The sequence below is a fragment of the Equus asinus genome, chromosome 10 (assembly GCF_041296235.1).
Source record: "Equus asinus isolate D_3611 breed Donkey chromosome 10, EquAss-T2T_v2, whole genome shotgun sequence".
NCBI lineage: Eukaryota > Metazoa > Chordata > Mammalia > Perissodactyla > Equidae > Equus > Equus asinus.
This window is the reverse complement of record NC_091799.1, coordinates 71,833,295-72,121,652: the sequence shown is the minus strand read 5'-3', so window position 1 is coordinate 72,121,652 and position 288,358 is coordinate 71,833,295. Positions and strand designations below refer to the sequence as shown.

General features: G+C 37.1%; 1 protein-coding gene and 1 long non-coding RNA gene across 3 annotated transcripts; both read left to right on the top strand.

The window, feature by feature from the left end:
* The first annotated feature begins 53,277 nt into the window (after positions 1-53,277).
* On the top strand, positions 53,278-59,278 carry LOC139046478 (uncharacterized). Its single transcript, XR_011506586.1, has 3 exons — positions 53,278-53,415; positions 58,511-58,546; positions 59,149-59,278. It is a non-coding gene; the product is annotated as an uncharacterized lncRNA (long non-coding RNA).
* Positions 59,279-94,385: 35,107 nt separating this feature from the next.
* Positions 94,386-262,757, top strand: PARP8 (poly(ADP-ribose) polymerase family member 8). 2 transcript variants are annotated; one of them, XM_044779350.2, is made up of 27 exons: positions 94,386-94,760; positions 94,848-94,949; positions 95,897-95,951; positions 178,443-178,480; positions 185,986-186,075; positions 186,651-186,721; positions 188,395-188,472; positions 189,750-189,844; positions 198,949-199,009; positions 199,444-199,534; positions 208,942-209,008; positions 214,874-214,999; positions 215,520-216,084; positions 217,669-217,719; positions 217,824-217,919; positions 226,586-226,678; positions 233,693-233,818; positions 235,052-235,117; positions 237,866-237,933; positions 239,696-239,744; positions 241,175-241,287; positions 241,523-241,595; positions 242,828-242,897; positions 245,580-245,653; positions 246,781-246,850; positions 247,710-247,794; positions 258,218-262,757. In XM_044779350.2, exons 1-27 carry the CDS (start codon positions 94,658-94,660, stop codon positions 258,318-258,320), a joined length of 2,679 nt encoding a protein of 892 aa, XP_044635285.1. In that variant the 5' UTR covers positions 94,386-94,657; the 3' UTR covers positions 258,321-262,757. The 2 variants fall into 2 exon arrangements, with proteins under 2 accessions (XP_044635285.1, XP_070375765.1); XM_070519664.1 differs by lacking the exons at positions 233,693-233,818; positions 235,052-235,117; positions 237,866-237,933; positions 239,696-239,744 and having other exon boundaries at positions 94,444-94,760; positions 258,218-261,090.
* Positions 262,758-288,358: the final 25,601 nt, after the last annotated feature.

Here is a 288,358-nt window from a genome sequence, read left to right as displayed (position 1 = left end):
GGCTTTTAACTGTTAGATTTCTTTTTCATTCTTTTTTGTTTGTTTGGTTTTGGTTTGCTGGGGTTTTTTGTTTGTTTTTTACGTGGAGATTTAAGAAGAGATTGTGTTTGAAAAAGACACTGACAAGAAGCATCCTTAGGGGCCACGCTATAGCAAGAGTGACTGTATTAGTCAGCATGCTCCAGAGAAGCAGGACCAATAGGAGATACATACATATATACACACACGTATATTACATATATATGTATATATATATATATATATATACATATATATATGGATTTATTACGAGGAATTGGCTCATTCAGTTATGGAGACTGGAAAGTCCCAAAATCTGCAAGTTGAGTAAGGAAGTTAGAGCCAGGAGAGCCGATGGCATAGTTCCGGTCCATAGGCCAGGACGCTTGCGATCCAGGAAGAGTCAATGTTCCAGTTTGAGTCTGAAGGCAGGAAAAAGCTGATATCTCAGTTCAAGGCAGTCAGGCAGGAGGAATTCCCTCTTACTCAGCCTTTTTGTTTTATTTAGACATTCGACTGATTAGATGAGGCCCTCCACGTTAGGGAGGGCCATCTGCTTTACTCAGTCTACTAATTCAAACGTTAATCTCATCCAAAACACCCTCACAGAAACATCCAAAAGATGTTTCACCAAATATCTGGGCACCCTTTAATCCAGTGAAGTTGACACATAAAATTAACCATCGCAAGTGATTTTGATTAGTTTCCTTTGGCTTCTCAAGCTAACAAATAATGCCATGGCTTTTAGAGGAAAGAGAAAGAGTTGACCAAAACCCAATCCAATGACAAATATTTACTGCATACCTACTATGTGTTCCGGGGTCTGAAAATGTGGCTGTAAGTCTGATCCATGCAAGATGACATGAAGATACATGCAGTAGGAGGTCAGAGCAGAAGGTCAGGGAGGGACAAAAAGTTTTCCTGAGCAGGAAGGTAGGATTCAAAGGAGGAGAAGGAAGCAGAGAGCATGCACAAGCAGGAATACAGATAAGGACAGACGTGACATGCTAGGACAGGGAGCTCCGTTTTCTTGGAGTAGAGTATGCTTATAAAAGAGTGATGGGAAGTAAGGTTGCACAGGTATGTAGTAGCCCATTTATGAGAAGGTTTGCAGCTTAGGTAGAGTATAATTCTATTTGTGTAGTGCTTTACAGTTTTAAAATTACTTTGAGATATTTCTCTGTTTTGATTCTTTTAACAACTTTGTGAGGCAGATATTATCATTATTCATTTTTATAGTGGAGAACAATTACTATTGCACAGATGTTGGAGTGTCATCTGATTCCTACTTCAGTGGAATCCTATTGAAGTGACATAGGGGACCATTATGGTTCTTCAGCAAGGGGCGGTACTATAAAAATCATGTTTCAGAAGGTTTGAAGACAGTTTACGAGACGCACTGACGAGTGAAACCTGGGAAATCTGGAGGCAGCAGTAACGCTCTGGGCTAATCCAGGCATTAAGCATTATCACGGGATAAAGGAAAGGAGGAAAATTGACATGGGTGGAGTCATGTTTAAAGGAAGAAATGACTAACTTTTAAATGTGTGCTCTCTTAAAATGTATGTAGTAAGATATACAGTACAGGCGTGGAGATCAGAGGAGGCAGATGTGCACTTCAAAAATTTAGAAAGTTATTTTTTATTTATTTTTATATTTAAATTCAGCTTAGTTTTAAAGCTATCCAAAATGTTCAATTTTGTTTTAGTCTTAACATCGTCTTGTGCTATCCCCAACATTTCAAGGGAAAAACACTCTCCCAAGAAGTTTGTTCTTATGGATTTATATCATCTCACGGAACAGGCAACAGATTTAAACATTTTCAAAAAAAAGAAAGTTATCTACTACTATTTTCAAAGTGTGTTTTCTTTCATGTCTCTCTTTTCTCATGAAAATGACCTTCCTTATAATACTGCTAAAGGAATCTCACAAACACGTTGGACAGTGTTTAGATATAAAGCGGTTTTTTTTCTTTTACTAGATGCAGAGGAAATTGGAAAATAGGACCTTCGCTAGAAAGGACTGAAAGAGAAGGCTATTCTGAGAATTTAAAATCCAAAACAAAATAAATCATTAAACTTCAGCCTATTTTTAAGGTACACGTTGAAAACAAACTTGGAATTAAACTCTTTTGACCTCCTCTCTTTCCTTTCCGGCTTGATACACAACAAATACATATTCTTTTAGGAAAAGAAATTGCCTAAGTAAATAAAGTAAACTTAATTCTTGCAGCCTCAGAGCAAATCCAGTCATGGAAAAGACTCTGTCATCATCTTCGGGGTAAGAGTCAAAGAAAGATTGGCCTTTACAGGTAGCGCTTATACTGACCAAGTTTCTGTTTTGTTTGGTTTTTGGACACTTATTCTGTCCATTAGAATTCTAGAGAAGAAATTAAAAAGTCATTCTTTTTTCTTTTTTCTGGGAAAGATTCACCCTGAATTAACGTCTGTTGCCAATCTTTCCTTTTTTTCTCCCCAAAGCCCCAGTGTATAGTCGTATATTCTAGTTGTAAGTCCTTCTAGTTCTGTGTGAGCTTCCGCCATGACATGGCAACTGACAGACAAGTGGTGTGGTTCCATGACCAGGACCGCCCAAGCAGTGAAAGCGCCAAACTTTAACCATTAGGCCATCAGGGCTGCCTCTCATTCTTTATCTTACGTAAAGATTCAGGGAATGGAAAAGAAATCACAAAATAAGTATGACATAGTTTTTACTCTTTAAGAAATTAAAATATATTTATAAGGCAAGTGTAAAATAAATTTAGTTATGGTTGTTTTAGCCAAACACATTATGTATGAGGAACAAGTAAGTACAAATTAACTAAATTATCTTAAATAATACTTAAAGTAAGCACAAATTTTCATAGATAATAATTTATCTAAATTAATGGCACAGGTCTGGGGTGACATAGAATAGTCATAACAAATATCAAGTGGGGTTAAGGAGGGTAAGTACTTAATCAAGCTTAACATAGAGCTGTCCTGAAGGTGGGAACACTTCTGAAATGGCAACAGGGAAGGCAAAACAAGCTGAGTGTGAGAAACAGCTAGGATACCAGGAAGTGAGGGGCCAAGCACCCTGTATGATTAATAAAGATTCTCAAACTCGGGGGAGGCAAACAAAAGCATTGTGGAAATAAATCATAAGACTTCTATGAAATCAAGATACTTCAAAATGAAACTGGCCAGAATGCTAAACTTACATATTTTCCACCAGAATAGAGAAATGGAGATTCTTTCTGAAAGTTTGATGTTTAGATTTCTTTTAGCAAGAGAAAGGAGGGAAGGAAGAAAGACAAGAAGACAGGAAGGAAAGGAGGAAAGAATGTTTTGTCAGGTTAAGTCGAGTATTTTATTATAAAAAAGCAGTTCAGCCTCAGAGTATCATTCCTGTTTCCTAGTCACAGAAAAAATAAGCATTGCAATCACAAACAAACCTTAACACAGCTATTGTTTCCTTCCTCATTGCTTTATGCACAGGTTAGTCACCTACCGTCTATTCCACCTACAGATCTGCAGAAAAATTTTTTTATCTTTTTCAATATATTACAGAAATAATATCCTATTTGGACTTCATATTTGATTGGCTGTATTTAAGTTTGTTTTCTTTTAAAAAATTACATATCAAAATGTGAAAAATATCCCCTCCTCCATTGCAAGCTAAATTTAAAATCACCCAGGCAGTGACATCAGCAGTATTTTACCTATTTTTTTATGCATATATGTTAATCATCATTTTGGGTTTCTTACGAGACTAGTGATTTTTCCTAAAATACTGATTTTCCTCTGAGATGCTTCAGTTGCGGATATACCTTATTTTTGTTTTCTTTCACCCATCTGCTAATTGTAAAGACCAAACTATAACTCCTATCTAAATAATTAGAAGCAATGTCTATGCAGTCGCAGCTCAGTAACTGAAGAGCGGAGGAATGAGTGATTGAATGACTGATGAGTGAATGAATGCTAAATGCAGCAGTGGTGGGAGCAGGGAAGTACTGCCTATATTTGTGGTTGATCTGAAAAAAGCTCAAAAGATAAATTCAATATCTTTGATAAGATAAAATTTTCTTTTTTGAGGAAGATTAGCCCTGAGCTAACTGCTGCCAATCCTCCTCTTTTTGCTGAGGAAGACTGGCCCTGAGCTAACATCTGTGCCCATCTTCCTCTACTTTATATGTAGGACGCCTACCACAGTATAGCTTGTCATGCGGCAGCATGTCTGCACCCAGGATTTGAACCAGTGAACCCCCGGCTGCCAAAGCGGAACGTGCGCACTTAACCTCTGCTGCACCACCAGGCCGGCCCCAGTAAGATAAAGTTTATATCTCAACCAGCACTAACCTAAGACTACAAGGAGAGAGTAGCAATGATTTTAAATTTGTGTCACATGTAAGTAATAAATTTATTTTCCAAGTAAAAGTTTTTAAATATTGTAGATAAGATTAATGTCCTTTTGAACACGACCCCATCAACAATATATATAATATTTATTTGTACATACATATGGGTGTTTTTCCCAAGTGAACTCTGAACAGATGTTTTGTAAGAGAAACGAAAGACAAAACCAGGGCAGACTATCCACATAGCAATAACAGAAATAGCTAGTATGTACTGAATTCCGGTCACTTTTCTAAATACTTGTGCACACAATGCTTAAGCCTTGCAAAGGACCTGAGGTAGTCATTAGCATTATTCCCATTGTGCACATGAGTAAACTGAGGCGTTTAGAGCTTAAGTAATTTCTCCAAACTCATGGTACTCACAAGTGGTGGAGCTGGGATATGAGCCCAAATAGTGTGACTCCTGCTCCTGTGCAAAACCACCACATCATATACAAAATGTGTAGAGAAAAAGCCTGCGAGTGAGTACTGATCCTACAGCCACCGATGTTACGCAGCATGCATCTGCACTGGTATGAAACAGGCCCCCGTCAAGGTTTACTGATGTTTCTCACTTGACTGTGGCTATTCCAGCAAACTCTAGGATTTATATTCTACTTTCTAATTTGCTATTCTTCTCATGTACGAGAAATCTGTTTCAGTTCTCAAATGTGTTTCTTCTTGATGAATAACAGAATCAAACTAATGAGTGGGGACTCAGATATTCCAAGGTCCTCTGGCTCCAACTCTGTGGATCAATATTAATATACTCTTCTTCAGTATAGATGATCCCAAGGAAGGATCATTTCCATTAAGCTGAGTCTCAACGTGTTAAGCACCTTGACTGTGTCTGAAATGCCCTCCCTTGTTAGTTTACATGTCAAATCCTATTTATCTTTCAAACTCTTCCAAGGGTGCAACCTCCTCAGTGGTCTTCCATCCATGGATTACTTCTGTCTTTTGTACAAGCTGGTAGTTCTGCCCGGTCGCTCTGGGTTTTAGTTTTTTTACATGCTGTTCTCAAGCTAAACAATAAGATACTGGAGAATAATGCTGGTGTTTGGGTAACCCAGGTCCGAGCACAGTCCCTGTCACGTGTTAGATGCATTGCAAATGCTTGTGAAACTAACTTGAAATGTGACTATTCTATCAGTATTGTTGCAGTCAGGCAATACTTTATACAACTACCTTTACAGCTCAGATTTTAGCCAGGGTATGAATTAACTCTCACATGTTGAGAAAAATGCATTTCATACTTTCCTCAAGTAGTCCACAAAGCTCTATTATTCCAGTGTGTCTTCTTTGCCTATTTTCTTGAGATGACATTCCTAATAATATTTTACATTTGGAAGAAGCTTTTTATTTATTTCTTTATTGAATTTAAGAAGAATTATACCAATTAAAAGCCCCATGGGTATTTGTAGTAGCAAATTTTATGTAATGCCCGTTTTTGAAAATATTGTACTTTAACAGCGTGGAAAACAGCATCTAATTCTGCCAAAATGATGTTACTAGCAATTGTTATTCCCATTAAAAGAATAAATTCTCCTTTCAAATAATTTTCCCTCACTATAACATCATGTAAAATGTAACTCCTTTTTCTAGCTGGCAAGCTGATTGAGATAACTAGAAATCCTACCTCTGCAAATACTTAGATATGGTGGGTGGAATGTAACAAAACTTATTTTGAATGCATAGCTAAGTTTTCAACAAGAAAGGAAAATTTGTAGGTACCAGAAATAAAATGGAAACTGAAAACCAGAGGTTAGGCATGTGAGTGGAAGCTGAGACTGTCCTGTGATGCACTTTTTCTCCCAGAACTTTAGGGACTCAAGTTGTGTCTCCCATGTGAGGCAGGGGACGTGCCTCGGGCCTACGCATGGCAGAGAATCAGAACCGAGAGATCTGAACAGAGATAGGACCCTCAAATGTCAACATATTCGGTGGATGATATAATTTTAAATTGCCCGATGTGCCAAGGAGATAGCAAGGAAGCTGGTCTGTCTCTGCCTTGGTTCTCCGTGAAAAAAAAAAATGCCCAAATAAAGTGAAATTCTAGGCCTATGGATAATTTTACTAACATGCATCATATCGTTCCTGAGACAGTGATTGCCGTTAGGCCACCTGGCAAAGCTCATGCAAAGATGTTCTTAAGGCCGTGCCACAAAGATGATCTCACATGAAAGTGGGGACACAAGCCTCACTAAACTGACAATTAAAAACTAGGACCACATGTGGAACTCACAGAAATAAACTACGACAAATGCAATCAAGCAGACATGGTAGGGAGATTAGAGAGACTCAAGAACTTGAGATGTAGAAAGGTAATCTAAAAAAGAGTATAAGAATAATAGATATCAGCGCAAAATTTTTTTAAATACACAGATGTGTAAACATGGCTGCATTGACAGGAAATATAAATAACACATAGACCCTGAGTCTAAAAGATCTATGGGGAGGGAAATATCACTGAGTCCAGGCAAGGATAAAGGAGGATCAAAAAGAATTAGGCAAAAAAGGGCATAATCCACATAAGACAACAGTTTGAGGGATAAGAATTCAGTAAAAGAGCCTAATTTTGGTGCATATTATAGAATCCTGAGGAGTAAGGTTGACTAGGTAAAATGAGTCCAGTTCAGTGGGATGAGCCAAGCTGAAGCGAGCAGTGCGGTTAGTTCCCAACATCCATCCCGTCACTTCCCTGAGAAACAGCTGCGCGATTTGGGGATGGAGCTCAGTTTTGGGGTGGGTCTGATTTGTCCACTACTCTCTTCCCCAAACGTGTCTGACCTACAGTGCAATACTTTAATTACAGGGATTACACCTGTCCACAGCCCATCAGCACCTATGCCTCTGTAAATTCCCTCGCTCTACTTCTCCCTGCTTTGTGTTCTGGAATTTACGGTGTCGAATTGGACTGAAAAAAAAAGAGCAAGCACGTATGAAGGATTTTAAAATATCGCTGCTGCCTTAAAAGCAGTAGCTATGCGGAAGAGTAACAGCCATTTAGAATTCTGCTTGGTGGAATGAACGGGAAGGGAGGAAAGATAGGATGAGTGAAGGGCTGAGAAATTTTTAGCAACCGGTGGAGGGGGTGGCGGCACTGATTTGTAGCCTTTGATGATTTCTGGGATGTAAATTCTCCCACCAAGCTGCAGTGTAACAACCAGCTTGCAAAACTCCTGATGGTTTTAGCCCTTGACTGTCTCGAACCACTGCGAGCTGGCTCCAGCACACTACTGCTCCCGGCCTGCCTTCAGAAGGCAGTGTTGCACCATTTCTGATGCTTGCTCCCGGGTAGGACGTCCGTTGCGTTTTCCTAACTGGCCCTATCAGCCTACGGATAACAAATATTCTTCCCAGATTCTAGCAATAGGGTTGCTGCCATCCTAAGTGTTGATGGTGGTGTGGGCTTTGTCTTTGTCTTTATACACATTTTAATGGGAAGTTGAGAAACAATAACCCAGAAGCTATTTTAAAAGGGACTCCCAAACTATAAAGTATTAATAATATTTGTAAAGTTATTATTTGTTTATTCAACAAAATGTATTAAGCACTTCCTAGACACAGTTTGAGGTGGCAAGGATAGAACAGTGGGGAAAAGTAAAGTAGTTAAAACCAAACAGATAATTCCTTCTCCCCCACTCCCCAAAAATTCTTCCCTAATTTGGTTTTATAATATTCCATTTCCTTCCTTTATCTAAATTAAGTACAAGGGAGTATCTATACATAATAATCTTATTTTGAATATAAAAATCTGTAAATAAATCAATCTGCTTAAACACAAAATATATGACAAACCATGGTAAAACATTTGTAAGTAGATATGTTTTTAAAAGAAATCCACCTAAATATTGGCAAGTCACACGAGCAATAATCCATCTATGATAGTAAATAAAATAACTGATTGCAGCACTTTCTGTAATGAAAAAAATCTGGAATGTCCATTAATTGGAAAATAAATAAATTGTGATAGATTCATACAATGAGATGTTATATAGCAGAGAAGATGAATAACTCTAAGCTATACATAGCATATGGGTGAATCGTACATATTTAACCTTGAAAAAAAACAATTGCAAAAAGCATATATAGTATATATAGTATGATGCTTTTTAAATATATGTGTGTGTATATATATAAAATCTGACATGCATGGTAATAATAAACACCAATTTCATAAAAGCAGTAAGTTCAGAAATTCAAGGAAGTATGACGTTATTCAAGAGATTAATACTCAATTTTAACTATATTCAGAATGTTTTATTTCTAAGCTGGGTGATTAGTATATAGATTTTTAGTTCTTTTGCAATGTATAAGAAATTCCGTAAAACATTTTAATAATTAAAAATTAAAAATCTATTGACAGGGGCCGACCTCGTGGCCGAGTGGTTGTGTTCACGCGCTCTGCTTCAGCGGCCCAGGGTTTGTGGTTCGGATCGTGGGTGCCAACCGCTTGTCAGGCCATGTTGAGGCAGTGTCCCACATGCCACAACTAGAAGGACCCACAACTAAAAATATAGAAGTATGTACTGGGGGGATTTGGGGAGAAAAAAGCAAAAAAAAAAAAATCTATTGAAAAAACAGTGGTAGCTTCACAAATATTTGTGTGATTTGAGCGTTAGTTAACAAAGTATTATCTTGTGCATAAAAATCCTCTTTAGTCTTCCCTCTTTTCAAGTTTGAGAATTGCTCTCCCCAATATTTAAGTATCAATATGTCACTAATGTTATTAAGGATTTTCTATCCAATCTCAAACCATATCTTGCAGAGTAATACATGTACAAAAAATCAGAATTAATAATTGGGACCGGGAGGCAGATGTCACCTCCCCTGGAATAAATATAATGATGACACAAATTCAGTCTCTCTTTGTTATTCGTTATCCACGTTTTGTCCCAGGAAGAGCTACCAGGTTTTTCATCTGTGATGTCATGTGAGTGTGTATGCTGGTGCATGTGTGTGCATGGGTATGTGCATCCAGTGAAGCGTCTGTAATATAATCTTTAATTATGGAAATTGATCCAAAGCACAGAACACAAATTGTAATCAAGCAGGAATATTTCAATTCTCTGAGACTAACTTAAATATTGATTAAAGAGACTCGAAGGGGTTGAGTCTCTGACCTAGAAATCCCTGCTTTGCCAACCTCAGAAATGAAACTGTGTATTGGATATAGATACTGTTGAGAGAACTCTGAATGAGCCTAACGAGAATATTTCTTCTCCTTCCATTGAACTTTAAGTAAGATCCAGGAACAATTGCCTTGCAATAGAATGGGGAGAGCAAAAATGTAGTTAGACAAAGATTTTCAAAATTCTAGCCCTCCTTTGGTCACTGACCAATTTTGTGACTTTACTTCTTGGATCTTACTTTCCTGTGTCTCATTTCTTTTCTCACTTGCATAAAATATCCAGCATTCTATCTCCACTTATGTAATACATACCAATTATATTTATTTGCTACAAATAGGCCCACAACATTTAGCAGAATTTGTTTTCCCAAGGCAGCCCATGACTTACATGTGCCCCAGAATTTCCACCCAAGACAACCAAAGTTTCCTAGCACGACAAAAAATGAAACAATCTATTTGCTCTGGTTTATTGTTGGTGGAAAGAAAACCCAAGTTTAGATAACATGAGACTCAAAAGAATAAAGACAGTACATGAAGGCGTACTCTCCCCAAAATGAAAACAAATTTCGAGGAGAAATGGGATGAAGGAAAGGCAACATTCAGGTTTTTACCAATGCCTGAACTTTTCTGCTGAGTTAGGGCCATGCAGTTTTTCTTAGGACTATATAACTAAATTGGCTTTATCAAATTCCAGCACAACTAAATTTTTGGAAGTGAAATATTTCTAAGACTCTACATGGAAAAATTTTGATAGGACTAAAATTATAAATTAAATAGGAATTGTTTACTTTCAAGGGGATTTAACCTAACATTTAAAACATAATTTACTTTGTAAAAATTAAACCTCTGTTTAGACTTTAAGGTGAACATTTATTGCTTAAGGCGATGTTCAGCTTTATTTGAATTAAAATCTACATTAGTTCACATCTTGCATACATATCAATGATATTATGGTCGTTCTTTTTGTTGTGTATTCTTCAGTTTTAATTAAGGTTTGAGTTGCAAATGTGACTGAACCAGAACCTCAATATTGACCCTTATAGGTGAATATTCTGAAATCTACAACTTTGTCACTTAATAAAGCGGTACGGATGGACTCATGGTGGGAGCAAAATATAGTAATATTTTGTCAAAAGAAATTTAATCTGTGCCTTCATGAGAAATGCTTTGTGAATTTTGCGGGAATAAATGCACAAAAAGTTATCAAATATCATTATCAGTTTAAAGCAGAAAACTCCCTTCCCAAAATAGTCGAGGAGGGAAAATTTTCTTTTCTTTCCTCCCCTACACCACCGAATTTCCCCACATCTTGAAAGGACAAGTTATCCTATAATTACAAATGCTCAATTGGCTTCCAGAGTCTTCTAATCTGAAATATAGAACCCACTTCATGTGCCTGCCCAGATTCCTGCGTTCAGAGTTGCCCTTCTAGGCTTCAGCGGGTTGCTCGTTGGAATGCTGCCACCATCACCACCGCTGCTTCACCTGCTAACACTGCTGGCTGTCTCAGGCCTCCCAGGTGTCAGTGGTCCAGCACAGCCTTCATGCACTATCCGCAAGGAGAACCCCAGCAGCCAATGCTCCCAGGCTCAACTGCATAGGACCCACGGTGGCTCCGGTTCTTCCCATGATGTCAAGACTCAGATAAAGTATTGCGCCTTGGGATCTGGGACAGAGCTTCCCCAGCACCTAATAACACAACTCAGAAGTGTGGGGGCTTCGATGCCCCATGGACTAACTCAGACTAATTACAGTCAGGAAAATAGAAAGAACCAATAGATAAATTCCGCTCATTTCCTTCTCTCTCAGACTGTTCTGAGCAGCTAGGGTTCCTTAAGACCTTCTTCGAAGACTTCCTTACTGATTTCAAGAAATACATTCTGCTTTCTTCTGAAGCTGTGGCCTGATGGACGATGGGCCACCTCTCTCTCTCACTCTTGCTGCTCTGGGACTGACCTGAATAAAGTCTTAGGACCTAAGTCAAAACTCAGCCTCTGTTTTTCAGGGAGCTTTAAGACATCCACTTTGGGGCACATCTAACCTTAAACCTGTAAGAAATCTAAAATATTATGATAATAATTAAAATCTCTCTGTAAAATTTCCTTCAACTATTCATAGTTGTCACTCTTTAAAAACAACTCAAATTTTTAAAAAACAAACATACAGCAAAGGCATCCTTAATGCTGGTAAATTAACCCAGTTCAAGAGAAGATCCTATTTTTCTCATAATTCTGTGCCATGTAATGTAAAATACTAATAATTTTTTAATAAAACTTCAGTCAGGACTGGTAAAGGATAATAAAATAATAAATAGTATTTTTAAAGAAATGCAAGAAACATGATTTTTTTTACTAAGGAAAAGACATCTTATGAACAAGAATGATGAACATTAACAAAAACAAATCTATTCACTATTTTTTCTTTCCAATGAACTTTATTCAGATATAATTTACATGCAAGAAAATGCACCCATTTTAAGTGTACAGTTCAATGAGTTCTGACAAATATCTATACCCACATTACCATCATCACAATAGAGATTTAGAATATTTGCATTACCCCAAATAGTTCCCTCATGACCCTTTGCAGTAATATTTTCCCACCTTAGGCAACCATTGGTCTCATCGGCTTTTGTTTTCTGTCACTATAGAGTAATTTTGTCTGTTCTAGAATTTCATATAAATAGAGTCAACACACACACATACATGTGTTTGTGTGTATGTGTATCTTCTTTCTCTCAGCATAACGTCTTTGAGATTCATCCATACAGTTGAGTGTATACGTAGTTTGTTCCTTTTTCTTGCTGAGGAATATGCATTCTATCCATATAACACGTGTTAATGGACCTTTGCATTGTTTCTAATTTGGGGCAATTATCAATACAGCGGTTACGGACGTTTGTTGCAAGCTTTTCTGTAGATATATATTTTCATTTCTTTTGGGTAAATATATAGTAGTGGAATTGCTGTACCATATGGTAAGTGTACGTTTAACTTTATATGAAACTGCCAAAATCATTTTCTGAAGTAGTTGTACCGACCAGCATTGTGCAAGAGTTCCAGTTGGTTCATATCCTTGCCAACACTGACACTATCAGTCTTTATAACTGTAGCCATTTTAGGGGTTAATATTATCTCCTGGTTGTTTTAATTTGCATTTCCCTACTGAGTAATGATGTTGAGCATCTTTTCATGTGCTCATTAACCATGTTTTCTTGTTAAGCATCTGTTTAAAACTTTTGTTCATTTTTGTTTGTCTTCTTATTCACTTTCAAACAGTGAAAAGCCTTCAGAATCCACTGGGGGGTATTGTGGTATGCAAATATACCAGAACATTTTAATTAAATTCATGAAATAAGAACAATCAATTACTTCACTTTGTACTTTTATCAGCTCCAGCTATTCTAGCCTATTATCAGTTCTCAGAACAGGCCCAGTTTTTATCCCCACTTCCCATGGTGCTGTTGCAGCTGGCTCTGCTTGAAATTCCACTTCCCTGTCCCCTCATGCAACTGGATCCTTCTCATCTTTCAGGTCTCAGATCAAATGTCATATCCTCAGAGATACCTTCCCTGATCAACTGATCTAAAATAAAGCTTTTTATACCGTTTCCTTTCACAGCACCCTGTTCCACCACTTCTCATAATCTGCAGTTGTATATTTTTATTTGCTTACTTGTTTCTTGTTTTCTTCACTATTGACATGTGCTCCATTAGAGCAGAGACCATACCCAACCTATTTTCCAGGGACCCTCCAGCACATTGCACAGTACAAGTTCACATTAGGAGTTGAAGAAGTATTTGCTGCTGAGTGAATTAATGCTTCAGCTCTCCATGAGTTGTTAAGTTGTAGGGTCAACATATTTGGAGACATCATTCCCTATATTTCCTTTTGAAGATTCACACAACTAACAGTAACCCACAAATGGGGGATATCATGGGGGTCTCTTCCTACTTGCCTATTCATCAGGAGATTCCTAAGATAGAAGAGACTTTATCAGGTTCCCTAGACAACTGTGTGCAAACAGGAATTCCAAGGAGCCACAAAGTCTTTGGCTTCTGGGGGTCTCCATATCAGTGTTGAAATTTTACAGAAGTTTATACCCCTAGGAACTACCCTAGAGGGATTCTCAAAATAAGCAGGATTTTCCAAGTTTTATTGGGCTATTTCTGGGCTCATTGAGAAAGTAAGCAAATGTCACAATGAGTAAAGCCTGCCCGTAGAAGACAACAGGGAGAGATGGGTAGCTTGGTGAGCGCCAAGTGTTGCCCTGCTAAACTGCAGGGTCAGTTTTTCCCAATCTCCCAATTTATGAAGGAATAAGTGAATGAGACCTGGGTTCACATGTGGGCTCTGTCACTTAGTAATTATGTAAATACTGACAAGTTACTCAATCTCTATGTATCTTAGTTTCCTTATCTTTAAAGGGAGGATAATAATATCTAATTTGTAATTGTTTTCTGGATTAAGTGGAATGCTAGTAGAGTGCCTGGCATATATCAGAAGTTTTATTTTTGTGGTTGTTTATTTGTTTTCCACTTTTAATCACTTCAGTTTACATGTATTAGCATTTTCCGAATACATACTGTATTCAATTCTCTATTCAAAGTGCTACTTAATAAATATTCACAGTAATGAGACTTTAATGTGCCTAGGAACAAAGAGGTAGCAATTATATAACTTAGAGGCTGCAGCAGCAAACAGAAGAAAAATTTAATTATTAAAAAAGAAAAACCTTAAATGTGTATTACTAAGTGTAAGAAGCCAATCTGAAAAGGCTACATACTGTATGAATCCAATTATTTGACATTCTGGAAAAGGCAAAAGTATGGAGACAATAAAAAGATCAGTGGTTAAAAAAAGAAAAAAAGGCCAGTGGTTGCCAGGATTAGGATGAGGGGAGGAGAGGTGAGTAGGCAGAGCACAGAGGATCCTTAGGGCAGTGAAAATACTCTGTATGATACTATAATGAAGGATATATGTCGTTACACATTTGTCCAAACACACAGAACGCACAGCACTAAGAGTGAACCCCAGGTAAATTATGGATTTTGGGGGGCTATGATGTGTCAACGTGGGTTCATCCTTGGTAAAAAATGTGCCATTCTGGTCAGTGATCTTGATAATGGGGGAGGTTACGAATGTGTAGGGGCGGGGAGCATACGGGAAATCTCTGTTCTTCTCCCTCAATTTTATTGTAAACCTAAAACTGCTCTAAAAAAAAGACTTTTAAAAAAAGAAAGAGAGGGAGAAAGAGAAAGAACGAAAGAAGAAAGAAATGAGATATACAATAATTCAAAAGACAAAATACTTTCCATAATAAATTTAATAGAGCAGAGATTCAGACAAACTTGAAAAATAATAATTTCAAGACATTCTTATTAAACATTCCCAAAGAATAATTTGTGCTGGGCTAAAAAAAGATTGTATGTCATTTATTTAGCAATATCCTGGAATTAGATATTATATCTACATATATTTTCCAGACATTTTAATCTTACCCTGTGAAATTTCCTTTAAAATTAACTTTGTCTAACTGTAAAATTATAAATGTGGTGCAGATATTATTATGTGCAAGCGGATATCAGAGATTAATCAAACTGTCCGGAGTTAAACCAGGAAGTTCCTATGCAATCCTAGGTCTTTCAGGATAGAGAGGAAGAGAGATTTGACTAAATAAAATAACTTCGAAAAGCATATCTGAAATCAATGGATATTTGACTAAAGTCAGCACCTCTATGCAGTTGAACCTCAAATCTCTGACCACATGCTCCATCTTCGTGGGGACCACTGGCCTGTATATCCTGTCGTCACCCCAATCTCAGCAAGCCTAGAGGCAACGTCTTCACTTCTACAACAACAATTTCATTTTCTCAAACAAAATTCGTCTTGTTTTCTCAATCATTAAAGCTTAAAGGTATCCATTTGTCTTTCAGTTCTTAACTGATTTCCACCCTCATGTCTACCCAGTTACCAAGTTCTAAAACTTTTTCTGGTGAGATAAGAAAAAAGATTGACATTTATTTCTCACTTCCTTTCTTAAGCCTGAAACCAGAAAGAGGGAAGGAAATTCTAAATATAACAACCACAGTTCAACCATTTGCTTATCATGGGAAGAAGGAGCCTCTGAATTTAAAAATAGCCCTTGCCTAGAGTCCAGTGATCAAAATCTATTCTTGTCTCAGCCTCTGTGACGTCAGATAAGACACTTCACCTATCTGCTTCGGTCACCTGATCTTGAAAATGGTGGGAAAGTGGGTGCTATTCTAAAATACCTTTCCATTCTTTTCATATTTGTCCCTTTCTTTCCACCCCGACTGTGGCCAATCCAAATACAGGCATTAATCACTTTGTTTGTAAATGTTTACTTACTTCAAAAGTCACTGCAACTCTTTACCCTAAAATCCACCTTTGACCTTACTAACAGATTTAACTTCCCAGAACACCATTTTTTGGTTATTTCGTTACCTAAAATGGCTAGTAATGTTGATCAGGTAAATTTATAGTCCAGATCTTTCCAAATTACCTGCCACTGAAATTTTTTGCCATACAAGCCACCTACATAATCAATCTTTCTATTCAGTCAAGCTGGATCACTCAGTAGTATAAAAACAAGCACTGAGTTTTCTCATTTCTACTCTTTGCCCACTTTATGTATACCAGTCTTCTATACTTGGAAATGTCCTCTTCATTTCTTGCTACCCACTGAAATTTTGCCCTGCTCATATTTCACATCCCCAAACCAAAATGATTTGTCTTGCACCTGAACTCACATGGAATGAGAAGACTTGAGTGTTAATAGGTTGGGTGGGAGAGGGGGCTCTCAGCCCCTCAGAGGTCGAGGGGCTTTCCAAGTTGGTTGCCTTGTGGAGGGGGATCCCCCTCACTGTTCTCCCTCAGCCATCCTGCTGATTTTTTCTTTTTAAACAAAGAACAATCAATAGGTACTCCAGCATAGGCTGTTGGTGCCCTGCCTGTAACTCTTCTGTACTGTGCATGCCAACAATTGCTTACTGGAGCACCTGGAATTCTCTGGCTGAGGACTCTTTCTGGCTTCTGTGCAGAACTGGCCACATGTTCTAGGGATCTAACGGCCCCAGGAGAAATCTTCAACAAAAGAAAGATGAGAGTTTGTGGATAAACCCCCTAGCTTCCTTGCTCCTCAGGTAGGATAATTCTAGGCGTGTTCCACACAGCCTTCCAGAGGTCTCCAGTGGGGTTGAGCCTCAGCTGTCCCCGTTGCTAACCTACGCAAGAATGCTCCCTGTATGGCCTTCACTTTCCTCCCAGTCTTGCTTCTCCACTTCCCTGTCAGTGCTTTGGGGCCTCAACTCCTATATAAACTGCTTGTACCCAAAAACTTGTCTTGGGGTCTGCTTCTGGGGAAACTTTATAGGTTTTCTACATATTTTGTTTGTTATTTTATCTTTTCTCTTCTGCCTTGGTTTGATTTACATAATTTAATCTTTTGAGAAAATTAGAATTTCATTTATGCTTTCGGATTTTTGATATATATTTATGCATTCTGTTCTCTTATAATTAAAAAATTTCTAATATAGGTTCAGCTTAAGTTTTTATTTTCATTCCTGTTTTTGTCTTTCTTCCCTAGTGTATTTACCATGCTTAGAAGAACATCTATTTTATGTGTGTTTTCAATGAATTTTATCTCTTAGATCTGTCGACTGTCATTTCTGATTTTTGGTTATTGTTGCTTCTGTTACTCTTGTCATTTTCTATTTTATTAATTTCTATTTTTACTTTTGATATTTCTTCCTCTATGTTCTCTCAGTTTACTGTGTTTCTAACTTTTTGAGACAAGTGCTAAATTTATTTATTCTTTATAAATAAAAATAATATAATAAATAATAATATAAAAAATAATATAAAATATATTATATAAAATATAAAAAATATAATAAATAAAACTTATTTATTCTTAATTTCTTCATCTCTCAATTAATATATATGAAATTATACATTTCCATCCAAATATTGATTTAAGACCATCAGTTGGGACGTAGAGTGCCTTTCTGTTTATTAATTTGAAATATTTTTAAATCTCTATGGCTATTCATTTAGCAATGTCATATTTTATTTTCAAAGTTATTGTGCTTTATTAGATATCTTTGGTTGCTAAGTTCTAACTTTATTTTGACTAGAGAATTGTGGACTGTTTGATGTTATTCTTTTGAATTTCTTAAAACTTTTGTCTAAATTAATGATTCATTTTTATGCAGGTCCAAAATACATACTTAAAAACATACATCTCTATTGAGTGAATAGTTTTCTAAAATATTTATTGGCTAAAAATATTAATAAAATTTGGGTACTTTGAGATCTACTGTTTGTATGCTTAATCTATCAATTTCTTAATTGGTTAATTAAATATCCCACAAGAATTGTAGATTTGAGATTTTTCCTCTGTAATTCTGTCAGTCTTGCTTTACATACTGCAAAGTTCTGGTTCAGTGGACACAAGTTTTAAGCATCATATTTTGGTTGATTGCTCATTTTATCATTATGAAATATTTCTCTTTGTCACTTTTAATGCATTCTATCTTCTGGCCTCACAGATGGCTCCCAGTTCTGATTCCCCACTATATCTGGGACTTGGAGTCTTGGCTTCGCTCTCTATGCAGGTGCTGAGGACTCAGTATCATGGATTTTCTAAGTGACAGTCACTGCATGGGCCTTATGACTTCAAATCTGGTTCAGTTGCTATATGTTCCTTCTCTATTTCTGGCAGCTAGACATCTAGACAATCTACTTCCTTCTCCTGACATTGGAGATTCTATATCTATATCTATATTGTTAACTATCTATCCATCTTCCTGTTGTATATATATACACATAGACACATATACATATATATAATATACATACACATGTGCATATGCATGTACACATAGCAGAAAGAGATACGTATTTGTATGTGTAATATATACAGAAATAGAAAGAAAGAATGTACATAAGAAGGGGTGTTTTCACATGTATTCCTTCTGCCATCTTGACCTGAAAGTTTACCTAATCTTTCCTTAGATAGAAAATGTGATTAATTGATTAATTAATTCAATTTCTTGAATTGCAACTGTATTTCTTTCACTCGGAATTAATTTTCCTGAGCAATGTAGGGAAGATCCTTATTGCTTTCTTGTGAAAGTTACCAGAAAGATTTCTATCAAAGTTGCTAATGACCACTTATTCCTTTCACTGGAAATGCACAGCTCCCCTCCAGCAATAGCTGATGTATTTCCATAGAATGCTTTGTTAAATGCTTACTGCTTTTAGAAACGATACCTGGGCTGATGCCCAAGCTTACATTAAGAAGGGAGTGATATTAATATGCCCTAAAAAAAAATCTTTTATAGCCTAGCAGAAAGAAAAATCGCTTTAGTCTCATAATTTGCCTTATGTATTGCTGTTATCATTGCTAATTACAGTATCGCAATAAAGCATTTATTTATTAAGTCTTTTCAATTTAGTGTTTCCTCTCTTGGTAAAATATATTTTCCTCTCTCAGTAAAATTTTTTTCTTTCTATTAAAATTTTATGTAATTTTATTGGATAAAGGATATGGATGTATGGTCAAAGTAACTAATGGCAGAGAGACTGGTTAAGTTAGTGCTTTATTTGTTTTCTTTTATCATCCTATTTAGACTTAAAAATTCAAGGTCTTTTTCCTTTCTAAAATTAAGAAAGTCTTAATTAAGAAGTTCTAAATCTCTTTTAGCCAGACACATCCACGTATATCTTTAAAAATTTTGAATGTGTTTTGACAGATTTTCTTTCTTTCTTTGCCATGTAGACTATAATGTATGGTTTTGTTTCGTAGAAGTTAAATATTATAGTTATTTTCAGGAAGAGAAAAAAGTTACCATTATCTAGTTACCTTTGTACTGTCATACATGAATCATTTAGAAAATTTTTAGGAATCTATCCAACTGCATTTCTCATAAAACATTCCTATGTCTATGTAGTGTGTGGTACCAAGACTTATATCTGTGTAGTTTAGAAAACGGAGCTAACTAAGCAAAACAAAAGTAATGAAATAAAGCACATTTTGCAATGCCATTGTGACCATAGAACTTAAACAAAGCCTTCTAAAGCATATTTGTTCAAATGCATTTCCTTACATAACATTATCCCTTTTACATAATATAATCTGAATTAAAGATAAAGTAGATCTTTCATGTATAGGCCAAAAAATGCTATATTCTATTAATTGGTTGTTAATGACTGCAAATTATAAAGAAGATATGTTGCCTTTTCTCATCAAGATTAGAATTGTTATCCCAAATATGACTGAAGTTAAGATTTTTAAAGAGGTAAAATGAGGGGCTGGCCCCGTGGCCAAGTGGTTAAGTTTGCGCACTCTGCTTCAGCAGCCCAGGGTTTCACCGGTTCCGATCCTGGGCACAGACATGGCACCACTCATCAAGCCATGCTGAGGCGGCATCCCACATGCCACAACTAGAAGGACCCACAACTAAAAATACACAACTATGTATCAGAGGGCTTTGGGGAGAAAAAGGAAAAATTAAAAAAAAAGAGGTAAAATGAAATAATTTTTTGAAGTTTACATTAAAGAGTTATTGAAAAGGCGTAGCTTCCTTTTATTGTATTTTCAAATCAGATTTACACACAGTTAAAGGTTTTGTAATTCAATATATTAGATAATTTGGGTTATAGATTACAAAAATCTTAGCATGTGTCCCTTATGACACTTGACCTTGAAGTCTATCTAATCTTTTCTTCGGCAAAGCAGTGTGGTTAAATAGCATCACCATTAAACTATCTGATGAAGTGGTTATTAGTCTATATAGGTTTTCTAATTTTTTTATCTGCTTTTTATTTTTTTGACTTTTCTTGATTATTTTAATTTATTGTCTTGAGAAAATTGTTAGTTCTTGTATGCTTTCAAATTTCCTGGCATGTATTTATTCATTATGCTCTCATAATTTTTAAAATTTCTAATATAGCTTTAGTTTATGTCCCTGTTTTCACTTTCAGTGAAAATAGTTATCATCTGCAATGTGCAATAAAAATAATTGCTTTGGTTATATATTGGAATGTATTAGTCTCCTCCAATTGTATCATGGAATCTCTCTGGTCTTAAAATTTTAACAATTTCCATCTTTATTTTTTCACTATAAAATGTACTTACTGAAATTACTTTCCTATTTATTAAATACCTTAAAAGCTTCAGATGAAAAGATTTGATGGTAAAGCAGTTTCACTTTTGGTTCATCAAAAATGTGGATTTCCTCCCAGATTAGTAAAATTTCCGAATGCATTACTTGTTTTTATCAGTAATCATTTTTCTTTATAACAATGTATTCATAACTCCTTGAAAATATCATGGTGTTATTTACTGGATTTCTCAACTTCCAAATGGTTTTCTCTTGACATTTCTGAGAGCAATATCTCATGTAGCACCCTCCATAACAGGATGTAATTGTCCAGTGAGTACGAAGAGTCAAAGGGAGACAGTGGGTCAAGGTTGAAGAGAAGAAAGTAAGCAAATAGTTACCTTTTTATTTTTTTAAGACTTTATTTTTTTCCTTTTTCTCCCCGAAGCCCCCCAGTACATAGTTGTATATTCTTCATCGTGAGTCCTTCTAGGTGTGGCATGTGGGATGTTGCCTCAGCGTGGCTTGATGAGCAGTCCCATGTCCGCGCCCGGGATTCAAACCAATGAAACACTGGGCCGCCTGCAGTGGAGCGCCTGAGCTTAACCACTCAGCCACGGGGCCAGCCCCCACATAGTTATCTTTAAACATAGAATTCCATAGAACAGCTCAGAAAGTCTAGCTACATCTGCATTTTTGGGCCCAGTGGGAAAATTACACAAGGAAAATGCCTAAAGAATGAAGAGGGAGGAAGAGAAGAATAAAAAGAAGGAGGAGAAAGAGGAAGAAGGGGAAAATAGAAAGGTAATTGGTGATTCCATGCGAACTTTTTAAATTGTATTACAGAACTTCTTTCTGTTGCTCAGGCTCTGTCTCAGAATGAATGTAATTGTTAACTTTGATGAAACAATAGCTTTGTAATTCACAAGTAAAGGGAAAGACATCATATGTCACCTATTCCAAATTGTTTTCCACATTAAGAACAGGTAGCACAGAGACTGTGGCAAATGTGGAAACCATTGTGCATTCAATACGGCTTTGCCATTGAGCTTTTACTTTGCTCTAATTTTTGTTAATAGAGAAGTTGCTGGCTAGCACTCTAAATATATATGCATATATACATATATATATGTGCTTCAGGATATATATATTTATGCTTGAATGCAAATGAGGATGCCTTTGAATTTGAAGCAAAGAATAGTCCTGACATCGTGACAGACTACCCATTTTATGTTTTTATAACTACTCTCAAGTAAGCTTTGAAACACTTTGCAATCTCAACAAATTATTAAACAGTCAGGTTGATGCAACATATTTTTAAGTCCAACGATTTGGACTTGAGCTTTAGGCTTTAGCACAAATTACTTGGACATTGAAGTAATCTATGCTTGTCTTACAATACAGTGTCTAGAGTGATTGTTTAAAAATACAAATTTTATTTCACTTCTCAATTTAAATCCTCTAATGTTTTCCCAAGACCAAATTCCTTAGCAAAACCTTAATAGAGCTTGAAAGAAAGGTCCAGACAAATGTTTCTCCCTTGCTCCCCATGTGCCAGCCACAGTGACTATCTTCCAGTTCTTCTAAAGTTCCATAATCCGCAGGTCCTCAGCATCTTTGTAGTGTCTGCTTTTTGCTGAAATGTACCCACTACCCTTCTAGCTAAATTCCACTTTATGTGTGAACTCAAACTTTACTCCCTGGACCCCCAGATTAGATCACTTCTCTTTGTCACGTGCACATGTAGGTCCCCATAGTTCCTTTCATATCACTTATCACAGCTTGACATTGAGTGAGGATAAATTAATAACCACTGTTATATATTACACTATAAGATCCATGAGTACAGTCACCATATCAATTTTACTCACCATTTTATCCTCACAACCCAGCGCTGTACTTAGAATCTAGCTGGTCCTCAAGAAATATTTTGACAGAATAAAGGAATACATGGTATGGTAGTTATAGCTTTTTCTTGTTTATATTGATGAAAAATGTTTTAAAATCACAAATAAATAGAACTTTCGTTGCTTTGTAATTTACGTAGGTGAATTCAAATATTTCCAAAAGTCCTATCATATGCACTGTAGACATAAGATTAATTTTTCTAAAGATAGTGGCTGCATGTGCCTTTCTGTGGTCTTTTCAAGCCACCATATTTAAAATTTTTAAGTTATATTAGAAAATGTATATATGAGAAAACATACTAGTATTTTAACTTGAGTTCCCCACAAGTAAACTCTGAAAAAAGGATTCAAGTATAAACAGTTTAGATGGGAGATGACTCCAGGAAACACTGGCAGCAGAAGGAGGAAGAAAAATAGGGAATGGAGGCACATTTAATGACACAATAGCATAATAACTTTCCACTGTAACAGGGGTGTGCCATTAAGCAAGCCACCACTTTGGGCTTTGGGAGCCAATCTAGAACATGCACCTCAGTCTTATTCCAACAGAGGGGCAAGGGAGCTGGGGTGTTTAAACGTTGTCTCCCGTCAGTTGTCATTGAAGGCTGCTCCTGAGGGGTGTAAATTTCCTAGGACTTCCAGCCTACTACTATGCATGAGCAGAGCAGCCTTGGACTGCGGGAGAAAACTCTCAAAGAGATGTACTCGCTAGCCTTGGAGGTCTACTGGCTTGCACTACAACGCTAAGAACCTACGGATATGGCAGGGCGCAAAGTCAGCTTACAAGAGGCTTCATAAATATTTCTCAGTACACTATCCTATATTTTGATGACCCCAAACTGAGATGGTGTATAATCTTGTTTTAATAGTGATAATCCCAAACAAAATATTAATATTGTTGGCATGCATTTTAAATATAATAATAAAAAAATAATAGAAGCGGATTGCTATAGATTTATGGATGGGTAGCATTGATAAACCTGGACAGAAGCAATTAAAAATATTTTGGGAAAGGAATTAGCACAGTATTTTAAGGGTTAATCTGAAACATGGTTTATAAAAATGTTTCCAGACATATGAATACAATTTGAAAAATAATTTGGTAAACTTTAGACCATTTCTTTTTCTTTTCTTTTCTTTTGTCCCTCACATGTTGAAATTGACCAAACCTGCTCTCTCAGTGGAACAAATACAGAAAAGCAAACAAGCATATAGGTCCTAAGGAGATAAAACGAGCCCAAGTGGAAGAACATCAAAATAAAGATATTGGTCATCTTGTGGTGTTTTCACATAACTGTGATGGATGTCTTATAGAACTTGAAATTGTTGTATTGGAATTACTCTTAGACACTGTACATGATACCATTAAGTTTCTGCCCTGAAAATAAACTGCCTTAAGAGATTGACTTAATGCCTATGAATGAATATTATAATCACTAAAATAAAATATTGAACTTCTGTTGAGATTTTCAACAAAATAAAATATTTTATACAAATTTATTATTTTTGTAATATCTTTAGATGATGAATACTGTTATGTATCTCATAAAGGATTTGGAAACAATGCCACAAAGCAAAAAACAAACCTCTCTGATTGTTAAAAAGAATGTAAGAGTATCCAAATTTATGGGGTATTTCTGAAATGAAAAGAATTACCACTGTAAACAAGCCTTTTAATTATCACAGTGCTTTCACATTCATTGATTCAACTAATCCTCAAAACATTCTCTCTTAAAGGTAAGAAACTAAATCCAACACTAAATATCTAGTTATGATCTTGTCTGCCACCTTTACACACTCAAAAAAGCCATTGGCTGGGATCAACCTCAATTTTTCCCCAATAAATGTGTCAATCTGGTCTACTTCTCCATTCATCTTCTTTCTCTTCAAAATAGAACAAAGGAACTGACCCTTTTCCCATTGAAGGCCAGCCCCTTCACTGGTGCTCTAATTCGATCTTTCGTTTTCCTTCTCAGAAAACTGACGCTACCAATTATCCTTCTTCGTTCTCTCACTCACATTAGCTTTTAAATATCTTCATGTCTTTTCCATATTTAAAACCAATCAAAACCAACACAGACAAAACAGAAAACCCTCCCCCTAAATCCTTCTCCACCTATCCTTTCACAGCCAAGCTCCTTGAATAAGTGGTCCGCATTCACCATCTTCATTTCCTTCCCACCCACTCACTCCTCTATCCCCATTCTCTCCCTCATTAAATTATTAACCCAATATATTTTTTCAACCCCATTATATTTAATCCACTTGTAACTTTTGTCCCTATTGACCACGTCTTCCTTCCCTTGGCTTCTTTGGTACTATTTACTCTCAGTTTTCTTCTCATATTCTGGCTGCAACTATTCAATTTCTTTGTCAAGTTTATCCTCCTTTACCCACACATTAAATACCTCAAGGCTAGGACTTTCTTTCTCCTCTATATCCTTTCTCTTAGTAATTTCACTCATGCCAGAGCCTTCAGTTCCTGTCTTTATGTATTGACTCCCAAATTTACACCTTCAGTGTCGACATCACTTTTTGCTTTAGACAAGCATATCCTTTTTTCATCTAGACATCTTCACTTACCTGCCTCAAAGTCATCCTTTACTCAAAAAAAAAAAAAAAAAAAGAAGAAGAGGAAAAAAACTAAGACTAAACTCGAGATCTTGTGATATTTCAGGATTCGCTAGCTCTGTAAAGGGCACTATCATTCACCCAATTTTAAAGGCCAGAAATCTAAGAGTCTGCTTTCATTCATTCCCCTCTCTCTCTTTCAGCCCTCATATGCAATCCATTCTCAAATGCTATTAACTATATTTCCTAACTGGATTTCAACCTTCTCCTTTACTCCATTTCCAATGCCATCAACCTAGTTAAAGCTACTCCGTTTTCCACCCTGACAACTGTAATTGCTTCCTAACTGGTCACCTCTGGTTTTCCTTTTCCCTTCTATTCTGCACACAAAAACCAAAATGCATCTTGTGACAACTAGCCTGCCTCTCTCTTGTTTAAAAGCCTTTAATGTTTCCCCACTTGTCTTAGGAGAAAATCCAAAACCCTTGATAAGGGCTAACAAGACCCTCAAGTTCTTCTCCTTGTCTAATTCATTAGCCTCATCTGGTTTCACTTTCTCTTTCCCTTGAAGCCCAAGCCACTCTAGGTTTTCAGTTTCTTGAGTACTCTATATTCTGCTGCCCCAGGTCCTTTGCACTGGCATTTACCTTTTCTGTGAACACCTCTCCTTGTCTAGGTCCTCATACTCATTCTTTAGATCTCGATTCAAGTGACTAGTTCCCAGAAAACCCTTACCTGACCATCCAAATCTACTCCTTCATTCTTAGAACAATATTCAGCTTTCTTTTATGGCTCTTAGCAAGATAGTTAGATGCTTATTTCTATAATTATTCTATTAATGTTTGTTTTCTCCCATTAAACTATAGTAAAAACAGGAAAACATGACTAATTCCATTCGCTATTCCCTGGAATATAGTCAATATAGACTGTATAGACAATATAGTCAATATAGACTATATTCCTCGGAATATAGTCAAATTCCAATAGTCACTATTTGTTAAATATATGAATGGTCATACCTCAGCGTTGACTTTAGTGTGAAATACTCTACCACATATAGGAACTTTGCCACTGTAGACAAACCCATCATGTTTAAAAGATCCACCTGCATTCCTGTAAACATACTGTGAATTAGCAATCACATATAACCATAAAAATAGGCCTCCACCCTCTTTGAAAATATAATTTTAAAACCTGAACTCTTTATGAAGATCTGCCATACCAAGAAAAAAATCTAGGTACTTTATTACATACATCTTATTATTGACCACTTTCTTTCACTTTCAAAGTAAATATACCCTGGGAAATATCTATTTTATCAAAGCAAAGTAGAAGATTGTGTCCGGGGAACTTGGAACTAAGGATAGACGTTTAAGTAATTCAGACAATAGTGATTCTTCAGTTACAAAGACACTAAATATGTGACATTGTAAGGACGTCCAATGTGTCTGAGTTTTGTAGAAGAAAACCGTAGTGTAAACCATCCTAAATCTATCAACGGCTACATTTAGAAAACAATCGCAGATTTAAGAAAGCTCTAGTTGTGAGAAGAAATATGATCTTTCTCTCTCTCTTCTTGGGAGTGGCCATATTAGATGCAGTCTGACATCCTACATTTCACCGAATGACTGCTTTTACCTGTTAACTGCTGCTGCAATGACAAAATGCAGCTGCACCGCTCACCGTGCATAAAAGAATCATCTTGAGCCTCACTTTATTTGATTGCTGACTACCCTGGAGACTTCCCTCAACAGCTCAAATCTCACTTGTTCTTTATCCTGTGCCCTTGAACTGCAAAATGTAAATCAAACTCATGCATATTACCTGTCTCACCAGCTGCTACAAGCACAGCATAGACTCCTGGTACAGTACAGTTTACAGGTGCAAATACAACTGAAATCAGTATCGATTATTTTTCTGAGGATCCTCAGAGCGCTGAACAGGTGAATTGCTGCTGGGAGTATTTTTCTATGCTAAAATGTATGTAAATACTACTGTTGTCTTTCCTATCGTTTTATTCCATACCAAATAAGCTTGAAATGCAGGTTATTATTCTTTTCTTTATATTTTTGTACAAAGAAGTGCAGGTTTTATGACATTAAAGCAATGGTTTCTAGGAACTTTAATCTGACTTGTATTTTCTACATGTTCCTTAAAAATGTTTTGGATTTTTGGAATTTTCTACCTAGAAATAGTCCATAATTGAGATACAAATTTATTCTAAGTTGTAGGATGCTGGTTCATTCTTACTAATGTTTAATTATAATATTAGATATTTATAGAACTTGAGGAATGGTAATATATTAAGTAATTTCTTCACAAGTATTGGCTGGTGCTAAACTTGAAAACAAACTGATAATAAAATGCAGGATTTAAAGAGTTTGTAAAACTTTAACAACATTATTATTTATACAAAGAATAATGCCCAGAGATATAAACTTTCTGCTGTTTGCTTTACTTAGCAATATAATGAACTAGGAAAATATTTAACAAATATTGATATCTATACTTTGGCCAGAAATGAAAAATTTTAGTATGCCAAATTTTCACAAAGGCTTTTATAATTCTTATGGCGACAGAATGATGATAAACTTTCACAAATGTAATCATTTAAGCTAGACATTCTTAATCTGTTCCTCTAGCTTAGTTTTGCTGACAGTAATATTTCTTATTATTTGATTGTTTTGTTTGCACATTATCAGTAAAGTGTAGAATCAGCTAAAAATAATGACTACGATTTTTTTCAAAATTGTAAAGCTTAGATTTATGAGTCTCATTAATCTCAATGTCAGCAATCCATAACATTCCAGGTTTCTAGTCTAAATTTTCTAATTAAACGTTTACATATATATCTTAAACATTTGCTATTCGGCTACACGATCTTAACAGCTAGAAATTTAGGGGCCAGGCCCCTGGCCAAGTGGTTAAGTTGTGGCCGAGTGGTTAAGTTCACACATTCAGCTGTGGCCCAGGGTTTCGCCAGTTCAGATCCAGGGCGCAGACCCAACACAGCTCGTCAGGCCATGCTGACACAGTGTCCCACATAGCACAACTAGAAGGACCTACAACTGGAATACACAACTATGTACTGGGGGACTTTGGGGAGAAGAAGAAGAAAGAAAAAAAAAGATTGGCAACAGATGTTAGCTCAGGATCAATCTTTAAAACAATAACTAGAAATTTAACTTCCCTGAATAATGTTATTCTGAATAATAATATTAGAAATATCATTAAATATTCTAATGAAATTCTAATAAATATTCTAATAAAATTAGAAATTTAACTGCCCTGTATAATATTACTCAGCACTGAGGAAACTTAATTTGACTATGCCATTGCCCAACTGCTAGTTATATTATTTTCTCCCATTTCTTTCTTTGTTTTTCTGTATTAGAAAACACTAAAATGAATATTTTCCAGAAAATTACTGTTTAAAAGATTTATTTGAACGTAACACATTTTTCTTTTTAAAAATCAACTTTACTGAGTAATTTATATATAATAAAATCCACAGATTTTAATTATAAAGAACAATGAGTTTTGACAAATACACACTTCCATATTACCACCAATACAGATATAGGAAATTTCTATCACCTCAGAGAGTGCCCTTGAGCCCCTTTGCAGTTAATCCCATTGTCCCCCCAACTCCCCATCCCAAGGCCACTTATCCACTTCCTATCATTGTATATTAGTTTGGCTTGTTCTAGAATGAGATACAAATTAATTATACTACTGTATAATTCATTCTTGTGTCCAGCTTTTTTGGTTCAGCATAATATTTTCAAGATTTATCTGTGTTGTCATCTGTATCCGTAGTTTGTTCCTCTTTTGCTGAGTAGCAGTCCATTGTGTGAATTTGTTCATCCATTCATTGTTGAAGGACATTCGGATTGTTTCCAGTTTGGGGAAATTAGGAATAAAACTGTTATCAACATTCTCATACAAGTCTTTTTGTAGACATAGGTTTTCATTTCTCTTGGATAAATACTTAAGAGTGAAATTTTGGGGTCAAAGGGTAGATGTATGTTTAATTTTACAAGAAACTGCTTGACCATTTTCCAAAGTAATTTTACCATTTTACTTCCCAACCAGCAAAGTATGAGTATTCCAGTGGCTTCACATTCTTGCCCACACTTATGACTCTTTCTAGTCATTGTAGGCCTATAGGACAGGGACACCACACGACTTCACGTGTTGGAGACCACGGGATTTCTGAGATCAGGAGACAATGAAAATAAGAGACTTTTAAACTGTGAGACTGCAAGGTAATGCAGTCTCCTTAGATTTCCTGACGACTCGATTACTCACTAAAATACTCAAGTAAGAGAATTAACTGGGGAAGAGCATTTTCTTTGCATTTGAGGCTTCCTCAGACTCGAAGCCCTCACATCAGCTCAAAGGTTCAAAAACGTTTGGCAGTCTTCTCTTACTCCAAGCAAAGACTGTCCTTGTTCTGGCAGCTTGCTCCTCCACACGTCTTGTCCCCAACCTCAGAACTGCACCAGGTAAAAGTGTCCTCCATCTCTTGCTCACCTATGAAGCGTTTGTCTCCCTGGATAGTTTAGTTCTAGATTTATCTGTACCAGTGAACCAGGATTTTCAAAAAGTGACAGTTTTAAACAAAAGTATCAATTTTTGGTTTATTGGGTAACTTGTGTCAGTGGGAGTGAAGGTCTTTCATGTTGTTTTCCATCCTAACCACTAGCAGAGCTCTTACAAAATTTTTGTTTTTGCTAATTTGAATGATTTCCTAAGGGCGTATTCCCAGAAGAACATTATTAAGTCAAAATAATAAATGTTTTTGCAATAATTGCTGAAAAGAATGATAGTATGATGAGTATTATTTATCAAAAGAGGAATACTATTCTCCCTTTTCTACAGAGATTATTACTTTACAGATGTGAAACAGGACTCATTGAATTTTATTGCATTCGTTTTCTTAAAATATTTGCATATTGTTCTCAAATTTATTTGTGTGATATACTCTCCCCTCATCCACTGCTCATTTATTTGACATTCATTTATTCCAAGAAGACTCTTAGTAAAAGAATGACCTTTCCTTTATTTTACAGAGAAAATGAAGCAAATGAGAGTAACTGCTAATGGGTATGGAGTTTCTTTTTGGAGTGATTAAAATTTTCTATAAAATTGATTGTGATGATGGTTATACAACTCTGAATATAATAAAAATCATTGAATTGTACACTTTAAATGAATGAATTATATGATATGTGAATGTTATCACAATAAAGCTGTTATTTAAATAATGAAATAAGGGAAGGAAATATGAATGTCAATGAAGCTTCTATGATATGTGTCCAACAACTGAATTCTCACTCAACTGCAAACCAAAATCAGTTTTATGGGGCAACATCCAAGCACACTGAAAAAGAAAGAAACTTATCTGATCTACTAGAACATTATTATAATAGATATAACAAGAGTGTTCTGAATTTTTGTTTGATGTCAGGCAGTGATCTAAACATTTTAAATGAATTATCTCATTTAATCTTTATAATAACTCTAGAGAGTTACTATTATTTATTACATTTGTTTGTAGATGAGAAAACTGATATTTAGATCAAAGCAAGGAACTGAAAGAGCCAGGGCTCAAATCCCAGGTTTGTCTGATGCAGTTGTTTTGAATCCATTGCTTCCCAACATTAGAGCGTCACATCCAAGAAGATGTCATTGCTGTTGACCGTGGCAAAACGTCTACGCATGCAGATACACACTCAGAGTCACACAAAGCATAACAAACTTTTTCAGGCCAAAAAAATAGTATGCACACATCACATCAGGCTGATCTGGTGAAAACCTAGATTCAGAAATCTTAAAAGTTTAAAACCAGAAATCCTAAATTCTTTGGAGTTAACCGGAGGCAGGGGATGCCGACGACATCCTCCAGCTCAAGCCGGCTGTAAGTTCATAATTGTGCTCATATTCAACATCAGTTCAAAACCTCCTTGCTCCTTTGTCCAACCACAAGAGTAAGATGTCATGTTCTATGATACATTATAGTCAATGAAGAGACTTTGTAATAGTTAAGACAAACTATGGCTAACCTTCTGAGGATTATTGACTATTAGTTTTGCAAAAGATCTTTGAAAGTTTATTTTATGGGTAAGGACATATTTCCCAGAGAAGCTAAGGCAATTTTCCAAGGGAAAGCAACTCTTTAGAAAGAAAGTTAAGGAACTATCTCAGGTGTGTTGAGTGAGGGTCTGGGAGTCCTTTTATCACATTATATTGATTGTTACTGATTAATAAACGTTAGTTCCCTTCCTTTTCTCCAGTCCCTGGTAAATGCCCAACAGTGGGCCGATAATCAGTCACGATGCTGCCTCCATGGTTTCTATTACAGTCTGCTCTCTGACTGCAAACTCTGGGAATAAACTTGGCATTATCCCAGACTCTGCCCCTGCCAAGTTCAATTTTATCAGGGAGTAACAAAGAACAACAATACCCATTTTTACTTTAATGTTCAAAGAACACTTCTGGATCATTGAATTTTGGACAGCATTTCATCCATGGGATGCAAATTATTCTAATTACAGCAAATTTACCTTATAAAAAAGAACACCTGCTTTTTCAGGCAACATCCCTTAAACAATACTGAATTGAATAAAATTAAATTTTGCTTGCATTTAATAGTAGTTAGGAAGGGATGAAAAAGAAACAAGGACTTGTATTTGCCACAAGAGAAAGCACTGGATAGTTAGAGAACTTTATGGAAAGAACACTTTAGAATTTTCTTCCGTGTGCTTTTGTACTGTGTGCACTCAATAAAGAAAATACAAAGAGATAATAGCATACAAACCATTGACAAAATGTTTCAGTGTTGATATTCCAAAAATAAACTGCTCCTTTAGAAATACAATTAAAGAGACAGGAACTGAGATTTTCATTGTGCGTAAGTAAATTTTCTAGATAACTAAGGCTTACAGCTCCAAGAGGCATCACTGTGTTTATTTCATTATTCATTCCATGAGTATAAATTCTACAGAAGCCTACTGTGTTTGGCAGGCACTGGGCTAACCCTGTGATACCACAGAGAATATGGTCCCTGCCCTTATGGAGTTTTTGTAATGTTAGATGGGATCGTTACTAAAGACATCTCATTTTTGCCTCTTTAAACCAAAGGTGATCTATGTGCACTCAAATAGCCTTGACGTCTTTTGACAAACATCCACTATTGAAGTAACGTACTTGGACTATGTTTTAAACTTTATGTCTCTTCCTCCTAAATAGAAGTCTGCCAACTTCTACAGCACTGAGGTGCCCAAATTTACCAAAATTCTAGTATTTTTCATAGTTTTAGTTTTTAGTCTTCTGTAAGACGTGAAACTAGATAAGTAAATGTTAAAAATTGTATGCTCAATAAGCGCGACTCTGAAATATGTTCCTCTCAAGTACCTGGCCACTCGCGGGAACTCTGGGAAATTTCTTCAACAATCTGAAGAGCAGTTTGGGTTCACATATTTGCTAAAAGTTAGAGCTCCCCATAAGTGACATTACCCACAGTTAACTCCATTCTCTTTATGATGTTAGCAGAAGGGAAAATGGGTAACGGGTCTACTTAGACTGCCATAACAAAAGACCGTAGACTGAGGGGCTTAAACAAGAGAAATTTGCTTTTTCACAGTTTTGGATGCTGGAAGTCCCAGATCAAGGTTTGGCAGGGTCAGTTTCTGGTGAAAACTCTCCTCTTGGTTTGCAGACGGCCACTTTCTCACTGTGTCCTCACACGGCAGAGAGAGAGAGAACAAGCTCTCTGGTGTCTCTTCTTAGAAGGACACTAATCCTATTGTATAAGGGCCCCGATTTTATGACCTCATCACCTTAATTACTTCCTTAGAGGTCTCATCTCCAATACCGCCACACTGGGGGTTAGGGCATTTGAATGGGGGGGTGGGATGGCATGACACAAATATTTAAGCCATAATAGATGGTTAATCTAAATAATAATAATAATTTTTATAGTTAATTTAAGAACAGTAGTTCATTATTATGTTAGATAATAATGTGCAGAGAAATTCTTCTGAGATATTTATTTTAGTGGTATTTGGTTGAGTGCCTATTTGTAGTCAAACTCGGAAAAGGCATCTATTCTTTGGATATCTTAAAACAGGATATCAAAACACTATAGCCTGCAGTTAATTTTTGGAATCAAAGATTTTGGCTTTTATTATATATTTTTTAAATGCTATAGACATAAGTAAGTGAAGAAAGAACCTTTATTATTATCAAACACATATGGCTCTCAAGGTCAAATTTAAAGCTATACTAAGCATTTTTGGTGTGAGATTGAAATTAGTGCTTAATGAGGTGAATGAAAGAGCAAAATTCACTAATCAAATGTGTTTTTCAGTACAGTCTCCAAATAAGACTGGGGCTTGATTGCTAGGAAGCTTTCCCCTTGGGTTTTCTTTAAAAGGTTATAATGGTAGATTTCAATGACTGTCCTTAATACAGCAGTTGTGAAACTAATCCAGTGTAGCGATCCTTTGCCTGGAAATTTCCTCACACTTCATCTAATGGATCTTCAAGTAGTTTGTCCAGACCACAGGTCAGTGAAGTAAGCTAGTGGTTTTGTTGTTGTTGTTGTTACTGTTTAATGGGATGATACAATAAATAGAATACACTGTGGTTTTTCGTCACAGAAAGTAAATATACATTATGAATATTTTTCATTTACATACTACAGGGGACCACTGGCCCCTTCCTTCCAGCATGAATACTACTTGTCTTCAATCAACAGACAGCTGAGCGTACAGTGTTTGCTAAACTAGCTAAGCACTGAAACTTGCAATACTTCTTAAACTGTGATATGTGAATGAAGCTCCCCGGGATATTGTTAAACTGCCCCTTCTGACTTTCAAACCCAGCCGGGCTGGGGTGGAGCCTGAAATTCTGCAGTTCTAGGAATGGTACTGATGTTGCGGCCCCAGTCCACACTTTGAGAAACACGGCTCCAAAAGGCCCAAGGCTCACTCACGTCTTTTAAAAACTTACAAACATAAACTGATAAAATAACAGTACTAGCCTACTCCCTGTGGGTGCTTTGAGGATTGATGAGATTACATATGCAAAGCAGCTGGCACAAGATAGTTCTAAAGTGATGAAACCTATTAATTGAATAAACAAGAGACATTGTCTATTATGGTCAATTTCATGTAGCTACATTGACCTAAGGCAGAGAAGTTAAGAAGGTGTGATGGTAGAATGGCCATGTTGGTATGAGTTTGTTGAAAATATTAAACTTGAGAGATGTGGGCCTTTACATTAAATTAAAATTTTGGAAACCAGTGTGGACGTTTTTGCAGCAATGTAGATTTGACTTGATGAGGGCACGAGGGTAACGATGGAAGTCATGAAAAGGTGGAAAGCAAGGAGCCAACGTTTATTGAGTGTCTACTCTCAGCCAGCCAACGTGTTTTACATGACACTGATTGCATGTCCAAACCATCTGGAGGGCTTTCAAAATGTATGCACACACACCCAGGCCTCACTGGCAATTCCCACCAGAGCCTCTGCGGAGGGTCCAAGCAAATCTTCTTAAAAGCTCTTCCAAGCCCCTCTCTTTCATGGCAGGTGAACCACTGTCTGTCCGTAAGACTTCCTCTCCCCAGAACTCCCACAGGGAGATCTCCACTCTTTCCCTTCCCTACTTGTCCTCCTCAAGCCTGGCCACCTTCATGTGACATCCCCTGGGGTAGAGAGAAACAGTTATGGCAGGTATCTTGTGCTATGCTCCTCTGACAGCCTTCTCTTTTTATTCTCAAAAGTCTAGATTGAAAGTAAAAAATATTTTTAAGTTAGATGCTTTTTCTCTTTACCTCTCTGCTCTCTTACTCTTCTAAGGCCATGTAGATGCTTCTACTTACCAAGGGTATGCTCAGGAGGTGGACGCAAGAAAGAGATGTACGCAGTTCAATATTTCAAGATCTTTCTCATTACAATAAATGGCCTGAGTCAGGGCATAATTTCAAGTCTGAGTCCCAGTGTTATTCATACTAAACCCTGCTGCCAAGTATTGAAAGCTGTCTAGGAAAAAGCAATTAAATTAATAATGACTTCTGCTTTTCCTTTTCTAAGACAGGAAAGAGGTAAGAGTCACTATTTCATCTTGTGAAAACTGTACCCTGAAATATTAAGAAATATGGTGCAGTAATTATAACAATACCTTTATCTTGAGCTACGAGGCTCTCACCACAGGTCCCATTTCCATCACACATCTCCAACCCCTTAGTTCATATTTTTGGTCTAATGCAGATTTTCAAAACCTGAACTTTACCTTTTCTCGTAGATTTTTCTCTCCCACTTCTGCCCCTTCGAAGGTTCCTTTATGCCTCTTACCTATCTTGACTGGGTCAAAGCTTCTCCCTTCTATCAGAGCACAATTTATAAAGGTTGTCTCTTTCTGGCTTCCCTGAAGAAAAGAGTTGAGTCCACCCAGTTAAAAACCCCTGTGCATTAATAGTCGCATCAGAACTCTGAATCCTTTTTCAAAATTGGCATTTCCTCAATGTGTATGTTTTCTTAATCTGTGTTCTTTTAAAGTTTTAAACGCATATGATATTGTATTACCCTCCAATCTTTTCTTTGGAGTTTTGCTAAAATACGTCTATTATATTTTCCTGGGGACAGTGATTCTCAGCCCTAGCTACACATTAGAACCTCTTGAGGGCTTTAAAAAATGTTATTGCTTAGGCTCAATTAAATCAGGATCTCTGGGATGGGACCATGCTATGAGTTTATTTTTAAATGTCAAGATTGGGAATTGCTACTTTAGATCACATATGGCTTTGAAAATGTCCCTTCTCTTTTCCTTGGAAAAACAGCAGCAGCAAAACAACCCTGGGGCATCAGTTTAGCCAGAGGAAGCCCTAGCAAGGTTTGGAGGCCTGGAAGCCAGAGGACTCCCAAGAGACAAATTTGGAATTCACAGAATTGGAAGACATAATTCAACCAAGGGTATTTCCTCGGATACCAGACACTGCATTTATAGTCCCCATTTCAGCTAAATCCCCTAAGCCTGTAGGAAGTACCTCTTGCTCAAAATCAATTTTTTCATTGATTGAAGATGGATGACTTGTGTTTCTCTGGTTTGCCCAGAAGGCTGTGGAGAGAAGAGCAAAGTCGGCACATGTTAATTGTGCATCTTCTCACTCTGTCACTTGTATGGCTCCTGAATTTTGCAGGGTAAAGATAGTCTTTTCAGATTTATTAATAAAGGGTCCAGAATTTCTAGCTGAATCCCTTCCACACGGGTCCCAGGCACAGAAGGCACATCATGGGACCTCCTGTGGTTCCAAACTCAAGACTAGGCACCAGGAGACTTACCCATTATAACAGTGCTCTTTATTTTGAACACATTGTTCACCAACCTGTGCCTCAGTTTCCTCACAGGTGAAAAGGATATAAGATTAAGTGCAATACATGCCTCTAAGGATTTCGTGAAGTGAGACAAGCATACAGCCTAAGTGTGGGAAAAACTACAAAGTACAATTCAAGCAAAAAATGATTTTTATCACTGTGATTATTTATGAATGATAAACTGGCCCATGTTCTTCTATTTTTTGCCAACTTATGCGAAAGAATGGAGTTTGGAAACTAAAAATGAGGAAAAATATTCTCATTGCGGCACATTTAATGATATGAACACAATGAAAACAAGAAAGAAAATTTTTTTAAAAAGAAATGAAAAGAAAGACATTTGTGACGACAATGAAAATTTGGGGGGCAGAGAAGGAGAAAGCATTTTTCATTTTGTTTCATTTACAATGTTTTCGCCCTGCTGAAACCTACTTATTCTCCCCTTCGCAGCTCAAGCATTGTTCAGGGCAGAAATGGCTGACTTTTCATTTAAGTTGAGTTCTCAAAACTCCAGGAGGAACTTTGGCTGCTCCTTGAACCAACATAAAAAGTCAGTCTTTATCCTTATTACATCCTCCAGGGAAATTTCAGCTCCTCAGTACAGCCCCTGGGACAGGCTGCTGAAAGGCTGTTCGGCTGCTCTAGAGAAAAAGATCTCAAACTTCCCCCGAGATGCCACTATAACTGCTCATTTCAGATATTTATATACAGAATGTCTTTATTCTCAAAATAATTTTACAGAGACATGTTTTCCAAAGAGATTATTAATATTAAAATTTCATATAGGAAACTACTTACTAACAAAGAGGTTAATCTTATAACAAACCAGGAAGGTTGTAAAACATCTTATGAATACCTAAGGCTTCTGTCGCAAATAAGAAAATGGTAATACACAAGGGAAAATCTGTGCCAAAGCCATCCAGAAGAATTGTGTTCCATTTAATTCCTGCCCTGCTTAGTCCTTTGTTCTGTTTTCCTTCAACATTTATGAAACTAGTAGATGCTATATTATTTTACTCATGATTAACTTTGGATGAGTGACTATAAAAATCAATGAAAACTTTTCCTCCTTAAAGGCAAAATTGCACATTATTCTGTATGCAGTTAGCACTCAATACTTATAAATTACGTATAATTTGAATCACATGAAATTACCATTTTCATGAGTCAAATGTAATTCAATATTAGCAATCTCAAATGCCTAATTTTATACAGACTAACTCTTGTCAATCACTTTTTCAAATATCAGGTTGTTTGCATTTAATTTTCAAATCTCTAAAGAAAAAAAGGTTTTTCCCATTTATGTCAGAAAAGTTTAGTTAAATTTTTCCCTTCTGTTTAGTGTAGACATTTGTACTTTATGACAATTAAATAATATTTCTTCATACTCTATTTCAAGTACTTAAAAAATATTTTCTTTTTCATGTCTTAACACTCTTCTCTATAATTCCTTGATTTTAATTACATTCCTTTGATGTTAAAGAAAAATATCTTGTAGATGGGTAAATTGAACCAGAATGTTTCAGCTTTATTTTTTCTTGGATTCAGTATGTTATCTATAGGCATATAAGTCACAAATTAGTTAACATCCTTCTTATTTCTTTAGCATCGTTGTCAAATTGTGTTTATCCAAACTTGAAAAGGCAAGGTCCCTGGATCCCCACTGCAAAAGATGCTTGGTCAAGGTTTTTTACCACTTCAGTCAGTCAATCCTACTCTTTTCCTGCCCCTCCCCACAACAGGAAAACAAAACTTGTAAATGTTTATTTCACAGTAAGAAATAAGGATTTCCCTTTTAAAATCACAAATATTAATAACGTCTAACAAAGACACACAACATGATTGCACATCTTTCATCACTGATTTAATTCAACTTTCATGATTTTCTTCTCATCACCCAACCAACAGAACCTCCATAAATATTATATAACAAAAAGTTTTGAAGACTGTATACTCAAATTGTCATTGTTCTCCCTTCACTGCCTTTTCCATTCTATTTTCTAGCGTGTAGTTCACATTTCAGCATCATTTGCCTACCAAACCTTGTACACAGCTGATATCCCAGAAAGCCCATATTTCCCAAAGGGCAATTCTAGTTCTTTCCCTTTACATTTAGTAAGATTCTTTGTCAATATAGCGAGTCCACTCTTTTCCATCCCAATTTTCTTTCCCTTAATTTTAGTTTAGGCTCATTTAGAGATTGTTTTCCTTTTCTCTATGCCCCCCTCTTGGGCAAATACTTTTCCCCTTACCTAGGAGTTTTATGTTGACTTCCTCTAATAGTATTGTAAATACTTTCACATGCCGATTCTGCATTGTCCTAGTTCCAATTTCAGCAGCCCCTTAAAGATTCTCACCCACAAATCCAACCATTACTGTCTTATATGGTAGAATCATCCTTGAAATTTCTTTTTTTTTAAAAAAAAAGAAAGATTGGCGCCAGAGCTAACAACTGTTGCCAATCTTTTTTTTTTTGCTGCTTTTTTCTTCCCAAAGCCCCCTAGTACATAGTTGTATATTTTAGTTGTGGGTCCTTCTAGTTAAGGCATGTGGGATGCCGCCTCAACATGGCCTAATGAGCGGTGCCATGTCCGCGCCCAGGATCCGAACCCTGGGCCGCCCAAGCAGAGCGCCTGAACTTAACCACTCAGCCACGGGGCCGGCCCCTTGGAATTTCTTAGTGTGCATTTATTTTCCAATCAGTCTTTCCCTCATGTGGGGTGAGGGGATGGAGGAATAAGCAGGAATGAAGCTTGGAGCAGATAAGAGGGAGGTATGGAGGGTTGGGAGGGGCGCCAGGTTGAAAAGATGGGAGAGGACGCAGAATGAAACTGGAGAATTAATCACTTCCTCTGAGTCTACTACTCACTTGGAGTGCCCCCTTTCCAAAAGTTCTTAAGGCTAAAGAAAGGAAAGACATTAGAGGAAGCATTTGGAAAAGGGTGACAAATCTTAGTGTTGGTCCAACAAAGAGCTGTTCAAAGAAGGAAATGAAGGAAGGACATGATATTAGTTGCTCAATTCTTCACCCTTGTTGAGGGTTCCTCCTCTCCCACTCCCACCCATGGCCCAGCTCTGACTCAGGCAAATACCCTGGCTGCATATCTGATCAACTGTTAGAATTTGTCCCCAACGTTTTCATTTTCTCTCTCCTTTATGTTGAAGTTCAAAACCAAACTCTAAAGCAGCCTGACACTGAATTTTCTTAGTCGTTAATCCATGTCTTCATAATTTTGAATAACAACCAAGCAAATTCACACTATTTTTCCGTTGAACTGTTAAAATGCAGTTGGTTATCAACAAATACAGCTATTTTCAGAAGCTATAACAAACAAGAGAATTAAACTGGAGTTGGTTCTGTAGATGTGAAAGAGTCAAACCATCTGGGACTGAAAATCAGCTTGGACTGAAAAAGAAAAGAGCAGCCCTGCTGTTAATCAGGCTGGGAGGACAGGCACAGATAAGGCCACCTGCGAAGTTAACAGGAAACATTGTTTCTTCCAAGGCCATGCAGCAGCATCTCCCCTCTTTGTGCGACCACAGCATCGTTACCAATAAGGCCCCCAGAGTCACTTTGCTATCTCCACCCATTTATTACTGGGGATACCCAATTACTAAACCACTCTTGGCTCACGGCAGCACCCAATCCCTAGTTAATCCCTGCCTCTCCTAATCCTGCTGCAGAAACAGCATCCAACCGGTTCTGGTCCCCCTTCCATTAGAGCTTCCTCAGAATCCTTCAGCAGGAACCCAACATCACCAAACCTGGGGACCTCTCCCCATATGGATCACACCACCCACAGTTCCCCTGGAGTGTGCTTCCTTGCTTGCAAGTCGATAAATATTGATTTTTGTCAGACTACAGGCTTGAGCTTGGTCGACTTTGGCTGGTTGAGTTTTAACAGATGTCAAATAGAAGTTGGAGAGTTTGAATGATTCCTTGGATATTTGGAGTTTTTAAATAAGATTTCTCAAGTGCCAGAAGTTTTTTTATGGTAGTATATAAATTACAAGAGAAAATGTCTTTTAAAAAATCAAAATCCTTTGAGACATAATGAAGTCAGGATCTGAGGCTTCATGACTTCATCCAAAGCTGACAACTTTAGATAATAAAAATTTCTTTCAATAATGGAGACATAACTTTTTTGAAAGGCATGACAGGTTGGCTAAGAAGAAATAAATTTCCATCCTGTGTTTAATTTTTTAGCAAGTTGAATGAACTCTGGGGCTTCTCTTCTTTATCAAACCTTGGATCTCTTTGGCAAGTACTCAATACAAATATTTATTTGCCTTCACTTTTCAAATAGGTCTCAAATTCTATATATACCAATATCATTTGATTCAGATGGGTGTTTCAGGTATGGCCTATTTCTGACATAGCTACTATGCTGTTCCATAGTTTGCTTGTATATACTTCTACTTCAGATTTATGCATTGCAGCTTCAAAATAGGTTGTATATCTGCTAGAAAAATCACTCCCATCATCCTCTTCTTTTTCCAAAATGGTCTAAATTGTTTAGACTATTTATCATACCAAATACATTTTGTTAAAACTTGGTTCAGTTACAAAAGAAAATTACATTACAAATGTTTCCTATCATAACTATAAAAAATGACATTAAAGTTCTAAATTAATTTTGAGATGACTGAATTTTTAGTCTCAGGACTTAGTAGCTTGTTTTCTTTTTCAAATATTATTTTGTTCCTCAGTAAAGTTCCTTTCTAAAAGATATGTACCTAATATTTTTATTATTTTAAATACAAAGTTCATTATTTTTCTTTAATAAAGATAATACTCATGATAGAAAAATTTGGAAAGTGTAAAACTTTTATATACTACAATCATATTCATCATACTCCTATTAGGCCAAAGTATCAATATTTCCTGTTTTTTTAATTCACATATATTTTCACATTTGTATTGTTAGTTTTTGACCACTTTATTCAATTATTATTAATTTTATTAGCGTTTACAAATTTCCCTAAGTTTTCTAGGTGATCATATTATTATCTAAAAATATTAACGATGATATACACCAGCTTCTTAAAAAGTTGTATTTTCTATTCCTGTCCTATGTTGTGGTATGCAGAATAATGGCCTCCCAAAGATGTCCACACCTAGTCTCTGGGACCTGTGAATATGTTACGTACATGGCAAAAGGAGATTAAGGTTGCAAATGGAATTAAGGTTGCTAATGAGCTGACCTTAAAATAATAAAATTATCCTGATGCCCTAGTCTGATCAAATGAGTCCTTAAAAGCAGAGAACCTTTCTCTGCTTCAGTCTGAGAAGGATGTGATAATAGAAGAAGGTCAGAGAGATGAATCATTAGAAGGACTTGACTAGCTTTGAAGATGGAGGGAGGGAGCCATGAGCCAAGGAATGGATGTGGCCTCTACAAGCTGGAAAAGGCTTCTCCTTTCCAGCCCACAGAAAAGGAATGCAGCCCTGCTAACGCCTTGATTTTATAGTCCAGGAAGATCCTTATCAGACTTCTGATCTACAGAACTGTAAGATAATAAATTTACATGTTTCATGCCCCTGAGTTTGTGATCATTTGTTCCAGAAGCAATAGAAAACTAATACACATGTCTTCTTACAATGACCTGAACAACGTTAAATAATAATGTCAGATCTGGGGTGGAGAAAGACATTTAGGTTAAAAACAAATGAGGCTGCCCTCTCTCAGCAACAAATGACATAAGAATTCTCCTCTACTTCATTAAATTTAACTAACTTTCTACTCTAGTTTTATTGATCTGCTTTCTGATGATACATTTTAATGCTTCATATTTCATTTTTCTGGTTTCTGGTTATTAATTTCTTGAAGTACCATTTTCAAAGGATAATGCAAGATTTCGCTTCATCCATTTTTTAAGCAACTTTTTGTTGGCATCTTCTCTTATGGATTTTTATTTAAAATACATAATCCCCTTAAAATATTGAGCCCTTCTGGTACTTTTATTATTCATGTGTCTTTATAGTTGCTATGACAAGACTCAGGTTTTATGTACATATTCTTATTTTCATCATTTACCTTTTCTCACAGTTAAGCTGTAGGTGTAAAGACAGAATCCATAAACAGTGTATATAGTTCATGCCCTTGCCTCATTCTGCTCAGCTTCTCTCTCTATGGCTGCTCTAGTCACAGGAAGGGTGATATCAGTTGTTGCAGTCCCGGGTGCCCTTCCTCTCCCTTTTAGTAATGGCACACCACTCTTAGACTGTAAATCAGGGTGGCCCACCCCTTCCTAACTAACGGATAGTAAATAAACCAAGATTCTATCTCTCTTGGGAATCTGAATCTTGATAGAATGCTATGGTGCTCTTGAAGCTGAGTTATTGGCACTCAAAAGAAACTGGCCTCTGAATTCTGACTGAGATAACATAAGTTGTCGTAGTTCTATTTTTTTCTGGGCTTGGTTGTCCTGTGTTTCCTCTTATTGTGTGAGTGAAGCAATGCCTTCCTTTTAAATATCTACATTTACTTAATTTAACCAGAGGCAGTATCTAATGTCTTCAACCAAAAGCCTCTGTCTGATACAAAGGGGAGAGTGGTCAAGATCATACCTAATATTCTCACCTGATTCTGTAGCCTCATGCAAAAGTGTTTCTTTGTATGCTATTTTAGTAAAGAATCTTTTGTTTTTAGTGTAAGACTGGAGATAGCAAAAAGAAAGAAAATATGTCAAATAAGGATAAAAAGGCATTAGAATAAAGGCAAATTCTAGTAGGACATTCCCGGTGACTCCAGCGTTGCCAAATGTTCTTTCCAATTAACTACTGTTTTTTCCCCAAGTAAGAGGCTGCACAATGGAGACTGGAGTGAGATTAATGGAGTGGTAGGGCTTTTGCTTCCTATCTTGCAGTAAGGATGTCAGCAAACTGCTTTCCCAAGTCAGTGTTATGCAGCTCTCAATTTAAGTAAAAGGCTCTAGCAGCCATGTGTCTGTGTCAACTCACTCTAGCCCTCAACTACTGAATGGTGACACATCAATAAGGATGACCTCCACATAATGTGGCTTAATGGTCTACATGGCAAGCAACGGCAAGACATCCAATGGCAAGGAAATGAGTGACAATGAGGACAGCCCTTGGGGGAGAAGCCAGAATGACATGTTGGCATCAGACATGCTACATGATAGCCATAAGGAAATAAGTACAATTTAACAGTGGATCTGTTCGCTTGAATTCTTTTGGACAGAAGAACCCTTCTCCCAACCATTAGTGCACCCACTATCCCACAAAAATGGACACACAAATCTGAGCTGCCCCTGTCCCTTTTAGCAAGTTCAATCCATAGGAGGAAAATTTCAGAGCCAAAAAACAAATGCACACATAACTCCATTTATCTTTAAGGGAAAACAGAAGTTTTTGAAAAGTTACTCAGGCATCCCTGAGAAGCTAAAGAAAATTCGGAATACCTAGCCACAAGAATGTCTGAAAACAGGACAGCTCAGAGAAACTGAGCAGCAGGATCTCATGTACCTTCCTTCTGCAGTTCTGCTATGAATTTAACTTAATTCACAAAACGGGAGTGACATATGTCAGGAATGGATGTGAAAAGGCTTTAGAACAACAATCAACAGTGTGCTAGGCAGCCAGAGCAACAAATCCTGCCACAGGACCATCACAGCTACAGCATTTTCTTGTTTCCAGGTAGTGCTTCTGTCCTTCCTTGTATTTCCTTTTTTCTCCAGTAAGCTCCTTTACTCTTTGATTTTCACTCTTTCTGTCTTTTGTTTTTCTCTATTAGATCATTCAATTGCGTTCTGTAATTTTGCAAATTTAAGTTATTTCATTGTTCTTCAAAATTTTTCAAGTTAATTGATTTGTTTGAGGAAGATTAGCCCTGAGCTAACATCCGCCGCCAAGCCTCCTCTTTTCGTTGAGGAAGACTGGCCCTGAGCTAACATCCTTGCCCATCTTCCTCTACTTTATATGTGGGATGCCTGCCACAGCATGGCTTGCCAAGCAGTGCCATGTCTGCACCCGGGATCTGAACCAGCAAACTCCAGGCTGCCAAAACAGAACATGTGCCACGAGGCCGGCCCCTCTTCAGAATTTTTAAAGTTAAAAAGGATCTATGGTTTCCTCTCTGGAGCTACATGAGGTATAAAAGCAAGTTACAAAAACTAGGGTGAATATATCTTACTTATATAAAAATAATGTATATACAGCACATTTATACACCAAAGTCTGTATCTAACTACCAGTTTTCCAAAAATGTAAAGGAATGAGGAACAGAATAAGTCAAAGGACACCACAAGGAAGCCATTAACCAAACCCAGAATGTGAGACATTCTTCAGAATCATGGACCTAATTTCTTCAACAATAAATGTCGTAAAAATAGATGGAGGGAGAGGTGATTATAGACTTCAAAATTTGGTTTGTCACAAAATCCTTGTTGATATCTTCATTCGGAAAAAAAACCTGTTAAAAACACATTTTTGAGAAAATCAAGGAAATTATATTAAGGAATACTTGTTAACGTTATCATGTGTGATAATGGCATTGTGGCTATGTTTTTAAAGCCTATCTCTTAGAGATGAACTCTGAAGCATTTTCTGGCAAAATGTTATGATGGGTAAAATTTGATTTAAAATACTCCAGTACCACTTTGCCAAAACTGTGTGTGCTGGGATGGGATGGGACAATAGGTGACAAGGTTTGCAGAAAGTTGATAATTGTTGAACATGGGTGAAAGTACATGGGGATCCATCATACGCTCTCTTTACTTTTGTAAGTGTTTGAAAATTTCCATAGTAAAGGTAGTGAGTTTATAGGTGATTTGTATTTCTTTTTCAGTATTTTCTAATTTTTACTATAATAAATATTAGTTGTACAATAAGAGCATTTTAAAATATTTTTAAAAGTACGTCCTATATTTTAAATATATTCCCATTACCAATGGAATTTGTTCATCCTTTATATGCTACTGCCAGTTTTTCAAGTTTTGAGAAACGAATTTTGACATTATCAGGCAAGGTGCCATTCTCCATCATAAGGCGGTTTTGAAGCTCAGTTTTGATCACATTTCTGAAAATACAGGATGGCCATCACAGTATTATCCAAATGCACTGTTATTTGTTATTGACTTGCTTCTTGCTTTTCTGTATTTTTTTCTTTTCTTTTTTGTTATTACAATCCAGATTGTTCGCATAAATATACAAAAATGTGGACTTTCATCTTGGATTCTTTCATATTGATTACTACTGTTTGGCCTCCAAAGTTGCTTTACTCAGTTCTAGTTCTCGTCTCTTTTCCCTGAGATACAATAAAAGTCTCCTTCGCATAACTGCTCTGTGCAGGGAAATTATCCTCAGATAACTTTGTATTTCTTTTAAGAGTATGTCCATCAGAAATTCTCATGTTTTTCTCTCAAATGAAAGTGCTACATTCTAAAGGAGTAAATGTAAAATATCTTGGTGCATGTAAAATATGGAGGTAAGAACAATAATAATAATAGTAATCTTTTTCCCCTCCACTCCCTTCAACTTCCCTCTTTCTGCTTCTTCCACTTGGCTCAGGTCCTATCATTGCCGCCCTGCGCCTGTGCTCATAGTTCTTCCAAGCCTTATGGTCCATTCCTCTGGGCCTCGTGACCTCATTTCTTTGGTCCTTTTTCTCTATTGATTTATCCATATACTCTTTTCCTCTTTCTACCTTTCCACTGCTGGACTTAGACGAAACTTCTTTCCTAAAAAAGACCTATCATTTAGTCGTTCTTTTCCTTGTGTACATTGTTCCATTTGCAGCCATGCTAGCCTGTCTTCTTTCATACCACCTCTATCACCAGAAATCCATTTTCTTTGTTTTCTGTCTCATTTCTGGAGCCTCTACTCACTGCACCACACAGTGTCATGTGGCTTTTTTTCTCAAAAGTCATTTGAGCAGAAGTAGTCAATTCATTTCTTTAGTTTCCCATTTTATTGATTGGTTTGAAACTGGCCCAATTGTGTCCCTCTCAATTTTGTTCTGACCAGTTACTAACAACCCATGGACCCCACAAGGGGCCCTTGGGGATTGTAAATCCTGCTCCTTCATTTTAATGATGAGAAAATGGAGGCCCATGTTTCCTGATTTCTGGTTCAGTACTGGAACCCTTTTCATGACAACTCAACTCATCATGCATTTTAATAGTTATATTTTATATTTGCACTATACTCTTGTCTTTGCAAAGGGCTTTCACTTCTATCTTCTCATTTGCTTATAGTTTAAAAGCCATTCCTCACCACTAACTCCTAATCACATCAGCCACAACCTTGGGATGCTCCCGCCCTGTAATAGCACTTGCCTGTATGGGGTCCTTGGGGAACAGCGCAGAATCCTTCACTGTGTTTTCTCTAATGCTTTCTCCCTCTCTGGAGAACAATTTTGTTAGACGCTCCATTATCATGATAATATTTGCCTTTGGTCCTGTATAGAAGCATTAAAAATGTGAATAATATATATCTTTCTAAAATATTATCTTAATAAACATCACTCAGGGTAGAGGGGAGGTAGATAAATAAAAGCAATGTATACTTCCTCCTAAACAAACCCACAAAAAACAGTCCTGAAAAGAACAATGACAATAACCCAGCTGAAGCAAGTTCAACTCCACAACAAAAGCAAAATGACCCAGATTCTCTTAGGTGTAATCTCACGTTACCTTTCTGCAGTACTTCGGCGTTTTCTAAACCTTTTCACACACTCTTACCTCTTTTTTCCTTCTCTGGGCTGCCCCATTCTAGTCTACACAGAATTCTTTTCTCTAGAAGCTCAGTAAGTCGTTTTTTTTTCAAACATGCCGTCCTTTTTGGTTTTGTTTTTTCCCTGATAGCATATATCAAAAGGGACTGGAGGAAAATAAACCTCTTCAGGTCTGCTTTTCAAGCCTGCAAAGTGTTTTTCACTTGGATATCCTGAGCACCTTGCACTGCCCGAGCCGCGTGCAGGTGCTCAGGGCGTGTAGATCAAGGAAGAAATGGGAGATCTTGATAGGCTTTCCGTGGCATACCCTCTTGCCAAACTTTCTCACGCAGCCCAGCTTCCTCTCGAATTTGTTGTTGTGCCTGTTTAAGTAATTCACCAGTTACTGTTAAACATGTTTACCTTTTAACCCATGTTGCCTTCATCTCGCCATGCATTGATCCTCAATACATCCCCTCAGAGAAAGCAGGGAACTTTACAAAAGAAGAGGTTTAAAAAGAGAGAAATTAAGCCATTTGTTCAAAATCACGTAACAAGTTGGTGACAAATCCTGAACTAGATAGAACTCAAGTCTCTGGCTGAAAGTTTAGTGCTCTTTTCATTTAAACCACATGAAAGTAGATGAGCAGGAACAATAAAAATTTCCATAGTGCAGTGTGACTGATAGGACAGTAAGGAAACACACTCATCGCACAGAAAGCATCTGACCATATGTCGTCCTGTGTGTTTTATTTATAAACTTACTTTACTTGGGCAGCAGGCAGGTAGCACAACAACTGTCAGAGTGAATTGAGGCCACAGTTTTATGTTACCGAATGTGTTGAGTCATTTCCTGAGTTCACACTTTTGCTTCACACTATCTTCTAAGTTATTATCATGGCTTTAATCTCTCCTTTATTTTGACAGTTGAGTTTTTTTAGCCATTATCCAAATGAAATATTGATTCTCACTTATGAGCCCCTAATCCTTCCCCAGCAGAATTGGCTATTTATTTGATACAATAGCTAAACCAGTAGGATTAAAACTGCTTTTGCAAAGACATGAAAAAGTTGTTTACCAAAACGACAGTTAATTTACAGAAAATAGAAACTGAAACTTGAAATGATTGCCATCAGCTTTCTCTAATGTGTACTCAGCTCTTATCCCCTTGGGATGTAAATTGAAAGGCTTTTTACAAAAGACCATTACCGTTCGGTTGAGAAAAAAACAGCCAAATCACCAAATTAGTTGGTGGACTTATGATTCCTAGTCTCCAACTATTTTTATATTCTTTTGTAACATGGTTGCTATTTCTTCAGGCCTCTATAATATTGTATTTAACTGATTCCCAGGTGAAGAAGTTCTATCTAATCTCTCTATTATTTATTATTCCCTGATTTTAATCTTTTATTTGATAAAAGCAATTTTATATGTAAGTATTATTAGTAGTCTAAAAATGCCATTTCTCAATGAATGGGCTGAGTCAGCTTGGAGAATAGAGAATCAGGTAATCACCATGAGGGGAATTAACAAATAGAAGAGGCTTGCCCAGCAGAGGGAAGTTGGGCAGGGCAGCATGAAAATATTGCAGAAGCTTGTTGGAAGGGCAAGACCTAGTATAGATTATCTTTACACTTGTAAAATGTTTTGCTTCTTGCCTCTGCTTGAACGCCCTCTGTCATTTATTATGACTGGGTTTATTTTTCCAGTAAGGTTGTAGGTAGAGTTTTGCCCACAGTCACAACAAACAAATCACTAGATCTAGCTGAAGCCATAGATAAATGACATAGTAGGGATTCGCGCACTGATTTGCTCTATTGCCCTCTCTAATTTCTTTTACCATCAATCCATCTAGCTGGAGCTCTCTGAAGGTCATCAGAGGTCAACATAATTTCAATAGGTTTTAAGTGAATGATAGCCTTAAGGTACAGTGATCTTCAGTCATGTGTATAACCAAAAAGCAGCTCCCCTGTTGAGTGAACGCCTTGTACGCGAGTCATCCAGCTTTGTGTCACATTTCCCAACAGCCCTCACGCTCTGATACACTAACCATCGATTCCTGTAAGCCCAGCTCCTCCCAACACTGATGATCCAAATAATCTGAATTATTTGCCTGGCTTTATCAAAGCTGTCTCATTTTCTGTCTTTATGCTTCTGCTCACACTGTTTCTGCCTGGAAAGTCTATATGTATCTACTTCATTTTCCACTTCATCATCCATATGCACTATAGACTATCTGTCATCAGAACTGATCTTAGCTGACTCTCCATCAAAAAGCTTTCCCTGAACTCACACTGAAATAACATTTTTCTCTGCTAAGTTTCCATTTGTCATATATTAGTGCAAGGCTTTTCTAACTGTCATGAAATGGGATAGATGGGGAGAAGATGGAACTTGAAAAGAAATCTGCTCTTTTAAGGCAGGCCCTGGGGAAATAGGCCTGGCTGGAGGTGATATATGGTCTAGATGGCGTTTTCAGAATCTGAAGATGGTAACAACCAAAAACCAGTGTGAGCCACAGCAAGCTGTCAGTGTAGGACCTAAAACTAGGTATTCCAACAAGTGGATAAATCAACTTAGGGAATGGTGTTAGTAAACAGAGGGAGGATAGGCAGGGGAGCAGTGCAAAACTATTGAGGAAAAACGGCTAAGAAATAGCAAGACATGGCTTAAGTTGTTAAGAAATTAAGCCTGTTACTGAGTCACTGAATCAGTTACAGACAACACAAAACATAGATTAGGTCAAGATTAGGAGAAGGGTGAAATAATATTGACTCGAAATACTGAGCTAGAAATATTTAAATCCTTCTTGCCAACGGTGAATATAGAGGACACTTATTGACTCAGGGTGAATTTCAGGTCTTTGATTAAGAAGACTAGAACAAAAATATTCTCTTCCACTGAAAGTGAACACTGAAGCATAAAACCCCAAATATAGCTGCAGGTTCCATCACCTGCTGATTCGTGTGTTTGGAGCATGAAAGGAAAGCTCAGAAACAAAAGCATATAAGAAAAGGAAGTGGCATTTACTTGCAAGGAAATGTGAGGAGGTCAGACTTCAGAAGAACTGGCCCAACAAATTAAAAGATAGGATAAGTTTTTTAAAATCATGAGGACTATCAAGTTTACATTAGTCTGTTCATGGTGTAAAACAGCAATTTTGTCATGATTATTCTATGCACAAAGTTCATGACATATCTTTAGACAATAGTATTGCAAAACTTGAGGAAAAAGTCATTTTCATTTAGGAGTTAGCAACTTATAGGAAATATTCAAGGTTTTATTTACTTGGAGGACTAAAACAAGACAGAGAGACCCTTTTATTTTTTTTTATATCAGAAAGGAAGGTAATGTAATGAAATGCATGGGTTTTTTTTCTTTCTTCAGCAGTGGGATCTGAGGTACGAGCTTACAATGGCGGCAGTAACAGGTGTCAATTCTTGTGGTCGTGTTTCCTCCTCTATAGGGCACATTTGTCTACTTACATTTGCTTAACAATTTTCTCAAAGAGTATTATTGATTTTACATTTTACTTTGACTCATTTTATTTGCATAGATGTAACAAGAAATGTTGATTAATATATAATTACCTCCTTGTTTGTTCTGTTTAAATAGCACAATATGATACTAAGATTCAAGAGTTTGCTGTCTATAGGTTTGTAAAGTCCTTATGGTTTTAATTTATTTTTATGTGTTTATTAGCTCAGTTGAAAGCAGATAGAACCATCCAATTCACTTCCACCTGACTTCGTCTGCAGTATGTACTCATAATTTTAAGGGTATCCTTCTAAAAGATACCCAAATTTCTCAGTGTCCCTGCCCTGCCAAGAAGTGACATTCTTTCCTACCTCCAGGAAGGAGATTTCCTGTCCATAGAGCAGGTACCAGATCAGGTTCCTGAAGGATGTTGTAGGAGTCACTTCTGCCTGCAAAACATAGAACTTGTTTGTATCACTGGATTTGTCTTATCTAATTAAATGAAATTGGTAGCATGGTAATGTTAAAATTTTGATTTTTCCAATTATCTTCTGGTAGAAAAAAGGGCAGATTCTTAGTGAACCAATACAATAACTACATTGTCATGAAAAGTAAAGGCCTTTATTAAAAGTAACTTTGTATAATGCTTAACCATTATAATTAATTTTATGAGTGTTTTAATAGATAAAACCAAATATTGCATGTCATAATTTTTTATAGAATCATTAATATTTATGTCTGGACAACGTATTAACTTTCACTCTATATTAAGAATTTTTATAGGGTATTTTTTTCTCAACACTGAGGATTCAGAATCAGAGTGCTCCAATTAGTTTTTACACATTTAATCTCTTAAACTGAGGGTTAGAGAGTGATTCAGAAAAAAGAAAAGGGGCTTCTCTCATGTTCATTAAATTAGAAAATTAAATTAACCTCAATTAAATCCCTCTATTAAGTGCCCTTAGTCCTAAGCATTCTCATTCTGCTGGTCTCGAGCTGTGCAGTCTACCTTCGTGAATTCATTTGTTTCTGCATTGCTAGAGTCTTGGAAATCCTGACTCATTCACTTGGTGTAGTTAGAATATCGTTTGTGGAGACAAGCTCAGCTCATTCGGGTGGCCTACATCCATGAGTCAATTTCCTGTGGTATCAAGAGTATCAACAGTGTCTGGCGCAGTTCTTACTGACTCTCTTTTGACATTTCTTCCAGATGATTCAATTTCTGATTGGTACCTTGTAGAGAGGCCTTTAGGCAGGTGTAAAGGGAAAGGAGATGTTGTTGATAACAAGACTGAAAAGTCTAGTTTATTTTTTGTCACAGCAAACAATATCACAATGGAGGAGAATGGAATTCTCTTTTGAGGTATAATACATACTCATTTAATAAAACTTTCATCAATGAATACCATGAGAGAAAGAACATATTAAGGACAATGATAGCATTCTGACGCATCTCTAGGGCCTTTCATTTACCCCATAAAGTATACATTATTATTGTCACCAATTGATAGGTTAATTTTAAAAAATTAATTGGTTGACAGTTATTAGAACAGTCTTTGTACACGAACATAAAGATGCTTTAATCTGGGGCCAGCCCCGTGGCTGAGTGGTTGTCTTCAAACTCGCTTCGGCGGCCCAGGGTTTCACCAGTTTGGATCCTGGGTGCAGACACGGCACTGCTTGTAGGGCCATGCTGAGGTGGTGTCCCACATAGCACAACCAGAGGCACTCACAACTAGAATATACAGCTATGTATTGTTGGTTTTGGGGAGAAGAAGGAAAAATTAAAATTAAAATAAATAAAAACAAAAATATGCCTTAATTCAACCTGAAAAGTTCATAATTGTTACAACACAGACAGAGTAATCATAGGTAATGATTGCATTTACTTAATCCAGGACTATTTTAACTTGTTAGCTTTTCTTATATGGTGGGCTTGAAAAGAAGAACAGTTCGCACTATAGTGTTGAGCTAATTAAGAATCTGGAGAATGCAAAGCATCATCTTTATTTCTTATTTCTTTTTGTATATGGCTGGAAAGAAGATCTTTGGAGTTGCCCAATGGTCACCTGGGAAACGCAGAGATATTGTATTCATAAAAGGCATCTTAATAATTTCATTATTTTGAGTTTGAGGGTTAAATTTAGAAAAAATAGTATGAAAAAGGAGTGTCAACAATAGCAGGCTTATGTTCCAGGGCCTCACCATCAGGCATCCCCAGTGGGTTCCCAGCTCTGCACATTAGGTTCAAGGTGTCAGCCACGGTGGCACCCCTCTGGGAAAGCTCATCTTCCAAAAGGACACGAATCTCCACCCCACACACAATTCCACCCCTCACCCATGCCACAGTTCCTGCCTGTTACTATACCCCTCTGTCCACTTTCCCCTTGAATGTCTGTCCTGGGGTCTGTACTAGGGCTTAAGTTGGGAGCTCCCTTGTGAAGGCTGGATAGAATTAAGTAAATATCTCTTCTTCCAACGCTTATTAAATTTGTTTGTGGCCCAGTTGCGCTACCAGTGAGTTTCCAGTAGGGGAAGTAGAAACCTTGGCCAATAGCAGCTGGCCACTCCCCCAGGGTTTGTAGGCCTGAGCTTTCCTGCTATCAGTTAATTGGAAATTCCACCTAAATGTGTCCTTGCCTTATCCTGTTCTGATGTACGGGTCTTCTGATCAAGGGACACCAGGAGACAGACAGCAGGTGATGGCATGCCAAAGAGAAAAAGAAGTCTTCACACAACCAGTGGTGAGTAGATGAGGATGAAAGCCAATTGTTCCAACTGATCAGGAAGTCTAGAGCTTTTCCCTTTGGCCTTGTAAGGTTAGCAGGCTTTATGACTATAGCGTCCTCTGGCCTTTACAAGTTACAAGCTAAAGTATAGAAGAGGTCAGAAAATATCCATTCATTACATTCACCTGAGAATTGTCCAAGAATTAGTTGTGGGAGCTGTGATTCTAGGTGTTCTCTATTCTATGTGTAAGAATCACGTTAGACCTCGATTCCTCAATGTGACCAAATTATGTAGCTTCTTGCTGAGAGCAGGAAGACAAGAAGACTTCTGAAAACTGTTTCTTATGACTAATGAATTTTCAATACATAGCAAGTCATACTGCAGAAGTATCAGACAGAATTCGCATAGCCTTGGTATGTTAAATCTTAAAGTTTTTAACAAGCTCCTTTCTGAGGATGGGTAAATTGAGTTAAGGTGGTTGAAAGGTACAAACTTCCAGTTATAAGATAAATAAGTACTAGGGATGTAATGTACAACATGATGACTATAGTTAACACCGCTGTATGGTATATTTCAAAGTTCCTAAAAGAGTAGATCCTAAAAGTTCTCATCACAAGGAAAACACAAATTTTTGTAGCTATATGAGGTGATGCATGTTAACTAAATTTATTGTGGTAATCATTTTACAATATATGCATGTCAAGTCATTATGCTGTACATCTTAAATTTATACAGGGCTGTGTGTCAATAATATTTCAAGAAAACTGAAAAAAATTAACTGATGAAACTTTTTTAAAAGAAGTTAATTTCCAAATCAACAATAACAAATAATCAACTCAAAGATACCTGTTGTTGGTGTCTTTCAGGAACGAGAATATAATTTTCAGACTTTTAAATTTTTTATTTTCTAGTTAGTGGCAAAAAATAATCTATAACAGGCCAAAATTAGTAGTTAATTATAGTGGAAGAAGAAAAATTTCCTGTATCTATGTTGAATACAACACTCCATTCATCTGCTTAATTCTCTTCAAATAGGACATAATTAAGGTTTTCTAAACTCCTTTTTAGAATGACCAAAATGACATCAGAGGAAAATGGTCATGTTCACAATTAAAGTTGGTTCACCACTCTGCACCTCACTCTTACATAGAACTGGACTCTTTTACCACCAAAACATATGTTTAATATTAAAATATCTGTATTCATTTTTTTCTTCCTGAAAGGATTTGTAGGAGTACAAAGGTAAATTGCTACAAACCCCAATTCCCCAGGTAACAATATTGTTGTGGGTGTGAACAAATTGATTCGGACAAGGCTATTCCCAATCTGGTAGGACACTGTAAAAAACACAAGAAATCGTAAACTCATTAACATTGAGTCAACTTAGTCAAACAACTGTAAACATTTTATTGCTCATTTAAGTTTATTATTTGCAAGAATTATGAAATGTAGTGAATAAAGTTTAATTCCCTCAGATATTCTACAATAATTATACACCCTCAAATTTGTACTTTAAAGTCTAATTTTATGTTCTGGCACAACCATAACAATTTTACTTTTAGAAAATGTTACTCCCTTTTTGCCTTGATAAACAAAGACACATTAGTTATCTTACATGCACTCTCCCTACATTCACACTGATTTAAATTCTTAAAGTAGCAAAAATGAACATGCGCACTAATAGATGCTAAAGGTGTTTGCACATACACTTCATTCTCTTTTCTGATAGCCGCCTTATCATGTATAAAAATAAGAGACAGAATATGTTAAAAGTTTGCTTGAATATCTAGAGATTATTTATTAATTATTTCAATGTAGTATTAGTCCAAGTTCTTAAAGTTTACTCGTACATCAACATTCAATTTAAGTTGACACATTACAGACAAAGATTTATGTTAAAATTTTGTTCAATATGAAATCTGAAAAGTTTTTCCCAGAGTAAGTATAATTTTACCTACACAGTGTAATGATTTGTAGCCCTATCTCAAGTTCCGGGAACAAAACTTTTTAAAAGACAGTAGTTACTATAATTCAGTTTAGCTGAACCATAAAACCAGCGTGGGACATTTAGAGAGCTCTGATTAATCAGGATATTTTATAAATTAGAAAAGATATGCCAACATTAATTCTAACATTGTGATAAAATTAGGAAGAAAACATGTAATTTATTTAAATCAAGACTACCAAGACATATGCATTTATCTAAGAATTTCCCATGATTACAAATGTTAGTGGGGCCGGCTCCGTGGCTGAGTGGTTAAGTTTGCGTGCTCCGATGCGGCGGCCCAAGGTTTGGATCCTGGGCGCGGACACGGTACCACTCATCAGGCCACTTTGAGGTGGCGTCCCACATCCCACAACTAGAAGGACCTGCAACTAAGATATACAACTGTTTACAGGGGGGTTTGGGGAGATAAAGCAGAAAAAAAAAATAAAATATATATATATATATATATAAAAAGAAAGAAAGAAATATTAGTGAGGGGCCTGCCCTGGGGCTGAGTGGTTAAGTTCAAGTACTACGCTTTGGCAGCCCAGGGATTTGCCGGTTCAGATCCTGCGCACTGACATGGCACCTGTTGTCAGGCCATGTTGAGGCGGCATCCCAAATGCCACAACTAGAAGGACCCACAACTTAAATATACAACCACGTACTGGGGGGATTTGGGGAGAAAAAGCGAAAAAAAGAAAATATTAGTGAACTTCATTTTAATTAAATAGAAAACCCTTCAAACTTTGATTTAAAGTAGCAAAGTCCTTAGCATTATGTGGCACTTCTTACCCATCTGCTTTCCTTTGCTTCTTACCTTCTCACTTAGCAACCAAGTCCATTAATTCAACTCAGAACTAAAAGTCTATATTTTTCCCTCTGAGGTACAGATCAGCAAGTCACCTGGGTTTATATAGATAAGCAAACAAAAACACCTCCCTTAAATTTAAGAGTTGTCTAACCTAATAGATTAATTTTCTCCAGAGATGATAAAATATATACAAATTTGTTCAAAAGATATTTACATCATACAGCAGGAGGTCATTATCAAATTCTGGGCAAGTGAATACTTTCCTCTCTATTTTATTATGCACTTTTTTTTTTTGGCTGAGAAAGATTTGCCCTGAGCTAACATCTGTTGTCAATCTCTTTTTGTATGTGAGCCACTGCCACAGCGTGGCCACTGACAGACAGTGGTTTAGACCTGTGCCCAGAGTGGAACCATGGCCAATGAAGTGGAGCGTGCCAAACTTAACCACTAGGCCCCTGGGGCTGGCCCTTTATTATGGACTTTTCTGTGCTGTTTATTTGCAGTCCTCATCCAGTTGGATTGTGGGTCCAGTTGAGGTCTAGTAATACCTTATCATTGTCATACAGAATATTCCTCGCATCTTATTTTGACTCATTTTGTAAGATTTTCCTGTTTTCTTTTGAGAGAAAGGAGAGAGAAATTTATATACTTGAAACTCTTTAGCATTTTCAGAAGCGCATGCAACTCCAGACAACTCAAAAGCAATTTCCACTACAAAACATGTTCAGACTCAGTAATGCCTGGTTTAGGCGAGCCAAGTGAAACCCTCTCAAAAGTTAGAACTTTCCGTTTTCCAAACCATGCGAAGCCGTCTTCACTAGTTATTGCTACAGCAGTGATTGAACTTGCGTGTGCATAAGGATCACTTTTAAGGCTTATTAAAATACGGATTCCTTGGCCCTCACTTGGCAGTATGTGATTCAGTAGGGAAGGTGCAAGAATTTGCAATTCTAACACATCCGCACTGGACTGGGACGACTTTGAGAACCGTTGTTCTAGAATGTTCATAAAATGACCGATTTTTGTGCCCAATTAACCTGCCAAAGTTTCCTGAGAAAAAGAAAAAAGTGAAAGAGTAGTAACACTTGAAAACAGACCACTGTAAAGGCTAATTAACCTTTTTTTCATAAGAATGGGGAAAAATTTTTATTTCATTTCACACCCACAAAAAGCTTTACAATTCCATTCATATGTCAGAAGGACGCATAGAACATGAAACTCACTGACTCAGATCTCAAAGAGCGGCTCTCCATCGCAATGAGCATAAAAATTTTGAGCTCATATTGTGCAAAAACAGAAAACAACACAGAGGATGCTAGAGGGTATTAAAATCTTCAATACAAATAGACCAAAAAAAAAGTTTAAAAGACTATCTGCTAGATTCCCCAACACTTTCACTCAAGAGAATGGGTCCCTGACGTTACATAACAAAATCAAAGAGCTGTGGCCTGACAACAAATTTCCAACAAGAGTCTTGGAGAGAGGCCCCAAAGCAGAACATCTGGCTTATTCAGGCTTAAGGAACACCACACGTGGTTCTCTACAGCTCAGTCCACAAGCCCCAGACCATGCCAGTTTCAGGGGTATTTTACTTTTTCTCAGTCTTTGCTATTCAAGAATTCTAAAACTTTGGGCTTTCTTCCATTCTTCCCAGGAAGACATAAATTCATTGGTACAGCAAAATTTTTCCTCCTATTTCCTTGAAATTTTATTAAGAATTCCAGAGTAAAAGAATCCATCCCTTTCCAATTTTTTTCCCTAGTGAAGCAAAAAGAAGGATGAATGGTCATGAGTTCTTCATTGCCTCAACTCAGGCTAACCCCTTTTAGTGATATAAAGGAAGATAAATTGGAGCCAACGTCCCCAGGGCCATCAAAAGTAAGCTGTGTAAAATCGTTTCCCATGCTTTGTTAAGAATTTTTAAGGGATTGGTATTTAAATTTTGGCCCTTTATAAAATGTGTAATAAATTTATAAATATAATTTGACTTTGCCACTTCAACTCATATAAACAAAATTGATTTTCTTACTTATCATACAATGTGAACATACCCTCAGGTTAATTAACAAAAATCAAAACTGTTACCTTAAATAACTGCATAATTTTCACACATACATATAAATAATGTGTATGTGTGTGTGTATATATGTGTACATAGAACTAAATTCTGCAAGTTATTTGATCATTCTCCTATTGATGGAGATTCACCATGGTCCCATTTATTTTGCTACAATAAACAAAGCAGCAATAGATATTCTAAGTTTCTGGACTTAAGTATTCTCTCACACTGGTGCTTTAATTTTTACAGGCTCAAATCCCCAAAGTGGAACTGCAAGGTCAAAAGGTATTTTGTCTTTTTTTAAAAAAAATTATTGCCAAATTACTTTACAAAAACTTTCAAACTCATGTTTCCACCAACAATATATAATGTTGGTATCCCTGAATCCTCACCAACACTGAATTTTTTAAATATAATCTGATGAATGAAAAAAAAGTTTCTTCTTCAGTTTGAAATTCCCTGATCACTAATGAGATTAAGCATCAACATTATTCCTTTAAAACACAAATCCTGAAAATATGTATAACTGTAATACACGTCAAGAGTCTATAAGCCAAGAGTCCTGGTAAACTAAATATCAGAATTCCTAAGGGAATAGAGCTCTGACTGTGGAGCTGGAAAGTCCTCTATAAATCCTAGCTCTTCCACCTACTAGTTTTGTAAATGTGGAAAAGTTGCTTAACTTTTCTAAATTTCAGTTCCTATAATATCTCTAAATTGGACTAAATCATCATACTTACTTCTTGGGCTGTTGTGATAACGTTGAGGAGCAACATCTGTTAAAGCGGTGAACACAACTTCTGGCACATAGAAAGCAGCAACAAACGTTGGCTAGTATTACAAAGATGCTTACCACCTTTCATACGCTTCTCCTTCTTTCTCTCTAGGATCTTTAGTGAAATATGTGGATGCAGAACAAGAGCAGAATGATGTCAACTTGATCTCGATGTATTCACATTTGAAATATCTTAAAATATTTTGCTGGCAAAACAAAAGACGCCTACTGTCTTAATTGGGCACTGACACTTTCTTTAAGCAATATAGGCAAATAGTATAAAGTGAGAACATCAGCACCAAAAAAACCCAAAACCAAAATGAAGCAAAACACACAAAAATAAACGTAAACCCTAATTGTGAGTTCGTGAAATTCTTACTGGTGAGATGGTAATGTTTTGTGGTCTGAATTTCTTCATGAATGAATAGATATCCCCTGTGAAACCATATCATCAGCTCACCCATTCACTCTCTGTTCCTCTTTCCAGTGTTTTCACATCTTTGCTATTTGTCTCTGTAAATTCACTCATTCTTCCCAATCTTCTATTCTTATGCTTTGAATCTTTTATCAGTTGATAATAACCTTTATCAAATAGTAGTTTGCATTTGTTTATCCTTGGCTGATTCAAAGCACTTGGTATAATTTCCTTCAAATCATCTTTCTCCCATCTCACAATACTGCATTATTTTCAATTAATTCCCAATAAACTCTTAATTGTCCGTGCTCTTTTGGAGCTAACAGAGTTAATCCCTGTTTGAGTTAATCCCTGTTTAAGCTAATGGGTTCAACTTATTCAACAAACAAATCTTTCATGAAAGCTGCTGACAACCCAGAGAATTAACTGAATCTAGTTTCATTACTTCTCACTTTCCTTGATCTTTCTCTCTCTTATTCTTTGGGAAATAGTACTGATGCTAATAAATAATATAATGAAAAGTAGAGAAGGAGGCCAGAATATTCTCCTTGAAGTAGATGCAATTCTTCTTGTACACCAAGAGTCAGACTAAAAACCCATAATTTAGGCTGTAGTACTCTCTAAGCTTGTCTTCAGTCATAAGGCAGAAACCAAACACATCTGCCAATACGTGGTTTCACTAGTACCTTACACAGGCGCCAAGAATAATAAAGCACTATTGTATCAGAAACAATGATATAACATATTTCAATTGGAATTAATTTTTCAAAACGGAAATAACTTGATTGTTATTTTTTACTATAAAAGTAACATGTGCATGGGGCCGGCCTGGTGGGGCAACAGTTAAGTTTGCACGCTTCGCTACTGCAGCCCAAGGTTCACTGGTTTGGATCCTGGGTGCAGACCTACACATCGCTTATCAAGGCATGCTGTGGCAGGCATCCCACATATAAAGTAGAGGAAGATGGGCACGGATGTTAGCTCAGGGCTTATCTTCCTCACAAAAATAAGTAACATGTACATATCATTAAAAAGTATTGAAATGTATGAAAGAAAAAGGGAAAAAATTACCAGCAGTCCTACATCCCAGAGATAGCCACTGTTAACATTTCGATGTAAAATATCCAAACAATTTTCCTATGGATAAAATTACTTTTTTACAAAAAAAAATACTAGACATGTTATTTTGAATAACTTATGTTTTTCTAATTATATGTACCATAAAATAAATGTCTTCACATGACAGTATAAACTAATCCATTGTTTTAAACAGCAAGGGATATTTCATTGTATAACATGCACAACGTAATATACTATAAAATATTTACTGAGGTCTCTGGATGGGAATTTAGGTGCTCATAATTTTCCTATTACAAATAATGTATTACAAATATTATAATAATATTATAATAATCTATGTAAAGACATTTTTCTCCTGTATTATTTGTATAGGAAAATTATTAGAAAGAGAATTGCTAGATCAAAGATTTATAATAATTTAAATTTCAAGGTATTGGGCCTAACTATCCTCCAAAATATTGTACCATGTAGGATTTGAGTTTCTTTTTCTCCATTTCCATTACAGTCAATCATTTTAATCCTTGCCAATCTCTGAAGTAAAGAAAACAAAAAATCCAATACAATAATACACAAAGGAGATAAATAGGTCGAAAAAGAAACACAAATGGCCAAGAGTATCAGGGATGTTTAATGTTAATACAATCAGATTAGTGAAACTTTAAAAAATGCAGCAATATTCAACGTTAGCAAGGCTGTGAGTGTTAGGCATTGTTGTACGATGTTGTTAGGAATATAAACTGGGGCCATGTTTTGGGTATATATTTGGTCACAGCAACGAAAAATGTTAGATTTGCATATTCTGCAACAATTTCACTGATAGGAATTTATCACACAGATTATATTGCAAAAGTCTGTAAGACAAGATGTTATTAATGTTATCGGTAGCAGATTGTTTAAAGTATGACCTACTCATAGCATGCAGTTGTTAAAAGTAAGAATATCTTGAAGATAAATTATTAAACAAAAACACAAGCCTAGGTATCAACACCTTCAGCTTACATGATGTTATTTGTCCATTATATCTCAATAAAGCTGGGGAAAATGCTCAAAGCCTAGGTTCTGAACATCCTTCTGTGTAATGCTAAAAGATAGAGCTATGTTTTCTAGAACTTGTTTCAGATACATATTCTATACAGGGGGATATGTATTAAAATCATTTTTAGAAAGACACTCAAGAAACTGTCAGCAGTGATTACCTTCAGGGGAAATTCTGGATGTCTGGTGGTGGAAAGCTAGAGGAAAATTCTATATTTTATTTTTATCTTTATTTAATTCTTGGATTTTTTAAATCACACACATGAATTATATGTTTGTCAGCATGAGTTATTAGATAATTGAAATTATGAGCCATTTCTGTCTTCTCTCATTTACTTTTGTGTATAAATAAAAAAATAAGGCTCATCTTTCTTAAATTTGATACTTTTTACTTATTTATTTATTTATTTTTAAATGTACAGCAGTTAATAGTTGGTTGTTTTCGGGGGGAGTATTTTTTTGCAGGGGAAGATTTGCCCTGAGCTAATATCTATTGCCAATCTTCCTCTTTTTTTTTGTTCCCCTCCCCAAAGCCCCAGTGCATGGTTGGATATCCTAGCTGTAAGTCCTTCTAGTTCTTCGGCGTGGGCCACCACAACAGCATGGCAACCAACAGATGGATGGTGTGGTTCAGCAAGCAGAAAACAAACCCAGGCTGCCGAAGCAGTGGGAGCACTGAACTCTAAACACTAGGCCATCAGGGCTGGCACTAAATTTGATAATTCTAAGTCTAGGATTTTTAGGAAAGTCTTCTGATATCTTTCTATTTCTTTTCACAAAGACCGTTTATGTAATACAGTGATTATTTGCTCAAGACAAATGTCTTATAAGGTAGATACAAAAAGTGGCATATATCTTTTGGGTCAAACCCATTTCATGTTATGAACAAAATTGTGTAATGTCATTTTTAAGACCTTTCTCTGATCTATCAACCTACCAAGTTAAACAGCTGAAATGGCTTCCAAAACAAATCCTTTTGAAGTCAGCAAAACGAAGCAATTATATGAATAAGTTTTTCCACTTGGCCTATTTTTCTGCCCATGGTTATTAATCAGTCTCGCTGACTACATTTTCCATTTTACATCCACTTTCAGGCACTACTCCAGGTGGCCAAACATTTCACATTACATAAATAAAATAAAACAAAACCTTTGCCCATTGAACAAATGGATGTACTTCATATCTAACTCTTCCAGCCTCTCTCAGATTACTCACAAAAAACAATGTGGTTTCTATAAAAAGATGCTCAATATTTTCATTCTTTTCGGCTAACTGGAATTTATTTAAGTGAAATTTTACCCCAGTCAATCTCAACCAAATAAATGAACTAATTTATCTGTTATCTGCCAGCTCTTGGAGACCTTTGGCTTGATTGTTTTGTTGCTTTTCCTTATTTTTTCTTCTGAATTCTAGGTCTGGAGAGTTCCCCTTCTGAAACAGCTGTTTCACATAATAATTCTTTTGGATGCTGGTTCTTAACTCTGGCTGTGCATCAGCATCACTATTTCTTTATATTAATACTCTGGGCACAATCAGGTAGAGATTCAGATTTAAGTGGGACAAAGAGGGGCCAAGGGCATTTTTTTTTTAAAGCTCCAAGCATATTCTATTTTGCCCATATATCCTGGCACTCCAGCAGGATCAAACATTACTCTATGTTAATGATATCTCTCCTAAATTTAATCTAAGTCCTTACAACGGATAGATTTCTGTAGACTGGTCTGCCCTGAGTGATAACATGGCTGTAACAAATCTACTCATAACATCAATGTTCTTTATAAGAATTACAGTGTTATAAGATTAATGGTTCTTAGGTCTGAGAGCTTTAAAAAATAACAACGTTCATCTCATTCTCAAAGTCTAAAGTGTGACCTGGGCATTGGGACATTTTAAAATTTTCCCAAGCGATACTAATGTGCAGCCAAGGTTGAGAATCACCTTATAGGACCAAGATACTTAAGAAAATCCAAGTCCCGCCTTGTCAAATACAGTGCCCATCTTATCCAAAGAAGTCTCAGGGTACATCTGACCACAAGATAACGACAAAGGAAAATAAAGCACAACAACTACGTGTACACATATTCTTTTGTTTCTTGAACTTTGATTTGAAAATATCTGAGTTAAAAGTTCATTTCTAGAACTTTATCTCTAGAAAACATATTTTCATTCTGCAATACAGGGCCAGTCCTAGGAAAAATAACGAGATTAGAAAATTCTTCCAGGTCTTACTCTCAACTTCTTTTTATCAATTTTCCCTTTTTTTTCTCCACCCAGGAACCTGTCTTATGTCACAATCTCCAAGGGCTTTGCTCTCAGGTAATTAGTTAAGACATTAGCTTTCAAAAGTATAAGATATTTCCTCACAAAGATGGAGTGTATCTATATTTAATAGGGCAGGTTATGGAAAGATCTTAATTCCCTTTCCAACAAAACTGCATCTTTTCACCCTTCTCATCAGAACAGTCAGGTCTCTAGTCTAAGACAGAAATTCACAGTTAGAAAGTAAGTTCCAATATGACTTTTCGACGGTCTTGGTGTCCAGTAATGTCTTGATTTTAGCAATGAAAGTTCCGTAACCAGATAATCTCAAATTCCTGGGCAAATTGAGAAACTGATCCCCCTCTTTCTGCCTTTGTCTCTCCCTCTCGTAAGTGGCTCATAACCATGGCTGCTTGGTCTGAATGTTTATATGCCTCAAATTTCATATGTTCAAATCCTAACTCCCAAGGGAATGGTATAAGGAGGTGGAACTTTGGGAGGTAATTAGGTCATGAGGGCAGTGCCCTCAGGAATGGGAGCAGGGTCCTTATGAAGGAGACCCCAGAGAGATCTCCTGCCATGTAAGAACACAGTGAGAAAACAACAGTCTAAGAACCAGGAAGTAGGCTCTCACCAGACGCTGAATCTACCACGGTCTTGATCTTGGACTTCCCAGCTTCCAGAACTGTGAGAAACAAATTTCTGTCGCGTATAAGCCACTCAGTCTATGGTAATCTGTTATTGCAGCCCAAACAGACCGAGACAATGGTAAAGGTCACGGTTTTGGGTTTTAAAAAAAATTTATTTCAGTGCATTACTCATGGCTGTTTTTGTATTTTTTAAATGTAATATATACTTATTAAGAAACGTTAGAAATATATAGAACATAGTAAAGAATAAAACAAAAATCATTGACAAAAATAGTACTAAAATCTTAACATACTTCCTCTCAATATTTTTTGTCTGATCTATACTGATGCTTATTAATGTCAAAAGAAAGAATCAGACATTCACTCCTGTGAACCAGCTGTCCTTTGCCTCTGGACAATATTGGACAAACGTATAGGCCAATCTTATCTAAGCTTTCCTTTTACAGACTCCATGCAGATTAATCCTCTTTGTCTTTGTAATTTGCTTCTTCCTTTCTAAATTCAATTCTTATAACTATAATTAGGGAGTACTTTTTTGTCTCAAATTCATATTCTCTGTCTCCCAAAGTTCATGTATATTTATGTATGTTCCATACTTACGAATTTGAATACTGTATATAAAAGGAGGTAAAACACTTTGTATACATACAAACTTGTATACTGTTGTTTTGAAAAGTAATTAAATACTAAATACATATGAAATGTTTATAAAATGTGGAGAAGATACACATTAATAATAAAACAATAATACACCCACCTCCAAGTTTTAAAAGCAGAACACTGAAATACCTTTGAAGCCCCCCTGCTTTGGCTAGCCCACACCTCCCCTGCTGTACTCCATCATTTACGTTGATCCAAAATTAGTTTGTTCTTAGATCCCTTCCTATCTGCTCCCTTACTCTGTTGTGTATTTGAGGAAAATACATTTCCAGGCATCTTTGGCCTCCAATTTCTCACTGGGATAGCCAGTGGGAGGCACTGGGCGGAGCCAGCTCACTTTCTCTTACGGTATCTCCAGCAAAGCCTGTCTCTTTCCAGAGGGTCCACCTCCTGATAGACGCCCCTCCTTCCAGGAAGCCAGCTCCACTAGACAATGCTGATCTAGCACCTGCCTGAGATTCTGGTCTCTTGATTCTGGTAACAACCCCTCCTACCACTATCCTTCTAGCCCTAGGGGCATTACTGGTTTCCTGCTGTTAAGTAGCTGACTCACCATGCCTGGTTTGGCTTCCATCATCTGTGTAATCAATTACCTGTATTAAATCATCTCTACTTGAAAAACCAAGAATAATTTCTGATTTATAAGTGGACACTAAAAGCTATTCTATTTCTAGTTTGCTAAAAAGATTTATCAAGCTTAATTATTTAATTTTATTGAATTCACTTTCTGCGTCTCCTGAGTTGATGATTTGCTTTTCCCCCTTTAATTTGTTAATGTGACGAATTACATTTATAGATTTTTTTTCTATTGTTAGAAATCTTTGCATTCATGGAATAAACCCAGTTTTCATAATATATCTTTTTTTTATAAATTGCTAGACGTCATTTGCTAATTTCTAATTTAGAATTTTTGCCATTAGATTCATGAGGTAGGTTAGTTATAATTTTCCTTTATTGTACATTTCTTATGTAATGTCAGTATCAAGATTTTAGTGGCCTCATAAAATGAACTAACAAGTGCTCTTTCTTTTTCCATTCTGGAATAGTTTTTGTACAATGAAAATAATACATTCCTTGACAATATTTGGTAGAATTCACCAGTAAGATGTCTAGGCCTGCTGGTTCTCTTTTTGTGGAAGAATTTTTAACTTCTAGTTAAATATATTTAATAGGTTAGGAAAATTTTCAAGTGTTTTATTTCATCTTGAACATTAATAAATTTAAATTACGAAAAGTCCTCAGATATTATTTCCTTAAATATAACCTTTTCCTAATTCTATTTTCCTAATTTTATTTTATCTAATTCTTTTTAGGTTTTATTAGATATTGACTCTAAATCTTTGACATATCCATTTTCCTTTTCTCCCTGTGCTGTATTCAGTATAATTTCTTCATATCTAACTTACAATTCACTTATTATGTCTTTGGCTCTATCTAATTTAGTATTTAACCTGTCCGTTGAGTTTTTGCTTCCTATTGTATTTTTATTTCTAAAAGTTCTCTTAAATTGAGTTCCAAATCTGCTTGATAGATGGTATTTTATACTGTTTTGAATTTATATTCCTAGCAAACTTCGTTGATTTCTTTAAACATAATTTTAATGGTGACATAATAATCCTAATATCTGAAATCTTTATGAATATGTTTCTATTCTCTTTCTGCCCATAATGCCTATTTCTTTATGAGTTTTGTGACAGTCTTATTTTTAATCTCTTGTTTTTTGAGGAAGATTATTTCTCAGCTAACATCTGCTGCCAATCCTCCTCTTTTTGCTGAGGAAGACTGGCCCTGAGCTAACATCCCTGCCCATCATCCTCTACTTTATATGTAGGACACCTACCAGAGCATGACTTGCCAAGCAGTGCCATGTCTGCACCCAGGATCTGAACCAGCGAACCCCAGGCCACCAAAGTGGAAGGTGCGCACGCAACCACTGTGCCACCAGGCCTGCCTCTTAATCTCATATTTAATGGGATTTTGTTTGTGGTAATTCTCTGAGACCTGGGATACATACGGATTTCGCCAAAGATGCTTTGCTTTTGTTTTGGCTAGGTTTGTGAAGAGGACACCAGCCAGGAACAACTATAAAATAAATTTTTAGTTGAGTTTTTAAAAAATTATATGGACAGTAAGAACTTAAACTACAAATTCATGTGAAGATGGACTTGTAATTTTTTTCCCCCAGCACCAAGCTTGGGGCAGAAAATTTTCCTGATTGTCCCCCTCTAGGGGCAGGGTTTTTTCCTCATTTATCTTTTCACTGGCATTTTAGACCTTTGGAATTCTGGTTTTAAACAGGTTTCTCTACAAGACGGCTACACTGAGCAGGCTCTAGGCTTTGTCTCCCACTGTTCAGAGCCCAGAGAATCAGAAAAATAGAAGTTCAGGGATTCAGGGCCCTCCTGTCTTATGGAAGTCTCTGGTTATGGTGCTTCCATACCTCTCTGGATTCATGTATTCTCCTCACGTTTAGCCTATGGGGTTCACCTTAATTCCTTTGCAGATCAGTAATACTCTCTAAAAAATGACATGTACATGTTATCTGGCACTTGTAGATGTTATATAGCGAGACGGGGATTCAGCAAATCTAGTCTACCAGATGGCTGGTAGAAAAAAAATTCTTTGCTTTTCAAAAACATTATATGAAATCATTTTTATTGCCATTAATATTTTCATAAATGTGCTCTTGATAACTGCACAACATTTTGTTATATTTCTTTGTTACCATATATCTAACTAATCTGCTCCCTCGCTTTGTTTTGTGGAAGTGAGGGTTGTACTCAAGTCTGTTTTAAATAACATGCAATAAACCTCAATCTATACATGCATTAATGATTATTTCCTAGGGAATAATTAGCAAATCACGGTACATGCACATTTTTGAAGCTCGAGATGCACATTTTCAAACTGCATTCCAGAAATGACAGTATCAGTTTATACTCTGAGCAGCTGTATATGGAAGGACCCATTTGTCTACACTCTTACCCAGACAAACTATCACTGTCTTTATATCTACAAATATGGCAAAGATTTAGAAGGCATCTTATTATTTCAATTTGTGTTCACTTGATCACCAGAGTACTAAGTTACTCAGCGCTTTATTATCTATTCTCAAAAACAACATAAACCATTTTTTGTATTGTTCTTATATTAATACAAACTCTAAATCTCTACTTTCTTCATCCAAAATTGTTTGTTAAGCAAAAGTATATGTTGCTCTATTCGTACATTTTATATGAAATTATTCTCCCTTCTATTTATATACTGTAAAATCTGTCAGCATTATATATTAATTATGAACCATTGATCATACATAATGTCTTTATTAGGATATTTTTTCTGTAAATCTAAATTTCATAAATCTTCCTTTAAATAGCCCTATAGAATTTCCTTTGGTTTTCATAATTGCAGGTAAACCTCTCTTTTCCATTTCCTATTGCTTCTGGTTTGTTGCTCTCTCTTTTTTCTTCCAAAAGATAAATAAAACTGTTAGTACCAGACTCTATGATATATTGTTTCTGACTCCCAGACTCCCACAACATTTTAAGGATTCAAATTGACCTTTTCTCCCATTCTTCTTATTCAAGTCACCGTATGTCAATACCTGGGAAATCTCATCAAGGGTTTAACAGCCCATACCCAACTGACTCATTCTTTATTTCAATTTGATCTTCCCTATTCTCATTCAATTCTATTTTTTTTTAGTAAAATAACTTCTTCAAGCTTTTTATTCTCTAATGCATTTCTGCAAATAGCAACCGTAACCCTTCCTTGCCCTCTTTCAGCAAAAAAATAGAATACACCAAACTTCTTGGAAGCATATCATTATACCAATTTGAGAACAAGAAAATTGATGTGCTGATGAACAAATGAGGACCTTAAGGTCAAGTTCCTTACAAGTAGAGCAGAGTTGGGGATTCTTGAGACTCTCCTGGGTTTTATTCTGAACAGGCTAAACATCAATTTTTTAAAAATTAAGTTTTTCTACAGTTCTCTAATATTTGCTCACATTTTTCCATGTCTTTATTTGTCCTATTTTTAATTCTCTAGACCATACTGCTCATGGAGGGGTCCAGGGACCAGTAGCATCAGTTTCATTTGAGGGCTTGTTAAGAAGGCAGAATTTCAGGCCCCTCGCAGAGCCATTGAATCAGAATCTGCAATTTATCAGGATCCCCAGGTAATTCATGTGTGCAGTTCAGTTTGGAAGCACTGCTCTAGCAGACTGGAAGACTCTTCTACCTGCCTTATAAACTGAAGGCGACATAATTAGTTTCCTTCTTTCTTTCTTCTTCTTCTTTTTTTTTTTTTTTTTTGGTGAGGATGATTGGCCCTGAGCTAACATCTGTGCCAATCTTCCTTTAGTTTTTGTAAATGGGATGCCACCAGAACATGGCTTGATGAGCAGTGTGTAGGTCCACACCGGGGATCCAAACCTGAGAACCCTAGGCCGCTGAAGCGGGGCGCACAAACTTAACTACTACACCACTGGGCCAGCCCCAAAAGATCACATTTCTTAATGAAAAGGAGCAGACACTGGCTATATTTTGAGTGGCAAAATGGGTTATTCAGTCCCAATTAAAAATAGAGAAAACAGAGATGACGACCAAGGTTTTTAATTAAGCTATGCCTGTGATGCAGTTATATCTGCTGAATGAAACTGCTTGAACAACTGGATGCAGGTTTCTTGTTTCTCTTCTGTGAGACAGGGAGGAAACAATAGGCTTACAGAACTCAAAGAATTAGAAGTCAGCTAGCAAAAACACGCATCCAATTTCCTCCATTTCACCATATTGCTTTCTTGAAAACATTGCACAGAGCCAGTTAGCATTCAGAGAGTCAACTCTCCTAATTCTAGAAAAATAAAGAGACACACTGTAATTTCATTTCGGAAGTTTTGTAGAATACCACTTACAATTTTTTTCTTCTTGCTTCATTAAAATCTGATTAGCAATATGCAAAAACTTCCACTTTATTGTCAATCAGTAGCCTCTCTTCTTCTGATCAGCTTTATTTTTTTCTATTAACTTTAGAAAATGAGATTCTGGAAAGTATACTTCAACTTTGTGATCCTGACATTTTACGTCTTCAAATGGGAGTTACAGCCTCTTGCATCACAAAAAAGATGCTTAAGATGGTTTAGATTACATTTAAATGTTCTTGGATGAAATGTACTCGGTGACTGAAGCCAATTATTATACAAACCATGTGTTTTTCCACACCAAATTAAATGAAATGGAAAAAGATGATAGTTCTATCTAGTATTCCTGCTTCAGTATTGCACAAATTAAAAACATACATATTTTATTACATATACAAGTTCTGGGGCTTCTCTTTTACTTAGAAATAAAATAATTCACAAGTAAATAAATTGTGTGTGTGTGTGTGTGTATAATAACAAAAGAATGGATAGATCTAGAAACCCAAGTTGCCTGAATAGCTAGCTGAGTACTGTAAGCAATATTCTTTTTTATTTCAACAATTTGGTATTAAATTTCAGTGATAAAATAAGCAGAGTGCACCGAACATGATGAATACTTTTCTTGATGAGTCAGGGTTATCACTACACAATGACAATATGATATGATTTAGATTTAAAAAGTCACTGCTCTTGGGACCTGTGAGGTATTATGGGAGATGTAAATTGCAGACAAAGAGAAGAACACACCAGTAGAATTTAGTCTGCCACTTGCATGAACACCATCTTGCTATTTCTGAATGATAAGGATTCTCTTAACTTTGAACCACTTCCACTTGTGCTTGGACTTACTCCATAATCACGGGGTTTGACAGGCTCTATCTTTCCAGTCCACTTTGTTGAAGGAGTACCTATCCTCTCGTTTTACCTAATCTTATCCATTTTGATTTCTTCACCTCTGAATCTTATTTCTATTTTACAGTAAACATACATAACACATAAGCCAATGAGTAGTGTGGAAGATGGAAAAATTGCCCAAGAACTGTGTTTAAATTTTGTTCTTTTCACAAACTAGACTCCATAACACAGTAAAAAATTTAAGAATGTGTTCAATAGGCTTCAATGCAATGACACTGGTTATTCCAAAGTTTTCAGGAATCAATAGTTTTTGAACATTCACCAGGTCTGCCATGACTAATTTTATGTCAACTTCGCTGGACCACAGGGTACCCAAATATCTGGTCAAACATTGCTCTGGTGACTCTCTGAGGGTGTTTTTGGATGCGATTGAGTTTAAATCGGTAGGCTAAGTGAAACAGGTTGCCCTCCCTAATGTGAGTGGGCCTCATTCAATAAGTTGGAGGCCCAAATGGAACAAAAGAGCAGACCCTCCCCTGAGGAAGAGTATTCTTCCTGCTTGACTGCTTCTGAACTCGGCCATCAGCATTTTTCTGCTTGCGAACTTGAACGGAAACATCAGCTCTTCCTGGTTCTCAAGCCTGCCAGCCTTGGAACTGAAACTACACCCTTGGCTCTCCCGGGTCTCCAGCTTGTGGGCTCAACCTGCAGTACTTGGGACTTCCCAGCCTCCACAATCATGGGACCAATTCCCTACAATATATATTATAGGATATACCCTATTAGTTCTCTTTCTTTGGAGAACCTTGACTAATACACGATCCTTCACACAATTTCAGAATTTCAACTAGGAAATAATAGTGAAAATGTAATTCTTACACTGTTCTTTAATCTCCTACTGTTTCCTCTACGTGTGGTGTTCTGGTTTGTGTGTGTGGTTATTATTATAGGATCAGAGGTGATCAGAGGTATTTGTCACGACCTTTTAACTTTTTCCTGTATATTCAATTTCCTGACCAGTTCATGCTTTCCTTTTGCCCATCTCTGCAAGATTGGGAGACAAGTAATAGATCAGCTCATTATCTTCAATCAGTCCAATTTTTATAAAAGACACTAGTGAAATTATTTCAGATTATAACTTCAAAATCATCAAATGGTTTATAGAGCTAGAGAACAGAGTTGACCCTCTCTATTCTCAGATGGTTATGTGGAAAATTGTATCCACAAAAAATATAATTGAAGCAGAAACTCTTGCTGCATATCCAACAGCTATTTTCTATTCCTCCTTGATAACAGATCCTTGTTATTGCTTCAGATTCTGGTCTCAATTGGTGAATCACAAAGGAGTCTGAGTCAATAATGCCATATTTTTCCTGTGCTTGTGATTGTTTCAGACGCAGGTCTGTCATCTATTTCTGACCTCTCAGATATAAGAAGAAATATGTTGAGGACTTCTGGGAAGGATTTCACCTCTAATAAAAAAAGACAAGGACTTTTTTGCCCTTTTCTCTACCTTCCTACTTTGGAAACTTTCAAATAAGTATGGGCTATCTAGAGCTGCAGCAGCTATTTACAACTATGAGGAGACAAGCCAGGTGATGAAATTCAATACCCTTAAGGAAGGCAGAGTTAAAGGATGGAAAGAAACGTCTTTTAAGATACTGCTGAGCCACCACACCAACCACGGGATCAACTATCTTAAGACTTCTTGTTAAGTAAAAGTCAAATGTTGCTACATTAACGAGGTTTTCTACTGCTTTCAACCAAGCACAACCTAATTGGATAATCTAATGATTAATTATGTATTATAATGTATGGATATGTCTTTATTTTTCAGTATTCTTCCTTGTTATGTTAGCTTCATACTGAGTAACCTGTCTTTTCTTGCATTATAATTGCACTATGTTAATTTCTATTATGATATTTTCTGTTGACATTCTCATTGATTTAATATCCTCTGGTTGCCTTTGCTTGCATAACGCAATCTTCTAACATATATTATTAGAAATCAATATTTTCTTTATATTAGTGGTCTAGAATGCCCCCTCGGAAGTTCAGAGCTTAGAGCAGAATGCTTCTTTTTTTGGCAAAAATAATATTTTCTTCTTTAAAAAAAAACTCTTGATTTGATCCTGGGCCATAGAGACTGAAGTCCTATCAATGGAACAAATATGGCAACATGAACGGCTTATGATGAAACGAGTGCTACCCAATTAACTAGTCTACTCTATCAGCAGGTGGGAATAATATATACAGACTTGAGCCAAAACAGATCCTGAAGCCACTGTAAGCTTCCTGAGCTTACACTGAGCTCTGCACTGCTGCCCCTCCTTAATCCTCACCTATGTCTTCATGGGAAGTTGATCAATATGGGGAAATCTGAGCCTGATTTACAGAAGTCACTGCACAATGTATCAGCACCAGCCAAAAGAGGATAGCTCAGCCAATCTTCTCCATTTCTCCCTCTTTTTCATATAGGGTATATTGGGACTGGTTAACTTAATTTTGAAACCATACACGACAAAATATCAAGAGAGAATAGTGAGGGACTTAGAAGAGGAATGGACATCACTCAGAATTCTTGGACTTGAAGTAGATGCTGGGACTGATGATATTTTTGAATTGTTCCCCTGTTGAAGAGAGCGTAGGTAAGTGTTCACCTATTGGAGAAATAGCTGCATTCTGTTAGGAGGAAGCATGGGTCTTTTTTGTTTAATTGGAAAAAAAAGTTTATGTTGATGTTGAGCAAATCAAAGCATTTCAAGTTTGTTTCTATATTTGAGGAATTCCCCAGCCTATCAGTCTTGATGGGAGCAAGAAACCACCTCCTACTAAAATGCCAAATGCTTGCTTTCTCAGCCTCCTGTGCAGCTAGGGCACAAGCATATGATTTATGTTCTGCCAATCTGTTTGCCTGTGCTGAATTTTAACTTAGGGATTCATAAAAAAGAAACAGATCCAGTTAAGCTTTCTCTGTTTCTAGTGGAGGCAGTGCAGCAGCTGCTAACGTGTCTGTTGTCGAGTGCGCCAGTGGGAGTGGTGATGGTGGTTTACCAGTTGGCCTCTGATTGAGCAACAGGTACAATTGCTGCTGCCTGCAAGCTGTAGCGCTAGTTCTTAGCGGTGGTGGCAGTGGTTTCCTCTCTGGAAAGTTCTGCAGCACGGTTTGGGGCATGTTTCCTGGCTGCTTAGCTTTGAGTCTAGTTTTCCAACTTTTTCTACAGTTCCACAAGCTTCCATATTTCTGTGATAAACTTACTTATTGTCAAAGTCAGACATATTAGCCTTGTGTGGTTTATATTTTTAAAAATCCAAGGTACACAAATGAAACAGATGCTCAGCAAATATTTGTCTTTTTAAGACATAATCTATGTCATGTCAGGTAGAATGAAAAACATTCAACAAATTGAGTTGAGGTAAAGACCAAAGAAATCTTAAGTCTATCTGGTCTTAAAAATGTAACTGGATAAACCATTAGGTTTTTGACTAAGTAGAAAATATTTTAGGTAAAAGCAAATAGTAAACTAAGATTCTAAAAGGTCTGGAGTGGGGTCAGCCCGGTGGCCTAGTCGTTAAGTTTGGCATGCTCAGCTTGGGCAGCCTGGGTTCAGTTCCCAGGTGCAACCCTATGCTACTCTTGCGGCCATGCTGTGCTGGCAGCCCACATACTAAAAAATAAGATTGGCGTGGATGTTAGCTCAGAGCAAATCTTCCTCAGCAAAAATAAAATTAAATAAATAAATAAAGGGTCTGGGGTGTTTGGGTTGAAATGTTCTGGCTAAAAGTGTTGATTCTAACCTTGTGGGAAAAGTGGAACATGAAAATATACTGAAAACATGGAACAGTATTTTTCAATTCTAGGAAACGACTCTTTTACAGGTTTTCAATAGGTATTACACGAAACGAAAGAAATATATGGTTAATAAATATGAAAAGTGTGAGTATAATCATAATTAGATATTTTTTTTTTACTTGTTGAAATATTTAATGTAGTCTTTGCTTTGTGAATCTCTGACAGTGTAAATATAAATCTTGGTATTTTCCAAATGTATTTGAACATGGACTGTTTTACTTACTAAGAAGTTAGCAAGCATTTCCCTAAACACTGGCAAACACTAGTATTTAGATCAATTATGATCTAACATTTTAGCACTAATCTATTCAGATAATTTTGGTTGCAAGTAGCAAAAAGCGTAGCTCAAACTGGCTCACATAATAAAGAGATTTTGGATAAAGACTCGAGGACAGCTTAATGCAGAGGTTTGGCGATGAGACAAAATAAATGCTTCTTGTCCTCTCTGTATTTCCACTCTACCATAAGGTCTCAATTTTAGTCTATGGCTTGAAATTTTGTGTCATCACAAGATAACTCCCTCATGCTTCCTCTGCCATGTTCGCAGAGAGGCTATTTTCCCCTCAATCATTGAATGAAAATCTATGCTCCCTTTTGATTCGATTAGCTGAAAGCATGTGTTCCTTCTCACAACAATTACCATGACCAAGAATTGAGCATGGGGGTCGCCCCACTCAAATGTTGTCGTGGCTGAAAAATGCATTGTCTGGTTAGGAGTGTATGGGGGCAACGAACATTGAATGCTTGGGAGGCCACTACATGTCATGTGCCACATAACGACGTTTCCATCAATGATGGACAGCATATACCATAGTGGTCATATAAGGTTAGTGCCATACAGCCTAGGTGTGTAGTAGGCTATACCACCTAGGTTTGTGTAAGTACGCTCTATGATGTTTACACACTGACAAAATCAATGACACCTAATGACGCATTTCTCAGAATATATCCCCATTGTTAAGTGACGCATGACTGTACGTGTATTTCCAACAAAGTATATTACGTGTATTTCCATTTTAGTGAACTTTGCCTTTAAGATACTGTTAAGACAGAAATCAGAGGAGAAGAGCCTGGAGTTCCCAACTTTTGTTGATCTGACAAAATGAGGTTGCTTTCAACTGGATAGTTTTGTTTTTTCTATTTTCGAGGAAGATTAGCCCTGAGCTAACATCTGCCACCAATCCTCCTCTTTTGCTGAGCAAGACTGGCCCTAAGCTAACATACACACTCATCTTCCTCTAGTGTATGTGGGACATCTGCCACAATAGGGCTTGATAAGTGGGGCGTAGGTCTGTACCTGGGATCCGAACCAGTGAGCCCGGGGCTGCCAAAGTGGAACATGCGAACTTAACCACTGCACGACTGGGCCAGCCCTCTCAACTGGATAGTTTTGAATCTCACATGTGCCTATGCGTCCCAGGCCAAATTTATTTTAAGCAATTTTCAGATCCATATGTTAGGATATTCTATTTCTTTATTTACACATGTGTATATTGTGTGTTGTATATAAGATATACATTAATATGTATATTTTTAACATACACACACACATATACACCACTACATATAGTTTGGAGGCTTTCCCACTAAACTGTTTCCTTTCAAGAGTGAAGAGAAAAGGTGGATGCAGGAGTTGAAAAGAAAAACTTTTACTTTATTTACATTTGTAGTATGTGCATCGAAATATTTTATATTATGGAGGTATTAATATTTTCATGATCTTAAACAAGGAGACAATTTCTCTTAGACAAATTTGGTTCTCAACCAAAAGATGCGAAAGCACGTTCTAGGTGTAATTTGTTTGGCAGGCTCCTACATAGAAATTGAGAAGGCCCCTACCATTTCAGAATGGGCCTAACATTTGTAATTGCCCACAGGCCCAATGGTCTACAGTTGTCAACCCAATACTGACAGAGACAGCTACAGGGTGCTACAGAGAGATGGCAGCTCTTGTGTTTGCATTAGCTTCTGCTGGTTGTTTCCTCTGTGTCTGACACGATTCACGTTACTGTTATTTAGCTACTGAGCTAATGTGCTTATATCTAAAGGGGTCTCATGTGAACCTGTAAATAATTAAAGATGCGTCAGCCCCCTGGAGGGCCAACATGATTCCTTGAACAAGCCAAGATACCTAGGGACCTAATCATGCAATTTCCCTAAAAAGCCTTGCTTTGAGAAAGAAGTCACATCACTCAGCGATGAGTATTATAATCACTCAAGCAGTTTGCCTGGTGCTATATAACATTCAATTTACAGAATTAAAGGTAATACAATTCAAAAGAAAAATAGCTGGTTTTAAGGAATGAATGGCCACATCAACTATTGGAAGTGTCTTTGGGTTAGAGCGTCTATATTAGGGTTTTGCAAGGTTTATATTTTTAATTAACATCCTATCCAGCTTGCTATAACTTCCATTGAGCTTCTCTGGGACAAAACAAATCAAATTTGATTATAAGCCGAAAGGCAAACAGCCAAAGAACTGAGACAAATTTTGAAGAAAGAGGTCTATCAGGAATAATCATTCTAAAAAGATAAACACTAATCAGATAAAAAAGAACCAGATATAATACAAAAACCCTATGCAATGCACCAAGAAAAAATAATTTACTTCTTTAAGAAGAAAGGTTTAACTTTCCAGACAAAAGAGTAGCAGTTTGGGCAGGAAAAGAACCCAATAAAATACCAAAGAATTATTTAAAGTCTAGAAGATGAAGCTTTAAATATTCTCGAAAAGAATTGGGATGCTAAAGGATATAGTTTAGTTAAAAGTGGTGGCATATGAGGTTCCTATAATCTAATCTCAACTTAATGATTTCTAACTTTTTAGAGTTGTATTATAATAATGTTTAATTTATATCCAAAGTACTTAAAAACGTACTTTAGGGGCCAGCCCAATGGTGTAGTTGTTGGTTTTACACACTCTACTTCAATGGCCTGGGGTTCATGAGTTCAGATCCTGGGCATGGATCTACATACCGCTCATCAAGCCATGCTGTGGCAGCATCTCACATACAAAATACAGGAGGATTGGCACAGATTAACATCATTGAAAATTAAGCTCAGCGAAAATCTTCCACAAGCAAAAAGAGGAAGATTGGCTACAGATGTTAGCACAGGGCCAATCTTCCTCACCAAAAAAAAAAAAAAAAAAAAGCATATCATTGCTCATTTAATTATAATAATTAATAAATTCAATGGTATTAGATTCAAATAACTCATTGGGTTTAAAACAAAAAAATAAATGTTTTCCTCTCTCCTACCTACAGTTTTATTCCCCAGAGACAGTTGCTGTTAATAATTTCTTGTTCATCCTTGTAGTGCTACATTTCCTTTTTTAAAAAGTAGTGTACTATACTAGTATACATACTATTTACTCATGAACCTTGATTTTATCATTTAATAATACATCTTAGAGCTCTTTTTATAACAGCATATATCTCTATACCATGCTTTTAGTTACTGCACAATTGTACAGGTGTACCATTGCTTATTTACTGAGTCTCTTGTTAATGGCTATCTAGATTGTCTCCAATTTGTCCTTGCAAATAACACTGCAATGAACATCCTTACACAAATATATCATAAGGTTCGCTCCGTCAAAGAGAATATGCGTTGCTAATTTTGATAGATGTCATGAAATTACACACCAAAAAGATATAATCAATATACACTCTCTATGAGTGTGTGATCATAGCCGTTGTTCTCAAGCTATCAACAACACTAGATTTTATCAAACATAAGTTTTGCCAGTGTATCAGTTAAAAAATGGTAGTCCAAAGCTATCTGGATTCGAACGCATTGAACTATTAATGAAATTGAGCATCTTTTCACATGTTCATTGGTACTTTGTTTCTCTTCATCTGTTGTTTCTCTTTTTCTGTGTAATACTTGTCATGTCATCTACCCTTTTGTATATTGGGTTCCTCATTGTTTTCTTAATAATTTGTAAGTTTAAAAAATGACCTCTAGGGGTTGGCCCCGTGGCTGAGTGGTTGAGTTCGTGCGCTCTGCTGCAGGTGGTCCAGTGTTTCATTGGTTTGAATCCTGGGTGCGGACATGGCACTGCTCATCAAACCATGCTGAGGCAGCATCCCACATGCCACAACTAGAAGGACCCACAACGAAGAACATACAACTATGTACCGGGGGGCTTTGGAGAGAAAAATGAAAAAAATAAAATCTTTTAAAAGAAAAATGACGTCTATTCTGCTGCATATGATTCTAATACATTTTGCCTCAATTTGCTTATCTTTTAACAATGATTGTGAAATTTCTTACTATTTAGAAAGATTTTTTAAAAATATATTATGTAAGCAAACTTTTATTCTTTACTATTAATACTTCCAGGTTTGGAATCTTCCGGACCTTCCTGCAGACTGCCTATGGGAAATTTTCTTCAAAGATAAATCGCTTTTTCCCCATATGATTGTTGAGCAAGGACTAACATCATTGGCAAGGCAAGGCACTGGGGAAATTTAATCAGTGTATGATTGCTTTTAACACTCATACCAATCCTATGAGATAAGTATTAATTATTATCCCTGTCCTAAGGATGAGGAAACTGTAGTTTAAAGAGCTTAAGGAATTTGCTCAAAGTCATAAAAGAAGTAAGTCGAGAATTCAGCTCTGGGCATCTTGAATCTGAGCCTGAGCATGTAGCTTGTCTCTATAATAACTATTTCCTGTTGAGATTTATTTTACAATGTCTGCAGCATTTTACAACACTTATTTTTTCATGTCTCTCTCCAGGAAATCTGCTGTAGGGTAGAAAATGTATTAAACTCTGCATTCCCCAGAGCATAGCATAGCACAGGGCCTGGAAATTAGAAAAAGATGGAAAATATTTACTAAGAGAATTATTTTTCTATGATAGTGGTAAACATTCAACTAGTTCTGAGTGCTTACCAATTACTATAAGGGAGTCAAAAGAAATGGAAATTATAGACCTTTCCTCTGGGAACTTATAGTTTACTTGGAGAGGTAAGCTATATATACGTATGAGAGACCAAGAGACATTGAAAAGAATATCTACTTAGCCCCCAAGAGGCTGTATTAACAAAGAAGCAAATCAAGTGTGTTCGTAAACAAATGGCTGACTGACCAAATGAATGGTTTTGCTTTGCCTTGCCAGTTATTTTTTCTGAGATTTCAACTCATGTTTCATTATCTTTTAAAAAGTTTCAAATTGACTTTCTAACAAGAAAAAACTGAGTGAGCCTCAGATTTGGAAACAAGGTATTACGGGGAGGAAATTCAGGATTGAGGTCAGATTCTGTGCAACTGCTTTGATAGAGAAAAGTCAAATTTTTAGCTCAGTTCTCCAACTGAGTGCTAGGTGAAGGCTGGCAGTTTGGGAAGGTGAGCCAGTATAATTGGCTTTGAAATATATTTATGACCATCTCAATATGGGCATGCCACATGGTCTAACATTTGACCACTGGAAAAAATAATGACATCACACTGAAATCTTGCCTTAGAATTTTTTCACATTGTTCCCTAGATCGATTTCTCTCTACTTCATTCTTCTGTGAAGAGCAGACAGAATTCTTACTCATTCAAAAGGGGTAGTCACCTGAAGCTGTCCTTTAATTATCACTAGAGTGAGAAAGTTAATCAAAGGGTATTTTATACACACACACACACACATATGTATATATACAGATATGTTATAGGATATATAGGATATGTTATAGGCTGAATTATGTCCCTCTCAAAATTCGTATGTTGAAATCCTAACTCTCAGTACCTCAAAATATGACTGTATTTGGAGATAGGACTTTAAAGATGTAATCAAGGAAAATGAGGTCATATGGGTGGTCCCTAATCTGACCCGACTGGGGTCCTTATCAGAAGAGGAAAGTTGGGCATACACAAACATGCACACAGAGAAAAGACCGTGTGAGAACAAGGGGAGAAGACGGCCATTCACACGTCGAAGTGAGAGGCCTCAGAATGAAACAACCCTGCTGACGCCTTGATCTCGGACTTCTAGACAGCAGAACTGTGAGGAAATAAATTCTGTTGTTTAAGCCCCCCAGCCTGTGGGATTTGTTATAACAACCCTAGCAGACTAATACAGGATATATATGTTGTATATAAGCAACTTATTTTCCTGGTATGTAGAGAGCACGAGGAAAAAAATCTCAAATCCCTCTTCCTTTCTGCTCTTTTTGGATTGCAGCCTCTTCTCTCGCAAATAAAAAAAGTAAAAATGCTAACAAAGTAAATAGAAAGGAAAATAATACTGTTTTGACCTCTTTGGGGTGTTTTACAAAATTACTGCAATGTACCTTTTTATCTACATTGAGCAGTTGATGTTTGGAAGTTTTTTTAACATGGAAAAACCTACCCCTATTCCAAAACCTGTAGAAATAATAGATAAAACATGATAGAGGATTCTTTTTAAATATATAGCCGAATTAGAATAGAAAATAATTCTCTGCCCCCACCAGGCACAAAGCCAAACCTCATGTTGCAGGTTGCTATAAAACCTGAGTCTAAAAACTAAAAATTGAAATACACATTAAGAGAAAAAGAGAACAAGTGATAACACAAATTTGGTAAAATAATAACGATAATAACAATCAGGGCAAAGAGTGTGTGTGTATTATTTGTGCTATTGTTTTTTCCATTTTTCAAACTTACAGGTAAGTTTGAAATTATTTCCAAATGAAAAAATTTTTTTAAGTTAAAAAAAAAAAAGAAAGACATTTTGGAGTACCATTTTCACACCTAGGCCTTTCAAACGGAGGACGCACTCTAAACTCTCAGTAAACTCAATGAGAATAAATACAGACCTAGATACACTACAGTGAAACTGCAGGACACTAAAGTCAAACAGAATATTTTGGAGTCCACCAGAAAGGAAAGGCAGATTACCTGCCATGAGGGACAACTACATTATTGCAAAATTCTCTTCATCTGTAATAAGAGCAAGCAATAGAGGAATAATATCTTCCAAGTTATGAGGGAACATAACCATCAACCTAGAATTCTGCAACCAAATAAACCATCATTGAATGGGCAGGGATTAAAGATATTACCAGATATACACAGAAAGATGTAATTCATAGATGTCACTATAAATCTGATTGTTGAGATGCAGTAAATGGACATCTGATGAGCTTATTGAGAGTTGGTTAAAAGCTCTTCAAAGCTTAGGTCATTTCACACATGGAGCTTTGTGCTTGATGTGGAAGGACCTCTGCTTCTGCTCCAGAGAAATTGCTGTAACTTTACTACCCCAAATGTAGGAACCTCTCTTTCAGTTCTGTTCTTGGTCTCTATCCCCTGCTTATGCATATTTGCATGACACAGTGCTTCTCTTTCAGTTATTTAATTCCAGAGACCATCTCTTTCAAAACCCATTATAGTCACACCAACCATGTAAAATTGTGCTAAGTCAACTTGGTTAGCTGTATTGACTGCACGGCTGTTATTTGGTTGGCACATTTCTTCATAAAATAGTTTATGCTTAGATAGAGAACTCTAGATAAATTCAACTAGGTGAATATTTTCCTTGGCAATTTTGGAACACTTAAAAGTTACTATTAACTCCTTCTTCAGCAAACGAAGAAGCCAAAATAAAAGTATTCATAAATGTAACTATTTTGATCATGCTTTCAGATAGTATATGAGGTAGCCCATGAAAGGCAAACAATATGCAGGGAAAAAAACAATTGTTTCTTAAAAATTCATGCCGAGAAAGAGACATGTGTGAAGTATGAGGAAGTATGTGAGAAAAGCTTGAGCATAGATATGTCTTGTACTAAAGTCTGTCTGCTAAGAATTCCTGGTTGGATAATGGGTAACATAACATACTCTTTTTCTCAGTGTCTGACCCAATTGAAATAATTTATTAAATAAAAGTAAAAGTTACATTGTATGAAAAGAGAGAACGAGTCAAAGAAATTGGACTTTTCTAGGTGCATGTTAAGCAATGTGGATCTGAAAGCAACAGGGAAAAGAAAAGGATCTGGGCTTGGAGAGTGGGGAAATCTTAGATGCTGCAGAAAGACTTGTGATGTCTTTCCAGGAAAGCTTGATTTTGGTTAAGACAAGGAAGAAGAAGGGAATGCCAGTGAAGAAACTGAAACAGGGCAATTCTTTATCATAGAAAGGGGACAGAGAGGCCACTGGGAAACCATACACATTGATCAATTTCATTTTGTTATGACCTTCGACATTTCATGGTTTCTTCATGACAGAGATGTGAGAAGTGTGAGAGGAAGGATGTGGGAAGAAAACCAGTGAGTCATGAAGAAATGATAGTACACAAGAGGGTGGATGCTTTGATCAGTGAAGGCTGTAGCAAAAGGCAAGGATGAGAGGCTTGACGGAACTTGGCTGCACATTTTCCAAAATAGTTAATTCCAGCAGTCCTGTGGCCCTTTCCAGCTGAGGAAATAGTGGATGGAAGGTTAGACCTTTCTAGAAGAAAGCTAAATGCTGTCTTTTAAGAGCAAAAGTAATAACTATGAAAAGATAATATGCCCATTAACTTATTAAACATATATCTCTACCTGATAATCTACCTTTTTATCTAGAGCACCATTAATTTATTTTACTTTTTTGCTCTCTGTTTCCCACCCACCCGTTTCAAGTACTTTTTAGATCATTGAGTGCTCATTGCCTCTGGGGAGGGATGTGAAAAGATAAAGCAGAGAAAAACGTTTTTCTAGCTTTGGTTTCTCAAGTTTTAAGACTTAGAGAAATAGAGAGGATTCTAGACTTCACAAGGTACGTAGAGGAAGAGCAAAACTTCCCCTACCTTCTCATTAAAACAAAAATAAAAACAAAACAAAATCCAAAATACTTTGGGTTCAAATTGGAAAAGAGAGAAGGGAAGATAATGAAACTGGAAAGAAGTGTAGGACCTAGAAAAAGAAAGCCACTCCCAAAGATTCACCCTGATAGGAGGGAGGAATGTTGCAACAAAGACTTCCCACCAGAGGTATAGCTGGGGGCCGAGGGAGCTGTATGTGGCTGAGCTGACTCAGCCTTCACTTGCTTAAGCAGACTGTGTTGCCTAACCACAGCGGGGCATGCTGGCTGAATCTCCCCTCTGTGACATGTGCAGATTGCCCCTCGCTGGCATTGTGCCTGACCATCACAAGTGAGTCTGATCAGTGCCCATCCAGGTGGATAATGACGCTCCTAAAATGCTACTGGATGAAAGGGTATGAGGAAGGTTTCATATGGAAGGGGAAGTCCCTGCTCCTGAGCCCTGGTAAGACATACCCCGATTACAGAGCCTTCCACAGACCTCAGATAAGCAATATCTAAATGCACCTCTAGAAGCTGGGTTTTACTGAAGAAGTTCATTTTAAAAAGGAATCCTTTTGTGGCCAGCCCTGTGGCGCAGCGGTTAAGTGGGCATGTTCCGCTGCAGTGGCCTGGGGTTCACAGGTTTGGATCCCCAGTGCAGACATGGCACTGCTTGGCAAAAGCCATGCTGTGGTAGGTGTCCCATGTATAAAGTAGAGGAAGATGGGCATGGATGTTAGCTCAGGGCCAGTCCTCCTCAGCAAAAAGAGGAGGATTAGCAGCAGTTAGCTCAGGGCTAATCTTCCTCAAAAAAATAAAATAAATAAATAAATAAAAAGTAATCTTTTCTTTTAGAGTTGAGAAAAATAGAGCAAAAATTAAATAAATACCTCACTTGTGGAGTGTAGCAATGTTAGCTTTCCATCTTTTTTTTTTTTAAAGATTGGCACCTGAGCTAACAAGTGTTGCCAATCTTTTTTCTTTTCTTTCTGCTTTATCTCCCCAAATCCCCCCAGTACATAGTTGTATATCCTAGTTGCAGGTCCTTCTAGTTGTGCCATGTGGGACGCCGCCTCAATGTGGCCTGACGAGCGGTACAATGTCAGCACCCAGGATTCGAACCGGCGAAACCCTGGGCTGCCACAGCAGAGCGCTCGAACTTAACCACATGGCCACGGGGCCAGCCCCAGTCTTTTGTTGTTATTAGTTCTGAAATTCCCACCAGGAAACAAGTGATCATTTCAAAATCTATAATTGATAATCAGGCTAAATTTATTCTTTTTAAAGTAAACTAAAAAGTTCTTAAAATTATCCCAATAATCCACATTATTATTGAAAATTTTTAAATAGAGGAAACGAAATTAAAACATTCAAAATACCACTATTCAGAGATAAATACTCTTAACATTTTGGTATGATTTCCAGGCACACTATGGGACATAACCATTCAGGTTAAAGAATTTGACTTTACAAAAATTTGATTTCAGACTCGCTTCAATTTAGAAGGTATGGGCTGAGCATGACAAAATGGGAGCCACCATGAAGGCATGAAGGCATCTTTGTAGGTTTAAAGCTGGTGATTGCTATATTAGGTTTTCTCTTCAAGAAACTACCATTTTTTAGACTGTACCAGCAATGGTCTTGTAGACTGTTTGTATCATTTTTATTGATTTACTTTGTTTTTACTGTTTGTATCAGTCAACAATTCCCACAGTAATGCTGAGTAACAAATTCACTCCAAACTCTGTGGCTTAAAACAAAAATCATTTATTCTCATTCATGTGTCTGTGCCTGATGAAGCCTGTGGTTGACTGAGCTTGGCTCCAAGTGGCAAGTTGAATCCAAGTCTGCCCTACGTGTGTCTCATCCTTCTAGCAGTTACCTAGGTTATGTTCTTCTCATGGTGATGGCAGAAATACAAGAAAGTAAGTCCAACCACACTTGCACATTTCAAGCTTCTGCTTATTTCATTACTGCAAACAACCTATTGGCCCAAACTAGTCAATGGACAAGCCTAAAGGCAAGGGCAGCAAGGTACACTCCTCTCGGCAGGAAGACAAAGAGAGCCACATATCTAACAACAATAAGAAGTGGATTTTTCCCATGCAGATTGGGAGGATCTTTTGAGTAATAATAGAATCTATTCCATTAAATTTCAATATAAACATTGAGTATCATAAATTTGCTTTGTTAATTCTTGAAGTAATTGTGTACTGTTAACGTCAATGGTACTTACATTTTGATTTACGAAAATTTGCCCTAAGACAACTTTTTCATGGATGACTCACCATCATAAAATGGGAGAAGAAAAGTACATTTTTAATGAATTTATTCTCACTAGGCTGTTCCATAACCACTTTTCCGTAACAGTAACTAGTGACAGCAATATTAATTCTAATTCTTGGTTCTATTATAAATTTTCTTTGTAAACTATAAAAGTTTAACCAGGTAGAACAATCATTTTAAATATAAAGTATTCCTTACACAGGGCAGTAGAAAGGCCAAAAGACTCCAAAAGAACAGAGGGTCAGATTTCAGGGAACTAAAACTCTGTGGACTGCTCTTAGGGATCAGAAACTAGGGGAAAAGGAAGAAGGCTCTTTGACTGCTGTGATGTCAAGTAAGAAATTTGCAAGAACCTGTCCAGAGATAACATCTCATGGTTTCATAAAAGCAAAACCCCAAATGAAAAACAACAAGGTGCTCCCATGTGGTTCCTCCTTCCACCCAACTTGCATGTGCTCCGTCTGCTTTCACTATATCATAAGTTTCCATCTCAGCAACCCTGGAAAGAATGCTGTTCCCTAACCCAGGTAGGTTAACTTCCTGTTCAAAAGCATTAAAATTCCTTCCTTCCTCCTTTCTTTCTTTCTACTCTTCTCTATGTTGGAAGCAATGTGAAAATCCATTCAGTTCATACTTCCACCATTAGACGGGAGCACACCTAAAATAACCTAGACAGAAAAGACAAAATATGGCTAGAGTTGGCAACCATTTTGTTGGAAGCTTGCTAGTGTCAACAGTTCAGGAGGCTGGTGTGCCAGGTGGCAGGAGGAAATAGATTTGTATTATATGGGATATATGAGCTACTGGCACTGATTTAAAGTGGTGCTGCTATTGAGGTCACACATGGTCCTGATGGAATCAAGCTTAGGTTGGGTCTGGCACATTCCAGGCTAAGCTGTAGACTAAGATTGATTTGCTGGGACAGGCAGTAACTCCCCTAGAACTGCAAGCATTTAATATAGAGTGCCACCTTCTGCCAAGTTTGCCATGAAAAACTATTGTTGGAGAATTCCAGCCAGCACATATTGAGCAAGTCCTGTCATGTGCTTTCCCTTTCAAAATCTTTCAGTGGTTAAGAAATTTGAATGTCTGTACTTAACACACGAATTCCTTCACGATTTGATTTCTGCGTACTTTTCTAGCCTCATCGATAGAACTATTCCTGTCCCCCTCATTCTTTCATGCAGTGGCATGGTAAATGTTTAACAATCAGCTCTCTGGGAAAAGGAGTGAAGCCCTGCTTTGTAGTGATTCTGATTTCTGTGGTGTAAATACTCCCGCTATAGCTGATTTCAAGCTGCCAATGTGAAATCACTGAATGCGGAGTGGGGAAGAGATGTGTACAGTTGGTCTTGCAAGTGTATGCGAGCCAGCTCAGACACACCACTGCCTCCAGGCCTTCCCACTGTCCGGAATGTCCTTCTTCATTTTCTTCACACCTACTCACCTTCAATACTCAGCATCACTGATACCCGCAAATCGACATCCCCAGCTCAATCTGAGTTACATATCCCACATCTGTGTTCCTATTTTGCACTGTGGAAGGGTACTCACTTTCTTTCATTTAACACGCATTTATTGAGTATTTTCTGTGTTTCACACATTAGCTTATTTATAAGAGAAATACTTTTGAACCGAACAAATTACTCAGGCTCTGAGCACAGCTGCTCAGTGTCTTAAGGAAGGAAGGCAAACAGCGAGTGTGGTAAGTGCTACTACTGGGCTAACCACAGAGGAGGGGCACCCAGACGGAACATGATCTGCAACTGTAATTATCACACTGTGAGAAGAAAATCAGAAGAAATCCAAACTGTGAGGAATCAAATAATCCATTTCTTGATACAATTTGCCCCCCAAAAGACAAGTGAACACCCAAGATCCAGCCTAGAGAAATGCAGTGAACTAGTGCAGTAAATGATTTATTAGAATAGGAAGAGACCAACAAGAAATATTGCCTTCACCCTTTCCCATGGGCTGCCCCTGAACATGGAATGGGTATTTGACCTGGGCCTAACAAATCATAGTACTTTATCCACTCGGCAGCAGTGGTTGTCCAAAAGATAGACTCTTGAGCTAGCGTGGGAAGCTAATGATACTATTTTTATCATGGGATTGGTATATATTTCCTGGGGAAAAGAAGCTATCCTCCCATTGAGTTTACTAAGCTGGAATGCTATAGGTTTGGGATTAACAGAGGGTGATTTTCCCTGTTATCCGAACGTAAGAAAATGCCAAACAGAAATGGAAATGGGAAGAGAGAGAAAATTCTGGTTGAGTTGAGTCCCAAGTTCAATGGTCTGAACCCCTAGTTCCTCCAGCTCTTGCTTTGGTCTGCTGAGCCAACCAAGAATCCTTCCCAGTTATTCAAGCCAACAAATCGAATCTTGTCTTTACTGGTTTGACTTAGAGTTCTGTCATACGACCAAATGTTTCCAGATAAATATAGTGACCCTGGATGTGAGCTCAAAGAGGCAAAAGTGGATTATAAGAAATGTGCCTCCAGGGAGGCACTTGTTCCACGATTCCTTCAGCTCCCTCCTTTACCTCAAATCTCTATGGATTCCCAGAAGGCACCAAGCATAGGGGGCTTACAAATGTGAATAAGAGGAAGTCCGAATGCATGGATTTCCAATTCACTTTTAACAAATGCATCCAAGCAACGTGAAAGAAAACTACAGGAGAAGTTGGGGAAACCAAGGAGGAATCAGTCCATTGTATATAGGGGTGAGGGAGAGAATTTTGAAAAAGTGGCTCCTTAATAATAACTAATTTTCACTAAGCAGCTTTTGTGTTTCTCTTGGCATGTGTTTATCTCATTTAACCCTCTTCTTCAACCGCTGAGGGATAGGGCCATTGCTCTCCCCATTTTTCGGATAAGAAAACTGAGATTTTACATAATAGCAAATTGTGATTGTGTACTTTGCTTGTTTAGATCTCTACTAAGTTAGAGAGTCAGCAGCATTTGATGCTAACTGTTTTACCCCAAAGCCCAGTCATCACAAGCCTTTCTTGGGATGAGTGTGAAAATCATTTCACAACTGATATCCAAAGAAGGGAAAGAACATATAATAGAAGTTTTGATCTGAATTAAAAAAAAGTATATATTATTGAAATTACATGGAACACAGTTCACTGACAAAAAACTAACCAACAAACAAAAAATCCCAAGTGTTAAGTCATCTAAAACTTTTTGGAAACGCCAAATATCCATCTTTGTTTGGCATGTTATAGGCGCAAATTAAGTAGAGATAAACCAACTTAGCCTTATTTAATCCAATTTCCCCCAAATTTACTTGAATCTGTAAACATTTTGGGGGAAATCTCATTATATAATATAAAATAAATGTCCCACGAAACATTCTTGGAGAAACGTTTCTCTGTCATGAAGAAAGCATGAAATGTCGAAAGTCATAACAAAATGAAATTGATCAATGCGTATGTACTGAATACCTCCAACAGACACAGCACTAGGCCAAGAGCTACTTAGGGGCAGTGGGAACAAAGAAGAGGTGACAGGGGCAACCTGAATTTCAAGGAATTTAAAATGGCAATAAAAGACAATAATTAAGATGAAGTCAGTCCAATAATTATCCATTTAAATACTGTGCATGATGTTAAAATAGTCTCTCTTGTAAGCTCTGTGGTAGTTACTAAGATGAGTAAGACCAGTTCCTGCCTTCAAGGAAATTACAGTCTAGAAATGAGGAGTTTAGGGAAGAGGGAATATTAGTGAGTTGGAGAAATCAGGAGACCTTTTGAAGAAGGTAGTATTTAGTCTGACGGAGAGAGCTTTAAATTTTAAATTTTTATTATTTTCAATAAATAAAAAATTAGAACTTCTGCCTGACTAAAGAGTATATATAATAGAAAAGGGTTTGCTATCCAGAATATATAAAGATCTTGCCTATAAATAAATAATAAAAAGCTAGCAACCCAACAGAAAATAGAGAAAGGATATGACAGGCAATCACACTCAATTATTCTTGTGTACTCAAGAGACTAAACAAATTGCCAATAAACACTTGAAAAAATGCCCAGCCTCACTAATAATCAGGGAAATACCAGTAAAAACAAGATGAATAGTTTTCATCCAACCAATTAGAAAAAAACTTGTAGAATGATAGTATCACTTGTTGGGAATGTTGCAGAGAATTAGGTACTCTCGAAAAGAGCTGGTGGAGTATAAAGTGATAAGGCAATTTTGCGAGCAATTTACTTGCACCTATCAAATTTTTAAATTGCCAGTTCCTTGTGATCCAGTCACTCCACTTCTAGCAATCTATCCCAGAGAAACTGCTTAAAATGTGCATTTATTGCAAATAGTTTTCATCAAAAAACATTTTGAAAAACCCATCATGGCTGCAGAGGCATGGTTAAAACAATATCATGGCGGAGCCATTCAGTAAAATTCTCTGCAGTGGCTAAAAGGAATGAGCTAGATCTCTTTGCATTCACATAGACAATTCTCCAAGACAGTGGAAAAATCAAGTTGTAAAACGACATGTATCATGTGATTCCTTTTAAGTTAAAATGTATATGTATAAATCTATGAATGAATGTGCATTTGCGTGTGGACATCTGAACACAAGAATGGAAGGAGTCCCACATAGCTCTTGATACTAGTTACCTTCAGCGTGAGGAGTGGAATTTGGGGTTAGGATGGGTGGGAATTTTCACATTTTACTCTCCATACTAATGTATGTCTTAAATAGCTTGCACTGAGAATATATTCATGCCGTATTTATGCACTTTTAAGAATAAACAAAAGAAGAGATGTTTAAAACAAAGTAGAATTAATACGAGTGAGAGCAAGCCGAGAAGAATGAGATTGTGTGGGATGGTGCAGCATCTGATCTAACGAGACCAAGTATGCGTCTATGATAGAAATGGGAATTAAAGTTTAATGAGACATAAATGGACTAAATTAAAGAGAACCTTGGAACTAGAAAGAGGAGTTCAGGTTTCACGCTATAACTCTGGTGACAGTTAAATTCATTAAGGTTGCTAGAAAGGGACATAAAACCTCAACATGAGACCTGTGCTACCCTATTTGACTTTGGCTTAGGGGGTACGGAAAAGACCAAACTGGGACAAATCTCACATCAAACCACCTAAAATTCTCCTGCATGTTGTCAAGTTTATTCAAAGTTGGCTTTGGTTTGGTCATACTTTGATTGCTAGCCCCCTCAGATGAGGTCAGGAGAGCAGAGTTAGTTTCTCCCAAAGCAAAACTACTGGCAGTTTTATAAAGAAAGAATTGCCCCAGTCCACTCTATTTACAAGAGGCCAATTAGGCCTACCTGGCATTTTGAATTTTATGGACTTCTTTCCATTACAGAACCCTTGCAAGAAGTCAGATAAATCTAATAACTGAAAAGAATTTTGAGATCGCCTTCCTTCCAGCGGCTTCCCATTTCTCTCAAATAAAATCCTACTTCCTCACTCTGGCATAAAGCCCCTCAGTGATTTCTTCCCATAGCGACTCCTTGGACCCTCTCTCTCTCTCTCTTTCACTCTGATTCTACCACCAAGGCCAACTATTACAGTGCTGTGTCCACTGCCGACCAAGGCTGCTGGGCTTTCCCCTGGGCATTTGCGGCTGATACACCATCATCACACATTTGGGAAAGGGGGCTGTTCTCCTCTTTGCTGATCCTGCCTCCCATCCTCTTTTCTTAATCCCCACGGAATAAGGCAGAGGTTCAGGCTTCTAGTTTTCTGAAGATTTACCAAGGGCTGGGATTCATTTGGGAAAGGAAGTTCAATGTAAGAAAGGGAAACATAACTGCCACTAAAAGAGGCTATTTTGAGAGCCCACAGGCTCCAGGCCCCTCTCAGAATCCGTTACAGGGCCCCTTGTTGGCTTCACTCCCGGCCTGCTGCTGTTGGGGGGGCCAGTTTACTCCCCAGTGAGATATTTGAATATTTATTTTCCTTAAAGTTCAGTTCAACTGCTCAAAGTTTTGGAAAGAGGAAAAAGTTCATTGCAGTCTATGTCCCACCTTAGACAAATTAATTATCCCCACTGTGCCTCAGTTTCCTCTTTTGTAAAACGTGAAGACTAATAACAGCTACTATATAGAGTTATTGTGAGAACTAAATAATTAATATATGTAAAGCATTTAGAGTAGTATCAGGCTGCTCTAATAAGTTCTGGATAAGTGTGAGTTAATACCTACATCACACTGTTGAATTTCATGTCACATTTCTATTACCTTACACTTCTACAGTTGGGTCTTTCAGCATAGGCGAGGAATTTACATTTTTCCTCTAATAAATTCTACCTGTTGGCTTGGGATCGTTTTTCTAAACTGGTGGGACTTTTAAATTGACTAGACTTAATCATCCGACATATAGATTATTATCTTCAATTTACTATGACATACCTCAGAGTTGTTTCTCATGGTGAACGATGATTTCTATTGATTTAACAAACTGCTTGAGGGCCTTCTATGTACTATGATCCTGAATGCATGTGAGTGTGACTGTGTGTGGTGCACATGAGTGTTTAAGGTAGACATATGACCCCTTCATCTCACAGGTGCATAGAGTTTTTAATAAGAGCACAAATAATCTAAATGTTTAAATAAGAGTCTGAAGTGAGACAGAGTAAATAGGATACCGGCTATGAGCACAGTTAGAAAGAATCGGGACATAAAGATCTAGCATGTAACACTGATGCCTTGGTATACTTTTTATTAGAGAAACTTATCTTGCAGAAATGCATTGAAGATAGAAAGGGTAGTTTTTATTTTTTGTCTTCTCCCTTAAAATTTAAAAATATTTAAATATATCACACCTTAAGGGCATGAATAGAGTGAGGTTAGCTTTGTTTAATAAAGACAGGGCAGCCTGCGAAGCATGACCAAAAATAACAAATATAGGACAAATCACAAGAAGGCCTATTTTATGGAATAAGTAGTAGACCAAGAGGTGATCCAGACAAAAACACTTGGTAGCTTTAAAACGATTTCAAACTTCTTTGTAGTAAGGGTTTTTCTTTGAGAATGCAAACTCAGTGGATACACAACTCTAAAACGAATTTTTGTGACTTGAAAGATTTTGAGCTTTTTGGAGAAGTCAGGGCACAGAATGGAAGAAGGAAGTATGTGTGATACTCAGGGCTATGTGGAAGAGAAGAAAGTGATAAGGGTCCTACACAAAGCAGGGTACCCAGGAGGGCCTTGAACCTGCCCTGCCCTAGTCAGGAAGCGTTTCAGGAGAGGTGTGAGCAGCACATGCACTGTATCGTGACTGTGGCTTTACTACATCAAAAACTGCAGTGGTCCAGGTGATGCAGGGGGACGTTTCCTCTTATGATTCACAACGAATGTGGTGTGTTCCAGGCTGTACAACAAATCATTTCATATTTTCTTTTCTGCAAGATGAAGGAGTTGGAGCATTTGATCTCTCATTGCTTTTGTCTCTCTAGAATTTTAATCCATCAGAGATGGTGATCCTTCCTAATTCTCCTACACATGTTACCACTTTCAGAACCAGAACTGGATTGATTAAGGGTCTGAGCCAGTCTGACAATTCTTGGGTACTTATGCTGATAAAGCAGCTGTCTGAAACTGGGGTACCTATAAAGAAAAGAGGCTGCAAGGCACGACCACTTATGCATTCAGCCCACATTTTGGCCTCCTATATTCCAGGCACTGCACCAGGCACTGGGAATGCAGAAGCAGATGAGACATGGCCTGCTCAGGGGAGCCTTCTCATTGGAGAAAAGATCAACAAGAAAAGTGCCATTGAAGGCCTGACCTAGGCATAGGGCAATATAGAGTCTGGGCACCAACATCAGCCAAAGGTGTCCTTAAGCAGAACAGAAAGTGTGGCTCAGAGCAATATCTCCTTTCCCAACAAGACAACAGAATTGTAGGAGCTTTTCCTTGACTGTCCGGCAAAGGGGTGGCTTTTTAAAACAAGCCAAACAAATATCCATCTTTTAGGGAGACCTCGGCACGTGCCAGCTGATTCTGCCAATTTTTTCTGGACGGAAATATCTCGGAGGGAAGAACTGGTGAGTCTTTGGAAGTGGAAGTCCCTCAAAAGGGACTGCATTTCCTAAAGGGCGCCCCGAAGGGGCTGAACTACTTCCATCTGGGAGAAAAGACTCTGGCAGTGAGGGCACGGGAGGATGCACGTCTGGAGAATTTCAAGGCGTTTTCCATCTTGCCTGATGTGGCAACAAGGAAAGATTTGTTCGTTTTATTTATTTATTTTCAATTTCTAAAGATTTTTCTTTTCCCCTCTCCCCCTCCCAGCCACTCCGGTTTGGGTCTTCCATATGACTCATAATTCCTTCTGAAGTGGAGTCGGATTCATAAAAGTGGTGGTGGGGGTGGTGGGGCAGCCTGGGAGCCCCAGGGAGTCTTCACCACCTACATTCCCACTCAGCCCCGGCGCGAGTGGCGGTCGGGCGGGGACATCCAGCCTGCGCGGGGATGGCGGATACTAGGAGATTCCCGGCGGCCGGGGCCGGGTGACCGGGCGGCGAGCGCGGCGGGCGCGGGAGGGTCTGCGGCGCGCGGCGCTGCTGCAGCCTCGGCACAGCCGCCGCCGCCCGCGGGCGCGAGTGTGCGCGGGTGTGGAAGGCCGACGTGCGGGCCGCGAGGGGTGTGCGCGCGGGGGGCGGAGCGGGGCTCGCCCCTCGCCGGCGCCCGCCGCCCCGCCGGTGATCGCTCTCCAGCCGTCTCCAGCACCCTCGGCTCCGCACGGCCGTTGGTCCGGGCGGGGGAGGGAGAAAGTGAGACTCGGTGTCATCACCATCCATTGTCAGGAGGGGAGGAAATTGGAATCCAGCAGCGGCGAGCAGCAGCTGGGCGGTCACATCTGGGAATGCACAGCCGACCTCCCCCTCCTCCTCCTCCACCGCCTCCTCCTCTCTCACCCAGGATCACTTCCGAAATCACTTCGTCTTCAGCCCCTGCCTCGGCCAGAGGTTTCATTTTTAACTGAATATTTACGAAAGCTGGAAGCGTGCGAGGGGGGTGGGGTGGGGTGGAAATCGCGGCTGCTTCTTTTCCAGGGATTTATTTAATGGGGATGTGTTCAAGGCAAGAGCGAATTCAGAAGGATATCGACGTCGTGATCCAGAAGTCCAGAGCAGAGAAGGACTGCCTGTTTGCAGGTGAGTTCTCGCCTTTCCGGAGCCGCGGACCCGGCGCCCGCTTCCTCGGCCCGCCCGCCGTACCCCTTCCCAGTTTTCAGACCGCGACGTGTGTGGCTGGGGGTGGGGGGGTGGCATGCACGTCCCCATTCCGGGGTTCATTAGGCAACCGCGGCTGCAGCGAGAGCCGGAGCCAAAAGGGGGAGGGGGCGCCAGCCTCTCCCCTTCTCCCCTCCCCCAAGTCTGGAGCAGCCACCAGCTTTGGGGCAGAACCCGGGTGGCCCGAGCGGGGGTCTTGGCGGAGGGGCCCTGCGCTGTGTCTTTAGCCCCTTGGGAATGCCCGGCGCGTCCAAGCCCGCCTCCTGGGTTTCAGCAGCAGCGGCCGAGAGGGGCGGGTTGGACCCGCCGGGTTTGCGCAATGGGCTGAGCGGCGGCGGCGGCCGGGAATGGAGCCCGCTGCGCTGCGCTGCGCTCGGCGGCTGCGCCCGGCGCCGAGGCCCCCGGGGGCAGCGCTCGGCCGATCTCCGGCCCCTTCAGCTCCCTCCAGTTCCCTCCGACCGGCAGTGCGTTGCCCCGGAAAGAGAAGGGATTCCCGGGGTTCCCGAGGCGCCCAGCGCTCCTGCATGGGGGTCGCCTTTCGTCCATTTTGCTCCCCCGGGCGAGGGATCGGATTTTGCTTTCGTGGCCGCGAGCTCGGCGGGGGCCGCTTCCGGCCGCCCCGACAGGGAAATTCCCACCGTTGCCATGGCACCCGGCACTTGTTGCGGGGGGCGGCCTCCAGCGGCACCTGGCCCGGGGTGCGCAGCATCCCCTCCTGTGGGGCGCCGAGGGGGGACCTCTCGGCTCTCCAGTCCTCGCCTCCCGCCCCGCCGGGCATCCCCTTGGCTCCACCAAGTAGGGGGCCCAAGTCTTGACCAGGGTTAAAAATCCACTCAAGGGGTAGCTTTTAACAGGACTTTCCGTTTCAGATTTCAGATACTCAGACTCCACCTTTACTTTCACCTACCTTGGCGGCCCCAAAAGGTATTTATGTGTCTAGAGTTGCTTCATTTCCTGTTCACAGGCTTGTGTTTCCTTTGTTCTTAGCGTGTTCCGTGTTCGGGTTTTTTTTTTTTCCTTGTTGCTTTCCTTTAGCCGCATCCCAAACCTGAAGTCCCTCGGTTTTAAATAGCAAAGGAGAAATAAATATGTTTGATTCAAGTGTTTCTAAGATCACACCACAGGCAATGAGCAGAACTCTTATACTCCTCCTGTTAAAGCTGTTCTACAGTAGCAGCTTGCTCTGGAGGCATTTGGGGATTGACAGAGTAAAGCGAGTGGGAAACCGGAATACTGGGTATGAAGTGAAATGCATAAAACACGTAAGATGTCACAAAACAGTTTGATCACATGTGATGATTTTCCTGGTGAATTGGGGCTGCATGTTTTCTGAAGGTTGACATAAACAAGCAGTCTGCCAGTTCTCCAGGCTTTCTTTTTTTTTTTTTTTAAGGAGCGAGATTTTGGTTTTCACATTTAGTTGTAGGAAAGAATTTGGAAGTTTTATGTAGTGGGAATGTATAACTTCTTTCTTGAGGAGGAAGAATGAGAGACGGATATATTAATATTAAATTGTTAACGACATGAAAGTAGCCCAAATCCAATTTTGTATTTGGGAGGTAGAATTAATATGAAAAGTAGCCTTTAAAATATGCGTTGTTGTCTTCACTTGTTAAGCTAGAATTTTCTCCCTTTAGCCCTTTGGAGACGCAGTGGTTTAAAAGAGCAGTGGCCACATATGAGAACTGTCAGAGATTTAGCCTTGCTGTTAGGACTTGACAGTCAATATCATTTGATCACGTTCCAAAATATCTCTTAGCTAATGGAAACGTTTATGAACATATAAATTGCAAAAGAAGCTTTTGTCTCTAATACATTTTTAAAAAGCTTGGAATTAATGTGAACCTTTAAAATGCTTACGATCCGTGTTGTCATCTACCTCTCTAAAAAGGTTTAATTGAAACAGTTGTGAGGTTTCCCATAAGTACGGAATGCCTAAGCCTTGGGATTAGTATATTGATTTGATTTACTGGTTCAAAATATAACATATAATATGTACTTAGTGGGGGAGAATAAAATTACACTATCTTCACTTACTGTAGTACCATCATCTTTGTAATTATGAATAAAATGAATAATTAAATTAGAGGAGATTCAACTAAATTCATACTGCTCCTGTACTTACTATGCAGAGGGCGCTGGTGTGTGACTAACATCCTCTTGGATTATTTTAACAGTTAAAATATGCTGTGAGGCCCGTTGAAAATATTCCCCATACAATCAGGTAGAAATCTACATGAGTTGTCTGTTTCACAGTGGTTGCTGTTCATCCAGTGAGAGGTGTGGACTGGGAAAGCCCTGGGTAGGCTTTTCAACTAAGTAGCTTTATTATTTTCAATAAGGTACTTGAATTCTTCTGGCCTCAGTTTACCTTTCTGTGCAATGAGGGAGTGAACCATATACTTAATCTCTAAGATCTGTTAGATACTTCGCTAAGATTCTTTATCATCAAATTAGTGAACTAGTATTAACATAGCGAGAGGTGGAGAAGATTTGAATGCCTCCAGGAGCAAGGCCAGTGGCTTGGGATGAATAATTAACTAACCAAGATAACATCAGTTTTCACTGTGGGAGCAAGTACCATGGTTGCTCTTAAAGTAAGACATGTTTCGTTTTCTATGTTACTCTACTTAGGGATAGTATTTTCTTTTGTCTCTGATTTAAATACTTGGGACTTGTACATCTAATGTGGAGCAGCTAGTACAAATGTTGACATGTTTGCTTTGTCTTCTCAAAAGCTTATTGTACCAGACAATATATGAAGGATCATTTTAGTATAGTAATCATAATCCCTTTAATGATAACCCCTTTATGGGTTTGTAGATAATGGTACAGAGGATGTTTTTTCCTGAAAATAAAAATATGTTTTCATTGACTATGTTAGAAGCTGATATTTCTTATGTATTTCTCATTGAGACATGTCAGTTGGGCATTCGAAATGAAAATAATCTTGCTCTGTTTTGATTTAATGTGTTTATCAACTTAAATTATCCAGTTAATAGGGTCATTTCAGGTAAACTAGACTGACTTTACCATTAAAACAACTGGGCATCTTATGGAGAGATGGTACATGATTATCTTGAATTATATTTAACTGTCGTTTCATCCAAACCATTAAGAGGTCGGCAGAGGGGTGCAGTGCCTCCTAACATTTGCTATTTGGCCTTGGTGGGCTTTAGGTGGGGACTGAGTGGGAGCAGATGGTCAACTGGAAGACCAGATTCACTAAGTTTTCCCTAATGGGAAGGTTCATGGAATTACTATTATCCTTACTTTTGGATGTACTGAGGCTCAGAGAGTTTAAGAAACATGCTCAGATTTACTCAGTTAAATGATGAAGCTGCTGTGTAAACTCTGTTCCGTCCATTGAAACTGGTGCTCATTCCTCTACGCTAGAGTTCTCTGCCTCTTTGAGCAGGGAGAGACTCTACCTTCAAAGAATTATGTAGAAACTTACTTGAGAGTAGTAGTTTTCGTGTCTTTTGATTGAGAAATAATGAGAAAGGAAGTGTTAGACATTATGAATTTGATTATTAACACCATCTCCATATGCTTGAAAATTTGTGGTTTATATTTGGCAAGATTAATTTATTCTAACAATGGTCCTTTTAACTCCTCTGATTCCTGGACTCCTTGGAATAGCTCCACAGCCATCCGGGGTTCAGGGCCTGCCGTACGCTCCTACCCAGGGCTGCCTCCTAATTTCAGGGGTGTGCCCAGAACTATAAACCAGGGGCCTCAACTGTACACAATTTATACGTTTATGGAGAACTTACTCCTTCCCTCTACTTTGTCATGCTTGAAATCTGCCTCGTTCTTTCTCCCTCACTGATTGGCAGTAAACTCTTTAGGACCACAAAGGTTTGGGGTTCTGGTCCTTCATCTCACTTGCAGTCAGATCTGCAGTTAGTGGGAGAAGAAACAGGAGGGATAAGGTGGGTGGTGAGGGGATTGGAAAGGAGACTGAGTCTCTGGGGCCAGTGGTTAAGAACCATAAGGAGAGAGCAAGGGAGCCTGGTGGGTCGGCCCTGGACCCTGTGGAATTCCCTGGTGGTGAGCTTTCAGCAAGGAGAGGATTGAGAAGATATAACTGAGGTTTTAAGAATACACAGGAAATTATTCTTTTTTGTAAAAAAGATTAGAAAAAGAGATACACCCCCCCAAAAAAAACACGATTCCTCATCTGCTATTAATATATTACAATTTTCTCTTTCAGAATTTTTATGTCTATATGCCTGTAAATATATGTATCCAAGGGTTGTATTATACTCTTTTGAGACCTCACTGTTTTTCACCTAAGAATATAATTATGCCTTTTCTTTATAAAGAATATGTGAATAAAGAGATGTTTGTTAAATTGAGAGTTTTTCAATCAAGGGGTGTGACTCTGCATGATAAGAAATCTAATATTTATATTAGAAATTATTAATGAATTAGAAGTTTAATATTTGGCAGAATGTTCAGCATTGCCTGCCTGTGTCCACCCTTTACTGTATGAAAAGACTCTCTTTCATGTGGTCATGGGTAGATTGGTGTCTTTTGAAATGCACCCCTCGTTTTAGGAGTTTCCGTCCACATAAGTTTTGGAGCACCAGGTGTGACACTAACAGTAGCGTTCCACAGTCCCTCAAAGCACATGCCACCTCCTCTTTCTCCTGGGCCTTTGCATGTGCTACCTGGAACACCCACCTGCATCCTGCCCTCCCCAGTCTCTCCCCTCTCAATCCTAGTGAACCTACATTGTTGAGACCTTTGCTAAACCATATTGCCTCTAAGAAGCCTTTCCTGTCAGCCCCTCCCCTGTATAGTTCTGCTAGGTGTTTCTAAAACTATGTTGTTACATTGTATTGCTAACACTTGTTCACTTGATCCTCTATTTGAAGGGAGCCTCTTGGAGGCAGGGTCTGTCCTATTCAGTGCAGTTTCCCCAGCCTCTAGTACAATATATTTTCTCAATAAATAGATGTTGACTAAATTACCAAATGAATGCCAAAAGTCTTCTGGCAGGTAAAAAACGCTTTCCTAACCAAAATGACCAGGTTTAGAGATAGTCAGATACTGCAAAAAGCCCCCAATCTGGTGATGTCATTTGCAGTGGAATTCCTTATGAATCCAGAGTGACGGAAGTTGCCTAGCCATGTTATAAGCCCTGTTGTCTGGGTCACAAGCTCAAATGCCTTCAGGGGACAGGCAGATACTGCAGTTGTTAGGATAATAGGGATTTGTGGGGACTGTGGCACACTGGAGAGTCTGGACTCTTAAAAGTATTTGTTTAAAAAAGAAACAGCACTCTGGTGATCAAGCATATTTTGGGGGGGCCCTAATCCACCTGGGCTCCCAATGTTTAATTCCCTAACTCATGGGATGCCATGCAGAAAAAGAATCTCCTTGATTGCTAAAGTGCTTTTGGTTTTTTTGACTTTCTTAGAAAGGAGAAGTGGATGTGTATGTGGGAGCCGGGGAGTTGGGAGGATGGAGACGTAATCCCATCACCTCTAAAAGATTCATCAGTTTTCATCCTGCAAGAAGTACATGCTCCTAGAAATCTTGAAATTTGCCATTATTTTGAAAGCATCAAGTGCTCCTTAAGGTTTCAGAATGAAAAGAGTGATCATTTTTTAAAATTAGCATGTTCCTCTTGGCAGTGGGGACTTACTCCCCATAATTTTACGTTGCATCAATTATTATCCAAAAGAATGATAGTTTTTAAAAAGTGTGTTCCTTGCATCCATGGGAACCTCCCTGGGAAGCTGGGGTCACAGGCGGCAGGGACTGTGAAGGAAGCTGAATGAGCAAATGACATCTGGGCTTTCATTCCCTTTGTAAATTGCAGATGTTCCAGCTCTCTTCTATTCTGCATAAAATTTTCTTTGAGAAAGCTTTCATTGTTAAATGAGTTTTAAAACCACTGACCTAAAATAACCAACAATTTAACACAAGTATAACTTTATTGAAGCTTATATATTAAAAAAATATTTAAACTCCATTTATTTCATGGGTTAAGATAATCCTAATAATCATATTTATTGGGCAAAGTCTCTTCTATGAGTTTTGCCTACCTTACATCCTGTGTTTGCAATAAAGACGGGTAGGTATTTTGTCAGCTGTTTTACAGTTTATAGCTAAAGAAACTGAGGCTTGGGTAATGTAAATAACTTAGAGTTAGTGAGAAGCAGAGTAGAGAGACACTGCAGTGTAAGTCAATGTTTATGTAAAGTTTTAAGGGGCACTGGTTGAACTGGCATGACTAGAGTAGTTGGGAGTGTTTGGGGCTGGGGACGGATTGCTGGTGGGATGTGTGCCAGGGGCAGCACTGAAGTCTACTGGTTGGCAAGGAGAGTGCCTGAGCCCAGTGCTGAGCATTAACAGTCGGAAAATTATGTACATTGGCTTGGAATCCTTATGCAAATATTGGGCCGATCTATTTAAATTCCCCATTATTTCTCACTGCAGCATTTTAAAAAACCCATATAAGTGAAATTTCATCAGTCCTAAAAATATTTTGTGATTCTTTGCACAGATTTGCTTTTGGATAGATTGTGCTGTGTAGTAGATAAACCTTTCTTTGAGACAGCTGCCACTGACTTAGTGTGCAATTTTAGTCAAATTGTTGACATGTAATCTTTCTCTTCTTCATTCTCTAAATTTCTGAAATCCCATCTTCCATGTACTCCCAGGAAAGACTAATAGGAAATATGTTTTTATGAATAAGGCTTGTCTTTCCTGTTTTGTTGTGACATAATTTAGGTTTTCTGTTCAGTCATCTCACTTAAATGCCGGACACTTGAACCCAGCACATCAAAATAACCCATCCTTTCCTCTTTAAAAGAAGCTTCTCTTCCCAGCCCTTTTCTGGTCAGTATCACATCATTTGAGCTAGATATGGGGACCACAGTCTCAGATTTCATGTGTTCCACCTTCTTCTTCGCTTCCTTTGAAGCTCCACTGACTCTTGTTGAAATCATTGTTGGCATCTTCATCCCTCCCGATGTCAACACTTGGTCCACACGCTGATCACCTTGACTTAGGTCAATCACTTTAACCCAGTGTCTTAAAACTCTTGATTAACAGCTTCTCACCCATCCAGTTCATTTATTCCTGAACTCTTTAAGCATAAATTTAATCATAGCATTGATCTGCTCAGAAGTCTTCAAATGCGACTGTAGTTTTCTCCATATAAAATTTAACCCCCTATTCTTGGCTTTCAAGAGCCACCTTCCCCACCTATTCATATATATTTCTCAGGCTTCCAAACACCAACTTACTCCTGTTTGTTTATTGACCTCCTTGTCTCGCCACTCAACAGCTGTTTGTATTAATTTAGTGCATTAAGCATACACAGCTGTTCAAGGTTTATTGATTGATAACATCTGTGTCGCATAATACGCTTGGCTTGGATATCAAGATTATGGTTTTTGTTATCACAAAGACCAGTTCATTTAATCTTTTGTTTGACCGCAAGTGGCATCTCTTTGAAAATATATGACGTCTTTATGCTCAAGAAGAGCATAAATAGAGTGAGACCATGAGTAAAACAAAGTGAGAATAAGAAAAAATGAACTCGGAGGAAGATGAGATGAGAATATAGATTACCCTCAATCCATTAGAGAATAACAACAACAGGTCTTGTGTAGTTTATTTGCATGTCACTGGCATCCTGGTTTGTGGCGAACACCCTCTCAGTATTAGATGGAGGATGCCAAGTCATTCAGTGTTAAATTTGAGAGACTTCCGCTTTCACCTTTGTGCAGTCAGATCATTTTTCCCTGTACAGAAATTAGCAGAAAGCCAGCTGCTAACCGACTTCTCCCAAGACGGTTTCTTTCTGAACATTTTGAAATGTAAATTGAAAAGACCTTACTAATGGCCTGACAGTATTCTTCGGATTTGTCAGCTGACTCTGAAATGCTGTAGATGGTTGGATTTTCATTGTTTTGTTTAAAAAACAAGTACAGCTTGTTATCATCGAAGAATCACTTATATTTACTGTATTTGAAGTATAGAATTGAGCTAGCGACCAACATAAGTACTTTACATTTGTTAGGCTTTCGCATTTATGGAGAAAAAAGTTCAGACAAAATTGGAAAACAGCAAACAAAAGTATTAAGGACAGAGCTGCATAAAAGACAGAATGCTAAGTCCAAAAAAAGTCACAAAAAAATAAATGAATATTCTGTTTAAAGACTAGGACTCTAGTCCCTAGCAGAGTGCCTATAATATAGTAAATATGTCCTAATATTTCTTAAACTGACAGTAATATTTTCCTATGTTATATGATAGCGTTTCCCAAATCATTTAATTAGATGTTAGGCATGTGGGCAAATATGTCTGGGAAATGCTTAGTTAAACAATATTAAACAAATTTAATGCTTGGCTTTTTAGAGCCCTTTATATATTAGTGCACATTATGCATATTGAAGAGGTGAATGAAATATTCACAGTTTTCCAGACTTATTTAATTACAGATCTGGAACGTCTTGAGAGAATTGTTTTGTAGAAAACACCTTGGCAAACTCTGAGTCTTTATTCATTAAAAATAGTTTTTGAGTAAACAACAGTATAATAGGAATGGAAAGTGATGATTCACATTGAGCCCTGAAGAGTTTATTTTCAGTAATTTTTATAGAACTTGCTTCCTAAGGAAGGCTTCGGCTAAAGGCATTTGGCATTTCATGCCAGTACCTTTCTGCACGAGGATATGTTTCTCTGCGTCTCTCAGCCTCTCCTCTTCAGTTGTGTGAATCCATTTATGATAAGGGCTCTCAGCTGTGCTTATTCATCAAGGCCGTGAAGTTAGCAGGGCCCTCTTTGGAACGTGATTAGAAGGCGGTCTCCTAAGGAAGCCTTAGACATAGATAACGATTCTGTGTAACAGAAGGACTCATTATGTCCTCTTGGATTCGGTCGCCTGGACTGCAGTAGAGCTTCTTAGTGAGCAGTCTTTGATGGAGTACACTTTTGGAGAAGTTCATGGTAGGGAAATCTGGACTTGATCTCAACATTTCATTTCTTTGACAAATTACATTTAAAAAATCAATGAGGGTATCTGTTTTGTAAAATCGTTTTTCTCCCTGTGCCCAAATGAGAAATTTACTGATAGAGTTTTAAAACATTTCTCAGAGTTTGTCAGCATTCGTCAGGACGCAGACTCCCCCTTTTTAAGGCAGTGTCAGTCATTAAACTTGAGGAAGCCACATGTTCCTTTTGGTAACCCACGTGTGGAGAATGAAACCTCTGCTGTAAACTGCACTCCTCTGGACACAGAGCCAGGTGTACATTAAAGATGGTTCGTGATGATGGTAGACGTGGTCCTCCATGAATGCGCTGGAGCTCTTGTGATTCAGGGAAACCAGGGGAACCTCACACGTCCCGAGAATCTAGTAAATTCTTTGTCTTTCTCATTTGGAAGTCAGCATGCAAAATGTTAACTGAGTGAATTTGCAATTGTGATAATACCTGTGTCAGTCTATGTGTATCCATGTCATTGATCTTCTTAAGAGCAAAGTCTTAGATATTGGCATGTGGGAGACCTAAGCAGAATGCTAAAATCTTCTTGATGGATAAAAGCTGATGATGCAGTCATCATTTCTCATTAAAATGCACCACAGCTAGACATGCAGCAAAAATAAATAAATAAATAAAAAAGCCCCCACAGTTGAAGAGCAGTCATTACTTTATTATCACCCTAGAATTTGGTAGGATTTCTCTAGTGAATGGTCATATTCGTTTTCAGTTAAATAAAAAAATAGTTTGAATCCGCCTTGAGACAGTTTCCTTCTTGATTCTTTTTGGAGCAGTCCTTCCTTATGGTAAAACTAGCCTAGAATGCTGATTTCAGTTTTTCGGTTAAGTGATTTCAATGAGAATTGCATATCCTTGGCTGAATTTGACCCCAAAATGATTAAACTTGGGCCAAGAAAGATTTTTAACTTAATTTTTTGAAATCATGTTAGTTTGATTTAATATGAGCTTCCTGTGTTGACTTCCTGTGTCATTAGTTTAAAATTTCCAGTGTCTTCAACTTTTGATGGCCAAGACCCACAAAATCCTTTCCAGCTGTAGGTAATTGGCAGGGAGAAATTTACTTAGGCCGGTAGTTTCACAACAGGTTTTTTGAAACAGAGAAATGTTGACAACTTTCAGCCTTTGGGGTACAGTCTGGGAAATGTTACAATTGAAATGTACTTTTAAATCAAAATGCAGGTGCTTACCACTTTATACCTATTAGAATGGCCACAATCCAGAACACTTAATGCCAAATGCTGGCCAGGATGTGGAGCAACAGGAACACCTGTTCATTGCTGGTGGGAATGCAAAGTGTAGGCACAGCCACTTTCGAAGATAGTTTGGGTATTTTCTTAGAAAATGAAACATACTCTTATGTGCTCCTTGGTATTTACCCAAAGGAGTTGAAAACTTATGTCCACACAAAAACCTGTACATGATGTTTATAGCAGCTTTATTTAAAATTGCCAAAACCTGGAAGAAAACAAGATGTCCTTCAGTAGGTGAAGGGATAAATAAACTGTGGTACATCCAGACAGTGGAACATTATTCAGCGCTAAAAGGAATGAGCTATCAGGCTATGAACAGACATGGAGGAAACTTAGATTCATATTATTAAGGGAAAGAAGCCAGTCTGGAAAGGCTAGATATGTGATTCTCACTATATGACATTCTGGAAAAGTCAAAATTATAGATAGAATGGAAAGATCAGTGGTTGCCAGGGGTTTGAGGGTAGGGAGCGATGAATAGGCAGGTCACAGGAGTTTTAGGGCATTGAAACTATTCTGTATGATACTATAATGGTGGATACATGTCATTATACATTTGTCCAAGTCCAGAGAATACATGAAACCAGTGGTGAACCGTCAGGTCAACTATGGACTCTTGGTGATAATGAAATATCAGTGTTGGTTCATCGTTAGCAACAATTGTACCACTCTGATGGGGGATGTTGATAACGGAGGAGGCTGTGCAGGTGTGGGGGTAGAGGGTATATGAGAGATCTCTGTACATTCTGCTCAGTTTTGCTGTGAACCTAAAACTGCTAAAAAATAAAGTCTGTTAAAAAAAAAAAGCCAGAAAAAAAACAGGCAGGTGCTTAGCAAGACTTTTTCAACTTCTGGATAAGCGTTCTGAACTGTAAAAAGTTTAAAAACTTGTTTTTACGTTGCACAGGCATATTTGAATCAGGAAAATATAAAATTAGCTATTTATTTTTATTAAATAAAAGTGTCTTGGCACAAAACTAAAATGGATAACCCATATTACGGTTTTAGCATGTAACTAATTACACATAAGAAAATCATAATTTAAAATTAGAAATCTGCCAATTTTATGCAGATATATATAATCTATAAAATATTAAACAATAGGCAATTGTTTAGTATTCCAAGAAATGCTAATAACTATTACAAAAATTCTTTACCTACTAATTTTCTAGTCAACACAGAAATACAGGATTTAATAATGCCTGTGCACTTCTCAGATAAAACCAAATTGGAGTTGGTGCTATCAGATATTTCTGTGTCTGAATCCCGAGCTGAAGGATAAAACATATTTGAAATGTGTATGTATGTGTCTCTCTCCCACACACACACACTCATGCTTGTGCACATGCATTTACATGCACAAATATGCAAAACACAATGAAATTACAATGCATTTTTTTCTCCATAAACATACAAAGCTAACATTCTAAACTACATTTGCAAACATTAAGAAAATAACATACCCATTTCTTTCTCTCTCTCACACACACTCATTCACACAGGGTTCTCAAAGATGGGAAGCATTGAGAATTGAATTACGTGGAAATGTGCCTTTTTGAGGAGAGGAGTTGGTAGCCCAGGGATACCAGATAGTTTAAAAAACTACTGCTACCACATTACTGCTTTTAGAAGCATGACAGACATACATAAAATTCTTAATGAATGTAAGTTGGATTGTGTTTACAGATTAATAATAGTTTAAACATTGTTCAGGGTTTACGAAATTGAATTTTATATTTTCCAAAGGAAATGATGCAGATGGTTAAATTATAAGACTATTTAAAAAATTCTTTATGACCCTTAACATTACAGTGTGGTATAAATTGATTTGGATTCCTTTTAACTGACCAGACTTAACCTCCCTGAGTCTTGATTTTATCATCTGTGAAATGGCAGTAGTATCACAGGGTTTTCAGGATTGAACTAGACAATGTGCTGGGTAAAAGGGGTCCCGAAGACTACTCTCAGGCTCAGTGGTTCACTAGACAGAATCCAGGACTCAGAAAGCTGTTACACTTTTGGTTATAGTTTATTATAGCAAAAGGATACAGATTAAAATCAGCAAAAGCCCAAGCTCCATTGGGCATAGTCCAGGAGAAACCAGGCACGAGTGTCCAGGGGTCTTGTCGGTAAAGTCAAGTGGCTGCACTTAATTTTCCCAGCAATGATGTGTGACAGCACGTGCAAAGCGTTGTCAGCCAGGAAAGCTCATGTGTGCCTTAGTGTCCGGGGTTTTCATTAGGGGACAGTCACATAGGCATGCTACACCTCTGTGACTGACCTCAGCCACTCAGGCTCCAGAGCAGAAACAGATGTTCACTATAAATCACATTTGTTAGCATAAACTGTCTGAGCAAACTGGTAGTGTGTGGCCCAAGATCTTAAGCATACGAAAGCACTCTTACCAGACAGAATATTCCAAGAGCTCAGAGCTGATTTCCTAGGAACTGGCCAAGGCCCAATCTTGAAGACAGACCTTTCTTAGGAATGAGCAAGGTTTGAGCAATCAAAGCCTGAGTTTACCCTTTTCTGCACCTATGCTGACAGTGTCCAGCACAGGAGCTGACAGAGAAGGCAGTACTTAATACTGTTGTTCAAAGCACTGGCCCAGTTCCAATTCCTGGAGTCTGGACCTCATGAACAAGCAGAATAAGGAAAAAAAAAGTGCCCCTTTTTTTGTAGAATGACCACCCTAACTGATTTGGAAATATAAAATATTTTTGTTTTAAAATGATGTTAATTTGCAAGATGCACTATTGTTGAGTAACAACTTCTAAGAAAAACTACATTCAATGTACATAAAAGTAAAGAAAAAATAGCAGTAGCATACTTTCAGTCATATGATTGCATACTCTTTTTTCAGTGTCGCAAAGTCAAAATGGAAACCTTTGTTGTTTTTAGAGTCTCAAGATTCTGCGACTCCCTTTTGGCCCTTATCAGATCGCCGTGGCATTTCAGTGCTACTGCTTTTCCTCCCCCTTGTTATGTGTGCCTTATCTTCACCTATAACTTTAGAAGAGTTAGCATGTTTTTTTTTTTTTTTTTTAAAGATTTTATTTTTTCCTTTTTCTCCTCAAAGCCCCCCGGTACATAGTTGTATATTCTTCGTTGTGGGTCCTTCCAGTTGTGGCATGTGGGACGCTGCCCCAGCGTGGCTTGATGAGCAGTGCCATGTCCGCACCCAGGATTCGAACCAACGAAACACTGGGCCGCCTGCAGCGGAGTGCGCAAACTTAACCACTCAGCCACGGGGCCAGCCCCAGCATGTTTTTTTTTAATTTGAAAAATTGTAGGTTTTTGTCTACCTTTTAAAATTTGACTACCTTCTATTTTTTTCCCTTGCTTTAACTGAGTTGTGATCGTTGAAAATTACATAATTTCCCTGGAAAGTCAGCTAACACCTGTTTCAGGGCCACCACAAGAGCCCTTCTCTTGGTGAGTCTGTCACATGGTACCAGCCTCGCCCACACCTAGGAAGTCTGTGGATATTCTGATAGATTTGGCACTTTCTACTGACTTTTCTTGCATTGTCGGACATGTGACAATCCTCTCCATAGGAGAAAAAAATCCTTTTATTTCAGGGCTCCATCATAGCTTTACTGAGCAGGCAAGTGGTGCTTTCAGTGCAGGTGACACAGGGGTAACAATCAAATGAAGCGAAATATTCTGTTGAGTTCTCACTTTGCTGGCACCGGCAGATAAATGCCACAACTTCCGCCTGCATAGTGGTTAGAAAGTTTCTTTTGATGTGTATTTTAGAGACATAAGTAAAAAACATGAGTTTTGTAATCAAGAAAATCCGATAACCAAACTAAGGCTTACTGAACAACTAGTATGGGATAGGCAGGGAATTCGTAATTCCTGCTTCTAAATTACCCTCACGTTTTTGTCCCAAGGAAATTTCTCATTTACTCCACGTAAAGGGTGTCTAGAGAAGCTGTTGGAAGGAAAAGGTGGCTGGAACAACTTTATACATACTGATAGCCTGGGTTGCCTCAACAGTTACATTTTTAATTAAAGTATCTGTTTGATAATTTAAATTAATTTTGAGCAGTGTAATAAAGGGAAAGCTCTTCAGAGTCTGTGGGAGAGGGTATTTTGGGACTGGATAGTCATCATTAGGCTTGCCACTTCTGCCGCCTTCATCACCCTGGATCAGTGCCCTTTATTCTTACTTTTCACGGCTCCCTCTCTTCTACTTCTCATGCCCTACACGCTCCAAGCTTCCAGCATTTTTTCTTTTTTTACTGTGACTCTTGTGGCCGTTGGAATTGCTACAACAAGTAAGATGGGAAACAGGGTGAATGAGCGTAGAGGTCATTTGTAAATCATCTGTGTTCTTACTGCTCCTCCATTCACTCCATGTCTGTCTGTCTCTGTGTGCATGTCTGTTTATGATATATAAAATACATGCACACACCTACAATTTTTTTATAGCAACTATTATCACAATTAAAACCTGGGGAGGATCAGTTATTTTTAAGGAAATACCAATTGGCAAATAAATGAGTTGAGTTTCCCCCTCAAACCTTGCTGAAGTGTCTTGATCCCATGCACTCAGTAAAGAAAAACACTACTGTTTCGTAAACTGCAGTTGGCCTTCGGTATCCCCAGGTTCCTCATTCACGGATTCAACCAACCACAGATTGAAAGGCTTGTGGTGGTTCCGTGTACACTGAACATGTACAGACTTTTGTCATTATTCCCTAAACAGTACAGTATAACAGCTATTTACAAAGCATTTGCCTTGTGTTGAGTATTATAAGTAATCTAGAGATGATTTAAAGTATATGAGAGGATGTGCATAGGTTATATGCAGATACTGTGCCATTTTGTATAAGAGACTTGAACATCTGTGGAGTTTAGTATCTGTGAGGGTCCTGGAACCGATGCCCCCTGGATACTGAGAGAGGACTGTGTGTTTCACTTTCATATGCCTTCCATATGCCAGTAATTCAGGCTTCTCCTTTTTAAGGGTTAGTTTCTAAGTGATGTTGGAAACCTTGTGGTAAGAGAACAAAATTATAAAATCGTATTTAAATAAAAAAGTAAAATCTTAAGATATTTGGCACAGATCCATCAGCTCTGTATACTTTGTTAGGACCTGAGGGCGTGCCTGATTTTCATAAAAGCGATGCATTGTCATTCAAACAAATAAGCAAAAATTATTTTTGATACCCTACTTGAAAAGGCACGTGAATACCTTCAGTGTATTAAAAGTTTTGCAAATGGTTGAAATTTTATAAAATACCGAGTTTTAACTTTTTTTATGAATTCAAAAGATAAGCCTTAGTTTTCTTAAAAATTAATTTACATAGATAATTGTGCAAATAATAGGACATGAGTGAGTTTTAATTCCGTAGATATAAGAATAGAAGAATCATAAATATATCTGATCCCATTAGAAAATATTACTTTTTCTTAAAATTTTAAGAATTTAATGACTTAAATCTCTCATTTCATTTAAAAAAATTGTTTCAGTAAAATGCAATTGAGCAATTGAGATTTGTTTTCCCAATATCTGCAAGCTTGTTTTTGGCTTAAAATTAAGTATGTTTGGCTTTGAATCCAGTTCATTCATTCTTAAAGGTCTGTTGGGTCACTCATCTATGAGGCAAAAGTGGTGTAATCATCCTGGATGTGGATAGTCACTTTTAAGCATCTTTTAGATCGTGTTTACTTAAAATGAGAGGGATTCGCATTAGGAAGCTGAAAAAGGAAGGGTGGTAGACACTGCTCTTTGGTATCTATAGCAGCAAGTTTACAGATTCATTATTCTAACAACTTTCCGTTGTCTAAGAGCTTCATATACCATTTAATTCCAATTTCAACTACTTGTGAAGCAGTTGGTCCAAAATAAAGTTAAAGTCCTTGCTTTGAAGTTGTGGAGGAGACTCAAGAATCAGAACAGAGTTTCTTTCAACCTGAAGTTCTTTAAGCCTCTGTGAGTTGAAGTACTAAGTAAAAACGCAAACTATTTAGTGTGATCATTAAGGGGGAACTATTTCAGTGGTTAATGTGACCTGGTTAAGGAACGTTCCAAACTTGAATTCGCCTCGTCTGTCCTTCTTTCTCTCCACACCCCATTCTTCTTTTCCAGTTTGTTTGTAATATGATGTGATTGGAAACCAAATAAGCAAGCTTGTTAGAAACGTGTCTAAAATGGCACAGACTTTGTTCAGTGACCTGAGGGAACATAAGGACATAGCCTTGTGACATATTTTGTGATGGTTTAAAACCATTTTGTATGTTTTATTTTCTTCTTTGCTTAATTTTATGTTTATTATTATTTCATATCCTCTGTCTTAGAGCTTTGGCTACAAGCAGTATCAAGGTTGCATGTGGTGCCATTTGTCGTATTGACAGATGGCAGTGTATAGATGAGTGAAATTTTGCTGTTTGATCAAGGCTGTGCCATTAGAAACTTGTTTTTCCAAGTGTCGGTGCATTCTCTACTTCTGAGTGGAGAAGCCTCTGTCTGGGCTGAGCATAATTGAAAACACACCAAAGCAGGGGCTAACATTTGATGCCACTTCCTTTGCTTATAAATTGTTCATTCCATTTGAATATGAATAAAGTTTTTCTACCAAGAATATGAAAGTAACGTTTTGCTAAGCTAAATTTTAATGAAATCATTTGGGCTTATTTATAGGCACTTAACATTTTCAGTTCATGTGTTAATATTAATTCTACTGAAACACTGTTCAGTGTGATAACCACCTTGTTCCTGCAGAAATGTAGAAGTTTGGCATTTTAAATATCAGATGTTTTAAGTTATAAGAAAAGATTTCTAGTGTACCACAGCACAGAGATAATCTATGTTTGCTTGTGTCTCTTTAATCTTTCCCTTATAAAGTTAAGCCTAGAGGCATTATACTATTTTAAATTTTCAGAATTAGGTCATGTAAATATTGTGTCAGACTTCGTATTCATAAGTAGTATCCTCATGCATCGTGAAGATAGGATATATTTATATCCTGCTAATTGCTTAGCTGTAGATCAGCAGATGGGAACATAGAGTAATAATGGTATTTTCAAATGTTAATAAACTGTTTTTCTGTGATCTCTTATATACAAATGTGATGACTGTTTTTTTTCTTCCTGAACTAATTTTAGAGCATATGGTCTGATAAGTATGAGTACATTTGGGGAAGGCAGGATAGAATGCTTCAAATCTGGGCTGACCTGGAAAAGACTTGGTCCCAGTGTTTGTGGATTAGGAGGGAGAGGGGCTGATAAGGAATTTAAAAGCAACAGAATAGCAGAGTGAAGGGATTAGCGGCAAAACTCGAGAATCCCCGGGATTTATCTTGAAGAGATTGGGGAGAGTTCCTGTGGTTAATGCAGGAGGGGCTCACATTGAAAGCCATCCACCTAGGAAATGATTTAAATACCCTGGTGCTGGCTGGAGTAGGAATGCTTTGTTTACTTTGAGGAAGATGTTTGACCCTTCTTATAGATTCCATCAATTTCAGATGTAATGTAAATACATTTTCCCTTTGGCTATTTTACAAGCTCATTGAGGATTAATTAAATTTAAAAGAAAGTAGTGCATTGAACTCCTAGGAGACAGAGGAGCTGTTTATCATTTTCTCATCATTCATTCCTTATTCATGCATTGTGCAAATATTTGTTGAATACCAATTATAATGAAGGCAGTATACCAGGTGCCCTAATTGGGAATATAAGGATGAATGATTAGGGTGACTTCTGCCCTCATTATGTTATGTGTTCATATTTTATTTTTTAAATTTCCATTGTATGAATAATTGTGCACAGACATCATGTTGCCAATCTTACCAATAGTTGGCCATTGACTAACGTCGCTGACACATACTTTCATTTTGTAAATTCATTTTCCTTTCTAAATTTAGAGCTACTCTAACTTCTACTGTAAGAGAGACATAACTTCATTTTTTCCTATCTTACAATCAGTGCTATATAAACTATTTTTTCTTACTAAAAAAAACCCACAAATTATAATAGCAAACCAAAATAAATCCCCTACACGTTATTTCTCCCATTAAAATACATTGGTCTTATTTTAGATGGCACATTGAGAGGAATTTTAACCTCATTATTGTTATTTGTGAAAATATTAAGTAGAAATTTTAAAAAAGGAAGTCTCTAATATTCATATTCTTTAATTAGCATTAAAGAAGCATACAGTAATCCACAGTTTGAATTAAAATATGTTAATTATCAAAGACATAAACTTAGACATTTCCAATAAGCATTTATAGGCTATTCTAGTAGAAAAATGCACACTATTTTCCAAAGAGGCTGGTGGAGGTTTCCCAGCTTAGATAACTTTTTAGCTGGTTGCTTCTTGAAGTTCATTGAATAAGGAGTGAACAAGTTTGACTACCAGCTTGAAAATGTTGATCTTTCATTTCAGTGTGAGCAAGTGAAGGCAGATAAATTTGTAATGTATGCCTGATTCTCCTTTGGGTTTGAGCGGAAATCAAAGACTCTACTTTCTAAATTAGTACAGAAAAGAGGAGAATTTCTCTCCTTGATTATTTCTCAATTAGGGTTTGTGTTTTTGGAAAAGGACAATAATAGCACTGGAATGAGTAGCCTTTGTCACTGTCAAATAATTGTTGGTATGTCCATGTCTTGGGCTGGTTGGATAAAACAGTAGTTAGGCAGTAGTCGCAGATAAAAATCTGCGAAGATGTAAGAATGCTGAACTAACATGAAAACTAAGGGCTGAAAAAATGCTGGATTGAGAATAACGATGTGACAACTGAAGTTTTATATATATATTCACATATTCTATTTCTGTTTTCCATATTCTATATATTCTGTTTCTCTTCAACTTACATAATGTCATAAAAATGAAAAAATGTCCAAATGTAGTCTTGACAGAGCAGCAGCATCCACCTTCTGCTTAAATCACTTGAGCCTATCGCAAACCTTATGAGAATATTTAGGGCTCACCTAATATTATTTGTGAACCAGTGTCAGGAGTGATTTCCAGGACTCAGTTGACTTCCGTATTTATAGCATGAACTTTTAAAAATGACTTTATCAGTAGGGCTACTTTGAAAGCCAGGAGCTTAGTAAGTGTCACAAATGGCATATATTTCTATCCCTGAGCAGGGTGTGGGATGAGGTCTCTTTGTAGGTGGTGTGCTTGCTGGGCAGCTGGGGACTTGTGGTTCTGTGCCGTTCCATCCAGTGAAGATCCAGTCACTTAACAGTGTTGCTTCAGTGGTCCTGCTCATAACAAAGTTGCTCTAGATAGTTAACCATAAGCTTCTTTTTCAGAAATGCAGATTTTCTGATATTCCTAATCATTCTTCTTGCATTTAGTTAAAAAATGTTATTTGTAGTTGATTAGAGAGTGGAGATAAGCAAGCCAGGATTTCTCAAATGTTCACATCACTCACCAAGCACAGAGAACCACACAAGACCTGTGTGCCTTGACATTTGTGTATGTCAGTATGCCTTCATTTGCTAATGACAGAATACCCAACTCAGATTGACTTAAGTAAAAGAGGATTTTCTTGGTTGTCTAACTCTAGATTTGGTGGTCAATTGGGTTTCCAGATGGATTGGTTCAGGGTTTAACAGTGTCTTCAAGGACTTGATTTCTTTCCAATGGTTAGCTCTTGCCTTCCGTGTCAGCTGGTGTCGCTTTCTCATGGGGTTGCAAGACAGCCGCAGACAACTCCAGTACTCTTCCTCTTGCATATGCAGAGAGGGGAGATGCTTTAAGAAGCGGATTATTTGAGGCCTCAACTCTATGTCCCATTGCTAGAGTCAGGGGTGAAATTAGCTGTCCCCAAATTAGCCACCCTGAGGAAAATATGCTATAGTAGTAAACAGTAAGAACGTTTCTAAGAAAAAGGGAAGAGATGGTGGTGTGGCAGCCACAAAGTCTGCCAGAGAGAGAGTTTTTCCATTTCCATTTCATGGTTTATTTTTCTGTTTGGCCTTGGAAAATGCGGGGAACAGTCAGACTTACCTTAAGCAAATAAATGTACTGTGCTATGTGAGTATAGTTCACTCTGACACACAGCATCTGGAATACAAACTAAATATACTCCTTGATTTGACTTGCCCAGGGCAGACTTCTGTAACCGCTATCAGTATTTTTGCCACAAACCTCAAAGATCCCTGGTGAGCAGGTATCACATAAAGAAGAGGCTTCACAGGAGATAGAGATTCATTGGGCAATAGATCAGAATATGTCATGATGAACCACCCCATTCCAGTGCAGTTGGTGGAGATAATGATATGTAAATATTTTATTCTTTTGGATAATATTCTACAATTCATTTGAATTTATATTATTGATGTGGGTTTCAAACCCACATATGTGACATAAAGTATGTATTAATACTTTAAACCAGTAATGATAGGAATTAAAAATCAGATAATGCTCATTTCTATATAAAATGTAATTATGGAACTTCTCAATTAATATTTGTATAATGCCTAGAATTTAATTCTAGCTTGACTCTTCAAGTATTTTTCAAGTGGCATTTAAATTCTTGGCTGAAAGAAAACCACTTATATACGATGAGTGGTTACATATATTTTATTGCTTTTATTATATAGCCTTGTCAGTTAAGAAAATTAAGAATGTCGTGATATATTATTGGTTGAGCTGTGGCCCAGGGCACTCAGACAAGAAAATGATTGCTGTGGTGCAGCTGATCCAGGTCAGGCCTCGTTGTTCAGAACTGCGTCCTTGTTTGTGCCAAAGGAACAGGGTGGGGTTTGAGAAAATGTTTAAATATGAACAATTTTTCTTGATGAGTTCTTCAGGGGATGCTGTGTTGTTTCTGGGGAGTCTTAAGCTGCTGTTTGATCCTCTGACCTTCTGGGGAAGAGATTCTTTAGTTCACCAGGTACTTGGGTGTGATTTTCCAGGAGGCTGGGCTGCTGGAAACTTTACATTGGCTACTCTGTTCTTTTTTCCACCCCATCTACTCTTGTCACCTGTCACAGCTTTTGATCTTCTTGGCCAACACAGAAGTTTTCTTTGGTTAGTGAGTATAGCCTAGTTCTGCTGCAGTAACCAGATGCCTCTGAAATCGTTCTCTTACGGTTTATTTCTCTCTCCATGTATCCATTTGTGGCTGGTGGGGGTGCCATATAATCAACTGGAGAGTCAGACTGAAGAGCCTCCATCTTGCATGTATTTATCTGGAAATACATCCTGCTTGGTCTCCATTTCAGGGAGAGAGAGAAACTGGAGAATTCTACATGGGCTTTTCTTTACCTCAGCCCCGAAGTGACACACATCACTTCCTCTCACACTTAATGGCCTCACGTTAGTCATGCAGACCTGCCCAGCTGTGAGGGTCTCAGTGTAGGGGAGCAAAGGTTATGGGTAAGCAGTACGACACCTGCTGTGTTTTTCTATGATCCAGCAAATGTCCCAATTTCTGACCCCTTGGTGAGGTTCCTGGGGACGAGTTCCTTCGCTCACCCACCCCCTTACTCGGTAGAAGGGTCTCCTGGAATCCGTAGATCTGGGTCTCCCATGATTTATCCCCCTTTCATTCACCTTCTTCTCATTAGCTGCTTTCTGTCTTAAAAAAAAAAAAAAAGCCAACAGCCTACAAATAAAAACTCCCTTGTTTCCTCATTCTCCTTTGCTCCTGCTTTCCTCCCCTCCAAAGCCGAATTTTCGGCCAGAAGTGTTTGTATTCTTTTCTTTGCATCCTCAGCTTTTCTCTTCAGCTGAAGAGCAGTCTGGTATTGCCTCCAGCACTACGTTGACTTAGCTCTTTACGTGACTCAGACTTGCTTGAATGTAGCCAATGACGGGGTTAAACATGCCTTCCCTTTGGAAATACTCTTCTCTCTTCACCTCTGGTATGGACTCCTGGTTTTGCCTCACATCTCTGACTGCTACGTCCTTTTATGGACTCCGCTTCCTATTCCAATCCCTTAAATGTCAGTGTAACTTAATGTTCCCTCCTGTTCCCCTATCTTTACCTACTCCAAACATTCTGGGAAATCTCCATCAACTCCTTCATGTTGAGTTAATGTCTATATTGTAATGTCCCAGATCTCTCAAATTCCTGACCCCTTGATTTTTTCAGCTCAGATCTATGTTCTGTGTACCCACCTGTCTATTAGACATCCCAACTTGGACATTTAAGAATCTTCAAGTTAAATACATTAAAAATGAAACTCATCTCTTACCCCCTCCCAAGTTCCTCTGCCATTGAATGACTCCACTACTCACCCACATTTACCCTTGTGAAAAACTTGGGTGGCATCCAAGATGCCTTTGTCTCCCGTACTCCTTACGTACAATTAATCCCCATGTTTTTAAGTGATTTTTTAACTCCGTAATATCAGTCAAACGGCTGATATTGAATAGTGGCTGCTGTCCATCCCAGCTCTACCTTAGTTCCAAGCACCACCACCATTTCTCACTTTGGTTATTCTAAAAGTCTTTTAAAATTAATCTCTCTTCTTCTAGTCTTGTTTCGTTCCATTCTATTCCATTCATAGCAAAGTAATTTTTCTTAAGTATAAATGTGATCATATTACTTCCTCCTATTAAAGCCCTTTCTAGTTTCTCCACTGAGCACGGAGTGAATCTAAACTCTTCATGTCATTCAGAAGCTCCTTTGTGATCAGATGTCTCTTGATCTTCCTAGCCATAACTCACTAATCCCCATCGCTTTATTTATTTTTGGTTTTTCGTGGTTTTCTCCTATCTGTTTTGATTTCAGTTTGGATGTCCTTTCCTCTCAGATATTTTCCTGGAAACCTTCAGGATTAGACTATGTGTCTTTCCTGGGTGCCACCATAGCCTCTCATACTTGGCCATATGTATAGTGATCACATAACTAAATTTCCCTATTTATGACTCTGCCTTTTACAGTCCTTAAGAGCAAGAACGGTTTCTTTTTCACTTAGCACAGTGCCTGGGTTAAAGTAGATAACCAAAACTTTGGATTGAAGCAGTAAATGATGTTGAGTCCTAATTGGATAGGCTTATTGATGGGAAATTCTCTTTGTCCCCGTGATTGCTTTTTCTTACTTCCATCAGATGGTAGAAATTAATACCCTCTACCTCTCTAATCCACTTGACTGCATCTTACTGTCTTTTAAGATTCAGTTAAGTAGTCACACTTGGTCAGTCATGACCCTGTGTTAGAGGCACTTACTCTGCCCTCCCCTGGCCCTCTGTGCTTATTTGTTATAGCATTTAAAACAATGATTTATAATTATTGGTTTTCCTGTCTGTACTTACTTATTGACTTAAAATTCTTTGAAGCAAGACTTTATATTGTTCTTATTTGTGTCTCTCAATGATTGGCCCAGGAAAAGAGGAGCTCATAAAATTTAATTGGAAGGGTGTTGGGGACTGCCCTTAGGGATTCTTCATATAAGTTAAACAGGAGTTCTCAAGATGATGGCCAAACTAAATTGCCATTACCAAAGTAAAATCAAATTATCAGTTGATAATATATGAAAGGAGTATTTTAAAGACTTTTTCTCCTTGCTTTTAATTATTTGTTACAAGCGACCATAGATTCCCCCACTGATTTTTAAATGGCCTGTCTCAAATACAACTTGAATAAGCATGAGGATTAGCTATCATGGCCCAATGTTTTCTCACCCTTTATTCATTCATTTAACTCTACACTTGAAAGTGTCCCCAGGCGTAGGCTGGATCACACTTAGCCAGCATTTTGAATCTCAGCCCTGTTCTGAATCCATTAGGAAATGAAGTCTTGGCATGTGTTGCTGAGTGTGTTGATTTCCTAAGGTCAGAACCTATCTCAGGATAGAACATAACTACATTTAGAGAAGAACATGCTCATGCTCAGAGTCTAGGGTAATAGTATAGAAATCTAAGCTTTTTAGGTTTGTTATATCCACACATCCATTGCCTATGATTTTAGAGTTATGCATACTTATTCTAAAAATCTTGATGATGCAGAAAGGTAATGAAGAAGAGAGTAAAATTGCTTGTAATTTCAGCACCCAAGATACCGTGTTAACAGTTTGATGTATCTCCTTTCAACATTTTTCTTTGCGCACAAGCACACACATACATGTGCATGCACTTGCTTTCTTTTTCTCGCTCTATTTTTATTTATTATGTATAAAGAAGATTTGTCCTAAATTCCTGAATGTTGTTTTGCAAGTAGTCTTTTTTCACATAACAATAGCAATAAATAGTTGTCTACAATCCCTTTATGCACCATACTTCATATTTGAAGCACTATTTGTGAACATTTTCATCACTTTCAGTATGCTGTGGTGAACAGGATCCTTGTACTTATATTTTCTTGCACTTGTCTACTTACTCCTAATATATTCCTAGAGTGAAAAGTCTGCATCCTTTGACACATTTTGCAAAATTGCCCTTATGAAAGTGACACCAATTTACACTCTTACCAGCACTTTCATGACTTAGCTGATGTAAGATGTTAGAATTCTTTTTAATTTTTGCCAATTCTACACACATAAATTTGAATCTCATTATACTTTTAATTTGTATTTATTTAATTGATAGTGAGTTTGAATTTGTTTTCATGTTTAGTTTATTCTCCTGGTTTTTTTTTTTTTTGCTGGGGAAGATTCTCCCTGAGCTGACATCCACTGCCAATCTTTCTCTTTTTGTATGCGAGCCGCCACCACAGTATGGCTAGCCACTGACAGACAAGTGGTGTAGGTCCATGAGTGGGAACTGAACCCAGGCTGCCAAAGCAGAGCGAGCCGAACTTAACCACTAGGCCATCAGGTTGGCCAGTCTTCTCCTAGTTTCCATCAAAATCTCCTTAGAGGGTCTTGGAACCACATTTCCTGTGGAGGGGTTTCAGCTCTGCTTACATAAGTTTGGTGTCCTTGAGGCATTTCCTTAGGGTGGCTTCAAAAACCTTGGTTTTAACTATGAGCCTGATGGTAGAGTTTGAGATATTCCTCTTCTAGAAACTGGGGCCACATGTACCTGGCTGTGTAGATTCTTTGGAGTAGTCAGCTCCCAAGTATAGAAATGGAGTGAGACCAATAAGTGTGGCAAGTGCCTTGACAATCATACTGAGTTGTTAGTGCTCAGATGGGCCTGAGCTTTAGGTGTGACCATTTCCTGGGACGCAGTGCTCCTGGTGCTTAGAAAATGAAAAAAGTAACAATCTAGTCCAGGTTCATGCTTAGTCATTCAGACCTCCTGAAGTAATGAACTAGGTTGTAAATGGTTGTTGGAATCTGACCAGTTTAGCTAATTGAACGTATTATTAGACACACTTTGTAAAAGCAAATGAATAGGTTCTGTAATCTGCGCTGTTAATGTGCACTAATTAATTAATAATTATTATTGTCAATAGAAGAGCAAAATATTTTGATAAGCTTTTCTTTTATGGCTCTTTTAAAAGATGAATGTGATCAGTTATTTCCTTTGGTTAGTGTTCAGTTTTTTCTTTCTAATTTTTGTATCCTTGCTTCACTGTATAGTTCAGGAATGGATTATTTCTGAACTTTTTTCCTAATAATAAATTATTTTGACTTACAAATAACTTAGCAAATATTGAGTTATTATTCCCAGAAGCACTACAAGTTGACTTACTTTTGAATATGTAAAATTTAAGCTTTAGTGCTCCTGAGCAATGTTTTCGTGATTTAGAGTTGGTATGGGAATTATAAATTTCAAAAATTCTCACCTGGGTGAATTCAAAATCATTCTCCACCATGGCATTATTTTGATAGGTTTCAGTTGAATATACTGTTTATTTTTGAACCAAGACATGATTTAGATGAAAGAAATACATGCTCTCTATTGTTAGGAATTATGTAAATCTTATAAATTAAATCTGTACATCAGTACTTAGAGGACATAATTTCATGCTTATACATGGAGAGATGAAAGATTTTGTGTTAAATGAGAAAAATGTTACTTTGAATTAATTTCAAATAGATAATATAGCAAAAGATTGAGGAGAGTCAAACTATACCATAGCTCCTTCTGTGGGTTAATCTCTTTTATTAGTCTATGGTCACTTTTTAGACTGTTCAGGGTGCCGTACAGAAATAATAATAAAAAGAATTAAATCAGAATTCTTTTAAACTTTACCTGGATGAAAGCTGAGAGTTTTATTTTAAGATTAGTTTAAACATGGGTAACTGAAAAATTGTCCCAAATTTTAAATTAAATTTGGTCATCCAAGTTGTGACATATTTTAATGTATGTGGAACACATCCATTAAATTTCTTGAATGGTCAGCCCATAATCTTCAATTTGAAAGGATGAAAACTGTAAGGCAGCGATGACTATGTTATCTAAAAACAGTAGCAATCCTGTTGTACCCATCAGCTACTTCCATTTCTCCTTCCCCCTGTAGTAATGTTACATGCTCTTTATTTCCCATTAACTCATTAACCCATTGGTATCCACCCTCTGCCCTCACTACTCTAACTGATCAGCTTCTACTTGTGTCTTCCTTTTGTAAAGTCTTTTTCCCCTTGGTTTTGCTAACATCGCTCCTATTTTTGTTTTTTTAAATTTTTTCCTTGAGTCACTTCTCGGCCTCACCATTTCTACATTTGTATTTCTTTATCTGCTTGTGGCTTAATCTCTTTGCCCCTTTCTTAATTGCCTCTGTACCTTTTGGAATTTCAAATGCTTTTGCGAAGTTACTTCTGGCTCTCAGCCCCTGAGGACTCAACCTTCTTATCTCTGTGCCCTTGGAATTACTGCTTGGGCCTTGGGGGTATTTTTACTGTCACTTAGACAGTGAGACCCATGCTCGCACCACAACTGTCACTCAGTTAGGATACTAAAAAGAATGGGTCTGAAAACGTGGTCCTATCTTTCTGAGTCAAAAACTCGAGGGTTTTTGGAAAGTTATTGAACAGAATGCCAGAATCTTATTTCCAGAATCTGGAAATCCTGTCTCTTTTATTTGAAATCCTGGCCAACAGTATTTGAAAGAAGAAAATTAGTACTTAAATAAGATGTAAATAAGGTCAAAAGGCTTATTGATTCCAGAAAAAATAAAAGAAACAAGATTATTTGTATCATTTTCTTGATAACTGTATTGGTGGTGATAAACAGATGTTGGTGGATACCCAAAGCTAAGTCTTTTAAGTAAATAATATTCTCATATGTCATCCTTAATGTAATTTATCATGTGGCTTATAAACAAATTACATATGGCTTATAAACTGTTGTTTACTATAACCAATTTTATTAAGAATGAGAATAATCACTGTGTTGGACTGGTGGCACAATCTCCTTTTTTTTTTATCTCTTTTTTATCCTTCAGGTCACTGCTTAAATGTCACACAGGAAAGCCTTCTCTCTCTCTCTGTCTCTCCCGCTCACATTAAATCCTCCTGTCGGAGATTTCTCATAGCATTGCAGCTGCAATTTTACACATTTATGTATGACTATTTGATCGAAGTTTGATTTCTTTCTCTGGACTATGAACTCCACAAGGGCTTTCGGTGTCATGTCTGTGGCTCACTCTTCTCCAGGGCCAGCACAATGCCTGGTACACAATGGGTGCTCAATAACTATTTCTAAATTGAGTACATGAGTAAATAAATGAGTGACTTGGTGCTTCATGATTAAATTGGAGGATTAGATAAGAAAACCTCTGAGAACAACATATATAAGATATTTACTAATTGATTTACTCATTGACCACTCATAGGCATAGGCACCAGGGAAACGAGGATGAATTCAACATGACCCTTGCACTCTAGGTGTTCATATTAATGTGAAGCTTCCCCTATTGTGTTTAGGACTTTCTGAGAATTCGAGAACATCTCTGAGTATTATAATTGGAATCCTCTCAAATGAATTACCTCCTAGCAGGTTCTTCATATCCCCTTCTTATTGCTTAGAATTTTTTCACTTCTGATCACTGTGGTAAAGTGACCTTTTGCCTTATATAAAGCCAGAAATTATACCTGAGTGTTTTATATGCAGGACAATCTTTATGGATTCTTCCCCTGACAGCACATTGGAGAGGAGGAAAGAGGCCAGAGACCATGACTCAATCAAAGAGTACTCGGTCTCTTATCCTGATGAGATAGTCGCTTTACCCCTCTCTGAATGGAAGGAAAAGACATTGGAGGAAATAAAAGGAAAATAAAAAAATGTGAAAAGAAGCCACGGGGTCAGGGGTTTCTTGAAAGGGTTCAGGGAAGGGAAAAGATTAGAAGACTAGGTGTCGTGTAAGATGTGCTAGCCAAGATGATCTTTAGTTTCTAACTAGTAAGTTAAAAAAAAGTATCAAGTAAACCTATTCAAAACATGCCACCTCCCCCCGTCTCGCCTCAAGACTTAGAGCAGAACTTTACCTAGTTTCACAGTAAGAAAAAAAATTCCAACCTTGCCTCCTTGGAACTATAGTGAAAAGATCTTTTTCCACATTTCTTTTTTGAGGAAATGAGGACACCGTGGTGTCACTGGATCTTGGGTGTCCTTTTGGAAGAAGGTGATACCTGTCCTAGAGCCATGATAATGTCAGTTCCATATGGGCAGAGTCTTTTCTGTCTTACTCTCTGCTGATTGATTCGTTACCCACACCATGGCATGACACAGGTGGTGTTGAATAAATGACTTGGTAAGTCATTTAACACATACTTATTCATTCTTTCATTGGATGAAAGATTGAGAAGGGCCTGCAACACTGGAACTGCAAAGGGTCACTGGGTTTGTTGACCCTTTGGATTCCTTCCTTGCCTAGTTAATTACCTAAAGAACATGAATCTTGGCAGAATTGGAATCTTCAGAAAAAAATCACAGTACCAATAGTTATTTAAGACTTTACCATTTATGAAGTATTTGTACATACATAATCCATATAATCCCATTTCCATAGCTGCCTCAGTTTCTCAGTCAGCTTGAGAGCACGTCAGTGTAAAGAGGTAGTCAGATCAGAGGAAGAATGTTTACTTACCCATCTTCGTTAAGATGTCATCACCTGCTCAGGATTCTTCCCAAACAGGGTCCTAAAAAGACTCTTGCAGATCAACCAAATTATTTATAGTGCCATCTGTATTGTCAATGTGATGAAAAAACAAGTGTGCTGTGCATTAAATCTCAAACTTGAATGTCATAGGAATCACCTGGGCATCTGTTGAAATGTAGGTTCAGATTCAGTAGGTCTGAGATGGGCCAAGGTGCGATATTTTTGATAAGCTCCCAGGTGAGCTGATGCTGCTGGACCATGGACCATATCCTGAGGAGTAGCAGGTTGCTAGATTAGAGGTCTTTGGATGCAGCTAAATCCTCTCATTGTCTTTCTCTGGCTGGTATATTCTTGATAGCATAACATCACTCATTGAATAATGAAAGTTCACTTAACACACAAAAGGACAGACGGCATGATTCATGGAACCTGTCCTCATTGAAAATTAGTGAATTAAACCAGACTAAATACACATGCATTTCTGAAAGTCCAGTATACGCATTCTGATGAGAAAAAGGCGGCTCACAGATGTTGTTACTGGTTTAAGGTCAAGAAAATAGTGGACTTAAGTCTTAAATCGTCAACATTTGTCCTCTGTCTCTTTTACCAAGGGTCAGATGTGCCAGAATCAGCTTCCAGAAAAAAGAATTCCACTAGTTTAGGGGTGAAAAAAAGCTCATATTTTTAATCTGTTACCACTATGTTGAAAAAAACACTTAGCTTTATATGATTTTCCTCTTCAAAATTCTTTGAGTGAGAGGATAAAGCTTCTCTGTAGAGAAAATCAGGTTTCATCTAACTATTGATTATTCTGTAGATAACTTCATTCACAGTTGGGAGACAAGATAATAAGTTTGCACATAAAAACTTCTTTCCTGGGGCCAGCCCGGTGACGCAGCGGTTAAGTTCGCATGTTCCATTTTGATGGCCCAGGGTTCTCCGGTTCGGATCCCTGGTGCGGACATGGCAGTGCTTGGCAAGCCATGTTGTGGTAGGCGTCCCACATATAAAGTAGAGGAAGATGGGCATGGATGTGAGCTCAGGGCCAGTCTTCCTCAGCAAAAAGAGGAGGATTGGCAGCAGTTAGCTCAGGGCTAATCTTCCTCAAAATAAAAAAACAACAAAAAACTTTTTTCCTTGAGTAGCCTGTGGTTTCCAAACGTAAAGTTTTGTTTTGCTCTTCTGTAATGCAGTGAAATTGGAGACCTAATTTGATCAACTACAAAGAAATAAACATAATGTTACCTAAATTTACTAGACAAAGCTTTAAGGCAACTATTTAAGTTCGTAAATATTGGAATATATGTTTGGTTTTCTCTTATTTTAACTGTGTGTGTGGTGTCTTGACTATTGCCTATATTTAATAGCTGAATATTTCTGTCAGGGCATCATTTCTCAAAATTATATTTTCCCCCATGAATACAATATTAAATTAATGTAGTAATGCTATTTTAGCTACTGTTCCATGAACTTCCATGTCTTTTTTTAATCTGGCAAAAGCCTTCTCTCAGGATAATCATTATACTTGGTGGTCCTTCTCTCATACTTGAAGTAGTTTCTAGCTAATTCTCCAAGTAGTACTCCAGATCCATCTGTGAACTCATTAAAACACTTTTTGATGGCATCAGAGTTTCTGAATTTCTTTATCTGTGAGACAATTGAAATTCTCCAGATTATGCCGTAGAGAATTTTTTACATTATAGTTTACATTTAAGTGTTACATTGTTTGAATACTCCCAATTCTACTTTTAAACGTGATTTATTTTTAATGACTGACATGAATTCAAGTTGTAGATTTTAACTTTTGGAGTTCAGTTAACCTAACAGATTGAAGGTTTGACACCCTATGTTGTTGTCCCCCTTCTCACCCATTTTTTTCTTAGTAGAATGATAAGGTGGAAAGTATTTTATATAACTATCTTTGATAGTGGAGGCTCTTTAATAGTGGCTGTAAGGATGCAGATAAGTGGCTGAATTGCAGAGAAATTAGTGGCAGAATTAGCAAGGTTTGATGTTGATTGGCTGTGTGGGCTTTGGATCGAGGGAAATCATTAAAACAGAGTTCAAAGCATAGTGAATTTAGTTACCTGGGGAGAATGCCTTTAATTCTTCTAACAAAAAGAATGTGCTTTTTATCTGAATCCTTTTTATAAATATTAATTCGCTTTCCTTGGCATAGTTTCCATAAGTGGCGTATAATACGTACGACATTCTAATTATGTAATTACGTTTACAGTTGGAGTCATCATTTTTGAAGTGACTTTGATTAATAAGATTGGCTCTTTTGAAATCTGGAAAATTCGTAAGGTTAAAGAAATCAAGTTTGCTTGAAAAGACCGTATAAAGCGCGTGTTGATGAGTGACTCCAAAATACACTGTTTATTACTCTTCTGCATAGATAATAACCAATCCTAGGAAGATTTGCCTTGTTCAAGGGGCTACAGGGAGGATGCATATTGAGAATTTTTTTTGTTTTTGTTTAGTAACAAAGTTATACACAGCATTTAGAACTTCCTCCTTTCTTATTTAGAAGCTTGGAAGCTTGTATATCATACTTTTCTTTTTAAAAAATTCGATAATTTGCCCTTGTTCTTATAGCTCTGACTCATGAAAATAATGGGTATAATTTCAGAGTTGTTGTTGTTTTAACTTGTAAACACAAACTCATACTCTTTCTTGTTTTGACAACTGACCTCTTAAATAAAAAAGCATTCAGTTTTCCTACATTTGGGGACTAATTTGCAGAATATGTAATTTGAAACCTGATGAAAATGTGTCCATCTTTAGTTCTACAATTTATGTAAGTGTTCCTAAATTTGGTCCTTTTAGAAATAAAAGGAGCATCTTCCCTTAACTTCTAATTAAATCTTATTTAATTTCCCAAAGAAAGGACATTAAAGTTTTTTAAAAAGGTAGATATTGTACCACACTTAATCATACAGTTGCCATAATTAGACCTAGTCTTGTGTGACAATAAATAACTTGATCTGTGGTCACTGATAAAGCATGAAAGTGAAATAATCGTTTAACTAGATAAATACATTCCTTCTTCATTGGTGGCCTCTAGAACAATACCACCTTTCAAATTCACACCTGCCTGTCAAAGTGAAAGTATCTTAAAATGACAATTTTCAAGGCTTCTCATTTTGTTATACGATTTTCTAACACATTTTCTAAAAAGTATTTAAATTCGTTCTAAGTCAGAAAACCCTGATTCATTCCAAACTGAGAATCTAATAGATGATGCCCTTGCTTTTCACATCTCATCCTTACCTCTGTTAAAAAAATGTATAGAATCTCAAATATGGTTGTTACAGCACACTCTTTTCCTCTGCCCAGTTTCTTTTCCCCCTCTATTCAACAATAATAGGAATTGTTTCTTTTATTAATATAGTATCAGATGTCTTTAATCCTCCTATGGAAATAATTGAAGCACTAAATAATGCTAAGTGCAAAAACAAGGATTAGGTGAACACATCAGTTACACAGAAGAGGAAACCATAAGGAAAATATGTGTCTGTCATCCGTGTAACTGTTCCATGAGTGCTTCCTCTGTACCAGGCGCAGTGGATGTAGTAGTGACAGGACTGACTGGGACCCTGCCCTTGTGGGCAGACAGACAAATATATGTATAAATAAACCAGATAATTACAGACGATAGAAAATGTTACAAAGGCAGATTAACAGGATGATAACCACTGGGAAATAGTATTTCTAAGAAGGAAGTAATTTAGAGATGAGATATGATGCTTGAACTGTCCAACTCAGGCAGTTCATGGAGGTCTACTTGGAAGTCTGAGGTGTCCTTTGAAAGATCCATGGTATCATCACTGCCACTGCTTACTCATCAGTCCACGAATATTTATTGAGTGCCTGTTGTATTTCAGGCTCTGTTCTTGCTGTGAAGGACAACGCCGTCAAATCCCCTGACCTCAGTGAGCTTCCCATTTATTTCCTAGTCCTTTGATAAACCCGCCTTGGGGACAGTTGCCTGGAATTCCCCTTCCTCTTCATGGGGAAGATGCTCTCGAGTGTGATGTTAGGGAGCTCACCAGGGAACTCTTTTGCATTTGTAACCTTCATTAGGTTTGGGAAAATGAAGCAAAGATGTGGTCAGAGAGTAAGATTTTAGAATTACTTATGCCTGGGTTCACAATTTCAATCTATCTTCATATTTGTCTGTCTTTCAGACCTTAGCATGTTACTTAATCTTTCACTTCTTTAGTTTCATGACTAGGCTATGAAATGATTACAGTAGTAACTTTCTTACTAGGTTGTTGGGAGGAATAAATATATCGTAGGAACTTATCCTAATGGTGGCAAATAATGAGTGTTTACTCAATTATTGATAGGAGTTATTGTTTATATGTTGGTCTTAATTGGATGGAGGGGAAGAGTAAGGAGTTGGAAAGCGCCCAATCATCTGTCAACTGTTTTATTTGGGATCACAGGGTTTCTGTATCTTAAGACAGTAACTGTCTTATCTGTTTTGTTTTTGGTTAGTTTGCATAGCCCCTCATGCAATGCTCATCACAGTGAGATGCTGGGGAATGGTAACAAATGACTCCGCTTGTGTGCAGAACATGGATCTATGTGTTGCAGACCTTCGAGGGCCTTTTTCTGTGTTCCAGATGCTACTATTTCAACAATAGGCCTTTTCAACTAATACAATATTGTCTCATTAAAAAGATACTCATTTGGAGACCTTAGGAAATTTTCTTTTGAAGATTTTATGTCAAATATGGGAGGCCATTAATAAATTTATGTTTTTATATTTGCCTACTTAATTTATATTTGCCTTAAGACTTTTTTCTTCATTTAAAAAATTTCTTTCGTTTATTTTCTGCCTTAAGACTTTGAATTTTCAAGATATTCTTGAAATGTAGGGATTGAGGTTTGTTTTTAATTTACTTTTTAGTTAAAAAAAATTTGTCATTTGAGGCAGCTTACCAGAAAAGAATAATGGACTGCATTTCTAATTTATTGATTCTATAAGTTTTTATTAGTATCTACTCTGTGGTAGGCACTTTGCCGGCTGCTGGGAATACAATGACAAGCACAATGAATGTGCTTGATTTCATTATGCAATCAGACAAAAGCTATTCAATGAAATATTTCCAGTACTGTTGTAGAAAATGTGATAGAATAATTGTTAGCAAGAGCCCTGTTTTCAAGAAAAGTGTAATGGGGCAGAGTTGATACAACTCAGTTTAATGAAGAAATTTGATTGATGTAAGGTGAGTGGTATATTGACTACATGTACGGTAGTAGTTCAGAGAAAGGAGAAACCATATTTCTTTGAGTGATGCGCACTGGATTTTTAAAGGTGAATATAATTCAGCAAATTATCAAGAAAGATAACAGCTACAACATAAAAATGTTTAACATTTATTGGGCATTTACATATTCCAGACAGTTACACACACAGTGTTCAAAATACTTTTAATTGACATTTTCAGTTTTTGAGCTTTTTTTTTTTTGAGGAAGATTAGCCCGAGCTAACTACTGCCAGTCGTCCTCTTTTTTGCTGAGGAAGCCTGGCCCTGAGCTACCATCCATGCCCGTCTTCCTCTGCTTTATATGTGGGATGCCTGCCACAGAATGGCGGGCCAAGTGGTGCCATGTCCGCACCCGGGATACGAACCAGCGAACTCCGAGCCGCCGAGAAGTGGAACGTGCGAACCTAACCGCTGCAGCACTGTGCCAGCCCCTCAGTTTTTGAGCTTTAACTTTAAAAAATTCTGTATGGTTTACCTACTAAACCTTTGAAGGGAATATTTTCTTCTTTTATCTTATCACCTCATTTACACCAGAAACGTAATGAAAATGAGATAATAGGAAAAGTTATGACATAAACATGACAAAGTCTTATTGTAGGAACTTTTTGTGTAGTTAGTGTAATATAAGGAAATTCAAATTTAATAGCAGTTAGGGAAGAGAAAATGAGTTTAAAAGAATGAACTTTAAAAAAGCTTTCAGTAGATATTTTAATATTGTTGGCTTTTCATGTTAATTTTCATGCTTAATTGCCAGTGGCAAAAGACTGGTTGAAAAGTAAAATAAGGACAAGCTTATTTGGTTTTGCATTTCAACTCAGAAAATTTCTTCCCAGTTAATATTGTGCTTGTCTTCAGCTTCCCCAGATTTTATCTTGAAGATCAAAGCCTGCTGACTGCCCCAGCCTTATATTTATAGCGTCTCTTCCATGACCATTCGAGTCAAACGCCCTGTTACCATTGACGTCATCATTGGAATTCTCTGTTTTTCAGCAGCTCTTGTCTATTTAGAGAGTATGACCTTGTCAGTGGCATTGTCTTGATTCTGCCTGCACACATGCTCCCTAGTTTTTTAAATAATTTAGTTATTTTGTTATGATTCTTTTTTCCTCCACATTTCACTCAGATCTATTAAAATACTGAAATTTGAGAAAAATCTAGATCAAACCATTGGAATTAGTTTAGTTTTTGAGTAAAATGAGAGTAGTGAAGTAGAGGGGAGAAAATATAACATCCACTGATATTCAGATGAGAAGGGTGGCCTTTGCAAGCATGCGCTCCAGCAGCTAGTATGTTCATTTCTAGATACTCAGCCTGTTGGTTGAGTGAGTGGATGTCAGCAGATACATTACAGTTCTTGCTGTGATAATATATACCCAAAAGTTGGTGTGGTAAAAAGACTTAAGCTTTTCAGCCCTACCATAGTTCTAAGGATGTGGATCGGTGAAAAACAAGAATCCAGTCATGATTAAGAGTAAATTTACAGTACATTTGCAATAACAAATAACAGATTTGCAGTCAATTTGTTGCTGTCCAAGGGTTAATGCCCCAGTTATCTCACAACTTCTGCTTCTCTTATATGAAAGGTTCTGTATTCGATACTTAAGTCTTTGTTAGGCCCCCTCAAGTTCAAAACAATCTGAACATTCATTCTTTGAACATTAATTTTCCATATTTGGCCATGAATTATAGGAGAAAGTACCTACTATAGAAAGCAAGAGTTAAGAGTTATTGGATTACGTATTGAACTGGTTAATTTTGTTGTTGTTATTTTGAGCTGTATTTAACATTTGTTTCACTTGCTCTCTTACCTCTCAGTAAATCTTCCTGTAGTTAGAAGTTGTCTTACGTGTCCTTTCTGCAGAGAAGGTGCCAAATCTGCCTCAGGCTGGAGAGCCTGGCCTACTGGAGTCTTAGAGACCTGAGGTACTGCAAAGTCCTTATCGTTGTGGATGGGAGATCTGCTATTTCTTGACTCCTTGTGTCTGGCTCTTCCGTATCATATCCCACTAATTCTCCTGGGCGTATATGGATCCTGATCACCAAGTGATCATCAAAAAGGCCATTTAACTGTCTGCTTTCAGTTCATAATCAGAAAATGTTGCTTATTTTTCTACCATCTTTGAAAAACTACTCTGACCAGGATGGAAGTACCTGGGTGAGCACATGGCCATTTACTTTATTTGAATCTTTACTCCCTAAATTCTCACGTCTAAAGAGTTGCAGTAATAATTTCAACATTCCATTTCTAAGTTTTCCCTTTAAATCTGTCCTCCCCAATATGGTAGCCACTAGCCAAAGGTGGCTATTGAGCGCTTGAAATGTAGCTGAATTGAGATGTGCTGTAAGTATAAACTGCCACACCACATTTCAAAGATTTAGTATAAGAAGAATGGAAAATATCTCATTGATAATTTTCATATTGATCACATATTGAGTGATACTATTTTTGATCTACTGGGATAAATAAGATATATTATTGAAATTGATTTCACCTATTTATTTGTAGTTTTTTAATGTGGCAAAATAAAATTGTATATGTAGCTTGCAATATATTTCCTTTGGACAGTGCTGCTTTAAAACTGGAATGCATAAAGAATGCTTCAAAATGGTTTTGGAAGCCTAGATTCATTGCTCTATAAGCAGAGTTGCAAGATTACTCTAAAGCAGTGTAATTTTTAAATTTAGGCTATTTCGTGATTAATAATTTTCTTCCTTGTAAAGAAAATGAAAGCTTTAATATTGCATATGGGATGGATATGACACTTACAAATGGACAGACTACAGGCTGCCAGAGCAGTACCTTTATTGCCATCCTGTTTATCTTCTCAATGTAAATTGAGACTAATATACACAGTGGAAGATGTTTTGGTGGAAGTTTTTGTTTTAAAAATTAAAAACTGTATTGCTTTAAAATTGTGACTGCTGACACGACTAGTACTACAGTGGAGCTTTGCTTCGGAGTTGTGTTATGTTTTGATGAGTTTCCAGACACCAGAGTAAATCAGGGGGCTTTCTTCATGTGAGTTTACGTGCCTCACTTGATTATGGGAGAGCAACCACAGCAGCTAATTAGCTTGCTTCTTCTTTAATTGCCATTTCCTAATGTGTCACACGAGTGAGGAAAGAAAAATACTAATTTGATAAAGATGTCTGACTTATTTTTAGTTAACTGGGCTCGTTTTCTTTTTAAAATCTGAAGGCTGCAATAAAGGATATAAAAATTGGAAACGTAATTACTTGTATGAGATAAATTATTGAAAATGAAGTTTTTAAAGCAAGGGCTTTTATTACTTTCAGAAATAGTTTGCTGATTAAGACAGTTGTTCTGTCTCAAACAGCATGGCTCAGGAGAATGCATGATTTCGAAAGTAAAGGTGAAAAGAACATCGGGGATGCCTTTTGGTCAAACGTCTAGGGACTATTTTCTGTAACATCTGGCTCAGCTATGAAGGGTAGAGGGGAGTCAGGTTACTGACAAAAATTGATGGGATAAGAAATGATGATCTAGGTATATTATCTCAAGGCACCAAGGTACAAACCAATTGAAAAAATAAAAGTAATAGCAGTTTCTGTGGATCTGATGTAACTAACGTAAAGGTGATGAATAAGATAGTGATACAGAGATAGCAGCAGAGCAACGAAAAATACGTGTTTAAAAGGAATTGGTGCTACTGGGCTAGCAGTGGATTTTCATCATCAGCTAGCTGCATGTACCGTTTAGTTTGGTGCCATTTGTCTGCATTTCCTTAATATATATTTTTAATTTGGTCTCGGGCAGTGGTTCTTAAAATGTGGTTCAGCATTTGATTGCATTAGAATTATTGAAGTGCATGCAAAATGCAGATTCCGAAGTCCCACTTCACAACAACTAGATCAGTTTTTCTGGGTGGGATGCCTGGAAATCTGCATTTTTAACTTGAATCCGAGTGGCCTCTTTGAGAACATTAAAAGTGTGACAACCTCTGTAAGGTGTCAGAGTACACTTGGTGACAGTTTTCATGACATGTAAAGTATTTCAGCAATAACTAAATTGAATGTGCACTATAAATTCATTGGGATTGGTATAACATACAACTCTGGCCAGCCCTGAACAGCATAATGTTGGGATTTACAAAGTACTTTTTGATAGGGCTGATGGGGGGACCAACAATTTCTGTGTCAGTGGTAAGATGTCAGTGCTCTATTGCTCAGTTCTTGGGGTTAAGCAAGCCTTTTTTTGGTATTTTGTAATTGCAATATCATGGACAGCATGGAGGGAATTAACCTTAAATAAAGTATGGTCTCTACTGGGGTGGCGGTCTGTTGTGATCACCTCAGGGATGATATCCTTGTCTCAGCCAGGTTACCTATGTTACAAAGAAACAACATACGCACTGCTTTTGCCTTGGTTATGATATTTTGACAGCAAATAACAAAACACCTGGACTCAAACTGGCTTAAATATGAAGGAAATTTGTTATCTCAAATGACTGGCAGACCAGAGCTACAGTAAGCTGCAGTCCGGGTGGAAACAGGGACAAAGTGATGTCGTCAAGAACTGGTTATATAGGCTTCATTCTGAGGCTAGTTTTCCTCCTGTTTTCAAGATAGCTGCCATTAACGATGGGCACTTGGCCTGCTTCCTCGTTCAGATTCAAGAGAAAGAGTGAGGGGAGGGGCTGGCACTGTGTCCTAGTGGTTAAGTTCACACATTCTGCTTCGATGGCCCTGAGTTTGCAGGCCCGGATCCCAGCTCGGACCTAGCATGGCTCGTGAAGCCATGCTGTGGTGGCATCCCACATAAAACAGAGGAATATTGGCACAGATGTTAGCTCAGCAACAACCTTCCTCAAGCAAAAAGAAGAAGATTGGCAACAGATGTTAGCTCAGGGCCAATTGTCCTCACAAAAAAATAAAATAAAAGAGTGAGGGGAAATCCGGCTCCAAGCTAGGAATTCAGATCCTTTCTTGCATTCTAATTGAGCCAATCTGGAACCAGGGATGGGCCATTTTACTGTGAGTCTTGGAATAATTGGAAAGTATCCCAAACTTGAGGGTGAATATTTGAAAAACATTTTCTTTTCAGGAAGGAAGAAGGGACACTATAGGCAATTAACATTGCCCGTTATAAAGATGTTTTAGTGTATTGCACAAGGATAACTGGTAACTTGTAAAATAAGTAATGCAAACTTTCTACGTAGACAAAATATAAATGTGATAATGATACATAGTACTTGATGAGCACTTACTATATGTTGGACGTCATTCTGAATAGTTTTTACATATTAACTCATTTAATACTTAGAGCATTCTGCTAAATTAAGTCCCATTGTTATCCCTATTTTATGGATTAGGAAACTGGGACATAGATAAAGTGACTTTTCTCAGGTAATGTAAGTAGTAAGTGGCAGATGGAGATTTGAACTGTCAGTCTGGCTCCAGAGCGACCCTCCTACAATGTGACTGACGCTCAAAGTTCTCGATGATGTTGATCAGCTTGAGTGATATGGCTGGTCTTGGAGAGATGAGAGTCATAGCATTCATGAATCAAGGCTATTGTTATATATAACTTTTAGGTTGCTGATAGTCATAACAGCTTGGTCATATAGGTGTTATATTAATTTCAAATTGAAATAGAGTGATTATTCAAACCAGAGGTAATAATGATAACACTAATAATGATAATAATAGTAATATAACGGTAATAATAATAATAATAAAACAACTCAACCTATATTTCGATTATAAACCTGTTTGGGTGAACTTGCATTTGTGGTTTCAACGTTATCTAGTAAGGCAACTATTTTAAATTTTCTAACACAATGCATTTTTTTCCTTTTACATTCATTAAGCATCATATCCATTTATTCAGCCAACACATATGTATCTACTAAGTACAACTCTCTAGAGAAGGATGATTCAAAGATAGATAAGAACAGCATCTTTGATTTTAAGAAATTAATAGTCTGGTTAAAGAAAACAAACAGTTGTAAGCACATAGCTGTAACATAAAGTAATAATTACTGAAATTGAACAATGGAGAAGGTAGCATAAAGAGAAGGTGGAATAGAGAATGGAGAAGGTAGCATAAAGAGTGTGCATTAGAAAATGGCAGAAGTTTGGGAAAGTTTTCAGAGGAAAAAGATTCTGAAAGATGAAGTGGATAGACCCAATCAGGAGGATTAGATAAAAATATTTTGAAAAAGTAAAGAGCATTTACAAAGGCACTGAGAACTGAAGAGTTTACACGTATCAGTAATTAAATATTTTGTTATATTCTGAAAAAAGGATTGGGAGGGAGGTGGCAGGAGTTTAGGTCAGACAAATTTTTTTGGAATGTTTAAATTTTTAAGATTTGTTGAATTTTAAATCTTCAAGATATGCTTGTTTGTGATTTGGACCAGGGAACTATTTTTAGTCTTTAACGTCTTGATTTTTAGTTTAGATTTAGAATCTTGTTACTTCAAGACCCCTGTTATTTAATAAAACAGATAAATTTGGGATTGTTAGTCATGTTGCAGTGTCTTCACCACTTATAGGTAGAAGAGTTCTTTAATAATGCTGGATATGTTTCAAAGTTCTGAATGAGTGTGCTATTTGAAGAAAATCATTAATGAATCTTTTTATATTGAAAAATGAAGACCTTGTATTATTCAGTTTAAACACATATTTTGAGTATGGCATACCAGAAATACATCTTTTCCATAAAGCATGGTATATATCTACTTTTAAACCATTGGAGTATCTTATATCAATTTCACTGTAGTGGAATTATGATATTCCACTATTATGTAGTTGTTTCAAGTTAGAATAGGCACAGTTTTTAGTGAACATCATTGTATGTCTATGTACTTGAACTAGATTCTCTCTTGGATATATTTTAAAAGTGGAATTGGGGTAAGATAGGCTCATGCTCAAAAATTGCCTTCTAAATTGATTGTATCAGTTTATACTCCAGGCAGAAATGTATGAAAGTCACCATTTCCACTGTTACTCCCCAATAATTGATGTTACATTTAAAAATTTCTATCAATATTGTGGTGTTAAATCATATCCCATTGTTATTTTAATTTGCATCTACTGATTATTACTGAGTTGGAGCATTTTTTAAGTTTATTGAAAGTTTGGAACTTTAGTTTTCTGAAGTTTCATATTCTTTTGCATATATTTTAAATATTTTTATTAATTATTTTTAGAACTTCTTTGTATATTCTGAATAGTTAGTTTATGGGATGCGTAACTTTTGTCTGGTATCAATCTTCAAGTCCCATTTGACTCTCTCTGGAGCCTCTTGACAGTAACCTACTTGTGATGGGTCACGTCAGAAACAAGCCTATTCAACAATAATTTTAGTGGTTAAGATAAGAGTTTTGCGTCCAGAAGTTTCAGTGAGAATCCCAGGCTTTTCATGATCATGAGTAGTTGCTTAATCTCTCTAATTTCTAAATAGGAGTGATAACTTGATATAATAAACACACACACAAATACAAATATTTAACTCAGAGCTTGAAACTAAACGCACAATAAATGGAAGCAATAATGATAATATTATTGCTAATAATAAGAAAAAGAACAGCACCAACAATTTTCATTTTGTCAAATACCTTATACTTTCAGAGTGCTTTTGCTTAAATAAAACGTGGTTAATTTGGGAATTTCCTAATTCATATTTTAATAGTTCATTGTGATGCAAGTAGCATAGAGTGATTTCTGCAATTTTCATATAGTGGAACACATATATCTTGCTTACGAAATTAGTGCTCAGGGGTTTCATAATTTGCACAAAAATCTATATAGCTGCTTTTTATTGGGTAGTCTTGTCTCAGTGTTAGATTTGCATATATTTATGTAGTTCACTAAATCAGTATGTTCTTTGTAAACTGATATAAAAATCTTTTTATACACATTTATAAAAGCATTTATTGATTTAATAAATCAGTCACTTGTCAACTATACATCAGTGTAAATTGTTGTTTATATATAATGTAAGCATAGTTCTTTAGACGGAGTACATAATTCATCATTCAATTAACATAAATATATGATCCATCAGTATTTACCTCCATGGCCCAAATTCTGCAGGAAAGAAACTTTCTTTGATGCATAGAAGTTACAATTGTTGCTCATTTGATGATTCTCCTAGGGTGTTTTTGTAGTTTGCAGATGTTTTAAATTTAGATTTTTTTTAAATACTCAATTTAGTAGACTTGACAGCTACTTAGAATGCATAATTTTTTTTTCTCAAAAAAATATGGAAAATTCTGAAGCTTTGGTTAAAATTTAAGTCGTTGGGGCACCAGCCTGGTGGCATAGCAGTTGAGTTTGCGCACTCTGCTTTGGTGACCTGGGGTTTGCTGGTTTGGATCCCGGGCACGGACCTTTGCACTGCTTGTCAAGCCATGCCGTGGCAGGTGTCCCACATATAAAGCATAGGAAGATGGGCACCGATGTTAGCTCAGGGCCAGTCCTCCTCCTCCAAAAAAATTATTTAGTCATTAAAACTAACCTCTTAATGTCTGAATATAATATTTGAATTATTTTAAGGCTTAATTATTGGAAAATTCCAGAGAGAGGGAGAGAGATTGATTCATTGATTAGGGGACATATTTGCTGCTTTTTAGGGAAAAATAGCCAAGTGTAGAGAACATAATACTTGCCGAGATTGTCTTTTGAAAGCTGACTATATTGACTGTTTCTTTTGGATTTGAACAAATGCCAGTATTATCCTGCTTCTGTTTGCACTCATCTCCTCTTGTTATCAATGAGAGTTCTTTTTTTTAAAATTCTATATTCATTGAAGTAAACACATATATAATTACAAAATCAGTGTGGGCTTATATCAACTGTATTTACTGTATTTTAAAATAATATGCTTAAACTGCTCTTTATTGACTTATCAATTTTAGACAGTTTCTGTTGAGTGCCTGTTATATTAGTATTTGTCTGTCTTATACCTCCTTACCCCACAATCTCTCAGTGTAGCCATTTCACAATTTTTGGTTGCATCAATAATCAACATTACATTTACAATGGCTATACCATTATATTATAACTATATATTTTTTCCTTCTACAGCTCTTTATTTTCCTAGAGTTAAAAATTGCCTGTGAATTTTTCCCATTAGCTTTTATTTGACTGCATGTCAGTTACTTTTTTAAAAAATTATTTCAAAATATTTGTCATGGCTTTCAATAGTTTCCCCAAATGGTCAAACACATCAAATAAATTATCAGAGATTCTGTTCTCACTGCTCCTAACCCATCTTGGAGACCTTCCCTGAGGCCTCCTTTTTCCTTGAGTCTGACCCATATTCTCTGTCGGTCTGATGCACATGTGCAACCCTTAACATGCCTTGTGTTGTAGCCTCTGTTTTCTGGATGCCATACTTTCCTTGTTTTGTTGAAACATATATACCCTTTTAGTGGCCAAAGATAAGTTGTGTTGGAAGTTATTTTTTGAGTCTGAGCATTTCTAAAATATCTCGATTTTACTCTCATTTTAATTGATAGATTGAGAAGGGTCAGAATTCTGGGTTGGAACTCACTGTCCCTCATAATTTTGAAGACATTGCTCAATAGTCTTCTAATAGCCACTGCTGAGTGTTGAGTAATCCAGTGCCTTTCTGATTCTAATTCCTTTATATGTAACCTTTCTTTGTATCTCTCTGGAAGCTTTCCAGAGCCGTCTTTATCCTTGAAGTTCTGAAATTTCACAGTGATGTGGTTTGGAGTAGACATTTTAAAAAAAGTCTATTTGACTTGGCATTCCAAGGCCTTTTAAGTGTAGAGGCACCTGTCCTTCTAGGAAATTTTCTTGTATTATCTTTCTGATAATATTTCTTTACCTCCATCAGGACATATTTTGGGGGTCTGCTTTTGAACTTCCTATAATGGTCCTCTGTGTTTCTTATCTTTGTTTTTGTTTATTTCATGTCTGTCTCTTTAGTCTGCTTTTTCAAGATTTCCTCAATTTTATCTTCCAACCCTTTTGTTGAATTTTTAGTCAGTGTAATATTTTTTTTTATTTCCAGGGCTCCTTCTTAATTCTTTTATTCTTTTTTTCCTTATTTTTTCCTTTTGGAAATACTTTCTTAAAACATTTTGTTCTTGTTCTATGTACTTAATCGCTTCTGGCTCTCTGTATCTCTATCAACTTATGATTCTTCTGCTTTCTTTGTTCTGTTTTCTCCAGGTTCCCTTTTTTTGTTTGTTTTGGTCTCCCACGTTTATGTTGGAGGCTTTTCTCAAAAGTCCAGTGATCTTTCACTGCCTGTTTATGTTTAAGAGGAAGGCAGTGTGTAAAATAATAGTGATAACACATGTAAGTAAGCATTATAGTAGGAGGCAATAATCCTTCATGAAACTCGACAGTGCAGTAGCTACAAGGTTTAGAGGACTGTTTCATCTCAGGACTTATCCAGAAATTTGCTCCTCCTACAAAGATGCTGGTGTCATTAAACACTACTACTGTTGGAAAATGTGGAAGAAAGAAAGGGAGAAATAAGAGACACAGAAAGACCAAGAGACCAAAAGAGAGAGAGAGAGATAGACAGATTTAGAGTCAAAGGTGGGTGGATGGATTGAGGAAGGTGTCTGTGTATGAATGTGTGTGCAGGAGGAGTGGGGAGGGAGAGAGAATAAATGATAATGAGAATATATATTCAGGGATATTTGCAAAATGAATTTGATGACTCCTCATAGAGAGAAGCTTTGTCCAGATTTTGGCCAGAAAAAAATGGCAGTGAGGGAAAATACACGTAAATAATTTTCTTGGGTTAATTATTACGTTTTCCTTTCATTACATCATTACTCCTAAAATAGTCCTTTCTCAATTATTTAAAGGTGATAAAATGAACACCATCCCTCAGCTCGTTACTTATATGTGCATTTCTGCTACTGTTATGAAAAGGAGATCTATTTGCATGTCTGGTGCAACCTGAGGTATAAATTGAATTATTTTCTTGTAATTTCATGGATGTTTGCTTAGATTCTATCTTCTACTGATTTTTATCTCTATTTTGGGATAATTTATGAGGCAGTGGTTGTTGCTTTAGAACTTTATCAGCAACAGTAATAAAGAAGTACTCACATGCTTTTTATTTATATCCTTTTAAAAAGGAAATCCTTCTATTTGGAAGAATCAGAGATTAGAATGGGTTCAACAATGGGATCTCACTGAGTCCTGCTGATTCTAGTTTTTGCACCACTCTTTTATTCTGGTAGGAACCTTTGTAGAGAAAGATAAGGAATAGCTTGTTTTTTGTGTGTGTGCTCCTTTGTGGTATGGATTTTCTTGGATTTCATACTCCTTTTTCTTTCTTTCTTTTTTTTTTTTTTTTAAAGACTGGCACCTGAGCTAACGTCTGTTGCCAATCTTTTTTTTTCTTCTCCCCAAGCCCCCCAGTACATAGTTGTTTATTCTAGTTGTAGGTCCCTCTGGCTCTGCTATGTGGGATGCCACCACAGCATGGCCTGATGAGCGGTGCTGGGTCCGTGCTCAGGATCCTAACTGGTGAAACCCTGGACCACCGAAGCAGAGCATGCGAACTTTACCACTCGACCACAGGGCTGGCCCCATCATTCTCCTTTTTCAAAGTGTCAGTATTTAAGTGTAATAGATTTGACAATGGAACTCTGCTATTGACTTTTGAAAAAGAACATAATTTTGTTTCCATGTCTGCAACCTACATATTTGATTAAAAATTATTATATCTAAGAAGTTCTCGTTTGAATGATTTAAGCTAGCCTCGGCGTATCTATCTGTATCTGTATTTCTGTCTCTATATTATATATTCATATACACATACACACGTGTGTGGGTATACACTCAAATATATATATTTGAATGATTTCCTAGCCTCCGCATATATTAGTATGTTTAACTACTTTTTAGAATGTGAATGGTTTCTTGTTACTGGTCATGTGTAATGTGACGTTATGATTCCTCCTCTGGTAAACACAGCTATGTAATTAGGAACCTTTCCTCCCCCATCCTACCTCTTCAGAACTTGATAATTTGGCTTATTGTAGAACTAACTCTTCTGACACCATTTTTTCCCTGTGTTTCAAACATTAGTGTCTGTTAATTCCTATGTTTTTTCATGCAAAGAGAAAACCTATTTTGTTCACAAAATCACCCTTAGTGAAAATGAGTGACCTGCTCTCCAGGTCAGGTAAAAGCGAATTAGTTTAATCCAGTCATGTGCCTTGTCCCTCTTGCTCCCCACCCTGATGGGTTCAGGGCTGGCTGTGGGACCCACGTCTGGCCTCTGAGATAGTAGGCGTTTGCTGCTGTGATGCTTCTGGAACTGACTCCCGTGCTCTTAAGAAGGAAGCACACATGAAGCCTCTTCTGCTTTAGACATTCTCAGTCCTGATGTGATGCTGGGACTGCAGCAGCCATTTTGTGGGCCACAGTGGAGGTTAACCCAAAAGTGAAACTGATATCCTAAGAGAGACGGAAAGAAAAGACAGGAAACACTTGAGTCCTTGATGACGTTGTTGAGCTACTGAATTAAACAATTAAACAGTCATGGAGTAAACCGCCCCCCCCCCCCCCCACATACTCCAACGTACATTTCTGCACTTATATAAGACAGTCAAAGTCTTATTTTAAAAGTCAACTCAGTTTGGGCTTTTGACATTTGCAGCCAAAAACATTATTGGTGAAACACATCGCTGCTTTACCTTTTATTTCCATTTTCCATAGTGATTGTTAATATACCTTTAATCCTATTTTTGCTGTTAAAGGAGTAGAGTAAGTGATAGGCCAGGTGTTTTGTCTAGCATTGCTACAATAATGGTAAACCTTCAGAGCAACAAAAATCTAAAGGATTATTCTGCAAAATTGATTTATCCACTTCCCAAAGGACGTCATTGTTTCTTCCATCTCTGACAAATATTTATGGCACAGTATGATTTTCTTCTTTATCAATTTAAAGTTTTATTAATCTTCACTTTATTCAAGATGGTTTGAAATAGATTACAAAGTGGAATGGCAGAAACTAAATTATCTCATGTCCAAAATAACAAGAACGGACAGTGTGTGCTGACCTTTGGCTGTGGATTACCATTTTGTAGGCTTATCCCAGAGCCATATATTTAGAAATAGATATGTGGCATTTTATTTAAAAAAAAAAAACTTTTGGAAAAGATCTAATGTTTCTCTGCAGTGAAAATATACTGTTTTGTAAAGCACCTATGAAACAACAAACCGGTCATGTTTTTCATGCTTTGATTACTATATTGTTGGTTGCAGAACCAAATACACAGGGATGTTCCAGAATCTATTCAATTTCATATTGATTTTATGTTAATATAGGGAGATAATTAACTTTAAGAAAAGTGCAAAATGGTAGCAGTTGTTCAAGATTCTTGGCAAAACAACTTACCAGGTTTTTAAATTTGACGGTTTATTATTTCTTCACTCATTCATTCAGTCAGCACTGAAGACCAGGCTCTACCGGCCACCCTGAGTATAGAAAAGTCCCTGTCCCCACGGTACTCACAGGTCAGGGGACAGATAAAGAAGCAGACATTATAGTATAAAATAATGTTATAAGTGACACTACAGACAAGTGCAGGAGGCCGTGAGAGGAGTTGGGGTGGGAACCAAACACATACAGATCTGGTAGGAGGAGAAAAAGAAAGGTGCTTTGGTGTGAGCAACATCGAAAATAGGAAAGTAGGAGGCACATAAAGTGTTTTTGTTTCAAGTTCTAATGCTGACATTGGGCTTGATCTTTATCATGTTTTTATGTTCATGGCATGAGATTTATGTAATAAACTCAATGTAGAGATGTAATAATCACCACCACCACTAAAATTTACTCACTGTTTACCCAGGGCAGTTAAGAGAGTGAGGATGGGAGTTTTAATTCACCTTCTGTCACATCCTTGCTGTGTGACTTTTGGCATAGTCATTGTGCTGCATTTTCCTTGTCTGTAAAATGGGGTGAGTAGTCTGTGCGTCATAGGGCTGTGGTGAGGTTTCAATGAGTTAAATCTCTAAGGGATTTAGAAGAGTGCTTGGCATGTATTGAGTGCTCAGTAAACATTAGCTATTGCACTGTTATTATTTGGATAATTTCACTTATCTTTTCAATAACTTGACAAGGTAATGTGGTATACAGAATAAAGGCCACTACAATGTCCACATCCTAATCGCAGAACCTGTGAATGTGTTCCTTACGTGACACACAGGAATTTGCCGATACGATCAAATTAAGATTTTGAGATGGGGAGATTATCCTGGATTACCATAGTGAGCCTGGTGTAATTACAAGGATCCTTATAAGAGGCAGGAGAGACAAAGTAGGAGGTATAATCAAGGCAGCAGAGGGTCAGAGTCAGAGATTTGAAGATGCTGTGCTGCTGGCTGTGAAGATGGAGGAAAGCACCATGAGCCAAGGAGTGTAGGCAGCCCCTAGAAGGTGGAAATGTAGGAAACGGATTTTCCCCTCGAGCGTCTGAGGGGAATATGGACCTGCTGACAACTTGATTCTGGCCTGGTCAAACCCATTTTGGAATTGTGACATCTAGAACTATAAGGTAATAAATTTATGTAAGTTTAAGCTACTGAGTTTGTGGTAATTTGTTACAGTGGCAGTAGAAAACAAGTACAGATAGGTATTAGTCCCATTTTACAAATGAGGAAATGAGCTCTGGGAAGTTAAGTTACTGGCGAGGTTATTGGAAGCTCTGGGGTGTGTGAACAGGGCTTGTAGACTGGTAGGCCTCATGATGTGAATGGTCACCAGGAGGGACCTGGGCCTCCAATTCTGTGCGCAGCTTGCAATCAGCTCCTGGTTTTAGGCTCCCTCCAGCTTACTATGCCTGAAAGTCCTCAACTGCTCCAGTGTCTTAAGGTGGCAAATTGCTTCTCTTCTCCTTGAGATGCATTCTTGCAGGTAGCCCATCACTAGCTTTTCCATTCTGGTAAATCACTTAACGCTTTTCTAGCTCCTTCTCTCTGTCCAAAAGTGTTAGAAAGCTCCTTTCCGCTGATGGCTCTCCCCTTCTTTCTGTCTTTCCTTTACTCTCATTTTGGTAAGCATTCATCATGAAACAGAAATCAGTGGTCAGCCAGCCATGCTGAACCCAAGCAGCATGTTAATTTTTGACCCATGGCACTGCCTCCTCTTCACTACCCTCAAAAGACCACAAACAATAGCATAAATTCAGCCAAAATTACCATAATAAAAAAATATCTCACATGGTCTTTCTGAAAGCACTGGTGTTTGCACTCTTTAGTGATCTTTCCATACGAGCTTAATGGGAGAGCAGTAGGTAGGAGGCAAAATGCTCCGACACACCCTGCCAAACTGTTCATAATGAATACATTTCATATTTTGTGGCAAATTTCTATGAATTCACTTATATTTTTATGACTTTTCTAGGAAGTTACTCATACTTTCATGAACTCCTTCCCCATATTGGGGGAGGAGGGGAAATTGCAATGCATACTTTTGGGGAATGTGTGTGTCAGAGTGTCCTAGTATTCATAAAGGCCTTTTATAAAAATGAAATACTGCAAATAAAGGTGACCCAAATGGGCCATTTAGCAAGGAAAAGACAATATGATTAATCAGAATTTTAAAATGTTTATTTTTAAACAATTAATTCAGACCACCATATCACAGGCAATAGTAACAAAGGGAACAAGTAAGTGTTAATTAAGAGAATAGAAGAAAAGCTAATGTTTAAATTATAATACACAGTATGTTTACCTTTTAACTTATATTAGCAAATTCCCATGCCTGTATATAATTGGAAATTATAACTATTAGGTTTTTACAGAACAGATATGTACAGAGCTGTTTCTCATTCTCATGTTATATACGAGAATAATTCAAGCTCTTTTTACCTGTTCTTTAAAGATGAACACTATTAGATTTCTAACTGTAATTCCATTCCTCTTCAACTCTCACTGGTGAAAGTACATCCAAATGGCTAAAACCGACATTGTAGCAAGAATGTTGAATATTTATTATGCTTTATCAAAATGAGTAATTCTTTCCAAAATTTTGCTGTGTTTCGAAATGATCATGTTAGACTCTTGTGTTTCCACATTGGAGGCTGAGAATTGCTAACTTGGAGCCTTCTGTGAAGAAAGGAACAAGCTGTTATTCCTTACATTAGAATTCTGTTAAACTACAAAGGAGGATGACTAGATGATGTGGCACAGGGCTTTACAGTGAGACAATAATTATATGTTGTAGGGTAGTTCTGGTTTAACAGTTGTATCAGTACAGTGAGTGTCATATTTTTTGATACTTGCTCATCAAAAGGTTTGTGATTAAATGAGCGCCAAGCCTGTATAACACTAAGATTCTCAGATTAAAGGACTTTGGTAAAATATTTAGTTTTTTTGCTACTAGGGAATGTAAACTGAGTTTGGATAAACATACTGTAACGTTTACTATGTTTTTTATATTTATTCCATTCATGAATTCGTTCAACAAATAGTGGTTGCACACCTGCTACGTATCAGTCACTGTTCTTGGTACTGTGTTAACAACAGTGAACAAGGCAAAGAGGGCAGGGGAAGGTCGTTCAGGGGATTTTAAGAAATTTGAAGTTTATTCTAACTACAAGGGAGGCGATTGGAGGATTTTAAGCAGGAAAGTTACATGATATGTAAATAAGTTATAATTTATAAATAGATCACTCTCGCTTGCTTCTCGCTTGCACACGATGGATTATTTGGAGAAGCCAAGAAGAAGTTGGGATACTGGGTGGAGGCATTTAAGAAATTCAGGGGAAGGGTGATGGTGGCTTGCCCTGGGGTTAAAGAAGAGGAAACGCAGAGCGGTGGACAGCTTCTGAAACTGGTGTCCTGAGACTTCGGTTGCAGTAGACAGATGTGGGGGGTTAGTGTGGGAACGAAAGAAAAGGAATGAATCATGATTCCATGGTTTTGGGCCTGAGCAAATATTTAGATGGTAAAGGTAGAGAAGTCTGGGGCAGAGCAGATTTGGGAGTGGGGTAGGGAATCAACAGTCAGTCAAATAGGAAGTTAGATTTCTAGCCTGGAGTTTAAGTGTGAGGTCAGAGTAGGAAGGATGGATTTGGGGTTCATTGAATTAGAGGTGACATTTAAAGTCCAGGAATAGATGGTATAACATCTATGCGGATAGAGAAGAGAAAGAGTTGCAGGACTGAGCCCTGGAACATTCCGTAATTTAGAGGCCAGGCAAGAAGATGGATTCAGCAGTTGAAATTAAGGAGGGAACGTAGACATAAAAACTGAGAGGATGGTGTCTTGGAATCCAAGAAAAGAAAGTGTTGCAAGAAAAAGAACACGTTAACCGTCCAGTGCTAATGAGAATTCAGCTATGATAGGGAGAGAGAAGTGACTATTGGATTGGGGATCATGGAAGTTGCTGATTACATTAACAAGACAGAAGCCCAGTTTGATTAGGTTAAAGGGAAGATGAGAGCTAAGAAAATGAAAATAGTGAGTATGGGCATCTCTTTCAAGAAATATTCATTAAGAAGTGGAACAGAGAAATAGGATGGTAGCTTGGAAAAACTATATTGGATTATACTACAGTATGTTTGGATGCTGATGGAAATGGTTCAAGACCTAAGAAAAGTTTGATGATGATAAACAGGCTAATTTCACGTGTGAAGTTGCTGAGAAATTGAGAGTCTAATCATCAAGGAATTATACAGTTAGGACCAATGGAAATTCGTATTAAAATCTGAGAATTTGACCATAGAGGGGAATTTTGACAAAATGTAATGAAGCTTTGCATTCCAAATTTTGAAAGCGATACACAGGTAAATCGACCTTAATAACTTCTTTCTCTTAAAGAAGGAATCTTGTATAATGTCTTCTTGAAAAAATTTATAAACATATTATTGGATAAGCCAGAAATGCTTTTAAAACCGTGGAGAAAGCTTATATATATTTTTCTCTCTGAAGGTTTGCCAACAGGAATTCAGACAGAGAATATTGTTGGTATTTAGCTCCTTTGTTGCAGGTTTTAAGAAGAAGAAATATTAAACTTCCTTCTCAGAAGTTAAGTAGTTTAAAAGATAAAGAGGGAAATTATAAAAAGAAGTCTTTTCACAGCATTCCCAGAGAAAGATGACCCCTTGGAAAGAAAGCATACAGTACATCTTCAGAAATGATTTTCATCATGAAAAGTCAAGTCTACTCTGGATGAGTTTCATGCAGTAATTGAACTTTTAAGAGACTTAACAGAACCTGTAGTGTCTTGTCAAGTATAACTGTTAGAAACTGTAAAATCCTCAGGCAAAATTATTTGAAAATATTTGACATATTTCTATCCTTGTTATGAATCCCCAAAACAGGAATATGTGATCATTAATGGAGAACCTTTCACAGATAATATGTTTAGGAAGTCTTCCTTTTATTGCTCCAAAAGTGTATTTTGCATTGCTTACATTGTTGGAAATAGTTCATATTTCTCCATCAGAGTCTAACTCAGGCAGCAGTTTGCATTCAGCAGGGATCTAGGCCGTACAACAGGGGAAGTTGTGTGTTTTGTCTTATTCCCTCTTGTGTGTTCCCAGCTCCTCCGGCTCTGGAGCCTTCACATAGCAATTTGGCGGCAATTAACAAAAAGACAGTGATAACACTGGCTTAAACGAGAAGGTTTTTCGTTCTCATGTAGTTCTTTCAGAGCGAGTCTGATCACTGCTCAGGGACCCAGGCTCTTTCAGCTCATCCCTTCTTTATGGACCTGGGTGGTGTCCCTCTCTGTTCCCGACAACAAGAAGGAAGAATGGAGGGGGAAGGCGGCAAAGCGACATTTACCAGCTGTCTCGTAGAGGAGGATCCCAGAAGCTGCCGCAGGATACTTTTGTTTGTACCATAATGGCCAGCATGGGATCGTATCATAATTCCTGTTGCAGCGGAGGCTCTGAAGGGTCATCTTGATTTGGGGCAGCCATGTTCCAAGCTAAACATGAGTTTTCTGTAGAGAAAAGAGTAAATAAATATTGGAGTCAAGGAGCAGTATCTGCCACACCATCTAACCCCTGACACTACAGAGGTCTGCATTTCCTTGACATATACCATGCTCTTGGGATCATCTTTCCTCTTTCCCCTCACCATATCTATTTGACATAGATCTTTGAGAATGAGAAAATAGCATCCCTTCCTCCTAACCAAGCTGTGCTAGGTACGAATCTTACTGAGCAGAGTGCAGGCAAATGACAGCTCTCTTGGAAGCCCTCAGCCTGGAGCCCTTGTGCAGTGCACCATTTGCACAGCCATACGCGGCAGCCTTGTTTTCTTGCTCTAATATCTCTTCTTCTGTGTCCTCCGTGTTTATGGAGAGAATAGCAAACTAATGATCTAATTAAAGTAATTCACCTGAGGTAGAAGAATTGATCTTTTACCTTCCGAAAGGGGTTATGTATGGAATCTGTTTGAGTTGGGATAAAACCTTTCCAGTCCTTTGATGGCCCTGTGTATGAAACTTTCCCACAGCGGTCTCCGTGCTCTTAGGAGAAGTCTGTCTCACTTAAGCATAGTTTTTGTTAGCAGGCTGTGGCAGTGGGTGCCTCCTCTGTTTCAGAAAACATGTCATTTAAACACCAATGGGTATAGGAGTCTCTAAAATTTTCTTTTTTTGCAGAGGCAGTATTACTTTTCTAATGCAGTCATACCCTGATAGATGATTTATTGGAATGTGAAAACTGGCCAACTGTTTAAAAAGCATTAAGCTAATTGTGGCTTGTGTTGTAGTCCATGCATTGAGTAATTTATCTCAGAATACAGAACTGACATTCTGAGAGAGAGAATATTTAATTCACTGAATCCACCCTCCCATTTTCTCTGAATTCCAAAAGTCAATTGACTTCTTAAATAACCAGTTGTATTGTTCTGTGCCTTCCATTGTCTGTGGTTGATTAGTTCAGATGGGTGGAGCATAGTTAAAATAGCCTGGGTTTATATGAGAATGAGATTTATAATATTCTGTGGCTGCAGCTATCTCCTTCTCCTGTAACTTTTTAGATGCTTTTTGAACACAGCAGTGTCTCATTTAGCAAGAAAGAGTGAATGAATTTATAGAAATGTTTTCTCCTTAGTGAAAAAAAAGTTCTTGTTGGATGGTAAGAAATCGTGCCTTTGTATGCAACAGGTAATGATAAAAAAGAACTGCTAAGGCTGTATCCTGAGTTTTCTGTCTTTTTTTCCAGACAGTTCTTGTAATATGCTCTTTTCTTTTTTATGTATTTTACGTTTTCTTTGTATATCATGCTCTAAAAATTTTGTAGCTTTGTAAGAGTATTAAGGAACGTGGCTAAGTAGCTGGATCAGATTTTATTTTTCATGCCCAAGCTGTTTCCTTTGTCATTGTGTCCCATTAAAATATGTTACAGTTTTCATAGTGAATGTTTCAGTGTAATATTTGAAGGATGACGGACAGCTGGACTGAACAGTTGTTTTTTGTGAAACTTTTTGAGATTACGGAAATCTGCTTTAAAATTACCTGTATTTGTTTTTCTCTGCCATTAATTTCTTTTTTTTTTTCCTTATGCTTTTTGGTGAGGAAGATTGGCCCTGAGCTAACATCTGTTGCCAATCTTCCTTTTTTTTTTCCTTCCCAAAGCCCCCGTCCATAGTTGTATATCCTAGTTGTAGGTCATTCTAGTTCTTCTGTGTGGAACGCTGCCACAGCATGGCTTAACAAGTGGTGTGTAGGTCCGTGCCCAGGATCCGAACCAGTGAACCCTAGGCCACCAAAGCAGAGCATGCAAACTTAACCACTCGGCCATGTGGCTGGCCCCTCTGCCGTTAATTTCTAATAAAGGGTACTAGAAAACTGAAGTTCTGTTGTTAATGAAAGAGTTTCAAAGTAATTAAATTTTCATTAAGCCAAATGTATTAATAATGTTAAAATATGCTGTAGCACAGACTTCTGTGTGTTCCTGAAATCCTTTCTTACTGGGCACACAACAGGACTGCATTTTCCACCCTCCTTGGCAATTAGGTATGATCTGGCACTTGAGTTCCAGGAAATGGAGTGTGGATAGAAATGATGTATGCCCTTTCCAGGCTTTGCCCATGAAACTCTTCTCCATGACTTTTATGTTCTGTTTCCTGTGCGTGTGATTGAATGCAGAGGAGGATGTGGCCTTAGCAGATGGTGGGACACAATAGTCAGTAAGCCCGGGGCCCTCAGTGCCTGTGTGGAACAGAATCTCCCCCTCTTCTGACGTGCGGAGATATGGATGAGAAGTCAACGTCTATTGTGTTAAACTACTAAAATCTCATGTAAGAATTAATACCAAAAAGTATATGCTTCTCAGCCCTGTTGGGACCATGGAATCCAGCTGTGTGCTCTGGAGGAGATGGGATTTAGAGAACACAGGTCACTGACTCTGCCAGAGATGGTTTGCCAAAATTTTGAGGCGTGGATGTTTTATGTGCTTAAAGTGTTTCTGTGCATCTCATATTACACCAGATCTTCCTAAACCTGCAAAGTGATGTGAGTTCTGTAGTCACTAGGAATATTTGGGGCAGTCCGGCATCAAGAACACCTTTGAGTTCACTCTAAAGCATGAATATTTCTGCAACAGATAATTAACGTTGGTAAGGTGTTGTTTGATAGCCAGCTTACTGGAAACGATCTGTAGTGCAGCTTGGCAACAGTCAACAGCTATCAGATGCCATTTGAAATAATTTACTGATTAGAGATGTTATTAATCTTGCTCAGCCTTTTTACTCGATGAATGTTAAAGTGTAGTTTTGCCTTTTAAATATGGTAACAGCTTTTACTTTACATGCAAATATTGGTAAGAAGCTAAAAATTGCTTTGCCTTGGGAATCACCTTCCAGATGCCTTTAATGGATGATAATTTTTTTTAAGTGTTATCATTTTGTTCTCAGATACTTGATTTAAAAACTTACTTCAGAGTCCTGAAATGAAGTCCTCTCTTTCCTGTCTTAAGAAGCAAAGGAAAGATATTAAATTTCTCCTTCTTACATTCTTGCCTAAGTGTTAAATTCAGTATATTCTCTCCTAGGAATAGATTGTTCTTTGTCAGTCCCGAGATCAAACAGTTGCCTTCTCAAGGCTTTGGTGATGGTGATGGTGATGATGATGATGATGATGACAATGATGATGATGATTAAAACACTGAAATGATTAAGTATTTGGATATCAAAGTCCAGGGGCCTTTCTTTTTGAGAGAAGTGCTTAGTTGTTCTTGGCTGATTTATGTTTAATTTCGTTTAGGTAGTTTGGTTTTGCATGAATACTATATTCTTGTGCTAGTTCTATCCCTTTCTTGCTATATAATATCAAATAAATCTCTTAACCTTTCTTTGTTTTCTTGTTTCTTCATACCTATAAGATGAATTAGGAAGCCCTTTAGAGCTCTACGGTAGTGTGATCCGTTGAGTTTCTGATTTCCCTGTGGTGGGAAGTACATTATCCTGGTAGTGCTACAATTAGATGGGGGAAGAAGTTCTTAAAGAAGGTAAATACCAAAAGAGAAAACTGAGTGAGAAGAATAAAGGAAACATAAGAAAAAATACATCAGTGGGGAACATTTTCAGATTTCCCCAAACAGGTTTATTTTTATTCCTTAGATTTAAAAAAAATCTTCTTTTAAGAAGAAGGGACAGAGATTTTTAAAAAAGTTTCTTCACAAAGTTTTAAGTCCTAGAGACATTGAAATATTTTTTTAAAACTTATTTAGGAGAAATTTAGTTTCCTTTTAAAGTTTAAGAAGAGGATATGAAATCCTCTGGGAGAAATTATTCTCTTTGGGTCAACCTCCATCTGTGCAGTGACATGCCTATAAATATCTTCAGAACCAACTGCAAAAATTCTTTAAAATATGATTGTCTATTCAGATTACATGCCTTTCCTTTCTGCTTTTGGAATGAACAAACAAATAAATAGCTTGGTGAAATTGTATTGTATGTGTGAAAATTGATTCTTTCCTTTTACCTACCTTATAAAGCATGCAAATTGCATGCTTTTCAGTAGGTGCATTTAAAATAAATTATAGCTAATCAAACGTGTTGCTTTGTTTCCTTTTAAGTGACACGGTGTATGTGCCAGCACAGCACAGAAAAGAAATCAGTTTGGTTATCCTTGACTGAAAACAGAAGTTGATTGGTTCAGAAGTGAATTTGTAGCTACGTGGATTGATATTGACGAATTGTTGTGTAGATGAGTAAGAATCACGACTGTGTCCATCACAAATGCCTGCTCATGATGCATGGGGAAATGTTAGATAATTCTCCCCTCTTCTACTTGTCTGCAATTTATTCTTTTATTAATGGAAAATAATGTAGTTATGTTGTTTAAAATTTTTTTTTTGTAAAGGCAATACATATTACAATTTTTGCTGTATATGATATTCTTTATATTTTTATTGTTACAATTGTAGTGAAAATGTCTGAACTTTTTTGGTTGGAGTAGTAGTTTAATAACAGTTAAATGAATTTAGTTGTTTTTCATAAACCATTTTGCATGTTTCTGTCTGTGTGTATTAGCTAGAGGTGAATGCTGGCTAATGTCGAAAGTAAAAAAAACAATTAAAGTGGTCCGCCTGGTGGCATAGTGGTTAAGTTTGTGCAGTCCACTTTGGCGGCCTGGGGTTCATGAGTTTGGATCCTGGGCGTGGACCTACACAGCACTCATCAAGCCATGCTCTGGCAGTGTCCCACACACAAATAAGAGGAAGATTGGCACAGATGTTAGCTCAGGGACAATCTTTGTCAAGCAAAAAAAAAAAAAAAAAAAGACAATTATTTACACTTTTAATAAGATATTTATACATAGGTTCATGGGGCTGGCCCCGTGGCCCAGTGGTTAAGTTTGCGCGCTCCGCTGCAGGCGGCCCAGTGTTTCGTTGGTTCGAATCCTGGGCGCGGACATGGTACTGTTCATCAAACCAAGCTGAGGCAGCATCCCACATGCCACAACTAGAAGGACCCACAAGGAAGAATATACAACTATGTACTGGGGGCTTTTGGGGAGAAAAAGGAAAAATAAAATCTTTTTTAAAAAAAAAGATGTTTATACATAGGTGCAAATAAAAATCTTATATTTGAATCATTGCTGTTAATCTGGGAAAGTATTGGCTGACTATTGCTCCTTAACATGAATACATGTTCAAATGGGGCATGTCTGTGAAACTCAACCATAATTTCGTGAGTTTACTGCTAATAATGGCTGACAATTAAAGTAAAATTAGTGGGGTAAGTAACATAAATTAAAGGGTAATTTATCAATTTACTAGTTGTTTTTCCATGGCAGACATTTTCCGTTGTTTATACAGTATATAATACTGGTGCTAAAACAAATATTTACAGTTAAGCCGCAGCAGCAGAAGATCTGTTAGGTCCTAAGCCAGTCTTTCTAAAACATAATCAGTATGTTCTTTTCTGTCAGTGTTTGTATTTCAAAATGGCACTGCTAATGTTGGCCTCATCAGTTTGTAAGCAACTGCTTAGATAGTTTTTCTAATTCTGTGCATCTAGGCAAGATTTCCTTCAAATCCTGGCTATAAAAGCATCTCTTAGAGCCTGAGCTGTTTATGGCTATGCCACCTACTCCTATGGTATTTCTGTGCCTCTTTTTAGAAAGCTGACAGTTTGGTTCCTTTATATGTGGTTATTCCACAGCTATGCCATATTGCTTCGAGTTGTCTCCTCTGAACTTTTTAAAAAATTCTCTTACTTAGCTGTGTGCCAGACAGATCTGGCTTTGAAGCTTCACTTTTTTTCTTAGTTAGGATGTGACTTGGGGAGTGTTTCTAAACTTGGAGTCTCTGTTTCCTCACTGTACGATAATAATGAATTTAAGGTGTTTTATTAAATGACCTAATTAAGTGCTTGGTACATAAAAGTGTTCAGTGAATATATAATGAATAAAATAAGTGTGTAAGCTGTTTCATTAGCTACTTTCCAAGCTTTATTTCTTTACCCGTTTTATAAATACATTTTTACTGATATGAGTAGCTCAGATTTGATTTCAAAATCTGAGAGGGAGGCTGTTTTTTCTCATTGAACTACATTGACGAGCATCGCAAACCACTGTAAAGCGTATTGTATGTTGCGAACGATGTCTCAATTAACAAATCCTGTGGGAACGAAGCTCCAAATAATAAAGTTGGCTTGGACACAGCGACGATTGAGAAAGTTCCCTTTCCCCAGTGCAGGAAAACCCACAAGGGAGCTGTTTCGCATCCTCATCTGATGTAGACTTGCTGGCTCCTGAATATTCTCCAAGGTCAGGTCCACCAAGGGTTGTGCAGGCTGGTTGTGTGCAAGTGCAGGAGGCACTGCTCAGGGCTTGTCCCCCTGGATCATCTCTGTCCCCCCCAGCTTGGACCTTTCCCAAAGGACAGAGCCAGGCCCCTCTGCTTGCCCAAAAGGCAGGACTCCTTTTATCTGGAGGGGAGAGGTAAAGATGCACTGGGGAGAGAATTCACATCTTAGAATCATACATCCCTCTGTTTCCTATATAATTCCTTTTTGTGGAAATAACCGAAAGACTGTATCATTAGAAACTACCCTCCCGCTTAAGGACAAGGTATTGCCATACTGTATGGTAAAGGTGACATTTATAGTCATAAATCAAGACCATGTGAGATTCCTCAGGGCCTTTTAAGTTTGTGAGAAAAACACAGACTCTTTCTTTGTAGTGTGTTTGAGTGAGAATAGTTTTGGTAATCATTTTATCCTTAGCTCCCTATCAGCAGGGCTGTAGTATTTCTATGACCACCTCCACTCCTTTTAATGAGCATTTGAGCTACTTCCTTGTACAAAGAGCTGGAGGCACATTTGGACACGTTGTGAGTCAGCCCTGGCGCTCGCGTGCCAAATACTTCCTTCTGTTGGAGTTCGCCCAGTCCCCACGCCTACGGCTCCTGCTTCCCTCTGGGTTTGGCTTCCTCTGGAAAAGATGTACACTGATCCACTCATGCTGTATCCCTCTTTTCGTGTTGTTGTTCTTCATGTAGATGCTGTGTCTACAGCTTTGATAAAACTTTTGGCATTGGTAGATGTGGACTATATTTTTAAAACGTAAGACACTTCAGGTGATCTGCCTTACTTGCAGGCTTGCTTTCAGTTCTTTTCAGGAAAATGTGTGAAGGCCGATATGATTTGCACCTTGCCCTGTGCCAGGGGCTACAGGTACTACAGGCTCACAGAGGAGTAAAGTGCAGTCTCTGACCACGAGGAGCTCTGGGTTCCATATTGAGTTTGGAAGCTATAGGCTAAAAACTGAAAAATTTTGAAGAATGAAGGTGATACGTTTAAACTCCTCCAATCCTTGTCTTTGACTCATCTACAAATTTCTGCCCCATCGTTGCTTTCTCTGGGGAACGTTCCTTTCCTGCACTGTTGGCAAGTCACATGCCCTTGTTTTATGCTCCAGTTTATGGTGTAGTTTTCCCTCGGAGCATTCCATATCAGTTGTCAAAGCAGAGTTCCTATAACGACGAGGCGACTCTGTTGAAAACTGTTTTCACTTAGTTCATAGTTGCCAAAGCATTGAGAGCAAAAATTTGTCTAATTTTATCTTTTTAAATGAATGAGATTTTCACTTTAGAAGAAGAGCGATTTTCAACATTGGCCAGATTCGAAACTTCCTGAGTTCAGGGGCCCTGTCTCTTTTAATTCACCAGCCACGTTGGCACAGAATAGGTCTTCAATAATCCTTTACTCTGTACTTCGTTGAATGAATGCAGAGTTCCGACTGTTCATAACTGATGAGAATGAATTATTGAATTCGGTCTCTTGTTACTTTTCTTATTACTTTCTGTTACTCTGAATGTGAATGTCATTTCTCTCAAGGGCTTAATATTTGTCATATTTATAAAACCTCTCGTGTGCTTTTAAAAGCTCTCTTTTGTTTTGTAATATTTTTAGTCATAACGGGATACTCACGTTGAATTGCTTACTCAGAGTCCTGCTTGTTATTGTTGGAGTAGGTTAAGAGGGCGCATATTTGAGGCGGAAGGCCTTGGGACCGGAGGCGGGCAGACGTGAACACTGCCAGCATTCATTAGTTCTCTGTCATTTTTTTAGGTGGAAGTAAATTAAGGCTTAAATATTTTCCTTTCAATTCTAATGAATATTTCTAAGCCATTATCTTGTTTCCTCTGTTAAATGACATCATCCAGTGAAGAAGCTTCATCGATATTTGCAATTTTAGATGTCAGAGTGGATATGGGTGATGTCGCAATTAGACTGACATAAAAGAATGATCTGAATTTTGAAGTATCTACAAATCAGCTCATTAAAAGTGGTAAAAATGATTCTATTTTTCTTAGCATTTTGAGTTCTGAGAAACTTTTGTCATTTTGATATTTTCATACAGTCTTTTAAAATTGGCATCATTCTCCCATTTTTCCTCTTTAATATTCTGAGTGCAATTTAACTGCTGGTTCACTCAGCTTCACCTTTGCTATTTATCAAACTATCTATTTTTATATCGGGCCTTTATTTTCGTAGGAATCACACTTTCAAAATTAAGGTCCCACGGTTTCCTCAATTCTTAAAGAACTATATGGAGACATGTTTTTTTCTTTTTCTTCCGTTTTTGTTTCTTTTGTCACCCATGGGAGACTTTCCATTGCTCCCCTCCAGAATTAGTTGCCTTTTCTTTCCTGAGAATGCCTGATACAGAAATGCTTCTAAAAGAGAAAGCAAAACTACTTTAATATTTTAATATCAAGGAAGTTAAATATTTTTGAGTTGATAGCTTTTCCAACAAAGTTTAAACTGATGCATAATTTCTGAAGTATATGATTTTGATATCACTCAAAATGAAATTTTATATGGAATATTGTAGAGTTTTTCTCTAAAAAACGTTTTAGAGTATCTTTTTATATTGGAGTTACCTATATGTTAACTTTGAAAAATACTTAACAATGTGATGAGCCAAATCAAAGAGCTTCATTGGTATAGGAAAAGGTAACCGATAGCTTTTTTTAATTCAAACTGACTGAAGATTTTAAACATTTTTTTCTCATAAATGTACTTAGGTATGTGGCAATTTTATGGTACAGTCTTATGGCACACATATGAATGTGCAGTTGTTGAAAACCACTCCGCTTCTAAAGTGAAAATCTCATCCATTTTAAAAAATAAAATTAGACAAATTTTTGCTCTCCTTGTTTCTCATGAACTTAGCGAAAATAATTTTCAACAGAGTTACCTCATTATTCTAGGAACTCTGCTTTGATAACTCATATGGATTTGCAAAATTGATGCCAAAGAGAGTTTGATTTGTCTCCTTTCACAAAAATTGTTTTGCTGAGGAAACACTATGCAGAGGAAAAATAACTTTTTCTTCACGTTTGGCTGCTAAATACATTTCATGATTGGTTTAAATTGATTGATTTCAGACTTGGAGCAAAAGCTGGTGTTCTGCTACATATAAGTGTTAATAAATATGCTGTACAAGTTCAATTAAATAATCATGAAATTGGTAAAATTTAATGAAAGGCATCTTGACCTAAGGAGACCTAAGTTCTGGACCAGGTGCTGTGTAACAAAGGGCACATCGATCGACCTCTCTGGGCCTTAATTTCATTACCTATAAAATGAGGGGACCAGATAGATGGTCCATTTTTATGACTATAAATCTATGAATGTTATGGGAGTAAATTTTATTTCTCTTTGCAGGTCAGAAAGCTAACTCTTTTCGAATTACTTCTTTTCAGTAAGGTATGAATATCTCGTGCAGGCATCTTCCATCCATCTCTTTCAGATTAGCTGTCTCAAATGTTTCTCCTTCGCTCGCTTACCGATAAATTTGAACTCCTTGACACTGATGACAACTTCAGTATCCTTCTTGTCACCTTGCAGACTTTAAGCATAAAAGTACTCATTGGTTTTAAAAGGGGAGAGAAAGGTAGATATTAGTACTATGAAGTCTGGCCTTGAAATGTTTCCTTTGTTTTATTAAATGTCCATTACTGAACAGAATTTATTTTAGTATGTAGAATGGGAGAAGAAGAAGGGAGCTAGACACATTTGAGAATGCAAGTATAGTCAAATAAACATTTTAAATGCCTTCTTAAAGCGAATACATATGGAAATGTGTTAATTAAGGTACTAAGAAGTGTTTTTGCTTGTTTACCACTAATTTGGGCAAGTACCTGGGTATGTTTCCTCTGCTAAAACTGAAACAGATTTTTTAAAAAATGTAAAACTTAGAGTCATCAGTACACCTTGTAGAATTTTAACCGGATTTGGTTTGGTCCTAGTTTTATCAATTCTTTCTTTGTTAGTCTGTGTAATTTCATAAATGTCAAGCCTATTTTTATTTCTTGAAAAAAGCTGATATGACAGAACTGAGTCTATGTGCTGATTATTAACCAGTACTTTAGTTAATGAAATGTTTATTCAGTGCCAAAAATCACTGAGATATTTTTGCGATATTTTAAGTGATTTTCTTTGAAAACACCTTTCTACTTTGGCAATTTGAATAGCTTCTTTTGTTAATAATGATCAGAGGTGAAATATAATAGATGAAGAAGTAAACTTCTTCTTCTGCATCATCTTAGGTGTATTAATTAGGAGACGAGGAAGTCACCTGTGAGGGAAAGTGTTTCTGGTGGGGTTTGGCTGACTTTGGACAGTAGATTTTAATCTGTTGGTTTTATGTTCAGAAGTATTTTGAGGAAGAAAGATTAGATCTTGTCACAAAGTAATCAGAAGTTTCTTGCCATAGCAAAGCTCAGTGTGCAAAGTCACAAGAGCCAAATGGCTTAGAGGAATATGTCAGGAAACCCTGCTCTGCTTCTGGTTGCACATGGAATTGAACGGGTCCCTGTAAATTGATGTTTCTTCATCTGTAAAATGAAGGTGTGCACTAGGTGATTGCTGACTTCCATTCCACTCTAACTCTCTGTGAAATCAAGATCACATTATGTACTCTTTTTTCCCATTTCCAAAGCCTTTTATCCTGTGGTTGGCCCTTAGAGAGTGAAATCAAAACAATTCTGAATTTCTTTTTTCAATTGATTTCTCTTTTGCTCTTCTGTCTAAAAGAATGAGCATGTTCGTCTCTTGGACTTGAGTCAAATGAAAATGTAAAATAGGAAATTTACAGTGTTGTGCATTTGCTTGCATAAATCTGGCTTATGTAAATCTGGGAAGCCTGGTAGAGTTCTTAAATTTATTTATATGCTAAGGAAGAAAGATATGCTTGTTGAACCTTGAATAAAGGATCATTAGACAGGCTTTTCGCTCTTTCCATTGTGGAGATGGGTTCATCCTAATCTTACTGCAATGGGAAATGTTCACTATCCTCTCCTGGTATTTTTTGTGTTTTTGGATATAGTCATTGGGAAAACATAAGATGTAGGACTCAATGCTTAAGGATTTATGTATAAATTTCTTATTATCGTCAGTTGTGTATTTGCTTAACTACAGAATGTGACCTCATGAGTCATTCTTTTAGATATTAAAAATTGAAATATGTAGGTTGTATGCAATTCATTATCCAGACTTTCTAAATCCAAAAAGCTCTGAAAATTGAAATAAAATTATTTTGTAGATTTGGCTCATATTTGTGGCAAACCGATCGGAACATACATGAGATTATTTGTAGTAGGAACATTCATACCTCTCCCTCCTGATAGATTATTGTTTTTAATGGTAAAGTGTTAAATATGCCCTTTCTTACCTTTCTAAAATATGAAAAACTCTGAATTTCAAAACGCATCTGCCCATTAGGGATTCAGGTAAGAGATCACGATCTTTATTATCATTAATTTTCACAGAGGATTAGGCATGTGAGCAAAAGAATATTGGTTTCTTACTCATTATTTCTGGCAGTGGAAATACAGTGCAATAAATAGACAGTAATTTAGTGCTTGCCCCTAAGAAAGGTTGGAATTAGAATCTGGAAAAATAAACTGCATACAATATGGGAGAGAATCATAACAAACACAAAACATATGATAGTACTTATCCATAGAAATTAGTGCAGAGTACTTGTAATTTTTAAAACCAGTTTTCCATTTGATATAAATACAAACAGTGTTTTGAACAGATTTACTAAACATGGTCAAAAGAAATTCTGAATAGAAATAGTTGATATGCAGACTGATATTTGCATAAAAGCTAATTAACCGACTGCTTTGGAAACGTTCAATATTTTGTTGAGTAATTTGGCTTTGAAAACAAGGTAGTAAAAATTGTTTTTTTAATGACAATTGCAAATGACATACAATAGCTTTGACTCAGCAGATTTATTTATTTTTTTGTAACTATAGGAATGAAACTGTGAATAATTTTCTCATAACAGTGCTTTTTTATTTCTTATCTATGGTCATACATGACTGATTCAAAATGGATGAAAAACTTGCTCCTGACATAACAGATGGTGCCTATTGGATTCTCTGGTGGGCAACTTGACTTTTAAAAAAGAACTGAAAATTCAAATTCCTAATACCAATACTTTTTGAAAAATATTTTCTTTTACGTAAAAAAATCTTCATGTTTAAAAATTCTTGATGAAATAGTTTATAAAAAGCTTTTAAACGATTCCCTGATTTCTTGACTTCAACCAATATTCTTAGTTTATAAGTCAATTTTTGAAAGATTCTATTAAGCTGTAATAGCAGTATTTATGTTTAGATTTCAAGTAGATTATATTCAGATTGAAATAGTAGTTGTTAAATAATTTAGAAAATGGCTCATCAATTATTGACTCTCTGCCTCACAGTTTGTTCTCCTTAAAAAGGGGCATTTTGTGAATATCTCTGGTAGAATCTAATGTCTTTATCATCATTTTCAGTCTCTTCCTATTAGGTGAGGCTTCATTTTAGTCTTCAATATGATTACTTATTTTCCTACCAAGTCAGATTTCCTGCAGTTCTCTACGTATCTGGTTAGCACAATTGTTCATCTTTTCCTTAAATCTGTGTATTCATCAGTTTCTAGTGTTTTCTCAAATATTATCCATTTACCTCCAAAAGCCTTCCTTAAGTGGCTTTGTCCCATGTGAAACATTTCCTTACTTTCCTCGTACTCTGTTCAGTAACTGGTAACTTTACTAATGAGGAAGATGAACTTAAGTGACATACTTTGTTCTGAAAAATAACTTCTGAAGCATTCAGAAAATCTTGAGGGAGCATATGCTATAATGATATTAAATATAAAAATATAGATAAGAGTGATACAAAGGCTTTTAACATTGAATTTATCTTCCTTTTTTTTTTAATGGAGGTTTTATATCAGATCCCATATGGATTTTTATCTTCTTTTCACTTGGTATATGTGAAATTCATAGTAATTTGTGAAGGATCTCTTGATGGTAGAGATGGGGATTGGGAAATCACATGAAGGAAATTTCATCATTTTCCTTCTCGTTGGCCCTCTTAAGAAAAGGAAATGGGGAAAAGAGAAGACATGACCTTTGTGATGGTGAAGGAGTATCCAGTTCTTCATTTGTTCAGAGCTGTCACTGGATAAATTAATTGGTGATAATCATACATGTATGTCCGAGTGATTACAGAAGGCAGCATGTAGATGAATTGTTTGCTGAAAATTACGTAATCATTTAAACAAGTCAATCTGTCAGTAATGTATTTACTGTTAGATAAAACTGATTCTCCTTCCTATTTCACGTCCTTAGAACTGTGTAATTCTCAACCAAATTGCAAATGTCTCCAGGATGGCTAGTATGCATTTTCTATCTCAGATTGACTGAACAAAGACAGTTAATACTCTCTCTCTGCTTTTCTGTGCTTCTGTACCTTGAGAGATTTCTTCTTTACCTTATCTGCTAAGAGGTTTATCTATTTTTAGAAATAGAGAAGTGGCTTTTCATTGGGGCTGGGGTTTTCCCATTTTCTTCAGTGAATTCATAGTGCCCAAACGAAGGATGCCAAGACACAGATCTATTCTTTAACCATGCATTGTCTAGAAAGGGAAGCTGAGGCAGTGAGGTATTTATGCTCACCAAAAATTCAAACCATAACAAGGTTATATATGCAGAACCAAGTGTTCGACAAACCTGTATTCTAGAAGCTCAGTATCATTAGTATCACTGTAATGTATTGCTATGATAGAAATTCATCATGAACAAAAAGGTTTGTAGTGACTGGAAGAACATTTTTCTGAGCCGGATTGCTGGTTGCTTCTCTCACGTGGGAGTGCTGTAATAGCATTCTAGTGTACACTTGTTTGGCTCCTGGGGATCTATGTGAACAGAATATTTTCTGTAATTTATTTAAACATATTTGCATAGCCTGCAAATATTGAAATTTCAGGACCTTCATGTGCCCTTTGCTGTTTGTTCAGATTTTATAATCAATGTTGCAAATATTAAGTGTAATATTTCCATGATTTGGGGCATGTTGAATTCCAGATGAATGCACTTGAACCCGCTGCACGAAATGTGTAAACACAGACAATGAGACTCCTTTATTCTCATTTGATGACATTTTACAGTGCAGTAAAGTTCCATTACAATAATTTGTTTCATGCAGACATGTTATAGGCCAAATTATATCCCTTATGTTAAAAATCTCTTCCATGAGTGAAAGGCAACAGTTATTCATCTCCTAAAATCAGACTTTAAATAAGTTAAGTGGACTTATGGTGTTTATCTTTGATAACACATAAAATGCTTCTTATTCTACCACATTTTAAGGATCATTCCATGTGTATGGCAAGGGAGCTACACATAAATTTTGAGCACCTCTTAGGATATGATAGCATGTATTTTAAGCCTCTGGGACACAACAGTGAATCAGATGCAGAAAGAAATTTGCTCTAGTGGGGAAAGAAGCATTGATCTGATATTCACCCAAATTATAACCGTGCAAAGTTTTGGGAGGACTAAGTTCAAGGCCCTATGAAAGTGTTCAGTAAGAGGATTTAACCTCGTCTCAGTCAGCTTGGACAAAGTTAGGTGGAAGCTGGGAGTGAGGAGTTAGAAAGTAAAACTGTAAACTAATTCTACCAGGATGTGTAGGATCTAGCCAGGAGGCACAGAGGAGCTGCCCTATTTTATTAGTGCATATACTCTTATTTGAATTGTTGAATATAATTTTTGAATTAATTCAAGTAGTTTTCTTTCCCCTATAAATATACTTGATTACTATTTATAAAACTTATTCCAGAAGAATTAGGAAGAAAGGCAAATATCACCAGCAATGACAACAATCAGTGATCTAAGTAAGAAACCTTGCTCCCCAAAAGCCTACCCTTCTCCCCCCCAAAAAAGCCCTATACAACTATAAATCTGTATTTTAGTAAATATATAGAAATCCAAATTTTTAACAAAATGGTGTCACAGCATTCTTAGCTTACGGTTGTACATCCTTTATAGTTTTTGCCACATCTTTGTAATAGATATACCATTATTTATTTAACCAATCCCTATTTGGGAACCTTTTAGTTACCTCTAACTTTTCAACAACCCAAAAATATTTTTAGCAAAATGTATTGTATTTATCACGTTGACTTAATCAGTTTAGCACCTAAATTACTCTGAGATAAGGAGGCATTTGTTTATCAACTCCAGAGCTGCTTTGGCTAAAACGAGGCCATCTTTTTAAATTCAGATGAACTTTTCTCACCATAATTGATCTTATGAAAGGATGGAACTTATAATAAATAGAATTTCAGAATATATGGAACTCTGAGTAAACTAGGGAATCAACTGCATGATCTTAAAAGGGTCTCATGGTTCTAGTAGCTGGAAAGTGGGACATAGGTTCATCCCTATCTTCCACCCCTAATTTACTTGCATATACAAAATGAGAAGTAAGGCAAGTTCTAAAGTTCTGCCAAGAGTTAAATTAACGTCACATTACGGCTGCCACTTTATAACTGCTATGTCCCACAAAGATTTGCAAAAAAATTCTGTTGACAATTTAAGCCTAAGTTATATTCAAAACAGATTTCATCAGTCATAAAACACATGCTCTATTTTTATGCTCCTAATGAAGACTCATAAGGAATTTCTGAATTCGGGAGGGATCAGTGAGAATTAGATACTCTTAAAATGTTTCATTTTAGTTTATATAAAAACGGTGTCTACAAAACTGAAAGTTAGATATAGCTCAAAAAGAGAAAAAAGGATGAAAATCTTCCTCAAATCTTCGTGAGAAAATAGGATGTTAAAACAGCAGCAACATGTAAACAAATAGCTATGATTAAATGTTCCTCATCAGTTAATTCAGTCTTACATAATTCTTGTTTCACTGGGTTTAGGGTCAGCAGTGTGCTTTGATGAAGACTTCTGCTTACACAGGAAAAATCTATATATTAGTGTTCAGTCTAGACATATATTCAAAACTGATATCGTAATTTTAACTGTTTTGTTAACTGCCACCTTTCTTTTGGTAAAACCGTTCCCATGGCTCTCTTTGTGTTACATATTTGTTAGATCAAAGCTATCTTTTAGTTACATATTCACTGACTTAAGCAGGAGTTGCATTTGCTAATTGAATATCTAGTAGTCAATTAACTTTGTGGTCAAAATATGTCAGATTTAAGTACAGTACCCTTGTTTTCAAATAATTATACATTCCACATTCATCTTGTGAGAACAAGTCATTTTTCAAAAGCTTAATGAAGAGTGAAAGGCTAATTGATTTTGGTAAGCATTTAGAAATACTATTTTATGGTCTAAAAGTATTACCACTCTCCTGTTCAATTGCTGAGCTCCCGAAAGGCTGTAGTCCAGGAAAAAACAAACAAGAAATGCAGTGCGTAGAATGTGGCCTTCCACATCGAAGTTTCTGTACGTATAGGTTTAAAACAAAATGATAAATCAAATGCCTATGAAGGAATTGAAAAATCATTTAATCACAAGGAAAAAAAGTTGTACCCTAAAGAAAATGACCTTATCTTTGTCAAACAGAAAAAATAATAAGACCTGTCAACTTGCAACTTTTGCTATGTAATTTATTGCAATTGTTTTTAGGCCATAACTTCTGTAAAATTTAGGAATATTACTTAAAACCCTAAATAAATCACTGGTCTATTATCTACTTTAAAATAATTAGGCAAAAATCATAAAATGAAATCAAGGCTCTATTTCTGTTAATTTTTAATTTAAATAGTTTGCAGACGTTTACATGAAAATATCTCACGCAGTTTAATAGGTCTTTGTATAAATTAGTGTGGTTTTGCTTGTAAGAAAAACAAATATTTCATGCTGGCTTAAATAGTATAAGCAAAGTTATTTGTGTAATAAAAAGTTCATTGATAGTGAGATTTAGGTTTAGTTTGATCAGGGCTCTGCCTCTGTCTGTGACATTTTCTGAGCTCCCTCTTTCTCTGTTGTCTGCTCACCATGCTGAGGGTCCCAGCAGAAACTAGGGCTATGTGCTTCCTCCTTCACATCCTGGAGGAGTGAGTGTGTCTTCCCCAAACCATTAATTAAAAATTCCAAGCTTTACTCGGAGCTGATCACTCTGAACCAATCACTGAGGCCAGCGTGCCCCTGGATATGCTAGGTGACTTCTTTTTCCTCCTGTAGGGGAAGGACCAGCAATTCTGATGGGCTTAGCAGTCTCTCAGCCTGGGAGAAAGGAGTCTCCCCCTGCAAACCCAAGGGCTTCCGTATGCAACAGGGAGGGGAAAGGGTGGGACCGATAGTGAGGTGCTGTCTCTGTCCATTACAGATTTATTTTCCTTCTCCTCATTCTTGAATTTTTAGGGGAGGGGAGGGAGTTGAGAAATCATTTTCAGTGATTCTTTCATTACACAAGCGCTTTCCTCCACATATCATCTTCCGTGTAATCCTCTTGACAATACTAGGAAGTGGATGTAATCTCACTTGACAAATGAGCAGGAGGAGGTTAGCCAATTTAATTTTCTCTGGTTCACATGGCTTGTAAAAGCTATTCTAAAGTTCATGTTCTTTCTCCTGTGCTCTTCAGATTGTAAACTGTAGCATATTTGCTAAGTAATTTTGTGAGAAATGTTGTTCCGAGTTGGAAGATCAAAGGATTTATACGTTTTTCATAAACGTTCATTCCACAGATGATTACAGTGTTCCTACTGTGTGCTTGGTATGTGATAGGTGCTGAGGTACTATGGTGAAGACAACAGAGGTGCCTTCTAATCTTATGGATTTAGTGGGGGAAACAAGTGTTAATGTCATGCAAATAAACGTGTAATTACAAACTGTGTAACTGCTCTAACGTAGGACCTGTCTAAGTCTGGGAAGGGTGGTTAGAAAGTTTTTTCCCTGGGAAGGGAGGTGACATTTGAGTTGAGATCTGAAGGATGAAGAGTGAGTTAACAAGGCAAAAAGGAGTAGGAGGAAGGGAGAGAGAACCAGGCAGAGGGAGCATTGCGTGCTTAAGAGCTCAAAGGAGTCCTTCTGTTGGAGCATAGAGAAAACAGTGACGCAAGACGAGGATGAGACAAGTGCATGGGCTGGATCCTGCAGGGTCTTCAGGTGGTGTTAAGAATTGTGCCTGATATTCCACCAGAAACTGTCTTGGAAAGATAAGAGCTGATTTTATGTACTTTAAATATTTGAGGAAGTTGCTGAGGTAGTATCTTAATATCCATTGTAGTTATCTCTCTGAATATTTATATATAGTCTTTTCTTAAAATGTTTTCTCTTGCCTTAACAAAGCCTTTCTTCAGTTATAGAATTTATTTCATCGTATTCAACTTTTCAGCCTTGGCGTGCTGTGTAAATCATTTGTAGCAGCTTTAAAGTGTTTATAACCGTTTATAACTTGAACTTATCTGTGAAACAGTGAAGGTAAAGGCATTTACATTTTAGTGAATATTTATCAAAAGAATATTGAATTAGTTATAGTTGCAAACTGTGCAGAGAAGAAAAGTCCAGACATTAAACTTTTGGGGGAGAAATAATATATACTTAATTTATATAATAAATTATATATATAATACATATAATAATATATAATTAATTTAATGTAGATTTCAGATAATATTTATATATAATCAATTTAGTGTTGGTGACTTGGCGTGCTCTATCTGCTCGCTATTCATGTCTTGTTGGAATTGCATTTGTGACCTCCTTTTATTTTTCACTATGATTAAAGAGTGAGAGAGAAGCAGAACTTCATTTAAATATACTGTTGGCTCTTGCATTTGACTATAAAAGAAAAATTTGGCTCATACCATATGGTATATTAAGACCATAAATAAAGCATGCATCCAGGTTCCTAATCAGATTTGGACTTAGGTCTTTCAACTTCATCCCTTTGGAGAAGATGATTTACTTAGAGTTCAAGCATTTGACCTATAGGGTAATATTTAAGCGTACAAGTTGCTGACTTGGCCACTTTCCTAAAAATCAAACAAACGAACATTACTTTTGATCCTGTTACTTCACTTGGTGAAAGTATAACTTTAAAAATTATCAAAATGAACTTTGAAAATAGGAACGTATGTATTATTGAGAAAGTAAGTTAAGCTTTTTTGGGCAAGCACCTTTACCCTTTTACCTTTGTAAAGGGTAATATAAGTCGTCCTATATCAACAGTTTATTTCATTGGTGGGAAAGATGTGTCTTCTCATCTGGAATGACACCTTGGATCTCTTGTCTTCAGGTTGAGTGGTAGGGAGAAGGGGTGGGCAGATATATGTGTGCAGTTGTCACCAGAGGCCTTGAATAAAGCATGCTTATTCCTTGCATGGAATATATGCTGTTGCAACAATTTCCTGCTCACATATGTTCCATACCACTGCCCTCTTCTGTCTAGGAGAACTGACATTCCTTCTCCTATACTTTCAAGATAGGAGTAGGTTACATAAAGACTTTAATGTATAGTGGTCTCCTGACAAGTTAGTAAACTATTAATCAGTTTGAAATGCTAACATTTCTACTCTTTTGTATCGAAAATAACTGGTGCTTCCATTTTTTGGAGCATCTCAGAGATCTTCCCTTTTGTTGTGTTCTTGAATTTCAGCTCATGCTATTAGGACTGGTAATAATGCAAGTGTCACCCTCTTTATGTAGATTTGAAAATGAAAAATACAGAGAATACATATGGCCTGGGTGTTCAGAAGCCATTCTTCTTCTCTACATCACAAAAAGCCAGTGAAGAGAAGGTGCTGAAAGGGCCAACGCTCACCTGCACTGTGGGGCGTACCCACAGGGTGAACTCTTGGGGACCAGCATTTGCTCATTTTTATCAAATATTTAAACACTTGCCCAAGTAGTAGGTAGAATGCCTACTGTCTGAGACTGTCATGGTATATGTCCAAGTAATTTTGGAAAAAGATATTTGTCCATTTATTCAGAAATTATTTATTGAGTGGTAAGTGACTGTGTCACAGCCCTGGGAATTTGAGGATGAAATGTTTGGTCTGTACCCTCCGTCTCGAGGACAGTTCATGTCAAGGTGAAGTGGGACATAGGGGAAGGAACACCCAAGTCTGCCTGGGTTGTTGGAGAAGTTTCATAGGAAGTTGTCCCTGAGATGGAGTCTTGAGGGAAGAGGGGAGTGTGTTCCAGGAATGTAAGTCTATGCGTAGGAGTAATAATAATGATGATAATATTATTAATGAAGTACACAGTGTTTATTGAATGCTTTGGTGGGGGTTTTTTTTCTTCTTCTAAGTGCTTTACATGTGTTAACTTGTTTACTCCTCGCGAAAACCCTGAGATAGGTACTACAGATAAGGAAACTGAGGCAGAGAGTGGTTAGTTCTCTTGCCAGCCATCACACAGTTCCTAGAGGCAGAACCAGATTTCAAATCCAAGCTGGTTGGCTCCACTTTCCTTTGTGTGGAGAAAATGACCTGTTTTGGAAATGGTCGAACTTGAAATGGGTAGAAGTTAAGGTCTGTGGGTATTTGCTGGGTTTTGGCTGGTCAGGTAGTTATCGGTCAGCTCAGGAAGAGCCTTGGAAGATATGCTAAGCAGTTAGAATTTTATTCCGTAGAATCAGTATCGATGTATTTTGGAGACAAAGTCCAGAGCTTACCTTCATTAGAATCCCTTGGGGGTACTTTTTAGAAATGCACACTCCCAGATCCCATTTCAAATCTACTAAATCAGAATTTCTCTGCTCCAGAAAGTGCCCAAGGGGCTTGTGCCCTGATGTGGTCACGTGGTAGGTGGATCTGTCGTTTCTAACAGCAGCTGCTGCTATTATTTGCCCCGAATTTCGTGGTATTTAATTTGCTGAGTTGAAAATTAATGTAAAGAAGGCTATGAGTTCTGTTTTGTATGTCTTGGGTTTAATTTGCTTGCAGAATATCCTATTAAAAATGTGGAAAAAAAAGAAACCACCAGCTTGATTTGGAGGTATGGAATACTTGAGTCTTCTGCTTACGGCTGGTCGGGGACTCTCATGAATGTAGTTGAGATTACGCATGTGAAAAAATAGAGCACTCAGCCTGGCTGGAAAGCATTGAAACAGGAAAACAACATGAAATGTGAGATATCAAAAGTCGAGAGAGTAACAAGAGCATCTTCAAAAGCAAGAGGGGCCCAGGGAGTGGTGGAGTTCAGGAATCAAGGAAGGAGGGTTTCGTGCTGGTTTCGTTTTTTTAAATGCATCTGAGAATTCATGTAAGAAGAGGACTAGGAAAAAAAGGCCGATGGTGACCTGAAGAAGCAGAATTTTGGTGGAGTACTGGGAGTGGAAGCCAGATTGTAATGAGCATGTGCAAGTGGGTAGGTGGTGAGAATGGGTTGGATTCCTCTTTGTAAACAGGACTTTAAGAAGTAAAGCAGAGGATAATTAGAAAAGGCTACAGGATAAAGAGAGAGCTTAAACATTACTAGCTTTGTTTTTTTTCTTTTCACACAATACATACATATTATAAAGATGCAAACAATACAGATACACAAGGAATAAAGTTCCCTTTCATCCAATAAACAAGAAATACTAACTGTTAAAATTTATCACTATAGTTATTTGTACTTTTTGGTGAGGAAGATTGGCCCTGAGCTAACATCCACTGGGCAATCTTCCTCTTTTTTATTGCTTGAGAAAGATTCTCCCTGAGCTAACATCCGTGCCAGTCTTCCTCTTCTTTGTATGTGGGATGCCTGCACAGCATGGCTTGATCAGTGGAGTTAAGTCCGCCCCGGGGATCCAAACCCACAAACCCGGGCCACCAAAGAGGAGCATGCAGAACTAACCATTCAGCCACAGGGCCGGCCCCGAAATTTGTCATTGTTTTTCAAGCCGTGTTTGTATCACTGTATATTTGTAGTAGATATATATTTACACTTTTTAGTGAAAATAAATTGTCTGAATTTTTGTATGTACCTTAATCTATCAGAGACACTTGGGTCTTTCATTTCGTATTATTTTACACCATTACTTTTTCACAGTTGACTAGCATTACATTGTGTGTATATAGTAGTTTATATAATCCTATTATTGGCACTCTTGCTTTTTTGGGTACTTTTCTATTTTAAATAATGCTACCATTAATATCTTTGTGGGCAAATCTTTTCACACTTCCATAATTACCAATTTTGATTAACTTCAAATTGTGGAATTGTTAGGTTAAGTTAATAGAACAGGGTCCCAACTAGAGTGTTGGTTTATGAGATCTATAAATCAAGTATAGATGGATTAGTCTTAGATGAAAGGACAGACATTGCCTTCTTCCTGGGTGCCAGGAGAGAAGTATGAGCTTGTAGGTGGTTGGTGGGAGAAAGAGTTGAGAGAATGCCTTGAAGGAATCATGTGATAATCTATTTTATCTTAATGTGGATACTGAAGGGGCAGGTTGTTGGAAAATTGTGCAGGTTTGAAAAAACAACTGAGAAGAAAAAGCAAAGGAGTATATGAGGGGTGGGTTCTGGGGTTACTGAGCAAAGATATTGAGCACTATGTGTTGGTAGTGGCACCAGATCCCTTAGTTGTGTTGTCCTTTGTAGCAGCATTCAGAGCCCAGGTATAGGAGTTGAGAATGCCAGACGTGACTTACTCTGGGGTTTGGTGATTGTAGGTCAGGTAGGATGTCTGCGTGGGCAAGAGAGGAGTGCATGGTGGAGTTGAAGGTGGCATGGACAGAGCAGTTAGGTGTCTATGGTCACATAAAGAAAGAGATGAAGCCAGGAGGGGCTGGTAAAGAACACAAAGCGTGAAAGCACAGGGATTCGAGGTTGTCAGAGAGTAGGAATAAAGGAGTGAGGGCTGAAAAGTGATACAATTTTAGCTGGAAAGTGGGACACTGGGTTGAGATTTTAGGAGAGCAGTTACACTTCAAGGTCCAAGGTGTAGCCTTGGATTGGTGAGCTAAAGTTAAGGGAAGAGGAGGCCATGGAACTATATGCAGCTTAAGGTTGTCCATGTGGATGTGGGTGATGTGAGCATCTTTAGTAAAGAGAAAGAGAGTGCCCTAGAAATCTCTAATCCTGGATGAATAACAAAACAATTGATTGCTAATAATGGGTAAAGAATGAGGGTGCTATAGCTGGTTGACCTGGATATTTAGAACAACCTTTTGGAAGATGAAAGTGATAATGAAGATGATGGTGAATGTTTTGGGAAGTAAATGGCATCAAAATAGCAAATGTGAGCTTCTCGAATGCCAAAAATCACCTTCTAGCTTGAGATGCAAAACTTGGTTGTAGAGATGGGTAGCTGGACAGTGTGTCTTTCACCCTGTAGCACTGGAGAGTGGGGAAGACAGAATTCTCAGTGCTGGAGTGAATTCTTCTAGTAAACTCCCAGTGGGTCTGGGAGTGGGGTACATATATCCTCAGGTCTAAGCTGTTGTCTTGCAAGTGGACATACGGAGTTGAAGCCTGTGCTCATAGCATCAGAGCTAGGGTAGGGCACTGCTTGTCATTAGCTGCAATTTTTGTTAATTTCTACATTTTACTTATTCTCCTGTAAATTCTAAAAGTGATCTAACTGGGAGAGAAAAGATGTGTTAGGATTTGGTTCATTGGAGAAATTGTTTTAGATTGTAGAGAGTAAGGGTAAAGGGTATAGCATGATAAAATATTGGTTTTTGTTTGCTGTCAAACCCCTGGGTGTAGTTGAAAAAGTATGAACTCAGGATACAGGGGTTTTGAGTTGGAGATGGCAGAAAGTCACTACAGCTTGGGACCCACTTGAAAAATACAGATAACGAACTCAGTACCCGTGAAAAGTCTGAGTTCCCTTCTCTCCTATGGTAAAACTGCCATCTTCCATTAGCTCCCTACTGTTTTTCAAGAATTTTCTTAGATCTGTGATCTTGGGAACTACATCTAAACTGGATCTATTCTTAGTTCTTTGCAGACATTTCAGAAGGAATAGGATGATAATATAGTGAGTGGTGAGTTTAGATGCAAGAATGGCCTTATGAATGATTGTAATTATAGGAGTGAACAAATATATAAACTTAATTCATGATTAGGTTGCTATTGAACATCCTGGGACTCCCCCAGGAGCTCCTTCAGGGGCTCCAGGTGATAGAGAGACATCTGTGGTTGGGACAGATGCTTTCAGAGGAATAATAGGTGGAAGCAACTATTTAATTAATTAATTAATTAATTTTTATTTTTAATCTTTTGCTGAGGAAGATTTGCCCTGAGCTAACATCTGCTGCCAATCTTCCTCTTTTTCCATGTGAATTGCTGCCACAGCGTGGCCAGTGACAGACGAGTAGTGAAAGTCTGCGCTCGGGAACCGAACCCGGGCTGCAGCAAACCCACCCACTAGGCTGCTGGGGCTAACCCAAGCAACTGTTTTGTTTAAAAAAAATATTGTGGTGGAGCTGGCCCAGTGACTGAGTGGTTAAGTTCACGTGCTGTACTTCGGCGGCCTCTGGGGTTTCCAGGTTCGGATCCTGGCACAGACCTAGCACCGCCCGTCAAGCCACGCTGTGGCAACATCCCACCTAAAATAGAGAAAGAGTGATACAGACGTTAGCTCAGCCACAGTCTTCCTCAAGCAAAAAGAGGAAGATTGGCAACAGATGTTAGCTCAGGACCAATCTTCCTCACACACCCATAAAAATATTGTGGTAATAGAAATAATTTATAGATTCTAGTTTTAAACTTGAAATGTTAAGAACCTAGTACTGCATATGGTATATCAAACACACGGACTGACCTGAATTTCTTTGGCAAAGGATTTCAATGTAATTGTAATTTAGCATATTGCAAAATTCTGAAGGCATTTTTGCTTGAATCGGAATTCAGAGCTTGCTCCAGATTATTCTTCCTTTTCTTGTTCACCTTCTTTTGCTTTTACTTCTTCATAATATTTTTGCCTGCTATTTGTTAGGTACAGCACATGCTACCCTCACTCTTTCATCTATTTAAGCTTGTTTCTTTGCTCTTTTTTTGGCCTTACCTATTAGATCCTTTAGCTTAATCATCCATGTCTGCTTCTCCTAGATTGTTTCCCTAAGAACTCTGTAAGCCACAAAGTGAAACTGATTCAGATTTTACAGCCCTGGTGATTTTCCTTCTGGTGTACTCCCAAGAAAATGCTATAGCACATGGAGCTGATGAATCGTTTTGTAGGGCTTTCGCTTTCTATTTAGTATTGGAAAGATCACGTATCATGGCGAACATGAAACTGTCTCCTAATATCATGAGGATAATACAACCATCAAATAAAATAATCAGTATTAGCTTTGGTCTCTGATAAATGTAATATATTGTGATTTTTAGCAAATTGAGTTCCCCAGAGAACATTCATTCATGTAAAATTTCACTTCTGTAAATTTTCATTGCTTGTACTGGAAGCTGACTAAAATTAACTTGGCACCTGCTGCTCTGTGTCTGGCGTTGTCCTGGGGGCCTTACACCTGTTAAGCCATTAAATCATCACAGCAGGCTTGTGAGGTAGGTCTGAAAAGAGATTGAAGCTTAGCGTGTTGCAGTAACTTTTCTTATGCCAACCAGCTCGTAAGGCTCAGAGCTGGAATTTGTCTCCTGTTTGTTTTACTCTGCCTACAGCAGGCTCCCTCATTCGAGATAGATATGAGAATATATTAAGGCTTCATTTTGGATTTAGACATTGATTTGGATGAAAAATGAAGCCAACTGCTGTTGGTTGAGATGGTTGACTGTTGGGAATTAATTCAGCATAGCGCTGAGTATAATCCCTGGCCAGGGCCCAGGCTTCTGTCACATAGTACTGCCAGATGAAGGGTTGCCTTGATCATCACTCATTTCATTTCTCCGTAATACAGTTCCACTCTATAAAGGAGTGAATTGTGGGAAGATCAACTCATGTGGGGTCATAGTGTATATTTCCCCCGGCTTGTTTGAGGCACCTCTGGTGTGGTTATTGTATCTTCTAATTCTTGGCGTTTCATTCAGACTGTGATTCTCAAAGCGGGCTCTTGGCTGGGATCCAACATCTCCCATTTGTTCCTGCCTTCTCTTTGCCATTACGTACCTCCCCACTGATATTTGCTCATATTTCACTACTACAGTAGCTTCTTCATTTGATCTCTTTCTTCAGTCGATCCTAAATATTGCCAGTCATACTAATTTTTTCAAAATACTAATTCTGCCTAAAATTCTATTGTGCTTCATACTCTGTGATTTCATTTATATAATATTCTTGAAATGGCAAAATTATAGAGATGGAGAACTGATTAGTGGCTGCCTGGGGTTAGGGTTGTTGGGGTGAGGGGAGACAGGTATGAGTCTAAACAGGATAGCATGAGGGAAATCTTTGAGTGCTCAGATAGTTCTGTATCTTGATTTGTGGTAGTGGGTACATGATTGATGCAACTGTGATAGAATGACATAGAACTATACACAAACTTTACACTAATGTCAATTTCCTGGTTTTGAGATTGTACTATATAGGTATATAAGATGTAATCAATTAGAGGAAACTGGGTGAAAGATACATGAGATCTCTCTGTATTATCTTTGCAAGTTTCTACAAATCTATAATTATTTAAAAATTAATAACATAAAAAATACGATTATGTTTTAAAATGTTGAAGTTCCTTTGTCTGTCATATTCATTAAGTGTCATATTCTTTGTTTTCCTCTGAATTAATAGTTCAAAGTCATCTCCTGATTTTTTTCTCCCTAAATTTTCTTTGGCATTAACACAATGTTTGGCTTTTACCAGGTTACCCAAAAATGCTTCTTGAATTAATTGAACAATTGAATAAGCTTTATCAAAGAACAGTGTATCAAGACTTGGTTTCAGTATTTAACATCCTTATTTCCTACCCACCTGCGTGTTGTCTTTCTTGTCTCTGTCTTATTGACTAAGCAGCCTGCCAGGGACTTGACTGGTGGAGTTCTGGAGACTTGGGCTTGCCTGGGAGGGTTGCATTGCCTTGTGGCCAAGGAGCCCAGAGTCACAAATTCTAAATGGAGTGGCTTTTCGAGGACCTAAGACTAAGTGTCTTAAGGGCAAGATGAGCCAGGAAACCCAGGGTATGAACTATGGTGAACCCTGACCATCCAGCCATTCAGATCTATAATAGTTTTATAGCCCAGTATAAGATCTTTCTGGGTGAATATACCATGTGTACTCGAAAAGAAAAGGATATTCTGAAGTTGTAATTTTCTATGAAAATCAACTTCAGATCTTTGATGTCTTTAATGATTTTTGTTTTTTTTGTTTGTTCTGTTAATTACTCGAACTATGATTGTAGAGTTGTCTTATTTCTCCTTCTAATTCTGTCAGGTTTTGCTTCACGTATTTTGAAGCTCTTTTATTAGGTACATACACATTTATGATTGTTGTGCCTTTATTCTGATGAATCGACCCTTTTATCATTATAAATGATTTCTGCGTATCTTTGAAGTTTTTGTTATTAACTTAAACACTTCAGTCTTCTTATGCTTACTGTTTGTGTGGTGTATCTTTTCCAACCTTTCAGTCTATCTGTGTCTGTATATTTAATGTGGATCTCTTAAAGATGACATAGAATTGGATCTTGCTTTTTATTCATTCTGGCCATCTGTGCCTTTTATTCAGTGTGTTTAGTCCATTAGCATTTAATGTAATTCTTGATATACTTTGATTCAAGCCCCATTTACTATTTGTTTTCTCTTTGTCCCTTCTGTTTTTTGTTTCTGTATTCCTTTCTTCTTTTGGATTAAATGTTCCAAAATAATTTTAGAATTCCTCTTTATCTAGTGGCTTTTTAGCTTTTTTCATGATTACTCTAGAGATTCAATATATATCCTTAAGTTTTCTTATAGTTATTATTTAGGGTTAATATTCTACCTTTTACATAAGATGTAAGGACTTTGAAACTATATATGATCTTTTAACCTCTCCCTAACATTGCGCTATAATTGTCATACGTATTACATTTACATATGTTATAAATCCCACAATGAAGGGTTAGAATTTTTTACTTTAAACAGTCATGTATTTTAAAGATATTAAGAGAAAAAATAGTCTTTTATATTTATGATTTCTGGTGTTCTTCATTCCGTCTGGATATTTGACTTTCTGATGTAGTTCAGCCTGGAGAACTTTGGAAATTCATGTACTTCAGGTCTGTTAGGGACAGATTTCCGCAGTTTTCTCTCATCTGGAAGTTTCTTTATTTGCTTTCATCTTTCATGCATATATGGCCTGGATATAGAATTCTGGGTTCACTGTTGTTCTCTCTGCCACCTTCCCACCCAGCTCTGTACTGTTCTGTTGTCCTCTGTCCTCCGTAGTTTCTTATGAAAACTCAGCATTGATTCTTATCGTTTCCCTGTACATAATGTGCCATTTTTTTCTCTGACTTCTTTTAAAATTTTTTATTATATTTGGTTTTCAACACTTTGGCTATGTGTACCTGGGTGTAGTTTTCTTTGTGAATTTTCTGAGCTTTTTCAGTCTGCACGTCTATGTCTTTTACCCAAATTGGGAAATCTTCCTCTCATATTTGTCTTTTTCTGCATTGTTCTCTCTTCGCCTTCTAAAACTCTAATTGTATAAAATGTTTGCTCTTTTGCTAGTGTCCCACAACACCTGATAATTTGTTTTTGTTTTTTTCTCTCTTTTTCACATTGGATTTTCCAATACATCCTTAAGCATACTTACAGTAACTGTTATAACATCAATGTGGGCTAATTCCAACACTTGGATCAAATTTTCTCTTGAATATAGATTAGGCTTTCCGATTTGTTCATATGTCAAGTAATTTGGATTGTATTGGACTCACTTTGTGAATGAGACTTTGCATAGACTATATTTAGTATGTTCCTTCAAAGGATTTTTTTGGTCATAACAGGGAGTTAATTTGGCTACACTTAAACTAAATTTTGACTTTTCTGTGACAAGTGCCAGCTCCACTTATCCATTCAGAAGTTAATATTGAATATGTACTGTGTGTCATGCACTAAAATAGGTGACTGTGCTAAAAATACCAGTAGACATGGACCCTAACCCCAAGAGACTTGCAGTGTAGTTGATGGAGATAAGAAAGTGAACAAAAAAGTATGATAAATTCCCATATGTCGTAAGTATGCAGAGGGAGTGAGGTTACTGAGAAAGGAGTTGTGAAACTCTTAAAATGCAATTGAAAAATTATTTCTGAAACAACTCAATCCTTCTGAAACAGGAGGTAGTTTATTTGTTATATATGATGATGATAAAAGATTGGCTGGTGAATAACTATTAGTTACACTGTCATCATTTTGTTAATTCTTTGAAGAAAAGGATGTGTTTCAAAATCACAGCATATTGTGGGCAAGCAATATTAAAAATAAATGTTTAAATTCTTGACTGCCATACTAAACAAGAGGAATACTTTATTTTTGGTGAGAAAAGATGATTTGATAATATCTGAGCAAACACAAATTATCATAAATTAGTAAATATTAGACATTGCTGAGATAAAAAGACTTCTTTATACTAAAAAAAAGTATCACTATTGGGAGAAAAATATTTCAAAAATGATTTACACTCATGGAAAATATATCTTAAAAATCTGTAAGTTTCCTATGTCAAATATTAAGAGGTTTTCTAATCCATTTTGGATGCTATCTGTTTATAGTTATATCTGTTATAAATGAATGGGTAACATGGGGTTGGTTTTTATTTTGTAAAAGGGTATCTACCCAAGCAATAACTTGAGGTTTTCTTTTCTCTTTTTTTCCTGTTTTAACAGTGTATCCTATTCAGTGCATGTATCTGAAGATTACCCAGGTATGCTTTTCTTCTTTTGATTTTTATTACAAATTTTGACTTCATGATTCCATGAATATTTATTTCTTCTGGAGATGTAAAATGTATATAAATATATCTAGGGGCGAAGCGTTGGCAGGGAAAGACTTAAAGATCTAGAAGAATTCTGTTGATTGCCTGTGAGATACATGTCTTCCCCTGAGATGCAGTCCAGAATCAAAATGGTTTCGCAATGAAAAGTCGTTTACATGAGCCGACGTGACAGCTTCAACCTGTATGTTTACATCGTTACAATGAAAATAAAGATTCTCTAAGTGGTTTAGTTGTTGGTTTTGGAATATCATTTGGCTTTTCATAATGTCACAGTAAGAGGTAAAAATAACATCTAAAATAATAGCTAAAAATAATAGTAATAGCTAAAAATAATAGGCCTTTCTTCCTTTCTCTCAGTATACATGTAATTAAATAACTCTCACAACAATCCTATGAGATTGTTACCATAATATCCCCATTTTACAGATGAATGGTGGCACTGCTAATAAGAGGAAGAGCTGGGACTTGAACCCAGTAGTCTGGAGTCTGTGGACTGTGCCACTGGACTGGACTGGGCATCTTGCATACACGCAGCTGTCCTTATTGCGTGTCCTGAAACGTGTTACCAGGGCCACACACTCTTGTCCGTGGAAAACAGAATGTGAAATCGCTGCAGGTCCATTTTTCTGTAACTTACACAAGTCCTTTCTCCTAGGCCGTCGTCTTACTCTCCAGACTCACTGTAACGTCATCGGATGTGTATGCCAACATTTGAGTCATGATAATTTGAAGATATAAACAAGATGTTTCTTTTTGGCATTTTTCTTACAAATGATATCTATAATTTTATCTTGAATAAGAGCATAAGCACTGGAGACTTAGTGAAAATCAAATATGACTTGATTAGTTTACCCCAGAGAAAAGAGAGTATAATGCCAAAATCTACTGTTTATTGTATTCTGTGGCAAAGAATAGCACATTTTAACTGCCTGTATTTCACGTCTATGTATGTTTTCTACTCCAGTATTCTTAATAACATCAGATGGTTATCAAACTAACTATTGTGATCTATCAGGGTCAGAAATTGAAATCCTAATTCCAATTCCTATTCAAATGTAGCCATTTTATTTACATGCTCTGCATGCTTGGGGTGATATTTTTCTGTGTAAAATGACTAGATTACTATAAGTAACTTTGATTATATATACTTTGAGTGTTTTTTAAATAGTTAGTTCATAATTTGGTATGAGGATATTGTAAAGCTTATTTATGTAGCATTTAAGCTAAGTATTTCCTGTGGTAGTTTGCATTATGCATTTAGTCTTTTTATAAGATCAAATGTACATTTTAAAATAATTTTGTAAATCATAATCTCCCTTATAGTTATTTTGCTCTGATCTCCATATATTTTAAGCATAGTATTCTATGAAGCTACTATAAAATTAGATAAGGAGAGTTATTCATTATTAAAGATAATTAAAAGATAAATTTCTTTTGGTAAGGAAGATTGGCCCTGAGCTAATATCTGTTGCCAGTCTTCTTCCTTTTGCTTGAGGAAAAATGTCTCTGAGCTAATATCTGTTCCAATCCTCCTCCTTTTGCTTGAGGAAGATTGTCCCTGAGCCAACATCTTTGCCAATCCGTCTCCACTTTGCATGTGGGAAGCTGCCACAGCATGGCTTGATGAGCAGTGTGTAGGTCTGCACTGGAGATCCAGACCTGTGAACCCTGGGCTGCTGAAGTGGAAGCACGTGAACTTAACCACTATGCCACCAGGCTGGCCCCAAGATATGCTTATTTTTAATAGTAGTATAAAAAGAATTCTAGGCAGATTTTATTGGAAGAACCAAGACAAGTAATATTTATAAAGAAAAGTAGTTTTGGTAGATGGTTTTGCAATCATCTCTTCCTTATTTTGATATAGTATGTTTTAGATGCAGAATGTTCGCTTTGTGTGTTAGGAAAATAAAAGCACCACTATTTATTGTAGATACTATAATTATTGTACTTCTAATCTGAGGCAGCTCCTAGAGATGTCAACCATGAGAGGTGCAGGACTTTCAGTCAAGGTGATAGAAATAATGCCACAATTAAAGCCCAACTTGAAGACAGTAAGCGAATTATTCTGTAGCACAGGCAGCACAGGCATCTGGTCGAAGATGCCTTCAGAAACCAAGTGAACCAAATGTTCAGCTCCCTCTTGTGGCCAAGAGGTATTACTCTGTTCTTCTCTTGCCATGTATGAGCCCCACTTGCAAATACAATATACAAATATGGAAATTTAAAAATAAAGCATTGGTTATCATTTGTGCTTTTAAAAATTGAATTCCCTTCTTGGAGTAAGTTTGTAGTGAATTTCCAACATAATTCGTTTCTAAAAAGAAAGGGAGTGTAAATAAAACTCAAGGATGAGAGAGAGAGATTAGTGCATTCTGAGGTAGAATTTGGAATTGGTTGATACAACCAGTACACTGTATGCCAAGTATTTTCATATAAATAACTGAATTGATTCTAAATGCAGTCTGTGTATAGACAGAACAGGGGCTATCATGACATTTTATACTTGAAGAAATGTCCTGAGAGAGGTCAAATAATATTTCCCAAGGACATGTGATTTGGTGGTCAAACCAAGTCTCTAATTCAGTTCTGATTCCTATCACTTCTGGGGAAAAAGTAGTAGTAGTATTTTTATGGAGCCTTCTTTGAAGTGAATATCACTGTGATAATGTTTTCCCCGTTATTAAATTTTAATCTACATGTGTTTGTACTAAGTTCGGTCAATACCCTTGACTTCTCACATAGACAAATTTATGTAAAAATTATATATTTTCTATTCCTTTCCAGTATTCATACCTGTGATCTTGTTTCCCATTGGCTAGAACTTCCAGAATAATTTTTAATGATAGATATGAAAGTTAGCAGTGTTGTCCCTTTTCTTAAAATTAGTGAGCATGCTTCAGATTGCTTTCAGAAAAGGAAGTATCATTCCTTTTCTCACGTACCAGGTTTTTTGGGGTTTTTTTAAGCATGAGTATTAAGTCTGTGAAATTCTATTTGACATCTATTGGGGCATCATATATGCTTTCTCCTTTGAACAACAAGGTGACACATTAGCAGATATCTTAATGTTGATCTCTTAAGAATTATGGTGGGTTTTGTCATATACTCTGTTATTCAAGACTTGAAATTGCTAAAGGAATTAAACTGTTCTTTGGCACTTGATAGAACTTGCAAGTAAATCTATCTGAGCCTAGTATCTTTTTAGGGATGGTTCTGGGGCAACTGTCGTATTTTCTGCCATGATTATTGATCTGTTCTGTTTTTCTATTTCTTAGTCATTTTGTATCATGCACTCTTCTTGAAAATCTACTCTATTGATGAAATGCCCAATTTTTTTAGCAAAAAGTTTTTTATAGTACTCACTATAAATCTAAAAATCTTCTACATCTCTGTAATCATTTCTTTTTTCTCCTTTGTATTGTTTTATATTTGTTCTTGTCTTTTTCCCCCTTTGATTTTTCTTCCAAAATCATTGCCTATTTTATTTTTCTTTCTTTCTTTCTTTCTTTCTTTATTGTTAGGAAGATTAGCCCTGAGCTAATTACTGCCAGTCCTCCTCTTTTTGCTGAGGAAGACTGGCCCTGAGCTAACATCCGTGCCCATCTTCCTCTGCTTTATATGTGGGACGCCTACCACAGCATGGTGTGCCAAGCGGTGCCATGTCTGCACCTGGGATCTGAACCAGCAAAGCCTGGGCCACTGAGAAGCGGAACGTGGGAACTTAACCGCTGCGCCACCGGACCGGCCCCTCATTGCCTATTTTAAAAATTCTTTCAGACACTAAGTCTGTTTTATGTTCTTTTTAATTTCTAAATGCAGTAATCTTGATAATACTTTTATTAATTCCTTCTGCTAATGTTCCTCAGGCTTTTTTTTCTTGTCTGCTTTTCCTGGATTATATGGTTCAATGATTAGCTCATGATATAAATTTGAAAATAAGGAATTTTCTTTGCCCGGGTGGAAATGTATCAGCGTAATCCTCCAAATTCAGGATTATGTCACCTGGTTTGTTTCCTTAGGAACAGATTTGTCATTTTATAATCTTAATCTCTTAAGTAACCTGTGCCAGGTATTAGCACTCATTTCATAGGTTTTTTTTTTTTGTGAAAATGGAAATTTAGAGGTTGTTTACTGAGTTTTAGGGATACAAAATAACATGCGTATAAATGAAATACTAAATCTATGTTGGCTTTTCAAAATAAAGTGAAGAAATGAGCAGCCTTCTGGTTTACTTGTACGTATGGAGTTTATACTGTAGACAATTATTTGTTTTTTAAAGGTATGTTACAAGTCGCAGATAATTGGCTCTGCTGTAACAGAACAGCAGAGTTCCTTCTCATCACTTCCCACCTTTAATTTGGAGGCTTACCTCCTGGGGGGTGTGAATTCTCTCATCCCTTTTAATGTGTTTTACAAGATATTGCAATTGTTGAGTGACAATTTTTTGATATTAGAAACAACATAAGAACACATTGATTTTTGGATTCGGACAGTTTCACCACTTACTAGCTGTGTGTAATTACTTTAATTACTTAAATAATTTGGGCAAATTACTAAATTTCTGTGAGCCTTGGTTTACTCATCTTTAAAATAGGGATAATAATTGATAGGCTTGGGGATTGACATGGATGTTATATATAACATCAGGGAAAATATCCAGATTATATTTTAAAACCAGTATAATTATTATTTATAATTATAATTATTTCTCTTAAGTTACATAGTAGTGAGGAATGGAATGACTTGGCTTAAATCATCTTACATTTGAAATAGAATAAAAGCAATAGTTTAAGAGATGCTTTCCCATAACACTCTACTCATCTCTCCCTGATTGTCCACGGAAGTTCTGGTCATGCTTGCATAGTCTGGTAGGGAAGGGAAGAGAAAATATTCATACTGTTAACATCCTTTAGCAAAGATCTGTATGTAGGTCCTCTGCAAAACATAAATGTTAAAGAATAACTGTCCCCAGTAGTTTCAAGAAAAAAATTGGCAGCTCTAGAGTCAAGTGAGAGAATTTCAGTGAAGGAATTGGAGTTTGAAAACATTCTTTTCTGTCACTGACTCAGTCTGTTACCTTAAACTCATTCCTTACGCTTTTTATGTCCTATTTTCCCGTGTCTAAACAAAGATGATGTTATAATTACAGATATCAAAATTTTTTTGAGGAAGATTTGGACATAATTATTTACACAACAACAAAAAAAGGAAAACATAGAATCCAGTCATCCTGCTGGGATGATCGTCAAAGATCATCAGCAAACCTCTTCATTTTTGTAACTAAGCAGACCGTGGCTTAGGTTAAAAGGGATCAACAGCTGGTTGGTAGCAGGGTCTAGATTTGACTTTCTTTGTCTCCTTTCCTACATTTCTGTTCTTGACTTGGGTATACCTCTGTGATCTGGCCTATTATGTAGTAATAGTGATTTGATAGATGTTGTCATGAAACCTGAAAACAGGTTTGGATAAATTAAGCCAAAACTGGAAATTAAAAGTGTTCTCGTGCTGAAGTACTAATCGAAACGCAAACTGGTAGAAAATATCTTAGAAAATGATATGTCTGAATGCATAATCCTTTCTTTTAGTTTTATACAACATGTATTCCACCAAATTATATTCTCTTAAATCAAATCTCACTGCCTTCCAGTGTTAACACTTTACATAAAACATGTGATGCTTTAAATTGAGTTATTCATTTCCCAGTTTTCCTAAACAGAAAGTCCTAATTTAGTTGTCTCTTGAAGCTTTAGTAAAATCTCCTCGTTCCATAACACTGAGATATTGCATGATACAGTGTCCGCTTTATGGATTTTTCTGGATCGCCCCTTCTAGTCAGTGGTCAGCTATTGCTTCTGTTACTTTAATGCTCCCTTTTAATTCTCTCTTCCTCCATAAGTTTGCTTCAAGGAATCCACTGTGCACGGTGAAAACCTGATTAAGTTGATCCAGTAGCAAATAACTTTGAATCAGTGAGACTCTGAATGAGGGTTTAAGAAATGTAAAAACTAGCTTTAGTAGAGGAGTTTTTGATTCTTACCTGGACGTACGAGGGGACTGACAGGAGAGATGCTGGATAAGCAGTGGAAATATCAACTAATATGATGAGACAATAATTAAAATAAATTTATATTAAATCTCTTTCTTAATCTGTGGTCTGACTTGATGTGCACAAAACTCTCATGCCTTCCTTGATGCTGCTTGAAAACAAAATGCGGAAAAAAGTAGTAATTAAAACAAAGCGAGGTGATGAGGCAAACCTGCTTTGTCTCAAATCGAATCCACTCCCATCTCTTTCACCTTCCTGAATAATATTGAAGCCTTATGTCTATTGAGAGTCTTTTGTGGCTATGCAGTGAATACATATCACTATCCTTTACTCACTGCTTACGGTCTAAAAACAGCACGGATGTTTCTTTGTTAGTAAAGTAATGACTTAGCTATCTATCAATTAAAAATCATGTTCTCACTGTACTGACACAATATTATGAAAGCTTGGCTCAAGATCTTTTATCATATATTCAGTCAATCATCTGAACACTCATTTCCCTTAGCAGAAATTGACAAAGGCTTCAATTATTTTATAGGAGAGAATAGTGTGCACTTTTATATTTATATTTTATATATTATTGACGAGTATATTTTAGGACCATTGTTAATGAATTCGTGAAATGTTTGTTTAATAGCGCTCTCACAGATGCCCTGTAGTTATCAATGAGCAAAGTAGAATAAACAGCTGTGTGTTGTATTCTATTACCATACACTTGGAGATCAGTATTTATCAGGGAAAAATCCTAAATTTATAAAAATATTATTTTTTTCCAGAGGAAACAAATAATGAATAAGAAACTTAAAGAATGTATGGATTAATTTAATGTTCTATGCATTCAACTTGTTTAATATTATTTAGATAAAATTAGTTCATGAAAGAATAATAATTGTGAGACATATTGATTTAAAAATATATATCAGAGTAATATGGGAGGTATGATTTACAACAAAAGCTTTAGCTCACACTCCTTAAGGACATGGTACTGAATCTTTATTGTTTCATCAACTGTTGTTGATAACCCTTCTCTGTCACTCACTAAGCCTGCTCCCTGTAGTTGACATTGATATTGGGAAGGACCCTGTTCAGTGAGCTGGAGCAAACAGTTGCATCCAAATGATCCATTGCCCCGTGGGATATCAGAGATGTATTTGGATAGTCTCCATCCAAAGTCGGTATTTCTCCAGCAGGTGCCAGCATCTTTAAAGGGGCCATTTACAATGAATTCACACATAAATCTGCAATTTACTTTTTTTCCTGAGATTAATCAAGACAGTAGTGTGTGCTTCATGAGAGTTGGAAGTGATGTGATATTACTTTATTTTTTTTAATAAAGGATGTATTTTTTCAAGTTACTATGCCTTTAGTTGTCCATATTCCTTTGCAGATAATACATATGTGTCAAGTTCAGAAAATGATGAAGATGTATTAGTTACTACAGAGCCAATTCCAGTAATTTTTCATCGAATAGCAACAGGTAATAGGAATGCATTGTTTTTTTATTCTAGGTTAATATTTTCTTGATTGTAGGTAGCTTTATTTTTTGTTTCTTTTAGCCCATATAACAGATATTTAACTTTAGTATCTATAAATATGATTCTCCATACACATTTTCTATCTAAAGTTCATTAGTTTGTTTTGCAACAGTTTTTTTAAAATGCATAAATTTACAGTACTTTTAAACGTCTTGTTTAAATGTTTTATGTTGATATTTGGTCTTGTGAAAATATTCCCGTGCATAATGACATTGCCAAACAAACAATATTTAGAAAGCATATTTAAGGCGATGTAGGTCCCACGAAATATATAATGAGAGCTGAAGCAATCCACAGAGTGGCACTTTAGTTTGACCATATTTTTATGGACAATGAAAAATCAGAATAGCTTGTATCGTATGTAACGCCCTAACATAATATAATTTTAAAATATGCCGGAATTCTCTTGCAAAGGAGAGAATCACCTAAGGGATGTTCTTATACTGAAAGTTATGAATATTTGGTAAAGAGTATACTGAAAACTAAAGTGATTTTTTTAATCATAACTTTCTTTCAGAATTAAGAAAGACAAATGACATTAACTGTTGCTTATCCATAAAGTCCAAATTACAGAGGGAAAATGGGGAGGTATGTAAATTAAAGTTTCTTTTTCTTCAAAACAGTATACATATGTTTTAAATCTACTGTGTATTTATGGTTAATATCATCATTGTTATTTAGGTTAAGATTGCATAGAGCGAATGGAGCTCAAGCTCATGGCTTAGAGACTTCGTGTGAGGGAAGGCTGGTTAACTCTGAGAAAGAAGCTCCCTTTAAAATAATAGAAAGAACAACGCGTGGTTTAAATCTCAATAAAGTGCCTACAAAACCTAACTTATTTTTTATATTTTCATCAAATAATATAGTTGACTGAGGAGCACTTGGGTAACATAGTTATAATAACTGTATGTGGCTATACATAGTTTTGATGAGACCCTTAAAATTCCATTTGTCAAAGATGATCTCCTTAGCTAAAGTAGCACAGAGCGTGGGTATAGTCTTGTTATTTTTGGCCAGTGTTAAAACAACACCACCAACACCAACACCAAACAAGCTCATCTTCTTTCCTTACCTTTAAAAAATTTGCTTGAGTCTATAAATAAATACTGGGACATTAAACAACAAAATGAGTGCAATGGGAACAACAATTCTTTGCTTTTAAAACTATGCACTCAGGAGCCGGCCTTGGTGGTCTATTGGTTGATTTCGCGCTCTCACCGCCACGGCCTGGGTTCGTTTCCCTGTCATTGAACCATGCCACCCCTCTGTCAGTTGTCAAACTGTGGCCGTGGCCCACATAGACAACTAAACTAACAACTGGGATATACAACATGGACTGAGGCTTTCAAAAAAAAAAAACCAAAAAAACTGTGCTCAGTACAAGCCTCCCTTCCTTTTCACGTTGCCCCGTTCTAGTCTTCTTTATCTACCCTGAGAATCACTGATTTAGCAATACTGTTGCTAAAATCAAAAACTGTTAGCATTTTATAAAACCCCAATTCCCTTTTGTAGATTTTTTGGGTTTTTATAAGAATTTGAAATTTGGTCTAGAAATTTAGAGATGATTACAAACATTGGATGAATTGAAAGGGCCAGGGGTAGGAATACTACCTTTAGTTACTCTAGATGAAGTTTCATTATCTGCACTTGAGACACACAACAGATATGGTTCAGTTAATTAGAAACCCAAACTCCAAGTTCAAGCATACATAATTAAATATCCTTTTGAGATCTTAAATCTAAAACAAATAATTTCTGTATCCTGAAAGTTCTCTTCATGATGTGATTCATATTTATTTTCATAATTTTATTTTTATCTTATTGGCTTCGAAGTGTTTTTTCTTTTGTATCATTTTGTAGAGTTGGCAGTGGAAGTGAGAACATTCTGGGATAAGTAATGCTGAGGAACTTTTTAATAAAATATTGAATCAGTGTGAGCTTTCAAGATGTTTTGTCAGAACAAAACCAAAGTTTAATTGATTATACATAGTTTTGAATATACATCAAATATTAAATTGTACAACTCAAGATCAGCAAAATGGAACTTTTAGAAAAGATTTACATGGAGCTTGATGCACCCACAAAACTGTCTCTTACTACCTTTTGTTTTTGGCTTGTACTGCACCAAGACTTGTTCAGTGTCTTTATATAAAATCCACATGTTATGCACAAACCTACCTGATATGGCCACTTGCTACTTTCTTTTCAAAAGGAGGCAAACTAGTTTGACCATTAAAATTGTCTTCCTACTCTACTTTAAGGAGTCAAGACAAAATAGTACAGTGGAAGAAGATTCTGAAGGTGATAATGATTCTGAAGAATTTTATTATGGAGGACAGGTAAGCACACCAGACCCCCCAAATATTCACTCTGCAGGTTAGCAATAGCCACACCTGTCCTAGGGGAACTCTTTGCCGGTGATCTGAGACACCTATGTGGTGTTAAGCGTTCTGGAACTAACTAGGAAATCCATGTCATATTTATGTTTCTCATTTTCTATATATTTTCAGAAATTAAGTTTACTTTTGCAATTCTTTGACTGTAATCATTCATTTACATTGAAGTTGTCTTCATTACAGAGGTTTTGCAGACAGCATTTTATTATGCTTTTGACTTTTACATTCCCTAAGCACATCGTGCTGTGTTTTGCAATGATGACACTTCCAACAAAAGCATGGATTGTTAGTTTTAAATAGAAGGTGATTAACCTTTATAAAAATTGATGGGCCCTAATTATTGAGCATCGTCATTGTTTGTATTCGTTGTCTTCCTTTTCCTCTGATACTAATGTAAAGTGTTTTCTGAAAAATTGTTATGAAGAAACATCATTATTTATATACGTGAAAATGTCATAGCCACACATGCATATGTATAAAAGAATTCATTCTGTTTTTCCAGGGTAATATTACAATTTTAAATGGAGCAATTGATTTTAGGCTATGACTATATAAGGTGTCTTATTCTGTTTCTTAAACTTCTTGATCAAATATGCTTTGTAACTGGGATATTATAGGGAAGCTAATGTGTTAAAGAGGTGCTTTAAAGCCGAAGTTGTTGATATATAAAAGAATGCAAGTCAATTTATTCATTCAGAATCAAAAATCAGTAATTTGTCAGTCAAGCATATGCTAGGCAGTAGAGAGACAGATGTAAATAAAACTAAGTTTCTTCTCTCCAGGAATGGTTTTCTCTCAATGAGATACTTTTCCTAATGATTCTTTAACCAATAGAACACTTTAGCATTATGCAAAATAAATTCTTCCCGCTTTGATTTTTGTTTATACAGCTAATTCTTACAGAGGGGAGTAAATGCTTGTCTTCAGTCTGGACCTTTTTCAGATTATCTGCCACACACTTATTTCGCTCCTTTTAACATTTACATTTTCTTCATATCGAAATAGTCTGATTTTACTTTTTGAATGTATTGAGTTAAGCTAGGTGTATGTGAACCTAAGAACTTTAGTGAATATACTGCTGAATTATTTGTATTTTTTAATGAAGGCGACCGAGAAAATGTCCATGGCTGAATACAGGGTGACCTGTCCGAGATACCGTATTTGATTCTTTTGGTTTGTGTTCACCCCTGAGTCGTTTCTAACGCATTCCTTTCCATCAGGTAAACTATGACGGGGAACTGCACAAGCACCCACAGCTCGAAGCTGATTTATCGGCCGTGAGGGACATCTACGGGCCACATGCAGTTTCTCTCAGGTAAATAAATGCCTTCAGTGAATAAAAATGAAAATTATTTGGTAAGCCATTGGGATTTTATATGGGAGTCAAGTGGAAATTTTCTTGGGCTTAGTTGTATTTGAAAGTGTTCGAGAGAGATTCTGTTTGTTTTATATAAAATGGCATATCTGTGACTATATAGGGGTTTTTTTTGCACGTGTGGTTTAAGATTACATTGACTGCCTTAAAGAAATTAGTTATTTTGGAGAGTTAGTTTGATAAAATGTCAGTCTTAAGTAGCATCGTAATCTATCCTATAGTAGATTTGGCTGGCTGGGCCCGTGCTCTGATTGTAAATCAAGGACACATCCGTGGGAACAATAAAAGTAAATAATGCCTAACCGCTGGTATCCAAAGCACATCTGGCTCCTTAAAAAATGAAAAGAAAAAAAGACATAAATTTGCACAGTGTTTGTTTGAATGATAATGTATTTAATTTTACAGTTACTTAATATATTATTCAGTGATAAATTTCCAGATGATTTTTTATTATTCTTAATCCTTCAGAAGACCCCCACCATCCTTATTTACCTTTCTCTTCTCTCCTTAATTCAAGAAAAGCCTTTTTCTGCCACCCTACTAGTTTCCTTCCACACGTCAGATCTGATTATTTCAGATGCCTGCTCTTTGCCTCAAGGGGAGTCTCTAAGTCTCCATGGCGTTCCGGACCCCGTCACAGGCTGACGTCAGTTCCAGGCTTATCCACCCCAACCAGAATCGTTCCCGTTCTCCAGACAGGCTATATTCCGTCTTGACTTTGGGCATTTGCACAAGCAGCTCTCTTATCAAGGAACGTTTCCCTCATTGCTGTCTTTACTGAAGCCCCGGTCCAAAGATCAGGTTTTCTTGAGGCTTCAGTGAATCTCCATGCAGATGAGTTATTCTGCCCTCTGGACTCCCAGCACATTAGGCTCTCACCTCAGTTATTATACTTCTCATGTCTTGTCATGAGTGGTTTACTTCTCCCCGCTAGGCTGGGTTCTGTGCATGCTGGGGCAGCGTGCTTTTTTTCGTTGTTTATTTTAGTTTGGTTTCTAATCATGTTTGTGTTCTGGTACTTGGCATAGCACAGGGCATATATGAAATACAGGCTGGTAGATTCTTGATTGTTTTCAGTGGCAACATCCATGAAAGATTTTCACATTATCCAGTTACATTCTTTTCAGTGGACGTATTCAGATTTTGAGAGGGCAAACAAATACTTTTAGTTGGGAAGTACATCACAACTATAATTTATAATTGCCAAATGTTTCGTTTTAACTGCAGAAGCAGAAACTCACACCCACCTACAGCTTAAAGAAGCTGAAATTGTGTACCCAGACGCCCTCTCTCTCACTCAGGGAGTTACATTAGGCTACTGCTGAGTGAGAGTGATTGAGATTATACGGGGAAAAGTAAATCTTTGCAATTTTCAAAGTTTTAGCGAATTCGCTGCAGTCATTTCACAGTTGACCTCTGCTATGGCACCAGGGTAGGGAATATGGATATTCAGTAAGTGTTATAGAATGAATAAATGAAGAAGGCAATAGAGACTATCAATAAATAGTCTAAAACTATGACTAATTCTTAAACTTTAGTCAAACTTTGCTTAAAAGCTTAAAACTTTAATCACGGTATTTTAACCCCCTCCTCCACTAAAAAGAAGTCTGTGGGATATATTTAATCTTACGATACAGCATAGAATTCACCTTCTTTTCATTTGAAATATGTATTTTTATTTAAAGGATTACCTTAGCACATGCTGATTGCTTTTATTGTTAAAGATTTATTTTAACACATATTTCCATGCTGTGTAGGCCCTAATTGTACTGTCATATGTATGAATTTGTTTTGTTTCTTCAGCAAGCATTTATTAAACACCTGTGATCATCTCTATTAGTATTTTCCATTATTAGTAAAATAATTGATAATTTATCAACTGTTGAAATTAGAAAAATATTTGGAATTTCGTTCAAATGAACTATCTAAAATCATAGATGATTTTGGTTTTTTCCCCCTTGTCTATTTCACTTATAAGTTTCAATCCAATTTAAATCTTAATGAATGCAAGCCACGTTCTTGCCTGCTCTAGATTTTCTCTGGCTATAGAGGATGTTTCCAGAATAAGTAACCTCCTGGAGGCCTCATGGTATAAAGGTGAATCACGGCAGGACTAGCTTGATTTACTTAAAATAAATAAGAATGAATTTACTGTCTGGTCTCAAATACTGAGGCCTGGACACATGGGAAAAGGAGTAGTTAGGCGTAAGATCTTGCAATCATGTTCCTTGCAAAGTTCTAAGTCTATTGAAAACAGACTGTTCTAATTAGCTGTTCTTTTACTTAATTGAAGTTTATAAGAACTTAATGGAGTTTGAAGAGCAAAAGTACCTCAATGTGCATAATAGGCTATTTGGTGTCATTTTTTTTATGTGACATCTAATGAGAAAGGCAGCTAATAACCACATCTAAGTTCTCTGTAAGAGATGGAAATAACTGAGATTGCCTTGATTGAGGCAGTAGCCTCCTAAAGTAAGTGGAAGGAGGATGTAGAAAAGGCGACTGGTAGATTTATGACTTAAAGAGGTAATTTTAACTCTATGTGGCTGTTTCACCCCAAAGCACAGTACTGGCTGCGTTGAACCATACTTGTAAACATTGATGACAGTTCTGATTCACGGCCTCTCATATGAGAAGTGAGTTAGGTCTCTGGGGGAATGTGATTAACTTGCATCAGTCTGAGTATGTCTCATCTTGAATCATGCAACAAAATGAGGATACTTTATGTTTTTTATTATAAATTTTACTCCTGTAGTCATGGATTTATAAAAAAAATATTGATCAGTGCCATCTGAACACAATTTGAGCTTAATATTTTTAGAAAGGTAGGGAATTACAAGTCGCAAAATTCTCATTTGGTTAGGAATGAAATGATTCTGATAATTTGCTTGTGATGCTTCAAACTTCTATCCCATATCAAATATCCATTGCTTTATGATCATATCATCTTCCATTTTAAGAATTGAAGCCAGATGAGTAATACTCTAACCTTTTTATTATGACTAATGCTTAATGTAGGTTGGAACATGGCAAGATTGTGACTGTTCTGCATTTGTCACTTTTTGTGGATGGACATTGGAAACAGGGCCTTTGGGAGTTGACATTTTGGAGGACAGGATATGCTGAGGATTTTTTAAGGGTTGAGGAGGCTCTGCTACTCTATTCAGGCCTACCACCCAAGTGTGGATCTCCTAAAAGAAAAATAGAGAAAGGAAAGGAAAGGAAAGGAAAAAGCCACATAAACCAGGAATGGACCACTTTAATTTCTTTGGATATCTGGATTTCCTTTTCTTGTGGCCAGTAGGACTGCTTGCAAATCTTCTGGTGCTCTTCTAGCATATGGTAGGATTGTATTCCTCTGCCTCTTTTAATGTTAGGAATGGACACACAACTAGTTTTGGCCTGTGAAATGGGAGCATAGGTGCTAATGTGTGAGTTTCCGTATCTCCTGGACTCCATCACTCTGGGCCCCTTAGTGACTACAATGAGCAGCATTCCCTCCCTCTCCCCTCATTCCGTAGTAACCATGTCATGTGAGCCAGAGATAAATCCGTTTTTGGGTCAAACCACTGACATTTTGAGGATGTTTGTTACTACAACATAACTTACCCTACACTGAAGTATGTCAGTCATCAAAAGATGATCTTGGGTTGGGTGTTTAGAATGTGCTTTCCAGCATATTGATTCTCTCACCTCTGCCTCTAGAGCCTAGGAAAGAAGCAGCCTGACTCTGAAAAGCAGGGGAAAGTGATGACAGGAGGCACATAGAAGAGAGAAACAAAGGGGAGAATATTTTCCAAAAACACTGGTGCATAATCTAGATGTAAGCTTCCGATGCTCAGATCCTGGACAGTCACCTCTACAACCAAAGCCTGTACTTTCTTCAAGCAAAACCAGGGATTTTTAAGCTGAGGGCAGAGTTGTAGCAACTGTTTATACTGTACCTCTTATGTACTATTATTGTATATGGGCTTACTTTCTTATCTGCATGTAATTTTTAAATTCTTCTCAGCCCTGTTGTCCTTTAAAGAAATATATAGCCACCTTGGATACAGTCTTGCAAATGCTTTAATCTGTCAAGATTTCTTCCCGACTGAGTTTGCATATTTCTTGGCCCATTCACAGATCTCTCTCCCACGCTGAGCAAAACACGCATCGAGTAGGCATGCAGAGATAGACATGCAAGCTGTCGAGTTTCAGATGTCATGCGAAGGTGTATGTTTCTTTACAAAATACATTTCTTCTTGAAATATAACTGACCAGTTGTTGCAGGTGGAAATAACTAAATAGCAATAGAGGTTTGTTTCTCAAGACCCTGTGGTAGAGTTTCATGTATGTGTGTGGATACTTACAATTTCGATGACAGTTAATAGGGAAGACTGGATATGTGAAATATATTTTTATAACCAGTACCATCACTGCTGATTTGATCAGATAGTGTTATAAAACATCACAACAGTATAACAAATCAGCTGTAGTTTCATAGAGAAAGGAGGGCCAACATATATGGTCTAACATTTAATATATTGTGAGTATGTATGTGGTGTCTTATTAATGAGATGTCTTGATTAGTTCCATTAAAAAAAGGAGAATGAATGACCACAATTGTAAGACATAATGCCCTCAAAAATGCATGTTCATTGAAAAAAATATTTCATATATGTGTTCTGAAATGAACTAGGTCACATGTAAATATCCCAAAATCAAGTGCCCGGATTTCAGGATATGTCGATTCAAAGAGGAGCTCGCCTAGACGTGGAAGGGTCACTAGATGTCTGGAAAGAAATTTGTGGAGCAGTTCCTTTCAAACCCTCAGCTCCATAGTAAAACCCCTGCATCGGGATCATTTCTGTGTTGTTTCCCTTATCTTAAAAAAGTATTCAAGTTCAATTTGCTGTGATCTTCTCACAGTGGATAAATATAGGCAGTGCATGAAATTATTTTGAGTTATTATAAACCCGGTCCAGCGTTCAGGACATAATCAGATATCTAGCTGCACCATTCAAGTTGCATTCATATTTCAAGCCTTCGACTTGATTGTGCATTTGCTATTCATGAGATCCGGGGTTACTGAAAGTTATTCAGAGATAGAAGCGGCCCTGATGACTGGGTCGCTGCATCTGGACCAACTGTAATCACGCTTTGTAATCTCGCAGCGGGAAACGTGAAATTACTGGCATTACAGAGAAAGGGCATCACAACGGAAATTGGTTTGCATAGACACAGGGTTGTTGTGAATTCTTTGAAGTGTGACATAAAAACAAAAAGGGTAACTATTTACAGATCTACACTTGCAGAATCCAGTTAATTGCAAACCTTTAATGCCTCTGTCTTCTTAAAATTCAGTATTTGTGCTCTGCTGTGGCGAAGGAGCACTTGTAAGCCGTTCTTTCCTTTTTTTTTGAAAAAAATTGATAGTGTTAGATATTGGAAATATACTAACTTTTAGTCAAAAAAGTGTTGAATAAATCATACAAAAATACTTTAAAATTCACATATTAAAGGTTTTAAAAAAATATATGGCACATTCTGATCATAACTTTATGATGAAGTCTGTTGAAATGGTGTGGCAATCTGTTTATGAAGAAAGCAGCTGTAGGTAAAGTCTTACTGATTTTTGTTGTCACTGATTTCTCTTTCTCGGCATCAAAACATACCAAAGTCTTCCCATTGTACATAAATCCAAACAAAACTTCTTCTCCCTTATGAAAATGGTACAGATTGGAGAAAACAAATGCCTGGTGATGATGACGATGTGGGAAGTGGTCACTGTGAACATGACTGGTGTGATTATAAGTTGTTTTAACCTTTTTTTTTTAATGGAAGTGTTTATTCCAAGTACTACTACTACCACTTCTTTTTTTTTTTTTTTTTTTTTTGAGGAAGATTGACCTGGAGCTAACATTTGTTGCCAATCTTCCTCTTTTCTTTTTTTCCTCCCCAAAGCCTCAGTACATAGTTGTACATCCTAGTTGTAGGTTCTTCGAGTTCTTCTGTGTGGGACACCACCTTAGCATGGCTTGGTGCCCAGTGCTAGGTCCGAACCCAGGATCTGAACCTGCAAACCCTGAGCCACTAAGAGAGCATGTGAACTTAACCACTTGGGCATGGGGCCAGCCCCTGTTTTAACCTTTAAAAATAGTAATCAAACAATATATATCCAGACTCCCAAATATAATTATATTATTTATTTCACTCAGTAATTCTAGAAATTATTCTATGAGAGACAGATTTTTATCTAGAGGGCTATTTGTCAATTTTTATAATGTAAAAAAAAATCAAAAGCAGCCTAATGTTTTATTATTAAAATTGTATTTATACAAATACAACCATTTAAATTTATGATTTTGAAGAATATTTTACAATATAAAAAGATGCTCATCATAGAATAAATGAAAGAACAGGACAAAAATCTTTATATACTGTATTATCCTTACATCTGTGAAGAGACTGGAATGACGTATAAGCCAAAAGAATTCTCTCTGAGTACGGGTGTTACAAGTTGCTTTTTGTCTGCTTTTGTATTTCTCACATTTTATGTAAGTGCCTTTGTAATCAGAAAAAGTAAATGTTTTTAAAAATATATAACTTTTAATAAAATAAATTTTACTTACGATCTATAGTTAATATGTAAGTACTCTTCACTTTTTTGGGTTTCCTATTTTTATTTTATTTTTAAAAAGCATTTAATTTCTGTACTTTTTGGTTATCTACTTTCTCAGTAAATAGTGTATTTGGAACATTCACCTCAGGATATTAAATATTTTTATGTCAGCTTCTTTAGTAAAAGGTATTTTTTTTAAATCATGTCATCATACTATAGTTTTAGTATATCCTTATCGTTCAATATTCAGTTTTTTTCAATTTCTGCTCTTACATTTATTCTAGGTAAAGGCTTACATGTATTTGTTATAATTTTCTTGGGAATGGTTGTAGTCAAGTTCACCCCCCTGAAACTGCCCTTGAACATCATTAGTAATCTATCCTCATCATCGCATTTAGTGGCTCTTTCTTTTACACGCCTAACTATAGATATTTGACTTGTTGTATTTATGAATAATTTGCTCATGTTCAGGGTCAGCACATTATGACATCTGGGCCCTGGGCCTATTTTCGGACAGCGCATGAGCAACAAATAGTGTATGTCTTTATAAAGGGTTGTAAAAAGAAACAGAAATAAAGAGGCATATGTGACAGAGACTGTATGTAGCCTGACAAGCCTGAAATATTTACTATCTTGACCTTTGCAGGAAAAGTTTACTGAACCCTGAGGTTCATTTCTGGGAACTGTAAATGGTTCCTTTGCTTGGTCCTTATTCTTGTCATAGTGTCTGTCTAATTTCCTAACTAAATTGGCATATTTTTGTATCTAAATTTGCATATCATGTCTAAATTTGCATAAAGTTACAAGGGTTCTTATCCTTTATGAATAACACAGAGGTTTTGATGCATGCAATTTAAAAAAACTAATTCCTATGTGAATAATTTTTATCCCTTTTCTTCTTTATATAACCTTTAAAAATATCACTATGAATGTTTAAAAAGTACAATTGCATAAATAATGAAAATGTAATCAGTGTTTTGATATATTTTTCAGGAGAGAATGGAGAAAGCACAGAGGCTGAATTTTTATGTTCAAATGTGCTGGGTTTTTTTTGGTCATGGATATCAAAAAGCAAAAAAGACCCCCTAGGTTCCTTTATGCATCAAATTACAAAAATCATTTAATCATTAAAAATTTCGTCTCTGTATTCTATGAAAGTGCCCCGGTTTTGTACCATATAATACTTACTATGTGCCAGATGCTGGCCTTGGCACAGATTTGAGGTTGGACGTGGATTCAATGCCTGGCTTCCCCACTGACTTATCTGCCCTTTAGCAACTTGTTTCACTTCCCTAAACCTTGGTTTCCTCGTTTGCAAATGTGGATAGTTATAGTATCGTCGTCATAAGGCTATGGTGAGGACCTAGTGAGATCATCCATTAATGTCTGACTGGGTTTCCAACACAAGGTGGTAGTTTATGGAATATTGACCTGATTAAGCACTTGCGTAAATACATTGGATACCTGTGTTCCAATTCCGGCCCTGCTACAGGGTCCTGATGGGTGAGAGGCTTTACTCCTCTGGGCCTCAGTTAACGCGCGTGTTAAGTTGGAGATGGTGGTAGTACCTGTAGTGCACTGCGATCCTACGTATGGAAAATCCTTGGAAGAATTTCTGGCACATAAATCCTCAATAAATATTGGCCCTTGACTTTTATCATTTCTCTTATCGCTATACTTTCTCCCTCACTATGTATAGCATTTGTAACTTCAGAATTTTATAGAAATATCAAAAATAGAGATGTGTGTCTATGGAGGCTATAAAAACTATTGTTTTTATCATCTTTCGTTAACTTTAAAAAAAATAGGCTGGCTCGTGGCACTGCCTGGGTTGGAGAAAAGTTGGTCTTCATATGGAAGATACAGTTGTTACTGTTTTGGTTTTGGCGTATCAGACTTTTAGAGCCGCCCATCAAAACTCAGTGACATTTAAGTGACAAATAACCTGGATCCGTTTCAGAATCACTGATGTCTAACATGGAAGGAAAATTCATGGACACGTTATTGGCAGTATTGTGGCAGTAAATGATCCCCCCCCGACCCTTTCCTAATGTCAGAAACCCCTTTCTTGCCCTTAGAAGCAGCTCTTCATCCTCAGAGAGCCCAAAGAAAACAGAGCGTAAAATGGAGTGAAATGAGAAGATTGTTTAATTTGCCTCAGAGAACTAGGGATGTTTGAAACTATGAACCAAACAGTTCTTGAGTTTATGGATGCATATGCGTGTACGTAACGATAGAAAGATGTCAATATAGTATAAATAGGTCACAGAAGACGAGAATCGAACTAGATTGAGTCCATTAATTCATGTCCACACTCATTTCTGAGCTGTCTGTGAAAATCAAGGATGACAATTAGTGATTGAATCTTTCATTTAACATAAGCTAGCACACACTATATTTTAAGGAAAATGAAAAAATTAATGTTAATCTTTGCTTTCAGGGAATATGGAGCTATTGATGATGTAGATATTGATCTGCACATTGATGTTAGCTTTCTTGATGTAAGTACTACTTTATACAGTATGATTAGTGCATTTAAAAACATTTGTGTTCTTGGAAGAAATTTAATTCTTGTTTCTCTTATAATGCTACTAGTAACACATCGACTTTGTCAATTTATGAAGAAATGCTATGACTGTTGAAGAAGCAGAGATTTTATATATCTTTTGTGTTGGTTCTTTTAATATATTTGAAACTTACAGGCTCTTATTATAGTACTTTATTTCTTTAAGTTTTCACTTTAGTTTTCATATGTAGAAGGCAAAAATTAAGAGTACTTTGGCTTTCTTTTCACAAACTGGTAGGTTTTGAGAGAATTTGTAGGCCTTAATGATTTATGCATTTCTTCAAAATAAGTTAAATTTTTCTTTTTATTTTGGAAAAAGTTAAGAACTTTAAAAGATGACTAATTCATCTTTTAAATGTATTTGCACAGGAGGAGATTGCTGTGGCTTGGGAAGTGATTCGAACAGAGCCTATAATTGTCCGACTACACTGTTCACTTACACAATATTTAAATGGCCCAGGTTAGTTTTATTTCTGTATTTATTGTTTTGAATATTAATTAGTTGTGCATTGTGCATTAAGCAAAATGACTGTTCATTTTCTATTTATGAGCATAATTACAGCTATTTTGTTAATGATATTTAAATATACTTAGATAGTAACAAAGATGATTTATCATCAGTATAATTTATGGAAATAGAAACATATAACGTTTAGTTGTATAGATTCCAGAAGTTGACAAGTTGCTGTGAAACAAACACAATGAAACCTAAAATAGAACTTTGCATACAGTAGAAGCTCAGTAGGTATATTTTGAATTCCCCTTAGGTTTAAATATTTATGTCTCTGATTCTGAGATTTAACTTCAATGTTTATTTCTCTTCTCTTTGATTACTGATGAATTTAGCCTAACTAAATGTAATGTATTTCTGTTTCCGAAAATGGAGATCATGATATCTTTGTTTTCCAATACCTTAAGAGATGATTTTGCTGTATCACAACTGATAGCTGTTTACAACAAAGGACCCTATTGTGTATTTTGCCAAGATTTACTGGAGTAAAATATTCTCTCTTGCCTACTAACACACACACACAGACACACTCACATACACAGCTGTATCTACTCATACTGTTCCAATTATCCACTGCTCCATAGCAAACCACTCCAAAACAAAGTGGCTTCAAACAACTTCTCTCTCTCCATTCCTTGGGCTTGGTGGGCAGCTCTTGCTTGGAGCCTCCTGTGCCTTTGCAGTCAGAGGGTAGGTGGGCTTATGTCTTTAAAGGCTTCACTAGGTTGGATACTCAAGATGCTGGACTTTCAGATAGCCAGCAGTTGATGCAGGTGTCATCTTGGAGCTCCGCTGGGGCTTTTGACTAGAGTACCTGCCTTACACATGGCTTCTCCCTGTGGTTTGGGCTTCTTGTTGCCTGATGACTGGGGTACAGAGCAAGTGTTCCAAGAGACGGGTTGTAGATGCCACCAGCGAGAAGGCTCAGTGAATCTTCCACTGTATTCTGTCGATCAAAGTAGTGGGAGAACCCACTCAGAATCAAGCGGTGGGGACATAGATGACACCTCGAGAAGTGGCCATCTTTAATCTGCCATGCATACGTTATCGTGCTCTCTGCACGTTTTTCGTTAGGTGTATCAAGGAACTTACACTTACTGTTAGTTTTCACGTGAGAAAAATATCTGTCCTTTCAAGTTTATGAAGTATAGGGAATTCCCTCATTTTGAAAATGTTTCTATGAAGTCACTTTTCTATTTTTTGTATAATGCACTCTATGTAAATAATCAACTCAATATAAATAACATGTACTAACTGATGTGATTTAATGCTAGGCAGAAACAAGTAGATATTACATATTTTTATTTTGATTATTTCAAATATATAGAAATGTAGTGAAGAAAAATAATTGCTCCTAATAATTCTATACTGAGAAAACTGTAAATAGTTTGGTGTTGTTTCTGTTTTCTGTGCACACATGGTTTATTTTTGTAAAGTTGACATTGAATTTTCTAAGTATATGCACCTTAGCTTTGTCATGAGACTGTCCTCCAGTCATTAAATACTCTGAAACAGCATGTTTTGGATTATCTCCACAATATTCCAGTACTTAGGTATACGTGGTTTTGCTGTTTCCCCACATACTCTGCTATAGAGCTAATTTATTCTTCCTTTGGTGATTTGAAATGTGCCCGTGATTTCATTCTGATGGTATTAAAGGAAAAAGAAGCCGTTGTGCCTGACATTTTGTTGTTTTTATTATTGGGGTTGGGTCAGCTCATCAGTACTCACCCCAACTCCATCTGTGTGAGATGAGAATGGAGTGTGCTTTTATGTAATTTCAGCCTCTGTTACTCGTTTTTTTTTTATATAATCTTGAACTTTAGGCACAGATTTTCCTTCGTGATATCTCTTTAAAGATTCGTTTAAAGATTGTTTTATAAATATTCTAGCAGTTGTATTTTAATTCATGTTTAGATGATTTTATAGTTCAATACTATTTCTTTAGTATCACAACTCTTCCATAATTTAATTTTAATTTAATTCTTTTTTCATCTCTGTTGGTTGATTTACATATTAAATCGTTTGTAAACCAAGAAAATATGAGGGTTGTACTTTATGTTTTCACATCTGAGAATGACTTTTTGTTTTGTGATTAAGACAAACCTGACCAAGTATAAATTTGTGGGGTCATAGTAGTTCCCCCCAAAAATGCAAAAATGCTTTAGAAATTTCTGCTAGTTTGTGTCTGAAGTGTTTTGATTGTGTTCATTCGTAAGAGATCTGTTTTGATTTGTGTTTGGTTATGTGTACTGCTCCTTGATATTCTCTTTTATACGTTTATTTTTGATTGGGATACTGAAGTCTTAATTCACCTCCAGAAAGCTTTATGTGATTCTTTTATTGTCCCTTCTTTATCTGCTTGCCCCAGTATGTGGAGATTGGAGGAGACACCCTTATTCTCCATGTTATTTATTATTTCTCTCAGACTTTCATTCATCACTTCTGAGTAGTTTGTAAGTTTTTTCCAATTTGTTTTCTGCTCCATTAAGTGAATTTGTTTTACGATCAGTCTTTGATTTAATGTTCCCCTCTTTTTTTAGCTTGAGTACAATCTTTACGGATTCCATATCATTGCTTCTTTATCATCAATTGCTTCCATTTTATTTCTGCAGTATCATTTTGAATTTTGTTAAGCACATCAATCAGTAATTGTCCAAGATTTATAATTTCATTTCTATATATGGAGTTTTGTTTTCTTCAGTATTATATTCAAGTAGGAGTTGAAATGCACTTCTTTCAGAAATTAGTGTGATTTGTGTATAATTTCTTCCGCTAGGAGGGAAGAAAGAGAATTCCACATTTACTCCACTCTAGATACATTAGTTCTAAGATCTGACAGCCGAGGGGAGGGGGCTGTGAACTCTGTTGGTGCTGCACCCCCATCCCCTTGGACCCCTCTCACCGGCTCTGACTCCCCTCCCCCAGCTTCTGCTGCTAACAGCTCACACAGGGACATTAGAGCCTAGACATTTGGCACATTACAGCTTTCTCTTTCCTGGGAAGAGCAGGTAGGTTCTTAGGAGTTCTTCACCTCCACCCTACCCCTTTGATGTGACTGATGTGGGAGTACGGTGGCCCAGCTCCTTTGCCTCCGGCTGGACAAACTTTGTGGTGTAATTTGTGCTCCAGTGTTACCCACAGGACCCAGCTGAAGCCGGGACTCCACCTGAATTTGTACCCCACCTTCCTACCCTCCTCCTGTCCCTTATTTGTTTCTCCTAGGAGCGTTTCCATAGTAAATTGTTTGCCCCCAGATCTTCACTCAGGGTCTGCTTAAGAACTTGACCTAAGTTGGTGGGTGGGGGTAAGGAGGAGGTCAGCATCTGTTCGAGAGGAAGCCCTGCCAGTCCACCCATTTGGGAAACTGCCCTGGGGCACCCTGCATCATCGTTCATCTGCCCCTTTATTGGAGATGTGTTAGTGGTGGTCTGCCTTTAGCTTCCTCCTCTTTCACAGAATGGGGAGTTTTGAGCCAGCCCTTAGGGCCCCTTAAGATTGATTCCATCTGTTCTATTTGTAGCAAAATTCACTGGAAGTTTTGCACATGCAGATGGCATTATTCCAAATTTCTGGTCCTTTTGCTGGTTCTCTCCTGTTTTTGTGATGCACTGTTTATGATGGGGCTTGTTTGAGACTATTTACTCACATTGCCATCTTCCTAATAAACTTCCCAAAATGTTATTCCTTTTTTAGAGAAAATTTGAGGAAAAAAATATAATTTAAAATGGGCAGTAATGTGAAATATATGATTAGAACTACAAACAGTGATACTAAAAAGGAACATATAATTTATTATTCCAGAAAAAGTAATTAGGTTTTATCCTAGTTTATGATTTGGATTATTGCAAACAAAAAAGGTGAGAAAATGTTTCTTGAAGACTCTTTTGCAATATGTCTTTGAAGATATCAGCATTTATAGTAAAATGAACTTGCAAAAAATGTATGACTAATCCAAGGTTTAGACTGACCTAGTTAACAGTTCTTTTTGAAAAGCATTTATTCCTAGATTTTGGAAATGTATGAATAATACTTATTCAAACTGTAATATTTGGCTAGGGCTAATCTGACAGTATATCTATGAGTGAACAGGAATGATAAGAATTGAGGAAATACACCTCCTTGTTCACTTTGAAATTAAAGATAAGAATTATTTTCCTTATACATGGGAAATATACTTTAAATGAAAAGACACGATGGGGCCAGCCTGGTGGCATAGTGATTGGGTTCGCATGCTCCGCTTTGGCAGCCCGGGGTTCGCAAGTTCGGATTCTGGGTGTGGACCTACACACCGTTCGTTGGGCCATGCTGTGGCAGTGTCCCACATACGAAAAATAGAGGAGGATTGACACAGCTGTTAGCTCAGGGACCATGTTCCTCAAGCAAGAAGAGGAGGATTGGCGACAGATGTTGGTTCAGGGCTGATCTTCCTCACCAAAAGGAAAAAAAAAGACATCATTGTCATAATTCTTATGATACTATATATTTTTTTCAGAATTGCTCATATATAAGTCTAGGTTTTTATCTCAAGAACAGGGCTCCTTTTTTAGTTTAAAGTGATAAACAGCATTACTAAAAACATTTTTCTGTGCAAATTATCTTGTTATTGGTACCTCTATGTTTACATGATCAGGGTGTTAAAAGAATTTCCACATATCTTGAGCAGCCCTCACTTATTGCCTTTCCAACCTAAATGGTATGAGAGATGAGGAAAAATTGAAAAACTTTCACTTTTTCTAAAACATGAAAATATTTTATGAGTGTATTCTGTCAAGTTCTGTCTCATTCTCTTGCCTCCAGAAATGGACCTTGTGGGGAATTTGGTTGTTTGAGGTAAACTTTTAAGTAAATACAGGAAGAATAAGCATTTCTATAATATTTACTTTTCCTATAAAGGAACATTTGTTTGTAGTTTTTACTTTTATTTTTCAGTGCAATTCCATGTTTTTTATTTTTGCTTTTGTTGACTTAGGTCACTAATTTTAGCTAAATTTATTCCTGAGTAGTTGTTTATTACTTGTTTGCTTAATAGGACTTTTATACTTCAGTTTATTTTCTAACTGATTATTGTTGGTTGCCAGAAAGCTATTGATTTTTAAAACGTTAAAAAATGAATCTGAAGCATTTTTAGATTTACAGAAAAATTGCAAAGGTAGTACAGAGTCCTTCTACACTCCACACCCAATTTCACTGGTTTTTAATGTCTTATGTGAATACATTAAATACAATTAATTCTAATAATTAATTTCATTAATTTTAATAGTAGTATGAGTTTTATCACTTGAATGATGCAACACTTTTGGAAGTAGCATCACCGTATTTCTTTCAGTATAATCCAAAATTTTTGGCCCTTCAGATGTTATACTACTAATTGAGTCAATGTTTGTAACTTACATTTTCCTAGAAAATTTATCATTTTGATAAAATATTGATGTTCATTTCCGAGTTGTTCATGATATGATTAAGTTTTGGTCTTTGTGTTAATAATTTGTAGGAATAGTTTATATATTCTGGATAAACATTAGTGTATATTATATCTCTTCTCTTCTCTTTCTCTTTCTCTCTGTGTATCTTATGCCATTTCCTCTAGTGGAGATTTCAGTTCTTCTAGTACCTTTTGGATTTTTCTACATTTTTTTTTTAGCCAGATGCCTTTTGTTTCTCTGCCTCCATCTTCCCAGTCACTTTTTCCATCTGCCTGTAAAGATTGTCTCTTCTCAAATCTTCTTAGAGAAAGCACAGTGTGTTCTAATTTTGTCATCTTTGTCTTTAAAAAATAATTCCACTGAGTTTTCAAGATGTTGGGATTTTTTATTCACTTTTGAATTTCCATAGCCCTGGTCTGGGACAGCTGGGACTGGAGTGATGGCCACTCTGTTCCTCACTCTCTGTGTAAGGATTAGGATTTTTTTAGGAAAGGAACTGATTGGTGATATTAACCCCAGTTTTCGTTGATCGGTGGAGTGTTTTCATCCTGGAGTAATGGCCAACACAGGGAGTGAGGCAGTTGGGGATACCAGTTTGGTTTACAATGTGCAGCATGTGTGGTCTGAAAATGCCCTTTTAACAGACAGTCTTTGCTGTAATTATCTGTTATCCCAACTGAATGAGTGGAGCTATCTGTGCTCCTGTTTAATGTTATCCTTTCATTTGCACACTAGCTTCCATCCCCTTTCACTTAATTAAGACACCACTCCAGCAATTCTCCTTTTCCTTCTTCTACTGTTCATGTCTCTCTGTCTTCTAGAAGATTCCCACCAGCAAACAAATATTTCCGTCATGTTTAAAATAGACCCCTCTTGACCTCAAATTGCTCTATAGTTAGTACCCTAATACTCTTAATACTCTGCTTCCTGTGACTAAGTTTTTTTATTAGAATTGTTTCTACTAGAATTGTTTCTTGCTTCATTTTTCTTTTGTCTTTTATCTCTTGAATACACCCTAGACAGATTTTGGACATCTTTTCACGAACACTGCTCTTCTCAGTGTCACCAGTGACTTCAATATTGCTTAATAACCTCTTGACTAATGTTGAGTCCTCATCTGAATTAACTTAGCAGCATTTAATAACAGTTGTTACACCCTCCTTGAAAAACTTTTCTGAATGTTTGTCTAAATCAGCAGCATTCTGGAATCTTCCATTACTCCCAGCCATTGTTCCTTAGCCTTTTTTGCTGAACCTCTAGATGCTGGAGGGCTCAGGCTTAATCCTTAGACCTCTCTCCTCCTCTGCACTCAGTGGTTTCTCATCCAGCTTCATGCCTTTAAATATGCATATATTCTGGTTATTCCAAATTTATATTTTTAGCACATTCTTCTCATCTGAATGCAGAAATGCTGGATTTCTCCATCTAGTTGCCTACTTAACTTTCCCACTTGAGTGACGAATAAGCATCTCAGATTTAAAATATCCGAAGTCAAGTTGCCCATCTTCGCCACTGCTCCAAACCTGTTCCTCCTGCGTCTTTCACATACCAGGAATCAGTAAGTTTTAACCTTCTCGTTGCTGGGGCCTAAATCCTTGGATTCATCTTTGGCTCCCCTCTTTGTCTGATACTTCAAATCCAGTCCATCAGCGAAAACTGTCTGCTCTCCCAGAAAGTACGAATCCAAAATGTTCACCACCTTCAGTGATCCAAGCCGCTATACTCTTGCCTCAATTACTGTAGTAAATTCCTGCCTGATTTTCCTACTTCTTGCCCCTGCTCGTTACAGAGATCCCACACTGCCACACCCACGGGCCTTCTCTGATCTCGTCTCTTAACACGGTACCTTGGTCTCTCCAGTTCCATGTGTCTCCTTGCTGTTCCTAGCATGTTGTAGCACTTTCTACCTCAGGGTCAGTGCCCTGATGTTCCCCTGGCTGAGACACTTTTCTTCCTACCATGCTACCTAACGTTGAAATCTATGCCCACATAACCTTCAGCCCCCACACCGTTCCCTTCTTTACTTTCTCCAGGGCCTCTATGACCATGTGACATGCTGTCTATTTTCTTATCTTTTTTTGTCTGTTTCTCCCCGCACTGGACGGAAGCCTTCATGGGGGCAGGGATATCTGTGTGTTTTGCTACTCTGTCTATAGTGAAGGCACAGTGGGCACTCACGTACTCTTTAAAACCAGTGAGTAATGAATGGTGAGTGACTTTTCTGAGAGATTATCAATTTCTTAAACATCATAATTATTAGCTTATGGTAAAAATACGAAGCATATGATAGGATGTGCAGTGAAAAGTGTCTCCTGTGCCTTACTTCATTGTGCATTGTTCTGAAAGAAAGATGTGTGTAAGTGCAAACATGTCTCTCTTCCACCTAAAGAATAGTGTGCAAACTGTCCTATGCATTTCTATTTATTTAATTAATTAATTTATTTTTTATTGCAGCAACATTGGATTATAACATTATATAGCTTTCAGATGTACTTTGTAATATATTTCAAATTCTGTGTAGATTACATCATGTTCACCACCTAGAAACTAATTACAATCCATCACTACACGTGTGAGCCTAATCATCCCTTTCACCCTCCTCCTTCCCCCCTTGCCCTATGGTATCCACTAATCCATTCTCCGTTGCTATGTGTTTGTTTGTCATTGTTTTTATCTTCTACTTATGAGTGAGAGAATATGGTATTGGACTTTCTGCCTCTGACTTATTTCACTTAATACACTTAGGGTCCATTCACGTTGTCACAAATGGCCGGATTTCATTGTTTCTTATGGCTGAGTAGTTTTTCATTGTATATGCATACGATATCTTCTTTATTCATTCGTCCCTTGATGGGCACCTAGGTTGCTTCCAAGTCTTGGCTATTGTGAATAAGGCTGCAATGAACATAGGGGTGCAAGTATCTTTATGCACTAGTGTTTTCAAGTTCCACCCAGCAGTGGAATAGCTGGATCATATAGTAGATCTATTCTTAGTTTTCTGAGGAAACTCCATACTGTTTTCCATAGTGGCTGTATCAGTTTACACTCCCACCAGCAGTGTATGAGGGTTCTCTTCTCTCCACATCCTCTCCAACATTTGTTATTTCCTGTCTTGTTAATTATAGCCATTCTGACCAGAGTGAGGTGATATCTCATTGTAGTTTTGATTTGCATTTCCCTTATGCATTGCTATTTACACAGTATATATTCTTTGGAGATCATTCTTTGTCATTGTACATATATACCTTTACACTTGCATATATTATACATTAGCCAGCCCTGGTGGTCTAGTGGTTAAGATTCGGTGCTTTCACTGCTGGAGCTCAGGTTTGTTTCCAGGTCAGGGAACCATACCACTCTTCTGTCAATTGTCATACTGTGGCGGCTGTGTGTTGCTGTGATGCTGAAAGTTCTGCCACCAGTATTTCAAATACCAGCAGGGTCACCCATGGTGGATAGGTTTCAGTGAAGCTTCCAGACTAAGACAGACTAGGAAGCAGGACCTGGCCACTCACTTCCAAAGAAATTGGCCATGAAGACCCTGTGAATAGCAGCGGAGCATTGTCGGATATAGTGAGGAAAGTGAGATGATGACACAAAAAGACTGGGCAAGGTTCCGCTCTGCTGTCTACAGGGTCGCTAGGAATCAGAATCGACTCAATAGCACTAACATATTATACATTAGTATATAATGTATAATGACCAAGAATGATCTCCAAAATCTATATATATAAAGCATAAATGGTGGCGTATAGCCCTAGGTGTACACTATTTTTAAATCTGTGTGTATATTATGTAATATATATTATATAAATATGATACAGAGAGTTACATAGTTATATAGTTATATACATTACTTTGCAGGTTTTTCCTGGCTGATGGTTGAGTTTCGCCTCAACATTTTGACTGATTTCTTTTTTTCCTTTGCAGTGCCCACTGTTGATGTCTTTCAAATTTCCACAAAAGAGCGCTTTGGATTGGGACATCAGCTGAAAAAGTAAGCTTTCCGAAGGATAAAAAAGAAACTTCTGTTGAAGAGAACTGAGTTCTCATTTTGCTCTTTTTCCACAATAAGAGGTTGGTTTTTTGTTTTTTTTTTTTTTTTGAGGAAGATTAGCCCTGAGCTAACTACTGCCAGTCCTCCTCTTTTTTGCTGAGGAAGACTGGCCCTGAGCTAACATCCGTGCCCATCTTCCTCTACTTTATATGTGGGATGCCTACCACAGCATGGCTTTTGCCAAGCAGTGCCACATCCGCACCCAGGATCCAAACCGGGGAACTCCAGGCCACCAAGAAGCGGAATGTGTGCACTTAACCGCTGCGCCACCGGGCCGGCCCCCAATAAGAGATTTTTTTTTTTTAAATTGAGGTTATGATAGTTTACAACCTTGTGAAATTTCAGTTGTACATTATTATTTGTCAGTCATGTTACAGGGGCACCACTTCACCCTTTGCGCCCACCCCCTACCCTGCTTTCCCCTGGTAAAACACTAGTCTGTTCTCTTTGTCCGTGTGTTTGTTTATCAATAAGAGCTTTTTCAAGCAAGCACTTCAGGAGAGGAATTAGCATCTGATGCTGAGAGCTGCGGCCATGATTCCGTTGGCAGAGCTCACTTTCAGACTGGGCCAGCTTCCTTCTATTGGCACCCCCAGATCCACAACCCTCCCTCTCACATTGACCACCAGAGGAGGAAGCAGTATGAGATGAGAGTACTTGTTGCTTTTGGTTCTTCCCTGTAAGGTAATCTTGAGCTGACAAGTCCTTCAACTGGCGCTCTCTGTTCAGCTCCAGACTGCAGGCTTTGCATGACTGTCACTCTTACTGGGTTCTGTTAATGCTCCCTCTGCTTGTTCCTTGGGGCCTAGAGGTGGTAACAGTTTAGCAGCCATTGGCCCTGGGCTACTGCACTAGCCCTAGTTCTCATACCCATACCTTTGAAACATTCCTTTTGTAAATAAACCCTTTATTTCCTGATTGGACCTTGACTAACACGATTCAATTTATCTTTTATAAACATAAAATCACCCCAGTTGAACTGACTTCACCTCAGTCACAGTCAAAATATAAATGTAATAAACCCTATATTTATTAAAATATCAGCTTTAAGAATTTATATTTATGGAGAATTTATGAAGGATTGTTTATTCTTCTGAAGATGCAAATTTTACTTCAATTTAAATTTATCGAGAGAAATCATTAGATAAATATATACTTAAACACATGGTTTGAGCCCTCCATGAGGATGCAGTCCACATGTTCACCCTTATTTTGATGAAATTTCTTTGGGCATCATACATTAGCCTTTATTGAGCAATCCTCTAAGAGAAAATACTTTGAAACTTATTTCATTTACAAAATAGAGAACTTATCGTGGTTATTTTGCCTGAGGTTATAGATGTAGTAGGAAGTTTCCTGTGTGGTATCAAGGGTTGTACATTCCACAGAGCTCTAGAATTGTCTTAAGTTTTTATGACTTTACATGAGGCAGCATTGTTCAAATGTGAGTTATGTGTGGATCCCATTTGAAAAGAAAATTCTGGCAAATCCTCAGTGTTGGGTTTAAATATGTATGCATAAAAATTAGATAATAAACCCTTAATATTTCGAATTCTGTATCTCCATAACTAAATTCAACTTACAGCATATGTTTAGCACCTTATCTTATGCAGTGTTTTCTTTATACGGACGCATGAGAGAAATTTGCTCAGTTTTCTGTACTAGGATTGAGTGTGCTTTTCCAGTGCAGTTGGTTTTGTGTTTTCAGTCGGATTTTGTTTTTGGTGTTGAGCCAGTTTCTTACAGGTCTTGGAGCTACACATGGAGCCTGCCTTTATGTTATGTCATCGACGTTGGGTATCTTTTTTTGGCCACGTCTATTTTTTTTTCTCCTGTGATTTTTCCCCTCATCCAGTTTTCTCTGTTGTTTTTAAAAATTTTTGCGTTTAATGGCTTTATTTGTTTTAGAGCAGTTTTCGGTTTACGGTAAAATTGAGAGGAAGGTACGGAGACTTCGTCTATACCGCCCTGCCCCCACGCATGTGTAGCCTCCCCCATTATCAACATCCCCCACCAGAGGGGCACCTTCGTTACAACTAATGAACCTGCATTGACCCGTCATAATCACCCAGTCTATAGTTCTGCTTTATGTACTTTTGTAAGCCACTTAAGAACTTGTTTTTTTTAAGTGAAGTGAGGTTGATCCAAGCAGGACGAGAATTATAAAAGCACAGAAGTCTAGGAATAAATAGCTTCCTACCCTTAATGGCTTCTGAGTACATCATTTGGGCTCAGAAAAAAGAATGATGTGTATAATTCCAACCCTGAGAAATTAAGGAAAGCTGTGTACTACATTCACTGTTTAATCACCTTGTAGAATTAGTAGCGTTATTTTATTAATATTTCAATCTAAATGATTAATATTTTTTAAACGTCATTTACTCTACGGATAAATTTTAGTTATATGGAAAGTTTGGTGATATAGACTTGAAATTTTTTTTATAATCCTTGATAAATTTTAGTCTAATTATAGACATATGTTTAAGTTTCCTTAATTAGAGATAACTGAGTTTGGCTGTGATCCTTAAGGTCCCTTCTGGCCTAAAATTATATGATTTTAAAAATCTGATCTCATCCTCCCAATAAATCGTAAGAGGAAACTGAAATGTGAAGAGATTATTTTCCAGAAACAAACAGCAAGTCAGGAAGGCAGATTTAGAATCTAGGCCTTTTGTTATTGCTCAGGTTTGTTTCAGCAAATAAGAAACACTCATTAAACTTTTTCTGTGATTCTTTATCTGATGTGTTTCTGGAAACAAGACAGAGTTTTAGCAGCAGCAGCAGCAAATGCTTATGCTTATGTGGTGCTTATTATATCTCAAGCTGTCTTCTAAGCCCTTTACATTTATTAACTCCCTTGATCTTTACAGCCCTATGAAGCAGGTGCTGTTACATCCACGTTTCCTCAATGATGAAACTGAGGTTCAGAGCGATTAAGCAGCTGGCCTAAGGCCACACAGTGAGCAAGTGGCAGAGCCAGATCGATAGTTTGGACACATCCACTAATCTGCCTCTCATATAGTCCTAGATATCCCTTTGCCTTATATAAGACTTGGAATAAATGTTTGGCACTGAATGAATATTGGGAAAATGTGAAGTCATTAAAAGAGCCAGAAAGAAAAATACTGACCTGAAACAGATGTAGCGTAGTGATCAGCTTCATGTCGAGTATCTGTCATTCAAGGGCTAAGGATATCACAGACCATGGAAATAAGCTGAAACTGTGTATGACTTTATGCTGAATCTGCATTGATCAAACTTAAGTTGTTTTTAAAAGGGGAAAAAATATTGCAAATCTCCAGTATTGCCTTAAATTCGTATAGACAAAATTAGATCTAAATTCTTCATATGTAGAGTTTGCGTTTATGAAACGAAGTTCAGTTTACAACTTAAGTGCAAATCAAAGTAAAATACTCAAATTCCAAGTTAATGCATGAATTTAAATTGAAGGATGATATTATTTTGTTGGCACTGTTTCACCACCATTTTGAATATAATACTGGCTCCCCCAGGTCGTAGTTCTTTTAAAATAAGCCTGAAGAAAATCGTAATGTTACCCACATGTACTCCCTTTTCTCTCTTTGAACAACCTTTGAACCTTTGTTCATGTAACTGTGACATCATCTGGTCTTCACTAGATGACATCATCTGGTCTTCACTAGATGCGAATGTCTAATTTACCTTGAAGTCTTTTTCTCTTCTTTTATCGTCAGCCAAGAGCAGTTGTAGTAGTTCTTGGCGCCAGCACAATAGTAAACGCAAACAGCAGTGTGAGTACTGAATTCTCTTGGTGGCTCTCTGTTGTGAGGACGTGGTTGTTACGCCAATGTGCTCATAAGTATATTTCAGATTACCATTGAAATTAAACCCAAGAAATGAAATTTCTTAAAGGAACCAGTTAACTCCTCCCCTTTTGAATCCAACAGCATTTAGGGATCTGGGTATCCAAGTTTAAGAATTACTTGTTCTAGATACTGAAGTCCCATTTTAGAATGCTGATATAATATGAAAGTGGGAACAATTTTCGCCATTTTGACTCGTTACTTTTTTGTTTCAGTTGTCCTATCAAGATTAGGCAGGCACTTGATGGGTTTCTTAGGGAATGGTACACAGAAATAGCAATTTTTCATAGGAAGAAAAGGACCTGAATCTGCTTGGTACAAACGGTGGTGTTACTGGGGATTTCAGGCTAGGTATAGGGAAAAATGACGACGCTAAAATTACTCTTACATTTAAATCTCGGTGCAATCTTGGGTGAAGAAAATCTTCAAAAATTGAGTGAATAATAAAAATTTTCCTTTGTCCTGAGCTCTAAGGTGAATTTCTGTGAGTTGGAAACGGGCATCATTGATTGCAGTTTTACCCCTCTCCCTCACTACCTCTAAGACAGCCAAAAAGACCCAAAATAGTGCCATATGTGACTCTTTCTTCTGAATTCATCTAAACTAGCAGACAGAGATTGGGGTAGTAAGTCTGAGTGATATACTTTTCTGGCGATTTGTGTTAATTTGGGAAGACCTGAAAGGTACTGAGAAATTAATGTTGGCCTAGTGCTAAGAGTCGCACTTGTCCCTTTTGAATAAGATATGTTAACACATGTCAATCCGTGTTTGATAATATAGGTATTATAGCTCTGCCACTTATTATCTAGGCTAACTTGGGCAGATTTCATTTCCTTACCTTATTTGTGAGATGTGTGGACTAATAGCTACCTTCTGGGGGTGTCCTAAGAATGAAAGAAAAAAAAAATCTGTATATGAAGTTCCTCTTTTATTCCCTAGTCTATTGTAAATGATAAACAAATATTGGTACCAATTTCCTGTCCCCAAAGCAGTCTGTGTTACAAAGAACTGAGAAGAGCATGCAAAACAGGCAATGCTGAATTGACGTTTGAAAGGAAGTCCAAATATTTAATTTATTGCACACATAATGTTTAATGGTAAAATTTCCCATCTACTTCAAATCAGCCCTGTGAAACCCTCTTCCATTGTTGCTTGAAAGATGGAATACGGGGAAGGCATTGCAGCCTGGGACCCTTCTCAGAAAGCAATGGTGTGTCTGAGTCCACAATTGACATTCCAGAATTCTTTGCCACAAATCAATGATGCAGTGATCCTGACTTAGAAAATATTGAGATCACGAGTTACCAAATTCTGGCCTTATGATAGTAACTAAACATTTTTAAGAGAAATCCAAATTAAAAAAAACCGTCATATTTAAAGATCAGTAGGCTGTGCTAAAGATAAAATTTGCTGACTTGATATTTCTCCCTAGAATCACTTTTGCCTGGCTTATTTTTCCTTGTGATTTTGCAGTTTTATTTTGTTTTTCTTTTCATGAAGAAAAATACAGAAGCAAACCAAGTAAAAAGAAATTGACTTTGCTTGTATCTTAATATATAAAGTCATAATTAGTAATAGAAAACTCTTCAAACTGTGTTTCTGGCACCAACGAAAAACTGCAGAATTTTTTTTTGCCACTTCAGCTGAAGTTGTTGATCCTAAAGGCTGTCTCTATAATCTTTACAGATCTCTTTATACCCTTATTCTTCCTTCAATTTTCCTGTCAAATGTATTTTAATATATCACAGTAATTAATTATTAATTATAACATAGTAGAGTCATAAAAGTTTTTAATGATGCTTTCCTACACAGGAAAACATGTGGTACATTTCTAAATTACCATCTCACTAATTACTCTGTATTTGTTTTCCTTTGATAACTGCGTTCTCTACATAATAAATACAGAAATCTTATGTTAAATTACTTTGCAACTGTGATAACAGACTTACCTTTGGATTGACAGAATCATGCAGACATTTGTTACACAGCAGTGGAAACAGAGCAAAGAAAAATCCAATTGCCTGCACAGTAAGAAGCTGTCGGAGAAGAAGGTGAAGTCCCCCCTGCATCTATTTTCTACGTTGCGCAGGTGGGTCGCCGACGACTTCATCATTGTCCTGCTGGATCCTGAGCGTGTGATGCTCCGCGGTTATTTAGTTCAGAGCATTCTGTCTATAGCCTTGGCATCTGTTTATTTTCTCTGTGACTTCAAAGAACGGGCTAAGTTACATGCAGTCCATCAAAAACATAGATATTCATTTCTGTGTTTAGAGTTTTTATTTCCTTAACGTGGGTGAAATTTACTAAAATTACTTTCTTTCTTTTCAAATCACTTGGAGTTTTCCCTAGCAAAATGAGTTCCATATAGGGCTCTGGGATAAGTAGGAGGGGAAAAAATCTGATAAGCTTTTTTTGCTTTTCAGGAAAATGATAATTCAGCCCCTGTGGCCAATTAGGTACACACTTTTGATTTCGATTTTAGCTGGATAGGCTGCATTAGAATAAGGTCGTAATTCTAGCAGAGTTGAGTTGCCGGAGCCTGACCAGTGTTCTGCACGGTCTCTTATACTCATGATTTGCCCTGTGTTAATGGTTGTTCCATTTCGAAGGTCGCCAAGTTATCCTCCCCCTGGCTGTGGGAAAAGCAAATCCAAACTGAAATCTGAGCAAGATGGAATCTCCAAAACGCATAAGCTGCTGCGGAGGACTTGTTCCAGCACGGTCAAGACCGATGACGTGTGCACCGCAAAGTCACACAGGACCTTTGGTCGCTCCCTGTCCAGCGACCCCAGGGCTGAGCAGGCAGTGACGACCATTAAGTCGCACAAACTCTTGACCCGTCCCTGCTCGGCAACTGTCAAGCAAGAGGACTGCCTCAGCCTCAAGTCACATAAACTATTGACTCGATCTTGTTCTGGAGATCCGCGCTGTGAGCACAACGCCAACCTGAAGCCCCACAAACTGTTAAGCAGGTCTTACTCCAGTAATCTCAGAATGGAGGAATTGTATGGACTGAAAAACCACAAGTTGCTCAGCAAGTCTTACTCCAGTGCCCCCAAGTCATCCAAAACGGAGCCTTTCAAGGAACCTAATGCAGAGGGCAGGAGGCTCTCTCTTACCTCAGGGCTTATTGGAATTCTAACACCATCTTCATCTTCATCTTCCCAGCCTGCTGTGCGTATATACTTTCATCTTGAGTTCTTAAGTGTTTAGGCTAAGGTGCAGCAGAGGTGGGTTTTTTTTAATTTTTTTTTTTATTTTGGAAGATCTGATAGAGGAAAGGAGCAAGGTTTTTTTTTTAATTTACTAATTTTTTTCTTTTTGGATATTATTTTGCATACCAGACATTTGCAGCTGGTACCAGAATGTTCATTTTGATTCTGAAAAAATAAATGTAGCTATTGATTTGGGGTCTAGTCCAAATTCCTGTCATGGTAATGAATGCTACTAATAATGGAAGGAACTCAGTTGGATTCATAAAGCCTATCCTTTTAAGCAAGCATAGCATTTTAATGATTTATTAGGTAAGTTTACCTATTCTGTAGTTATCTCACATAAGTAATGGAGGACAAAATTTGTCTAATAATTAAGAGTAATATCCTTCCTGTTATATGTAAGAGGAAAACTTTGCTCGTGAACTTTGTTACTTGTACTGAAAAGCAACATTTACAGCTGTATCCCAGAGCTTCACTTAAAGCTGTTCTTAGTGTCTGCTTTATAAAACGGAAGTCACTTTATTCTGAAGCTGTTTTCTGGGGGCTATGGGGCCAGGAGGTGACTATGTAAAAACTTAAGTCCTTTGGGTGGTATTTATTGGGAGATAGTCTTTCACAAAATTTATCTCTAGAGTGATCAGCTTTATAGCCGGTTTGAAATAAAGAAACAGGCCTATCTTATGTATGTTAGTTACATAAAATAATTGATAAAAAGTTTGCTTTTAGTAATTGAGGGTCTGTATGTGTGTTGAGGGAGGGATGTATTTAGCTCTTAACTATCAATATGGGTACACCTAGCAATAGATGAAATTGAAAAAAATAAGAAGATACTGTTTTCAGAAAGTTGTGTTTCTCTTGTATAGATTTATTTCTATAATTTGTGAATTTTACTGTAAAATTATATTTGCATGAAGAAAATGTGAGTATGTTGATGATTTTAGGTGGACATCCCTAACAGCCCATTTCTTATCAAAACTAAGCATTAAGGACATATAGAAAATATATAGAAAATATAGAAAATAATGTCAAAGAGTCACATAGTAGAAAGTTTCACCTAAGAAAGATAATCTGAAATATTCTGTAAAAGAAAATGTCTTAATGTCCTCCTGTAAGGTTAAACATAGTACAATAGTTTAGTGTTGTACCCCTTTCAATAGCTGTCTAATATGTCCTTGGAGGAATAATTCTATCTGATTGTAAAATAAGGTTGGAATCCTCTAAATGAGGAGGTGGGAGCATTTGACAATCAGTAATAGAAGAAACGAGTTTTTGTGATCACATAAAGATGCCAGTCATTTCTACTAGAAGATCAGAAACTAAGAATACTATTTAGTTTAGACAAAGTTTGCAGTAATAATGACAGACAGTGTATTATAATGAAGAAATTCTCAAATCTCGGTGTCATAGTCAGTGTCTTAATTCATATTACAGGTGATCTTAGGGAAATCACATCTGTATTCAGTGTTGCACAAAGTAAAAGGCTATAATTTGTATATTTTCCCAATTGAAAAATTATTTTGTTCTTTCACTTTGCTTTTTGTAGCCAAATGGTGCCAAATGCATCCCAATACGTGACCGCGGCTTCCTGGTGCAGGTACGAGCCACGACTCCATCCATCGGAGAATATTTTAGCCTTTAGTGGGTTTTCACGTCATTTATGAGCTTGACTTAATTATTTCTCTTTCTTGTTTTATTCAGACAATTGAGTTTGCTGAGCAGCGGATCCCTGTGTTGAACGAATACTGTGTGGTCTGTGATGAGCCGCATGTGTTTCAGAACGGCCCCATGCTCAGGGTGAGTTCTCCTTGGTGGAATGTCAGTGTGATTTAGCATTATAAGTGAAAAGTGTTAGAATATAAAAATAAGCGAATAACTGAATTTACAGTAAGTACTCTCTGTTGAGCAAAGTAATACACGAAGTGGTATGATTTTAACAAGTGAATCGCTATTTCTGAAGGAGTCTGAGAAAAAGCAAGCAGTTTTGTATTAGGAAAATAATTCTTTCTTTTTTTTTTTTTTTAAAGCTTGGCACCTGCAGTAACATCTGTTGTCAGTCTTTTTGTTTTGTTTTGTTTTGTTTTCTTCTTTCTCCCCAAAGCCCCCTGGTACATAGTTGTATATTCTAGTTGTGAGTGCCTCTGCTTGTGCTACATGGGACGCCACCTCAACATGGCCTGATGAGCAGTGCCATGTCCGCGCCCAGGATCTAAACCAGCGACACCCTGGGCCACCAAGGCAGAGCGTGAGAACTTAACCACTCAGCCACGGGACCGGCCTCAGAAAATATTTCTTCTTGTATTTCTTATGTGTGCCTATCTATCATCTCTCTTTCCATCCATCTATCTATATCTCTCCCTATCCACTTATATCTTTATCAATATTGATAATGATATAGATGGAGAGAAAGATAGATATAAACATAGATGTATATATGTAAACTTACAAACAGTGTTTCTCCAAAACCACACAATTTTAGATGCTTAATATAGAGAAGAGAAGGTAGTCCTTATTCTGGTTAGAAGAGGTATACAGTAGCATACGGAGAATCAGAATAAAGATTTCAAAAAATGCCAACTCACTGACAGATTCGGGGCATTATTGAGGAAGTATGGAAATAAGAATCAATGTGTATATGTGCATTTGGGGTACAATTATCCCATTTCAAAAGTTTGCTCTGCAATTTTTTATTGAGATAAAATTCATATAACATACAATTCACTATTAGTGTATAATTTAGTGGTTTTTAGTATATTCACAATGTTGTGCAACCATTACCACTGTTAATTTCAGAATGTTTCCATCACCCAAAAAAGAAACCCAACAACTGTTAGCAGTCACTCCCAATTTTCCTCTCCCCTTGTCCCCTGGCAACCACTGATCTGTTTTCTGTCTCTATGAATTTGCCTATTCTGGACATTTCATATAAGTGGAATCGTAGATTATGTGGCCTTTAGTTTTTGCTTCTTTCACTTAGTATGAGGATTTCAGGGTCTATCTATGTAGCATGTATCAGTACTTTATTCTCTTTTATGGTGAAATAATAATTACATTACATGGATATACAACATTTGTTTATCCATTCACCAGTTAATGGAACTGCTGGGACATACGTATGTTAACTCAATTTAACTTTTGAGGAACTACTAAACTATTTTTGACAGTGGCTGCACTGTTTTATGTTCCCACCAGTAATGTCTGATGGTTCCAGTTTCTCCACATCTTCACCAACACTTGTTATTCTCATTTTTTCCCCCCAATTATAGCCATCCTAGTGTGTGTGAGGTGGTATCTCTTTGTGGTTTTGACTTGCACTTCCCTAATGACTAATGATTTTGAACACCTTTTCAAGTGCTTATTGGCCATTTGCACATCTTTCCATTTGATACGTGGAAATGCGTAGTTATAATGCGAAAAGAGAGAATTCTTTCATCATCTCAGTTTATCCCATTTAGGAGGTCTAGTTGTACTTTTCAGTGTCCACCTGTTGATCGTGGTTTATTGCTTGATCCATGGCAATGCCATTTCCACTGCAGAAGATAATGGTAATGTTATTGATAGCAAGTGCTTTTTGAGTGCTTTTTATGGGATCATGTGTTCAAAGTGCTTTCCATGGATTACGTAATTTAATCCTCATAATACCCCTATGCGTTGGATATTATTATTATCATCCCAGCTTTACAAATGAGGAAACCAGTAATTTGTTCAGTGTCCCACTGCTAGTTAGAGGTAGAGACAGGATTTGAACCTGGGCAAAATGGTACCAGGGCCGTGGTTCTTATTCTTGGTGGTAGTCTTGACTCACGTACTTGAACTGACTTCTTTTATATCTGGAAATTTACTACACAGGTTGTTTAGAGTTCACCCTTTGTGGTTTAATTGCTGGCAGTTGGTTCCTGTAGTAAGTGATAGAAATGTCATACTTGCTATTAGTATTCTCTGTGCTTCACTCCAAATTTTCTTTTACTTTATCTGTATCCTTCTGCACAAATGAAGGTTGCTGTCTCTTCCTAAAAGTGGAAGTGCTTTTGTAAATGAGAGAAAATAACATTTTTCTAAAAAAAAAACTGTAGCTAGTTATCAGAAGTTTTTATGTTGCTGTGATTCAGACAGGAATCTAAGGAAATGAGAAAACTTACTTTGGTTTCATAAATAGTGAGATAAGTGATATATGAAATCAGACTAGGAAATGAAAATCAAAGACCCATCTCATGTCCAAAGGAAGAGAGGTAAACACAGAGAACTGCCTCTTGATCCTGTTACACATATATGTCACCCAGTTGGGCACACTCATATTTTGTAGCTCTCTTATATTTACACTGCATTATGTTTTACTGCTATTTTCATAGTAATGTAAAAACATATTACAGATGTAATTTCTTATGGGGTATAAATCAGTAAACCGACTCATTGACCATTTATTCAACCCACATGACACATTGCAAACTAATAAATCCCAGAGATATAAAGAGGGTAAGTTACAACCAGTTGGTGATTAAATGGGTTAGATAAAACTCAGGTTTCCATAGAATTCTATGCCTAATGTTTATTACATTTGTTAGATCTTTCCCTTTGGAAAATTGAACTGTTTCTTTCTCTAGGCTGATTGTTTTTTTGTTTTTCTGCTGAGGAAGATTTGCCCTGAGCTAACATATGTGCCAGTCTTCCTCTATTTAGTATGAGAGTCACTGCCACATCATGGCTGACAAGTGATGTAGGTCCACATCTGGAGTCCAAACCTGTGAACCCAGGCCGCCGAAGCAGAGTGCATGGAACTTTAACCACTAGGCCATAGGGTCGGCCCCAGGCTGATTGTTTTTTAAATGACATAAGTCCCCTTTTACCCCTCTTCCCCCAAAGTTCTAGAATTTTAGTCACTACGTGTACTCAGAGGTCTAGGTAAGCATGTTTTCCTTTCTGCAACATGGGGAACTAAACTGCTTACTATATTTAGAAATGCCATGATGCTCCAATTTTCTCTTTGGTTTACAGAGGTTATAAATGTCACAACCAGATGTGAGTCCTGACATGTAATGCTTTAAATCTGCATACAACTTACGTTAACATCAGGAGGATTGTTCAGTCTGGCAGTGCAGTTTGGATTGTCAACAGAAAAGCCGAACCAAAACCAAATCATTGCTTCTCTACATTTTGGAATCAACTAGAGTGTTAGTGAAGCAAACTGTTTTAGAGATGCTTTAAAAGGTTGATGTCTTCATCAAGTGGTTTTGCAAAACAAGGATTTATTGCCAAAATTGCTACTGTTTTAATCAGCCTCTGAATTCCTAGTGCCCTCATCTTTTTGTTACCTTAAACACCCTCATCTTGGATCAGTGAAAATGTCTTCTTTGAACCCTGCATATGAGCTGATAAATAATGTTGGAGAAAACCACACGGTTGGGTGGATTACTATTCCTACAAAGTTGGAAGTTGGTCATTGATACTGGCAGTCATTCTGTGTGTCCCAGGTTGATAGACTTTCCCATTTCCCACATCAACATCTGTTACGAGGATTATGATTTCATTCTCTTCTTCTACCATATGAAAGTGTCCCAGATTGCTTACTGTGTGATTCTACTATCGGCACTTGAGAACAATGCCCAGTCCTACTAAAGCACAGCCAACTGAGAAACCTGAGAATCTATAGTTTTGAGTATTCAGCCTTGCTGTGGACCTTAGACAAATGTTTGTAACTAAAAGTTATTTTCAGAGTGAAATTAACAATACCCAGTTATAATTTGCTCATAGTTTAAGTGGGGAAACCTGGATCTGTCCCATTTTACCTTCTCAGAGCAAAACAGGTAGGTCTTCTCGTATTTAGTTCTGACTTTAATATCTGAAGAACGGATGAAAGAGCACGTCCTGTTCTTTTCTCTCCCCCCTCCAACCCCTGAAGTCACAGAAGTTAAGATTTCAAGTTCTGAAATACAGGCTAAACTAAATATATGCCAAAAAATTTTCAGTTCAAAAATGTGATTTGTTTTTCTACATCCAAATTGAGTAGAAATTGGTTTTAATGCTCAAACAACAGCTTTAGTTGTAAGAGACAGTAGGAATCCCTATGTGCTGAGGCTCACCCTATCTTATTGTGGGTCTGTCGTGATCTCTGAGATTCTCATCTTTCTAAATGGATGGTAATTCTTTCCTTGCCCTGAATGTGTCTCTCTTCTAAACCATGAAAAGCACCCAGAGCATTGACTATAAAATCAGAAATACAGAGAAGTAAAGGCTCGGAGGTTTTGTGTTTCTCGTAGATCTTCTTAATTATTCTCATGTTTTCAACACTAGTTTTTAAATTATGAATTTGTATTTACTCCGCTCATTTCTTTTGTTGCAAGAACGATTTTAGCAATAAATTAAAGAGCTTTGGTAAACTATGGATATGAAAATAAAAATACTACTTATAATACACTTCAATGAAAATTTTTATGAAACATTTATTTTTCCATGTACATTGGGTTAAAACAAGTAGAAGACACAGCTTATCCAGGTTACCTAATATTGTTAATATTTAAGCAGCTCTCTATACCTCAAGGAGAGTTGATAAACCTTATCTCACTTGGTTTTCTTTCTCACTTGATTCTCTTATCAACCTGGTGAGCTAGATGTGATTTTTATCCTTGTTTTACAGATAGGAAAACTGAACTCTACTCATGTGCTCCAACTGGAACAATATCTACTTTTATCTGTTTTATATTGGGCTTACATGAAATATTTTGTTTGAACAAAAAAGCTATGGCAAAAAAGGTTTGAACACCATTCATCTACACCATGCTATATATAAATACAGAGCTAGATTCTCCTGAGTTGTATCATTTCTATTTTCAGGAGGAAGTAATTTAAATTCATTGAAAACACAAAGTCTCTAAAATGCAGTAAGGTTCTAAAATACTCTTTGGAGCTTAAAACCGTTTTTTGAAACATATTTTTACTGCTCACATTTAAATTGCTTTGATTCAAATAAAATTGAAAATGTGTTCATTTTAGGGGCCGGCCCAGTGGTGCAGCGGTTAAGTTCGCACGTTCTGCTTTGGCGGCCCAGGGTTCGCCAGTTTGGATCCCGAGTGCGGACATGGCACCACTTGTCAAGCCATGCTGTGGCAGACGTCCCACATATAAAGTAGAAGAAGATGGGCATGGATGTTAGCTCAGGGCCAGTCTTCCTCAGCAAAAAAGAGGAGGATTGGTGGGAGATGTTAGCTCAGGGCTAATCTTTCTAAAAAAAAAAAAACCCAAAAAACAAAAAAAGTATTTATTTTAGCTTAAAAACTTCTGAAATCATGTTACCTTAGAGACATATAAAGTTACCCATGTTTTTAAATGGTGCATAATGAATATTATATTGCAAAAAATTATGTATATATAATGGTAAGAGGGACTTGACATGATTTTACAGTTTAAATTATAGGACTAATTGTTTGAGGGCAATATAGTATTATGACATTAAGAATAAGTAATATTTTACAAATTGAAACTAATAGATTTATTGCAAACTCAAAAATGAATTAGTAAATAATGTACACATTTGATTATATTTAGGCATGCATGCTTTGTATTAAAGTATGTGCGGTAAAACACATCATTATACTTATCCAGTAATAGCTCTTGACTATGTTCTATTTCTAATTGACACTGGAGCTTTCTGTGTAAATAGAATATTAATAACAGAATTTGTTGGCGACAGGAGTTGACTCAAGGCGGGAGAATTCTAATCCATAATATAACTACTTATGCTTCATTAAGGAAGAATGATTTGGTTTCTCTCCCTTGAATAGAATGGATGTCCTCTCTGTGAGCGCTAAGACATCTAATCTTGATTACTCAATATGATTTGAGAACTTTCTTTCTTTTAATGCGCCACCTTGTGTTCACATTTTGAACTTCTCTCAAATAAAATGAAGCTAAATGTATCAGTTTGCATACATTTATCTCATAACTAAACTGATTTACATCGTAAACACTCTCTTGAACTTTCTAGTAAAATGAGCGATAGATATAGAATTGTTATTTAAGAAATTAACTAGTATTTATTTAGTATGGTGTTAGTATGATATATTAATTAATCACAGTATTACTATCTCTATAGTTACTATTTTAAAAAGGAGGGAAGATAACATTATTTTTATAAGAATGTAATGTGTACTTATACTTCTGATTTTTCAGAATGATAGAAAAATTTCTTTTTTTCCCCCAAATACACGTTTCCTAGGGTACCTGATTTCCTTCTTCAAACAGTTGCCATAATAGGATATTCTTAGAAGTCAGCCTTACACATCTGAGTATGGAAGGAAAGGTCACCTTTCAACCAAATAGATGCAAAAAAGAAAAGAAATGTCCATGAAGTAATCAAACCATAGCTTTATCATTAAGAATGTAGGTTTATTATTTAAAATAATGGGTCACTTGGCAAGTCCATGTGATTTAGAGATTTAGAGGTTTGATTATAAACGGCTCTGGGAGGGGGATGAAACAGAAATGCAGAAGAAAGCATGAAATGTTGCTCATTTATTACCCAAGGCAAAGAATAGGAGGTCTGGGTGAAATTGGTCAAAATCATTTGAGACAAAGTCAGGGTGTCACAGGAATGCCTAGGATTGGGGACAAAGTGTGCTGATAGAGATATGTGTAAGAATAACTGTGTCTATCATATTTTTCCTTAAGTCTTTGAAGTTTTTCCTATATTAAAATTTTAAAAAATTATCCTTCTAATCTAGTGTAGTGAGGTATTTTATTTCATTTTAATTTCCATTGTTTAAAGCAACAATTCAGTACCAAAAAGGTACTTTCTATTGTATTTCCTGGAATGTGTGTGTGAACACATATAGACACATACATGCATACATACATACATACATATTTAGATGATCACAAAGTAAGAGTAATCGATTGTCCAAGGTCCAAATGAAAAAGTAAAAACCAGTCCTTACTCATATACACTATATGAGCCTTATCTATTATTCAGCTTTAGGATTGATGGGTTTTAGTCATAAAAAAACATATGATTATTTGACAAGAGTATTAAAAACAAAGTACCTTCTGCATCTCTTTACTTCCTCAGTGAACTTTTGGTAGCTGGGACATCAGTAAATTCCTAGGGCCCTTTGTGATTGCCAAGGTATATCTTGTTGAATTCTTGTTTGTATACAGTTTCACTGCACCCAAGCACCAATATTGTGTTTGACACTGTAGTAAATCTGCAATAAATGGTGCAATAAATGGTTACTGTTATTATTTCAGACAATACCATGCTCTGGAAAGTGAACAAAAGAAATAATTCAGTATCAGTGGACAAAATTCAGTGAAATGTATGCACGTAGATACACAAACAAAAAAATAGAAAAAGATTGAGACTAGGTTAAACATTCAAGTAAAAGAAAAAGTAGTAGAAATTGAACAGTCTGCTCCTAATATTTCCAAATATAGAGAGCGGTGTATATAGCTTGAGTCTGGAGGAAGAACTTTCTCCAATTAATTTCCTCCCGTTAGGTGGTTTTTCTTGATGTTTCTGAAATATAATCAAACTGCACTTTTAAGGCCGACAATGGAAATATATCAGTTCATTCTTTTCTTACATTCTCTTTGGGGAACGTCAGCTAGACATCTTTGTGATTGGTCATGCTTTGTGTCCACAAAGCCACCATGTGGGCTCATTCCGAACATAAAGGATGTTCAGAATGGGGCCATACTTCCCCGCTGGTTAAGCAGTAGACCAAGTTGTCTTCTGGATTGAGTGAGCCTAGGAGCAGTGGCACTAACAAATGCCTTTTGTCTGCTAGGCAGCGGCACTACGGATTGCATCGTGTTAGGCTTCATCAGCTACCTAATGCAATGTAACTCAGGAGATAAGATAAATCAAACAGATGACACTATATTAGATTTGAAAGATGAGAGCTCTTCCAAAGCAATTGCAGAGTGTATATTTCAGTGCTGTTGACTTCAGGAGGTTATTGAAGTCAGAAGTCTTTGCAACAAAACCAATCTTTTAAGAGCTGGGTAGCAAGGAAGCAGAGACATACTTATTTCTTCCAAAGAAAATGACTAGGAAAAGTGGAATTCTCCTTTGTATATTTGTTTTAACAACTTGTGGGCTTAATCTCATTTTTTAGTATATCACCAGCTTAGGTATCGGCTTTTTTTTTAATACGTCTCGTTTGCAAATGTATACTAATCAGGAGAGATGGATTTTCCAGTTTAAGGATATTTCATGTATTGCTAAATCATTTCGAGTGCAAGGGCCTAAAGCTCACTGAAATGGATTTCTTCTATTTGTGACTCTATATCACTAAATGATCATTCACTGTTACCTGAGTTGAGAAATTAATCTTTATTAATTAAGTGATTGATTCCTTTCTTTTTAACATTGTAAACTTTGCATTTTCTGCTTATTAAATGGAATGTCATAAATTTGATTTAGGAATTGGGAGATGGAAAAATGTTGTAATTGATTCCCCTCTCTTTTGTAGCCTACTGTGTGTGAACGAGAGCTGTGTGTATTTGCTTTTCAAACCCTGGGAGTAATGAATGAGGCTGCTGATGAAATAGCAACTGGAGCTCAGGTAGTAACACATAATACTAATTATTCCTTATTTTAGTTTGAAAAATTTAATCTGCTAGTTATCTTCACTCTGCTATTCTTTTGGGCAAATTTTTGATAGTTTTTTGTTAGATTGAAAAGGAAGCTGACATTTGATTTTTTTTTTTTTAAAGATTTTATTTTTTCCTTTTTCTCCCCAAAGCCCCCCGGTACATAGTTGTGTATTCTTCGTTGTGGGTTCTTCTAGTTGTGGCATGTGGGACGCTGCCTCAGCGTGGTCTGACGAGCAGTGCCATGTCCGCGCCCAGGATTCGAACCAAGGAAACACTGGGCCGCCTGCAGTGGAGCGCGCGAACTTAACCACTCGGCCACGGGGCCAGCCCCTGATATTTTTAAGTAGAAGCTAAATTTTGCGGTCTTTATCTCATGTGTGTTTTGTCATTTTACAATCGCCAAGGGGAGAAATTAAACCAACTTTCTATTGTTTGAAAAATAATTGTGGTTCTTCCTTAGATGGTGAAGTTGAGATATTGAAACCCTTGCACATGCATTCTGTAAAATTTATTTGTAAAGTTATAGTGCCATAAAATGGAAGCCAATTTATTTTTAACACTTAGGTGAGAAGATACTGGGCAGAACATATAAGAAAAAGGGAACATTCAGTTTTATAGTAGCAGTGTTTATGACATAGGAAGAAAAATATAAAAAGAAAAAAAGGAACAACTTGGAAGTAGAGAAGCATTCCGTGTTTCTGGAAGGAAAAGTTAAGTTATAGATATGCCAAAATTTACTTCATGCAATTTCATTAAAATTTCAGGGGTTTTTTTTTCATTCATGGAAACTGACTAAATTACTAATTCTATAAGAAAAAAACATCAGAGAAAACTTACAAAAAAAGCAAATATTAATTAATGGAGGCTAGACCAACCATATAAAAGAATATATCATGTAATCCTATAATATTTTAACAAAATATAGTGTTGGCAAAGAGTAGAATGGCTGATTAGCCCCAAAATAGATCAAGTTGTTAATACACTTAATATATATTAAAGTAGATATCAGATCAGGTCATAAAATAAAAATCATTTAGTAAGTAGGTGGGAGGAAATGATGTGGAGGGAAAATCAGTTTAGCTCTTTACTTTACACTTTGCAAAAACAAATTCCCAATGGCCTACAGAAGAGTTTTGTGAAAAATATGATAGACAAACTAGAGGAGAGTTAAGCACGCACAATCTAGGAAGTGCTTCAGGTTTATGCATTTATGCAATTAAGAAATTATAAAGGAAAATATCAACAGACATGAGTCCATATATACTTCATGTTTTTTACTTGAAAAAAGAGTGAACATAGAGAACTATGAAAAAATTTGTTTTGCCTCAGACATAATTATATATAAAAGCTTGTAAAAATTGAGAAGAAAAACACGAAGACCATAACAAATTAATAGAGGAAATGAATTCGTGATTCACAAATATAGACCTATTGTTAGTAAAGAAACATGAGAAAATGTTCAGCTTCGCTAAAAAGCAACAGGGAGTCAAATGTAAAAGGAATTACCAATCTCTCATTTATAGAATTTGCAAAGATGGGTGGGAAAAATGATCAACTTGCAACAGACGTTCTTTCAATAAGTATCAATGCCTACTAGATAACAGACTTGACACTGCATGGAGGTGCAGCAGCTCTATAGACAGCCCAGGGCCCCTGGATTTACATGCCCTTACCTAGTGATGTCACTGTTAGCTAGACTCAGGTGCATCTGCTTGATGAAATATGAAGGACAACATTTGTGATATAGTGAGTTATAAATGAAACATAATGCAAACAGTGGAACATTGATCATATGTGATGTGGAAAAAATGATTCCACAATTAAAATAAATTTCAGAAATACGGCTTGGTATTGCCCCCTACACCCAACATGCTCATATTTGCATATTACAGGCTCTGAGAATCCCTAAAACTAAGCAAGTGACTGGCCTGTACTGAGGCAGTTTCCCAAACGTGTCTGACCCGGGTGGGTCTTTTTCTTTTCTTTCTTTTTCTTTTTTTAATATGAAAGTTTTTCTCACCCCTTGGAACTAACATTGCTTAAAAAAAGATACCTTGATATATTCTATTTATAGCTATGTTAAAATAATTAAGCTTTATACAGATGTGTGTGTGAATATACATACATCCATATATATATGGATATGTATGTATGTGTATATATATATTAAAAATTCTTCAAGTAGTACAGTTAACGTTTGTGCATTTTACTGGATGTAAATGGTCCCTCAAACAATTTGAAATGGGAAGGAATTAAAGCCTGGAAATAAGAAATAATTGATTAGAAGACAGATGAACATCATGCTAAATGTAGGCTAGATTGATAGAATAGTATGTGCTTTTTCCCCTCTTATTATAGATACATCTTTAAAAACAGTTCTTAAAGAGGAATTAATTTTGGATTGCATAATGATAGGTACAAAGCACAGGTACCTGATCAGATCAATTTAGTGATTCAGCTCTAAAGTCCAGTATCCAAAAATCAGAGAATTTAGTCATTCTACTCCAAAGCAGAATATTCTTTTCACTACTTTAAAGCAGATGCCCCAATAGTCTACTTATAATTCTAAAGATTACATGGAAACTGATTCTTTTTCTGGACAGAAAGAAACTATATCTCGGTAGTCTTGTTGCATCAACTGACTCCTGAATTTTAATTGGTGCTCTGAGGAGCTCTGGAAGTTACAAGAACGTTCTTTAGGGACGCCGCAGGAGGCTGGGCTGGGATGAGTGTCCAGGCAGCTGGGATTCCAGGCCCCTGAATACTGCTTCAACCAGAACAGCTCCATTTTCTTTCTTTAGGTTTTGGGTTGTCATATAAGATTCTCTTTCTTTAAAAAAAGAGTCACTATTGAAATGTTTGAAGGCCATTGGTCTACAATTTCAAGTTTGCCTCTTTTCCAGAATACATTGTATATCTGTAGGCCACACCTGTATGTGCCTTTCTTACCCACTTGAACTTGAATTTTCTCATTTGCAAGAGCTCCAAGGCCATTCACACCTGCAGGGGAGGGTGGAGGGTCTTGCTCTACCTGTTGAATTGTATGTAATGTCCTTTAGAGGCGCTTGATTCTGTAAACCCTCAGACCTTTTATTTTCACTCATCAGATGGCCTAATTCCCATTGCTTGAATTTAATATTTCTTTGCATTTCTATCTTAAGTATCTTAGTAAACCTCCAAATTGCCTCTTCAATTATGTTATTCAGTCTAAGAAGAAAGATGTCTATAACTTGCTGGCTATGGCACTGACCATATGTGCTAAGATCCTATTCAGAATCTTTCATTTTAAATGCTGGGAGTGGAGAAATATATGATTTGGGGCAAAGGAAATCATAGTTGTGTGTTACCTTTTATTTTTTATCATAGATGTTTTACTCCGTTGAAAAATTAACACATGCAAATAGAATACAAATCACAACAGTCTTATATAAACCTTTCATTGTTGGAAAATTCTGAATGCTAACTTCTGTAACAGATAAATTATAAAGTTATAGTGCCTTCAGATGAGAGACTTTTATTTCTCACTCATACGACTGTCCAATTGGAATGTTTGTTGGGCAACTTTCTGTGTGATGGTTGAAGGAACTGGACTCCATCCATTGGCTCTTCTGTCTTCAATATATGGCATATACTAGAGGGAGAGAGAAAAGTGGAGAAGGTGCACCTGTTGGTTCATCAGCTTAGCTAGTCCCTTTCTACTCATGATCCATTGGTTGAAACTAGTCATGTGGCCTGATGTAGACAAAAGGGGTGGAAATGTCCTGTGCAGAGAAGCCACTTCCAGTCAGTAGCTCTACACCCTGGAAGCAAGGAGTGTGAGCCTGGGGTGGAGAGCATGTGATTTCGCTGTGGCAGTTACACTATTTCTTTGAAGTTAGGTTAGGACATATATTAACAGAAAAATTCTACTAATTAAATTCTCTACCCCTACATTCATTATTTTGTTATAATTTACTTGAATCCACTAGCGAAATTATTGGCAAAACAATGCATATATATATATATTATATTTTTGATTGTTTTGAAGCTTCTGGCACAAGGCATTTAATAAATATTAGATTGAAAAGGGAACATTGTTCAGGTTATTATTGTTTCCATTTGTACCTTTTTTATCCTTGTGGTTAAAAGACAACATAAAGTTTACAATCTTAATCACTTTTAAGTGTATAATTCCATAGTGTTAAGTATATTCATGTTGTAAAATAGATTTCCATAACTTTTTCATCTTGCAGAACTGCAACTTTATACCCATTGAACAACTCCCATTTTTTCCTCCCCCCAGCCCTGGTAATCACCATTCTACTTTCTGTTTCTGTGAATTTGACTACATTATATACTTCATAAGTGCAGTCATACAGTATTTGTCTTTTTGTGACTGACTTATTTCAGTTTGCGTGATGTCCTCAAGGTTCATCCACATTGTAACAGGTGACAGAATTTTCCTTTTTTAGGCTGAATAGTATTCCATTGCATGTGTATACCACGTTTTGTTTATCCATTCATCCATCAGTGGACATTTTGATTGCATCCACCTCTTTGCTATTGTGAATAACGCTGCTATGAACATGGGTGCAAATATCTCTTTGAGACCCTTCTGTCAATTGTTTTGGATGTATACCCAGAAGTGGGATTGTCACTTCCAGCAGGATCACATGGAATTTCTATTATTAACTTGTTAAGGAACCTCCATGGCAGTTCCACCATTTTCCAAGCCCATCAACAGTGCACAGGGTTCTAATTTCTCCGTTTGCTTACCAACACTTATTATTTTCTGGGGTTTTTTTTGATAGTAGCCATCCTAATGGCCGTCAGGTGGTATCTCATTGTGATTTTGATTTGCATTTCTCTGATGATTCTTTCCATATGCTTGTTGGCCATGTGTATATCCTCTTTAAAAAAAAAAAGTCTATTTAGCTCCCTTGGCCATTTTTAAATCAAGTTTTTGATTTTTTTGTTGTTGAGTTGTAGGAGTTCTTTATATAGTCTGGATATTAACCAATTCTCAGATAAATGATTTGCAAGTATTCTCTCCCATTCCATTGGTTGCCTTTTCACTCTGTTGATTATGTTCATTGATGCATAGAAGTTTTTAAGTTTGATGTATTCCCATTTGTCTATTTTTGCTTTTGTTGCCTGTGCTTTTGGTGTCAGATCCAAGAAATCATTGCCAAATCCAGTGTCATGAAGCTTTCCCCCTGTTTTCTTGTAGGAATTTTATAGTTTAAGGTCTTGTATTCAGATTTTTAGTCCAGTTTGAGCTGATTTTTATGTATGGTGTAAGATAAGGGTCCAAACCACATTCTTTTGCATGTGGATATCCAGTTTTCTCACCATCATTTGTAGAAAAGACTGTCCTTTCCCCATTGAATGGTCTTAGCACCCTTGTCTAAGATCACTTGCCATATATGTGAAGGGCATGTACTTTTATAAAGCTTGAGTTGCCTATTATGACATAAAATTTTTAAACATCTTTATAAGATTGTACCAATTCTCCCTCCTAAAGTTTCAGAAAAGGCTATTTTATCTTAACCAGTTATTCTTTCTCAGGAATTCTGGTTTGGGTTTTACTTTCATTAGGAGACCAGATAATGCTGAAAACAATTTATATCTTGATTAAGGTGCATCTCTGGGTAGGAGGAGTGTGAGTGTGGGAGAGGAAAACAAAAAGGAGGGTTTTATTATGTCTTTATTATTATGTCTATTGCTTGGAATGCAATTTATTGCATATATGTACACACACACACAAAGTGGAATATTGTCGTAGAAACATATTAGCTGTTTCCGTTCTACTGTTTTCTGAGTGAGTCCTGTGGGTGTGTGAGTCTGTGTCCTTTGGGATGTGTTATTTATAGATCATATACCCAATGGCTTGAGTGTTGCAAATTATTTTAGGTCACTGGAAATTCTGGATGCTGTGATTGGGTGGATGTGTTTTGTGAGTATACATACAACAAAGCGAGCCCGACTGTGATTAGGTCACAATACCCCTCTCGTTAACCATATGAATCAAAAATTGTCCTACTCTTATTGTCCATTTTTTAAATGCCCCTTTAAATACTTTCTAGAAACAGGTTTCCCTGTAAAGATTAAGTTGGCTGCTTCCTGATGAAGTGCCTTGTCTTCACACTGTGGATATGTCTGTTCTGGTGAACTTTCTCCATTAAGACAGATCAGTTTTCTTAATTCAGTTGCCAGAAGCGTATTGTTTGGAGACTGGAGAGGAGAGCCGTGCCCTGAACTGCTCTACAGTCCTGCCTCTTAGTAAATTGTGCAAAGGAATCCTAGGAGAACATAGGAATAAAACAATCATGTTTAGCAAATCAAAGGGCATGAATGGCCTTTGGCAGAGGAGAGCAGGAAGAATTAGGATGATGTCAAATATACTGTTCTTCGAGCAGGTCAAACTCATTTCCTGTATTTGCAGTTTCCTTCACCTGGAATGGTTTCTCCCCAGATAGTCACATGTCCCCTCCCTCACTTCATTCAGGTGTCTCTTGAAACGTCGCCACCTTTCCTAGTCACTCTAAAACAGCACCCCTTACTGCCTTAGTCTCTAATGCCTACTTTATTTTTATAGCATTTAACACTACCAGAAAATGTATTTAAGTATGTATTTGTCTAACTGATTTTGTGTTATGCATCTTCTCCATTAGAATGTAAATTCTACTGGAGAAAGGACCTGTCTCTCTTGTTCATTTTCTTGTTCATTTTCTTGTTCAGGCCATAGAGCCTGGACAATGTTAGCACATAATATGGCAAAGAGACATTAGGACGTGGGTAATTGGAAGCAACACGTTAAGTTAGTTACTTTAAATTATTGGTCAAGTTTAGTCCAATTTGGTCTAAAGCCACAAATTACAGGTTTGAAAGATTGACAGCAATCCTGAATCTTTCCTAATTTAATTACCATAAGAGGGAGAAACAATGGCAAAGCACTTGATAAAACCTAAAAGATAGTAACTGTCTTATGTATGTGTTTCAAGGTGGTAGATCTCCTAGTGTCCATGTGTAGGTCTGCATTGGAATCTCCTAGAAAAGTCGTCATTTTCGAGCCATATCCTTCTGTGGTAGATCCTAACGATCCTCAGATGCTGGCCTTCAACCCCAGGGTGAGTAGTTACCCCGTGATGGGAGCACACCTGTCATAAGTTTCCTTTAAGAGTAATTGAGATTTTAGTCTCATTAGCTTTCCTCTTTCTGTCTAAATCACCGTGTCCTCCAGCATATCCATGCCCTGTCATAGACTCTGTATCCATTAGTAAACATGATTCTCTTTCCACAAGCTTGATTTGCTTCCACTTCCAGTCTTTCACATATCCTATCACTTCCCACATCCTTTCCTCCTTTAAAGTCATTTTCAGAATTTCCTGAAACTGGAAGCATTTAATCCCCTCAAATTCTGATCTGTACACATCCCATCTGTATGGAAGGTGATAAATAGCTGTAATAAATTAGTTTATAGTGGTCTATATGATTATTTTAATTTCATTTTATATTTTTTGAGATTCTAACTTGTGTAACGTCATTTTAATCTTAATTTAATCCTGGGTGAAAGGACAAATTTCCCTTTTTCTTTTGTATTTTTACTTCACCCTCCCTTGTTATCTGAAGGTTGGTGATAGTTTAATTCATATTGTTGATCAGCTGGCATTTCTTGAGAAAAAAATTTTATAAATATTGATGAAGATTAGGGAGAATCCTTCTGAAATAACAAAGTTTTCAAATTTCCTGAGAGCTAAAATTGCCTTAGTCTCTATTACTATTCATCTTGAAATCATTTTATAGAATCAACGACTATGTAAAATTTCCTTGGAAAAACTTTCCTTCCTTCATAAGTAGCAACAGTGCACATGTTTACATTATGCTTCAAAATGAATTATCAGTTGAGTGTATGGTGTCATTTCCACCTTTATTAGTCATACTCTTCCGATCAAAAGAAAATGAAAGCCAAATAAAATTGTAAGATTTTGGATTTTTGTATTTTACAAGGATTCTATACCTAGTTTATTCATCATGGCTTAAATTTTTAGTGGTGAAAGTGAGAATCAGAAGCCCAATATCTTTTTTGTATTTATAGTTTTTCCTCTGTAGGTGAACATGATTTTATGTAATTATATTAGGACTGGCAATGGTTTCTTTTTTTTCTTCCTTCTGACTCAGTTCTAATTCCTATGTCCTTAAGCCATCTTATTAAAATCTTCTCTTTTATATTCACAACACAGTCATTGCTTTCAAATTGACCCTGATGGAAAAATTTACATACAGAAACAATATATTTCTCTAGTAATGTGCGGACTTGCAAAGGCTTATAGTGAACACTATTTTTTCCCCCATTCGAACAGAAGAAGAACTATGATCGTGTAATGAAAGCACTGGATAGCATAACTTCCATTAGAGAAATGACACAAGTAAGTATATCATCTGTGGTCTTGTACAGTTCAATTTTGCTTGAGTAAAATCATATTTTAAAAATGTCCAAGAGGTAAAAAATGTCTAAGAGTACTGGCCATGTAGTGAAATGAAGACTTTTCCATTATATGGGAGTATAATTGAAATCATAAAAAATTAAAATTGTGCTCTGCTAGAATGTTTTAATTAAATTACATCAGTGTATTGGCATGCTACCACTGTGACTTTTGGAGGGAAATTGCATAATTATAATCCTAATGCTCTGCTCTCAAACTCAGCAAGAGTTTGAGTACGTGGAGGGATGTTGGACTACCTTAAGGCAAAGGTTAAATCTTGTTCCATCTTCTTAGACAGTCGATTTTAATTAACGGTAGAAATTTCAAAACATCATGTTAATGTTAAAATAAAAACAAATATTCTATCAAATGCAAACTGCACGTGAATATTTTAGATAGAACACAGAATCTCAAAACAACTCTGGTACACGCCGGCTTCCCTGAGAGTCTGAGTTTATGTTTTTACCCCTTAGGGAGACTTTGATGGAAAAGTTTGATGAGCAAGGATCAGGGTTTATTATGGGAGTGTAGCATCACTGGGCTGCGGTCCAGTGCTTGGAAAAGCACTTGCTATTGAATTATTGAGACCTTTTCACTGCCAAAGATTTGGAGAGAGCTTTAAAACTCATCATTATTAGTAGAAATTAATAATCTTTAATTGACAGCAATACACATTATGGGTTCCATTTGCGTATGGTGGTTTCAAGGCTTGTACTGCCCTAGAGACCCTTGCAGGTTTATAATGAGTATTACCTTGGGTCATTTCCTTTCTCTGGGGAAGGAAGAGTGGATTCCTCCTGTCTTGGGGCCCACAGAGCTTCTGCGCCAGTCCCCCCTCCTCCCCTCCCATCATCTCTACACTGTTTGCAAATGTGCTCCTAAAGTATGTTCTTAACATTCCCAAATTTAATTGTTGTCTTTTTTTTTTTTTTGGTGAGGAAGATTGGCCCTGCGCTAACATCTGTTGCCAGTCTTCCTCTTTTTGCTTGAGGAAGATTCTTCCTAGGCTAACATCTGTGCCAATCTTCCTCTGTTTTGTATGTGGGACACCGCCACAGCATGGCTTGATGAGCAGTATGTAGATCCATGCCCAGGATCTGAACCCACAAACCCCAGGCTGCTGAAGCAGAGTGTGTGAACTTAATCACCGTGCCGCTGGGCTGGTGCTGATTCTTGAGTCTTTTGATATTATTTATTCATGTGGTCAAATATTCATTCATTCAACAAATAGTATGTGTCAGACATTGGTTAATGAGAAATCTTTTAATTCATGTTAAATTATTTGCTTAAAACCCATCATGCTTTCCAGTTGTTTTTCTATGCCCATACCTTTCTGTCTTACCCAAATTCCTTTCAAACAAATATTTATTATTTGTATAAGGAAAAGAAAATAATAAAATGCATTTCCACTTGGGGGAAAAAAACTTATTGCAATATTTTACACAAAATTAAGTAAACATTTTAGTCAACAAAGACTTTGTTATAGGGTATTTATACTATACTCTAGAAGGAGATCATTTTGCATTTAAAAATAGCTGCAAAACTCTGATCAGCTCTCTGCCAAAATTGCTTTCTTTATTCTGGGTCATGTGTAAGTTATTTTAATAGGAGGCGATTGAGTGTCAGCCTCAGAAGTTAGAGGCCCATGTTGTATAATTCGCTCATCAATGATGTGGCCTGTGACCTTGAACAAGTTGCTTAATTGCTTGATGCCTCAGTTTCTTGACTGTCAAGATGGTAAATGGTAATGCTGCACCCTCTGTCAGCGTGCATTTCATACGGATGCTGTCAGGTTCTACTGTGTCACATTCTTTAAACCTCTCCAAATAAATATAACGCTATACTGCCCTATATTCTAGAATGTACTCCCCTATAGATAGACCTAAATTGTCACGGAAAGATTGCCCTTTGTTCTCTGAAAAGGTTAACTGGGTAAATTCCATTAAAAGTTTTAAGAAAAAGAGCTCTTCTTAGGTAAATTTTGTTCAGGCTTCTCTTGTAGAGATCTGTACCTAAGTCAGTATCCTCAGATCTGAGCAGGAGTAACCGCTTTACAAGTTTTGCTTTGATGTTAGTTGAAAAACAGTCATTGTCAAAGAGACACGCACGGGACACTTGTTAAAGGTGGCAAGACAGATTTTATTTGAGGACTGCAGTAGGGGAGAGAGACTGCAGTGTGAGCTGAGCTCACCTCCAAGTAGGACAAAGGTGACTGAGGTTCTTAAAGCGAGAACAGAAAGCCGCCATGGAGAAGTAAAAATAGGGGGCTGTGTGGAAAGGGAAAATACAGAAGAGGGATAAGTGGAGAGTTACTGAAAGGTTAGCAGTGTGCATCGGTATGACATACCTTTTGTGGTTTGGCACCGTTGGGTTTTCTTGAACAAAGACAGCCGGGAGCCTGGGATCATCTTTAGGGACGTGGCCTCCTGCGTGGGAGCCAGGCTGAAGTTTGATCAAGCCTAGTAGCAAATGTGTGGACAAGTCCTTTGTGTTGCCAGAAGTTCAGAGTTCACACCATGGGGGCTTGCGGGGTGCAATTAGGGTAATTGTCGCTGTCACCATGTCACAGCCACAGATTTTCAAGTTTAACTAGATTAGGCATACCAGTTCAATCTGATTTTCCTTTTGCAAAAAAGAAAAATAAAAAGGAATTTTTAAGAAAAATGAAGAACTGTAATGACTTTTTTTCAGGCACCCTATCTGGAAATCAAGAAGCAGATGGATAAACAAGACCCCCTTGCTCATCCCCTGCTGCAATGGTATAAAATTTTAATTTTCCTCTTAATGAAAACAGCATCATTTTCTACTGCCTGCTTTAAGGGGGAAAAAAAAAAAAAAAAAGCCTATTTCCCAAGACCTGCAATGCTACAGTTCTACAAGCCTGTGAGGCCTGGTGATTTTATAATCCGAGAGTCCTTAAATGACTCTCACTTTAATTAAAACTTGTACATCACAAGGGGAAGAAAATGCTGTCCTGTGCACTACACGGGTAGGCAATGTATTTGATGGCAGTTTGTCTATAGTTTTAAAAAATGTGATTAACTGGATTCCAGGGTGAAGCGGTTTTGGTTCATTTATTTTTCTCGTTAACTGAGGGCTGAGTGATAAAACTCACTCTTTCAGTACTTAGTACTGAAAATCTTTCTAAAAGGTATGTCTTGTGTAATTTCCTTCCCTAACAAGGACAGCATAAATTTGATGAACTCTTTGTTTGATGACTGCAGATGATGCTCTGTTTCCGACTGAGCCTGGGGAGGGCCGTAGCATTAGTCCAGCACGGGTCCTGCAAGGAGGGCCAGACCAGGAACAGGACAGGTGGACTGAGAGCGCCCCTTGCTGCACATGCTTCAAGTAATTTACCCTCTGGTTTCTCATTTGCAAAATGAAAACAGTCATACCTACTCACCCTTCCTCTGAGGGTTTTATGTACCTGTCTCTTTGAGATCACTGAAAACTCAAAGGCTATGATGTTTACCACGATTATCATGCAGTAATACAAATGTAAAGACTATAAGAGATGGATCTGATTGAGTACTTATTCCATACCACAACAAGGAAGTTTTTAAAAAGTATATAAAGATGGGCGAAGGAGAAAGAAGCTGGCCACCTCATCATTCTGGTACTCAACTTTCACTCAGTCAAAACTTTGCAATACGCATTTAATTTAGTCAAATGAGACCATGACAAAAATTAGGTTTACAGGTCTTTGTATCTTTTATGATCTATTATGAAAATTCTCACTAGTCAAATAAAATAACACAGTTTTCATTTTAACTTTTTAAATTCTCACATTGTCGTATTCCAAATGAAGGTAAAAATTTCAAGTATCTAATCTCTTTCTTATTTCCCTGAAGTTAACCTGTTAACTTTTAATTATTTGGGATCATTTTTTTTCAGCTTGTTAGTCACTCTTTCAAGGAAAAGAAAGTCTAACAAAATGTTTTACAATTTTCCCAACTTATTATTTTGTATATGGAAAAGCATTAAATAATGAGTTCTTTCAGATACCTGAATTCAGTTTTTTCAACTTCGGTGTCTAAATGTGTTGAATAACAGTTTGTATATATAAATTATTGTATATATCAACCCGAAGAGATCCTCAAATATTTAAAGAAAAGGACCTTTATAAAAACTCGTTCCTAAATAAGCATTGTAGGGAGGAGCAAAGGAAGCAGACATATGAATCAACTTCTGATCTTTGTGTTTAGATTATCCCTATTTGAAAGTATATCCAGAGATGTTCATTTTGCTGATATTTGAGATTGAGATTATTAAACATTATATCTTCTTAGGTTTTAAGGAAGTATTTCTCTGTTTTTTTCAGATTATCTTTTTTGTTACATAAGCTCTTAATTGTTTGAGGAAGCAAAGCAAGATAATATAATGTAATTACTTTGTAAAATTATTATTCAGTTTAGTTCATGTCACTGCAAAAATAAATTTAAATCCCTTGCCAGCTAAGGAAGAAACTTTATATTTGGCATATATTTGTGACTGATGGATTATTTTAATTAATTTCAGGGTTATTTCAAGTAATAGGTCACATATTGTGAAACTGCCAGTTAACAGGGTAAGTCGTTTTTTCACATATACGAACAGAAATGGGAGGAGTTCTTATTGGTTGGGAGAACTGACCCGTGTGGTTTTTAGCCAGCCTCTGCAGGAAACTGAAGTAGACTCAGCATAAGCCTAATTCTTCAATTTGAAATTGCCATATGTGCACCAGCTCCAAGCTGTTCCAAGATATCAAATTCAAATTCAGGCTGCTACCCTGAACTTCTGAGTAAATAAGAGTCAATATGAAATCGTTTAGTTATTCTACAAGTGATAGAAAGTATATTATCTATAGGCCGGCCCCGTGGCAGAGTGGTTAAGTTTGCCCACTCCGCTTTGGAGGCCCAGGGTTTCGCTGGTTTGGATCCTGGATGTGGACATGGCACAGCTCGTCAGGCCAGGTTGAGGGGGCATCCCACATGCCACAACTAGAAGGACCCACAGCTAAAAAAACACAACTATGTGCTGGGGGGGATTTGGGGAGAAAAAAGCAGAGAGCAACAAAAAAAAAGAAGGTTGGCAACAGTTGTTAGCTCAGGTGCCAGTCTTTAAGAAAAGAAAAAAAAAAAAAAAAGAATATTATCTAGAGATTGACCAGAGGAAGGTAATGTGCTTTTTATCATTGTCAGTTTCATGTTGGCACAGTTCCACTTTTCTATTTCGAAGAAGATGTTGCCTCCAGATATCTCCCTTATCAGCCTAATACGCTTACAAAATAAAAAAAAAGCTAATGGACTCTGATCTCAGTTCTGATCGTCACCTAAGAGCAGGATCTAAAATCTCGGCTCTCCTGTCTGTGGGGAATCTCTAAACTGTGAGATTCCTCTGTATTGTATTTTTATATAAGGTTATTCCTAGGTGAAACGGCAGCATTTCGAAAATGTTTGTCAAGCAACTAATCCAAAAGGTTCTGATTTTGTTTCTTTCCATGAACAAAGGGGAAAACTATATTTGAATGTAGGCAATTTCTAATTTTATAAATATATGCAAATAAAGCATAATGATGATAATTTTTGCAATTTTAATATCTTGAATTAACTTTTCTGCTTAGCAAACTCTCAGAATATTTCCCCCGTTGAATAGCTAGTGTATACTTAGGGAAATCAATAATGAAAATCTTAAAAAGAAATGTAATTAGGAAGCAGATCTGCTTGAATGTGATTGATTACATGGTGTATTCCAAGCTAAATATAAATGCCTTTGGATTGTCTGTCTCCTATTCGTTTTCCATTAGCCTAAAGAATTACCCTTTGTATCAGCAATTCCATATGATTTATCATTTATGCAGGTTTTTTTTTAAATGAATGGTCCTGTTAATGTGATTAGCCTAAAATTACTGTGGTTTGAAACTAGATAATTCTTAATCCAGTAAAATCTGAAATCGTCAGCAGCCTGATTATATGTTAAATTTGACATGTTTTCATTTGTCGTTGTTTTAAACGGCAGCAATTGAAGTTTATGCATACTCCACATCAGTTCCTTCTTCTCAGCAGTCCACCAGCCAAAGAATCCAATTTTAGAGCTGCTAAAAAACTCTTTGGAAGCACCTTTGCATTTCAGTGAGTATGGCTTAATGTTGATGGGGGTGTGTCTCCGTCTCAGTCTTCCATAATGTGTGGGGAGGAAACCATTCTCTTTTAGTAGTTGGCTATTAACACTGAAGAGTGTACTACATAATACTTGACTTGGAAACTCAGAACTTTCAGAAGGCGCCATGACTTATTATATTGTGACCACATTGAAAGATCACTGATTTTTGGTTTTGCCTTTTCCTTCCCCACCTCTGTGTTTTAGTGGCTCACACATTGAAAACTGGCACTCCATCCTGAGGAACGGTCTGGTTGTTGCTTCTAATACAAGACTGCAGGTAAATTCTCTGAATGCTTTGACAAGCCTTCATTATTCTTCAGTCTTGGAGTTCAGTAAGAAATCCTGGTGTTATGTTTTTACTTGCAAAAGGGGAAGCCTGTAAGCTTCAAATAATTACCTGGAATTCTAATGGGCATAAATGATTTTCATGAAATAACCAAAGCAGAATTGATCTATACACAGTATAAGGATGAAAAGAAAAAGAAAATTGAGTTCCCTGTAAAAAAAATCATAAAATCACTTTGAACTTAAGTAGAAAAAAATCATCATTGCAAAAAGTAAAACCATACAAGCATTTTGACTGCTAATTCAACACACATTTCTCGAGCGCTGCCTCGGTGTGAATACTTTAAGAGAAGAACTGATAGAGCTAAGAATAAACAAAGTGGAGAATGGACCCCAAAAGGCCATCTGCCACCTGCTTCTCGGCCTCCAGGGCAGCACTGGGAGTTAGCAGGACGTCCTGGATATAGTCCCCATCCTTCCTTTATGCCCTTCGTCTCCAACGTCCCACTTCACTCTCCGACAGCTGGTTTTCATCTGACGATGTAAGGAGATCAGGAAATAAGATGCTCACCTGTGCTAGGTCTCACACTCTGATGGCAGTTCAGATGATTCAGTTGAATATAAATGTCAGTAAATGCACATTTATTGAATTAATATTCAGTTCGTACTACATAGAGTGCAAGGGCCTTAGAACATAGAGATAATAAGAGAGAATTTTAATTCTTCTGAGTACAGTAGTTTCTTAGACCAGTCGAAGAGTTTTAGTTAACGAAACTCTGTAACTTGAAAATTTTAGAGGACGATAAGAATGGGTGTTGTACAATGGCAATCTGAATAGGATACTTTGTTGATAGACTAGCATGTGAGTCCTAATCAAAATTCTGTCACGTATGTTTCAGCCTGTTTTGTTTTCAGAATTTTAGATTCATTAACAAAAATGCCTACTGCCGTGTTTTGTAATAAGTGACTCTCTTTGTCATTGGTAGAGTGGAAAACCTTTATCAAGGATTTTTTTCTCTGGCTATCGTTTTCCATGTATCAATGCACTCTGAATTTTAAGGACAAGGATCTAAGTACTCTTTTCAAATTAGATCTTAGAATAAGAGCTTTATTATTTTCTAAGAGTTAATGCAACAACATGAGACTGATTGCCTTCTTTTGTAAAAATGCTAACATTTGAAACCGTTGACTGACCCCTTTCTCTCCCACCTCTTCCCATTTTAGCTCCACGGTGCAATGTATGGAAGTGGAATCTATCTTAGTCCAATGTCAAGCATATCATTTGGTTACTCAGGTAAGCTTGTGTTTGACTTCTCACCTCAAATTTATTAGGTTTTTAATTTTTTATTGTCGTATATTCCAGGCACAATATTCTATTAAGTGAGTGAAGCTTATTTGGTATATTTTTATTAAATTCATTTGATAAATGTCAGAAGTGAAAACTAAGCTCACATGTCAAGATGAATTTATGATACTTGTCCTAGTGGATAAGATGGAATGTGTGTTTTGTCAATGTCAAAATGAATTTTAATTTTGTTTCAGTAGTTTCTGCATTTATTCCATCCATAAGTAAATACAGAGAATATAGTATATGCAAATCATTAAGTAAAGCGCTGAAAAGTATACATACATATTAATCCACTATCATTGAGTGTAATTCTATATCCTGCCGACTTCTGATATTTGGATTATTATATATCCCATAAAGAAGTTTTGAGCAGTATGGAAAATTTAGGATTAGAAAAGCACCCTCAAAGCCATCTTACTTATTGACAACTTCTTGTTAATATTTTGGTGAGATTGTGTAAAAAATTATTCTGGAATAAATTGAAACCATGTGCTGAGGAGGAGCCTAGTAAATTCAAAATATGGAAAGAATGATCACCAAATTATTAGCATTGATAATCCTCAGGTGATGAAATTTGGGATGATTTCTTCTTTACACTTTAAAATTTTTTGAAATATTCCACAGTGATCACTGTGAGTCTTTAGAACAATAACTTATTCTGTTTAAATATAAAGTAATTATGCCTATTGTAAAGAAACTGAAACTATACAGAATTGTATAAAATAACAAATGAATTTTTTCTTATTTTCCACAATCTCAGTGTTTAGTGTATTTCCCTTCAGACTTTTAAATGCATTTATATTCATATTCCTGCATATGTAGTTGGTTTTGCTTGTGTGCTCGTATGTGTGTGCACTCCTATGTGTGTATGTGGTTATATGATGACATAACTTCAGAAGATGTCATTCACATGATGTCTGGGTGGTAAGTTTCAAGATCCTCATATTATAGAAAAGGATACTCAGAGAGGTCCAATGACTAGGTGAATGTTAACAGGCCTACCTGTCTAATTCCTTCGCCCAAGTTCATGCTCTTTCACCACAGCAAGTTGTTTTTCAGTGTTCCACCCAACCCTTTCCAGAGCACACATCCTAAGAGCACCAGGTGGACTCTGTTTCTTTTCTGACCACCTCAGAGGTCACATGGTGTCACTTCCCACGTCCAGTATTGGTCCACCCAGTCACAAGCCCATCCATATTCAAGGGTTAGGGAATTAGATTCCGTCTCCTGTTGAAAGGGTGGCCAAGTCACATTGTAAAAAAGCATATGTGTTGAGAAATATTGTTGCAGTGGTCTTTGAAAACACAGTATGCCAAAATAATAGTAAGAAAATAAATACCAGGAAGAATCAGACAGTGTAGGAAATAGAGTAACATAGTTCAGTGGAGAAAACAAAATCAGCATAAATCAGACTCTAAATCTTATTAAAACAGAACACAATAAAAAACTAATATAAAACCAGTTTAAAGAAATAAGTATATCTTTAGTGTGGCTAAGGAACATCATCAAGTTCTGTCATTTTTTGTTTTTTGTACTGGTGTATAGACTCCTTAGATGGGTTCATGGAAAGGATTGTGGGAGATACAGAAGGATGTAAAATTTGTCTATGTGAATCTTCATTTGTCTGCGGCCAGGGTCCATTGCTTTCATCAAATTCTTCAAGTGTCCTTGATCTGAAAAAAAATTTGAGAAGCACTGCAGTATGATAAGGGAACTTCACAGGTGGTTTTGAGGACTACGAGTCTAGAGAGTAGAGAACAGAACAGTCTCTTTGTGTATGATGGCCTTTGTCTTTCCCTCAGAACTGTGTGTCTGAAACCTTAGGCCTGCTCCTCAACCTGACCCCACGCACCTCTGTCCCTTGGGGTGGATGTCTGACTTAGAAAGGGTTATGGCCACACCATTTGCAATTTGGTCCACACGCTTTGCCGTTTCTCCTTAAGCCTTCTTTTGGAACAGCAATCAAAAAAATCAACATACTTCTCAACCTCAGGACAGTAGATGAGCATTTTCAAATAAAGTATGGCTACAAATCTACCTATTCTGAAACAGATACTAGTTTTAGTTCTGTTCTGTCTAAACTATTTCACAGTAAAAAATCATGGCATTAACAGAGTATAAGCTAAGACTTGCGAGTATGATAGACAAAAGCACTTATATAATTTTCGTTTATTAGGAGAAATAGTAAATTCTACATAGAACTGAGCATATATCAACAATTCACAAAGTTAAGTTGCAGTGTAGATAGATTTTTCTGATACTGTTTGTATTTCCCATCCCTTTGCTAACCAGGTGATAAGAATGAAAGTTAGATTCTAAAAGCCTTTCAAACCAAGTTTTAAGCATTTTCTAATAATATCAGTTTTATGCAAGAGAATTTCGTATCCCTGTTTCAATGCAAAGAAAAAAAAACTAGATTTTCCACTCTCTAATTCAATGAGGACTTCCAAAACCCACTGACTTTCCACCCCAGGTGCTGAGGGCGCAGCAGCTGCTCCCATTGTGACCATCTGTGGCCTGATGCAATCAAACCTTTCCTAAAGTGGAACTTTGCGGTGTAGATGGATTCTATTTTGAGTTGCATCATACAGCTTTGTTCGTAAATTGTTATCTTGCTGATGTTTTCAGGGATGAACAAGAAGCAGAAGGTGTCAGCCAAGGATGAGCCAGCGTCAAGCAGTAAAAGCAGCAGTGCCTCTCAGGTGTTGTACCGACTCAAGTGGCCGTGTATGATGAGTGAACTCTAGCTTCATTCGCCAGCAGGACCTCAATAAATACTCAGGCTTTTTAAGTCTGCAAAATTATTTTAAGTGGTCATTACTCATGAAGTAATAAAACTCACCCTAAAATGCAATAACCAGAATGCCTTTATTCAATAAATATTCAATAAGTATTTATTGAGCTCCCACTATAGTGCTAGAGACTCTCCTAGGCATTGGGCTGCAGTGATGATCGAAAATAGACAAATCCACTTGGAGCCTACATTCTACTGAGTGAATATAAATATATATTTAGATAGAAAGAATGCTAGGTGGTGGTAAATATTAATGGAGAAAAATCAGGGGAAATGCATGTTGAATGCTATGGGATGGAAGATGGAACCAGAATGAAATGGGGTAGTCAGGAAAGGATTCTCTGAGAAGATTATATGTGAATAAAGGCCTATAGGCAGTGAGCCGTATGGCTCTCTGGAAGAAAGAACATTCCAGGTAGACAGAAGAGCAAGCACAAATCCTTTGTTGTTTTAGAGAAAATAAATATTCTGGACAAATTAAAAATCCATCTGATGAATACTGTGACTTTAAATTAAAAAGAAAAAGGATAGCCAATTTAATATCTAAAAACAAAAACAAAACCTCAGATTTTCTACATGAGATGGTTCTGAAACCTCTGTGGCTTAGTTAATGATGCTATAAAAATGGGTTGGTTTTGGGTAGTTAGATGATCTGGAATAATTGGTTTTAATGTTCGAAAATATCATGCAACTTTAATTTTGTTTCCCTTGAAATAAAGATGTCAGGCTTCCAGTAAAGATACATTTGGGTTCTAATTCTATGTTGTGAGGCTGTTGAATGTTAATTTAGCATTTTTCAGTTCACTTATCTTGAGAGTGATTTAATAATGATTATATACAGAAATTAGACAATACAACAAATATAACTTGACATTGAGAGAAAATTCCAGGATATTTGCTACTAGTCTAGATAGGCTTTTTTTTTTTTTTTTTAATCTGGAGCTATCTTAGTAACCGTTATTTTTAATGATGATCAGTTTTTTTTCAGCAACTGCCCTATTTTTATTCTAATTTTTAAATTCTTTTGGAACTTAGTCACAGAAAAAAGGACAGCAATCTCAGTTCCTGCAAAGCCGTAACTTAAAATGCATAGCCTTATGTGAAGGTAAGTTGAACGTTTTACAAACCTCATAGTATTAATTCTCTGTCTTACCTATCTTTAAGAATTCAAGTGTATTTACAGAATGCTCATGACGGAATAGTGGAAGCACTATTCTTTATGACCATCTCTAAGGGCACAAATGGAAAATGGGTGCGATAGAGATCATAGAGGTTAAAATCAAAGAGGAGAATTGGCAAGAATTCAGATAGAGCAATATTTTATTCTTGGCAGATCTTTCAGAATTGTAATTATGTCTTTCTGATGAAGTATTGCTTATCTCTCTTGTTAATAAGCCACCTCCTCTTTGAGTTGGTTTTTGAATGTATAATACCTTGAAAAATCTGAAAGATAACCAAGCAGTGAGAAGATAACCCAATAGGTCTTTCTGCTCCTACACTGAAATCATTCTTTTATTCCAAACTTAGGACAGAAAAATTGATAGGCGATTTGCAAGATCATATACTTTTCTTTGTTCTTGCTTTAAAATCTCATTTTAGCTAAAAATGCATTTTTTCTTCTTATGTTGGGAGTTTCAGTAGCCATGGTTAACCATCTTTGAAGTTTTCAACACTTGATGGTTAAATAAGACACCAGGTTGCTTTCTGCATAGTTTCCAAGTGAGGACCTGTTTGCTTTTGATAATACACAAGTGATTTCCTTCCTGTTGTTACACTAATCACGTTCAAAACATAAAATTGTTACATGGCATTTTATTGTATTTATTTTCATTTCTTGATAGCTAATAAGGTTAAACATTTTCCATATATTAATTTGTGCATGTATTTTTGCTTTTAGATTTCTAAGAGAAGGGATATGGTTGCTTAAAATAAAATAGTTCTTTAATGTTATCTTCCACCCGCAGTGATCACCTCACCTGACCTGCACAAACATGGAGAGATTTGGGTTGTCCCGAATACTGATCATGTCTGCACACGATTCTTTTTTGTGTAAGTGTGAAGGCTCAAATGTGTCTGTTACTATCTTCTCCATGAATGAGGTAGTAGTGACTGCATTGTTATTTGGGTTACTTTAGTGGCGAATATATAGCAGACAGGCAATTTCTACTCAACTTAGTGTTTGTGTTATATTTTCGATAAGCTATAAAAAGTAAAGTGACATTTAAATGCCATTAACTTAGAAAAACTGGAGAAAAAATCTCTTTAACCATCTATCTGTTGTGTGTATATGTATATGTGTGTATATATATATATAAAGATAGATGTGTACACACATATACATGTATACACTTTATAGGTTTTTAAAAAACTAGAAGTGGGAATGGAGAAAACAATAATGAGAAGGTCCTGTCCCTATAAAAAGTTGATTTACGTTCCATACAATATAGGCTGGCAATGCAGGGCATATTGATGTGGATTCTTTGACACATCTGTATCGTAAGAGCTGCATTAAAATACAAAAGCATTTGTTTTAATCTCTAAAGAATGAGTGCAGTAGGTCTGTCTGGTTTTCTCCCCACCCTTGCTTGACTGCCAACCTTTTTCCTATGCCTGTTTCTTCTTCATCCATGGTCCTGTCACAGAAAAGACCTCGGGGAACAGTTGAGTATATCTGTTTTGTACTTTTATGTAGTTTTCTAAAAAGAAGCTGGAAAAATGCACTGGCTTGTTTTATAAGCCATGTCAAAATAGCTACATCAAGATCTCTTCGATATATACTGTATCCATAGCACGCTATGCCCACAGCATCTGATCTGTTAGCTTATTGTTATTTGTAATGAAAATTTTGTGAACTACCTGGTTTTATTTTGGATGGTATGAAAACTGTGACTTTCTTATGATACAGATTTATGTATTATGTATCTATGTATCTTCTATGTTTATGATACAAATTAATACATAAATTACATATTTGAGACATATACTTATCTATAGATTTCTTTCTTAACGGCGAGGCAGCAGTGAGTATTGTGGAAGGAGCCCCGCTTTTGATCAGACAGTTTGTGTCCAGGCTCACCAGTTACTAGTAAGGTGACGTTAGCCAAGTTGCATAACCTCCATAAGCTTCATCAGTAGGTAAAATGTTGTATCATCTATAGATACAATAAAATAAGATATCTACCTGTGTCAGTCAGAATCCCAACAGGAAACCGATGGCTTTTGATAAATATGATCATTTCTATCATCCACAAGTAGATTACTTACAAAGGTGTGGTTATAGGGGAACCGCAGGTCTTAGGTCTAGTGTAGTAACGTGCATCTAGTGGCACCAGAGCTGTTATACATGCCCAGGTCCAAACGGACAAGAACAAGAAGCAGTGATCAGAACATGGTAGGAGAAAGCTTTCTAGTTCAGTGGCTTTGAATGGAGTCATGGTCTCCCATTGAGGGACTTCGGCATCCCAAGGGGCCCTTATGGGGCTGGAATCAAGGGAAACCTTGACCTTCCCCTTCTGCCAGTGTCCTTCTGTGGCTCCCCATTGGTCAAACCCTACAAAAAATTAGAAGACAAGGAAGCATACTGACGGAGTCCATATAGGTCAGCTTACTGGGGCAGAATGCATGGTAGAGAAGGGCGCCATGTGACTCTGGAGGCCCTAGGAAAGCTGGCTGCACACTACTTTTGAAGGTTAATATTTGGATTAAGTTTACACAATGCAGATCTCCATGGAAAGGCACTCATTAGATATTTTTTCCCTGCTGCTTTCTTGACCATCTTGACTATTATTCACTGTTCAAAGATCGACCTTCCAAAAGACACCTCCAGTCACAAAGTTATTCCATTGAGTAACCTTAAGATTTTGACAGAAAAGTAACTCCAAAGTCCTTCCTTAGCCTGACATTAATCAGTTAATCTCCTCTTTTTGGCATCTTTCTAAAATTCAAATTTATTGAGCAAAGTGAACAGCTTTAGATACGTAAGTAGGCAGTAAACATTTCTAGTATTATTTCCTTGAAATTTTACATAAATTGCATGAGAGCTAAATCTGTAGGGATATACGTTTGGGTGTGTATGTGTGTTTACTGGAGAGAAGGACTTCTACATTTTCTAAGAATAAAAAATGGAGGAAAGACTATCTGAAGAAAAGAGTGTACTTTCAGTACACTCATACTTTCCAGATAATACAAAGGAAAAAATTCTATTAAGATAATGATTTTCATCTCTCTATAAACACAAATGAGATTTCATCCTTTCTCTCTGCTCCCTCAAGAGAGAAAGGACTAATTAAGGAAAATTGATATGATTCAAAACACATCAAAAGGAGAATCCATTCACTAATTAATATACATTCTAATTACAACCATCAGTTTCTTTCTTTATAAAAGATATAATCAAAGATTTCTACTAGTATTGTGCCTCCCTAGTGAGTGATAACATCTAGGAAAGAATAAATTGATAAGAAAGAAATTAGTTATCCCAGATGTACCGTAATCAGACAGAAACTCATTTGCTATTCTTATTTTATTCTAATTTTTTTTTTTTAACAATATGTGATCTCTTATGTTAGAAGCTTGGCCTGATGACTAGGATATAAATCAGTGAGGCTTCCTTTTTTATCTAAGTGAAAATGTTAAAAATTAAAATAACTTCTATGCTAATCTGATTTCCAGAGTGAAGGAGATAATAAAAGTCATTTAGTATCCTTATCACATTCTTTCCCAACAAATAAACACCATCACAGAATGAGAGAAAAATTGGGGGGGAAATTTTAGGTAACAGACTGCTGTCTCAGAAAAAATTGAAGGTAAAATTTAAAGGAAGATTTCTGTTATTAAAAAAAAGGAAGGAGCCAGCCCAGTGGCGTAATGGTTGAGTTCTCATGCTCCAATTCATGGATTTGGATCCTGGGTGCAGACCTACACACTGCTCCTCAAGCCATGCTGTGGTGGTGTCCCACATACAAAATAGAGGAAGATTGCCACAGATGTTTGCTCAGTGACAATCTTTCTTGCCAAAACAAACAAACAAATAAACAAACAAGAGAATGAGATGTTTGAAAAAATTTTGTTGTAAAATTTCAAGAATGAATAAACTTAATCAAATATAAGTGCTTTAGGCAAAATGTAATAATTCAGATATTATAAACAGATTCCAGCCAATTTTGAGTGTTTAGGAATTATTGCTAAAGCTTGATTTCCTTGATGACCTTAAGACACATCTGTGCAAAGACATTAAGGTCAATATGTAGAAATAAGGCAGCTGTTTTAAAAAGGGCTAGAAGCCGGGCTTAAACAGGGCATGTGAAAACCGAATAAACATATTGTGCTCTAGTCATATACAACAAAAATGTCTATTTCACAGTGAGTGGAAATTTTAGAGCTAGAGAAGAAAACTTACTGTTGGTATTTTTCATAAATAGGATTAAATAATAAAATTCAAGATAAGGTAATTGATGATTTGGCAAGTTAACAGAATGTGTGTATCTGGTGCCATGGGCTCCCCCATGGTACATCACCCCCAACCACTGCCATAGTGAAAACTCTTAGAGATGGGAGTATGTCTTCTCCCTCAACTGTCTGGGACCAAAGAAAGGTTAAGAAGCATTAGGTTTGCATAACCTGCTTGTTTGATTTCCATATTTAATGCTTTAGTGTAGAGTGGGCTGATCTGCAGATGAGTTCTTCCCATATTTTGTCTATTACATAAATTTAAGGTCTATACCGCCTTCTATTTCTCAGAACATTTCAAGAAGTTCAGAAATTTAAGAACAGAAATGACCAAATAAAACAGACCATCTGCAGAAAAGAGGCAGGTTATTTTCAGGTCCTTGAGTCAAGCAGAGCTCAGTGCTAAATAAATGTCAGGAATTCCTTCCAAAGTCTATTTTATCTTTTAAGGTCTAGCTCAAATACCCCCTCTTCCCTGAAGCTCCTGATCAGAATTAATCTCTCTTCCTGGTGTTGCTACAGTTCACTGCAGAACTTCTATTTAAAATTCAGTTTGTTCCTCATATCTGACTCTTCCACGAGGCTGTGAACTCCTAAGGGGCAGGCTCCTACTCTTGTTTTTACCTCTCTTGCATCACCTTGCACAGTACCTGATGCACAGTTGCTTATCAGTAAATTTTTAATGAACGCACTAAAGGCAAAAAGGAAAATATTTTGGATTATATATGGTTTTTATTTTAAGTCAAAATTTAAAATATATCTATAGAGGCAGGTACAAGAAAAGTTCAGGAAAGAAGAACTGTAGAGGGGCCATTAAGTGAAATAAGAGGTATCTTTCATCATGATTTTGCAAAAGTTGAACAATGTTCAATTGGGAATGTAGTGAGGAGAAAACTTATTTATAAAGTTAGAAGACGAAACATTCAGTCATGGCTCAGTGAAGCTGGGTGACATCAAGCTGTGTGACATCAAGCTGACACGATCAGGGAACTTTGCTTTATCCCCAGTCTATAGTATATCCAATTTCTCTGTCTCCAGCCCAGATCTCTTCCCAGGGTTTAAACTGCCACATCACTCCCCTACTTAAAGCTCTTCAGCTGTTGCTTACTACTTATAAGATGAAGTTCAGGCTCCTTTACAGAGGGAACCAGCTAGCTCCTCAGCCCTTTATTCTTCCTTGAGTACCACCAGAGGAAGGTCAAGGAGACCCAAGTCCCAGCCTCTTGGCCCACCATTGCTCACCTCAAGATGTTGGGCTTCACAGTCTGAACTGTATGCTGTCACTTGCACACTTCATGCTTTTGCTCTTTCCTTTCTCCGGTAAACTGGGGAGACCCTCATACCTACTCATCTAATTCCCATTCCTCTTTTCAATCTTAGTGCATGCTTTCCTTCCTCCCAGAAGCTTCCCTTGACTCCTTCATGCTGCTTCTACATGTTACTCTATAATTCCCTGGGTAGGTGTTTATCTTTGTATTATATTTTTTTATATGTGGTCTTCTCCATTACTCTGTATACTTCTTGAGGTCAGGGACTATGCGTCTCATTTGTCTTTGCATGCCTCGCATAGTGCTTGGCAGATGAGTAGGAATGAATGAATTGCCCACATTATAACTGCATGCTGGGTATATCCCCTTGAAAAGTCTGCTAATACCTTAAAATCAATATGTACAAAGTGGAGCCCATTATTGCTAAATTGTAACCAACTTGTCAACCTCCCCAGTCTATGCAGTGATTTTACGTATGGGAGAGACTTGAAACCTGAGCTGTAGTTGTTTTCAATTTATTTTTCCTTACTCATTGTCATTGTCAGCTCCCCAGTAGATCTTTTCACAGTTTTCTCCTATCAATACCTTTGTTTCCATGCCTATATCATTCTCTCTCCCAGAGCACACCAAAAGATTACTGGTTATTTTCTATGCTTACTAGTTATTCTCTATGCTTCTAATTTCTTCATTGCTCCCAATCTATTTTGTGCGATGCCAGATTTATTCAACAGTATCATTATTACACTAGTGATAACTGTTCAGTGTAGAGAAACTGAAATCACAGGTAAAGAAAAAAGGAGAAAATCACCCATAATATCCCCACTTAGAGTTAACCACGGTCAGTCTTTTGATGTATAGCCTATATTTCTATGCATAGAAAATTTTAATATCGTATTACTTATACCCCGTCAACTTTCCTAAAGCAGAGTTTTGATTATCCTTTGCTCCTACAGGCTGATAGATATTAACAAATAAAGGCATGGCATTCTGCAACATAGAGCCCATTTTACCTCACTTCAATTACCAGTACAAACCACTGATTGAATAAAATTATTATCCAAGCTTTTTCTTGAAAACAAATTGGAGTTGCTTCTCCCACTCTTTTGCTCATTCATTTCAGCTGATTGGGCTTCTCACCAGCTCAGCCTTTAGACTATCTTTCAAGGCTTCACTACATGGTCTTTTCCATGATACCTTTCATCATGTCCCAGTCAGACATGATGTCTGGTGTTTACTCTGGGTTTTCCTCGCCCTTTCTTTGTACCACCCCAGGCTGCGTTGTCCTACAGTTATTTGCATGACTCTCCTCTAGTAAAATGCAAATTCTCTGCATTTTTGGAAATTTCACATCTTGTGCAGAAACACTTAGTACATATTCAATGAAAGCAGTGACGAAAAACCAAATAGTCTAACTTGATGACGAGATATACGAGGGCTCTGAAGTGGACGTTGCGCTTACAGCATGAGATTTCTTACAGGGAATTTGGACAAGTGCTGGATATCATTCAGTTCACAGTGAATATCTCCTCTCTATTGCTAATGAAAAGCAGTGCCTCATTTCTGGGTTCTAGATTTGGAGAGACAGAAAAGAAATACATGTATGCCAATCTTAAAACTATCACAAAGCTGCTATATCAGTTTGAGAATAAAGGTTGCCAGTACATTCAAAAGTTTTTATCCATGAAAATTCTTAACATACCCAAGATAGTTCCAGATAGCTAAATCTCATCTATTGCTTTATTTTCTCTTTCAGAGCTTTTTATTTTTTTAAATTTTTTTGAGAAAGATTAGCCCTGAGTTAACATCTGCTGCCAATTCTCCTCTTTTTGCTGAGGAAGACTGGCCCTGAGCTAACATTCATGCCCATCTTCCTCCACTTTATATGTGGGACGCCTACCACAGCATGGCTTGCCAAGCGGTGTCATGTCCGCACCTGGGATCTGAACTGGCGAACCCCAGGCCGCCAAAGCAGAACGGGCACACTTAACCACTGCGCCACCGGGCTGGCCCCTCTTTCAGAGCTTTTAAATCAAATTCATTTATTTTTTATTAAAATTTTAGTAATCTTTTTATTCTCCTGGGAACATAAGTAATTTCTGTCTCCTTTGAGATGGTGTCATTTTTCCTTCTGCAGAAAACCCCAGTCAAATGTATCATTTCCCTATTGATATCATTCTTGCTCTATTTCTTGTTTGAATTTTGTTGCTTTCTGGACATAAATGAACTTCACTGTTACATTAACAACCTATGTTTGTCTGCAATACTAATAAATAGCTGCAAAATATTCTATATGCCATATCGTAATAAGTGTCCTAATGCCACTAGTAATTCATGTATCTAAGCCCTGCCACTTGACCAAATTAAATGATAGTTTGTTTTTCCTTTATTATAATACATACTTCATGGTTTAAGACACCTGAATACCTTTGGCCAATCTTATCCTTCAACCTACAGCTGTTGTGTTTTCTTATGGGTTTCAAAGACAAGGGAAAAATATGCATTTTTCTTAATACTTTCAATCTCAATCTTTCCCTCTTGTTCTCTCCTCCCCCATGCTCTTTCTGTCTTAAATTACTGTAGTTTATTTAAAGAATGTAAGTCTCCTCTCCGTTAACTTCAAATACTTTTTAAGTGTTAGTGATCATGTAATATTTGGGGAGAGCACAGGCCTCCAGTTGACCTGGGAATGGAGTGAGGCGGGGAGTGGTGGGACATGACTAGACAGGAACTTTAGATTTAAATTATGAAGGGCCCTGGCATGCCATGCCGGTGACATTGGATTTTGTTCTGCAAGTGAAGCAGAGGGCATTTGTATTACTCTAGCAGGGCAGAGATGACTCTTGTAGGAAGGATCATGGAGATAAGTGTGGAGACAGAGAGATCAATTATAATGTTGTTACAATATCTAGGTCAGTGTTTCTCACTGCAGAAGGAAATGTGTTTGACATTGTGACTTGGCCAAAAACAATGCTCACTTTGTGTGGTGCAGTCAATATTCTGTGTCCTATTCGATTTTAATTTCATTGAAAAATGCTAACCTGGACAACCTAAATTAATTTCAAAACCCACTAATTGTACACAGCCTGCAACTTGAAAATCACTCCTTTAGATAAATGATCATGAAGGCCTAACTGAAGGTAACGGCATTGGATGGAGACAGGATGCAACTGGAAACAATTAGGAAAATAGAAGCAAGATAACTTGATGATTTATTGATTTCAGCACATGGAAGGGCTAAGAATGACTGAATTTCTTATTAGAAGAGTGGGCAGATGATGGTAATTCAAAATGAGATATTGATAGAGTAAAAAGGAGCAGTCAGGGTAAAAAATTAAGCTCAGTTTTGAATGTATTATATTTGTGGTTTTTGTGGGAAAATTATGGTTAGGGAAAGATGTAAGGATTGGAGGTTGAGTTTAAGAATCAGCGTGTGGGTGATAGTTAAAACAGTGGGGGAGATTGAAATAATTGAGAGTTTGCAATCATAAGAAGAGAGAACAGTGAGGAGTGAATTGTGGATAAAACCAGCATTGAAATGGGAGGCCAGGATGCAATGAAAGAGGCTGAGGATTCATAATCAAAGGACTAACTAGGGAGTGAAGAGATAATGTAGCTTCTGGTGTATCACATGCTGCAGACATAGTGGATAAAATCTCCTAAATTCATCACCTAGGAGGCCATGGGCAACTGTTGTCAGTACTTGTCAGTAGAGTATAGGGTCGGAAGAATGACTGCAGTGGGTTGAGGAAAAAATGAAAAGTTATAAAGTATTATAGAGAAATCTTAAAGATTAATATTCTTTTAAAGTGAAAAGAATAGAGTTGATAGTATGTAGGCTGGCTATCAGTTAAGCTGAGCATATCTTATTCAATGTTATGTCCAAAGTATAGATGACATAGTAGGTGTGTTGACTATAGCAAAATTGCCATAGAAATAGAACAAACATAAATGCATATTAGGAAATTTAGAGTAGAGATACGTATGGACTGGTGTCTGAAATTGGGAAGCCCTAAAGAACCAGAACAGTTCTAAGACCTGCCACTCTTCCCACTTCTCTGCAAGCACCATGGTTTTCTTTGTGTCTGCTCCATTCTCTTTTTGTTAGACTCTTTTGTTTTCTGTAATCTAAATCCTAGAGGAGCTAGCCCAATTGACTTGGTAAAACACTTTTATCTCCCTTGGGCTGAGCCTTCAAGCCGGGTTGCCTCCCCAGCCTTGGCTCAGAATTATGGATAGCTTAGGGTTTACCTTTGGTCCAGTGGGTAGCCAAGATTTATGCAAAAACTAGGCTAACATATTTTACCTGCCCAACAAAATATATCTTTACACAATTTGCCACGAAACACCTGATTAGATCTAGACAGTGCTAGAGCATTTCACTTTATACATTCTCTAGTTCTTAACAGAGCACTTACTGTTTGATCTCTTAAGAAAATATTTATAACTGGTATAAGTACCACATAGCCCCTTCTTTTTCTTACAGTAATGTTTCACCATTGGGTGTCATATATACATATGTGTGTGTATATTTGTGTGTGTGTGTGTGTATATATATATGTGCATACACAAATGCAAATACATTTGTGTGTGTATATATATGTATACACAATACACATTTGTGTGTGTGTATATTTATGTATACACACTTGTATGGTAAGAATTAACCAAGTATACAGGCAACCTTGAGTCATTTCTTAGGAGTTTAAGCTTGATACAGATGCAATTATCACTAGGTATTTGAGCAGTCGATTATGTAAGGACCCAAATTCTCATTGCTCTATGTCATCTGTTTCATTTTCCTCTACTGTGCTATTTCAGGAGAATTTAAGTACGACGAGGAAGAGACAGTGACACACATTAATCTTTGAGACACTGTGCTTACACCCCTGGTTATCTATTTTGAAGTAATTACCACTTCTCTAAAGCTTCTGTCTTGATTCATTTTGGGGAATTAAAATTAATTCATCACCTATTCTACTTTGAATATTATCATGGAAGTTTAAAAATTCATTCTTGGGAAATTCTTATTGCCCGAGGAAGTTTATTTGAGGAAATGAATTATCATCCAAAATGTAATTATTTCTTTCTAAAGGACTTAGTTATTGCTGTTCTTTAATGTTATATTTTCACTTCTGTTGCTTAGCTCAACTTAGCCGACTTGCATTCTTATGTGAAGTATCAGCGTAAATAAGAACATGTTGTAGTCAGACCAAATAGAGCAACCAACGATAAGAAAAAAAATGCAGCACCGATTCCAACAGAATAATAATGAGAAGGCAGGCATGGCAAAGGAGCAGTGGCAGAAAGTGAAGTAATTTCGAAGAATGTCACTGATCAGATTGAAGTAGGAGTGGAGTTAAGAAGTATAGAACCTAAGGAATATAAAGTTGAAGTTGGTGTGTTCTTTCACAGTAGGCTTCATATAACAACTGCTGTGGGAAATGTTTGCAAGGCCGAAGACAGTGGGGTGCTTCCTGCAACTCAGCCAGTGCTTTATGTGGGGCTAGAAAAAGTTAAAATTAAAAAGGAAGGAAGGGGCCAATTAGGGCATGACATAAAATAATCATGTGTTTGGTAATGCAAGCAATTCTATGTTTAGTGATGTGAACATATTATTAAATACAACTAAGAAATGACTGTTTTTTGCTCTTGATTCCCTTGTGCTGTATTTTAGGCATCAAATAGCATTTCTAAGCAGTTTTAAGTGGTTTTTGCATATTTTTGAATGTTTTATGTTTCTGTGTTTTGTGTTGTAGCTATGAAGATGGCCAAGTGGGAGATGCAAATATTAACACACAAGAAGGAGGCATTCACAAAGAGATCCTTCGAGTAATTGGTAATCAAACTGCTACTGGTTAAAGGACCACCGTTTAATTAACATGATTTGAAAGCCTTCCTCGCGTTCAAAGCTGGATTTTGAACTGAAGAAGATGATAAAATAATTTATTGTTATTATAAACAAAATTAACCCTTTGAATACTGATTTTTTCTTAGTATTTCTAAGTATCTCATTAAATACCTAAAATGGTATAAAATTTATCAATTGTAGGGTTATGGAATCTAGTAATAAAATTACAACAGCACTTAAACTGAAGTTTGGGTTGCTCACACAATAAACAGATTGAAAAAACAGTTTTGTGCTGATATTTTTATATTAAACTCTTTAATTGGAAATTTGGTATTATATACCGACATTTTAGGATACCAAAATAGAATTGAGAACATTTTATAATGGCATCTAAATCTGTAAGATACTTTGCAATAAGTATAACGTTTGCACTTTCTGATGTGCTATATAATTAGTGGTATGAACATTTGAATATTTTGGGGAGGGATGTTTCCTATTCTGTTATTTTTCCTTATACAAAAACAGTTAGGTCTTAGATGCAGTGCTTTGCCCAAAAGTATGTAATACACATATCTAAAGATTCAAGCATCAAAATATGTGATGGTGCATATATGTGTGTACATACACATATACGTATGTTGACAGCAGAGATGGCACAGCTCCACAGTGCTATTCTTATTCAATGAAAAGAAAATAATATTCAGTAAGCAGTAAATCTGGACGTAAACCAAGATATGAGCCAAATTTACCATAATTCACTCACTGAAAATATTTGTGGACAGTTTTTCTATTTGTTTAAAGAATTTTTCCCTTCAGTTAAAATGCAACTCTTTTTATAATGTTATCTAAAAGTCATAAAATTTGGGGAACATAGATACCCCTGGTGGACTAAATCTATATTCAAGTAATCATATGTTGAAAAGAAAGGCCTCAGAATTTAAACAAACCGTATATATTTTTTATTTCCTACAATGGAACATTTTTAAAATTTATTTATACCACACCAGCATTTTTATATTTTTTCATCTAATACCTCTGCTTATTTTTTTTTCGTATTGAGAAAGAAGACAAACTTTGAAGTTTCTTTTATATTAAAAGAACACAAATAAGTTTATAGAGAACAACAACACCAGCTCTCAGCATTCTCCTTCCAAAAGTCATGTGCTCATCAAAATCATTTCTGTTTCTTTGGGTCCTAAAGTTCTTATTCATCACAAGTTTTAATTGACAGTGTTTATTTTCCTATGTGATGTCTTCGAAAGAAGGCCATTCATGAGAGCAGTTTAATTAGTGAGTTTGCCACTCTATTCAAACCCTGAATCAAGGCTCATATCTGATTCTAATTTATTTGGAAAGAAAAATATAAAAGTGTATAGTGATTTGCAAATATAATGTTATAACTTCTGTGTTTATTTCCTTTGGCATAAAAGGTGAGAAAAAGAGGTCAGACACATTGTTAAGAGTTGCTATTTGGGAAATATTTACTAATAGTTTGTTTTCTTATGTGGTAAGTAATTGATATGCCACATATTTCTGCAAAAATAGACTTGAAGTGGTTGGAATATTAATCATTGTGATAGGATCCGCTTAAAACATTGATCTGTTTTGACTTGTGCCTCTGAACTCAAAGGCAGACTGAGGGATAATATTGACACGATAGGGCCAAGATGTAGTATCTTATTTAGTGTTCTGTGACCAGATATTTGAAGACTTTACGTGGGCAAGAGGACTACTTTCTTCTTTCTGCCGAGTCTCCCAGATTCCTTTGACTGTGTTTTAAAAACATGTTTAACCAACAGAATTATTTTTTCAAATTAAATTTGGGGAACATTCTATATATGACATAGATATGAAGATGTAATAGCATTATTTGGAAATTGAGGGCTTGGAACCCCAGCTGTTTGGCTATTAGGACCACTGAGGCACCTCTGAAGACTCTCTATAGTGCCTCCAAGCGTAATTTAAAACCACTGACCTAATCCACTACGACTTGACTTAACAGTTGAATGATGTAAAGAGTATAGTATTAGAATCTGAACTGGAAGGGTAACGTGGAGGACTCAAGGAAGTTGATCTGTCTGAACTGGAAGGGTAACGTGGAGGACTCAAGGAAGTTGATCTGTCATCAGAGCAAGGAAAGTAGTGGATAGTTTTAATGTCTACTATATATTACAAGCAGTAGACATCTTTTATGATAAAATAAGATGTCTTCTAATGATAACTACTCGAATGCTATTGCAATACAGAATGACATTTTAAGTTTGTTTCAAAAAATTGTGTCAGAACCTTTGTAAGCAAATATTTTCATTGAGCTTTTGATATTGGAAAATGATAGTATGCTGATGCTTATCTTTATTTCTAAAGAATCTAATTTCAATAGACACTACTATTAAATGAATATCATGCTTCCAGAATCCAAGAAGGTCCTTAAAATTTAGAAGTTTAAACATCATTATCATGCCTTGATTCAGTCACCCCATTAAGGTATTATCTATTGACTTATTTGATGCTTCCAAACATGTGATATTGTATGTATTTATATAATCGTTTGAAGTATGTTCACTGATGCTTTGTGATAGTTATATTAATTGTGTAGCCATTACTACTTAATATTAATCCACGGAGCAAAGGCAATCATTTATTTTCATTCTTGAAGTAGAGAAAGAAAAACCTAATTTGTTAGTCCTACTTTTTCCTGCATTACTGTCTTTGTAAAATTTCACTATGAATAATTTGTCCTCTTTTGTTGTCCACTGTATTAAAAAAGGGAAGAAAACGGTTGAACAGGGAAAAAAGTAATAATATACATAGAACATAGTGCTATAGCATACATTATGGTAAGGTACTTTGGGTGTCTTAGATTGCGTTATGTGGAAGTGATTTTTATTTTTGTTGCTCAGCAGATCTCAGTGAAGTGTTGGATTTGAAGGTGGTTTTTAAATTTAAAATTTAAATATAAGAGTGTCACATCCTTAAACTTGCTATCAAATATTATGTGATATGAGAAACCAACCCAAACCATTGTTAGTGCTCTGAATATTTCTCATTGAAAAATTTAAGAGTTTAGAAAAGAAATCCCTCAATTATTCTCCCCTTTGCTAAAAGAAAAGAAACCTTTAATGTGCAAGTCTATAAATCTTTAATATCACTGAATGGGTTTTAGCAGTACTTGATACCATAATACCATAACTTGCCTTGGGGCGTGGAGTTTCAGAAAATTTTAAGGAAAAACTCATCATCCTTGTTAAAGTCTCGATGACTCCATCAGATAGTAATTTAACATGTCATGAAGGGCCAACTCAGCCTTGGACCATCTACCATCCAAATATATAGATTTCATGGTGACACTTGAAGCATACTTTAAAAATATTATGATGTTCTTCTATTGTCCTGCTGAATTCTTCATTATAACACTACCTCAAGACAAATGATAGACTGTATGTTAAGGTAAATTGGGTTTCCAGTATAAGAAACAAATAAAATCTCACACATAGAAGTCATCAGATAATTCAACAGTCTGGATGTAGATATTGTCAGTTACCTCTTGACAATGCGTTAATACAGATGTTTCAATCACTGGTGTTGAATGACATAGTTAACACCCAATGAGTTATGTGAAAGGGTTTCAAGTTGCAAAATTTGAAAATAATTAGTTCCTTTTAAGATTGGTTTTCTACATGGGTCAATTTTATGTCGTTTCACCTAAAGACACAAACAGTTGCCCACTCTAAACAGTTAAAGGATTAAAATACCCAACTGCTATGCCAGAATGGAAGACTGAATATTCAAGTATTTTGGTATTGAATGCCTGCTAAATTTTTGCCAGATTCTATATAAATTTGATGTATATTATTACTCAGTAAATTTTTCTTGGGGATTTTCTATACGCTATGATATATTAGGATAAGTTTTTGTAGGTCAAAAGAATTTCAAGTAGTTTTTAGACAAAACATATCCATGAGTGTGAAAAAGCTGTGTTGAAGAATAGATTACATTACACATTTACCAGCTAGTCAGTAAAAAATAGTGCTTATTTACATAGTCAACATAATTTAATGTTCTAAAAATAATTTCTTCAACCCACCCAATATTTAATGTATCATTTGAGATTTTAAAAAACGCAGCCACTCCTTTATGTAAACATTAAGATATGCCTATGTTTCTTTAACTATACAGCCTTCTTTACAATAAACTTCTTGACTTTTGTGCACAAAATAGTATTGCAACCTGCTATTTAGCCTTTGGTGCCTTAGAGTTACTATAAATATCTAACAATATGTACATTATGTAAATACTGCCAAGAGATCACTAAGGCCAAATATTTTCTCTATTCACTTTTTATTGCACTTGCTTTCTATTGCTACTTAAGCCTCTTTTATCCAGCTTTGTAATAGTTCTAACATTGTAGCCAATGTAAATGTTTACTTTCAATAAATCTGAATTTGTTCAACAAGTATGGTATATGTGGGCACTATTTTGAAAACTCGGTTAGGCCTTAGGTTCTCCTCATGATGAATCTTGCTTCTGGGGACTAAGTATTTGAAGTTCTCAACAAACTCTAAAAATGATGTTGCCCTTTTCACTTATAAAATACTTTTAAAATAAGAGGGAATAAAAAAACTCTTTTCTTGCCGGTAGTCCCCAAATAGTTGTGATAGATTTTAATTGGTCGAGAGCACCATTTTGATTTTAAATTCTGTCAAGAAATATAGGATTGAAACAAAAGATTTTATACATTTTATATGTGTGCTCTATTTATAAACACCTAGGCATAATATCCAAAGGAGCATTTCAAATGAGCTATCCTGAATTTTCTAAGCATGTTTTACTTGATTAGTATTTGGAAAATGATTTTTAAAGTACCACTTTTTATAAAATACATCTAATGAGTTAATGAACTGAATAAGACATTAGTCCATAAGTAAATATGGTTCTCTAAACACATTAATAGTAAATATTTATGAGAAGCTAAGTTTATATTCTCATAATAAATAAAATAATTTTTTACTCCTGTTACATTTACAACTGAGAAACCTTAGATAGCAAACTTCTGTTTATTAGACTAGATTTCAGTTACTCTAGAAATACTTGTTAAGAGTCTAGTATGCATCTTGACAGTCAATATAAGGAATAGATTTTTGTATTGGCCTTAAGGGTTCTTCAGTCTGTTTGGGAAAAGAAATCAAACATGTTTGGAAATAATTCATGAATAGCACAAGGCCAACAATGCTGAACGGAAAAGACCAAAAATGCAAGCCATGCTTAGGGAAGGAACAGAACATTTGTATCCAGGCAATGAGGAAAATACCGTGGAGAATCCACGGCGTAAGCAGGATGCTTAATATCCAATAGACCTTCCCCGATGTGAGGACAACGTCTTTAAAGCAAAGATGGACGGAAAACTGGCACATGGAGGATAATAGGCTTACAGATAGAAGGATCTTGAGTGAACCTACAAAAATTCCTGAATACTTCTACATTCGTTGAAATAAAAACTGCAATCCAAATGACATTTGAATCTTTAAATTAGTGCTAATAAATAGTGTATTACTAATTTCCATTACTTATTCACTGGACACTTTTCATAATCTTTTTGCAACGAAGTTACAATGATTTGCTTGTATATCTGCTTTTGCTTTGTTGTAGATAATACACATGTTAGAAAGCACTTAATCTTTTAAATGTTTTGTTTGATTCCTCAACTAAATTTTTGATGATACCTTTTTGACATCATGGCACAGTCTTACTTCTGGAGCTGTCATTCCCTCTGACACTTATCTGCATTCCTCCTCATAGGAAGATAGCTGGTAAAAGTGTAGTTCCCATACCCACATCTAATTTACTTTTCCCAGCCTCCTACCCTCCCTTTTTAGTGACTGCTGACTAATCTTATAAAAGCATCTATGTTTTTTAAAAGTTACACAGGCTGCTATTTTGGAAAGCCAATGCTGAGAAGCTCTGAGAATTTGTTGAGTAATTATTTGGCCTCTATTTCTGTTCCCAACTTCTGGGTCCCTCTTTTTAATAAATTACTTCAAATAGTAGTGACTTATAACTTGTATCTAAGAAGACTGAAATTTTCAAAAATGTCAATTATATACATAGTTTAAAAATCATGTATTCTTGAAATTCAGCTAAGAGAAATTTTTGACTAGATAGGATTTGCTTTATGTAGCACTTTATAATTTAGAAAGCAGTTTCAGGCAGATTGTCTCATTTTTCCCGTCAAAACAACTCTATGAAATGTTAGCAGAAATCCTTGTCTCTATAGATGAGAAGTTAAATAAGTTGTCAAAGGGGGTCATTAGGCTCCAAACCTAGGGTCAGGGTTTCTGAGTCCCATCTCTGTGCTCTTTCTAATAAACCATGTTTATTATTGCTGAAATCCTAGCTTGGCAGAACTGATAGCAAATGTAAGAAATACAGCAGACTAGTGGGAAGAGTCAGTGAAGAGTTAGGTCTGATTGCCTTGAAGAGCTCTATCAGGGAATCATTAAATACCATTGCCTGGGCTAGGTGTGATTTTATTCTAGAGGGCCTGGAAGGAAAGAGGTCTGCACTTGATGTAATTGGCAATGGAAAAATCGTTGTCGGCCCTTGGGTGAGTGACATCGTGAAAGTGGAATTTTGGAAGCATGCTGGCCACTGTATTCAGAAGGATTTCCAAGGGAGGCAGAAAGCAAGAAACGTTAGAAATTGGTTTTAGTAAGTCTGCTAAGAATGAAGGCCTGGAGAGAAGGAACTGAGAAAAGGAATGGCGAGAAGAGACAAAGAGGATTTAGGAAAAAAGCAGTAAATTAGGAAACAAGAGACCCAATTTATATGTTAGGGATAACTCAATATAAATTGAGAATAATTTTCCCCTGGACTTTCTTTTGGAGATCAATTAAGATTCTCCTACTCCTTTTAGTATCTAAGAAAGAGAGGACTAACTGAAGCAGTGGCCTGGCCGTGCTTTCTCCACACCAAGAAGCCTAGAAGCACATATTCTGCCATGTGAGGGGAAAGTGTAGAGGAGGGATATTCTGGACCACAAGGGGACGTGTACAAACGCACCTCACCCTCCACCTGTAAAACCTGGCCTGTTAAGTACTGAAATCTATAAGAGAATGGTTACAGTAGTTTAGTTAAGTGTCATGCCTATTTTATGTGACTTATCATTTCCAAGATTCATCAAACTGTCAAATTGTGTGTGTGTGTGTACGATACACTGTAGCTTGGGGAACACGTAAAACGCATCACCCAGGATGGTGGCATCTTCCTACGTACACTCTCCCTGGAAGACATTGTCCACCTTGAATGGCTCCAACTTCCACCTGTACTCTGACAACTCCTAAATCTGTATCTTTTGTTCCTGTCTCTCCCCTGAACTTCAAATTCATATGACCAAATACTGCCAAACAAAGAGCTCTTCCTCACTGTTCCGAGAGTACCTCAAATAAACTCCACCAATGTCCCCACTCCCCCGCCGCTCTACTCTCCTCTTGCACTCGTCTCCATGGCCACACCATCCATCTGTTTACTCAAGCCAGGAGACAAGTCATCCCCTATTCCCCGCCTTTCTCTCAATCCCCACCAATCATTAATCAAGCCATTTTAATTGCTCTTTTTGTCTTGAGTATGCTCCATTTTCTCGATCTCCTGTGACTGCCTTTGTTAACTTTTATATGGATTATGTCAATATCCTCCAATAGTGTTCCTTGATTGAGTCGGTACCCTCTACCCAGAACAGATCTTCAGCTAGAACGTAGGAGTACAGCCTTGTGATTGTTAAGATACTGAACGCCTCTGTAAGTAAATAGACGCTGCCTCTAGTCTCACTTGCCCACATGCAGCAGCTAAAGGGTTAACTCAGCACACATAACACCCTCCTACACTTTGGTCCCTGCTAAATAGGCTTTACAGGTCTTAATATCACAACTGGCTTGACCCCCTTTCATAATGCTGAAGCTGACGTGATCTTTCTAAAATGCAAATCTGATTTTGTAAACCCCTTACTTAAAATCCTTCAATGTCCTCCAATTTATCAATCAGTCAAATAAAAATTTCTAGCCTCTGTTCCCCTTTTTGCCCTCTCCATTCTCATTTTTCACCACCGCCACTGGGATCCTTACACTCAGCATTGGAACCGCACTGAATTATTTGCAGTCCAGAGAACAGCTCATCGCTGCTCACTTCCTCTCATGTGCCTTTTCTCTCTGCCTATGACAGCCCCACTCCCCAGCTCCAATTTTTACTCCTGTTGGCCCTCATTCTGTTTTCACTTCTAAAACTTTTGTCTGCACTCCCAGTCTAGACCAGATGGTTCTAAATCTCAGAGTAGCTGATCATTGCTCACCTGGGAATTACTTACTTACTTAGCCCACAGGGAAAAGGTTTCTTGATTTGCCTGCTTCTTTCCCCCATTGGCCCCCTCCATGCCATCAGGCATAGATTATTTCCAGGACCTAGTAAATGTTGGGCACACAGTAGGCACGCAAAAAAGTAAATCACAAATGTCTGATGAAGATGATCTTCAAATAAAGTGATATTAAAGCCAAAAATCTTTAGAATATATTTATAATTGACACATAATATATTCATGAATCTAAACTATGGAGCAGGGGGAATATTACAAGCCGAAGCTATCATCATCATCCTCATCTTGGGCTCCAGCAACAGCTCCATCACCTGCAGGACATGTAGGGGTCCCTGAATATTGGTAACATTGACCATCTCTGTCACCCTTGAAGTACGTATTTTCATCTTCCTGTTGTTTATCTCAACTTTGAATCAAGCAATACCTGGAGTGGAAGGTCATTTTGCAAGCCCAGAATGAAACATAAAACTGGATGCTTACCAATTTATAATTTAATGTCAGTAATTTGCATAACCAAAGGATCATTGCTTTGCTAAGTAATTACCTTAAATAATGAGCTTCCTTAGCATATTTAAGAGTTCATTTATAGGTCATTAACTACTTGACATACAAGGAAGAGAGATACTTTAAGCTAAAGTGCTAATATTCATTACCAATAAAAATAAATCAGTGATGGAATTAACTACATCTATAATTATAAGTCAATGGGGAAATAAGATTTCTTCCAAAGGAATTGCATTCTTCTAACATCGTATAAATTGTAACAAACCTGAATTTTATTACACATAATACTCGTGACATCTAACTTAATTTTTGCAGCTGTGTAATTTGGAACCTTTCTATTCTTTATGTGTTTCTGGTTAACTTCTGGGATACATATTTCTTAATAGTTGTAGGCTTACAGCATAGTCAATTTTCTAGTTCTAATATGCACCAGCCGTGGAGCAATATAGCTTTCTGCAATTTATTACTTGGAATCTTTTCCTTAAGTTTCTGCCCATTGCAAATCTATCCATAATTCAAGGCCAAGCTCACATACCCTCAAGTACATGAATGCTCTGGATCACCCGGCCATAAACAATGTCTCCCTGCTCCAAATTCCTGCAATACTTTGTCGTTCTCTTGGAGCATTGACTTATAGTTACCACTACTTCTGGGAATGTTTGATAAAAAAAAAGGCATTCCTGAACATTACACTCTACCCAACACCATTAATAATCTCTCTTCGCTAATATTACACTTCACAAATTTAATCTGTTAAACATTTAATTTTGGGTGTGTGTGTGTGTGTGTGTGAGGGGGTTGGCCCCTAGCTGACATCTGTTGCCAATCTTCCTCTTTTTTTTTGCTTGAGGAAGATTGTTGCTGAGCTAACATCTGTGCCAACCTTCCTCTATTTTATGTGTGGGACGTTGCCACAGTATGGCTTGATGAGTGGTGTGTAGGTCGGCACCCAGAATCTGAACCCGTGAACCCCGGGCCGCCGAGGCAGAGCACATGAGCTTAACCACTATGCCACTGGGCTGGCCCAAACATTTAATTTTTTTAAAACTTCTAATTAGGGCCGGCCCGGTGGAGCAGCAGTTAAGTGCACACGTTCTGCTTTGGCAGCCTGGGGTTCGCCGGTTCGGATCCCGGCTGCAGACATGGCACCACTTGACAAGCCATGCTGTGGTAGGCGTCCCACATATAAAGTAGAGGAAGATGGGCACAGATGTTAGCTCAGGGCCAGTCTTCCTCAGCAAAAAGAGGAAGATTGGCAGCAGATGTTAGCTCAGAGCTAATCTTCCTCAAAAAAAATAAAATTAAAGTTAAAAAAACAAAAACAAAAAGCTTGTAATTAAATAGCATTTTAAGTTTCTATTAGTATCATTGAAGAAAGTGACAAAGCGAGTCCAACCACTTTGGACTGAGGGTGACCACAGTCTCTGTCCGCCTCTTTCGTACCTTCTCCACTCTGCTGCCCAACGAGGATGATTTGGGGGAGGTAACAGGGCAGAGTTACCATTTTAGCTACATTGTATAACAATTTAATGAATAATAGATCCACCACTTTCTTTCCGTCCTCTTTATAGGAGTTTCCTTAATTTGTTGAGAGTGAAAGAGACTGGTCATCCATTGGACGCAAGGCAGGATATTAAAGCTACATATAGACATTCAAAAAGCAGCTAAGTGCATAATTCATTTTTTAATATACAGAAGTTTTTAAAAATATGTGTAAGCAAACATTAAATTTCATAAACATTATAATTTTGTTTTGTAATGTTGTCTGATTGATATCTGTTTCCAGGGGTCAGAAATGCAGCTTGCATGCTTCTAAAAAGTGTTCCAGCCCATTTTTTATCCAAATAACAGAGCTTCTGACTATCTTATTTCTGTTCAAGGCACCTCCATTCCTGAAGTCACTAGGATAAAACCATTTCTCTTGCCCACTACATCCACTCAGTCACCACCAACTGTCCAGACTCCATCCAAAATATCTCTGCTCCCTGGACTGCTACAATATTTGTCAGCTCTTAATATTTTCATTTATCTATTCAAAATATCTTTTTTTTTTTTTTATCCCGTGGTATGTACTGGTTTTTGTGACAGGTGTTCTCTAGATGCTCATCTTTCCCTTTCAAAAAGTGGTTCTTGCCTTAAAATGAGTCCACGATCTTTAAGAGAGTACAGATAGAGGCAGTTACAATCCAGGATGATGCGATAGGTGGGGACGCGGCAGGAAACCTCTCGTTGAGCCTTGAAGACCTTCTTGCTCAGAAGATCCTGTGGTTTCTCATTACCATAGGGACCTTGCATGCTAGCATAGCATTCAAGATGTCTAAAGAGAAGCTACACAGTTTTCCATCTCTATGTAAATATCACAAAATGTCTTCACGTAACTTTTATTTTCACTCAAACCAGAATCCCTGTTAATCCCTAAATCCACCAAATTTTGGACTCTGTTAATTCTATGTCTCTCCTCACTCTGTTTCCCTTTGAGTCAGATTATTCTACTCCTTCCCACTGTCAGAGCAGTTGGCATTAATCCTTTCTGCTTAAAAATCTCAAGGGAAATTCTCCTCTCTGAAGACCGTCGGCAGATACAATCTTTCTTCGTGCAGTCTCATAGCCATTAACTTGACAATTTCTTGTGGATTCCATCACATTCTGCTGTAGGTAACAGCACCAGGCTTGCCTCATTTCTTCTACTAGACTGGAAGCTCCTCCAGATAAAAAACTGTGTGTATATTTATTTTTTGGCATCCTCCACCACCCTGAGTAAGTTAGCAGCAAATATTTTTGAATCAATAAAAATATAATTTGAATATTTTGCAGGCAAAGCAGTAGTATTGTGTGCATTATTATAAGCACTTCCTTAAGTGATTTCTGCCCTTCCATCCCAATAGTACCAAACTATAAACTGAGGATAAATGATTTATCTAAACCTTGTTTTGCAAATTCTCTATAACAAAATGGTGACTTTGTGCAAATAGCAACTAGAAATCCCCTCTGGCAAAACAAGAAAATAATCAAACCTCACTTGGGATCCTTGTTGTTCTTTATATTTATTATTTTGTCTTGAAATTACAGCTACCATGATACCTTCCTCACAATCTGTTTCTTATGTCAAAGACTGGCCAGGCCTCGTCAAGATTAGTGTGATTGTTGACTACAGAAATGAAATGAAAAGGAGAAGGTAAACCCTTAAGACTCTCTCCTTTCCCTCAGAGCTGTGCAGCCTCCAGTCTCTGCTGGTTCCTCCCCTCATCCTCAGTCAGCAGTGTCAACTTCCTTGTTTCAGCTTTAGTAATGAAATTCCCAGGAGACTCATGAAGACAGAAATTTCCTTTGACATATTAGATGAAACTACTGTATTCCTTTGGGTATCCATGTGACTAGTTTTTTTCTATATGTGAAAAAACAAAGAGGGCTGGGAAGGGGTCCCCAGTAAGCTCAAGTCCTCTTACAGAGTTGGAAAAGCCCTCAGAACCCCTGGAAAGATGAGCCATGTGTTGTCCTTTATTGATGTGCGGTGTGGAGGTGGGCACTAGGAGAAAAGTTAGGAGGCTGCCTTTCATACCTTACACAGATGACAGAGGAAAGGAACCCAGGTCAAAAGCAACAGGAAGGATGGGAAGGCCAGGAGCCTTTTGCACAATCAGGGAACCCTCTGAAACCAAGAAGGGAAGCAAGGGAAATTTATTTCACAGCCCCCTAGCTAGAGGCCTCCTATTAACCCTGACTGTCCCACACTTATTTCTGTTGCTACTTTTTATAAACAATATTTACTTTTTGTTTAAATGCTTAGTGACTTACTTGGCTTTTCTCTATAGCTCTGCTTCTATTTCTTTCAAGTCATCTAGCTATTCAGGTCAAAAAATATGTTTATTTGTCTGCTGTTTTTCATTTTATTTATCTATAAATCAGCATTTCCCTCAGACTGACTGCAAATCCACATTTACCCACACCCCATCTCCACAACTGTCCTCTATGCCATATGTGTTGACGTATTTTCAAAAATGTCAGTCTGCAAGGTGAGAAGGTGAAAGGTTGGCCCATATTGGGTCGTGACATTGTTGACAGGCTGTCATCATGTTCAGACTTGCGGACAAAAGACGAGCAACATGAGCACAATTTAGGAATCCAGGTAACCATGATTTTCCCCATAACCACCAAAGACTTCACAACAACAGAGAGATCAAAGTGAAAAGGTTGAAGGGCAGTGACAGAGACTGACATTCAGTAAAGGTGGCAAAGACGAGAAGTTAAATATTAAGTCCAGGCTGTAAGATATCGACTTCTCTTCACAACAGAACCATCTAGTGTGTTCAATTTGCCAAAGAAAACCTGTAATTCATTCATTAGACTTTTGTAGTCCCAGAAAGTGCAGAAGGGGGTCCTGGGCACAAAGTATGCACTGGAGACTCTAATTAATTAGGCTGTTTTTTCCTGAGATTTCTGGGCCTTGTATAATTTGACCTCTGCCATGAATCTAGACTTAGCTCCACCTCCCAACACGCTGAATTCAGCCATACTTTTTTTTCTCGTGTCCCTTCAACCTACCGTGAGTCTGTGAACTCTCTGAGGCCCCCCCAGTTTCTCCCCTTGCTTAGAAGGTCCTTTTCTTCTGTCTTCCAGGTACTAATCTCCAAATCGTAACTGCAGGCCCAAGCTAAACTCCACCTCCTCCATGAACTCTTTCCAGACTGTCATCCGCATTGTTTAGAGGTGCCTCATGAGGTGTTTTGTCTCTCTATATAGTTTGTAAAGCCCTGGGAGCAAAGAAAATATCATTTATACTTTAGATTTCTGCCAAGTTCAGCATATAGTAAGCACTCAATAAACAATTATTGAATAGACAGACTGAATTGATCAGTTAATTGAATGTTAAGAGAAGAGAATGAGAAAGAGTTTGAGAAAGACTGGATATGTAGCCTAGAAAAATCCTCTACAATATCGTTTATTTGCTCCTACTTCTCTGCTCCCACAACACCCATCCATACTTCTGTTAAAGTCATCACACTAATGTGACTGTTCATTTACATTGATGTCTCCTTGTGTCTTCTGAGGCTACTTAATATACTTAATATACCTTAGTAAATGAGCTAGTTACACAGTGCAGAATGAATTAATGTGTGAAATCAGCAAGATCACATTTGGGCCTCTAAGCAATACCTACTGAAGCTTATCAGGGAATTATGTCCTGTGTTGAAAATACTCCTGGGGGCCCAAAGAAACAGATCCTTGGACCACCAAGGATGGTTAGGATTTGCGTGCCTGGAGGGAGGAGGAGGCAGACCTTCTAAGCAAGAGGAACAACATGAGGGCCCACACAAGAGTGAGAAAGCTGAGAACGTGCAAGCATGAGAAGAGAATAGTGTCCATTAATTTTATTCCCTTTTGGTTTCTGGATTTCTGTCTTACCTTGACTCACCCTCCATTTACTTTTACTGTCTCATCTCGGTTTGCTTCTCTTAGCTTCTCCACTCTCCCTCTTGAACTCCAGTTATCCTGAAATGAAACTGAGGGTGGACAGAGAGTGACAGAGCCAGAAGACACCCTAGAGGCTGAGATGCTCTAGATAGTACAGATTTTTGCCGATTGAATGAGTCGGGGTTAATTAGGGCATTTTCTAATGGGATATAGTAAGCAACTTGAGGCATTTCACTACATTAGAATAGAACTCAAAAACAAAAAAATAAAAAAATAACTAGCTACTGTGCTTCAGGCTCTCTGCTGGGCACTGGGTGGATACAAAAATGAAGTCGCCTCAATCCTTGCTTGACCTTCAGGATTGTACAGTCTGTGCAGGTCTTATTAATAAGAGTGATGATGATAATTACTAAAACTATGTACACGGCATTGTTCTCACTTACTTAATACTTACAATAACGTTTGAGGTTGATACCATTATTATCCCCATTTTACATATTAGGACACTGAGGCAGAAAGGCACAGGGATTTGACCAGGGTCTCATATTCAGTGAATGGTGGAACCAAGACCATCGAACTCAAGCTCACACTCTTAACTGCTTCGTGATTTTTGTCTCCCTCACCCTCTGATCAGCACAATTCCAAGCACAGAATCAACATGCCAAAATATTTGTTGAACTGAATCACTTTCTATGCAATATTCGTGAAGAGTCTTTATCCATGCCTTTTGAACTAATTTTGGCATTTGTAATGGCCCAGAAAAAGACCTTGGCCAGTGACAGCATCTTTATAGGAATGAGGAGAACAGCTGCTAATATAAATGCTGCTCACAACCCTTAGACAGTTTTGCCAACAAGTTCAGCAGACTCCTGGAAATGTCTGCTCCAGGAGAGCTTAAGATCAATGCCAATGCCTTACTGCTTGCCCAAGCTGCAGAAGGTAAATGCTCCGCTCACAGAATGTCGAGGGCAGCATCTGTAAGAAGGACAGGCTAGATCCTGCAAAATACAACAGAATGAAACCCAGAAATTGTGGTTACAATTCACATCACATGAAATACAGTGACCTTGATAATCCACAGGACTACAAAGCCTTGGAAGGGTATCAGATTTATGAGGTTTGAAGCAAAAACCCCACAGAAAATACAGCGTGTATGTAGGACTCACAGATACTTGTGCGGGAAGTGGAAGCTATGCTGTTAATTTGGTATCCAAGAGCTAAAGCTGCCATCCAAAGTATTTTCTCATGAAGCAGTTTGTCAGAGTTGTGGAGGGAACCATGAGATCATAAAAATTATTTATTCTGTATGATTTTTTTAAATTCATCAATTAAGACATTCAAGATGTATATTGGCCGCCTATCATATGCAATCATCATGCAAAGAGTTAGGAATATAGAGATGAAGTAGAATGAAATACTTATACATTCATGAAGGCAGGGAAATTTTGAAAAGAATTTGTTGACCAGCGTAGCAATCCTGGGCATTTTTGCCCTCACATCCATTCTGCACTCTTCCACTTCTCTGCTCTGTGTTGCAGGGGGAGCTGAACCTACTGTATTTCTCATGCTCCACCATTAGCTGGTTCTCAGATGGACTTGGACAATGGGTAGCACTACCAGGAGACTGGAGAGCAGGAGAAGGGAGAAGACAGGTCCAGCAGAAGCTGTTTCTCCTCCATGGCTCCAGCTAGCTCCTGCAGAGCCAGCTTCCAGTTTCTGAAAGGTGACCTCAACCCCTGGGGCTTGTAGCACCTCTTCATCTTATAGCCTCTCCAGTCCCAGGATCCTAGTGACTTCCTGATATTATTAACTTCTGGACTGCTTCCCCATGCCCTGTTTGGATTCTAATCTCCTCCATCACCTGAGAAACCAATACCCCGCACTGAATCCTCTCTGTTGTAAATACTCAAAATGCTTTCTGTTTTAGACCTTGGCTAATACAACTCTTGTATTCCCTATGCCCAGAACAGAGCCTCACAAATATTTATTGGTCAATATTTGTTAAATGGACAAACAAATTAGTGGGAGAAGACAAACAAATATACAGATGATTATAATATATATGATAGGAATGATAAAATGAATATACACTACAGGAACACAAAAGAAAAAATTCCTGGTGTGTTTTGAGAGTTTAGGGAAATTGAGTTTTGAAGGAGGAATTTTCAGGTGAACAGTAGGTAATGTGCTTTCTGAGAATAAGAAATGGCATGAATAGAGATAAGAAGATAAGAAAGTAAAATGTATGGCTGCTCAGGGACCTACTGAGTTTTTCTTCTTGGGTAGAATATAAGATTATTGTCTGAGAATTACGAAAATAAAACTAAAAGATAATCAGATCTAGACTACAAAGGGCATCATGTCCAAACTAAGGAGTTTGGATTTATCCTGCAAAACTGGGGTTCTCCTACCTGATGTGTGTAAAAAAGCCAATTATTACAGCATCAGTTTTTGGGAGAAGAAAACAGCTTTATTGCTAGATCGATCTGCGAGGAGACAGGAGGCATATGCTCTGAGATCTGTCCCCCTGATCCAGGACTTGGGGCACAATTTATGGGATGAGGGGTAGGGCAGTCTGAAGTGTGGAGGTAGATGACTGCAGGTAAGAAGAAGTGGGGTAACTGATGATCCGTGAAAGCATAGTCAGACTTCATGGCTCTTCATAGCATGCATGTTCACAAAATGGTGGTGTTAGCATGATCTGAGGGTGCAGTTTTAACCCTCTTGATGTCAAAATGGTCACTTATCAGCCATTTGTGCAGGCCTACTTGATATGTTGGTGGTCTCATCTAGCCTGAGTTGGACAAGTGGTCGTTTCTCAGTTCCTAAAAAAACACTTAATTACTCTGTTAATAAGATAGGATCAGTTGAGCTGGTCCTAGAGGGCCCGTGGTTGCAGAATCTTTGAAAAATTGCAAGCAAGGAAATTACATAAGCACACAAAAATTTTGATACCCATGACATGCTCATTCCAAAAACAAAGCAGGCATTTTATGATTCTTAATTTCTACCTTTTTTGTTTGTTGTTTATTTTTGTTACAAAAAGGAACAGTTGCCAAAATATTTTGTCTAGTTAAAAATGATTTTCAGTGGTAGTGAATGCTTCAGTTTGAACATGCCTTTTTGGATACTGATTTGCTAAGAACCTCAGGGTCTATGAGGCTCCATTACAATAAACATCAACCACCTTTTGTTTTGTTTTTAACCACTGATGCATCATCTTATAATGTTAGAGGTGTGTTTCTTCACCGGCTGCCAGATGGCTGCAATGTGTCAATTGCCTAAAACTCTGCAAAAATTGTCATGTACAGACTAGAATTATGTAGAAACTGGAAAAGAAGAGTGCAGGGCATCAGGAAGCTGTGTTTTTACAACTGTGTTAATCTGGAACCTTTGCTAAGTATACTAAGGTATATATACTTTATAGCTCCAATTGCTGAAAGCATCATCTGAGCTATTACCTTTGCATGTGAAAGAGTAGAAGCAAATCCTGATGACATGGGTCTGTGAAGCACATAGATTCTGTGATGCCACTTGCTTTGAAAGGATTTTTATGGATATTTTATGTCTCCTTACTCCTTGATCAGGTTGGCTTATATGCCTGGTTAACACCTTATGAAAACCCAAAACCTGACTCAAGATTTCTGTAGACTATTCATGTGAACAGGTCACTTCCGCCTCCTGGATCCTGACACTTGGTACCTCTGTGTCATACGTGCAAATACTCAGACATGGGACTCAGCCATTTCCTGATTTTCCACACACACCTTGGGGCAGGTACTGCATTGCAACACAAATTATTTCTATGTCAACATTAGCAAGTTCTTCAGTCCTTTCAGTCACTCTGTCACTAGGGTCTCTTCAATGGCTCTTCACCAGCTACCCGTGCCACTATATTTGTTTCCTCACCAGGATACTTAACAAGAAATTTAAATAATAACATTTCTAGTTTCTTAAATGATTACCTCTTTAGTCTAGCTTATCCACCGAGTCTCATCTAATGAGGAAGAAACTTTCTGAAAAAGTTAAGCCAACATGAGGGGTCGATATAACTGATCTTATCATTGAGGCTATTGCTGTGGTTTCAACATCTTTAGGTCCTGACAATCTGATGAAAACGTTGGACTGTCATCTGATTACTTCCAGATAAAGGTAGAAGTCCAGGTTCTCCACTCATCCTCCATAGACACCTGACATGTGGACCCCTACTTACTGTTGGATGGAGGTGGGAGCTTTGGCTCCCCACTAGGCCTCCACTGATGTCCCCCAGGCTGGCAAAGGTAGAGTACCTTGTAACTACTCCTTACATGACCTTCACTAAAACCACAGAAGGAGGTTGTCCTCATTACCACTGGGCAACGATGAATGTCCTGACTACTGGGTACCTTCTGACATCATCCCTCCAAGTGGAAGTGACTACCAGATGGGAATGGAAGTCTAGACTCTCCACGGGCCCTTTGCTGCTGTGGGCAAGGGTGGAGGCAGTTGTTGCTATTGTTTTCTGTGGTGCTTGGATAGAATAGAATGATTATTGTTTAAAACTTGTTTTTTGCTAGGCTTCCCCTTTCTTGGTCCTTTAACTAGAAAGAGCAGGCTTCTGTTGGAGCTTCATTTGTCTGTGTCTGTTGACATTTCTGAGTTGTTGGCTTCTTCAGCTCCCAGTTTGGAATATATTAGGAAAAAAAGACAAAAACCCAGAGAACTCACTACTATATCGTCCCGTGGGTCCCCAGGGCTCTAGTCAGTCTTCCTTCTTTCATAGGCTTCTTATATTTGTTTTATGCAGAATATCCAGGGTTTTTAGTGGAAGAACAGTGAAAATATATGTACTGCATCTTCTGGGAAGGAGAAGTTCAGTTGTTTCCCACTTCTTGTGCGATTTTTGTTGTTATTCTTTCATAAATTTTCTGTTTATGATCTTAATATATTCAACTATTAAATTATCACTGTTATTTTTATTTCATTACCTATTTATAGTTTAAGGTTATTAACAATGTCATATTAGTTGCAAATATTTTACTATAATTTTGATAGATGTTTAATTTTGTTTATAATGTTGATATACAGAAATTTTAATATTTATGTAGTCCAATCCATTGATAGTTTTCCGTATGAATTTTTCCTGACATAAAGCTTACAAAGTCTTCTCTTTTCAAATATAAGATAAACATTTGTACATATTTTCTTTTAGTTTTTTAAAATGACTTTAACATTTTCTTTTACTTTTCACTCTTTTATCCACCTGAAATTATGTTCTATAGTGTTAGAGGAAAAATTCTTTGAACTATGATTTTACAGGAGGTATTCTTGACCGTGGTGAAGGCTTGAAAATCTTCCTAAATATCCTCAATTCCACTACAAAATCTTGCTGCAATAACTACTGACTCTATCATTTATTTACTACATGGACTAGCCGCACTAGTCCTTCTGAATGCTGTCTGCATTCACCCCATTCCTGTTGAGGATGATAGAGAAAGAAACCTTGCTTGAGCTGACACCCCCAGGAAAATGGCCATGCTGAAATCCTATGTGGATGATGAAGGATGCCTTGAGCTGGACTGTCAGAAGATATTGGTTGAGCCATCTTACCAGATCTCCTAACATTTAACATACCATCCCAAGCTCAGCCACAGAAATGAGCTCTGCTGAAGTATTCATTCAGTGACTTACTTCAAGCATCTTGATTCAAATTTAGGTAAGTTTTTGAAAGACAAACAAGTCTGCACCATGTCTCCTTCAGTTTCCTTCACAAATGTCAGTCTTTGTTAGGAACTCTACGGCTGAAACAATGTCATTTCTTGCCACTCTTTTGGAGGCCAGGGGACTCTGTAGTCATCTCCCAGAGTACCAATAGGCCAGGGTGGTGTTGCTGTCTTGAGACATCAGAAAAAGATTCTATGGTAGCAGGCATACCTCTCAAAATAAATTCTGTAGAGCTCTCTTTTATTTCTTTTATTTTTAAAGATTGGCACCTGAGCTAACAACTGTTGCCAATCTTTTTTTTTTCTTTCTGCTTTTTCTCCCCAGTTCCCTCCAGTACATAGTTGTATATTTTAGTTGTGGGTCCTTCTAGTTGTGGCATGTGGGACGCCGCCTCATCCTGGCCGAACGAGCAGTGCCATGTCGGTGCCCAGGATCCGAACCAGCAAAACCCCAGGCCGTCAAAGTGGAGTGCACGAACTTAACCACTTGGTCAAGGGGCTGGCCCCTTGCCTGTCCTTCTAAGGCTTCACAAAGCTGTAGACTGAATAAAACAATAATTCTTCTCTGTTTAATGCAACAGATTAGGGAGAAAGAACTCACAATTCTGTATGAACTAAAGTAACTCAGAAATGGAGTCACAACAGTGAATCCCATTGCTGAAGTGAGAAAAAAAATTGTGTTATTATTAAACATGATAATTATAAAGACTTCATAGAAGCATGGAAGATATTTCCGGGGTACATTATGTGAAAAAAAAGCAAAATGAGAAATAGTATGCTCACCATATTAGGGAATAAACACAAATTATGGTAGTAGTAGCTTTCAGGTGGTTTTTTTCCTCTCTCTTTTCTAAACTTTATGTAATATTGTATATTTGTGAGATATCCTAAAATTACATTTTTACAGTTTTTATTAATTAAGGAAAGGGAATTATATAAAAGCGAGAGGCACCTTGGTGTACTTTGTTGTAGATTTCCTGGAGTTACAGACATAGTGACTTTGGATTAAGGCTGGCATAGGCTAATTCTACAGCGATAAAATATTGTTTTATTGCACATTGCCTCAGCACTGCCTGTATTTTTATTGCTACAGAACGCAACGGTGGAATAAAAATAACTCAAATGTTATAGCACTTTATAAATTTCAGCATTATTTTATAAGCAATGCCCAGATGGAGGAGAGTGCAAGATAAAAAGTGTCTGCTTCTTCCCAAAGTAGCCCTCTTGCTGTTCTTTCTGAGCTGTGAGAGGGATGTTTAAAACCAACGAAACCAGAAAGTACTAGCAGAACAGGTTTGTTTCCTTCGGGTGTGCTTTTCACAGAGGCCCTTTGCCAGGAAGCCCAGGCGACAGAATTTGTTTAGGGCCAACTAGAGCCTTCAGCCATGCCAGGAATGACTTGGGAGAAACCTCCAGAAGCATTCCTTTCTCTGGAGGGTGGATTTGGGGCAGACTGGAGGCAATGTGTGTGTGTGACTCAAGGACAAATGAGTTCATGCTTCACAATAGAAACAATTAACACAGCCTAAGAGTTATTTGCAAGCTGGACACAGAAACTTATATAATTAGCTCTAAGACCAAAAATAGAAATTTCATAAGTAATACATGAAAAATAAAGAAGAATACATGTACTGGCCCGAATACACACATACACACACACGTCCACTCGCACACACACATTCCTTCAAGGGCTGTGCGGTTAAAGGTATTTAGCAAAGAGAAGAGAAAAGTCCTCTGGAGCCAGAAGAGGCCAAACAATCTATGAAAAGAAAACAGAATGGAAAGTAAAGAGATCCATCGTAGGTCCCAGTCCTGCTGCCCAATGTCTTTGGCTTGAGAACGCCGATCAATTCTCTCTGAAAAACATCTAAACTCAAACTTTTCTAGTAGCCCTGTGAAAAATCTTTGTATGTATATGTTGGAGAGAATCCTAAATATGAGGGCTATATGTTAGTTTTATATTTATCAAGCAAATCCCTTTATTTGCTATAAGTCTTGATTAAACATTCTTATACAGTTCTATAAAAATTTGTGAATATTGGAGTACAAACAAACATGTCACTGAGTTAATGCCCAGAGCTTACCAGATGGCCCTTAGAGAAGAAAGGGAAGTCAGAAGATTGGCAGCTCAGAAAGAGAACTTCCCATCCTGTGCCTTATCTTGATGCTACTGGGTGTATTATTGTCCTCACAGGTCACAGGTAAGACCAGGAGGATCATAGACTTGCCCAAGGTCATATAGCTGGAACAAGTGAACTTGAATTAGGGCACAAGCTTTCTGCCTCCTTGGGCTCCAGTCAGGTTTAATATATTTATATTCACATTTTCTTAGCTGCTTAAATACCCCCTCAAAAAAGACCACTCAGGTGCCATTGCTCCGGGCACTAACTGGGAGGGGGATGGTCCTCTGGTAGTGATCAGTGGGTACCAATGACAGAACACAGCAAATTCTCACCTCTGTGTTGTGTCAGCTTCCACTGAGGTCATTTTAACTGAATAGCCACTCCTTTCTTCTATGTTCCCTGATGGATCATTTACCTGGCAGACCTGTGCCTCCTATTAAAAATATGCACACACATTTTTCCAGTAAAACCACACTATGTATTTTGAGTTTAGAAAAATGAAAAGGGTAATGTAAATTTTCCAGACTAGTATTTCTCTAGGACACATTTACCTAACATATTTTTTTTCCTACTTGCCTCACTATTTTTCCATATTACACTAATCCTTAAATGCCAGCAGTATTCTGGTGTATGTCACTATTCACCTGCCACTTTCCCCTTGTGGGGACATTCTATTTGCATGTGCTCGCATTATTCTGCTGTGGGGGTCTCTGTCAGATTCTGCAAATGTTAATGTTGTATCTGTCACAGTAACATTCAAATCATAAAAATAAATATCGGAGGCCTGAAGCTTCAAAAGTAATCATAGAGACACTTCTCTTATAACCTTCTTTCAACTTTAAAAGCATTCACATTTTTATTGGCTGAAGTCGGTTTTACAAAGAGAGAGGGTAGAAGCAAGAGAAATGTTTGCATTTAAAGAAGTTTTTATCTATGGAGTTTCTCCCACTCCTACTTTTATTTGTTTCTTCCTTTCTTTTTATTTACCCTAACAAGATATTATTTGTAGTATATTGAAAATGTATTATTTGCAGTGCATTGAAAAGGAAAAGTTGAAAAATATGTATAGTTCCATAAACTTGATTTTTTTCTTACCTAAGGTTGCATGAGTTGAATTTCTAATACAGTGTCATAACTTATATTTATCATTCTCTTAGCCATTAGCTCAGAAAAAAATATGGCTACAATTCGGATTTAAAAATGCATATGGTTGTTCTCGTGAGCCGAGTGGGACTTTGGAAAGCATCCTTTCCACAAAAGATAAAAAATTCCTGAGGTTAAGCCCGATGTGTGTGTGTGTGTTTGTCTAGCGATGGGTCCAGCCTTCCTGGGCTAGTTGTTCACAACCTGCGCCCCTGCAGTGACCTCCCCTGGTTGTTATGTGGGTAAATGTCTTTGTACAGCTTTGAGAGTTTGGATGTGAGGAACATACAAAGGAAACATCAAGAGAATGGTGGCGAGTGTATTGGTTCAGCCAGCATGCTACCCATTTTTGAAAGGAAAGAGAATGGTAGAAGGTTTAACGGTCAGAGTCACCAGTGTCCCCATGGACAAATTCTTAAGTCACTCTAAAGATGACTATTGAATTTTACATACCTCGCGTGGAGCACATAAAAATGACCACACATTATAACAAGTTACAAAAGCCTGTAAAAAAGTTTAATTTCTCCCTAACTAAAATAGATACCTTACAATATTGTATTTGCTCACAGCACTTCCATGTTGGAATCATAGAAACTTTGCCTGTTCTAGGTGTTGGGGATCAGAATTGGCCACTCCAAAATGTGTCTCTTTGCCTTGGTTATTTTTGAGGACAAAGACTCTGAAAGAAACTTTGAACTTCTCCCTAATTGCCTAAAAGAATTTAAGATAGGAGTCCAATTCTAGGAAGGAGCTAATACCATAAGGTAACTATAGTGTAATGTAAAATAGATGTGATAGACAGAAAGGCGCCAGCAAGCCCTTTTTTGTTGAAGTTCTGTCCCTCGAGTCACATTGTCTATATATGTCCCAGCAAACACTTGTTTATCAAACAATTGCATTTATATCTCTATGTAAATCGCCTTCCTCCCCTTTGAAGTCCCAGACCACTACCCCCAACATCCTCCTTTGTCTTTAGCTGCAGATGGTATTTCAAGTGGCTGTTTTGGCCATTCTGGCAAGTTACTTAGTTTTCCTGGGTTTCTCCCGTGTATACATGTCATCAAACATTGTTTAATTTTCTCCTGTTATTCTGTCTCATGTCAATTCAATTCTTGGACAAGCCAGAGGTACCTAGAGGGTAGAAGAATTGTCTTCCTCCCCTACATAGGGAACCAGGAAGTTCAAGGACTATGAACTCTCTCAGGAAGCTGTGCTACTGGTTTTCCTTTCGTGTGATAGAAAGAATACAACCTTCTCTTGTATTCTGCAGGTAGAGCGGTGGAATAAACTCTATCTCTTTGCCTAGTTTGTGTTTATTTAATAGAAATGATATTTATCTCTCATATCTACTCTTCACTCTCTTTACACAATCTGAGAGTAAATAGACCAAACATATTTTCCTCTCTTCTCAGTACAAATCACTGGGCCACATGGAGTTTCAAACACCATTTTGGTTTTTGTTGTTGTAGGCTTTGATTCATGCTTCTTGTCAGTTTCCAAGTAGAGATCTCACTGTGTGAAAGATCCACAGAAAAACAGTATTGTCAACGTCTGCTCTCTCTAAGCCAACAGTTCTCAAAGTGTGGCCCTGGAGACCCTTTTGGGGGTTCCATGAGGTCAAAACTATTCTCATAATAATACTAAGATGTCATTTGCCTTCAGCGCTCTCAGATAGTTCTCTTTTTTTTTTTTTTTTAAAGATTTTATTTTTTCCTTTTTCTCCCCAAAGCCCCCCGGTACATTGTTGTGTATTCTTCGTTGTGGGTTCTTCTAGTTGTGGCATGTGGGACGCTGCCTCAGCGTGGTCTGATGAGCAGTGCCATGTCCGCGCCCAGAATTCGAACTGACGAAACACTGGGCCGCCTACAGCGGAGTGCGCGAACTTAACCACTCGGCCATGGGGCCAGCCCCTCAGATAGTTCTCTTATGAGCCTACTATGGCACTACTGAGAGGTTGCATGACATATGATGTCACAACAGCTCAACTGCAGAAGCAGATGTAATCCAACTGTCTTCAATACAGCCAAATATTAAAAAGATTTGCAAATATATAAAACAATGCCTTCTTCTCACTACTTTTTACTTGGAAGATATAGTTATTTTTCTTAAAATGATGTAGTTATGTTAATATATAATGGTTTGTTAAAATTATTTTAAAATGAATAAATGAATTAATACTTTAAAATTTCTCAGTTTTATTTATTACTATAGTAAAGACCAAGAGATAAAACCCATATGAACTAAAGTTTTTTGGAGTCCTCAATAACTTTGAAAGTGTTGAAGTGAAATCAAAAGTTCGAGAACTGTTGTTCGGAGTTTCTTCTACCTTCATTTAATCTCCTCTTCCTATTACTTTTGGGTGGCTGAATCTTATTTATGAAGGACACATTACATTCTTCTCTTCTATTTTGTCCACAAACCCCATCCTTCCCCCACACCCAGGCTCTCCAGATACGTAGCACATACCCACAGAAGTAACAAACTCAATTGTACTTTGCAGAAATAAGAAATCAGAAGAAAATTAAGAAAAAGGGATAGTCTAATAAAAAGGGTACAAGATTTAATCAACAGATGTGGTCTCTGGTCCCTCCATCAAAAGAGCAAATTAATATCCCTTGTCTGTAAGATGAAAGAAGAGATCAGTTATTTTCAAAATGCATTCCATGAGAGGTTTATGGTTCTGAAGATGTGACGATGGTTTCAGGTGGGGAGTAAGGGGACTGGGCCGGTAGACTCCTCCCTTGTCTCAGACGAGACGGAGCCACTTCCAGACCACCTTCTATATCAGAGTTTGGTATAACTCTTCATTTGATAAAAGAGATTTTGTACTAAAGATGTTTGGAAACTACTGGACTAGATGATTTCTGAGGGCTCTCCAGCCCTAACTTGACAGAAGAACAGTGACTCCCCAGTAGAAAATGTGTCTACCTCCACTAAGATATTGTAAATTTTTTTTGTTCTAAACTTTATGAGTTGAGGAGATCATATCAAATAGATGAAGCTGTGCACAGATCCTAAGTGAAGAGGTTGTGGAGAGAGTTTTCCTGTGTTCTGCTGGTGATCCGTGTTGCTTTGATTTATGAACACAGCCCTCCAACTGGAATCTCACTCCAACACTTGGTTACACTCTCTTTAATGGGGCCACTAACTTCAGAGAAGCAATTTTACCTTAATCTGATAGAACTTGATTGAGTTTCTTTATTCCACTGGAGTTTATGGTACATTTGCTGTGCTGTTGAGGTGAGAAAAAAATAATAAACTGCAAGATCTAAATAACTATTGAAGTGGAGGAAATTTTTATAGATGAATCAGAGCAATAAAATATTGCAATGATGTAGCATTTTCTTCTTTTACTTTGAGAACTCTTTCTTATATGTTCTCAGTTTTCTGTTCCTCAACTTAATAAATATTTAGACAAGATATGATCTCTATTGACAACTTAAATATTGTGATATAGAGATGTGGAACAACTTGCATGAGTTCACTAGCAAAAGGCATAATAAAAGCTGTAATGCAGGATTTTGACTCATTACCTGAGTTTTATCTTACGTTCTGGCGAATGGCTTTCTTCTGTGTTACTAATTACTACTACTAGGAAGTGGCCTAGGAATACGTGTTCACAACATGAAATGTTTCTTGGAGGAACAATTCGCTTGGGCAGAGAGAACATCTCTATTTTCGTCTCTGGCCCAACTTCCACCTCAAGAATCCTGTCTCCCCTTTTCTTGTCAACATGCAGCTTATATATTCTAAATGAAATAGTTTCAAGTAAGCTATAATTGCCATTTTCATGAGAGGAATGTTATGCCATTTCACTTTTTATAGTTTTAATTATACTTTGACAAGCTCTAGCATTTGCAAATGTTTATGGTTTAAAACATAAAGAAATGCATGATCCTGCTGTCTCTGGCTCCTCATGGAAGAAGGCAAAACATGAGACATTCTATGCTGGTTTCAATTTCAGATAAACTAGTGTTTGAAGTTCATTTCTCTGGAATTTGGGAAGTTGCTGTTTAAACTCCTCTTCTCTGAGACCTTTTAAAAAACAGCAGCACTTTTGTTAACAACAAAATCACAAGATTTAGAAATCTTTAATGAAAAAGTGTTTGCAATGAATTTAAGAGCTTTTTCTCATCAATCACAGCTGTGTCACTTTCAAGATGTGTTTTCCAATATAGCCCTCTGTAATATAATTTATGGCATTCTCTAGTTTGATTTTCCTCTCATGTAATAAGTGCTCAATTTTTCACTTGGATCATGAAAAAACCTTGAACGACAAACTGAATTATGCAGTTCAGATTCTATACCATTTGCTATTCCACGGAAACTATGAATGGTTAGTCATTTCCTGCAATTATTAATGACCTTAATGTGATCACTTGATGAAAGTCATGCTATCATAGTCAGTTATTTTTGGGTCATTTGGGAGATTTTTGGTTTCTTTGGACCAGTTCTATAGTGAGCTAAATCAGTTAATTTATGTCAGCTATTTCAGCTCTAAGTTACACATAACTGATTTTTGTGTTCTTATCTGGGAACAATCCATTATTGACTTAGTTTGGAGTAGCCATAATGTACAATCTTAGTCATCAAGAGTATGTCCTACTTAGAGAAATTTTCCATTCACTTTATTTTTGAAATGCACAGACCACTTTGAAAAGTCCTTATCTACCAACAACAGAGAGGAGTAGTTTCACACTCTAAGAATTCATTATAAGTCGCTGGAGAATTTGACATATCCTTGTGCTTCTAACTTATCTGCCTGAAGTAAATTTCAGCATAAACCCTTAAATGATTAAATGAAATTCACCCAAACATTTACTTGACTAGTTTGAAGATCTATAACAAAACCGATGGTTCTATTTTGGGAGGAAGAAATATGGCCTCAACTGCTGGTCTGACACAAAACAAAACTACAAGTTTTTCAAATACTTATGGGCATCTAGATTTAGAATCGATATGAATTATTGCTTCCTTGTTACAGATTTCTCTTAATTTTATTTTCTCTTTTTGCCCTGCCTTCCCATCCACATAATTCTCACCTCCCTTTGGTCAATCCACTCCTATAAGTCACCTACAACATTTCTGTGCGTGACCTCAAAACTTTTTGGAACAGGCCTTTACTTGCTTCTTTCCACATTGCTCTTCTTCCTTATTATTCTAAGGCAATGTAATCTAAAGAATGAAAAGATAAGTTTGTGTGACTAAATATTCCATCATCTGAAAAGATTGTCAGGACTCTATCAGAAGGACATCATAATGTTGGGGAAAAAAAAGAGAAGTAATTTCTTGCTCTGTAGAAGTAGAATTTTAAATAGAGCTTTTGATTTCCTGTTGTGCTGGTTTGCTAGGGCTGCCATAACCAAATACCACAGACTGGGTGGCTTAAACAAGAGAAATTTATTTTTTACTCTTCTGGAGATGAGAAGTCTGGGATGGAGGTTTGCCTTCTCCTGAGGCCTCTCTCCTCGGCTTGCAGATGCCCTCCTTCTCACCATGTTCTTGCCTGGTCTCTCCCTCGGTGCGTGCACCCCTAATGGTTTTCTGTGTGTCCTCTCCTTACAAGGATGTGAATCCTATTAAATTAGGGCCCACCCTAACAGCCTCATTTTAACTTATTCACCTCTTTAAAGGTCTTATCTCCAAATATCGTCACATTCTGAGGTACTGGGGGTTAGGGCTTCAGCATACGAATTTTGGGGGATACAATTCAGTCCCTAGTACCTGTGTTTTGGGCGAACCCTCTTCAGGGACCCGCAATAGATCTGTTCTATAGGATCTGGTTTTCTCCTCACATAACATTAAAATGCCCATTAGCCTTCTCATTATATCTGGGATGTGACAAGAGTGGCACTATCATTGGAAACTGGAAGAGCTTTTCTCTTTGTCCTAGGATAGATTACTATCCTGATGTATCCAAGAGGGAACTGTGGGTACAGTGATACTGTTCTGATTTGTTCTGGTTTACTTTGAGTAATATGCCATACTATTTTGGAATGGTGTTAACTCAGCAGGGAGGCGTGCTAACGGTCAGGTGTTAAAGACTTATTGGTCTTCTAGCTATTTCCAACACACCAGTTTATAGCCTCTGCACTCGGAAAGGAAGATCTATGCTTAACTAGGGAGAAGGCTGATTAGAAGTAGCTATTAGCTAGGCTTTGTTGTGTATTAGTCTGTGTTAGTCAGAGCTCTCCAGAAAAATAGAACCAACGGGAAATGTGTCATCTATCTATCTATCTGTCATCTATCTGTCTATCTTTATTTATTTTAAGGAATGGCTTCCATGATTATAGGGATGGCAAATCTAAAATCTGTGGGGCCGATTAGCAGACTGGAGACCCAGAGAAGAATTAATGCTGCATCCTTGAATGCAAGGCATTGTAAGGCAGAGTTCCTTCCTCTTCTGGGGACCTCAGTCTTTTCTTTCAAGGCCTCCAACTAATTGAATGAGGCCCGCCCACATTATGGAGGATAATCTGCTTTTCTCAAAGTCTACTGAATTAAACGTTAATCGCCTCTAAAAAAATACCTTCACAGCAACAATTAGACTGGTGTTTGACCAAACAACTGTGTACTATAGCCTATGCAAGTTGACATATAAAATTAGACATGATAGGTGGATTTTAAAATACAGTAGTGACAACTCGTTGTGACACTATGTTCAAGAATATGGCTCAGGTTCTTGCTGTAAGATGACTGCTGTTAGGAAACCAATAAAGGTAGTGATGTATGCTGATCTGTCATAAAGCCATGTTAATGTGGAAGTGATCAGTGCCATAATGATCTCTTCCACAGGCACCAGCTAC

What these genes read in the sequence shown, in the direction of transcription:
- PARP8 (XM_044779350.2), top strand. Translation starts at nt 94,658, where the DNA reads ATGCACAGCCGACCTCCCCCTCCTCCTCCTCCACCGCCTCCTCCTCTC. An exon ending in ACAATATTTAAATGGCCCAG is followed by an intron (nt 199,535 to 208,941) that starts GTTAGTTTTATT and finishes TTTCCTTTGCAG; the next exon opens with TGCCCACTGTTGATGTCTTT. An exon ending in CTTCATCTTCCCAGCCTGCT is followed by an intron (nt 216,085 to 217,668) that starts GTGCGTATATAC and finishes TGCTTTTTGTAG; the next exon opens with CCAAATGGTGCCAAATGCAT.